The 246,756-nt window shown below is 36.8% G+C and overlaps 2 protein-coding genes across 8 annotated transcripts; both read right to left on the reverse strand.

Moving 5' to 3' along the window:
- Window positions 1-2,872: 2,872 nt before the first annotated feature.
- On the reverse strand, window positions 2,873-128,720 carry sash1b (SAM and SH3 domain containing 1b). 3 transcript variants are annotated; one of them, XM_048190485.1, is made up of 21 exons: window positions 128,291-128,720; window positions 127,594-128,185; window positions 29,507-29,635; window positions 27,343-27,390; window positions 27,137-27,186; window positions 23,649-23,686; window positions 22,660-22,746; window positions 21,442-21,554; window positions 21,198-21,299; window positions 16,942-17,074; window positions 14,268-14,662; window positions 13,519-13,593; window positions 13,242-13,385; window positions 12,636-12,768; window positions 10,864-11,033; window positions 10,573-10,782; window positions 7,886-8,036; window positions 7,500-7,631; window positions 4,832-5,574; window positions 4,286-4,417; window positions 2,873-3,779 (listed from the first exon to the last, which is right to left on the reverse strand). In XM_048190485.1, the coding sequence occupies exons 2-21, from the start codon at window positions 128,092-128,094 to the stop codon at window positions 3,738-3,740; spliced, it is 3,528 nt and encodes a 1,175-aa protein (XP_048046442.1). In that variant the 5' UTR covers window positions 128,095-128,185; window positions 128,291-128,720; the 3' UTR covers window positions 2,873-3,737. The 3 variants fall into 3 exon arrangements, with proteins under 3 accessions (XP_048046442.1, XP_048046444.1, XP_048046443.1); XM_048190487.1 differs by lacking the exons at window positions 127,594-128,185; window positions 128,291-128,720 and adding an exon at window positions 43,491-43,637; XM_048190486.1 differs by lacking the exons at window positions 127,594-128,185; window positions 128,291-128,720 and adding an exon at window positions 32,408-33,048.
- Window positions 128,721-134,550: 5,830 nt separating this feature from the next.
- Window positions 134,551-214,091, reverse strand: stxbp5b (syntaxin binding protein 5b (tomosyn)). Of its 5 annotated transcripts, XM_048190488.1 has the most exons (29): window positions 213,553-214,091; window positions 209,486-209,583; window positions 191,245-191,326; window positions 190,963-191,063; window positions 186,104-186,238; window positions 185,866-185,929; window positions 185,702-185,785; window positions 183,782-183,905; window positions 181,444-181,522; window positions 180,961-181,115; window positions 180,426-180,498; window positions 180,204-180,351; window positions 172,675-172,742; window positions 172,458-172,498; window positions 170,951-171,171; window positions 169,674-169,861; window positions 168,528-168,653; window positions 164,495-164,646; window positions 163,477-163,539; window positions 161,068-161,124; window positions 160,936-160,983; window positions 158,726-158,770; window positions 154,978-155,091; window positions 153,577-153,816; window positions 151,578-151,935; window positions 151,316-151,481; window positions 147,472-147,583; window positions 142,091-142,311; window positions 134,551-135,768 (listed from the first exon to the last, which is right to left on the reverse strand). In XM_048190488.1, exons 1-29 carry the CDS (start codon window positions 213,703-213,705, stop codon window positions 135,727-135,729), a joined length of 3,558 nt encoding a protein of 1,185 aa, XP_048046445.1. In that variant the 5' UTR covers window positions 213,706-214,091; the 3' UTR covers window positions 134,551-135,726. The 5 variants fall into 5 exon arrangements, with proteins under 5 accessions (XP_048046445.1, XP_048046447.1, XP_048046446.1 ...); XM_048190490.1 differs by lacking the exon at window positions 154,978-155,091 and having other exon boundaries at window positions 213,553-214,090; XM_048190489.1 differs by lacking the exons at window positions 160,936-160,983; window positions 161,068-161,124 and having other exon boundaries at window positions 213,553-214,090.
- Window positions 214,092-246,756: the final 32,665 nt, after the last annotated feature.

Consider the following 246,756-nt stretch of genomic DNA (forward strand, 5'->3'; position numbering starts at 1 on the left):
ACATAGGCCTAATGATTTCTTCATTATGTAATGTAGCTGTTTAAATAAATCTCTTATGTAAACAAGTTAGGCTGTTACTGCTGTTGTTTAATGTTTATATTTCACCAACAAATTGGAATAGAAATAATTCTATTAAAAAGTTGATATAAAAACTGCCTTATGTGTAATTTAAATGTTTGTACAACTGATTATTATTAAACTGTGATTATTAAATAAATTAGATTTATTAACTGATTATTAAATAAACTTTATTTTCATTTTCGTTTTCGGCTGGGTGCATTCTTAATTTTCATTTCGGTGCATCTAAGGGTACGTTTTCACGACAACGATGTACTAAAACGGAAAGTTTTTCTTTGTACAGATGAAAACTTTATCAAAACTATTCGTTCACACAGATCCACGGAAATAACTAAAAATGCTGCATTATGCATGCCAGACAACTAGTTAAGGATGTCACTTTGTAAAGAAGGACTACGCGCCTGCACATGGACTACGCATCTACAGAATGCCTATCTACAGTTTACTGCACTTTGATATTCTTCTCGTTATTTCCCTGTAGCGGCTAATAAATTGGAAGCTAAACATGTAAAATACGCATGTGCATGCCGTCACAATTTTCACAGATTCGCGACGTGTTTTTGCAGTTTACACAGAGATGACAATGGTATTGTTTTCAAAAACGTGCACTTTAAAACCCATTTTCAAAAGTTTGCGTTTTCAGGCCACCAAAACACCGTTGTCGTGTAAATGACAAAACGCACAAAAAGTTTTCCGTTTTTAGTTGAAAACGGTGTCGTGTATGTATTCACACATTATCAATCGCAGAAAATCAGTTTTTCAAGTCAAAAATGTAATTTAATCTGCATTTTAATCTTTTTTCTTTTGCTATTTGAGCAAATGGAAACCCAAAAAATACATTTAATGTATTCGCTCATTCACCGCCATAGAATTTTACCCAACTATGACGACTTCTGCTTCTGAGAAACCCGGAAATGTGAAAAGGGTCTAGTTAAAGGGAATATTGAATAGAGGGAAGGGTTTTAAATCCCTTTAGCGCTCCTCCTCTCTGTCTCTAGCTCATAGCAGACTAACGGTTGGCGGGGAGTGGTTTAAGTGTTTTCAACCGAAGCCGTCAAACTGACGTCATCAGAAAAGGAATGCCTTTCCGGAAGTAACTTTTCAGATGTTGATTAAAGATCACCATAAACTATTTTTTTCTGTGTATTAACTTGCACGGATTAATTGTTCACCACAAGACTATGCGCTAACAAAGTAAATTGGGTCAATTTTGATTTCATGATGACTTTAATCTGCAAGTTTTGCCTCTTTGTCGCCATCACTGTTTGAAACCTGTAATTGCAGTTGTTTGCAGAATTATCATCTTTATGTGGGTTGTGCATCGGCACGGCTCCTCAGCGCGGATGAATCTAATGTTTGCTGTCAGTCACCACATCAGTGTGCATACTGTACTTCGGAATCACAAATTCTACATCTTGGAAATATGACCAAAATAAGAATTTTCACCAGAAAATGTCATCTGAACAAGAAAGTAACATGTCTGCCACTTTTGTTCTGACCAACTGAGAAAAAAAGCATTACAATCGCCAATGGTGTTGCCAATGGTGTTTAATGGATTAATGATTAATCACGTCAAACCGTGCAAATTATTATTATTGTTATACTTTGTTCTCAAATTGTTAATGTTAACAAACATCAGCATTGCATGACTATGTGTATTTAGTGTGTATTAGCGTTACCTGTAGATTTCAATTTCTGTAGCCACTCCGCAGTCCAAAGTCTTTTGCTTTTGACCATGCCTGAATCTCCATTTGTCACTGATTGTCATTTGGATCTTTCTGGATCATTTTTAACCAAAAAAAGTTACGGACTGCAGCTTTATATTAAATCTTTACATTTTTCATCAAATGATTTTTGTTTTAAATAAAAATTAAAGATTTTTGGTATATAAACTATTGTTACACTGAATGCCATTTTAGTGAGTGTCTTCTATAAATCATAATAAAAATGTATGATAGTAATTTTTTCTTTGCGCAGAAAAACATACAATTAAACAGGACCCATTCTAATGTATGGGGAAAAAAACTACATTTAAAGCTGTATTACACTTTTATTTTTTTTGATGCGTAAAGATCTTATTTAGTGTCTGAAGGGCAGTACTAAATGAAATAAAGATCTTTAAACAAAATAAGAGCAATTTACACCGATCGTCCTGTTACAAACGGTTCAAACATACACTGATGCTCCAGAAGGAAACATGATGCGTTAAGAGCCAGGGGGTGAAAACTTTTGAACAGGATGAAGATGGGTACATTTTTCTTATTTTATGTACAGTTGTAGTCAGAATTATTAGCAACCTAGGTAAATATGATCAAAGATGACTGAAAAAATAAATCTGCATTGTTTATCCTTTTGATCTTTAATTCATAAAATGAGTAAAAATCTAACCTTTCATTGAAGGAAAAGAATTTAAAGTGGGGGGAAAATCACATTATGAAATAAATGTTTTTTCTCCAAAACATGTTGGCCACAATTATTGGCTCCCCTAGAATTTTTTGAGTAAAATATCTCTGAAGTATATTCCCATTCATATTTACATTTTTTAGCACACCAGGGTGATCATGAACATGAAATTGTCCAGACGAGACTTCCTGTTCCACAGGAGTACAAACACGAGGAAACACGGCCAAATTCACTTAATCATTCGTCACAATGAGAAAAACCAAAGAATATAGTTCTGATGTGCAGCAAAAGATTGTTGAGATTCACAAAATAGAAAGTGGCTGTAAGAAAAAAGCTGAAGCATTGAAAATCCCCATTTCCACCATCAGGGCAATAATTAAGAAGTTCCAATCAAATCAAAGTAGTTGTTGTTGTTTTTTTTTGGCTTTATTAGTTTTTAAAACACATCTTTGAAAATCCATTTACAAACATTCAGTTCTTTCACATCAACTTTAGTCCATAACATAACAGAACCCTTCTTTGCCACATAACAGAATGTTATAGACTAAAATATGTAGCCTATGAAAAATTTTACAAGCAAAAAATCACCAAATAAGTCCTATATTACAGCAGGAAATAAATATGTTTTGAAATCAGTTCAAACATTACTCAAAATATAAGACAATGTAGTTTACAGAAAAAATGCTTTTTAGTTTGGGCAGATAACAAAATAATATAAAAACTGTTTCTATTGAAATAAAAAAATCAATAGGATGAAGATCTATTCAATATATCCAAAACAAATGACAACAAATATAAGTTTACACTCAGATTCACTATTATATACATTTTCAAAGGCAACATTTATGGTTTCCACAAACTCCTTAAGAGTTGCTTAAAATTTGGATCTGGTGCCTTTAGATAATTGCAGATAATTTGATTCAGAACAAATCATTCATCAGTGTGCACTAGTGGTTTCCAATGAAATCACAAATGAAAGTCAAACTTCAGTTTCTAATGTGCTGTCTAAAGCCTAAAAGGAAGGAATACATCAGGTAAGGACATATTTTAGCTAGGAAAAAAAAACAAAAACATTCAGGTGAATCAAAAGCATGTAGAATTCAACTAGGAAAGTCAGTGATTCATTATTCCTGATCTTTAAACTTAAAGAGTCAGTTCACCGGTGGTTTTTGAGCTGGATTTGTAATCGATCAGCTGGCATTATCCAAAGCTGCTCCCACAGTTCTGGAATCCAGTACGACGCTGTCCAGAAGTGCTCAAGGGATCACACATATCTCTGACAATCCTCTCAATGGGATCTGTGACATACGAAAAATTCAAAGTCAAAGTCAGAAACATTTGTAAAGAATGTGTGATGGACCCTTTTCACAGACACTGATGACATGTTTCTACAGTTACCAACATTGCAAATCTAGTAAAGTTTTTCATATTTTAATTAAAAAATGTATGTAATATGCATTTATAACACTATACTTTATGTTATTTTACCTTGGCAGGTAATTACAGAAAATGAACGCTGCTGCGAGAGTGATTCTAATAAAACGGCTAAGGGAGTGACGGCAAATTTCACATCATTCTCTCAATATTTTGTCCCTCCACTATCGTGGATTTTTCTTTTTGCTATTGGAGCAAATGGGATTACAAAAATGATTTTTGCTGTTGTCTCGTTCACCACTACAGAAGTTTACCCAACTATGACGACTTGTGCTTCTGAGAACCTCAGAAATGTGAAAAGGGTCCATTGACACTCAATGACTCATTGACACACAATATACTGTATGCCATCACCAGACTAGGAACTCACTGCTATACGATGCTGCTTTAGAAGTTGTTGGACTCTTGTCTGATCAATCAGAATGGCAATGTCACCCAAAGGTTTGTCCAGATCTTCAGAATATCTCTGGACCAGAGAGAAAGGCACTCCATAACGGCCATGCTGAAAGAAAGAGAAGAGTGATCAATAAACTAGTACTTTGTACACTCAGGATGCACAAATTTGTTTTGCACCAATCAGTTGTTCCACAAGGTGGCAACACACAGGCCATTAGGCCATCACCCATTTATATAGGCACATAGTACTAATGCGCCCTTTAAATAACAAAAAAAAATACTGAGCCATTGACTTTAGACCAGGTTTTTGTTGGTCAATGGCGCAGTTGCCTCAAAATAGCAACACGCCAACAATGCACCCGAACACACCTTGTTTTCAGACTAGCACTCCCATGGGCGAATAGATGGCTTGAGTGCATTTGCTATTTAAAAATGATAACTGCGTCGGGCTGAAACTAGTAAAAAACACTTGCGCTGGGTGTATGTATCTTTAATATATAACATCAGAAAAAACAGATACCTTGTCAGAATATGGCTCATCTGTGAGGTCGATGCCATCAAAGCATAACTTTTCCTCCACTAAAGTCTCGAGGTTGGCTATTTTCCCAGAATGAACTTTCTTTGCTGGTCTGTAAATGAGTGACTTGGAGATCCTGGGAATTTCCGGGCCGGAGTTTGACTTGGATGATGTGCTTGTAGAAACCTCCTTTCTCCCGAGGCCAGCGTCTCTGCTCTTTAATAATGACAGTGGAAGAGGTTTTGGAGGAATTGGTGGTTTCATGCGCTGTGTGCTTGGAGGAAGATCCTCTACTGGTACTTCTTCATACTCCACCACCGAAACGTTTGAGGACGGCTGAGCTCCATATACAATCTCTTCAGACTCATCAGATTGGAGAAGATTCTCCTGTACTTGACTTGAATTCTCCTCGGTACTGTCAGACAACAGTTTTCTTTCAGGACTTTGGAGCAGATGAATTTCCTCTGCCGAGAAGTAGCGCTTCAACAGCTCCGTTCGAGTAGACTGATGATCCAGGGCGCCGCAACTGCGACTCCGGGTTTTTCTTCCGAGCATGTAGTGGTTCCTTCCCGGATGAAGATTCTGCATGGAGTCGATCTGCAGTGGAAGTGGAAGGTCCGGTCTGGTTTGTGGGCTCAACCTGCTGGAATGGCAGAGGGGTGGGATGGGAAACTCAGGGGAGGAGAGATGGCTGGACTCAAAGCCTGATGAGGACCTGCTTAAATGAGACGTCTTTTTGCCTTTCCCTACAAGAAGATTCATGTGAAGAAGATGTGATTCACCATGACAACAACAACACAGTTAAAAATTTGAGTCATATGAGTTTTCAGCCTTGCTGAGCTTAAGAGACTTCATTTAAAAAAAAATTTCAACAGCAGTGTATTTACTTGAGACAGATCATAGATTGACGGAAAAGTTCATGCAAAGAGAAACTGTTATGTTGTGCATATAGTGATGGAATATATAGTTTAAGAGTGAAAAGAATGTAGCGGATGGAAACGGACAGGAGCAGACAGGAATAAGCAGGCGGTTCAGATGAATAGATCATAGAGCATTTTATTCCATAGTTTCTGTAATGACATGGACTGACATCTCTCCTTCGGTCAGTGACACACAGACAGAGCTCAACCGCAGACAGTCCCGTGACCGATCAGAAGAGTTTCAGTCAGATCCATGTACATGGATTCCGTACGTTTTTTTTTTTTTTTTTAGCCACAGTTGCAAAGAACATGTAAGACATTTGTGGATGAATCTCACAAAATCTAAACATTTCCGGGTCATATGTAATCCCAAAATCAAAGAAATAAATAAAAATTTACATTTAGCTTAAAAAAAAAAAAAACACTTTTATAGGACCATTATGAACTTCTTGCATTGTGAGATAGTCAGGAAATAAACACAGTCCACCTTCAAACTGTAAAAATATCAATATTAATGTAAAGCAAAAATAATTAATTATTAATAAAATATTATGTATTATTATATCTAATAAAACCTAGTATAATATTATCAATAATTTCACAATATTGTTAATATTACATAATTTTAATTAATATGAATATTTTCTTTTTTCTTTTCCTATTCATTTGTTATGCAAGTATTAAATATTATTAAATGAGTATTAATGTATTAACACGGTTGTACTGCTTTTAATTTATAGCTAATTAAAAAAAGAACAGTGTATTAAAATAAAGACAAGTACCACTGAAAATAATAGCAATCACACAAAAACTGTAATGAAAATATCCTTTTTACATTATTCATTTAGTATTTATGCGTTTATGAAAAATGTGCTTATGGAATATATGAAAAAAAACTCAATTGGCTTAAAATAGGCTTTTTGTATTTTTCCAAGTTGAATTTGGGGTGAAATGTGACCTGGACATGTTTTCATGAGATTCACTCTTCTTTTTTTTATTTAAGATTGAATATCTAAAGACATTTTGAGGTCATCGCAGCTATGATTGTATCTTTTGTCTCTACCTGTGGAGAAAGATGTATACTTTTTTTTTGTACTGTAGTCTCATATGTTTGCATATGACAAATGATTTTTAGGCACATCTAAAGATATTGTGCAACATCATATTATTTTTACTAGAAAAATATACACACACAAACAGCAACGTCTCGCAAGCACGAGCAAAAAAATAATGACATCGTCAACTCTTCACAAGGGCTATTAACATTCACATGAGCATGTTATGACTAATATTATCGCTTATCTAAACCAAAGCAAATGAACGGCATAAACATTTATGTGATCAGAACTTCAAGCTGTAACAGTGAATAATATTGATTTCGGACCAAACTTTTTCACTCTTTCGGTTCAACACAAAATCAGCAAATCACGCAACACTGTAGAAACTCGGTTCTCGAATGGAAATGGACTGAAGTGAAATCTCAAAGCAAAGTCACGTCACGAGTAACTGATGCTGTGGTACCAGATATGGATGAGAGATGCTCTGGTCCGCTGAATGCTGGGAATGAAAGCAGATGAGTCTCACGTGTCGTCCTCACAGCAGAGAGAGGAATGAAAGCAGAAGACAGACATGAAGCCGCAGTTCAGCTGCGTTGACTGGATTCTGGAGCATGCAGAGATCACAGACAGCAGCTCAAAGACAGGAGGAAGAGGAGGGCTGGAGGAGTCACAGCCGAGGAAGGCTGTCATTACCGTTCTCCAGGTTCTCGTTGCTCTCGTAACAGCCCGAGTCTCGAGGAGAGTCTCCTGGCGGGACGCTGCCCTCGGACAGCAGCTTCTCTTGGGAGTCTCCAGATGATCCCTCGCGCTCCGGGTCACTGTTGCCTGAAGAAAAACAACATCTCTGACTGTCTTTTATGCCTAGCAAGGCTGCATTAATTTGATCACAAATTCAGTAAATAAAGCAATATTGTGAATTTAAAATAATTGTTTTCTATTGTAATGCATTTTAAAATGTCATTTATTCCTGTGATCCAAGCTGAATTTTCAGTATCATTCCTCCAGTGTCACATGATCCTTCAGAAATCATTTAAAAAGACATTTTAATAAGAAAAATAAATGAATAAAATCTCTCTCACTGTCACACTCCTGCAGAAGCTCCACGGCGGTGAGCAGCACAGCTCTGTGCTGAGGGTCTCTGATGTTCAGCTCGTCCAGATCTTCCTCCTCCAACAGTTTAAATGTGTCCAGATCCTCATAGCCGTTAAACAGGAACGTGGGCATGTGCTCCTGTGGGACGATGAACCAGGGTTATTATTGTTAACAAAATACCTATTATGCTCTTTTTCAAAGTCTTGATTTTTTGGGGGGTCTACTGGAAATATTTTCATACTTGAATGTTTAAAAACTTTATTTTTCACATACAGTTGTGGTCAGAGTTATTGGCACCCTTGGTAAATATGATCAAAGATGACTGTAAAAATAAATCTGCATTGTTTATCCTTTTTATCTTTAATTCATAAAATTAGCAAAATTCTAACCTTTCATTGAAGGAAAAGAATTGAAAGTGGGGGGGGGGGGGGGGAATTACATTATAAAATAAATGTTTATATCCAAAACATGTTGGCCACACAGCACACCAGGGTGATCATGAACATGAAGTTGTCCAGCCATGACTTCCTGTTCCACAGGAGTATAAACATGAGGAAACACAAAGGCCAAATTCCCTTAATCATTAATCACAATGAGAAAAACCAAAGAATATAGTTCTGATGTGCAGCAAAAGATTGTTGAGCTTCACAAAATAGAAAGTGGCTGTAAGAAAATAGCTAAAGCATTGAAAATCCTCATTTCCACCATCAGGGCAATAATTAAGAAGTTCCAATCAACTAAAGATGTTACAAATCTGACGAGTGTCTAAATCGTCCTAATGCACGGTGAGGAGGAAAGTTTGAGTGGACAAAGACTCTCCAAGGATCACAGCTGGAGAATTGCAGAGATTAGTTGAGTCTTGAGTCTCAGAAAGCTGCTTTCATCCAGAAACAATCTCCAGCATATTCAGTTGTCAGACAAGACTGGAACTTCAAAAGGGACCGGCTTCTATGGTCAGATGAAACTAAAAAAAGAGCTTTTTGGCAGCAAACCCACCAGATGGGTTTGGTGCACACATGGATAAAAAGTACCCCATGCCCATGGTTAAATATACTGCTGGATCTTTAATGTTGTGGGCCTATTTTTCTGCTGGAGGTCCTGGACATCTTGTTCAGATACATGGTATCATGGATTCTATCAAATACCAACAGATAAAAAATAAAAACCTGACCACTTCTTCTAGAAATCCAATAATGGGCCATGGTTGGATCTTCTATCAGGACAATGATCCAAAACAAACATCAAAACCAACACAAAAATGTGTCACTGAGCACAAAATGAAGCTTCTGCCATGGCCATCCCAGTCCCCTGACCTGAACCCTAAAGAAAATGAGTGGGGTGAACTGAAGAGAAGAAGCACCAACATGGAGCTGGAAATCTGAAGAATCTGGAGAGATTCTGTATGAAGGAATGTTCTCTGATCTCTTGTCAGGTGTTCTCCAAACTCATCAGGCATTATAGGTGAAGACTTAGAGCTGTTATCTTGGGAAAAGGAGGTTGCAAAAAGTATTGAATAAAAGGGTGCTAATAATTGTGGTCAACGTGTTTTGGAGAAAAACATTTATTTCATAATGTGATTTTCCGCCCACTTTCAATTCTTCTCCTTTAATGAAAGGTTAGATTTTTGCTAATTTTATGAATTAAAGATCAAAAGGATAAACAATGCAGATTTATTTTTACAGTCATCTTTGATCATAATTACCAAGGGTGCCAATAATTCACCACATGTATTTTACATGGTTGCTTTTTCACTAAAGAAAGTTGAAAATATAAAAATGAAATAATAAAATCTAATAAATATCAGGTGAAAAACTTTAGTTTTCATTGAGTTTAATTTGAAGCAGTAAAAGTACTAGCTGGAAATAAAATAAATAAAAAGTAAAACTGAACTAAAACTACAACTGAAATAAAAATAAATTAAACTTAAATAGTAATATTTAAAATAAACAAAAATAATAAGTATGACAAAACTAATGAAATCCAGAGAAATGGATTTAAAATGAACCAGAACACGGCCCGTGTCTGTGCGTCGCCTATTAGTGACATCATACCCTTGTTTTCCGGTTTTATTTTGTTTATTTTGTTTTACCATGACTAATATCGATCTATCTTACTACAGTGTGCAACAACTGTCTCATAGTATCCGTCGAGCGAGCGCAGAGTAGCATTATAAAAACTTTCAACACTCAAATGTATCTAATATGATAAACAGCGCTGCTTTACCCCACAAACGCTTGACTGGAAGAAGCGGAAGCAGCGACTGTGGCATAATAAAAGCTCCACTGCTCTCTCATTAGCAATTGCTCCAGCGGCCTTGTTTCTGCTCACACTCGCCCTGCTCTGCTTCATACTACAGTAACGTTAATAATCTCATCCATGAACATGATTTCTGCCCGAGTCCCATCCCGATTCTTTTCCACCGGCTGTGAGGTAAAGATGACAACTCCCATGATTCCACGAAATCAAGGCGTCATCAAATTACACCTTTGTTTTGAATAAATTTACAAAAAAATTTACATAGTGTGCCTTTAAAGTATAAAAATAAAAGCTAATTCAAACTAGTATATTTTGTATATAAATAATACTAAAATAACACCGCAATGGACATGTCAGATAATTCTGTAATGAACTGAATGGAGCGTTACTGTGTTATTATAGTTTAAAGAGACGTTACTTTGAGATTGATGCGCTCCAGAAGCTCCTCTACAGAGGTGGGTTTGGGAGGATGGCTTTTCCTCCTCTTTTTCACGCTGCGTTTGGGTTTCTCCTCTTCCTCGTTTAGCACCTCCACATAGATGAACTTAAAAGTTCCCACCTTGTTATTCAGCAGCCCCATCCACGTGCCCATGGGCGGCTTACTGATGATGTCGATCATATCTCCTCTCTGTAAGGCAAAACACAAGCTGTGGATGCAGAGCAAAGAAAGCTGATTGTCAGTTTATTTATAAGAAATCAGACGTCTGACCTTGAGTTTGAGGGAGTCGGTGTCATACGGGCTCGGGGTGAAGTCTGTGTGCACGAGAGCGCGGCCGCAGAACGGTCCTCTGTACGGCAGCTCGTCTTCATCGCCGTCCTCTGATTTCACACTCTCTCGGTTGCTGGTGGACGAATCTGTGGTGCTGACCGTCTGACCGCCTGTGAAACAACTTCAGCTTTACACACGTCTACTGACAAAATCAGCCTCAACAGAATCAACCTGGTTGAAATCCGATGGCTCCGTGAGGCCTCCATGGGGAGCAATGACACTTCCTCTCTCAAGATCCATTAATGTACTAAAAACATATTTAAATCAGTTCATGTGAGTACAGTGGTTCAATATTAATATTATAAAGCGACGAGAATATTTTTGGTGCGCCAAAAAAACCCCAAAATAACAACTTATTTAGTGATGGCCGATTTCAAAACACTGCTTCATGAAGCATCGGAGCATAAATGAATCAGTGAATCGAATCATGATTCGGATCACGTGTCAAACTGCCAACGGCTAAAATCACGTGACTTTGGCGCTCCGAACAGCAGATTCGATACACTGATTCATTTGTGCTCCGAATCTTCCTGAATCAGTGTTTTAAAATCGGCCATCACTAAATAAGTCGCTATTTTGTTTTTTTTTGGTGCACCAAAAATATTCTCGTCGCTTTATAATATTAATATTGAACCACTGTACTCACATGAACTGATTTAAATATGTTTTTAGTAACGTTACCTTTATGGATCTTGAGAGAGGAAGTGTCATTGCTCCCTATGGAGGCCTCACTGAGCCATCGGATTTCAACTAAAATATCTTAATTTGTGTTCCGAAGATTAACGAAGGTCTTACGGATATGGAACGGCATGAGGGTAAGTAATAAATGACAGAATTTTCATTTTTGGGTGAACTAACCCTTTAACACCGTGTGATAACATGGGATATGAATATGGAATATGAATATGAATATACCATCATAAGTATTACCATAAGTATTATAAGGGGTGGTTTTTGGTTTTTAATCCATTTGCATAAATGTCCATTTTTATTTCTGGTCAGTTGTGTCATTTTGTAGTCAAATAATTTTGAATAATCACACTAGACTATAAAATTATATAAATAAACGATGTACAAGATGATCAATTTCTATTACTGTCAGATTATTTGATAAGCAGCTGTGTAATATATAATATAAAATACAGTCAGCAAGTCAATTTCATAAAACAAACCTCTTATCATATCACCCTGTCAGATTTATCTTACAATAATGACCAGAAGGCTGTATATTATCTATTATTCTACTTTATTTTATATTCTTCTATTATAATCTATACTTTTACAAATGGTTTCCTATTATTCCTATTATAAGGTTCTATCTTCTATCTATTTTTGTCAAAATTGAGTTATTCACATTCTTATTCTGTGACAAATTATTTACATTATGTGATGTTTTTTTAAGTTGTGTACATTTTGGGACTTTTTATTTAGAAAACATTAAGGTTCGGTCTACAAAGTTGAATGCAATGCAAAAAACTTTGAAGCTTAATATCTCAAACCCGCTCAAAATGCAGATAGAACCTTATAATTCCAAGGGGACAATTATATTATATTATATTATATTATATTATATTATATTATATTATATTATATTATATTATATTATATGTCTTTAATAAGGTTTAATATCATAAAAGCTATATTTGTTTATTTTCTCTGACATTTTCACAAATGCGCCTTGTTCAAGTATAGTGAAGCATTTCCACACTTACTCATGGAGCTCTGTCCGCTGAGGGAGCTCCTCAGACTCTCCACTGATCCTCCAGCCTTGAGTTTGGGTTTCTCCAGAGAGTCTGTGTCCGTGTGCGGAGACTGAGGGCTGCTGGGAGCTCTGCTGGGGCTTGACTGTGTCAAACAGAACACACTGAAATCAATACCATGGCCAACAGAGGGCGCTAGATACAGAGAAATGGAGCTGTAATCCATTCAAGCAAATTCCACAGGTGTTGACTACAAAAATGACTAAAATGTAATTTGGTTCCATGATCAATGATGTTTGCCAAGTCTAGCATCATTATTACTTTTGCTCATATTGGAGCTAGAGATCTGATCAACCTCCTAACCGGAATTCTTTTTCTTTTTTTTTCTTTTTTTTGCTGATTTTGCTTGGTAGATCAAAAACTCTTTTGACTTGGGCAAATAAGCAACCCTTTAGCAACAATTTAGCAACCAGCCCAAACACCCTAGCATCATGGCATGCACAAAAATCCCTACCCTTTGCAGGGCCAAACAGCATTATGCTTTGACAGATTTGCTAAAATTGTTATTCAATAGTTCCTTCAGTATTCTGAATTATACATAAATCGTCACACAATCACCTGCTCCGATGGAGAGGGATTATATTTCTTGGATATGCGTTTCCTCATGGTCTCTTTAACGGATTTCACCTTCTTCCCCAGAGAGATACGGGAAGGTGTTGGGGATCTGGACGTGTCTCTCATGCTGATATTGCCATTTTCATTCTGCAAGACAGACATGACAGAATGCAACTTCATAATCTTCTCAAATAAAAAGAACGGCATGCAAGAAGTCATTTCTGAACACATTTGGAATAGATTTTATCAATTATTTTGCACTTTTACAATGTGTCCTTACTGTGGGGTCACAGCTGCTGTTGCCCATGTACACAGATCGGCTTGTGAGATCAAATCCTCCAAAGCTACAGGTCCTCTGTGACACATAGAACTGAGTTAGTAAAGCAAAATCTGGCTCAACTTATTTCTTTACATTTAAATCTTGATATAGAAGTTACAGCTTCATCTATTCCTAAAGCTGTCGTACGACTATTTTTTTTTCCCGTCATTTTTGACGTCACACTGGGACATAATAAAATAAAATATAAAATAATATGAAACAAAAGAAAACAATTTTTTAAAAACTTTTTTTTTTTTTTTTGCCATTTTGGAGCTTAACATGTCTCTGGGACAAAATAAAATAAAATATAAAATATATAAAAAAAAAAAAAAAAAAAAAATATATATATATTTATATATATATATATATATATATATATATATATATATATATATATATATATATATATATATATATATATATATATATATATATATATATATATATATATATATATATATATACACACAATATTTTATATTTTATTTTATTATTTAAATATATATATATATATATATATATATATATATATATATATATTTATATTTTATTTTATTATTTAAATATATATAAAATATATATATATATATATATATATATATATATATATATATATATATATATATACACACAAAATGTGGAAGTGGATAAATATAGTAACTTTAAATTAAAGTAACAATAAAAAATAAAATAACAGTGGCTGAACTCACTCCATGGTAGTTAGAGGGGCTCAGGGCTCGTCTCATCTCCCCATCAGTCACAGAGCGGGACATCCTGGGTTCGACTTCACCGTCTGCCTCGGAGAAGGAGGAACCGCTACCTGCGTCCAGCCCAGAAACTGCTCCGCCGGGTCCAGATGCGGGCTCTAGCCCCTGACTGCTGCTGGACTTACTGAAGGCTTTGAAGAACTTGTGGCTGCTGTAGGTGTCTAAGCTGCTGGAGGAGGGAGACGTGGTCAAACTGTCCGAGTCTCTGTCCAGTGACAGCTGTTCATGAAGCACGGAGCTCAGACCGTCACCCTCAGACACGGCAAGACGTTTGTGCACCCCAGAGTAGAGAGAAACGCCCTCCTCGCCCGACGGGAACGCTTCAGGACTCACAGGGTCTGGAGTAGAAACACAGCTAGTCAACCTAAATTACTAAATTGAGCCTATTTATTTTCTTAAAGGGGTCCTTGATTATAATTTCATTTAATTTCTTTTTTTTAAACTTTAGTTAGTGTGTAATGTTGCTGTCTGAGCATAAACAACATCTGCAAGTTACAGCGCTCAAAGTTCAATGTAAAGGGAGATATTTTCTTTAAAAGAAATCGTTTTTAAGGACTACAAGAAACAGCTGGTAGGGACTACAACAAGCTTCTTCCTGGGTTAGTGACATCACAAACCCCAACATTTACATAAACCCCGCCCCCAGGAAAATGCAACAAAGGGAGTGAGGCCATGTTGAGCTGCTTTAGAGAAGAGGAAGAGTTGTTGTAGTAGAGTTGTTTCATGCCGTCATTTTACACCAGTAAATTCAATGCTGGATTTGCACAAAAGATTAACATGACGACACATGCTAGTGGATGATTTGAATCAACTCCACAACAACTACATAAATGTATCTACCATTCAGAAATGTCCAGATGCATGCTAAATGTTGTAACTTCTTCCTGAGTCTCTCCATCAGTGTCCAACTTTGAACAATGTAAGGCTGAACACTGTTACTGACAATCCTCATTTTGGCTGCGTGAGATTCTCCAGCTTTGTTGTTGTTGAGCAACTAAAGCACAAGCTGTTAAAGCTTTGCCCTTTTTTGGAAAGTGGGCTGGGAGCAGCAGCTCATTTGCATTTAAAGGCACACACACAAAAGTGGCTCACACCCAAATAGGGGCAAATTTGACAAGCTATAATAAATGATCTATGGGGTATTTTGAGCTGAAACTTCAAAGACACATTCTGGGGACACCAGAGACTTTGCTAGTCCAAATGTTTGGCTTTGTAATCTTTCATCTAACTGTAATAACCTTTAGACTGCAGGTATCTCCACAACTGTTTAATTAACTGAGGGTGTGTCCATCAAAACTTTACTAGCAAGACACTGGTTTGCTTTATACAACCAAGAGATGAAGTTTGCATATCATTATGCTCATGCAGTGGTTGGGTGTTTTGAGCCTCTGTTCAGTTGGTATTTCATGAGAAACAGCTTGGGCTGCTCCAAAACAATCACATAATGGGAGAGAGATTGTGCTTTGAAGCCAAATACACTATTCTCTCTGTATTCACTTACTGGATTCCTTGGACTGAAAACTTTCCAGGAGTTTATTGTTTAAAATGATCTCATCTTTAAAAGTATTGTTTCTGCTACCAGTGTGTTGATTGAAATTATTAAAGGGGACGATTGTCAGTAACGGTGTTCAGCCTTACATTGTTCAAACTGGAGTCGATAATGATGGAGAGACTCGGGAAGAAGTTACAACTTTTAGGATGCATCTGGACATTTCTGAATGGTTAGTGGATAAATTTATGTAGTTGCTGTGGAGTTGATTCAACTCATCGACTAGTGTGTGCCGTCATGTTAATCTTTTGTGCAAATCCAGCGTTGAATTGACCCTAGTTTGTGAAGCAGTCCGGCGTAAAATGACGGCATGACAACAACACTCTACTACAACAACTCTTCCTCTTCACTAAAGCAGCCCAACATGGCCCCGCCCCCTATGTAGCATTTTCCTGGGGGCAAGGTTTATGTAAATTTTAGGGTTAGTGATGTCACTAACCCAGGAAAAAGCTTGTTGTAGTCCCTACCAGCGGTTTGTTGTAGTCCTTAAAAAGCGATTTCTGTAAAAGAAATGATGTCCCTTTGCATTGAACTTTGAGCGTAATAACTTTGCAGATGTTGTTTATGTTCAAACAGCAACATTACACTCTAACTAAAGATGAAAAAGTGATATCATAACCAAGGACCCCTTTAATCATTCATTAATTGTATTTTTTATTACCACTCTTTGCGCTTCCCCTGACATGATCTGGTGCCCCCTTTGGAGGTGTGCTTTGAAAACCAGGTGCTTTGGAGGTGTGCACTTTGAAAACCCCTGGTTTATATGTCTTTGGTCTGTGTTGTGTTCATATTTCAGTCAAACTGCCCCAGAGTTCATTTGGTGTGCACCAGGGTTGGGATAGCAGTGCTCACACTTATTCAAATGAACCACATTAACAGAGCAATCGCACTAGAGTTTGTTTTAATCGAACTCACCCCAAATTCACCCCACATTTTGCTATTACTGTAAAAAAAGTTTCTGATTCTAGATGTTCTGCACACATCTGCACAGCTATGTAAATTTCAGGCGTGATTTGAGACATGAATATGTGTGATTGTGTAAGTTTATGAAATGCATTCATCTCTCACCTTTTGATCCGTGTTTTTTGGCCTCATCAATTCTGATAAGCTTCTTTCTCACACGTCGAGTTGAATTAACGAGTTTATGAAGTCGGCGAAAGGTGACGGACTCTTCCAGCTCATCCTCCGACTGTTCTCTCGACTGTACACACAAATAACAACAAACAATGTAAAACAAAATAAATAACAATAACAAAACAAAATACATAGAAAATAACAAAATAAAACAGCAAAATATCCAATCAAATAATATAATAAATAAATAAAATAAAATAAAATATCAAATGAATTAAAATAAATCTAATTATTATAAATATATATATCAAAAATATATCAAATAATATTAAAATAAAACCAAACACAACATAAAATATGAATACAAATAACAATTCATTCAAATAACAAAAGAAAAAAGAAAAGAAAAGAAAAGAAAAAAAAATGGTTTATCATATGCAAGGTAAATGGTCCATGCACATGTAATGGAAAGTATTTTGACTCATTATTGACCACAAACTTTCAGCATATAGTAAACCAAAAATCCCCCATATGCAAACTAAAAAAACAAATGTGAACAACCTGTAAACATTTCAGGCTCATTAACTTCAACATGTAACTTGTCCTGCAGACATGAATGATTCCTCAAATCATATGGGTTTATTAGGGAGAGGTGTGCTGCTACTTTACTAAGAGATCATTGATAAGAGCGTTTTCACCTGATGGACCATAAAACAGGTGAAAAATATCCCACACACACAAAGTTAGATCTGAAGACTAGATTATCACAGACTTGAGGGTGCAAGACTCTTTTCTAGCTTATTTTCTATCAGGTAGAGAAGTATTTCTCAGAAGCATCTGTTTTAGTGGCACACAGGTTAGGCTCAGAAACCACGCGCAGAAGAGACAGCCACATCTCAACTATAATTACCCATCATTTATGGTTCATAAATGCGAGCACTGTGTGGCTCTTTCCACAGCTGAGAACCACATGAAGATCACAGGCCAGAAATAAACCTGATGAAATGTCAAATACAGTCAGCGTGAGACTATCAAGGGTCTGAGCATCTGCTAATGTCAGTTATAAACGGCTCTTGTGTGCAAGTCCGAGAACTGAACATTTCAAACAAACTATTTCAGCGGGTGGGATGTTATGTAATTGGCATCTGTAAAATTCTATTGTCATCGATGAAAACGCAGACACTATAACAACTGGTCAGCACTGCGAATGTTGAATGCCTCACATAAAAGCATTATGGAGGAGGTACCATGGTACAATAATGATAAACAGCAACACTATGGTATTTGACTTATTTTTCTTATTTACTTTGATATATATACTTTGCCAAATTAATAATTGTATTCAGTTAAGATGCATTAAATTGACCAAAAGTGACAGTAAAGATGTTTAATGTTACAAAAGATTTCAAATAAATGCTGTTCTTTTGAACTTTCTCTTTATCAAATAATCCTAAAAAATGTGTCACAGCTTCCACAAAAATATGAAGCAGCACAACTGTTTTCAACATTGATAATAATAATTATAAATGTTTCTCGAGCAGCAAATCAGCATATTAGAATGATTTCTGAAGGATCATGTGACACTGAAGACTGGAGTAATGATGCTGAAAATTCAACTTTGCATCACAGGATTAAATCATATTTAAACATTTTCAAATAGAAAACATTTTAAATTGCAATAATATTTTACAATATTATTGTTTTTACTGTATTTTTGATCAAATGAATACAACCTTGCTGAGCAGAAGAGACGTCTTTCAAAAACATTTAAAAATCTTACCAACCCCAAACTTTTGAACAGTAGTGTAGTTTAAAGAATATCATAGTTTTAACATGAACATGATATTACCATTACTTTCCTCAACAAGACAGGAAGTGGAGCACAAACACTGCAGGATGACGCACATGCTGAACTTTAATACTCAAGCTGCATGGGTCACACTAGACTTTGAACACACAAAATTTCTACGGACACTGCAACAAACGTGATATGATGCCACAGTCTTTTTAAAAACATAAGTTCAACATATAACAAAATGTAAAAATATACAATCTTCTCCATTTTACTGCAAAAAGTTTGCATTCTTTTAATTCAGTTAAGAGGTTATGCCGTGACATATGTGACCCCTGGACCACAAATCCAGCCAAGCTGAATAAATAAACTTGTATTTTTGTATGGTTTGTTAGGATAGGACAACATGCAAAAAAAAAAAAAAAAAAAATCACCTATAAAGTTGTCCAAATAAAGTCCTTAGCAACGCATATCCACTGACAAAAATACATTTTTTGATATATTTGCGGTAGGAAATTTACAAAATAATTTTGTGGTCCAGGGTCACATATCGATCTTCTGTTGGTCATGTGATATGACTTCGCAGGTCTGAGTTCACCAGTTTTGGGGGTAACACGTTACAAGTGACTTGAGTTATGTAATCAGATTACTTTTTCAAGTACCTAGTAAAGTAACATTACTTTTTAAATTTTCAACAAAATATCTAATTTACTTTTTCAAATAAGTAACGCAAGTTACTTGTTCACATGTATTGACTGACAGCTCTCGTGTCCCCATGTTGAGAGAAATAAAGTGCAGAGGTGTTGTGTGCGCTGTGTGAACATGATGGTTATTGTAGTTCTAGACTAAATATGAGCAGGCACGAAAACACTGAAAAACAGTGAAATGCAATGTGGAATTTTACGCAAACATGTAATAATTAACTATATTAAATTACACAAATTTACTTTATATATTTAATCTCACTTTATTAACCAGTGTTTTTGCTGCTGACCTTCAATGATCCAATTCAATCATACTAATAAAGCTTTAGATTAGATTTAGAAATAAGAGTGTTGAACTTCCTCGGTCCCACTTTGTAATAGGGTGGCATTAACTACTAAGTACTTACATTTAAATTAATCATTTGACACAATGCACCTATTGTGTACATACATGTTTTTACATTGAACTTGTATTTTAAAAATACCTGCATGCAATTACATCTGTAATTAGTTTCAGTAATTACATTTATAATTACACGGTTGACCCATCCCTTACACCTTAACCCACACTTAAACCAACCCATACCACCAAACCTGTCCCTATCTTTACCCGTATCCCACCTCAATAGCAGCAAAAGTGTTTTGCAATACAATATGAACACAATAAGTACATTATACTTATTGTTTGATGTAAGTACATGGTAGTTAAGGCCACCTAATATAAAGTGGGACCACTTCCTCCTCCTGTATCCTATTCTTCTTTATTCCCGAATGGCAGCACAGCTGAAAGGTTTGTTTGAGCTGCGCCCTGTACAGGTGTAAATATGCATTTCCTTCAGTCTGAGGCTTGTTAATTTCACTTTTGGTGTGAAAGGGCCTTAACATTTGCCAAAAATAGATCAAAAAACAGAACAAAACAAAAAGAAAACAAGCAAGTCCAGCCCAGATGAGAAAAAGTAACGCAAAAGTAATGTTACGCATTGCTTTTCATAAAAAGTAACTAAGTAATGCAATTAATGCACTTTTTTAGGGAATAACACAATACTGTAATGCATTACTTTTAAAAGTAACTTTCCCCAACACTTTGGAACGCAGCAAAATCCAAAACTTCTTCGCATAGGCTTGCATTTCCGGTCTCCTGCGTTCGCACGTGTTTGAATATAGTTGATTGAAAAGTGTAGTGTGACCCTTTGGTTTTAGAGGTATGTTTATATAACCTTAAAAGCAATAATGCTCGTCTTAGCAAACACAACAACTAAAATTCATTTTTACAGAACGCACCCAATGGTAAACAGCGGCTCTATCCAGTGGAATTGGTGGAATGGCTCCTGCATCCAAGTGCCTTAATCACACAATCCCAGTACAAAAGAGCTGCAGGCCGCTGAAGGGAGAGCAGCTCTGCATTCAACCGGCCAAAAATGCACAATGGGGGGTTACAGCATTGAGTGGATGAATGGGACCCTGCCTGGAGGCCCAGAGGGGCTGTGGTTCACATCTACGACATGATGGGGGGATGGAGGGGTGACAAATCCCACAGATAGCTGGTGAAAACCCTGCTGTGAGTGTCTATAGACAGAAGATCCGCCAATAAACAAGTTCATCACAACAAATAAGGATGTGGCACACGGCTAATGGATATTTACTCCTTCCACTTCACAGGTCGTATGTGCCTATGGAGGGAGCGCGGGTGGCTTTGGGATCTCGCATGCGAGAGCTTCTCATTAGCAAACGCAGAAGGTGACTGGGAAACTTACATTACAGAAGGAGGATTCGGTCATGGAGGGACTGGGTGTGTCGGTCCAACTGCTCGTTTCCACGCTGTTGGACTGCCTGTTCTGCGTTTCGTATTCCTTCAGCTGAGGGACAGTAAAATGCATGTTAGCAAATGTTTGGGGGAGTAACATCAAGTCCCATCCCACACTGATTTTACTGAGCATCCTGTAATCTTGTAAATGCATCACATTAAGGAAGCAAAACGGGTTGTGAAGCGTTTCCTACCCGAGCCAAGGCTTCCTCCACCGTAATCATCTTCTCCTTCACCATCATCATCAGCTGGATGCGTTCTTCATCGCTCATCGTGATCTCACTGGCCACGAAGCCAGGATCTTCCCCTGTAGACCAGAGGTCAAAGGTCATGCATATAATTTTAAACAATGTTATATCTAGATTAGTGCTGTCAAAATTAGCGCGTTAATGCATGCGATTATTTTTTTCAGTGTAATCGTGTTAAAAATATTATATAAGTATATTTAAGTTTTTTTCCATCATAATTTGGCTAGCGTTACATTATACGATCTCGCTCTTATTCACGCAAATGCTTTTAAACCATTCAAGCGCCACGAGACAAACGAGAACGCGCTGTCTGTGAATGTCATGTCTGTGTGATGCGCACAGAAAAACGCACGCCAAGTTCTCTTTCGCGCTTGAACAAACAGTAACACAGAATTATACCAAAATACCCATTTTGTCGAGTATCCTCATAACAGCAGTCTTAAATGAGTTTAATAATATATGAACTTAAAGAGTTGTGAGAAAATGAGATGCGCATTAGATTCGCGTCATGCAGCTCTTAAAAGTGACAGCAGCCTAATAAACCAGTTGCTGTGATGTCCGTTATTAATGTTAATCAGAGAACAAACGTAACAGAGAAAATTGTAGCTTTAATAAGGATCAATCTATATTTAATTTATAATTTAAAACTGTAAAGTGCTTGATAACTTTATTCAATTTCTGTATTTTTCCAACCTGTTAGACAGGTAGGAAGGCCACAGGTAAATATGACATTTATTATAATGGGTTTATGTGAGGATTGTTTAATGTTCACTTAAATTAAAAGATGTTATTGATTTTAAATCCTAATAAATGCTAAAATTGATAGCTTTTAGTTATACTCTAATGTTGAATGTCTATAATTAATGTTTAAAATAAATTGACATCAGTACCAGTATTAGTATCAGTATTATTATTAGTATCATAAAAAGATGCCATTAAACAAATATTTAAAATACATGTTGTTTTTACATTAATTTGGAGAGTAACTGTGAAATTATTACGATATGAAAATATTAAAGTTTTTAATCGCGATTAATTAAAGGAAAAATGTGCGATTAATTAGTTAATTTTTTTGATTGACTGACAGCACTAATCTAGATCTAATGTTCTAGATATATAGATCTGAAGATTTAATGGAATTGTGGTTAGAAATGGGTGAAGAACCTTTCGGTAGCGCTCGAACGCTTCCTTTCTGTGTCTTGCGGAAGTTCTGCCAGAATGATTTGTTTTTCTTTCTGTCCCATCTTCCTGCTGTTACAAACAAAGGTTTAAAGTCAATGGATACAACTTTGTTTTTTCCCCCTATGATCTTAAAAATGCTTGAAATTAGATCTGTAGACAAATATTAGTTGTGCCTATAAATGCTGTTCTTTTGAACTTTATATTCATCAAAGAATCCTGAAGAAAATGCATCACAGTTTCCACAGAATTATTAAGCAGGACTACTGTTTTCAACATTGATAATAATCAGAAATGTTTCTTGAACAGCAAATCAGCACATTAGAATGATCTCTGAAGGATCATGTGACACTGAAGAGTAATGATGCTGAAAATTCAGCTTTACATCACAAGAATTAGTTGCATTTTCATATATATTCAAATAGAAAACAGTTATTTGAAATTGTAATAACATTTCACAATATTACTGTTTTTTTTTTTTTAACTGGTATTTCTCATCAATTAAAAGCAGTCTTACAGTCCACAAACATTTGAACAGTAGAGTAATATAATAATAATAATAATAATAATAATAATAATAATAATAATAATAATAATAAAGTTAGATTAGGATAGCCAAGGAAAAATGTGAACTTTTTAAAATCATCCCAGGATGCACCTCATGAAATTGATCGAGATGTAGGAAATAGTCATAATAAAGAATGAGTAGGCGTGTCCAAACATTTGACTGACAGTGCACATCACAGGGTTCCCACACCTTTTGACCAATGAATCTGCATGAATTTTAAAAGATTAACAAAAGGCATTTACAAAAGGACACTGTTTAGCCAATTAAACATTCTAGAGCAGAGCAAAAATGTAGTTTCACTCTTGTCTTTTCCGTTTTAAAATTCCCTGATACTCCCAGGTTTTTCCTGTCTGTGGGAACCCTGATTTTACTAAACAAACAAACAAACACAAAATGTGGTACTAACCAGATCCGTCTTCTGAGCTGGACTTGTTCACTGATTGCCTGTAAGCAAAAGTACAAACAAGCATGAACTCCAGCAAATATGTCTCCATCAAAACGTCATCACACTGTGTCTCATCTCACCTGCTCTCCCACATTATTTTCTTCATTTTCAACACCTATCCATTCATTTGTAGTAATCTGTCTGTCCTAACTGGTGTCCATGCTGCCTGTGGGGCAGTGAATTAGACTCAGCCGTCTGTCAGAGCGAATAAAGACACATGCTGCTGTCGGCCGGCACACCACACCTCACAGCAACAATGGAGGCTTTTTCACGCACCGGAGGGGTTTTAGAGGGACAGAGCACTCACATGGCTCGTACATTCCTGTCCCTCTCTCTTTATTTGACTTTCTCTCAGCTGACGCGTGCTGCTGATTTTAGCACGTACCTGAGTTCTCGGAAGCACTGTAAACGTGCGAGGACAGATATAGGGGTGGGCGATAAGACCAAAATCTTGTATCACAATATGAGTCATTTAATTTCACGATAACAGGTTATATCATCAGTATTTTGATACCATTGTATATATTTCATAAATCTCATCACCAATTTCAATACTACAAAAAACGAATACTAGCCTAACATGTATAAAAAAATTCAAAAGAGTTAAAAAGGTTCAAGCTCACTGAAGACAAGTAAACAGTCAGTGATACAATAAGAGCAAAGAAACTAATTACAAGCAATAGGACAACAAACTACAACAGAAAGACACAAATAAAACAGACCTACCTAAAAACCTCAAGTTATATAAATTTTATAAAGTAATCAAATGTACAAAAATAATTGCATCATCTTTACTGTGTAAATTAAACATACACTTATTCTTATTAAAGTTATAAAAGTGATTCAGTCAAGAGCAATGAGATTGTTGATTGACATTAATGGCGCAGACGGCTGCATGTTTATTAGGCTGCTGTCACTTTAAGACGAATGCATGGATCTAATATCCTAAAACATGTGCTTTCTTTCTCAACTCTCTTTACGTTCTTAATACATAAATGAGTGTGTTTTCGTGGATACTCGCAAAGATGGGCATTTTGACAAGTGTATTTGACCGTTCAAGCCCAATAAGGTGACAAAAAGAACTCAGTTCAGTACTCACACGCTCTATGAGCAGCGGCTTTATGTGCGCGCGTCTCTCAGAAACTGTCTCTCTGAGTTCTTTTTCACTGCTTATTGTGTTTGAGTTTCAGATGACAAGCTTTTGTGACCGCGCAGCACAGCAACGTCACGTGAGTGTAACTGCGAGAGAGACGATAGTCTAAAATTTCTACCAGTTAATTGTGTCTATCGGTATAATCGCCCACCCCTAGAAGGATACATTCAAATCTGCAAACAAATGTGTCTTAACCCTGCATATTCATGGCAACAATTTATAGTAATTGATTATTGTTGATATTACATTGATATTACAAATAATTATTTCACCAAGTAACGCAGTTCATTAGGTAAAGTATCAGGTATTTACAGCACAGTATTACAGAAATCATTTACACTGCCTATTATAAAACAGATAGTATAATATGAGTTTACAGTAGGGTTCAAAAGTTTGGGGTCAGTAAGATTTGTAAATGTCTTTGACGGAAGTCTCTTATGCTCAACAAGACTGCATTTATTTGATCAAAAATACAGTAAAAAAGTAATATTGTGAAATATTATTACAATTTAAGAAAAATGTCTTCTATTTGAATATATTTTTTAAAATGTAATTTATTCCTGTAATTCAAAGCTGAATTTTCAGCATCTTTACTCCAGTCTTCAGTGTCAAATGATCCTTCAGAAATCATTCTAATATGTTGATTTGCTGCTCAAGAAACATTTCTTATTAATTATCAATGTTAAAAACAGTTGTGCTGCTTCATATATTTGTGGAAACTGTGATGCGATTTCAAATCTTTTGTAGCATTATAAATGTCTTTCTGTCACTTTTGATCAATTTAATGCATCTTTGCCAAATAAAAACAACAACAAAAAAGAAAATCCAAAAAACTACTGACTCCAAACTTTGCATAAGTACGGCTAATGTGCAATGTTTGGCTAATGTTAAAATGGATTCAGTTCATCGCTAATACTGGCCACCGGTGTCGCTAATAACAAGAGTTTCTGAATTCTACATATAGCCCCTTTAAAGAAACACTCCACTTTTTTTGAAAATAGGCTCATTTTCCAACTCTCCTAGAGTTAAACAGTTGAGTTTTACCGTTTTCGAATCCATTCACCTGATCTCCGGGTCTGGCGGTACCACTTTTAGCATAGCTTAGCATAGTTCATTGAATCTGATTAGACCGTTAACATCTCGTTAAAAAATGACCAAAGAAGTTTCGATATTTTTCCTATTTAAAACTTGACTCTTCTGTAGTTACATCGTGTACTAAGACCGATGGAAAATGAAAAGTTGCAATTTTCTAGGCCGAGGAACTGGCTAGGAACTATACTCTCATTCCGGCGTAATAATCAAGGAACTTTGCTGCCGTACCATGGGTGCAGCAGGCGCAATGATATTACGCAGCGGCTGTGAATCAGAGTATAGTTCCTAGCCATATCAGCCTAGAAAGTCGCAACTTTTCATTTTCCGTCGGTCTTAGTACACGATGTAACTACAGAAGAGTCAAGTTTTAAAAAATAATATTGAAACTCTTTGGTCATTTTTTAACGAGATGCTAACGGTCTAATCAGATTCAATGAACTATGCTAAGCTATGCTAAAAGTGGTACCGCCAGACCCCGAGATCGGCTGAATGGATTCGAAAACGGTAAAACTCAACTGTTTAACTCTAGGAGAGTTGGAAAATGAGCCTATTTTCAAAAAAAGTGGAGTGTTCCTTTAAGCTATTGAAAATATTAGGCCTACTTGGTGAAATTTTTTTTTACTAAATACTATGGATTATATTTTTTGAATATAGGTGCTATTTATAAATGCAGTAAACCCTGAGAGACATTTCACTGTGATTTTACCATTTGGGGAAGTTTGGAGGAGGTCTTGTGTAGCTTATCAGTTTATTTCACAATAATTTTGACCGTGGCTCATCCAATCAGAGTTTAGAGCCAAAAGTTTTGTTTTACTAATGTAGTTCATTTTGTGAATAATGAAACAAAAATAACTAAATTGACTTGTGCAGTACGTGTATTAACATTGCTGATGGCGGTGATTCAGATCATATCTCATCCAGTGGACAATGAAAGGAAGGAAAAAGAGAAATGAGGAAAAAAGGGGTCAACAGGAAATAAATGCATCATCTCCAATGTCCTGATGGCCGGATGTGTTTCATTGTTGAGTAACTCTCAGGGCTGCGGGGTCTTATTTAAGTACGTCCAGGAACTCAAAATATCTCATTTGTCGTTATGGAATCTTAAACATTTGCAACTAGAAAGTCCCTTAATCATGTTCTTGAAACAAGCACAGTTTGGAAAGACTGGATGAGAAACACTAAAAAGCAACAAGATGGCATGTACCTTCTCTCTAACTCGGGTGTGGACACAGCACTAGACAGCCCCAATGACTCCTGGGAGGAAAAATCAAGACATTTTAGGCTCTTAACAGCAAATACAGACGGAAATAGCGTATAAATGTTTGAACAAAGAGTACAGATGACACTATAGTGCCTTTCCCATGAAAGCACAAGTTCCTGGACGGGTCATTCTGTGATTAATCTACCCACCTGGATTTCCAACCGCAGCTGAAGGGATGTTGTTGATTCAGCCTTTGCCTGAGAAACAAAGTCATACAGCAAGTTCAACAAAACACTCAATGACAAACTGTTCATTCCTTCATTCTCTGATAACCGTTATCTAGCCCAACCAAATGACACATCTCACCATCATTTTCATTGTGAAGCAATATTTTATTTTTTGCACAGGACAAATCTGGATTTTCTTGTTCTTTTAAAATGCTACACTACTGTTCAAAAGTTTAGAGTCAGTAAGATGTTTTTAGTTAGTTTTTTTTTATATTAAAAAATATTTAAAAATATTTTAATAATATTTTTATTCAACAAGGATGCACAATTGATCAAAAGTGACAGTAAAGACATTTAGTTAAAGTTAAAAAATATTTCTATTTCAAATAAATGCTCTTCTTTTCAACTTTCTATTTATCAAAGAATCCTGAAAGAAGTCACAGTTTCCATAAAAATATGAAGCAGCACAAGTATGAAGTTTGTTTCCGCCATGAAATAAAAAATAAAAAAGGTAATTAGCTCACAATTACTTTTTTCCTCAAAATTGCGAGATATAAACTCACAATTGCGAGATATAAACTCACAATTGCGAGTTATAAAGTCAGAATCGCGTGATATAAAGTCAGAATTGTGTGATATAAATTTGAAATTGCGTGCTATAATGTGCAATTGTAAAGGAAAAAGACATGTTTTTTTCTCAGAATTGCGAGTTTATGGGCCCTAGTATACACCTGGGACACTGCGGCGCCAGTCGCGACGTAAGTGTTTTTTGCTACTTTCAGCCCAACGCAGTTATCATTTTCACATCCTGCGCCACATTGTTTAAATAGCAAATGCATTTGCACCCATTTGTGCACCCATGGGAGTGCTGGTCTGAAAACCAGGTGTGTTCAGGCGCATTGTTGGCGTGTTACTATTTTGAGACAACTGAAATAGACTGAGCCATTGACCAACTGAAACGTGGTCTAAAGTCAATGGCGCACTATTTATTATTTAAAGAGCGTGTTAGTAATATGCGCCTATATGCGGGTGCACAACAAGGACGCACAGCAGCACACAAACATGCCAAATATTAAAAATAAAAGGATTACAATGTAAAAGATTATTATTGCTTGAATAAAGATAAAAATGCTTTGGTGGAATCCAGCTTTTCCCATAAATGGTCTGCTCGTGCGCAAGGTTAAATCCGTTTTCTCAATAGAGAAGTGTTCATTTTTACCGCTTGCAAATTAGGGAATCCACCATAGTGCGAGCGTAAACGTTGGTTTATTGCATGTTACACCCAAAACACACCCATTACTCATTAAGAGAATAGGGACAACCCTTTTAGACCATGCGCCAGGCGTGCCGACATTTTTTTCCGTCGTTAAACTACCCAAAGTGGATTCGATTATGCCCTAAGTGCACCTGCACCATGCGCTTTAGACCATCCGCTTAGATCTTTAAAATAGGGCCCCTTATCTCACAATTCTGACTTGCAATTGCAAGTTATAATGTCAGAATTGCAAGATACAAAGACAATTCTGAGAAAAAAGTCAGAATTCCAAGTTATCCATCTCACAATTCTGGCTTTATAAGAGTTTATATCATGCAATTCTAACTTTATAACGTGCAATTGTTTATATCTTGCAATTCTGAGAAATAAAGTCTGAATTGTGAGATGCAAACTTGCAATTGCTAGAAAAAAGAATTGTGAGATAAAAAGTCGCAATTACCTTTTTTATTTTTTTTATTTAGTGCCGGAAACAAGCTGCAAATCAGCACATGAATGATTAGGATATAAAATATATAATTTCTGAAGGAATATAGAAGATTTCTGAAGGACCATGTTTCACGGAAAACTGAAGTAATGATGCTGAAAATTCAGCTCTGCATCACAGAAATAAAAACGTCATTTTAAAATATTTTCACATAGAAAGCAGTTATTTTAAATTGTAATAATATTTCACAATATTACTGTATTTTTGTTCAAATAAATGCAGCCTTGGTGAGCATTTGAGACTTCTTTCAAAAACATAAAAAAAAAAAAATCTCAACTCCAAACTTTGAGCAGTAGTGTAGGTGGGCTTTATTGAAAAAAAAATAAATAAAAAAAAAATAAAGTGTACAATATGCCCTTCAATAGAAGTTCATGTGAGTGTTTTACCGTCTCTGCTTCTTGAGCCACTCTGCGTTTGCGTAACTCCTCCATTCTGTCGCACACTTCGCTGTAAGACGTGCTGTAATACTCTGAATACTCTTGGGCCAGATCCTCAATGTTACCCAGAGAGCCATCCTACAACACACAAACAATGCTCTTATTATTTTGCAGTTTGAAAACAGCAGTGAGGAAAAAAATGCTTTTATAATCATCGCAAAACTGTGATGGATATCCACACACAGCATTTTTGAATGTTCGGTAAGATCGCCGCAAAATATACGTCAAAAAAGCTTTTTTTTTTTTTTTTTTTTTTGTATCTTAAAGGATTAGTTCACCCAAAAATGAAAATTATCCCATGATTTACTCACCCTCAAGCCACTCTAGATGTATATGACTATCTACTTTCAGACGAACACAATCGAATATATATTCAAAAACATACTTGCTCTCCAAAGATTTATAATGGTAGTGAATGGGGGGCCTGTTTTGAAGGCCCCAAAAAATGCATCCATCCATCATAAATATAATCCACACGGCTCCAGGGGGTTAATAAAGGCCTTCTGAAGCGAAGCGATGGGTTTTTGTGAGAAAAATATCCATATGTATTTAAGTATAACTAGCTTGTGCCAGATGACTGTATGCATACTGCGCAAATCGACTCGCGCCACAAGAGTAACTTCTGACGCGATGTATGACGCAGGATGTAGGAGTATCCTAAGTTTCTTGTGGTTCAAACAAATAGGGCTGTGCAACAAACTCAAGCTCCTCTTCTCTGATATCAAAATCCTCTGACATTTCTCCTTAAAATTCGTGACTGATGTTTTGTTTTGCTCTATCCTTGGCATTTCTGCGTTCGTCACTGCGCCATGCGTCGGGTCAGAGCTTACTCTTCCTCCGAAAATCGGTGTGTACGGCCGTCTGCCGAAAGCTAGTTATTATACTTAATAAAGTTTTAAATATTTAAATATTTTTTCTTACAAAAACCCATTGCTTCACTTCAGAAGGCCTTTATTAACCCCCTTAAGCCATGTGGATTATATATATGATGGATGGATGGATGCATTTTTTGGGCTTCAAAACATCCCCCCCGTTCACTACCATTATAAGGCTTGGTAGAGCCAGGATATTTTTAAATATATCTCAGATTGTGTTCATCAGAAAGAAGAAAGTCATATACGCCTAGGATGGCTTGAGGGTGAGTAAATCATGGGCTAATTTTTATTTTTGGGTGAACTATCCCTTTAAAAATGACAGTGTGAATGCTAAGCGAACCAGGACTAAATGTATTATTTTCTTGTTTCGGTCCAGACCAAGAGAACCAAACTACAAGTGTGAAAACATCCTTAAATCACCGCTATGGAGGTGGTTATGGTGTATTGGTTAATGAAAAGTTGTAGGTTCAAATCATGCAAAGGACTCCTTATTAACTATTACCGCCATACTCTTGAGCAAGACACTTTATGTTTGATTACAGTCAATATCCTGCTGGCCTCCATCCTAGTGTTAAAGAGAGCCAGAAATACCCCTGGTCAGCCTCCTCTGAGATCAACAGCTCCATGAAAGGAGAAGCCTAAACTCAATATTCATGGTAAGAAGAAATCAACTTTCTCTCAGCATGTCTTCCTGGTATTGTATGACACACCAAGATGTGACCTCTCTTGTAAACACAGAGACCCTGAGGGCAAAGCATCATCTCAAGATCTGCAAGCTCATCTCCTAAAAACTTCCCTCAAATATTTTTAGCACACTGAAGTTTTACTCAACTATGTCACCCATATAAGCATAACACGGAATAATCTTTAGCAGTGATGGGAAAGTTTTAGGATGCAGAGACCATTATGATAGAGAGTAGAAGAATGACTAAGTTTACTAGATTAAATGATGTAAAAAACAAAAAAAAAACCAAAACAAACAGCATTAAATAATTACATGTACTTTTAATACAAAAACTCTCAGTCGAACTCAGTGTGAAATGCTGTTGAAACGACCCCCGGCACAGACAAAACACACTTGACATTAAAACAATGACATTTAGAAGACTACCATGCATTTTTATTATTCAAGTTGACATAAAATATCAAGAACACCTCCCCAAGCATAATATACAAAAATAAATAAATAAAAAACAACATCAAATATGACATTCAGTGTAAAGTAAATCCATATGCAGTACTTTCACTACTTAAAAAATTCTTAAGACATAGGATGCATGCTAAAGAGGACATCTTTTAGACATTTAGACAGACTAACAGCCACATAATACTAATAAGAATTAAGTATGAATAAATATTAAACATTATATAAATATTGTTATTATTATTATTATTATTATATTAAATAATTGATACTATACACTTCATTATTAATAATAACAAAGACAGGATGCATGCGAAAGACTAAGTTAGACATAGATAGACAGTAAACATCCACATAATAATATTAATTAAATACCAATAAATATTAAACATTATATAAATATTAAATAAATTTTATTCAATTATGTATTACATATATTAATTATTATTTTATATTACAATAAATAATGTTTTATTAATAATGAATTAAATACCAATAAACAAACATTGTATACATATAAAATAAATATTATTAAAAATATATTAAATATATTAATTATTAAAATAAATAATGTTTTATTAATATTGATAATATTAATTAAATACTAATTAATATTAAACATTATATAAATTCTATATTATTAAATTCTATACTAAATATATTAATTATCATTATATATTAAAATAATTAATATATGTTTATTAAGCACTTTGAGAAAGCCACTTTTAAAGGCGCTATATAAAATAAAGGTATAATAATAATAATAATAATAAAAATAAAACCTTTCTGGAAAACACTAAAAAGCTAATAAAAAAAAATTCACGAACTTACCAAGATATTCATCAGGTCTGCCCATACATATGAAAAACTGTCTGGTGTGCTCAAATCCCCACAAATTTCTTGATCAGTGTTTGTTTCATTATCCATAGTCAAAATATAATTTATTGCTCCACATATAAAACTGAGCTTTAAAGGAACATCCTTACAGACAGCGAGAAGGCAAGAGCCAAATGTTGTTCATCCCGTCTTCAGATGGGAAAAGCATAATGCACCACTCATGGGTAAATATTGAAGTGAAAAGCACAAATCTGGAAAGTCTTCTGGCTTTAACGCTCCTGCTGTCCAACAATCAAATCACAGCCAACTGGAGTCAAACAGCATGAGATCCACACGGCAATATTTAGTAATAACACTTACGGCAGCCAATGAAACTTGCAAACAAACTAACTGGAACAAAACTGAGAAACGAGATTTACTTTAACTTTTAGAAAAACCTTTAAACTTTCTCTTAACGCTCTCCTGTATGAGTGCAAAAGCCCCTGAAGCAAGCGGGATCACAGTCTGTCTGAGGTCTAAATGCACCTGCGTATCCGTCGCTGATGTTCACAGACACTGAGCAGCTTATTGAGGGTGATTAATATTCCACAGACTGAGCAGTGCTGTGCTGGAGGAAGTGACACTTCCAAAGACTGACTTGGCTCAGATTTACACACATCAATGAGCCCTCAGAGACGTCCATTCAACACCCAGACAGCCTTCCAAGACATAAACAAGGAAATTCATTATAAAAACAAACACCAAAAGCAAAATAAGATATATAGATAGTTTAACCGATGGATAGGTCTATATGTTAATGTCTGTCAGTATTTAATAAAGTTATTAATTTGGAGAGGTGGCAGCATCACTATTATTACTCTTCCTGCTTTATTACAATTAAAGATAAACGATCTTCTTATCTGACAAACTCTTTACAGTACCACTGTCCTGCAGAGTTTAACTCCAACTTGCCTCAACACACCTGCATTGAAGTTTCTAGTATGCCTAATTAGACCTTGATTAGCTGGTTCAGGTGTGTTTAATTGGGGCTGGAGCTAAACTCTGCAGGACAGCGGCCCTCCAGGTGGAGGATTGGATATGTGATCAGACTTTTGATCTTCACTTGATTTTAACCACCTTGTATCCTAACAACAACCTAGAGAGTTATGTTTTATGCAATTCTTTTGATGGAAACAAATTTGTTTATAGTTTAAACATTATTTATGCTTCATATATTCCTCTTTAAATGCAATAGCATCAGCTGTGTGCAAAGTGAACCATGTTTGCTGTTTGACCACTGAAAATGTGTACAATTGACCAATTTACTTATGGAGCCACATTAAGATCTCCATATGTCTGGGATTGAACCATTGAAGGTTACAGGCATGCAAACAAAACAAAAACAAATATGTGACCCTGAACCACAAAACCAGTCATAAGTCGCACGGTATATTTGTAGCAATAGCCAACAATACAATGGTATGGGTCAAAATTATCAATTTTTCTTTTATGCCACAAATCATTAGGATATTAAAGGTGCCCTAGAATTAAAAATTGAATTTACCTCGGCATAGTTATATAACAAGAGTTCAGTACATGGAAATGACATACAGTGAGTCTCAAACTCCATTGTTTCCTCCTTCTTATATAAATCTCATTTGTTTAAAAGACCTCAGAAGAACAGGTGAATCTCAACATAACACCGACTGTTACGTAACAGTCTGGCTCATTAATATGTATGACCCCAATATTTGCATATGCCAGCCCATGTTCAAGGCATTACACAAGGGCAGCCAGTATTAACGTCTGGATCTGTGCACAGCTGAATCATCAGACTAGGTAAGCAAGCAAGAACAATAGCAAAAAATGGCAGATGGAGCAATAATAACTGACATGATCCATGATATCATGATATTTTTAGTGATATTTGTAAATTGCCTTTCTAAATGTTTTGTTAGCATGTTGCTAATGTACTGTTAAATGTGGTTAAAGTTACCATCGTTTCTTACTGTATTCACGGAGACAAGACTGTCGTTATTTTCATTATTAAACACTTGTAGTCTGTATAATTCATAAACACAACTTCATTCTTTATAAATCTCTCCAACAGTGTAGCATTAGCCTGTTAGCCACAGAGCATATAACCTCACACTCATTCAGAATCAAATGTAAACATCCAAATAAATACTATACTCACATAATCCGACGCATGCATGACGAACACTTTGTAAAGATCCATTTTGAGGGTTATATTAGCTGTGTGAACTTTGTTTATGCAATGATAGAGTCGAGAGCTCGGGAGGGGGCGGAGAGCGCGAGCAATTAAAGGGGCCGCAGCCTGAATTGGTACATTTCTAATTATGCCCCAAAATAGGCAGTTAAATAAATGAATTTTAAAAAATCTATGGATCTATTTTGAGCTGAAACTTCACAGACACATTCAGGGGACACCTTAGACTTATGTTACATCTTGTAAAAAAACGTTCGATGGCACCTTTAAGTAAAGATCATGTTCCACGAAGACATTTTGTAAATTTCCTACCGTAAATATATCAAAAATGTATTTTTGTGAGTGGATATGCATTGCTAAGGACTTAATTTGGACAACATTAAAGGCCATTTTCTCAATATTTTGATTTTTTTGCACCCTCAGATTCCAGATTTTCAAATACTCAGGCAAATATTGTCCTATCCTAACAAACCATACATCAATGGAAAGATTATTTGATCAGCTTTCAGATTATGTATCAATCTCAATTTCAAAAAATGTACCTTATGACTGGTTTTGTGGTCCCGGGTCACATATATGCAATATATGCAGAAAAACGACCCACATTCTAACCCTTTGTCTGAAATCATCCGTTTTTAAGGTGCGGCTCCTTTAAGGCAGTCAGTAAATGGCCAGTGTTATGATTGGCTGACGTCATTGCAAAGGAAATGGTATCAAAGCCCACTCATAATCGCACAAGTAAGTGTTTTTTGAAAACATTATTCATATCAAATAGTCATTTACAAACAAAGCATTATGAAATTAGTTACTTACGGTTTGTGATACAGCTGCTGACAGATACAATACAGCTGCTTCATCTTTCAACAAAAGTTTCTTTGCAAACTCTCCATTACACTGTGCCTCGTTTACAAAACAAAATGCTCCGAACAAACATATAATCCTCTGATATCCTGATATAATCCTCATATAATCCTCTGATGCGAACCATCTACTTGCTTCCAACGCTCGGATCCTTCTGAAGTCTGTACAGAGAGGCAAACGAGCAGTTTAAACTGGACAAAATGCACTTTCACCCTTCCATTTGTCCTGTTGTCGACAGACTCAAGTGTGAAGTCACCTTTATTTATATAGCGCTTTTTACAATGCAGATTGTGTCAAAGCAGCTTTACATTGATAACTGGTACATAAATTTTCTCTTTTTTCTTTTTTTTTAAGCTCTTAAAGAATAGTGTCAATGCAGGCAGATCAAAGCACTGTTGAATAAATGTCAAGAATACTGTTGAATATCAAATGTCAAGTCAAATGTCAAGTGTCCCCAACTAAGCAAGCTGTATACTGTATACTGTATCCAGTGTAGAAAGCGTCAGTGATTATAATGGGTTCTATTTGCTTTTGACACGACACAAAGCTCACATGCAGTGTACGTCAGCCGTTAAGCGACTGAATGCCAGGTGCGATGATGTATCACTCGAGGCAGTCATATGCAAATTATTTTTCCTGTGTGATGTCACAATATCAAAATGAGCTTTTTGGGGCTTAATTACAAAATATTTTGATTATAATGAGGAGGACGTTTTAAGCGATGAAATTTGAAGGATGTTTTAATGGTCAAAGACCTCTTATGTGTCAAAAGATCAAGGCAAATTTGATTTCTCATGTCATGACCCCTTTAAGACCAGCTAATTAACTAGTCAGACAAACAAACTACTTGCTGATTTTGAAACTATGTATTCCTTAAGTAAAGTGTTTAGCACTGTCAGTTTAACACACTCATTCTGGTCAGTTATAGTTATGCTCTTTCTGTATTCTCACAGACAGTCTAAAAGTAGAGTGACCACTGTGAAACTCTGACCTACTGTTTGTGTTTCTTTCCCAACAGTCCTCTAAAAAAATAATGAAAAAACATGGGAGATCTCTTTTCAAATAATCAAGCATGACTTGGGTTAGAAAGTTAAACTGCAATTTGCTAAAAATGGCTCATATTCAGTGTCTTCTTCAAGAAAACGCTGTAATTTAATATCAGCGAATGCAGAGCAGATCAGAGGCACAAAATAGATTCTTATACTCGTGAGACGCTTCCTTCATTCAGCTGAAAACATGCACATTCCTCCACCGCGAGAGGCACAGGGGTCTCGTGGTCGCGCTCTCTGTGACTAGCTCGACTGTCCTCGAAGAGAGAACCATTCATTTGTTAAGTGACATGCCCTCCAGTCAAAGCTGCGCGAAATCTGGCCACTTTTCATCAGTTAAGAAAGGCAGCGACGCTGAAGAGAAAAGCTCTGTGATGGCCGATCTGAGCTGCCCAACACAGCCAGCCTGTGATAAACACTTTATTATGGTCCAATCACAAGATCTGCCCGCTGTCTCCTATGTGCAGACTTTTCATTGCATGCAAACAGAAATTTTCATGCTATAAAAAAGAGTTATGATGTATTCATACACTGATGCCACATGTGTATGTGCATGAATGTGACAAATTGATCATAACAGCATATGAATTATGCACGGAAATCAATTATAAACTGTTAAAGAGACAACTCAACTCACACAAACTTTACAAACATACCCAGGCCATATTTCACCCCAAAATTAAAAACAAATAAAAAGAAATCATAATAATATCGGTAACACTTTATTTTTGGGTCTTTTAACTAGTTGCTTATTAGCATGCATATTGATAGAATATTGGCCATTTATTAGTACTTATTAAGCACATATTAATGCCTTATTCTGCATGACCTTATTCTACATTCTTAATCCTACCCAATACCTAAACTTAACTACCTTACTAACTATTAATAAGCAGTGAATTAGGAGTTTATTGAGGGTTTATATTTTTTCACATATTATATTTATTCACTCATTATTTTCAACTGTAAATTCTCATTAGATTCTAATATTTATTTTATTGAATATTTTATGGTAATTAAAAATGTTGGGAGAAAAAAAAAAAAATTATATACTTACATTTCTTTTGATTTTGGTGTAAAATGTGACCTGGGCATGTTCTTGATGGATTTTGTGAGATTTTCTCTTATATAATCCACAATTAAAGGTGCAATATGTAAAAATTCTGTCCGCTAGAGGTCGCTAGAGGCCTATTCAAAACAAAGGCGTAGCTTGATGATGCCAAGTTCGAGCGTGGAATCTAGGGACATGTGATCTTCACCTCAACAGCCGGTGGAAAAGAATCGGGATAGGACTCGGGAAGAAATCATGTTCATGGATGCGATTATTAACGCTACTGTAGTGTGAAGCAGAGCAGGACCGAGTGTTGTGGGAGCTGAACGAGGCCGCTGGAGCGATTGCGCAACACACGCCGCAAGCAGCAGAACTTTTATTATGACAAAGTCGCTGGCGCCCCGCTTCCGCTTTTCCGGTCATGAGTATGAGGTAACGCAGCTCTGTTTATCATATTAGATACATTAGAGTTTGTTGAAATTGATGTTATGACGTTACTCTGTGCGTTCGCTTGGTGGCTGCTCTGAGACACTTGTTACACACTGCAGTAAGATAGATCGATTTTAGAATATCATATTAAATGCTGGATGGCTTGTGTTGATGAATGGCATGGAATTAATTTTAAAACGTATTGTATGATGAAGAAAATTCTGTATTACTTTTACTAAAAATAAAGCTGCATCTGATTATGCTATGTTAGCTACTTGACAAAACAGTGTTTTTCTCTGAGGCATGGTAAAGCATGGTACTCGCAAAAAAATCAAGAAAATTCGATTTAAACAATAAGACTAAACGTGTTGAGCTATATAACAATAATTCGTTTTCTGTCTATAAACGTAACCAAACAGTTGTTCCCTTGTCTATTAAAACATGTAAATATTAAAGCGTCTTTGGTGTTTCCATGGTTTCTACAAAATAAAACCGGAAACCGAGGGTAACGCGGGTATGACGCCTTGGTTAAAATTGAAATGGAAACATTTGGGATATTGTAAGTACTCAAGTAAACAAAATATATAACACTGGCCATATTTTACTGCAAAATTCTTACTTATTGCACCCTTAAGGATTATGTTAATCACTTAGAAGAAATGTTAAGTATTACCTTTGACATGATATAAATGCAAATCTGAACATAAACGCATCAGCCAGTGCAAATAATGAATTCAAACATTACATCAAACATCTCAAGCCACCACGGGACATGAGCACGACATTCTACTGTAGTTAAAGGGGTTTTAAATGAGGTGCAATGTCACATCACCCAGGACAAAATGAGAGCATATCAGCGGCTCGAGGGTCTCAGCATGTGTCGGGATGAGCAGCAGCTCATTTATCTTCTCCGCTCTGTGGACGGGCCGCTGTTTCCCCCTCCCCTCCAGCTGAGGAGTCGACTGCACCTCATTAATCGGGGAACCCTGGGCATGATGAATGAGATGACGGGGGTAGAGGGGGGGATTACACCAGATATAATGGCTCTAATTCCCCGTGTTATCTGACTGGAGGACTGTTCGGGTAGTCGAGGGTCATGCCACATTCACCTCAATTAGTTTTCAACAGCTCCTGGGGGACGATATCTGTTTATTACGCATCTGTTGCGTCATTTACACTTCATACAGGCCCGCTTCCAACCTCAGACATCACCTATATGAAGCTACAAGATTACATTAAGAATTATTACAAGTATTATACATTTTTTAAAAATGTTATGGCATAAGGGCGGGTCAAAATGTCACTCACATGAGATCGACCAATAGCAAACAAAAACCATCCAAATCAATTTCTCATTGACAAATTCAAGTCCACCATACATTTCTTCTTGATCGAAAAGCTGTCTGACTCTGATACACGTCACAATAGGGAAGTAAATACTATCGCAACTTCATGCCAACTTTAAATACTCTCTAATTTGCATACATTTCCAAAATCTGAACATTGGATAAAGCCAAGTTACAAATTCTTGTTACTTACACACTGTATGATTTGGGCCACAATTTGGCCATCTAAGACAAATTTTGCAAATCCTAAAAAATTCCTCTGATCCTATAGGCTAAAATCTTCAGTCTTTGATGGCTAGTTTGACATGTTCAGCAACACGTTCAAACTTTTGTTGAATAGCGATCAAAACTGGACCTCAGATAAAATTTTAGCAGTGTCAAAAGTTGAGCCACAGTCCAGCAGCGTGGCTTCTCTGATGACAATTGTAAAATTAAAAACACCTTATAAAAACCAATCATATTACTATTGTTTTGCATTAATAATATTACACGTATATTTATCGGAAATGTGACAGTAAAGCACTGGGCTTGAATTGAGATGTAGATAAAATAGGCTATATGCACGCTTACTTCCTGGTTGTCGTTAAGCCAGCTCGGGCATTTCCGGTGAACTGTTAGCCGTTCATTCTGTAGTCGCTGTACATCGACATAAAACCATCAATGGTTAACTTTTTAATGTTGTATTCATATTTTAATGCAGTTATCACATTTACCTAATTTGCCAATAAACCAGTTTTATTGATTGAAATAAAGACGAAGCTAATGGGACCGTTTAAAAAATCTGTGTCTGTAATTAGACACGCACATGTATTTTTTTCCCCAGCACTTCAAATGTTATTTTTAATGTGATGATCACAGACATTACTTGTTCATCCTTCTGAGATTGTCCCCATTGTAAAACCGAACGTTTAAAAATGTAGGAAATTCAACATTTGATAGAAAACACTTATTTAAAAATAAAAAGACAATAATTACCACTTTAACCAGCAGGTGGCGGCAAAGTAGCATTTATTTGCGCATATATCAGCCATTTCCTCTAAGCGTTTTTCACTTAGTTTTTGACTCAATATTAAACATTATAAAATAACTACGTTTAAAAATACATTCTGTCAATGTGAAGTATGAAATACTCAAAAAATCTTAAAAAAAACAATAACTTTTCTTGTGAATGAATGACAGAAAGCGATCACAGCAGCTGTCAGTCAGTGATTCAGTGACTGTCAAGATCAATGATTTCAGCACACTTGTAAAAACACACATTTTATTCAATTAATCTAACTAAAGCGCACAATAAATATTTAATTTTTTTTACACAAAAGTGTAAAAACTGATGGTCAAATTGAATTTAGCCGAGGAGGAACACTGAGTTACGTCTTTATTTATTTTTTATGCCGTCTTGCGTTTGAATAACTAAATTAATGCTATGCCTGACTATTTTAGTGACTATATTCTGATTAGAAACTAAGTATTTCACTACTGATGCTCAACACACCAGCAAATGACATCTCACCGGAAGTTTTCGAGCTGGCTTATATTATTGCGTAAGTTCTAAAGAATGCTCTGTGCATATAGCCCATTAACTTTTATTGACAACAGTAACGTAAGCAAAAACTTTTTAATAGGGAAAAATATAAATATTCTACTCTTATTAAATGTACCAAACTGAACTGACTGACAGCTTCAGTGATTATAAAAGGAGTGCTCTTTACTTGCTTTCCATGTAATTCAGTCACAATTTGAAGAAAAGTTTTTGTTTTTCATGAGACTTTATGACTTTTCCTACTTTTTTGCATATATGAGTGGAAATTGCTAATACGCCAATAAGTGCTCTGCCGCATCTACTTTTTATACTAGTAATTTCATGTCTTTTTTAAATAAAAATTAGTTTGCCACAAAGTGTTCCTTCATCTTTAATCTTTTAGTTTTACAAATCATCACACTGAAAATGACATTAAAATTGGGTCATATTTAGTGATATTTGAAGTGTTGGAAAAAGTGTGAAGCACTTTAAAAAGTCCTTGAAAAGTTCAAAACATTCAACAATTTCTGCAACCATGGTTACAGTCAGCGTTACTCACTGGAGAGCCTTAATTAAATTGTTCATTCATGGCACAATATTTCTCCTGGTTTCCACGTCAGCACTGTTTGATCTGATACTTGTAGTATATAACAGAGAATAGGTTACTTTGCCAAATTTAAATGCTTCCCACTAGATCTCACTGCGATGTTATTAATTCTGCGGCGAATTCAAGTATCGTTAAATGCAGCTCACCTCACTGAAGCTGTTACGTAAAACTCTCTTCTGTTTTTAACGTGTCTGACTGCCGTACAGTCTGACATTAATGACAGCTGAGATCCTACAGTGTGACATGGCTTACAGCGGGGATCATGTTCGTACAGTCTGACAAGCAACAAACATAAGGACTAGTCGTACAGTCGTAAATCGTACAGCGTGCGGCTGTGCGCCCTACTTAGTCAAAGTAGGGCACACACAGAGTGGGTATTGATATCTCTTTATATCACTCCATAAATCAGCCAAACAGCCAAAACTAGCCAAAACTGACCAGTGCAAGAAGAAAACAGTGTTTTTGCCTGTAGTGTCATGTCTTAAGGTTTTAATATTAGAGATTCAGGTTTTCTAAACCAGATTTTTACTCTAAACTGGACTAAACTTACAAATACTTACATATACTTAAGTGCCTCAAATGCACAACTTAAATCTACACACACACGCACACGCTCCATGAAGCAACCGCGACACTTTCTGGCACTGGGAAACAGGAAATGACACAACCAGGAATTCTCAAGGATACATTTCAGCTGCATCACTGTCATTGATTAGCCCACACAAATATATGGAGGAAAAAAGTCTTAAAAGTTTATAAATGATGACTATATGTTCTGCAGCTGGAGAGCTTTCCCAGAGTGTGAGGAATTTCTCTCGCCCTGCCTGCGGGCTCCGCGAACGCGCTGAAACGTTTACGCCAAAGAGGTTCTTTAATCAAGTACATATGCTCTGATCTGATCCCTGTCTGTTTCTCAGCCACTTCCTGCATTTAGTTCAACACACATCCTGCATTTCATCATGTTCAAGCATATATATTATTCATTCACTCAGTATTCTCAACAGTGATTCTCATTGTATAACATACTTTAAAACATGCACAAATACAACTCCATTCATTGAAATGGGCATGTATTAAAGCGGTACAACAAATACTATATGAAATATAAATTCTTTACTATTTAAATATCTAGATCTGTCTACACACACACAGCGTTGGTTGTAATGCATCACTAAGTAATTAAATCACTGTAATTTAAAGTAAAGTAAGGTATTACTGTTGGTTGAAATATTAATATAATTTTCAAACTGACATCTCAAAAAGTGTGTCTATTCATGAGAGAAAACTTCTTATGTACAATACAAGATACAAACTCTCATTTTGTGACACATCTTGCCTTGCAAGATGGATGTTTACGCAGTTTGTGGTGCTTAGGATCTGACCAACAACAACCGAATGAACGAACACATCTGCACCATAATCAAAGCTTGAACTTTCTGATTAAACAGAGCAGACTGGGGCTAGTTGTCACATGGGAAGTACTCAGAAGGCCTATATTTATGGGGTTTTTTTCATACACTAAATGCCAGGATGGCATTAATCTAAACATTATAAATGTGTCAGTGCCAAGAAGTTAAGTAGATGCAAGAAGGTAAAGTTCATTCACAATTCAGTATGCAAATACATGTAAGAAAGAAGACCAATTGGAATTCAGTATGCAAATACTGAACATTTTAAGTCCACAGGTTTTCATTTATACTTTATTCTTAAATTTCTTAAAACAAATAACCATCAACATAAGATGAAATTATACATAAAATAATCTATAAAATGAAAAAGTTTAGGCTGAATTATTTGCAGAAGATTAACGGTGTTAAAAACAAACTAACCAGAACGTTTGAGAAAAATCAACAGAGAGCATCTGATAATCTTCAAAAGCACTGACATCACATTCATGTTCACACAAGTCTATTAATTAATTTAAAGCATCATGACAGTTAGAATATGTCCATTTACAAGTTCCCTCAGAGAACAAAGTAAAACACCCTTTGAAAAGTCACACTCACCACTGCTCTACAGTCTAACATGCGGCTCCTCAGTGTTCAACAAGCTCAGTTTGACTGAGGAAACTTTCCCTGGACGCTCAGAGAACAATACACACGCTGCTCTGAACGGAGGACTGACCCCCACACATCCATCACGCATGCGGCCGGCCAGCGGAGGGAGCAGATGACATGAAATATACTGCAGGGTGGAGCTGCGAACCCTCCCTCTCCCTCTCTCTCTCTCCAGCTGTGGGACAGTCAGCTGCATTCAAAGCAAACACTGCCACCGCAGTTTAATAAACTCCCTGCTATGTGCTTTAAAAAAAGTGCGTCTGTGAGGCTGATGGGCAGAAGAAGATAAGATTACCCTGACAAAAGCTGAACAGACCTCTCTTATTATCAGCATGGGTAAAAAGATACAGCCCATATGCTGCTGACGGGACGAAATCGGATTCAGGAGGGACAAAAAACAGTATGTTTGATATAAAGAACTTGAGTGCACTTAAACAGATGAATGACAGATAATAGAGTGAATCTCACAAATAAATGTCAGGTTTATACATCACTCCAAAAGAAAAAAAAGAAAGAGAAGAAGAAAAAAAGAAAAAAAAGAGGAAAAAAGCAATTCTATTTTAAATAAAGAAACTGAAGCCTAACATAACAATTAAGATCAACTTTCTATAATTACTGTAAAACATTGAACAGCACATATAAAAAGATGCAATATATGCGTAATATAATATAAAATACTGATATAATACTGATATATATATGTATGAAACACTACTATAATATAACATAATAAAAATATATAGAGTATGACTCATCAAAAACAGTCTTTCTCTTCATAATGCAAAATATAATTTCCAGATTTTTTTTATCTTTTTGATTTAAAAGTAAAATATGACATATATAATATAATATAATATAAATAAGAGTATGACTTGTTAAAAACAGACTTTATCTTCTTAATGCAATAATTTCTAGATTTTTTTTTTCTTTTTGATTTGACAGTAAAATATGACTTGTATAATATAATTTAATATAATATTGTGTATGACTTATGTAAAATGTAATTATGTTTTTTTTTTCTTTCATTTGAGAGTAAAATATGACCTGTATAATATAATATAATAAAGACTTAAAAACAGGCTTTATCTTCTTAATGCAAAATATAATTTCCATATTTTTTTCCTTTTTGATGTGACCTGTATAATATAATTTCATATAATATTGTGTATGACTTGCCCAAAAAGGCTTTATCTAATGTAACATGTAATTTTTTTTTCTTTCATTTGAGAATAAAATATGACCTGTATAATATAATATAATATAATATAATATAATATAATATAATATAATATTATATAATATAATATAATATAATATAATATAATATTGTGTATGACTTGTCAAAAACAGGCTTTATCTTCTTAATGCAAAATATAATTTCCAGATTTTTTTTCCTTTTTGATTTGAGAGTAAAATATGGCCTGTATAATAATATATTATAATATTTTTTTTATTTTTTTTTTACCCATTAGGGAACCAAATATTTTTACTACTACTACTACTACTGCTGATTGTTTGGTGAACAAGCTGAAAGAAAACTTCAACAAAACTCATTTGAAGATGCAGTAAACGCCAGTAGATGGCAGCAGACGGCAAGAGTTTGAAGTCACTGTGAAGGTTTGTCTGAACAGCAGTATTATCTCACACTACATAAATCTCAGGCATAACTGATGAAAAGTCTTACAAAAACCACAAGAATACAGTCATTATTCAGTACCATGCTATATATTTAAAGTCTCTGTGAAAATCATGTGCCTCATTAATTAAACGTGCTGTTACTTTCTACATGATTTTTGACCTGTCTGTGTAGACACCTTCCCTGATTATAATGAGAGCAATCTAGCTGTTGTGTCATGTTGTTCTCTTTCCAATAGCATTCACTAACTCACAGGGCTCTTTACAGCACTATTGATCTGTGAGACAGTACGAGGAAGTGACTGTGAGTCTGTTGTTTGTTCTGACATTATTAGATCAGTGGCAGTGCATATTACAGTCTGGAGCAGATGGCCGGTCGGGGGTCTGCATCATGTCTGTGTGTATTTGTGGACGGCGGGCACATGCCCGAGGGCGCAGCGTTAGGCGAGCAAGTGCCAGAAAGGGCATTTTTGCGCACCAGTGCACCGGCAGAGAAACTGAGCCTGTCTGTCCGTGTCTCTCCTCTGGATTTCACATTTCACTAGCTGTCTGAAGTCACTCACAGTACTGCACCGGTTCAGAAAACTGCACTCTGGACCAATGATTATCTATTTTCTGTAGGGTTGCAACTGACGATTATTTCAATAATCGATTATTTCTTTGATTAAACTGATAAAAAGCCCGTTTTCTTCTTTTTTTTATAAATGATACAGCCTGCCCAATGATGTCCGTCAAATAAACGTGTCAACTGAAAGCTATAAAAACATATATACAGTAGTATCTCTATATCTATGCTATATGCAAAAGAACAGTTTAAATTCCTAAAAACATTATGAAGATTACAATAAAGACAATAAAGAAAAACACAAACTCAGTGTAACACAAACTCACTGTTAACAGATAAGAAGAATGTTCTGCAGGTCGTTTCTTTATCCTGTAAATGTAAGAAACGTCTTTACATTTATATTCAATTACGCTGTTATCTTTTTACAGTTACCACTCTCACAAAATACTTGAATTACATGTTGACTTTAAACTTTAACATCCAACAACAGATATTTATTGAATTATTGAATATTAATTGTCTCCCTCTGTGCGTCCCGTTTGTATGATGCCGGCGCTCATTCAGTAAAGTTTGAAGTTTTACCAAAGAATATACACTAACAAGAAGCGACACTCAATAGAACGTTCCATTGCAACACCGGCGCCCAGCAGCAGCCCTGCGTCTCATCGGTCCAGTAGTTTCTATGGCAATATCAGCTGCTTTGCTAAAAAAAACCCCACCAAAACGTACATTAAAGCTAAAATCCAACCTGAATGATGACAACATGATCATCAAATCCTTTTAATAGTTTATTTTACACACTTTGTGTTTAAGTCTACAATTTTTTTTTTTTTTCACAAAACCTTTGCTCTCTAGAAAACCAGGCAGTTTGGGTTAAAATGCTTTAAAAGATCTAGTATTAGCATTATAAACACTGAATTAATACCAACATATGAAATTAAATTAAGGACATGCATCAGAAAAATTGGGAATGTTGGACAATATATGACTATAGCTTGATACTACTATTACTGCACGAGGCCTGAAATATATTGTTCGCTGCAAACATGATGATCTTAAATGTATTAATTATTAATTTACTATTAATAAATGTGTAAAGTTGCATAAAATGGAAATACTCAATAAAGTTGGCTAACTACGTTACCTCAGATGGATGAATGGTTGGAATCCACAACTGGTAAAATAAAACATATATAAGGCAATACAACATTTACTGTAGGTGCCATAAAATTCGCTGATTTTGGGTGCGTAAAGCCGCGGTCACACTAGACTTTGAACGTGCGAAATTTTTTCGGATGCTGTAACGGTCGTGATATGACGTCACGGTCTACAGCGTCTTTTTTATATACATGAATTCAACACATAACTTAAAGTGATACATTTAAAATGTAAAACTATAGAACCTTCTCGACTTTACTGCAAAAAATATAATTCTTTTAATTCAGCCAATTTTAATTCAGGTCATGCCGTGACGAATCGATCTTCTACTGGTTGCACGTCTTCACGTGATGCGAATTCGCAGGTAGGAGTTCACCAAACTTGAACTTTGGAACGCAGCGTGGCTCGTCCTGACAGTCTGCGTAAAACCAAGAGGCGAAACTCTGATCCTTTTTGGGCAACAGCCACTAGATGGCGCTCCGGTAGACCATTTTGGGGTGAAAATGCCAACGGGACCATAGAATCTTAAAGGTGCGGTCACACTGCACTTTTCGTTCCATTGACTTCCATTCAAAAGCATGCGAATGGGTCAGACCGGAAACGCAAGCTTGTGCGAAAAATTTCGCATTACGCTGCGTTCCAAAGTTCAAGTTTGGTGAACTCTGACCTGCGAATTCGCATCACGTGAAGACGTGCGACCAGTAGAAGATCGATTCGTCACGGCATGACCTCTTGGCTGAATTAAAAGAATGATATTTTTTGCAGTAAAGTCGAGAAGGTTCTATATTTTTACATTTTAACTGTATTACTTTAAGTTATGTGTTGAATTCATGTATATAAAAAAGACGCTGTAGACCGTGACGACCGTTACAGCATCCGAAAAAATTTCGCACGTTCAAAGTCTAGTGTGACCGCGGCTTTACGCACCCAAAATCAGCAAATTTTATGGCACCTACAGTAAATGTTGTATTGTCTTATATATGTTTTATTTTACCAGTTGTGGATTCCAACCATTCATCCATCTGAGGTAACGTAGTTAGCCAACTTTATTGAGTATTTCCATTTTATGCAACTTTACACATTTATGCAAAATTTAAATACTCTCGTAAATTTGTAACACCTACAGATAAGAATATGAAAGTGAAAAGTGAAAAAGAATAAAAAGTTTTGCGCTGAGGAAACATATCTCATATTAAACAGCACACGCATCTGTCAAAGCACCTGACAGGGCAAGCCATGTTACACATTACGCTAACGCATTAGCTTGAAGCTTAAAATAATGAATTCTCATGTTCTGGGCAGCGTGGATCTCATACCTTTCCTGCAGCAGCTCACTCTTGATTCCTACACTATTTTTAGATGCATTTTTTTTCCATAGAAATGCGTTATTCATTGCTGTAATTTGACGCGACTGGCGGAAGTTTTCCATCGATATCGATAATCGATATCACATTCGTTGTCGATTATTTTTTATTATCGATTATTATCGATTAGTTGTTGCAGCCCTAATTTTCTGTTTGTTACATACAAAGGCAAAAGATGTTGCAAAAATGATTAAGTATTTTGATACTTTGAAACTTACTAAACAACTGATAAAAATCTACATTCTATGAATGTGTGTAGTATGAATTTAATCCAGACCCATTACATCTGGCATGTTGTCATTATCATGTGATCTATAGCGTCAGTTGCATCGCTTCCATTCACATATACTCTTCCGTGGCCTCATGGGATAATAAAGTTTATCTTCGGAACACAAATTAAAATCTTTTTGATGAAATCTGAGAGATGTCTGTCCATCCATTGCAACTTGATTTTGACAAGAGATTATACACTTATGCTCTTCAGACCCATGTCGGAAGAAGTAGGTACTTTTTGTCTACTGTTTTATAAATTGTCTCACATAGTGTTATATAGTATGGAAGTAGGCAAATTCGCAGAAATAGTCTTTGTCTTTATGAGCCAAAACAGCCTGTTTAATTTTCCAAGTTTCAGAAGTTTCAGAAACCTTGTCTGACATTATACGTGGACTTCAGGGAGAGAGAATACAGCCTCTTTAGTGAGAGCCACAGAATACCAGAGCTCTGGAATGGTGAATACAGAGTGATTCACAAAAGGCCTTGACTTTCTGTTTGTTCCATCCAGTCAAGCGAGAACACACATGTGACTCATGCCCATAACAGCTATCACTCAAAATCTAGTGTGATGCTTCCGGATATCTGGTTCTCTTGGGGTCGTAAGCTTCGTGTTGGACATGATGTGTGATTGTGAACTCAGCACGACCTGGTGTCTAAATAGCTGAAAGCACAGCCGCAGCTGTGCAAAGTAAATTCATTCAGCATTTTTATTTAGTCTTTGCATTATGTAGCTTTAATTTTGCCCTCTCGAAAAATCATGGCTGATTCAGAGGTGTGCCAGATGTTTTGAGGTTCCAGAATCTCACACAATTACACCAATCAACATTTCTGTGCCAATTACATCTACTAATTACAATTTGCGAATGCAATTTGTGAACACATTGCATTTTTATGAATGCAATCTCTCATCTGCAAGTAATTTTGTCATTGGTCATGGTTTAAAACAAATCACACATCATATACATATCAGCAATACAAGTGACACAGCATTTGCACCCCATTTTACTTCCGTAATGTGTCATATTTAAAACAGGATATTCGACAGAGAAAAATATAAAGTCAGGACTTGATTTTTAAAATGGACCTATTATGCCCTTTTATAAAGTCTCGATTTTGTTTTTGGTGTCTACTAGAATAGGTTTTCAAGCTTGAAAACCCTTATTTTTTTCACATATTTTACATTGTTGCAGCACCTCTCTTCCCAGTCTGTCAGAAAAGCTGGTTTAGTTCCAGTCTCTATGAAGCCCTCCTTCTGAAAAGCACAATTTGCTCTGATTGGTCAGTTGGACCAGTGTGTTGTGATTGGTCAACCACTTTGAGCGGAGAGTGTTTGGGAAATGTTACGCCCCCTTACCATAACACGAATTTCAACACACTACTGTAACTCAACCAGCCTTGCCTCTTTATTTTGCATATGCCTTGGGCGGGAATTATTTAATTGAGGAATATTGTGACGTGTTTATTCCTGGAAGAAACCTCAAGACTACAATGGAGGCGTTCAACAAAGGCACGTTCGCTGTGGAAACACTGGATCGGTACCTTTGCGCATTTCACGCGTGACCTTTGCAACGTGATTACGCAATGCGCACTACAGGGCCGTGCGAGACGAGCATTTGTGGATAAAAAGTAGGGATGCACGATACCATTTTTTAAGGACCGAGTAGGAGTACCAATACTTTTTTCTAGTACTTGCCGATACCGATGCTTATACATTTATTAATATTTCTCTCGCTCTCTCTCTCTTTTTTTTTTTTTGATGTTGCAGTTTTCCAAGCACAACACAGTGAGACTAATGAATGTAGGACAGCTTCATTATTATTACTCTAATGAAAAACATAATAATTTTTATGTGCTTGTCACAAACTTAAAGAACAAAAATGTCAGTGTCCAATAACCTTCAAAGGGCATAATTACCAATATATATAATTGTTGTTATATAAAAAGAAATTTACAAACAATACAACAAATACTACAGAGATAAAAATTAAATAAACTTGTTTTTCAGATACAGTAGGTTTATTTACCATTCAGTTACACATTTAACATATTTTGTTACAGTCCTTTTAAGACCGAATCCATGGATACTGACACATATCCTGTTTTCACCCAAATGTTAATGTCCACTTAAGCCATAACCGACTGTGCTTATGTGAGATACGATGGACATTTTGACAACTATGTGTGCATTTGACCATTCAGGCGCGAGGAGAACTGATGCACGCTGTCTGAGAGAACTGGGATCGCGCACAAGAAAGAGAGAGAGTGCGTGCAAGAGAGAGCTATCCCGCCTCCACTAATCGAAAGCATGTAGTTCACAATGTGTGTGTTGTCATCATTAAAGGTGCTATAGAGGATGTTTTCAACGACTGAGAAACCAAAGACTGTTAGTGAGTTTTTGAAATGAGTGCATGCGTAAGAACAACCCCCCTCCTTCACAGCTCGTTTTGAGGGAACGCCTCCCAAAACTCGAGTACTGGAAGTCTTGGAACACGAGTGTTTACCACCGGCATTCGCTGTGTCGTGTTAGTGGATTCATTATGTCGGACTCACCGGAGGTAACTCATAATCTGCAGTTGCTACTCCTGACAAAAACATTGAATGCGGCGGCTGTGGAGTGTGGAAAGTTACTGGAGCGCGCACGTCTCTCACAAAAGGGACATAATGGCAGTGATTGACAAGCCAGAGGGCCAATCGTTTATGCGATGATCACACAAACGATTGGCTGAAGTTTTTAAGGCCCTACCTCGTGCACAGATGATGTATATTGATATTGTTCCTTTCAGTGCACCTAATAAATAGTCTTTTATCAGTTAGTGAAGACAGTTTCAAGTAATATTGCAAAAATGTATAAAACAAAACATCCTCTATAGTACCTTTAATTTTGAAGTATTTCCGCACCTCTGAGGCTGACATTGTTTCTGCTGCCGCCGCCAGCGTCTCTGTGCATGGAGAATTCTGTCCGTTACGTCACGTGATGTATCGGTCTTTCATATAGTTTTTTTTTTTTTTACGAGTACGAGTACGAGTACAAGTACATGAGCTTGGTATCGGGCTCGAGCTTGGTATTAGGGGCATCCCTAATAAAAAGTATATAATTTTTTTTGTTTTGTTTTTAGAAAATGGCCAATCATTTGGTTAGACACGACCCTTATTCCTCTGCTGGGATTGTGAAGAGCCCTTTGAAGCTGCATTGAAACTGCAATTTGGACCTTCAACCTGTTGAAGTCCACTATTTTATGGAGAAAAGTCCTGGAATGTTTTCCTCAAAATAATTTCTTTTCGACTGAAGAAAGAAAGACATGAACATCCTGGATGACATGGAGGTGAGTAAATTATCAGGAAATTTGAATTCTGAAGTGAACCAGTTGTTTAATGTGCTGACTATTGGCAATATTTCAGAAAGCATTACCATAAACTATGACTATAACCATAGATATTTGGCTATACGGCCTTGGTGACATCAAAATTCATTACAGAGGCGGAGCATTTTGACAAAAGATCATGAAGACAAACCTTTTTTTCCTTTAAATAACATGCACAGAGTAATTGTGCACAAGCATTAGGAACTTGTATTTAGAAAGTAAATAACAGTTAATTTCACGCTGACGTTAATAGTGACAAATGAAAGCTGCATGACACTCCCAGCGGACACATCGTCTGTGGGATATAAAGTGAACAGACTGTAAATAAGATGAGCGATGTGTTTAAGACACTGCATCTGCTTGAACCGCGACGACCTCCCGGGCAGCAGGCCGGCATCTGCGTGGCCCGTCTAACGAGGACAGACAGCTAAGTGAATTTTGACAGGTCTCTAGAGGCACATGGGGTTAAACAGACGCGTCTCTTTGTAGCCAGCTGTCATTCACCAATGCGCTCCTGTCACATGATAAACCAACGCGCTGACAAGCCCTGCCAGCTCCAGAACACCAAAGCCAAAACACTAAAATCATCTCCTATAAAATGAGAACTATGCCTGTGTTTACATACGGAAATAAAAACATAATATAATGCAAATTTGGGTCTTCAAACCTGAAAACAATATCATCTTAGAACAATATAAAGGCAGACTTCTAAATACTATATAGATAAACAAGAAGCTACTCTTGAAATCATACTAGATGTTGCTGGGCTATCACCATGCATTTGCACCCTGTGGCTGTGTGCTTGCTATGTGTATTTTTAGCATGTTTACATATTTTATGTCAAGGTATTGTCTGATGCTCAATTGTGCGTGATGCGCTTTTTGAACAGTATGTTCAAATCATTAACCCTACAAATGATAAAGGTACATTTTCCTATAATCTATATAATGGTCACATGATTCTGCTCTGTCAAAGACTAAATGGAATATAAGTCCACTGAACCACTGAAGAACAGCCTATAGCACTGTGGTCATAAATACATAATTGCTCATAATTTCTTTAAGAAACACACATCGCAAAGACTCAACCTTATGACTTGCATTTTTCCACATCATTGCCTGGCTCACTGGATTCAGTTACTATGACATTTCAATCCCACAAATTCTTCAGCAGGCAGACAGAACCAGAATATCACATTTCATCTCTCTCCTCATCCAAAAAGGACTTTTTTTCCTAAAAAAAACAGACAATACTTCTAACCTCTAGAGCATGTTTAATTCAGAGAAGCTCTGTTGTGCTTTTTAATTACATACGGATGAGTGATCTAAAATTCCTACGGACACGATCCGGCACTCGTTGGTCTGTAGGGTTTTAAGCATTTTATCGTCACAGAAAACATCTCAGAGCTCTCACCTCCAGCTGATAAAGTCAATAAAGTCACCCAGTGAAAACACGGACCTCGCGTCTTGGTGACTGACTCACATATAGCTGGCCCACCTCAGAGTAACAAGTGCTTCTATTGTGAAAGTCCTAATTAAGATTTCATCAGTTCCTTCAAACTGCCTGCAGACATTCCCTCAGAGACCTGGCGCTACACCACCGAAGCATGACCTGAAGTCATCTATACGATAACAAATCCTGCAGGTGACCTTATCATGAACCAAAGCAGCTGTCTTGAAAGAGTCAGTATAATCCATTAAATCTAGTATTAATCTCATTTAACAAACCTCAGCAGATCAAAGTGGATTTTAAAAAGGTATTTGCTTTAGAATATCATGAACAGGAGTGTTTTGATTTGCGAATCAGATATTAAACAATGGCAAAGGAAGGAATTGTAATACTTGAAATAATAAAGAACATTAAAGGGCACCTATTATGCCCCTTTTCACAAGATATGAAATAAGTTTTAGCTTAAAATACCCCATTTTTATAGCATGTTAAAATTGCCACTTTTTGGGGGTAAGCAAAAACACGCCGTTTTTGTGTTTCCCTTTAAAGGTGCCGTAGAACGTCTTTTTAAAAGATGTAATATAAGTCTAAGGTGTCCCCTGAATGTGTCTGTGAAGTTTCAGCTCAAAATACCCCATAGATTTTTTTTTATTCAGTTTTTTAACTGCCTATTTTGGGGCATCATTAAATATGCGCCGATTCAGGCTGCGCGGCCCCTTTAAATCTTGTGCTCCCCGCCCACGGAGCTCGCGCTTGCCTTAAACAGCATAAACAAAGTTCACACAGCTAATATAACCCTCAAAATGGATCTTTACAAAGTGTTTGTCATGCAACATGTCTAATCGCGTAAGTATGGTATTTATTTGGATGTTTACATTTGATCTGAATGAGTTTGAGGCTATATGCTCTGTGGCTAACAGGCTAATGCTACACTGTTGGAGAGATTTATAAAGAATGAAGTTGTGTTTATGCATTATACAGACTGCAAGTGTTTAAAAATGAAAATAACGACAGTCTTGTCTCCGTGAATACAGTAAGAAACGATGGTAACTTTAACCACATTTAACAGTACATTAGCAACATGCTAACGAAACATTTAGAAAGACAATTTACAAATATCACTAAAAATATCATGATATCATGGATCATGTCAGTTATTATTGCTCCGTCTGCCATTTTTCGCTATTGTCCTTGCTTGCTTACCTAGTCTGATGATTCAGCTGTGCAGATCCAGACGTTAATACTGGCTGCCCTTGTGTAATGCCTCGATCATGGGCTGGCATATGCAAATATTGGAGGTGTACATATTAATAACAGTCGGTGTTATGTTGAGATTCGCCTGTTCTTCGGATGTCTTTTAAACAAATGAGATTTATATAAGAAGGAGGAAACAATGGAGTTTGAAACTCAGTGTATGTCATTTCCATGTACTGAACTCTTGTTATTCAACTATGCCAATATAAATTCAATATTTAATTCTAGGCCACCTTTAAAGTCTTATCCATAAACTCTCTCTCTCCCTTGCATTATCATCAACATACACAGCAAATTACACAAAAACACTTGTTACAACTAACAGTAAACAAATCTATACAAACCTTATGCATTTTTGGGTTGTGCTTAGTAAACTGGTAAACTTTATATCTGTAAAAAACTTGTATCCAGTATCACTCCGGAGACTATAAGCTGGATCACGAACAGTTGGTACTGAAACATCCTTGAGTTAGAACTTTTTAGCAAAACCTATTTTGTATTGTCCATTTGTATTGACATTCGTTCACAAAACAGTCTGGTGTAAAATGATTTGCACAGACATAAACTAATTCAGGCACACGACATCATACTGCTCAGAAAATGAAAACGGCTTGTTCTGATATACTGCTTATGATTTATTGGGGATTAAAAAAAAAAAAAAGAGGTGGAAAAAAAAGAGGTGGATTTTTATCACTATTGGGTGGTTGTGTACACACACTGCCAACACACATTTATGTTCAAACACCATGTAAAAGTGAATTTTTGCGTAATAGGTCCCCTTTACGAATGGAAGAAAAAACACAGATCATAATGAACATTTCAGCTGCAACCTCCAACTAGAACTGCAAAACATCAATCTATTTCTTTCTAACAAAAAAGAACCCTTGTCTTTTTCATCTAGTACTGAACGCAGGAATATTGTTTGTCGCAGCAGCGAGTCCGTTTCTCTTTCTGGTGGCACGTTCTTTTGGGTTCAGCTCCGAGTCCGTTGCTTCCAGTGCTGACATCTCTTTGCCATCTCACCGTCGACGCTCATGATGATTTGACATCACTCCTCTGGGCTCGTCCTTTCCAGCACACTGCCTCTGACACCTTCATGTTTCACTTAGAAATGTTTTTGGGACCATCTTTACAGGTTAAACAACATCTTTTTGGCAGAACATCACCACCTATACGCATCCCAGCAGATTCATCACCAGCACCTGAATTCCTGAAAACCTGTAGATTTTTCCATAACCGTCTTATACTGCCTACACTCTCAAAATAAATGTGAAAAATTGTACCTTTAGGGGTACAACAGCTTGTCACTGGGACAATACCCTCGGAACTAAACATATAAAACACTAAATACATCTCTAAATCATTTATCATTTACTATATATATATATATATATATATATATATATATATATATATATATATATATATATATATATGTTTTGAGTAAAACAAAACATTCTTCAAGAAAATAATGACTAGACTCAATTCATAGACATAATTATGGAGTCTCACACATGAGATGAGGGGAAAAATATGTATAACGTGGACATGAATTAACGAATCATTCCTCCGACTTACTAATATGTCGTTTTACTAACTGGTTCCCTCATTTTAAGTAAATCATGCACACAATATATTCATTCCTTCCTGTTTTACTAAATTGTGCACACTATAAAATCATTTGTTCCCTCATTTTACTAAATCGTGCAGACAATATAATAACTCGTTTCCTCGTTTCACTAAATTGTGCGCACAATACAATAATTCGTTCCCTTGTTTTAGTTAAATCAAAAAAAGGGAATGAATTAGTACAATGTGACCATGATTTATTAATCGAGGGAACAAATTATTATATCATGTGCACGATTTAGTGAAATGAGGGAACAAATTATTATATTGTGCGCATAATCTACTTTAAGCGAGAGAATGAATTCTTAATTCGTGGCCACAATATACATATTTTTGCCCACATTTCATGTGCAGGCCTATATGGAAGCTTGCTTCTGCCATTAAAAAAAATAAAAAAGGTAATTGTGACTTTTTATCTCATAATTCTGAATTTTTTTTCTCTCAATTATGAAGTAAGAATTGTATGATATAAAGTCAGAATTGCATGATATATTATACACAATTCTGATTTTTTTTCTTGCAATTGGAAGTTTTTAATCAAGCAATTTTGACATTATATCTCACAATTCTGATTTTTTTCTCAGACTTACCAAATATAAACTCACAATTGTGAGTTACAAAGCAAGTATTGTGAGATATAAACTTGCAATAAACTCTTGAGAAAAAACATCAGTCTTTTTCCCCCTCACAATTGGACATTATAACATGCAATCGCAAGTATAGATCTCACAATTCTGACTTTATATCATGCAATTCTGACTTTATAACTTGCAATTGTGAGTTTATATCTTGCAGTTGAAAGAAAAAAAGTCAGAATTGTGAGATACAAAGTTGCAAGTGCCTTTTTAAATTTTTATTTCATAGTGGAAACAAGCTTCCATTGGGCTTTATAAGGAAATGACTGAATGATCAAAAGTGACAAGATTTCCAAGGCTATTTTTCTTTTCTTTATAGTAATATGCAGTGATGAATTGTGTAAAAAAAAACCAGGAACAAGTATTAAGAAAATAAATAGAGTCCATTTTGAATTGATGTTGATTTTAAATCTTAGTTATAACTCTTCTGGATGACTTGCTTTACATTACATGATGGTAATTAAAAACAACAACAAAACAATTAAGCGTCTTTTGTCTTCACACATCATGTACGTTAGACACTAGACAGATGCAACACCACATCCAATAATGGAGGAGTCAAAGCTGTGCTGTTGGCATTCAATACGCATCATGAATCATGAAATAGATTGATTTTTTCAGTCGATGCGAGCCAGCCCTTCCCCTCCCTCCCCATGTGGCCAATTTAAGGTTGGATGCCCAAGTGTCAGGTTTTCACTGCTTTCTTTCCCCCGTCAATAAGCACTGATTCAGCTCAGAGTCTGAGCCTCCACCAACACAAGAGCCCATTTCACCCGCCGCAGCACCGCAAGTGCTTAAAACCATCCTGAAAACATGCTGACACAGAAAACCGCCTTGCTTCACTCAGAACATTCAATAGGACATACAAAAGGAAATCCAATATAACTTCATCAAGTTGACATAACTAACTGGGCAGTGGATCCGTAGTTCCCAGCATGCCATATATTCCAGCACTGAATCATGTCACACAAAGTGCACACATGCTGCAGGATCAAATTAAAAACATAATCATTAGAGACATGTACAAACCATCTTAACACCATTTAAAGGGATGATTTTAACATAAAACAGCTTTAATTGTTGATTGTGTAATATTCAATCAGACAATTAAAACAATCTGAAGCCAATCTGAATCGCATTGCAGTCAGATCAGTGTTTGGTAAGAGCTCTGTTGGATCTCTCCTTATTTAATGAGCATCTCCGTATCCCAATCCCATCTTCAATAAGAGCAGCGCCGCTGGGCAGATTGATATCTCAATTACCCAGCTGCGCCCCATTTATCTTCCTCTTGTCCGTTTACTCTCACACCATCCCTTTCTAATCTACCTCTGCTCTCACTTCATAGCTGTTCTTCCCATTTCCAATACCTTTTTATTTTCCTGTTCCAGTGTAATTTCTTGTTCAGAGGAAGAATCATAAAACTCTCCTCTGAGTCAAGGGCGTGTCCAAGAACAGAGCCGCAGAACAGAGAAGAAAATGTTTTTGACTTTTTGCAGCAGATTCTTAAGGAAAGCAATATAAACTGTATAATGCTTCCCATTGGAGCAGTATGATAAAAGATATCAATGTTCCAGTAATGGTTACAATTATTTATAATAATAAAATAAATTATTATAATAATTATAAAGTAATATTATAAAACATTACTGTAGCTCAAACAGTAGATTTTATATATATATATTATATATATATATATATATATATATATATATATATATATATATATATATATATATATATATATATATATATATATATATATATATATATATATATATATATATACACACACACACACACACACACAGAGGTGCTGGTCATATAATTAGACTATCATCAAAAAGTTGATTTATTTCACTAACTCCATTCAAAAAGTGAAACTTGTATATTATATTCATTCATTACACACAGACTGATATATTTCAAATGTTTACTTCTTTTAATTTTGATGATTATAACTGACAACTATGGAAAATCCCAAATTCAGTATCTCAGAAAATTAGAATATTGTGAAAAGGTTCAATATTGAAGACACCTGGTGCCACACTCTAATCAGCTAATTAACTCAAAACACCTGCAAAGGCCTTTAAATGGTCTCTCAGTCTAGTTCTGTAGGCTACACAATCATGGGGAAGAAAGACAAAAAGGACTGGACACCTGGGATAAAGACAAAAAGGACTGGACTGCTGCTGAGTGGTCCAAAGTTATGTTCTCTGATGAAAGTAAATTTTGCATTTCCTTTGGAAATCAGGGTCCCAGAGTCTGGAGGAAGAGAGGAGAGGCACACAATCCACGTTGCTTGAGGTCCAGTGTAACGTTTCCACAGTCAGTGATGGTTTGGGGTGCCATGTCATCTGCTGGTGTTGGTCCACTGTGTTTTCTGAGGTCCAAGGTCAATGCAGCTGTATACCAGGAAGTTTTAGAGCACTTCATGCTTCCTGCTGCTGACCAACTTTATGGAGATACAGATTTCATTTTCCAACAGGACTTGGCACCTGCACACAGTGCCAAAGCTACCAGTACTTGGTTTAAGGACCATGGTATCCCTGTTCTTAATTGGCCAGCAAATCCGCCTGACCTTAACCCTATAGAAAATCTATGGGGTAGTGTGAAGAGGAAGATGCAATATGCAACAATGCAGAAGAGCTGAAGGCCACTATCAGAGCAACGTGGGCTCTCATAACACCTGAGCAGTGCCACAGACTGATCGACTCCATGCCACGCCGCATTGCTGCAGTAATTCAGGCAAAAGGAGCCCCAACTAAGTATTGAGTGCTGCACATGCTCATACTTTTCATGTTCATACTTTTCAGCTGACCAAGATTTCTAAAAATCCTTTCTTTGTATTGGTCTTAAATAATATTCTAATTTTCTGAGATACTGAATTTGGGATTTTTTTCCTTAGTTGTCAGTTATAATCATCAAAATTAAAAGAAAAACATTTGAAATATATCAGTCTGTGTGTAATGAATGAATATAATATACAAGTTTGACTTTATATAATATACAAGTTTGGAATTAGTGAAATAAATCAACTTTTTGATGATATTCTAATTATATGACCAGCACCTATATATATAATTGCACTGCCATACATATAGAATAAAAAAAAATAAGATTAAAATATAATACAATTACACACACATATTAACAATAGTTAGATTTAATATTAAATTATTATTATTATAATGAAGAAAATTCTTCTAGTTCAGTAGTTTAACCCTATTCACAGTTGATTAATGTCTCAACTTACTTGTTGCCATAAAATATAAATCTAAATTTGACCTTTTGTCAAAGGTGTCCATTTATCACCATTTTAGTTTTGAAATCCAATCAGATTTTGGAACTATCCAAGTAGTAATTCTATTCTTGAGGTAGAGAGTTGGCTAAGCAAACAGAGAAGCTGATGAAAAGCTAATGGGAGAGGAGAGTTAACTTTGATAAGATTTATGCTTCCTCTCATACTGAGAGAATATTCCTCTTCAGTTCAGGGATATTAGCTTTCAGCTTTAGCGAATCATCACAAACACACAAAATCACCCCATTGAAACCACATGCGAGGCCTCAGACTTACTGTCTGCTGGGTTTAGAAGCAAGTTGAGGATATTTTTGATGGCTGCTTCCTGAAGAGCAGCTTAATAACATCCTTGTCAGCCAGTTTCCTCTCATTTCTCATTTCCTAATAAAAATGCTCAATGTGCATTTGGGTACAGAAAACCAGATTCACAGCAGAACTCTCACAGTATGAGATGAATGCTGAATCAGTCAAACCCCAGGGCACATGAAATGAAAAAATCTGATTTTTGTTTGATCTTGGTTAAACAGTTAAAATTTAATGCTAAGTTAGTGGTGTTGTGGGTGGACTAAATCGAGTGACCTCAAAAATAAAGGACGATACAAAACAAACATAAGTACTATCAAGCAAAAACGCAAAGATTTCTGCCTTTAACCTCTTACAAACAGAGAAGAAAGTTTAAAAAAAAAAAAAAAAGCACCTCAGAGTTGAACATTTCGTCAAATCGTTCTTGTGTACTGTAAATGGTTTGCAGCTATTTACGTATTAATATTTTATGAATGCTTTACACAAAATTCATGCTAATGTTTCATGAATGGGACACAGTGTCATATTAGGGTCTTTTGCACCAGGTTATAGGAACTCGAGTTACAGGAATTAGCAACCAAGGCAGTCCCCTGAGAACTACTTTTTCCCTATGGCATTTTCCTGGTTGCATTCGCACCGCCAGTAGGAACTCCATAGGGACGCCGTGATCGGAGCTGTGTTTTTGTTGTGTGTCGTGGGTTTCATGATAACAGAGATGGAATGTAGACATACAAGTTATGTGATTAAAAGAGCAAAAAGGAGGGCCATGAGCAGAAATCTCCTACGACAACTTGCAGTACGTATCATCGAGGCAGAGAAAAGAATGTCGTAGAAAAGGCGACCGGTAAATGCTGTTAACATTAGCTTTCTGTATGTTTATATCTTATTGCAGTTTTCTATGTTCGTGGAGTAAGTATATGTAAACTGTGTGTTTACACAGCTTTTTTTTAAATGGAGGGTGCCGGTGTTTTGTATGGCGTGCGTTCAGCCAATCAATGTACACTTATGTTATGCGTAGTTCTTATTGTTCTGGGTTAGACACTCTGAAGTAGGAGCTAATTTGTTAACACTTTCCAATAAGGTTCCATTAGTTAACATTAGTTAATTACTTTATGAACTAAAAATGAACAATACTTGGTTAATGTTAATTTCACCATTTACTTATTCATTATTAAAATCAAATTGTATTTGTTAACATATGAACAAACAATGAACAACTGGGTTTTTATTAAATAACATTAGCAAAGATATATACTGTAACAAATGTATTGCTCATTGTTAGTTCATGTTAGTTAATAACAAATAAGACCTTATTGTAAAGTGTTACCACTAATTTAGTCCCCCCAAAAGCCGTTCCTATAACTAAAATCGTTCAGAGTTCCTGCTTTCTCACCGTATAGGAACTCAGTTATAGGAACTAGCAACTAAGGCAGTCCCCTGAGAACCAAATTCCCCCTAGGGCCATTTAACCAAAAAGTGGGAACTTCCGCCAATAGTAACAAGAAGTATGAAAACGTTCCTCCAGTGCGAAAGCCCCTATCACTAAAAAAAAACTAAAAACTTGCTATTGTTAGTTTCACTCAAACCATCCTTGTTCACATTACTTAAAAAAAAATTGCATGTAACTACATGAACTTAATTCTACTAAAAATGTGTTTGTTCAGTCAACATTGCTGAGTGAAACGCACAAATTAATGTAGACATAACCAACTGGGCAGTGGATCTGCAGTTCCCAGCATGCTTTGCAAGGGACTGCATTAGGAGAGTAAATTTAGGGATTAAAGTGTTATTCTATGTGTTTTTCAGTAAAGAGAAAGATGTTGTTAGTTTAATGTTCAGTTATGTTGGACATTTAGAGTAGTTTCTGTAATGTTTTTGAATTTTGTGGTTACTGTTATGCAGAAGAGTGTCACCTGTATTTAGGCTGTGAACCTCATATACAGTGGGTACGGAAAGTATTCAGACCCCTTAAATTTTTCACTCTTTCTTATATTGCAGCCATTTGCTAAAATCATTTAAGTTCATTTTTTCCCCTCATTAATTGAATTGTTGACATTTTTGCAGATTTATTAAAAAAGAAAAACTGAAATATCACATGGTCCTAAGTATTCAGACCCTTTGCTGTGACACTCATATATTCAACTCAGGTGCTGTCCATTTCTTCTGATCATCCTTGAGATGGTTCTACACCTTCATTTGAGTCCAGCTGTGTTTGATTATACTGATTGGTCTTGATTAGGAAAGCCACACACCTGTCTATATGAGACCTTACAGCTCACAGTGCATGTCAGAGCAAATGAGAATCATGAGGTCAAAGGAACTGCCTGAAGAGCTCAGAGACAGAATTGTGGCAAGGCACAGTTCTGGCCAAGGTTACAAAAAAAATTTCTGCTGCACTTAAGGCTCCTAAGAGTTCCACAGTGGCCTACATAATCCTTAAATGGAAGACGTTTGGGACGACCAGAACCCTTCCTAGAGCTGGCCGTCTGGCCAAACTGAGCTATCGGGGGAGAAGAGCCTTGGTGAGAGAGGTAAAGAAGAACCCAAAGATCACTGTGGCTGAGCTCCAGAGATGCAGTCGGGAGATGGGAGAAAGTTGTAAAAAGTCAACCATCACTGCAGCCCTCCACCAGTCGGGGCTTTATGGCAGAGTGGCCCGACGGAAGCCTCTCCTCAGTGCAAGACACATGAAAGCCCGCATGGAGTTTGCCAAGATGGTGAGAAATAAGATTCTCTGGTCTGATGAGACCAAGATAGAACTTTTTAGCCTTAATTCTAAGCGGTATGTGTGGAGAAAACCAGGCACTGCTCATCACCTGTCCAATACAGTCCCAGCAGTGAAGCATGGTGGTGGCAGCATCATGCTGTGGGGGGGGTTTCAGCTGCAGGGACAGGACGACTGGTTGCAATCGAGGGAAAGATGAATGCGGCCAAGTACAGGGATATCCTGGACGAAAACCTTCTCCAGAGTGCTCAGGATCTCAGAATGGGCCAAAGGTTTACCTTCCAACAAGACAATGACCCTAAGCACACAGCTAAAATAACGAAGGAGTGGCTTCACAACAACTCCGTGACTGTTCTTGAATGGCCCAGCCAGAGCCCTGACTTAAACCCAATTGAGCATCTCTGGAGAGACCTAAAAATGGCTGTCCACCAACGTTTACCATCCAACCTGACAGAACTGGAGAGGATCTGCAAGGAGGAATGGCAGAGGATCCCCAAATCCAGGTGTGAAAAACTTGTTGCATCTTTCCCAAAAAGACTCATGGCTGTATTAGGTCAAAAGGGTGCTTCTACTAAATACTGAGCAAAGGGTCTGAATACTTAGGACCATGTGATATTTCAGTTTTTCTTTTTTAATAAATCTGCAAAAATGTCAACAATTCTGTGTTTTTCTGTCAATATGGGGTGCTGTGTGTACATTAATGAGGAAAAAAAATGAACTTAAATGATTTTAGCAAATGGCTGCAATATAACAAAGAGTGAAAAATTTAAGGGGGTCTGAATACGTTCTGTACCCACTGTACGTGTTTGGAAAGGAATTCCTGCTCTCAATTAAATTGAGTTTTGTCAACGAGTTTTTTTATGAGTGATTTTGTAGAGCAAAGTTAATTTATTAAGGTAAATTAAGTCAATAAATGTGTGCACCTTATGCAATAAACTTAATTTAACATAACATTATCAAGTAAACTGCACATATAAATATTATGTAACAGTGACAAATTCAAATGATTTGCATTTACTCAAAGAAATTGTCATACTTGAATTTCTTTTGCTCATATAACTAAATTGTCAAATTACTCAACATAGTTGCATGGAACCACTTGACAATGCTTTTTTAATTAAATCCAACAGTTCATTTTTTTGAGTGATTAATGTGCACTTGAGAGTCGACTGAGGATACAAAACTGATTATTTTATCAGTATAATGCAACATGCCATTAAAACAAGCCTCACTCACAGTCTGATGAAGATGCCTCCAGTTGTCTGTGCCGAACATGACAAAACTGTGTGCAGGCCAAACTTGGATACCAGAGATGGAGAAACTAACAGGACAAAACAAGACAGCTACTGAAACAGATGCTCCCTTTCACACCACAGAATGAGTGAGAAAGTATAAAACACCAGAATCGTCTTTCAGGATGTCTGGAACAGTCTGCAAACACTGAGCACAGACAGTGAATGTTTTTTTTCCTCCAATGCATGCTAAATTAAATGCATTTGTACTAGAGTTCCTCACTGTGTAAAGTCAAAATAAAACAAATGGAAAAATATTACGGACGTCATAGGAGAAAATGGAGCATGCCATGAGTGTCCTGAGGGAGTGTCACCTTGTGATCGGCACACAGAAAGTATGCTGAGGCCACAGCTGTGTAATTATCACTGTTTCCACTAGGATGCTCCCAGTGGTTTGCGATCCACTGAAAAACAAAATCTGGATTTTTGGGAAAACAAAAGGTAAGAGGAGAAACAAATCGGATGTGATGGCTTTTCAGTGACCATTCATCATTGTGACAGGACGTCACAGTCAAACCTCAAACCATCCGAGCGCAACCGCTGGAGCAAGACAGAGAAACATAGCAAAACAAGCGGAAACAAAGATCGGGACCTACTTTGACATAAGTCAAAGACTGTTTCTGTCGACTTACTTCAGTTATTGTTACTGCTCTTCTGTTACTGTTACTTTTTGGTATTATTTTTTACATATATATTTATGTATGCATGTATATAGTTTGGGGTTTGTACAATTTTTTTGAAAGAAGTCTCTTCTGCTCACCAAGACTGCCTTTATTTGATAAAAAAAATTAGTAAAACAGCAATATTAAGAAGTATTATTAAAATAACTGGTTTCGATTTGAACATATTTTAAAATGTACTTTATTCCTGTGATTGAATTTGCTAAATTTTCAGCATCTTCAGCGTCACATGATCCTTCAGAAATCATTCTAATTTGCTGCTCAAGAACACATCTCAATATCAAAAACAAGTTTTAAACAAACAATAATTACAATACACGATCACATTCAAATAATGTTTCACGTTATTTTGCAATTTGAAAGTGTCTATAGTTTCAATAACTCTTGTGGTTTCTAAATGTTAAGCTTTCCTTACCAATGTCTTTAATACCTTTCTGGAGCTTGAAAGTGGTGGTTATATTGATGTTTATTGAAGAGTAAGATACCTCTCGGATTTCATCAAAAATATCTCAATTTGTGTTTCGAAGATGAACAAAGGTCTTACGGGTGTGGAACAACAAGAGGGTGAGTAATTAATGACAGGATTTTCATTTTTGGGTGAACTAACTCTTTAAGGAATTATATATTAATTAAGATTATAGAGGGATCATTATAGGAAATGCACTGCAAATAGACTACACAATAATGATTTGTAATAATGATTGTGTTTTATGCTATGTATGCACACATGATCAAAGTAATATGAAATAATGAGGGTTGTGTGTAATTATGCATGTGCAGAATGAGATAATTATGTCTCCTGTAAAGATGCTGACTCTCTTGATATGCTCTAAATCTGGCTGCAGATTCGTGATTAGTGTAATTAATTTCCATGAAATACATGTACTCCCTGCCAACATATAGAGCTAATGCCATAAAGAATTAACTGCCCTGTGAATAATAAACCTCAGCTCAGGCTTCTGGGCAACTTGAGCACTTTTAATAGGGCACATGGGAGCTATTTGACCTTGAGTGTTAACATGAATATTCTTTAGGGTTTCTGCATCAACACTCCGGCCGTTAAGTGCTTTTTTTTTTTTTGGCCATGATAGAAGCGCTTAAGAGTGAGCGGGTGGGTTGATATAATTCCTCTGATGCTACTAAGATTTTTATGAGGGCTATATTTCCCCAAAGCCATCTCATTTCTTTAACTGTGGGGGAAAGACACACTCAAAATGAGATGATGGCAATACAACAGCAAATTTCTTTTATACCAGTACACAAATCCAAAACAAAAAACAAACCTCTTCTGCTTCAACTGCTTCCTACATTCAATATTAATCAGATTCCACAACAGCATAAGGCTTTCTGACAATAATATTAAACCAGATGTCACACCAACTGTAAAAAAAGAAAAAAAAAGAAAAAAAAAAAGAGAGAGAGAAGATCCCATATCTGTATATCCTGATACAGAGATTGTTCTGATTACTTTTCAAGTATATAGGATTTTTTTCATATGCTGGAAGCCACAAAAGAAATGTTTGTCAGTGATGATAATAATGAGCTCATTAACATATGACCGCCCATCCTCAGTCAACCCTAATAAATAAACTGTGCTTGTCTGCAGAGGTTAGTTAATCATAACTAACTAACTAATTTACATATAAAATTGCACTTGGCATTTAACAGAAGCAATTATCCAAAGCGTCTTACAAAAGAGAAACGAGTTTGTCAAAGAGCCTATAATATTCGTACTATACAATGCCAGGTTTATTTGACAACTAGATTAGGAAGCAAGGTAGTCAGAGAAGTAAGTTTTCAAGTAGCAGTTTTTAGAAATGTCTCATCTTTCCATGACTGATCTTCATGCCAAATCAATGTTTCTGGAAGGATGCGTCCACATGATGCACTGAGCAGCTAAATGTCAACAGGCCAGACATGCTGCCATCTCAACACATTTGAGCTTGTTTGCCATGTTCAGAGGCTGCGGTGCAGTCGACTGCTTTCAGATGAAGGATTTCATGTGTGATCTTGTATATTTTGCACACATGCACACTCTTAAAATAGGTGATCAGTTTTCAGTTTATTGTAAGAAATAGCATTCATTTTGTTAATGAAAAAACTATGACGAAAAATGTTTGGCGACAACCTATTTTCCAAGACAAAGACGAGATGACACAAACGCCATTGAACTGTGACTATGTCAATATGCAATAACATTGACTAAAAAGACAAGACTAAAACATAGTTTTAAAAAAAACTCTCTTTATTACTATTTAAAAAAAGGAGACAAAATACTACAGACTGTTTTTAACAAGCTTCTTGGAGTTTTCATGCTTGCAGTTGCCAGATGTCAGTAATTTAAATCCGCCAGTGTTTTACTTAAACTTTGCAATCTGGCAACCATGTGCAAGCGCTCTCTCTACACTGCGTAAGTAGTGTTCAGTTTGGAAATTTTAAGTTTGGATGATCTGAAAATACAAACAAGTAAGCTGAAGTTTAGAAAGTTTAAAATCCTCATTAAACCAAAGCAGTCTCATTAGACTAGCCATTTTGATTCTCTAAGTAATGTGACATCACTGAATGACAGTCCTGTATTATCATAGTTTCCGCCCTCAGCGAGCTGTCCGCCATTTTCTCCGTGCTCAAGCAGCTGTAGCGACAACAATGTCTGGCAAGTAATTGATTTGTTTTGTTGTTAGATGTAAGAGTGAACATAACAGTCTTCATTTACTGACATCCATTAGATGTTTAAACTGATATAGCTTTAAAATGCTTGGAAATAATAAACTGTAATGATGAAATAAACTATGCTATCCGAGAGTGTTCGCGATATAGAGGATAATCAAAACCAAGCAGATGTCTTGTTAATATTTGGCAGAGAATCTGATTGAGGTAGGAACTGTGATTGTAGAGAGGGGGCGGGGCACTGCAGCTCATTTGCATTTAAAGGCATATGTGCAAAAACAGCCTGTTCTTGATGGTAGTCAGAAATGGGTATTTACAACATGGATTTATAAATAATCTGTGAGGTATTTTAAGCAGAAATTTCACAGACACACTCTGGGGACACCTGAGACTTAAATTACATCTTGTAAAATGGGCATAATACGTGACCTTTAAAGGGGACATACCATGAAAATCTGATTTTCAGTGTTTAAGCGCTATAATCAGGTCCCTGGTGCATCTACCAACCCAGAAAACATGAAAAAGGACAACTCTGTAACTTTTTTTGGGTAAGTCTTTCTCTGCAAGCATCTCTAAAAAAGCGAGCCATTCAGATTACGCTCCCCTTGTGATGTAGGAAGGGGATCTTATTATACTGTAATCTAAACATATGCTGATATTCAGTAATACGACATATCACGATAATGAATATGCATGATATTGTTACCATGGGCATCTCAAAATAATGTGAATAATTATTTATTAAGAATTATTTGAATTTTTATATTACATTTTAAGAATACTTTACCAATCAACCGTATAAAATCCACAACGCCGCTGTATGCGGCGTCAAAGAGGCACGCACACTATGTAAACAAACCCAACTTGAGAGGAGACGACGCACTGAATGAAAGTGCACGTTCACTCTCTGACAGCAGAGGTCGCTGATGGAACAGCAGAAGTGCAGCGGTTATCCCGGAAACCCGTAAACAAAGCAGCTGCGGTACTACAGTATTTCAAATGCTTCAAAACAGCCATTCAATTTTTTTTGTATTTGCAATGCTGTTCATCACAGCACAAAATACTTCATTATTACCATTATTTTACAGATTGAAGTGTAAAAGATTATAATTTTGAGCAAAATAATCATGATTATCAGTTTAACCACTATGCAGCATGAAAATGTGACTAATTTTCAATGACTAAAACTAGGGGGTCTTTTTATTATGCACTACATTTTCATGTCTCCATTATATTAGATAACATATTAAAGGTGCCATCGAACGTTTTTTTACAAGATTTAATATAAGTCTAAGGTGTCCCCTGAATGTGTCTGTGAAGTTTCAGCTCAAAATACCCCATAGATTTTTTTTAATTAATTTTTTTAACTGCCTATTTTGGGGCATAATTAGAAATGCGCCGATTCAGGCTGCGGCCCCTTTAATTGCGTGCGCTCTCCGCCCCCTCCCGAGCTCACGACTCTATCATTGCATAAACAAAGTTCACACAGCTAATATAACCCTCAAAATGGATCTTTACAAAGTGTTCGTCATGCATGCTGCATGCATACATTGGATTATGTGAGTATTGTATTTATTTGGATGTTTACATTTGATTCTGAATGAGTTTGAGGCTATGCTCCGTGGCTAACGGCTAATGCTACACTGTTGGAGAGATTTATAAAGAATGAAGTTGTATTTATGAATTATACAGACTGCAAGTGTTTAATAATGAAAATAACGACGGCTCTTGTCTCCGTGAATACAGTAAGAAACGATGGTAACTTTAACCACATTTAACAGTACATTAGCAACATGCTAACGAAACATTTAGAAAGACAGTTTACAAATATCACTAAAAATATCATGTTATCATGGATCATGTCAGTTATTATTGCTCCTTCTGCCATTTTTCGCTATTGTCCTTGCTCGCTTACCTAGTCTGATGATTCAGCTGTGCACAGATCCAGACGTTAATACTGGCTGCCCTTGTGTAATGCCTTGAACATGAGCTGGCATATGCAAATATTGGGGGCGTAAATATTAATGATCCTGACTGTTACATAATAGTCGGTGTTATGTTGAGATTCGTCTGTTCTTCGGAGGTCTTTTAAACAAATGAGATTTATATAAGAAGGAGGAAACAATGGAGTTTGAAACTCAATGTATGTCATTTCCATGTACTGAACACTTGTTATTCAACTATGCCAAGGTAAATTTTTAATTCTAGGGCACCTTTAATAAGCTCACAATTTTTAAAGAATCTGTTCTTAAAGAAAATGTTCCATAATGACATGATCCTCCAGGACATGACAGCACAATTATCAGTAGTGAGTATTATTAATGAATTTAATAGATTTAAGTCTGACATTTATGGTGCTAGTTGATTTGTGTCACTAAAACATTCAATTCTTTTTGATTATATTGCACAAATAATATTGACATTTTTAAAAGGAACAGAACAGAAATGACCAGCAGACAGTCACTTAAGGACACATGACGATAAGGTTTCATTAGAAACATCCAATCTGCTATATATTGGAGCATCTGAGCCGCCCACAGCAGAAATGACAAACAGCCACATGGGAACGACTTTAAATCGTCTTAAGTGTGTTTATGCCTCCGTGCAGGACAGCAGAGTTCATATAAATCACTGACCATATAAAATTAATCTAAAAAATCCTTCTGTATGAGAGTCAGTTTTTTAGTCACATGCAAAAAATATTATTCTTTTAAGTTGTACATAAAACAGATTATTGAAGTACGTTTTACAAAAATTTCAGTCTTTCTCTTTTAAAATTTCTTGATTAATTCAATGTCTTATTTAAGAGTAAAATTTTAAAAGTGAAAATGGTTTTGAAGTAAATCCTGCACCGAATGTTTTTCAGTGCAAATATAAAGTCCTCCAAGAGTCACAGTAAGCAATGCCTGTTCTGTTTGCTAAAATAACAAAAGAAAAAAAATCTAAACATATCCTGAGACTCCTTTATTCCCATAAGCCCTGTAGCCCTTGCCACAACCTCTCTCCTTTCCTGGCAGGGTTGCAATTTCACATTGCAGGGCACTGAGGTCATTTCACCTCTAGGGACGGAGCGAAAGCTGTATCAGCAAGTGCCATCAGCGCTGAGTGTGAAATGTCTGAAACTCAGAGCGCCACGGGTCTGTGAACTAGCAGCCCCACCAAATGCTCCCGCTCCAGGGTTTGTTTGAGGCCTCGAGGGGACGGTACATGCGAACAGTCCGTACAGACCCAAGGCGACTACATGGATGCCATGCATATCAGAAATGTGGCAGGTGCACAGCCTTTAGCACTGAATAAACTGTTCTATTTACTGTATCCCCAATTAACAATTAACAGCTGAATCAAATATATAACCAGATAACAACAAAAACCTGAAATGATCATGATAAACAACAAGCCAAGGGCAACAACATACTCTATGCAAGTACACAAACATGAATGCTTGGTCAATGCAGTGCAAGTGTTGTACACTAACAGTTCCAGCATAAAGATTTAGTTACCATAAAATTTCTGTTGCTATTCAGATTACTAGCTTTAAACATCAATATTTTGCATTAAACAGTGAAAAAAAAAAAATCTGCAAAAGAAACAGGAAGTGCCCCATTATGCTATTTGAAAGGTTCCTAATTCTGTTTTGGAGTCTCCTATAACAAGTTTACATGCATCAAAGGTCAAAAAACACTTTCAAAAAACATTTTCTCATGATATACATTGCACATCACCACATTTTTAAATGATTCTCAAACAAATCGTCGGATGAATCAGTCTCTCTTTAAATCCCTCCTTTCTGAGAGCCTGCCTTGTTCTGATTGGCCAGACAGCCAAGTCTGTTGTGATTGGTCTACCGCTTACAGTTGAAGTCAGAAACAAAGTCGGACCGCTCTCAATGTTTTGATGGTGCCTGGGAGGCTCAATTTTTACACATTTTGGGGATATAAACCCATGAATGGTATACTAATGGTAGCCAATGAACAATAAACTGGTTTAAGAGACTGTATTTTAAAGGGGTGCTTTATTACTATTTCACTTTTTTAACTTTAGTTAGTGTGTAATGTTGCTGCTTCAGCATAAACAACATCTGTAAAGTTTCGACGCTCAAAGTTCAATGCAAAAGGAGATATTTTCTTTTACAGAAATCACCTTTTAAGGACTACAACGAGCTTCTTCCCAAGTTGGTGACATCACTAACCCCAAAATGTACATAAACCCCGCCCCCGAGAACATGCAACAAAGGGGGTGAGGCCATGTTGAGCTGCTTTAGAGAAGAGGAAGTAGTAGTAGAATGTTATTATCATGGCGTCATTTTACGCTGGACTGCTTCACAAACAAGGGTCAATTCAACGCTGGACTTGCACAAAAGATTAACATGACGGCACATGCTAGTTGATGAGTTTAATCAACTCCACAGCAACTACATAAATTTATCCACTAACCATTCAGAAATGTCCAGTTTCATTCTAAAAGTTGTAACTTCTTCCCGAGTCTCTCCATCAGTGTCGACTCCGGTTTGAACAATGTAAGGCTGAACACCGTTACTGACAATCCTCATTTTGGCTGTGTGAGATTCTCCAGCTTTGTTGTTGATTAGCAACCGAAGCGCGAGCTGTTAAAGCTCCGCCCTCTTCCGGAAAGGGGGCAGGGAGCAGCAGCTCATTTGCATTTAAAGGGACACACAAAAACGGCATGTTTTTTGCTCACACCCAAATAGGGGCAAATTTGACAAGCTATAATAAATGATCTGTGGGGTATTTTAAGCTGAAACTTCACAGACACATTCTGGAGACACCAGAGACTTATATTACAAAAGGGCATTATAGGTCGCCCTTTAACCTAAGAAATAAATCTTACATACTTCACCTTTAATCTGGACTTTGAATTGAAAGCAGCCCAGTTTTAAGATGCACATAATGTTTACTTGGAAACACAGAAAAGCAGCTTGCGCTCTATAAATGATGGATGAGAATGGAGGGCTGAAGTCTCCATTACTGTCCCTTGAATAGAGGAACACAGAAGCTTTTCCTCCAGAGCACAAGATGAGCAGCTTCTGTCACGCTCTGACATGAACACCTCTCTGATCACAGACACAGCGATGAGCAGTGAATGGAGGTGAGATCTGGAGGTGTAAGAACGCTGTTAAAAACAGAAAACGGCATCACGTCTGCTACAATGTTACATCACGTTCTAAAGCACATGCAGAGATATAAAAAAAACGAACAAACATTTCTGTGCATTAAAGGAATAATTCTCTCATTTACTAACCCTTGTCTCAGTTCAAATCCATTTGACTTTTTTATGACTTTTCCAGTGTAACAAAAAGGAGAGACTTAGCAGTGTCTTTATTAGGCTTGGGTTCTGCTTATCGTTTACAATTCTTAACTTTTAACGATTCCAATAAGGTAAAAAAAAATAAATAAACATTTAAACATTATTAAAGTATAACTGTCAGTAATACAATAAGAACAAATAAGCAAATTGGCAATAGCAAAAAAACCTCCAAAACAATACAGTATAGAAATTGAAATCAAATGTAAAATAACGCTGCATAGTTTTCTTGTTTATAAATAAAATATAGATTAATCCTTATTAAATTTACAAAAGTTAGGCTATTCAGTCAAGATCATTGAGTGATTTTCTTTTTCTTTTGTTTTTTGATTAGCAGTAATGACACAGATGGCAGCAGGTTTATTAGGCCGCTGTTACTTTAAGACCTAATGCACGGATCCAATATACTGTTACACGTTTTCTTTCTCAACTGTTTATGCTCTTTATGCGACTGTTTACGAGGATATTTTGACATAATTTTGTGTGTATTTGTTCGTTCAAGCGCAAGAAGACATGAAAGACAACACAATTAAGTATGTGTGCACTATACATGTATGAGAAGCACCTTTTTTGTGCGTGCACTATGGATGTGCCCAGGACAGAAAATTAGTTCTCCTTTACATCTTCTTGTGCTTGAATGGTTAAAGCCACATTAAAATGGCACACAGGAATCTATAAGCGAATTTTTAATTTGAATCCTAAATGGATTAGTTCACCCAAATATGAAAATTCTGTCATCATTTAGTCACCCTCAAGTTGTTCCAAACCTGTATGAATTTCTTTCTTCTGTTGAACACAAAAGAATATATTTTGAAGAATATGGGTAACCAAACAGTTGATGGGCCCCGTTGACTTCCATTGTATTTTTTTTCTATACTGTGGAAGTCAATGGGGCCCATCAACTGTTTGGTCACCAACAAAATATATTCTTTTGTGTTCAACAGAAAAAAGAAATCCATACAGGTTTGGAACAATTTGAGGGTGACTAAATGATGACAGAATTTTCATTTTTGGGTGAACTATCCCTTTAAAGTATCAGATTCCAGAACTGGAATCAATTTTCAATTCCCAACCTAGTCTTTATCCATAAATGGACAATGTCAGGTTCTAAATATGAAAAAAAAAAACACCCCACAATTTCAAGGACCACAAAGTTCCAAATAACTTTTGTTCTATATTCCAAAATATCTGAAGTCATATGACAGCTTTGAAAACTGAAATTTCACTATTCACTGTTCAGTATGAATCTTTTGAATGAGTATCAATGATATGTGCAAAAGCTAGCAGATTGAATTTCACTTCGTTTTTCACAAAGCTTTAAATAACTTTTAAAATTCCACTTTTAAAAAGTTCTCCATTTGTGTCCTACAGTACATAAGTGATAAAGGCATATGTGAAATGAGGGTGAGTACATTTATGGGTACACCTTAGCAACCACATTGCAACACACTAGCAACCAACCAGAACAGCAGTCTGTCTGTCTGATGGCCCAGACTGCATGGCCTTCAAACCCTTCAAACTTCAAGCTTTTTTTAAACTACTTCAAATTTTCTGGTCAGGCTTTCTCAGGCCAACATCAAAGTTTGTCATGACTAATTTTTTTTTTTTTTTTTTTAAGATTGACATGGTTTGGAATTGATCAAATGAATATCGACTTGTGTATGCACTTTATATAGTTGAGGCTGATCTCTACCAACCACCTACATAGTGTCAATGAATAAGGCACAATTTGTGTTCAAATATTACAATAGATATTTAATGCCAGCACTTACGTGTGTATGCAGCTGAATTGCTAATTAAATTGTATTAGCATATAAAATATATATCATTATATTAGCCACTGCTGTAGCATTAGCTATAAAAATAAAATCCTTAAATCTGGTCAATCACTACTCTTATGTGCAATGCAAACACCACATCAGAAATATGATGCTGGTATATATAGATATATAATGTATTTTTGTTTTTCACCTGAATTCATAAATGATCTCTCTATGATTTTGAACATGGTCTGGTGCAGCACACGCCACACAGAATCTTTCCGCTTGAACATGCACAATATATTCAGAAAACATAATCATAATAGCCTTCGGCTAGTCTTAGACGAGGTGAGGAAGTGGAGTAGAAAACTGAATCACGAACAATCATCACAACCTAATGTTCACGTCCTCAACAGTCTTCACAGCGCACCATACTTGCAGACACAGAAGAAGAGATTTGGCATCCTGCAGACATCAGCTGCTTTTCATTTCAGGGCCTCATGGGTAATTTTAGCACACGCACACATGACTCGCCCAAGCTGATGTATGTTTGTTTTCACTCTCTCAAGCTGTAATTGGTTACAAACAAATGAGGACAGAGCGCAGCAGGAGGTGGAATTAGACGGAGGGTGTTGTGCACTCACACTCATAAGGGCAAATTGGAGAGAACGGAGACCTGTAAGACCTTTCTGACTCCAGAGAGTCCTACCAGCGAACAGAAGTGTGACTAAACTGAAAACACACCAATTATTCTCAGCGGGGTGCTGAAAACTCAGAGAGGATTAAAGGATTTCAGAGTTACAAAAACACAAACCGTAAGAATGAATCCTACAATATACTGTAGTATTCCATGCGCTTCCAGCTCAGGTTTTACATTTGGATGTCATTTAATCCTAATTTCCAATAAAAACATGTCAAAACATCTAAAGAAAAGGCAAAAGTGAACAGAAACAGTTATAGAAACATACAGAATGTAAAAAAGAAAACAGGCAAAAAAAAAAAAAAAAAGAGAGAGAGAGATAGAGAACATGCAAGACACTATGTTCACTATGGAAGCTTGTTTCCGCCATGATATAAAAAATAAAATGGTAATTCATGACAAATTGTCACATCTGTCCTGTTTAATTCCTGGATGATGAGCTCCTTAAATTCCCTGATCTTTAATGGGGAGTGTTGGTCGACTCGTCTCTATACAGAATCCCCCAGAGGTGCTCAATATTGTTAAGATTGAGTGCAATACATGTCCACAGAAGGTTTTTCACCTTGGGAGAATGCATATCCTCACTGTCATGATGAAAAAATGCCCAACAATGCAGGGAATGAGGAAAGGGTAACATCTTCTGTTTCAAATTTGTGTATTAAATTACACAGTGGTGTGGGAATTCATGAGCACAACTCCCTCACACCTTCAGCACTCATACATCCCTATATAAGAGCTTTACCACTGAACTTTACTGTGGGAACCAGGCACTTCTCACTGTACTCCTCCTCTAGCAACACCATAACATTTTGGATGCTGTTAGATCCAACATGATTGATCTGATCTCATTACTTCTTATGTTCAACATACTTACCTGTTGATCAGACATTGCCTTAAACTTACACCAGAAAATTTTTGTTTCATTTTATTTAGTAACTTTTAGGAGGGTGTACTCATTTTTGCTACACAACATTTTATCACCTTGATATCATATTACTCCCGTTTTGGAGTCTTTGCATTGGCTCCCCGTTAGGTTTAGGGTTGATACCTACAAGGCCTTACATGGGTTGGCACCTCAATATTTGACCGAGCTTTTAATTCCCTATACTTCAACCCGTGACCTTCGTTCTTCTGAAACTGGTCTTTTAACTGTTTTAACTATAAACTTAACTCGTTTAAGATTGATGGGCGATAGGGCTTTTTCTTCACTAGCTCCAAAACTTTGGAATTCTTTAACGATTGAGATAAGGCAAGCTAAATCTCTTGGCATTTTTAAATCACAGCTTCAAACTCATTTTTTTAGGGTAGCTTTTAATTGAAATTTTCTTTGTGCGTATTTTATAGTCTATTTTGTTGCTTTAATTTTAATCTTTATATTATGTGGTGTATCTTTGTTGTTTTACTTGTTTGTGTAAAGCGCTTTGAGATGTACATTTAAAGGCGCTATAGAAAATAAAGGTTATTATTATTATTATTATTATTATTATTATAAGAAAATCTTATTATCCTGAATAATTTTGACATGCTTCTTTGGTAATTGATGAAGCAGACTTGCTGGAACATTATATCTCTAAAAAATCCTAACATGTCTTCAAAGTAATTGAGTAATTGCTGACTTTCAGAAGTTTCAGTTACTGTATATCTCACAATTCTGGCTTTATAACGCAATTGTGAGTTTATATCTCGCAATTTTGAGGAAAAAAAAAACTCAGAATTGTGAGATATAAAGTCAGAATTGTGTGATAAAAACACAAATTTGAGAAAAAGTCTGAATTGTGACTTTATATCTCGCAATTCTGACATTATAACACGCAATTCTGAATATATAACACAATTCTGTCTTTATAACTCACAATTGTGAGTTTAAATCTCGCAATTCTGAGAAAAAAAGATCAAAAAATACATTTTTTTTATTTAGAGGCTAAAACAAGCTTCCATAGTTCACAGTATATTTTATATATAAATACATAAAGTATATTTTAAAAGGGCTATTAAACATTGTATAGATTTTAAAATCTTGCTAATCACTTACAAAACACTAAATGGTTTAGCTCCTCAGTACTTGAGTGAGCTGTTAATGCATTTTAGTCCTTCACGTCTATTGTGATATCCGAATTCAGGCCAGCTGAAAATATCTAGAACATCAAAATCAACTGCAGGTGGTAGATCCTTCTATTTGGCACCCAAACTCTGGAATAGTCTTCCTAGTATTGTTTGTGAAGCAGACACATATCTCTTTAACCTGGCATACACATAACACATTATCAATTTATGTTTTTAAATCTGCATAAATTATGACACCAGATGTACTCATTACAATTCCTATAACACCAGATGTACTCTTTACATCAGAAGAAGAATGGCATCTACGCTAATATTAGTCTCTCTTTTTATCCCGATATTTACCGTAGCCAGCCAGATCCGGGCCGTATCCAGGTGAGATCGAGGACCTGCGCCTAGATACAACAACAACGCAGCCCTGAAGTGTCGGCAGAGATAGTGTCAACTAGATCATCCACTGTGAAGGCCTCACCGACACAACAGCCAGTGGCACAGATTCCCAACAAACCTTCCATTACAGGCGTGAAGAATACGATCGTCAACTAGATGGAACTGGATTAAATATTTTGACTGTTGCAATCCCAGTCAGACTTATGACCTGTGAAGCTGCCCGATTCATAATCAAGCACTGTTCGCTGTTGGCCAGAGGAGAATGAGTGCCAACATTGGCCCCGGCTGAGCCTGGTTTCTCCCAAGGTTTTCTTTCTCCATTTTGTCACCTGTTAGAGTTTGGGTTCCTTGCCACTGTCGCCTTTGGCATGCTTAGTTGGGGGCACTTGGCACTTGATATTCAACAATGTTTTTGATCTGACTGCATTGACACCATTGTATGCGAACCGAACTGAGCTGGACTGGACATATATTTCGTTACAAGCTGTTCACACATTGGCAATAAAAAAGAAATTCCTATATGAAAGTTCTTACATATACACAAGGATAACTATTACTGGATATTATTATTATTGACAGTTATTTTTTATCATCTTTGCTCCTATAAAGCACTGCTGCTACACCTATCAATGCTTCTGTAACTAATCCACCATCTTCAACAAAATATTTCAAGACAGCTCAAGACCTCTACATTGCATTATCACAGATGAATTGCAATTTAAAGCAAAAATCCACAAGAGTTACAGGACTTATCAGACATGCAAAAATATTCACATTGAACTCATAGATATTATAATGTAGCGCAGCTGACTAATACTGCACAAATGAATTATATTCAGATGAGGAGGGAGAGCACATCATGAATATTCATCTGGTGAAAATAGGCCAGAAAGATAATGGTGCCGACAGATGCACAAACACCTCATCTAAAACCACAATATATCCATCTTGTTCAATACTCAAGACCCAAAACACAAAACGATCTACTCTTTGAATGCATCTCGGATGCAAAAGCAACAGCCTTCTCAGGTTTATTTTCATGAAATGAGAAACACACAAAACAACATGTATTCACAGCTGTTTTTACTTGGAATCTATATGGTATTTGATAGTGAAGGTCAACAAGCCCAACAACAGACCTTTTCAGCTCTATTATTCAGAAATAGCACCAATCCAAACGATATAATTTTCACAGCACACAAATGGCTTTTGCCAGTAAAATTGGTATGAAAATAACAAATACATTCTACTGTAATTCAAAATCTGTAAAGGACTAATCTAAATTTTCTGCACGGATGAGCTGGACAGATCTCCATTTAAGAATCAACGTCATTATCTACATGCGGTGAATGGTGAAAAACCGTTTTAATATCATTATTATTATTTAAATGTCACTTACTACAAACCAAACCTGCAAATGTGCATTTTTAACTAAACATGGTCATATGAGCAATCAGCTAGCAATAATACTAATTAAAGATTCATAAACCTTTAGTGCACAAAATGTCACTAAAAGTGATAATAACTTGGAGTTGATTAACAGCTGTGACAGACTGAGATCTAGAGACCAAAATATCTTAGAGACTTTACTGTGTAAAAATAAAAAAAAAAATCAAATCGACAAGTCAGAGCAACATGTTTTTACTCATCAACATTATTTTAGTGACACTGAGATAATGTTATAGTTTGTATTATTTTGAATAAGTCTACAGTAGTTTTTATTTTTATTAATGATTTTCATTTTAGTTAAAGTTTTATTGACTTTATTGTGTTTATCATGTTTTACTTGTTTATTTTTTAAAATATGTCTATTCATTTTTATTTTAGTTTTAGTAATTTTAAAACTAACTTAAACTTACATTATTTCAGTTAGCTGCTAAGGATTTCAAATTTTTCTCATTTCTAACATTTCTTATTTAGTAAATCAAGTTAAACTAAATGAAAATGAGAAATGTTGCTAAAATAAGTTTATTTTTTTTATTTTATTACAGTTTTTTATTTTTTATTTTATTTTATTTCAAGTAATGACACTTTTTTTTTTGTGTTTTAGTTAACTATAATAACCCTGCTCATCAAAATAATTTAACTAATTTCAACCTCACTTTTTTAAGCTATGCCTGGTTCAGATGACACGATTTTAGCCCAATTTTGCTACGATTTGATTGACGTAGGGTGTCGTGGGGTTTTTGTAACCGGCAATGGGCGTCGGGAAGCAAGATTTGATCATTTCAGCTCATATAGTGTGTCATAGTGGACGACAACCGATGCCGTGTCTACGATGCTTCGTGACGTCACGACAGAAAGACTTGCATGTTTAATTTTTTTCTCAGTTGTCCGACAAGTTCCGTCACATGTGGCCAATAGAAGCACAGAAGCGCCTTCCTACATGCTTTCAAACATGCCGAAACGAAAGAGAGACAATGGTATCGTTCCTGCTAGGTGGAAATTTCTAGGAGTAAATGTTTGTGGAGCTATGATAACAGTACTCCTACGTTTATGATGTTTCCTTGAGGGACTAAATTAAACCATCTTGTCGAAAAAAGGTAAATAATACATATGTTACCTCAGTTCTCTTTGGAGGAAATCCAAATATCTTTGCAATCCAGATGTGTCCACTTTTTTCGCTTTTCTGACGACAAAACAGAGCAAAACACGCTGCTAGCCATTGCTTGTTTATGCACACGGTTGAAGACGGCACACAATGAATGGTTGGGTAGCAACGTGTAGTCTGACATATTTCTTGTCCACGACATATGATCGTATAATCTGACAATTACTGTATACAACGACTAATTGAAAAGCAAACTAAAGTTTCAAAGTTAAAGTAGGTGGAATTTTTTGTTGGTGGTGGACTTATTTAACTTTGCAACCCTAGTAACATCCCTAGCAAATGCATAGCAACATCCTGGCAACCACCCACAACAAACTAGCACTGTAACGTGATTCTCCTCTCGATTAAAGTCTGTGATTTAGCACCGGAACATTATACATGCACGACACAGCGAGTCATGCAGCACTGCGGGCATCTCCATCCAAACCTCCTCCGTTCAGCCTGATTCACCCTCATTATGCCATATGCGCTCCTGAAAGAACTCACTCATCTACACTCATTAGGCTGTGAGCCGCCGGCCAGGTCACCCCGCAACCCAAAGGTGCAGAAGTGAGCTGCGGGCATGCTGGGTAAATGCAGCTGTCAATGGAGCACAGTACGTTCCCTGAGAACATAGACGGCCGATACGGCGGGCCAGAGTTCATGTCTGTCTGCATGCACGCTCCTGGTAACAGCCACAAAAAAGAAATAAAAAACCTGCTGTTACTGTCGGAGAACTGTTGGCATGGATATGCAATGAATGAAATAATCCTTTTGCTGCAACCTGAAGTTATTCTTAAAAATAATAGGGGAAATCTGACGCTCACCCACAACTGCACATTCATTAGAGATGGACAAATATCATGGCTTTTAATGGTAGATCGGTCATCTCTAACAGTGTGGTTAGAAGAGCAGACTCTAAAGCTCGAGTCACATTAGATTCGCTTTAATTGGATAATTCACCCAAAAAAGAAAGTTCTGCCATCATTAACTTAACCATGTTGTTCCAAACCTGTGTGACTGACTTCTACCCATGTAATAGGGCTGGGCGATATATCGCATGCAATTGTCACGCGCATTTCGTCAGTAAAGCCGGTTCCCCGATTGCCGCTAAATCGCCATCACCTGCTTTCAAATGGAGCGGCATTTAATAGACAGAGCCGTAGATCACTGAAAAGCTACGCAATATCGCGTTCAATATCGAAGGCGATTCATCTGTCGCCCAGCCCTACCATGTAACACGAGACGAGATGGTTTAAAGAATACCCAAGCTACTCTTTCACACTGTCAACATTCAAAATTCACCAAAAAAGCACCATGAAAGTAAGATAAAATGTGAGCTACATTCTAAGCACTCATTCAAATTTGCAAGGTGCATCACAACAAGTTTGACATCAAATGCCATTGGTTCTCACATGTTCTGTCACGTGACGCCAAACCTGGTGGGAAACGTAAGTAAATGATGACAGCATTTTCGTTTTTTAGGAAAATATACCTTGAAGGGAAAACATTTGCTCAAATATTGTTTTCTACAGAAGAGGACTAGTGCCAAGCAATAATAATAAATAATTAAAAAAAAAAAACATCTTGAGATTAAAAAGTAAAAATAAAATGTCGAGAAAAACGAGAAAATTTCAAGAAATAAGTTTAAATAAAATCTAGAGCATAAACGCATTCGATCAGTGTTCATTGCATACTGATAGAGGACATGACAGAGTTGGATCACTTAGTCAAGCTATATTTTAAAGCTAAATTTCAAAATTTTTGATTTCAACTTTTGCCATACTTTTATGGGTATTTGTCAGTTCAAGCGCAAGAAGAGTAGGCCTGTTTGTGCGCTCTACCTATGACACACTGCCATCACCATACAGGCAAAAAGTTCATGTTTTACTGTGCAAACAGAAAGGACAATCTATATAAGAGACCCATCTGCTTGCAAATTCTCTTTAAAGTTTGTATGCTACTTATTACTCAGTTATAATTAGCTAAAGCTGACAGTAATTATTTGTTATTGAAAGAAAGCCTAAAATATAGGCCTAGCTTGACTAAGTCTCTGTCATGTCCTCTATCAGTATGCAATGAATATGACATTGTTCAAATGAGTGTATATTTTATTTTGACTTTTTCTCTGTTTAATGAGTTTTTTTTTCCTCGAAACAACTTAATTCTTAAAATGTACGTTTATTGTTGACATTTTATTTCAACTTTTTCTTGAAATGACTTAATTCTCGAAATTGAATGATTTCTATCTTAAAGGATTAGTCCACTTTTAAAGGTCCCGTTTTTCGTGTTTTTTTGAAGCTTTGATTGTGTTTATAGTGTGCAATATAACATGTGTTCATGTTTCGCGTGTAAAAAAACGCAGTATTTTTCACATAATTTACTTATCTGTATACCGCTGTTTCCACTGTCATAAAAACGGGCTGATGACTTCCTTGTTCTATGACGTCCCTCCTTCAGAAATACGTAACGAGTTCTGATTGTGCCAGCGGTTCCTGTGTTGTGATTCGACAGCAGCTTAGCGCTCCTTGCCCGGAAAGGTCACGCCTCTTACCATAACGTGGAGATGCACGCGCTCAGTGTTATTGTAAACATGTCTTTAATTTTACCCTATCAATTTGAGCCGGAATCAGACCCGGTGATTGGACTGCGGGATGAAAATAACAGCGTTTCGACGACATGGCGACAAACACACTCTACAAACGCAACTCTTGTGTATTCCTGTGGGCGGAGGTTAGTCAAAAAACTGTTTTAGTGACGTCATTAAAGAAGGACGTAGAGGGATGTAGTCCAAACTGGCCATTCGATGTAGGCGACTTCTGTTAAATAAAATATCTCGCTTGGCATTGAACTTTGAGCTTTAAAATTTTACAGATTTTATTTATACTCTAACAACAACATTACACACTAACTAAAGTTTGAAACATGGGATCACGAAGAACGGGACCTTTAAATACACTTTTCCTGATAAATTTACTCACCCCCCATGTCATCCAAGATGTTCATGTCTTTCTCTCTTCAGTCGAAAAGAAATGAAGGTTTTTGAGGAAAACATTCCAGGATTATTGTCCTTACAGTGGATTTCAATGGCTACCAACAGGTTGAAGGTCAAAATTACAGTTTCAGTGCAGCTTCAAGGGCTTTAAACGATACCAAATGAGAAATAAGGGTCTTATCTAGCGAATCGATCAGTCATTTTCGAAAAAAATACAACTGTTTATGCTTTATAAACAAAATATCGCCTTGAACGTACTTTCCGCTTCCGCATTCTTCATAACGCTTACGCTGAATGTCCTATGCCTTCCCTATTCAAGTTACGGAAAAAACGAAACTGGCGCCGCGTTCGTTCCGTAAGTAGAATAGGGAAGGCGTAGAACATTCAGCGTAAGCGTTATGAAGAATGCGGAAGCGGAAAGTACGTTCAAGGCGTTATTTTGTTTATAAAGCATAAACGACTTATCATAAATGACTTTAATCTCGAGATGGTTTTATTTTTTATTATTGCTTGGACCTAATCCTCTTCCGTAGGATGTTGCTATGTTTGCTAGGGTACTCTAGGTGGTTGTTAAAGGGATGGTTCACCCAAATGATCCCATGATTTACTCACTCTCAAGCCATCCTAGGCATATCTGACTATCTTCTTTCAGATGAACACAATCGGAAATATATTTAAAAATCTTAGTCCTCCCAGGTTTATAATGTTTGTGAATGGGGGGGGGGGTGATTTGAAGTCAAAAATAATGCATCCATCCATAAAAAAAGTAATCCATACGTCTCCAGTGGGTTAATAAAGGCCTTCTGAAGCGAACCAATGCCTTTTGCAAGAAAAATATCCTTATTTAAAACACTTTATAAATTCAAATAACTAGTTTCCGGTGGGCGACTGTACGCAGAATGCGCAAGCCAAATGAGTAATCCTGACGCGATGTAGGAGAATCGTACGTTTAGACGCTTCTCGTGGTTCAAACAGATAGGGCTGTGCTCCTCTTCTCTTAAAATCGAAATCCTCTGAAATTTCTCTTTAAAAATAATTTTAGACTTATAATCTGTGACCGTGTTTTGCTCTATCCTCTGCGCTTCCGCATTCGTCATTACGTTGTGCGTCAGGTCAGAGGATACTCTTCCGCCGCAAATCGACTTGCGCAATGTGAAGCTAGTTATTTGAATTTATAAAGTTTTAAATATGGATATTTTTCTTACAAAAACACATGGCTTCACTTCAGAAGGCCTTTATTTACCCCCTGGAGTCGTATGGATTACTTCAGGCATCTTCAAACTCAGTTCTGGAGGGCCACTGTCCTCAGTTCAGCTCCAACCCCAATTAAACACACCTGAACCAGCTAATTAAGGTCTAATTAGGCATACTAGAAACTTCCAGGCAGGTGTGTTGAGACAAGTTGGAGCTAAACTCTGCAGGACAGTGGCCCTCCAGGACCGAGTTTGGAGAACCCTGGATTACTTTTTTATGGATGGATGCATTATTTTTTGCTTCAAAACACAGCCCCCCATTCACATCCATTATAAACCTTGGAGGACCAAGGATATTTTAAAATATATCTCTGATTGTGTTCATCTGAAAGAAGCTCATATACAACTAGGATGGCTTGAGGGTGAATAAATCATGGAATCATTTATTTTATTTTTGGGTGAACTATCCCTTTAAGTGGCTACTTACAGATCCAGGTCAAATGAGGTCACTCCTTCAGGTCTTTTTGTTTTTGTACCTGATTCAAGCACACATTCATGTCTGTTGCACAAATGGACATATTTACATTTATACATTTAGCAGACTTTTATCCAAAGTGACTAATGATAGAAGGTTAAGATTTTGCATTAAACTTTGAAGTACCTCTAACCCTATGCACGAAGAACAGTAATAGCGATGCATAGCAAAAACCCAAATGAAAATCAATAAGGTAAGTCTATGAGATTTTTTTTTTTCTCATGTGTGATGAGTGGGAAGTGCCATTTTACATTTTATTTATCACTTTATCTAATTAAGAGGACCAACCCCCCGTCCATCCACCTCCCCGTGAGATAACTAATGATTGCGGCGCTTTGACTCCTCGCTAAGTGACAGATCTGGGCGCAATTTACCGCCAACTCAAGCTGTGGATCGGCCCTAATGAGTGTTTAATCAGCGTTGGTGTGAGATAACCTCCCTGAGGCCTTCAACTCGTGTTTTTTACCACCGATAATCTTTCATTTATCAGCAATTAATGCAGCTTCCTGCCAGCAGTGCCGGTGTGTTCAACATGTATTTACATCATCAACCTAAACCCACCTGACAGCTGCCCGTCAATATCTGACAGAAGCTGATGCAGGGGAGAAAAAAAGAGCTCAGTAGTCACAACACATTACAAATGACAGATGCAGAATCACGGTGATCTATGAGCGGACAGATGGAAGATGAGATGGGAAGGGGTCACAGGATGGGGATGACGAACAATGTCATACACGTAAATTCAGCCGCTCCCATGAGGGGAGGCAGGACCCGCGCTGTCAATTACAACATCAATAATTAAAATAGTTGTAGGTCCCATTAGCAAGGATGTACTTCCATGAATAGTTAATGATCCTTGCAAGCACTTTCACCGCGTGCCCCTTCAAGGTAAAGTACACTCTGTGGGAGACAGAAATAGGGCTGCTCGGGTCCCAACATGGCAGCCTCTCTGATGCAGCAGTGCATTTCGACAGGAACCTGTAGTTGAGTCGCTGATGAAAACCTGCTATCCTGAAAGCCAGTGACAGTCCTGCTTTGTGCTATTTTTACATCTAGGGGCTCAGTGTTTAGAAACTGAAACCTTGTTCTCTGTATATGTAAGCACAGTTCCCATCACACAGAAACAGATGGAATGAATGGGTGAAACATTGGTAAATCTCATGAAATCTGTTTGGTTTCATAGGTCATATTTCACCCCTAAATCAAAAGAAATCATATTTTTGTACCTAGAAAATTATTATTATTATTATTTTCGTTGTTATGACGTTCATGACAATTATATGGACCAACCCTCCAAATGCTCAATATCATAATAAGTAGGCAATAAATCAACTGATATTGATGTTGGTATTAGTTTATCAATACAGGTGGTTAACCAGGTGCTTAGCAGAAGCATTTTCTCAATAAAATGTATGACAGTCTTTTTTAAAATACTTTTACCTGGCTAATTATTGAAATTGACATTTTTATGAATAAAAATTAATATATCTGCAATTGCTATATTCAAATTGTATTATCTTTTATATACTGTATATAGCTGTATTATAGTACAACAGTAACAGAATAATGGATTACATTTATTGCTTGATATATATGTACATATACATACATATACACACTTGTAATTATACACAGTTGTAATTATAAATTCGTAATTTTGATAATTATATCAAAATTAAATTATATAATACACATTTTATAATTTAATTGCCATTAAAGGCAGTACAACATCTATCTATCTATCTATCTATCTATCTATCTATCTATCTATCTATCTATCTATCTATCTATCTATCTATCTATCTATCTATCTATGTCTATATCTACATCTATATATATATAATTGAGTAATCAGTAATTGGTAATAGACCTAAGCAAAGCGCAAAGACCTAAGCCTTTAAAATGCCTTAAAATACATATATAATAACAATAAGGCAATAATTTTTGGTTCAAATAAAGTATTGAACAACACTGTTTAAATACATAATATACATAATATAATATACATAATATACCTGCAGACGGCGTCAAATGCCTGGTGTTGTTACACTTTACAGCAGATCAAATCCTTGTTTAATATTAGCCAAAAAACACAATTCAAAACCGTACATAAAACCTTTATGCATGTAAATAATTATAACGAATATATATTAAATCTGCAGTGCATATATTTATTTGAATCACAGCCTTTGCGAATTCACAATAGCACTATGCTATGGTTTTAATACATTGTGCGGCCTTTAGAAAACTAAAAATGCGGTTCATGGATTCTCATCCATGGAATTTGCCACGTCAGGATTTTTTTTAAATTGAGTACTTGAAATGAATCGAAGAATCGTGGCAGCCCTACTTTTATAAAAAACATAATTTAAATAATAAAAAAAAACTTTACATTTCAATGAAACAAACATGGACGGACGGAATAAAATATGACCTTGACAATTTAATTCGAGTCAAACATTTTTATCTGCACAGGACCCGTCAGCAACAAAAACACGCCGCGTTAGATGAAAAGCTCTTCCCTCTCAGACACATTATTCCCCATGTGAACTGAATTTCACTTACAGATGGATAAAATTCTTCAGAGACAATGCGGATGAGATTCTGCATTAGAGCAGAGTTAAGCCCCGCTAAAGCAAGGACGGAGAGATTATAGATGCCAACTCATGCTGGCCTACAAAGAACGGGGGTAAATTCTGTCAGCACACAAACATCAGCTTAGAACGGTACTGCTAAAGTGTTTATGTCAACCACACCAGACCAGTAAATCTGTGCAGTGCGATCTGTGCTGTCCACAGATTAACAGAGCAGGTGGCTGCGCTCTAAAACGTATAGTAAACGTATAACAATCCAGTTTATTTGAGCAGGTCAGAAATGGATATGATGACAGAATCATATGATGACAGTGACCCAAAACAGAAGCAAAAACAATGTTTCATAAAAACACAAATAATAATGTACTTACAATAAAACAGTACTAATATATTACTGATTTCAGTGATGAGGGCAACTTGGGGAGATTATAGTATAGTTTGCATCTATCCAGATAGTGGCCTACTCCTCAGTGTACAAACTCCTCTTCCTAGCATGGATTAGAAAGATTAAGACATTTCAAAAGAATGAATTCCATATAATTGTCTCACGTGTCTGGACAGCGGTCGCAGGCATTGACATGCAACGCTCATGAAGACATATCTAATCCTTTGTTTTCAAATCCTGATGTCCAGTTTAAGATGCACATACATTTCCAGCGGTCACAAATCCCTCTTTCTTTCCAGCCCCTCCTCCAACTTTCTACCTCTGAAATTCTTTCTTTTCATAATCCAGTTGATTACTGATATTTTCTCATATTGAAAATGGAAACAGGATATTCAGAATGTACTAAAGTAAAATGGGTTTCAAAGGTTTCACGTTGAGTTTTTGTTTGTAAATCACTGTAATCAGAGCATCAATTCTGTTTTTTTTTTTTTTTTTTTTTTTTTTTTTTTGGGTTGAGTTCCTGCTGACAATTAAATGTGATATTTCCAGGTGTGCAGGTCTGGTGTCATATTAGTTTGTGTTTGGGCTGTCCTGCCTGCTGGCTGGATTGTCTGGGATTATCCCAAAACGATTGACTGACCTGCACAAATCCTTTCCTCAACTTTAATATAGTGAGAATTGAACTCTATTCCAGCAGAACTACCTGATATACCTAACCTAAGCCTGTCATGATTATTGATTAATAGTCTTATCGTGGTCATTTGTTCTAATCACACTTATTTGAGATAGATTGCAATAATTGTGCAGTTTAAATTTCAATCACATTTTGCTAAAGAAAGAATTTACAAAAAACACTGTTGTAAAGTACATAAAGATTCTTCATTCATACAAAATGGAGGTTTGTGGGTTTAATCAGACTGCATTATAATATATTATATTATAGAAATATTAATATTCATTTTCACAGCATTAAAGTAAATTATATGGGCTTATTTTACTATAATTTTTATTATTATATTATATACGATTTAAAGTAAAAAAAAAAACCCAAAAAAACATATTAAGCTTGCGCTGTAAGCGACATGAACAAAACTGAAAAAAATGCAATTATTTGTATGACAATGAAGTCACCACAAAATTCAAGATCTTTCAAGAGCCTAAGTTCAAAATTGAAGACCCTAAAACACTGTGACTGTACTTGATGATACTAGCAACTCAAAACACAAAAACCCTGATATGAAAGACCCACTTAACAAGTTCTACATTTTACCCTACGTTGTTGAATATCTTTCAGAAATTTGCCATACTACAAATCTGAAATGGGTTGCAAACACTTTTTTGTTGACTTGCAGATTATTCTAGCAAAGAAGTGCCACTTTGAGAAGAAGAGACTCTCTGAACAACATGTACAACAACCAACCACAGTATGTTTAATGGTATTTAAAAAATAAACAAACTGCGATTGGTCGCTTAACATTTTTTTCTTGTCCACGTAGGCAGTTTTATCTGAAATAGATCCATATTAAATCCATCTCTATGATGGTTGTACAGAAAAAAAAAAATGTACAGAAAATATTTTGAGATTAGAATTTCTGTCAATCCAAATGTAATAAGTAGGTGACTGACTAAAATGAAACAGAATTTCCATTGAGGCATTCTCTCCGTATTTACGATTCTTTGCAGCCCACTACTATTAAACGCGCTGGATCCTTCGCTGGAAACCGAAAGTAACTCACTCCTGTTAAATGTTTACTCTTTGAATTCTTGCACCCGACAAATTCAAGTCGATGCATTATGATTAAAAGTTTGCTAAGAAGTATTTCCTACTAAAGCAAAAGCGTATAGCACAATAGTGGGAGTGGCCTGGGATTGCAACATGCCCAGGGCATTATAGGTTGTTGAAGTTTTCCTACCTATTTGGCAAAAGGTAAGACAACAGCCTGTTTTCTCTTCTTTTTTTCTCTGTTTTCTCTAATCAGCTAGCACCAATTTCTAACATTTCTTCTGCCTTTCTACTGTATAGGCAAGATTTGATATGCAAGTAGTGAAGTATCCCTTTAAGTCACATTAACCATTGGTTGATGCATGATCATTAAGTTTTGGGACTGGAGGATGATATTATATGCAATTTTTTCAATGGTTCTTTGTAAGTTTGAATTTTGTCTCTGTTTGCACTTAAAAGGAACCTACACACACCTGTAACCTTTTAGCCCTGATGAAGGCCTGTGTGCTGAAACAAAATAAATAAATTATTGATCTTTTATCTCTATTTTTTGTTGATTTTTGTTGATTTTTGATGCCACAAGTGTTGCAGGTATTGTTCATAAATAGCTTTTTTTTTATTCCATGCACCTAGTTGGACGTGTGAAGTTGCACCAGATGAATTATACTACACCCCTTTAAGTCACAGACATAAGACATAAGTGATTAGTTTTCCATAAAAACTCTCACCGAATCAACCTGCTACCTTGTAAACTGTACTTTCATCTGAAAACAATGACTATATTTTTTCCATGCAGACTAAACTTGCCATATTTAAGTGCTAAATGCATCAGTCGGTCAGTGAACGGACTGCGAGTGTGACGTCTGAGACTATTTGGACATAAACAGTGATGTGCCAACTCTATTTTGCCACTTAAGCAAACAGTCTTAAAGAACTTCCTGAATTCCTCAATCACACCAGCTGCTGTTTCCACACAGAGATTATTGTGCTCACAGATCTATTTGCATTTGTTTAGCTCTCAGAAGAGTTAAGCTCCCTCCACCCCGCAATCAAAATGCAAATCCAAATTGATATGAAGCGTGACCAATGAGAATTCCATGCAATACACTGGGGAAAGAGGGACGAGAGGCCATATCTGAACTTTTCCTGATCTGTAATGCATCAACTGTCCATCATGGACCAACTGAAATAGAGTGCTGCAGCAATGAGTCCTAAAACCCAGAAATGATTTCTTCCGGTTCCATCGTTCTGAAGCCAGTGGGGTTTTTTTAATGGGTTTTTAGTTAACACAAGCTCAAGATATTTTCACATTTTATTTTACCAGATAAAAAATACATTACTACTACCTAACTCATTATTTTTTAAACTTTTATGTGTCTTGAAAAAGTCAGTTTCAAACAAGTGTCTAAATGGGACTACAGAGGTTGTCAGGGAAATTAAACATCACGCCAAACAGAAAATAACTAGTCTGCTTTGTTTTTATAAACGCGCTGTTGCAAATTATTCTAACTCAAATTTTCCAAAAGAATTGCTGTAAGCTTAAAGGTGGTGATGCTGAAGTCATGTGACCATGGTATAGTTCACTTATTGCATACGTTTAGATTTCTATTTCAGCCAATTGCAGAAGGCTTCAAAAAGGCTTTAAAATTTGTGTTCCTTTGTGAAGATTATTTTGATGAAAACTAAGAATCAAAAACTTTTGTTGGTCACAGAGCTTATTTTCTGCAATAATCCAAAAGCCAATGGAAATATCCTATTGTCCTTATGGAAAGATCCTAAAATCCTACTTTGTCAAGGGAACTAGGGTCAGGCTAACTTCTAGATTGGCCTACAAAAATACGTCATCCCTGCAGCACTCTATACTCTTTTGAATGCTGACCAGCTTGCAATCAAAAGCTTACAATTCAAACACAAAGGTCCCTATCATACACCCGGCGCAAAGCAAGTGTTTTTTGCTACTGTCAGCCCGACCCAGTTATCATTTTCACGTCCTGCGCCACATTGTTTAAATAGCAAATGCATTTGCGCCCATTTGTGCGCCCATGGGCATGCTTGTCTGAAAACGAGGTGTGTTCACGCGCATTGTTGGCGCGTTACTATTTTGAGGCAACTGAAATAGACTGAGCCATTGACCAACTAAAACCTGGTCTAAAGTCAATGGCGTAATATTTGGTTTGTAATTTAAAGAGCACATTAGTAGTTTGTGCCTATAGGCAGGTGCACTACGCACGTACACTCTGCTTATTACACACACAGGGATGCATGCCTCACACAAACATGGCAAATATTAAAAATAAAAGGATTACAATGTAAAAGATTATTATTATGTGCATAAAGTTAAAAATGCTTTGGTGGAATCCGTTTTTTTCCGTAGATGGTCTGCTCACGTGCTTTAACCTTGTGCATGAGCAGATCCGTTTCCTCACTAGAGAAGCGTTCAGTTTTTCTGCTTGCAAATTCCACCATGTAAATAGCGAATCCACCCTGATGCAAGAGCAACTGGCTTTTAAACGGAATGGGAGATGAGACTCTGATTGGTTTATTGCATGTTACGCCCAAAACACACCCATTACTCATTAAGAGAATAGGGACAACCCTTTTAGACCATGCACATTTTTCCCGTCCTTAAACTAGCAAAAGTGGATTCGGACACCCCCTAAACGTACTTGTGCCGTGTGCTTTAGACCATGCACTTAGATCGTTAAAATACAGCCCAAAGACTTTACGGTCTTTTACAATAAAAACAAAAATATTCCAGATTTCTAGCTTTTCTGAAGAAAACATGAGTGGTCCTAAGCCAAAGGTGTTTCTGTGGTGTTCTGAATAGACGTTAACATGTTCCTGTGTATGGTGTACTGGATGGCTATCAGGGTGTTTCTTGTTCTACAGTAGGTAGTTGCTAGAATGTTGCTCTGAAAGGTGTTCTGAGTGGTTAACAGGGCATTGATACGCAGTTGGTGAGGTTTTTTTTTTTTTTTTAGTAAAAGCCATGTTGGTATTTATATTGCAAATATGATAGCCTGCAATGTATATCAATGAGATCTTTATAAGAATATAGCAGACTACTTATATTTTTGTAATTTTATGTAAGTAGTCTGCTATATTCTGCTATATACTTGTAAATATTTCTCAAATATATACATGGATGTGTTTGTATTTATATATACATAATAATTAAACTTTTATTTTGTATGCGATTAATCACGATTAATTGTTTGACAGCCCTAATTTAAATATCATCTTACTAAGATATTTAATTAGGGCTGTCAAACGATTAATCGTGATTAATCGCATACAAAATAAAAGTTTGAGTTCGCCTAATATATGTGGGTGTACTGTGTGTAATTATTATGTATATATAAATACAAACACATCCATGTATATATTTGAGAAATATTTACAAGCATATGTATTTATTTATATTTTTATATAATTTATATTATATATAAATAATATTTTGTGCATAGCATATTTCTCTTAAATATATACATTAATTTGTGTGTATTTATATATACATATTAATTAAAACAGCACTCACACATATTATGCAAACTCAAACTTTTATTTTGTATGCGATTAATCGCGATTAATCATTTGACAGCCCTAAATGCTTAGTTTTATGATCAAAGCTCTGTAGTTTTAAAACATAATGCAATGCAAAACAATGATGACTGAGAGACAAACAAATAAACCTTCCTCAAAAGCCTGATGTTTCATATTTGATACTCACATTTTAACATGATTTTTCTAAATCAAGTAAAGTAATCAAGTAAATCTAAGTTTCTTCAGTCCAGAAAGTGTTCATCTTCAGATATTAAAAAAAAATAAAATAAAAAATAAAAAAAAATCACACGTTAAAAACGCAATTAACGCATCCACCCCGCTCATCCTAGTCCTTTCTGAATAAGTCCACGTTTTGAGCAAATCAATTGGGTGAACCAATGATTCAATAGCCTATTCATAAAGAGAGTCGTTTACTTAATTCCTGAATGAATCAGCCATTTGAACAAATCAAATGAATGAATGACTCAATGACTTACTCATTTAGACATTTACTGCCACCTACTGGCAGTTTTTGTTTCTTATTTAATGTATCACTTCATTAAAAAATTATTACACATTTCCATATTAATAAAAAAACAAACAATTAACAATATAGTTCATACAAAAATGAAAATTCTGTCATTTACTCACCCTCATGAAGCCTAAAAGTTTATGTGTAATAAATTCTATGTTGAAAGAAATAATTTTTTTTTCTAAAGCTACTTTTTGTAATGCCTATTTGATGCTTTTCTCATTTAACACAATAATGACTTTATCTTTTTGGGGTAATTCTTTAGCAAAATTTGATTTATTAATTATATTAATAAATCGCCACATTGTGTAATTAATTATATTAAAAATTTTAATTGCTTGACAGCCCAACAACAATATAAATGTTCTTCTTACATTTATTTTATAAAAATCAGTAAGGATTTCACAGAAGAAAAAAAAAAGACACATGAACCATGACCTGAAGGGGGGTGCTTTTATAATTATACTAAAGACTTTTACTTGCTAAAAAGTATGAACTATCAATCAGATGACAGAAGGCATGTAGTACATGGTGTACAAAATGTTTTCAGTAAAGTTGATCATGTTGATCATTTAGAGGCCTTAGAAATGCATGTATCAAATATGATACAGTAGGCTTTATAGGTGTAGGAGCCATAGTTACTAGCTTATTTAATTTTTTATCAATTTGTTCATTTAAATATAATTTTTGTTGTTGTATTGTTAATTGTTTATTTCTTTGAGTGTGCGCCCTCTATAGGAGAGAGAAATGTTTAAAAGGATATGCCACCCCTGACAGGATGGGGGCGCTGGTGCAAGAGCACACAGTTTTTTGACCGTACACATGGAGAAAGCCTGAAAGCGGCCTTGGAGTTGTTTGTTTTATGCTACAATGCATCTTTATTTTTGATTTAATAAACTTCAGTTATCATTTTGAAACATCAACAAGCCTCTTTGGATCTGTTCATGCTACTTTGCACGCGTCAGAAATATTGAATCATCACCTCTTCACAGTGGCCAAGAAACAAGGGACAATTTGAAATTTGAAGCTTGTTTTGCCGCTACAATAGAGTTAAGTACATTGTTGAAATTTGCTGTTGAAAACAGCTGACCCACTTTGCATTCGGAGCACTGTCTGTTTAAAACAATCAGGTAGGTTATAGCATATCTCTAAGACAAACAAGGAACTTTGCGATATACAGTTTTAATGAATCTTTTATAACTCTGGGTTGGATAAACACGCTCTACACTCACTGTCCCAATTCCATCACTGTAAATATCACATAATTTATCTTAATGTTTCTATTTAATGGTGTGGCCTGGTTCTTTTTCAGACCTACTGTGCTGAATGCAGCGTTTGTTCTTGATGAGACGCAGGCTGCACATCTGCAAAGCTCAGATTCCAATCCAGTGAGCGACTGAAGACTGCACAATCTGAGCCGAATAGGAGTCAAAGTGTCACCGATGTGTACAGAAGTATGGGCGGCCATTTATAATTCAGCAGCTCCAGTTTGGCAAACAGAGACCGCAGGGGTACGTCATTGAGGGGAAAGATGACAGAAAATCCCTGTCGTGATGAAAAAGTAGATGAGAGGTCACGCATCTCGCCTGTATCCATCTACATAATTATGTCAGAGTCGTGTGATGACATCTGGAGGATCTGCAGATATTTCAACAAGTCATTAGAGTGCAATTGGAAAGCATGAAATTACAATAGTCCACTGGCTGGTTTATGAAGGTAAAGAGTGACTCAAATGACATGGAAAGTGGTGGTTGCAATGATGCATTAGAGTAATCTCGAATCCCATGCAACAGGCCTGATGTCTGTTGCTCTGTCCCAGAGGGCATAAATAATTGTGGTACATGTGTCTGTAAACTCTGGTTTGATCACTATAATCTCTGACCAATGTTATCCAAAAGTCAAAAGGCACTGTAACAGCAGGCATTTAATCTGCATCTGCATTTAATCTGCTACGCTACACATGCATGCATTCTAAACAAATATACTCATGCCAAATGTTAGAAAGCGATGCATTTTAATTCCCAGACATCCTATATATAAAGCACTGCAATGGGTTTGTGTCTTAGCATCGGGTTTTTCATGCACAAATACATCTGGATGAAGTTAGACTCATAAAAGTTGGACCAACATCTTTTAAGAATCTTTTCATGCTATGTGACCTGTATCAGATCAAATTGAGAAACTTGGCGAGTTCGGTTTCTTGCACGCAGCCTGTGGGGGAAAAGTGCAGAGCAGCTGCTGTCGATCAGATGGTTAAAATGCCTGAGGATTCATGTATACCGCAGTATATAAACACCTCAACGGCTGTGATAAGTGATAGTAGCAACAAAACATGTCCTGCTATGGTTACTGCTATTATAATGACACACACAACATAAGCTCTCAATTAGAGGAAAGACAAGAGAGGACCAGCATAAATCGAAACTGGCTTCATTTATTTTCCTGATAAATGTCCCTGGTCTTATTGTGCACATTATTCAAAAGAGGGAAAAAAAAGGATTTATAATCAGTCATCAAAATTAAAGAAAAAGTAAAAACTCACCTCACCAACCACTTGATATCAAGAATCATTCATGTCCAAAACTTGAAAAAAATGAAAATTAGAAATATACTCACTGTGGAACCATGAGGAATCCCTCTAATTACAAATTTATCAATTTTCTGAGTGAAAGTGTTTAATGATAACATTTCTTTGTGTTCTTTTACATTACTAACCTTTTACCTTAGCTTACCTTACTTACTTCTTTAATTTACAACTACATTTAGATGGGCCTACAAATTACACACGTTAATTCAATTGAGACAGAGCCCGTTTTGTCCTAATGTTCCTTATGTATAACTCAGCCCGAGTTAAATTAGTTCACTTCCAAATAAAAATTTCCTGATAATTTGCTCGCCCCCATGTTCATGTCTTTCTTTCTTCAGTCAAAAAGCAATTACGTTTTTTGAGGAAAACATTCCAGGATTTTTCTCCATATAGTGGACTTCACTGGGGTTCAACGGTTTGAAGGTCCAAATTGCATTTGCAATGCAGCCTCAAAGGACTCTACGCGATCCCAGACGAGGAATAAGGGTCTCATCTAGCGAAGCGATCAGTCATAAAAAAATAAATAAAAAAAAGTATATACTTTTTAACCACAAATGCTAATCTTGCACTGCTCTGTGATGTGCCACGCATTACGTAATCATGTTGGAAAGGTCACGCGTGACGTAGGCGGAAGTACCGCGGTAGGGCAAAAAACTTCATCTAATTTTCTCCTCCAACTTCAATCCCGATATCATGGTTTTACTTTTTTTTTTGTAAAGGGCATTTGGCTTAATCTTGGCAACTTCGCTTTATAGACACTGGATCGGTACTTCCGCCTATGTCACGCGTGACCTTTGTAACGTGATTACATCATGCGTGTGTATCGCAGAGCAGTGCAAGATGAGCATTTGTGGTTAAAAAAAGTATATCAATTTTTATTTTTTTAGAAAATGACCAATTGTTTCGCTAGATAAGATCCTTATTCCTTGTCTGGGATCATGTAGCGCCCTTTGAAGCTGCACTGAAACTGACATTTGGACCTTCAACCCGTTAAACCCCAGTGAAGTCCACTATATGGAGAAAAATCCTGGAATGTTTTCCTTAACAACTTTCATTTCTTTTCGACTGAAGAAAGAAAGACATGAACATCTTGGATGACATTGGGGTGAGTAAATTATCAGGAAATTTTCATTCAAAAGTGTACTTATCCTTTAAGGCTCAAGACTCCATAAAGAGGTCCCAGAGGGTCCCGAGCCTCTGGGACAGTCCGGTTCCAAGATATTGCCACTTCCTGTCCAGCTTTGACCCAATTCAAGTTGGAAGGGTCTCCCAGTGGGCCCTCTATGTTGGGAGTACGGAGCCCCAATTCAGCTTTCTTCTCGAGATATGGTCACTTACTGTGGAAATTTGACCGGGCATAACTCGAGAACCAGGCCGACTTAAGGCTATATACTCCGGGGATGGGAGGCCCACTAGGAGACACCTGTAAGCCTAGAGCAGGGATGGGTAACTCCGGTCCTGGAGGGCCAGTGTCCTGCAGAGTTTATCTCCATCCCTGATATAAACTCACTTGCCTATAACTTTCTACTAATCCTAAAGACCTTGATTAGCTGGTTCGGGTGTGTTTGATTAGGGTTGGAGCTAAACTCTGCTGGGTAGTGGCCCTCCAGGACCGGAGTTGCCCATCCCTGGCCTAGAGTATGGAGCCACAACTCGGCTTGGCTCCTGAGATATACCCGGTCAGACTTCCAGCTTGACTCCAGCTATAACTCTAGAGTCAAGCTGACTCAAGACTCAACTGGCCTGGACCCCCAGCCACTAACACATACCCATCCCACCCAGGGCTAAAGTACCTATTAAAAGCCCATGCCAGACTTCTGATTTTATTCATAAAATAACTTAAATTTTATATTCTAAAATATACATCAACTAATGACTATGACTTAATATGTACACTTACCCTAATAAATATCGTAAAAGGTAAAAATAAATAAATAAAGAGACCTTTTCATGCCAAACACCAAACTTCTGTGCAAATACTGTAAGAATAGAAATAGAAATAGAATAGAAACAATGGTTAGAAATGAATAGAAACAATGGTTATCATTGGTTTCACAAACAATGGTTATAGTAAAATTCACATTATACCTATCATAGTCAGAGACTGTGTAAACTGGTCAGAAAAGCTCTGTGCCTGTCAATCATTTTGCACATTCGGGTTGTCTGAAATTGCTTATGGCACATTTAAAGCCTCTCAGTGAGAGCAGAATAAATCGACAATTCATCCTCAGGAAAACCTTTAGAGATGGTTTATAATTCTAAGTGCATGTAATTCACAAGCAACATGCAGCATTTCTACAGTAAAATCTGCAGAGCTCTTGAGGGTCTAAAAGGCTGGATCAGTCTTTAATGTCATGGGCTGTATGGGAACAGAAAGACCATGATATTAATCTAAATCCTGCTTCACGTCTCAAAAGTGAAGTAAAATTTAAGACTGGCATAAAATAAAATCCCATCAACATTTAATTTCACCTTTGCTAAATTCGAGGAATGAACAGAGAAGCAAAGGTGATTTTTAGCACCTGAGGTGAGACTGACTTCAGTGAAGCAGAAAAACAACTGGGGTTTATCGAAATCGAGACATGGATAACAACCCAACAGAAAGCAGCTACACCAGACCAATTAACCCACCGTCTAGCGAATAGCAGACCTTCTGCAAACTGTCACACGCGCAACGACCACCCTTATTTCAAAAACTGTTTCATGAGTTCTATTGTGTCATACGTTATGTGGAGTGAATATCAGATGAACGTGACCTTTATTTTATGCTGTGCCTGAAGATGGAAGAAAGTGGGTCATGTGATCTGCTGTAGTTCATGCACAGGCGTTGAGGATGACCCTTTGTGAAAGTGCAATTACTTTTTACACATCCTGGCTGGCTTATGTTGTGTGTGACAACAAAAAAATGATTGTGTATATTCATTTAGAGCAGTTAGATTACCACTATTTAAATAGACTGACAGTGACCTGTAATTTTCTAACCCTTACAGACTGGAAGATGGAAAAAAAAACAACAACAAAGGGTATCTCAGACATGTTGGAATGAATCATGACATTGATGTGTGAACATGCAACTCAACAGTGGCATCTGATGAAAGCTAAACCTACAGATCCTCAACACATGTGGACTGAAATGCACGGTTACATCAGAATATACAGGTACCCTGTCATTTGTGCTCTCTTCAAAATGAAGCATTTCCTTTCAAATGCTTTATGACAGACATATATTTTGCTTTTTAATAGAAGAATGTTTTTACTTTGTGTCTACAAAATCTACCAACAGCCTTGTCAATGAAAGTGAATTTGCCAAAATATCATAAATTAGGATTCCTGAAATAAATTTAAATTGAGGTAGTAAATGAGATGAAGAAATCCAATTCAAATGTAAAAGAGGATTTAGAATGAAAATTAAATTCAAAATTTAAGGACAAGGCAAGCAAAGTTTGCAGGCAAAAAAAATAGTATTCACTTGAAAAGCATTGTTTTGAAAAAAAGAAAAAGAAAAAAAGAAAAAGAAAGAAATATAAAATAAACAGTTGAATGATGGACAGACAGACATATGGACAGACAAGGTAGGGTTGGGAACCGAGAACCGGTTCTTATCCAGAACCGCTATTGTTTTTTGAAAAGAACCGGAACCATGCAAAATTTCAATGTTTCTGTTCCGAAAACGGTTCTGGTGTGATGAGTGGGTGAAGTGTGAGGAGTGTATCCTTTAATAGAGACATCTCACCTCATGAATATTAAAGCAATAAATGCACTGAAAAGCCCTTGCGCTACTCATATACGTCAGATATCAATGCAGAGAGAGAGAGAGAGAGAGAGAGAGAGAGAGAGAGATGCACAAAGCTGCACAAATGAATCTTTAAAAGATCGCATTCTCAATTTCATCACCCACATGATCTAATTCCTGAAGGACAATGATTTGCCCATGTGTATTAAACCTTTGACAAAAATAAAAGCACTACATACAATCTGCGTTTGTGCTGCCGCTGATCTAAATAGAGTTGTCATGTGTAGATATAAACAGCTTCACAAACAATCTTTTCAAACACACAGTATCATTATTTCTGTTACAAATATTCCAATTATCACAGAAGTATACAAAAGTTTATCATTCAGATAGAAACGCTGATGTCTATATTACCGATGAAAATAGAATAAAATCACCTTTTGAAAGTAACTGGACTTCAAATAACGACTGTATCGATTGCATTGGTACGCCACTAGGTGGCAACAAATTACTGTTAAAGGTGCTGTAGAACGTCTTTTTCACAAGATGTAATTATAAGTCTAAGGTGTCCCCTGAATGTGTCTGTGAAGTTTCAGCTCAAAATACCCCCTAGATTGTTTTTAATTCATTTTTTTAACTGCCTATTTTGGGGCATCATTAAATATGCGCCGATTCAGGCTGCGCGGCCCCTTTAAATTCTCGTGCTCCATGCCCACGGAGCTCGCGCTTGTCTTAACCAGCATAAACAAAGTTCACACAGGTAATATAACCCTCAAAATGGATCTTTACAAAGTGTTCGTCACGCAGCATGTCTAATCGTGTAAGTATGGTGTTTATTTGGATGTTTACATTTGATTCTGAATGAGTTTGAGGCTGTGCTATGTGGCTAACGGATAATGCTACACTGTTGGAGAGATTTATAAAGAATGAAGTTGTGTTTATGAATTATACAGACTGCAAGTGTTTAATAATGAAAATAGCGATGGCTCTTGTCTCCGTGAATACAGTAAGAAACGACGGTAACTTTAACCACATTTAACAGTACATTAACAACATGCTAACGAAACATTTAGAAAGACAATTTACAAATATCACTAAAAATATCATGTAATCATGGATCATGTCAGTTATTATTGCTCCATCTGCCATTTTTTGCTATTGTTCTTGCTTGCTTACCTAGTCTGATGATTCAGCTGTGCACAGATCCAGACGTTAATACTGGCTGCCCTTGTGTAATGCCTTGAACATGGGCTGGCATATGCAAATATTGGGGGCGTACACCTTGACTGTTACGTAACAGTCGGTGTTATGTTGAGATTCGCCTGTTCTTCGGAGGTCTTTTAAACAAATGAGATTTATATAAGAAGGAGGAAACAATGGAGTTTGAGACTCACTGTATGTCATTTCCATGTACTGAACTCTTGTTATTTAACTATGCTAAGGTAAATTCAATTTTTAATTCTAGGGCACCTTTAAAAATGTGTCTATCACCGAATCATTCTTTCAGAAACAAGTGAAGTTTTTATGAATCCAACTTACAAAAATATTCTGTTTCACCTGTCTGGATCTTACATGTGTGTTCAAGCATCTTATTTGTGATGAATTTGTGGAAACACTTTACAATAAGGTTTATCTGTTAACAGTTAATGTATTAACTAACATGAACTAACTATGAGCAATACATTTTTACTGTATTTGTTAATCTTTGTTAACCTTAGTTAATAAAAACACAGCTGTTCATAATTTGTTCATTTTACTTCACAGTGCATTAACTAATGTTACCAAAAAACAAGTCTTGATTTTAATAATGTATTAGTAAATGATGAAATTAACATTAACAAAGATTAATGAATGCAGTAGAAATGCAGTTCATTATTTGTTCATGTTAATGTAGTTAACTTATGTTAACTAATGAACCTTACTGTTTAGATGAGCAGTCTGTTAAACTCATTTTACAAGTATAATAAACACAAAAAGGACTGTTTGAGTCGAGTATTGTGCATTTCCCATTACTGCTATTTTTTATTGGTTGGTCAATAATTTTAATGGAACCGGAATCGTTAGGCAGAACTGGAATCGGAACTGAAAAACTTCCCAAGAATAGATAGATAGATAGATAGATAGATAGATAGATAGATAGATAGATAGATAGATAGATAGATAGATAGATAGATAGATAGATAGATAGATAGATAGATAGATAGATAGATAGAAAGAAAGACAAGTCTCATATGTGTCCCCAAAGCATTTACATCTTCTAATTCCCCATAACAGAAGTCCATGTTTAGGACTGTGCTGTGATCACAGTGACTAAAAGGCCATGAGACACATCGGTGCTGACAGCTCCTTCAGCGGCTGAAGAGTTCCAGTATCGATCAAAGTCTCTGTGCATTATCAGAGCTCTCGGCTCGTCGCGAGGTGCGAATGTCTCTTCACAGAACAGCTGCACACATGATGTGTGTGTGTGTCTGTAAAGGGCTGATGAAAGGAAAAGGCCATGCAGGAAAGAGGCTGTAAACAAGAGCGTGTGATTGGCTGTTGGAAGAGCTCTCTAGCGGGTGGCACAAGAGCACTTGAGAGCGCAGTTACTGCCAGAAATGATTCAGGATTCACAACGGCCCCTAAGCAACTATGACCTGTAATAGTGAAGGCTTCGTTTCGCTAAGGGTTTGATGGGGATTAATGGAATATTAGCTGCGGTCAGCAGAAAATAACTATTCCTAACAAATCATTTAAAAAAATCATAGCAACACCCCAACAACCAACAATTATCAAATAATTTACAGACAATCATCTGACTGACACCTTGTATTAAATACAGTAAAATGAACTGAAAAGTTCAGCTGTTTTAGTGCAAGAATCTTATATAGATTTAAATTTATAAAGTGTCATTTCATACACCCAAGAGAAGTCTTTAGTTTCTCATGCAAGGCACATTTTTAACAGAAAACACATTTGCAGTCTACTTGCAAGCTCACAGAAATTTATACCGTCTGCTTGGGTTTAGACACACCCGCTCAATCTTGAATCTATAACCCGTCTGGTATAAACTTCATCAGGAGCTGACTGAAGCAGAGGAGAGCTGTTTCTAATAAATACTGGGTGCTAAAACATGGTGATCAATTCTCTTTGGCTCGAAGCAGGACAGTAATTGGTTCCCCGTTGCGAAATGATAAACGACTGCTGACCAAGTGCATCTCGTCTCATCTGATTGGGTTTTAAACATGTAACGCTCATAATTCAACATGATTTTCTGTCATAGAGTGTGTAAAATTTTGAAATAATGATTGATAATTGTGGTGATGTACTGCTATGGGGCCTGTTGCATAGACACAGCAGTGAACATGTAAAAGTGTAAAAGATGTGTCCTCTGAAAATGTGTTTCACATCGGATTGAAGATAAATATCTAATACTTGCACTACATATTTTACTTCTTGCCTTCGCATATAAAAACTAACCACAAAAATACATTTAAACTAGTCCTTTTATTTGTAAAAACAAAAGAAAAAAAAAAAAAGGGAAAAAAAAGAAATTGTACATATTACTTCAAAAGTACTGCAAGAGGTAAATAATATACATGTTAACATGATTTTTAGAGACATAAAATCTCTTACTAACCTTGTCTCTGTAAGTGTCCAATATTACTTTTTTACTTGGTTGTCATAACTTAACAGTCAAGATTAGAAAGCAATTTTATGACTTTAAGATCATCTTAACACACATAACTTATGTCTTGTCTCTATGCATTTTAAACTATGTGTGTTTTAATGTTTATGAACATAAATTGTAATTCAGTACATTCCACTTCCTAACATTCCAATTCAACTTCCTGTGGAATATGGACAATTCAATTTAAATTCCAACCCACAAATTTAAATTATAAATTCCTTTCTGTAACCCACATTTTTCCTAAAAGAAAAAAAAGATTATTTTATATGGTAATCAACATCATGCCCCCGATTCTGAAAAATCAACCTTTAATATGGTCAAAAGGCTAAAAATGATCAATATATAAATCTTTTAGCCCTAAAGACCATACTTGGAAGGTTCCGTGTCTCTTGGACAAATGACACTCCGTAAATGCAACCTCCACAAATCTTGTGCATTATGCATGATGGTGAGCCATCTGTTAATATTGTAAAGCTCATGGTAAAAACAATCCTGACATGAGGCTCTTACATAAAAGAACAAAATCCTTTAAAAAGGCACTTTTATAAAGCACTCAAGTTTGTATTTAACAAAAGAAAACAATGATAAGTGTGTCAGCAGGTCTGCAGCTCTCTGACCATGAAGGTTTGTGGGCTAAATCAGGTGCATTTGCAGAGCGACCAATAACAGTTACTCCATAAAAGCTTCCATTAAACAGTGTTCAAGCATGCATAAATAACAGCACAATCCAGCGGTCACATAGTGCTGCACCGGCCCGATGACGTTTAACTAGAACGATGATCGCCAAGACTCTAGTGGTAGATTTGTTTGCCTGGAAGGCTAATTTTGCTGATACAGCCTATTTAACAAGGAAACAAAAATAGCTTGAGCTGAGAACACAGTTTCAGAATGTGATCAAGGTCACGGTAGAGAGAGAGAGGTGCGATCAGGCGTGACAGCTGGCTGGACCTGTTCTTTTTCTTCCGAAGAAAAATGAGGGGGGGGACACCCGTTTAAAATGTTCATTTTTAAACAACAACAACAACAACAACAACAACAACTCAAAAAAATAAAAAATAAACGGCTTAAATGACAGACAGACAAGTAGAATTACAGACAGACAGACAGACAGAATAACAGACAGACAGAATGACAGACAGAATGACAGACAGACAGACAGACAGACAGATAGATAGATAGATAGATAGAATGACAGACTGAATGAAAGACAGAATGACAGATAGACAGACAGACAGACAGACAGATAGATAGATAGACAGATAGAAAGACAGATAGACAGACAGACCGAATGAAAGACAGAATGACAGATAGACAGACAGACAGATAGACAGACAGACAGACAGACAGAGATAGACAGATAGAAAGACAGACCGAATGACAGACAGACAGACAGACAGACAGACAGACAGACAGACAGACAGATAGATAGATAGATAGATAGATAGATAGATAGATAGATAGATAGATAGATATAGATAGACAGACAGATAGAAAGAATGACAGAAAGACAGACAGACAGACCGAATGACAGACAGACAGACAGACAGACAGACAGACAGACAGACAGACAGACAGACAGACAGACAGACAGATAGATAGATAGATAGATAGATAGATAGATAGATAGATAGATAGATAGATAGATAGATAGATAGATAGAAAGAATGACAGAAAGACAGACAGAATGACAGACCGAATGAAAGACAGAATGACAGACAGACAGACAGACAGACAGACAGATAGATAGACAGACAGATAGAATGACAGACAGATAGATAGATAGATAGATAGATAGACAGACAGACAGACAGGCAGATAGATAGAAAGACAGACAGACATATAGATAGATAGATGACAGACAGACAGATATCCAGCTCATATGCACACTCATTTATTGAAAGAGTGAACTCTTCAGTTCTGAATTGTATCTAGTCAGTCAGTTACATCACTGTTCAACTCTTCAGTGGAAACACGGGTTAGTTCTGAGAGAGCTTCTCAAAATCACACAAAACCACCATTCTCCACCGTTACAGGTGCACAACAGAGCTTCCCCTCTTTTGTGTGTTTCTAATGACATTTCCGCTTCAGCTTTTACCTCCTTTGCACCCACAAATTACCAGCATCTCCAGCTTTCACAGGCTCTCACGGCAGCGGCACAGAAACGCCTTCCCTTTCAAGTCTTTCCGCTTTAATTAAGAGCCATGTGACTCGCATGCGTCTGTGAGCTGACGGCGAGCGCGGCTATTCTCTCACCCTGATTGAAATGCAGCGCACAGCGTCTAGACGCCGGGACCAGCTTTAGCATTGTTCTGAGCAGAATGGCCACAGAAAATGCCTGATTTGTGAACATCCAAGCAGGGGGAGAGGAGGATGTTCACGGGTTATGATGCGGCCTCATGGGTTATGGAGCAGTAATCCATTCAGCGAGGCTGTGAAAGTGACCTTCACAAAGTGAGTGCTTCAGTAAGCTTTAAACAGACTTAAATAAGATGCCCGTCTGCTCACAGAGAGAAATCTTTTTGTTTATATAGATTAATCCTTCACCATTAAGTCTTTTATCACATCTGGTAACCCATTATAAGACCTCATTTCCCCTCTGGAGATTAAGGTCAGAGACACAGTGGCTTTAGAATAATGCTTACATTATGAAATCACACACAGTTGTTTACTGAAGCTTGTTACACATTCATAAGGTGTTTTAATGAAGTTTATATAAGTTTTATAAGGCAGCAGCAGTAGTTGAACATCAGTTAATGTGATGCTTTTTCATCTGAAGCTGTCTTCAGAAGTGCTAATGTTGATTTTGCAATGGAACTGTCATCAATGTATCTCAAACACAATGAGACGAGTCAATGTTGCTGTTTCAGGCTGGTCTGGATACTCCGAAAACAAATGTGTATGAAAGCAACACAGTTTTACACTTTTCAATATTGCAAACTGAGTTAGGACAGAAGAAGAAGAAGAAGAAGAAGAAGAAGAAGAAGAAGAAGAAGAAGAAGAAGAAGAAGAAGAAGAAGAAGAAGAAGAAGAAGAAGAAGAAGAAGAAGAAGAAGAAGAAGAAGAAGAAGAAGAAGAAGAAGAAGAAGAAGAAGAAGAAGAAGAAGAAGAAGAAGAAGAAGAAGAAGAAGAAGAAGAAGAAGAAGAAGAAGAAGAAGAAGAAGAAGAAGAAGAAGAAGAAGAAGAAGAAGAAGAAGAAGAAGAAGAAGAAGAAGAAGAAGAAGAAATGAAATACAATAATAATAAAATATGTTATAATTAAAAAAAGAAAATAAACCTTTAAACATAAGAGCAGCTTTGATTTTGAAAAAAAAAAAAAAATTTCACCTAAATAGCCATTTCAAACCGATCAGGACTAAAATGAATCACAAACATAAGATTCTAATAGACAATATGATATTTTAATTCAGAAATTAAACCCTGTATTTTACAATAAAAGTTTAAATATTACCAAAGTCCATTTAAGGCAAGTCATTTCACTCGGCAGCCATCTTTGAAACTCAGGCAGCTATTTCAGTCATGCAAATACTATCAAATTCTCCAAAGATGTTCACCAAGGTTATGATTAAATTAAATTTTTTGAAATCACCAATGAAATCTGACAGCTGTCTCATAAATTTTGTTTCTAAATGCTCAAAACATGACACAAACTGCATTTTTCAGGCTGGCCCAGCCAATGCACATGTACAGTCGCATGTGCGCATCTCAGAACGGTGACTGTTTCTATAACAACCAGAGCTTCTAATGGCAGCTACAGTGACGCAATGACTTTACCAATAGACTGCTAAGGTCGGGTTCCGGAAGTAAAAACTCCATTAATTTTCTCCGTAAGGAAATTGATTTTGAACGATAACTTATAAACCTTTAGAGACAGGTATTTGCTTCTGCTGAAGCTGTCAGCCTCCATTATTTCAGCTTATTTAAATAATAATTGTGTTTAAAAGTGGAATTCCTGGTGAAAACTAGATTACCCATGATGCTGTACCGAAAAGTTAAGTCTATCTACAAAAGTTTGGAACCACTAAGATTTTTAATGTTTTTAAAAGAAGTTTCGTCTGCTCACCAAGGCTACATTTATTTAATTAAAAATACAGTAAAAAACAGTAATATTGTGAAATATTATTACAATTTAAAATAACTGTTTTCTATTTGAATATATTTCACAAAGTAATTTATTCCTGTGATGGCAAAGCTGAATTTTCAGCATCATTGCTCCAGTCTTCAGTGTCACATGATCCTTCAGAAATCATTCTAATATGCTGATCTGCTGCTCAAGAAACATTTAATGTGTACAATTGTACAAAATATTTGTGTACAATATTTTTTTTCAGGATTATTTGATGAATAGAAAGTTCAAAAGAACAGTGTTTATCTGAAATCTAATCTTTTGTAACATTATAAATGTCTTTACTGCCACTTTTGATTGATTTAATGCATCCTTGCTGAATAAAAGTATTCATTTCTTTAATTTCTTTTCAAAAAAATAAAAATAAAAATTCTTACTGACCCCAAACTTTTGAACGGTAGTGTATAATGCTACAGAAGCTTTGTATTTCAGATAAATGCTGTTCTTTTGAACTTTCTATTCATCAAGGAATCCTGAAAAAAAAAGTACACAACTGTTTTCAACATTGAAAATAATCATAAATGTTTATTGAGCAGCAAATCAGCATATTAGAATGATTTCTGAAGGATCATGTGACACTGAAGACTGGAGTAACGATGCTGAAAATTCAGCTTTGCATCACAGGAATAAATTACTTTGTCAAATATATTTAAATAGTACACAGTTATTTTAAATTGTAATAATATTTCACAATATTACTGCTTTTTTACTGTATTTTTAATTAAATAAATGTAGCCTTGGTGAGCAGACGAAACTTCTTTTAAAAACATTAAAAATCTTAGTGGTTCCAAACTTTTGGACTGTACTGTAATATATATATATATATATATATATATATATATATATATATATATATATATATATATATATATATATATATATATATATATATATATATATATATATATATATATATATATATATATATATATATATATATATATATATATATATATATATATATATATAGATAGTACAGTCCAAAAGTTTGGAATATATATATATATATATATATATATATATATATATATATATATATATATATATATATATATATATATATATATATATATATATATGTATATATATATATATATATATATATATATATATATATATATATATATATATATATATATATATATATATATATATATATATATATATACATATATACATATATATATAGCAATTACTTAAACTTAATATTCTTTTTATACATATAAACATTTGTAAATGAGTAGATTTTTTATTTCTCCATTGTTTTTAATTTAATTATACTGTTCGCAATGCTTCATGGGATTGTAGTTCTTTCCCCTCACAGTCCTATTCCTTTGTCTTTTTGTCTGATTTTCAAGAACTTTTTTCCTTCAAATTTGTAGTGTTGTGATTCACCTTGTAGATTGGTTGGCTTGGTTCATGGCTTATAAATCTTAAAGACTATTTTAAAATAAAAAGACTTTAAAATAAAAATACTTTCAGAACCAGCTCTGCTGGAAAAAGGGGTGGGCACTGTTGCACTCTATTAGCGATTGGCTCTTTAATTTAGATGGCAGCACTTATTCCACCGTATTGCGAGTTGCATGTTTTCCCATTCATTTATAGTAATATGAGTGCACCGTCTTTGTATATCTAAAGTCTTTGTTATTAATAACCTATGGCTTAACCATAACTTCACAGTCGTACAACACGTTCGCAATCCGTCCGTCTTGAAAGGGTCATTCATTACCACTAAAAATCAATTTCTCTATGGAGAAAATGCATGGGATTTTAACTTCCGGACCCCGACTGTAGCGCTCTATAAAGCTTGTCTTCCCACATGATCCATGAAGATATACTGGTCTGTCATTCGCACTGCTTATCCAATGAAGTACAATTTATCAAACAACTTCCATTTTGCTAACGTTCAGCTTTCCAGAACTGCAACAGATAGAGATGCTCAACTTTTCTTTTAACCTATATCTTCACATCGCCAAGAGACAAAATGTACATGAAAAGAACATTGCTGCTCCCTGGACAAAGGATGAGGAAATATATATGGATGCGGGAATAAGCTTGTTTCCTTTAGTGTGTGTGTGTGTGTGTGTGTGTGTGTGTGTGGAGGTGAACAGAGGACAGGTGGTGGGCTAAGAGTGCTGTGTGTTGTGTAGAGGTGCGAGACAGGCTCGTATGCCCGCCAGACGGCTCAATTTTCCCATCCTGAGCTCCCATTTGGGAATTTGATTGCACAAGGAACGTGTGTTTACTAGGGTTGAGAAGTAGGTTCCATCTTTTAAAGCAGACTGCAACCGAGCCATAAGTAGACTCTTTTTTTTTTATTCTGAAAATGCAAAATTAGGGTTAGCTTGTAGTGATTATAATTTGTTTTATATAAAAATCAATCAATGACAGACCAACCAGCACACAGCAAAAAGTCATTTTCTTCCTAATTATTTTTGTGTTGATTTGCAGTACAAATATCTAATCATTCTTTAATCAAGATATATTTATTTGAGATGCAATATGTTGTTTTCTGAGAAGTGAGATTTATGCTTAAAATAAGGAAAATATCTGCCAATGAGGCAAGAAAAATAAACTTAATTCAAAGTTTATTTTTCCTGATTTCTTCATTTTAATTTTTATTATTTTAATCAATTTGTTTATTTTATCTTACACTATTTTGCATCTCAAGTAAATGTTGAATTTAAAAATATTTATATATTTGAACTGCAAAATAAGACAAAATACTAAGTAAGAAAACTTGATATCTGGCCATTTTGAGAATATAAAAGAGTCAATAACATGGCTGGTTAGTTGATAAACCCATTAATCCGGTTCAAAATCTAATGATAGGATTGCTATTGGAAAATAATCATCTTTTTGTCCTCAAAGTTCTCATTTGGAATTGTATTATGTGTATATTGCATTATATCAACCATTAGTCAGCCTCGTTTTTAGATCAGTAACACATACTGAACATACTCACACCACTAAAAGCAACAAAAGTCTCTGGCATGACCTTATTTAGATAACTAGATAGCACATTCATTACAACGCAAACAATTTAGAGGAGAGGAGAGTCTCGTCTTATGGAAAATTTCTTTGTGCCAAGAAACAGGTCTCAACGGGACGGTCATGCAATGTGCATGTCCCACAACCAAAAGGATTGTTATGTCCATCCCAGCAAGAGAAATCGTGGACGCATTATGGCTGCACATTCTGCCCGCCTTCGAGCGAAATCATACAGAGACCCCAGGCATTTGCGTTGTCATGGTTACATTGCCTAACCAGCAGGATGGAAACATATGAGCCGGCTAAGATGTGCAAGTGCACATCCCCCCCCCCAGAACAAAAACGCACAATCGCAGGGCCGGGTTCAGATCACCTCTCCACTGATCCCTCACAGAGTAAGAGGTGTGAGGGAGAAGTGTCGGACAAAGCTGATTACGTTCTCTCCTTCAAGCCGCCACAGCGCTGATGTGAAGGAAGCAGCCGTAAATCGGAGTAAGGTGTGAGAGTGCAAACGCTCACTGCAGACACAGTGTAATCCATTTAGAAAAGAGAACTTATAACAGATCAAAAACCACCACAGAGTGTCAAATGACATGCTTGTAAATGCCAGACATGCAGAAAAATTCCAACTGATATGACATTCATAAGAATTGCAAGGAATTCTGGTTCTTATTTCACAAACGCACTAAAGAAATTGTGAATGGAAGCATCTCTGATAACAATAACTTTATACTAAAACAAAACAATACGGTAACGTTTTAGTAATGCAACTCTGTTCCAAATCTGTATCTTTCTGTTAGGGGTTGCTCCATTATGGCAAAAACAGGGCCCTATAATTTCCACGATCCAGAACACGCGGACGGAATCACGGAATCCAGTCAAAAAAAAAAACAGAATGTACTGTATAATGCGGAATGTCATGGAATTTGTCAAATTTTTGAAGGATAAATAAAAAGTAGGTTAGTACACTTAAATCAATTTGTGATATAGACTAGTGTCTGTGAATATTAAGCAGCAGAAAGTCAAATCTGCGTGTGTATGTGAATGAATGGCACGCGCTTTCATTTTCCACAAACACCCTGAAGCACACATGATGCTCGCTGTGTTTTCAGCCTCTGCTGCCTCACTATATGAGGACATGAATGCATCAACTTCTTCTCCAGAGCCCCTCTGAGAGTCACTTCATGAGCATTTTACCGTTTCATTTGAGAAAAACTATTGTCATATCATAAACCCACAGAAACTCAAAGCAGGTCTTCACGGCAACCCGTCAAAATAAAAGTTTAACTTGGTTTAACTTGAAGAAATTGTGACAGAAATATTGTCTCAATGTAATAATAATACTACCGCTCCAAACCGCCGATTCGACACAATGATTCATAAAGCTTCCTGAAGCAGTGTTTTGAAATCGGCCATCACTATACAAGTCGTTATTTTGTTTTTTTTGGTGCACCAAAAATATTCTCGTCGCTTTATAACATTAATATTGAACTACTGTACTCACATGAACTGATTTAAATATGTTTTTATACATTAATGGATCTTGAGAGAGGAAATGTCATTGCTCCCTATGCCTCATGGAGCCATCGGATTTCAACAAAAATCTCTTAATTTGTGTTCTGAAGATTAACGAAGGTCTTACGGGTGTGGAACGGCATGAGGGTGAGTTATAAATGACAGAATTTTCATTTTTGGGTGAACTAACCCTTTGAGAGCAGCAAGGATCCAATATACTGTAACACACATGCATTTTCTTTCTGAACTGTTTACATTCATGTAAGACATAACCAACTGTGCTAACAGAGATAATTGCCAAAATATTACACATGCCAGACAAGTAGTTGGCGACGTCACTTTGTAAAGAAAGACCGCGCGCCTGTGCACACATGCATTCTTTGACAGAGCACTCGCCTCGCGCGGGCCTATCCACCTTATTTTTACAGTTTACTGCACTTTGATATTCTTCTCGTTATTTCCCTCTATTTCCCCCGCGGCTAATAAATCTGAAGTCTCACACATTCACAGAAATGTGCAATGATTACATTCAGTAATCATTAGACTGTTTCAAACTTATAACTCATGAGTTCAACAGTGATTTAGGAGTCATTTTCATTGATTCATTAAAAAGAATTGCTCATATGTGTCCATCAAAGATACACCTCTACTTTATATTTCCCCTTATGGTATTAAAGGTGCTAAAAAAGGGTTTTGTTTTATACATTTTTGCAATATTACTCGAAACTGTCTTTACTAACTGATAAAAGACTATTTATTAGGTGCATTGAAAGGAATAATATTAATATACATCATCTGTGCACGAGGTAGGGCCTTAAAAACATCAGCCAATCGTTTACGCGATCATCGCGTAAACGACTGGCCCTCTGGCTTGTCAATCACTGCCGTGACGTTCCTTGTGAGAGACGTGCGCGGATTGGCCCTCTGGCTTGTCAATCACTGCCATGACGTTCCTTGTGAGAGACGAGCACAGCTATGCGCTCCAGTAACTTTCCATACTCCACAGGCGCCGCATGCAATGTTTTTGTCAGGAGACAGGAGTAACAACTGCAGATTATGAGTTACCTGCGGTGAGTCCGACATAATGAATCCACTAACACGACACAGCGAATGCCGGTGGTAAACACTCGTGTTCCAATACTCGTGCACGAGTTTTGGGAGACGTTCCTTTGAAATAAGCTGTGAAGGAGGGGGGGTTGTTCTTACACCTGCACTCATTTACAAAACTCAGTAAGTCTTTGGATTCTCAGTCGACGAAAAAATCCTCTCTATCACCTTTAATATGTACTGTTTTAGTGTTTGATAGAGTACAAAGGTGTTTCTTTGAGTGTGTATGGCAGGGTTATTATAGTTAACTAAAACTAAAACCATTAAAATAATCAGTTAAAACTCTTCAGAAATACTGAACTCATGGTGCAAATTTAGTTAAAAATTAGCTTTTTGCCAAGTATTACTGTGAGGGTAAATCCTTAAACACAACAGCTTAGGCTGACATTATTATTCCGTGAAGAATGGGGGTCAAAAACGGCATGAGCTTTACATCTCACAAACGGCCTTCTGAAAAGACACACACAGCTGTCAGCTGTGAGGAACCGAGGGGCCGCAGGCCCCATTCACAGATTAGCTTCTGCTGGACACCTCCTGTCTGAAAGCGCTCGGTAATCTCAAGAGGAGCCGCAAACTACGGGCCGATCGGTTTCTCTGAAAGACGGTGGTACAGTACAGATGACAGAGCGCTCTATTGTTTTGAAAGTGGCAGCAGGGATTTGTCCAATCGGAGGGTTTTGTATGACAGGACACTTCCCTGGGGCCCCGGCTCTTGGAGACAAAGGAAAATATTTACATGTGAATTCAGCGGAAAAGTACATTACAGACACTGAGCAGGGTTGTCTTCTCCATCACATGTGAGTTATGTTTCGGAATATCGAGTGTAAAATGAAAACTGACTGATATCCCACTGAACTAAATGAGCCTTGGATGTGAGCAGAAAAGGCGAATATTGCACATTTAGCAACTGTAGCGGCTCCCAAAAGAACTGGGAAGTGATTTGACACATGGAATATATAACAAAAATGACAATGAAATTGAATGCTGAAAGCTTTGGGTTTCTAGATCGAAAAATCTACATTAAAAGAATGAAACCAACCAAACATGACTACAGCACACCATAAAAAATTATTTTCATGATTTATCACAACATTTTTTTTTTTGTCAAATCAACATCAATAATTAATGTGGTTCAGATAACATAATATTTTGAGTTTCTGTTGATTGAACCAATTGCCCTCATTGTATTAATTAAAGGTGCCATCGAATTGAAAATTGAATTTACCTCGGTATAGTTGGATAACAAGAGTTCAGTACATGGAAATGACATACAGTGAGTCTCAAACTCCATTGTTTCCTCCTCCTTATATAAATCTCATTTGTTTAAAAGACCTCCGAAGAACAGGCGAATCTCAACATAACACCGACTGTTACGTAACAGTCGGGATCATTAATATGTACGCCCCCAATATTTGCATATGCCAGCTCATGTTCAAGGCATTACACAAGGGCAAAACGTCTGGATCTGTGCACAGCTGAATCATCAGACTAGGTAAGCAAGCAAGGACAATATCGAAAAATGGCAGATGGAGCAATAATAACTGACATGATCCATGATAACATGATATTTTTAGTGATATTTGTAAATTGTCTTTCTAAATGTTTCGTTAGCATGTTGTTAATGTACTGTTAAATGTGGTTAAAGTTATCATCGTTTCTTACTGTATTCACGGAGACAAGAGAGCCGTCGCTATTTTCATTTATTAAACACTTGCAGTCTGTATAATGCATAAACACAACTTCATTCTTTATAAATCTCTCCAACAGTGTAGCATTAGCCGTTAGCCACGGAGCATAGCCTCAAACTCATTCAGAATCAAATGTAAACATCCAAATAAATACCATACTTACGCGATTAGACATGCTACATGACAAACACTTTGTAAAGATCCATTTTGAGGGTTCTATTAGCTGTGTGAACTTTGTTTATGCAGTGATAGAGTCGAGAGCTCGGGAGGGGGCGGAGAACGCGCGATTTAAAGGGGCCGCAGCCTGATTCAGCGCATTTCTAATTATGCCTCAAAATAGGCAGTTAAAAAAAAATAATTAAAAAAAAAATCTATGGGGTATTTTGAGCTGCAACTTCACAGACACATTCAGGGGACACCTATATATATATATATATATATATATATATATATATATATATATATATATATATATATATATATATATATATATATATATATATATATATATATATATATATATATATATATATATATATATATATATATATATATATATATATATATATATATATATATATATATATATATATATATATATATATATATATATATATATATATATATATATATATATATATATATATATATATATATATATATATATACATACACACACACACACACACAATTTACATACATAATTTACATTTATGGAATTTAGCTGAATTTAGCTGATGCTTTATAAAGCTTATTTTGCTAAATAAAATTTATAAAGCTTATTTTTCTAAATTCCCAGCACAAATTTATATTGATATTGATAAAACTGGGGGGGAAATAAGTATATAGGCCTATACAGTGATTAATTTGTCATGGTATTAAATTGTGAATATTTTTTTAGTAGTGCTATTTACTGCACTGATTCAAGATAACAATTTGTCAGTTCATGCATTCCCTGAGAATCAAACCCATGACCTTTGTGTTGCTAGCGTAATGCTCTACTGTTTCAGCTTAATCTTGAATTTTAATCTTAACTTTTGAAATTGAAAAGAAAGCTGTTTTTGTGTCATTTTAACAGTGCTGAAGCACTCACAGCTGTAAGTGGATGGATTTGTCAGTAGATAAACTCTTGACTCTTTACAGCCAGAGATGTGCTGGACATCAACTGTGTCCGTCCGCCGGATATAATGGCCGAATGCCAGCGGAAACCAGAGTCACTACAGAAGGGAGATAACTAGCAGCTTTCAGCCAAGTGGAAAGGATGTGTTAGTCCTTAAAATAACATATTATTATGATCTTCCACTCTGGTATAATGATCACTGGGACTTACAAATGACAAACTGTCAATATCAGCTTAGTTTTTAGTTGTAGTTCTATCCTGGTTCAGTCCCAAACATTATTAAACTTCAGCACACAGCTTGTGACTTAGCCTATTACTTTTACAAGCAATTAAACGCCGACTATTACACAAAATTAAAAAGGAAGATAAAGTTGATCACATCTTTTTTCTTTTTTTTTTAATAGCAAACACCCATTGATTAAATGTACACGATAAAAGCAGAAACATTGATTAAAAGAAAATGTAAAATGTTTTTTGATTTTGTTGTGTGTAGTACAAATAGATGTTTGAGGGTTGTTAAATAGCGACTCTCGTGTTGAAGAGCTCTTCTGAGCAGCCAGCCAGTAACACAACGACACAGCTGTGTTTGCTCGGCATTAAAGAGGATCTCCATCCCGTCTGTCTACTCACAAAAAAACCTAAAACAGATGCTAACATTGAGCAAAATGACCCTGCCTCTGAACAATTACTCACCAAAAGGTGTGCACAACATTCATAACTTACGTAGCACATGTTTAATGTATTCAAACTGAAAAATGTAAACATGCAGTACCAGTGATTTAGAGAACAAAATACATAGACTAAAAAAAATACAATGTCCAAAGAGAGATTAAAATAGCTTTAGTGTTTGGAAACAATCAAATCTACTCACTCACTGTAGGACTGGGCTGTATGACCATATACAAACGCTCTATCATTTAAACTTCAAAAATGGGCTATTTCACAATTTAAAGTTTGGTATTCCAAATTTTTTTTTTTTTTTTTTTTAATACCGTCATTAAATTACTCATACTGTGACATATCATTTTGGTCCTAAGGAACATTATGAAACTGCCTGGTATCATAACACACTGAACTGAGGGTCTGTCATATTTTGATCAAACACATCCACTCAAGCTTGAGCTGTTAGGTCATTTACAACAATCCTTTATTATATTAACTGTTCTACTAACACAGTAACAGTAAGCGTAACACAGTACGTGCCTGTTCAAAGCATCGATGCAGAAAGACAGAGGCTGACGGCAACACAAATTGATTGTGCGATGAAGCACACAATGAAATAGACAGCCACCATCAAATGGCACATTACAATTGCCCAGAATGCCTTTGGACCTGTTACATCCATCAAAGATGGTCCATCAACATCAATTTGATGTAGAGTACGTACTACAAATTAGCCTATAATCTTTACTCTACTTCAGCGTTGATGTGATGACTGTACATTTGGTTTCTATTTTTGGTCATAATTGTAGTACTTGGGTACCAGCATAACCCAAGCCATATCCAGAGCAGGCCTTTGCAAAAATGCCTTAAGCAAACACGCAGTTGATATGTGGCAAAACTGAAGATAACTAAACTATTAGGTTGGAAAAAAGTGCCATATATATATGTGCAAGGGACCATGCAAAATAAGTCTTTATTAATAAATAATCTGCACCTGTAATCAGAATTTGTGTTCATTTCAGCTGGAAAGTGCATTGAATTATGTTTATAAGTACATTTTAGAAGTTTTGCAGAAATATATGCAAGTAGTATTTCCAATAAGCCTGGGTTGTCATGAACATCAGAAACCACTGCTGATGATGAAACAAAGTTGAGCAGATATTATGCAAATGTGCAGTGATGTGAAGACCAATGGAAGTTCAGAAAGGGGAGGTCATCTGATCTGCCTAATGATAACAGTTAGATATTATAGTCAAGTACTAGGAACGTCAGTGGTTGCATTTGTGCACTGTGCATTTGTGTTTGAAAATATTAACTTGTTTTGGCAAATCAAATCAAATGCAAATGCAGAGGTATGTTTATTTGGGATCACTCTGCTTTCACATGCATCAGGAACCAAATGTGTCTTTGGACCACTGACAATACTGTTGAGACTAATTCAACCACCGCACAAGGAAAGTTGACTAGCTTCTACTTCACGCCATCTTAAGACTTAATAAAAACAGCACTATAATGACCAATCAGACATCTAAGCGCTGCTGTTGTTCTAAGGCCACAAGTTCATGTGAAATGACGCTCATATTGGGTGGTAATCCTTCAAAATCCAGTATTCTTAAAGCGTTCGGGTCACAGCTGTGAGACTGGATCACCCCTCACCCTCGGGTCACCCAGAGATCACGACGCAACTCCATCCAGAAAGCCAATAAAACCCATTTATGAGCTCAGAAACTAAGGAGTGAAAAGTCTGTAGTTCAATGTGGGATGAATGCAGTGCAAAAATGCAGTACTAAAGGGTAAGGGGTTTGTTAAAAAAAAAAAAAGAAACTTAGATGCAAAATCTCCTCAACAGAGCTCTGATGTCCCTCCACAGAATGTTTCTGTCAGACTTGTTCAGAAAACACATCTCTGATGCCCACTCTGCTGCCAGTCTGTTCTCTGTCCCAGCTTAAAACTGACAGGAGAACAGATTCACTCTGATTTAAAAACAGCAAAGTAATACAAAGTATGACTCTAAAACATGATGTAGTTTGTTCTGAAAGGACGGGCTATTCGAGGAAACTTCTAAAATGTCTCTGCGGCCGCTGCCAGACAGAAACCTGAGAGAAATGTTCAGAATCACACAAACCCTTTGCTCAGATCTAATAAAAGGTCAGCGGTGCTTTTCAGAATGCTGCACTTTACAGTTTGTGCCTGAATCTTTCATGAACATTATCCAGTGGCTCCAGTTTCTTCCATCCTAAGAAAATGCAGACTTTTATTAGCCTATATGATGTCCGGGGAAAAAAATAAATACATAAATAAATAAATCACTTCAAAATGAAAGTTCTGTCATCAGTTACTCACCCTGTGTCATTTGAAAGCTTTGCAATTCTTTGTGGAACACAAAATAAGTAAATCAAGTTGCATTTAATAACAGTAACTGTGTCTGTCAAGCTCCAAAATGCCACTTCTATGATGAACAAAAAATAAGAAGATGATTGATGAGGAATCTGTATTGTTTTACAACCCCTAATGACCTACTACATAAATTGAAATACTTGATTAAATAAAGTCCAGCTCTATTTTTTCCCCTTAGTGAATAGGGGTGTCGCAATATACCGGTATTGACGATAACCGTGATATTCAAAGCATGAAATATCGATATCGTGTTAATTTAGGGTGTGACGATATACCGGTATTGACGATAACCACAATATTTAAAATTAATAGGACGCTTATGATATCATGACATGTAAATACTCCAGCGCCAGTATCTGGTTGGCAGTATTGCACCTTAACGCTGACACCTGTCAAACAAGAAGAAGACGCAGCGCGCGCCATCAAAGTAAAAATTATTTAGACTGATATATTTTCCCCCCCAAGGATTCTATAAATATCGAGATATATCGATAATGTGAAATATTTTGGCCACAATAACCGTGGTGTGAAAAATCTAATATCGTGACAACCCTATTAGTGAATTTAATTCAGAAATCAGTCTCGCTGAAGAAGTAAAACAGATTGTGAATGCCATTTCACGTTGACCTTAAACAAATTTTTCGGGCAGTAAAAACTAATTGTAATGTGTAAAACTGTCCACAAATGTTTTATGGCAGGAAAATTGATGCCTTAAATTAGTTTTAAGCCCCAGTGTAAGGCGTTTCCTAACTCGGCTTACATATGATGCACAAAAGCGATTTAGCAACAGCCCAGCATGCCGACGGCCCACATGGACCCAAAACAAGATCTGAAAATCCAAAACAACAAAGCTCCAAAATACAGCTCAACCAGATTAGTGGCTTTGTCAGAAAATATAGTTTCAACAATAGTTCAGAAAGCAAAACAGCACGTCAACAAGCCAGACAATTTGAGGAGTCATTTATATCCAAAAGGTGAGGGATGAGTTATGCATTGAAGCACATTAGGGTTAGAGGTGAGATCAACCTGAGCATTTTCCTAAAGCACAGTTGCATAACAGCACTTCAACCTCAAGTTAAAAGTGTGCCATGTAGAATAAAAATCAGGACGCCGCTTCATAATGTAAAGAGACAGGCTCCTTCTGACTCACTAATGAAGCCAGAAAGAATACGCAATTGATGCCTTGATCACTTATGCCACATGCCACAAGGACCTGCTCACCCTGACCAGACAGGATTCATCTGTTGTGACACACGCCTCGGTTACACAAGCTTTTTTGGAAAGACTAGTTTGGAAAAGAACATTTCATCCAAGCATACGCCAGCAAAGCACATCTACTCGTAACGCAGCGTTTACAATCAAGTTCCCGCTGCCAAGACATATCCACTAAACGGTGGCTGGATGTCTCATGTTCTGCCCTGATACAAAACAAGCTGGAGAAATCAGTAGATTTCCTCTGGAAGAGGACACAAATGTTGAGGTACAAGTTCACTCAAAATGTGATTCTACTCTCTTTGTCATTCCATAGCATACAAAAGGTGAATTTTTAAGAGACATTTCACTCACAGTTCATAGTGACTGTGACAAGCAAGGCGGGCAGAGCCATGAGGGAACGGCGCAAGGCCAGTGGCGAAAGTGTTAACGAGCTTCAGCTGCGCGTTGCACCGGTCTCGAATCTCTCACGGCTCTCGCCCGCCCTGCTCGTCACAGTGACCACTAGTGTTGTCAAAAGTACCAACACCAAGTTGAGCGCTGTTGAGCAGATTCGTAAACACCTCTGATTGGCCATTGTGTTCCTCCACTCTTCAGATATGTCTGCGATTGGCTACAATGATCAACTCACGGGAGCGTTTGAAAGCACATGGAAGTGAATTTGAAAGCGTTTTGAAAGCGGGAGTGTTTGAAAGCCGGCATCCATCAGCGGACCAGTCTGCTGATAGACGCTTGCTTTCAAACGCTCCCATGTGTAACTGTGTAAAGGCAGGAACACACCAAGACGAAAGCAGACTGCGGGGATGGCTCACGTCGGCAGCGTCTGGGTCCAAAGTTGCCCTGACACACCAAACCGACACTCGACAGCCGACGGCCAAGTAGCACATCCATTTGGCGCCTGTGTAAGATGAAATTATTTTCTGTACCAGCAGGTGGCATTAGCTGAACAGCCAATAGGAATGATCAGATGGTTCGACAAGCTCCGACGACGATTCAACATGTCGAATCGGCCGAAAAAAAGCAGACGAGGACCAACTTCAGCCGATGGTGCGGAACACACTGAGGAAACTTAGTCGACCAACCGTCGGCTTGGTGTGTTCCTGCCTTAAGCGCTCTGTGAAGAGTGTCATTGATGTCCATTTACTAGGGCTGGTTCGAATACCATTTTTTTGAGATTCGAAGCTTCAGTAGTAATCAACACCGAATATTCAAAGCTTTGGAGGGAGGGGGCTGAACATATTCTTCTCTAATAAAGGCTGTGTAATGAATAGAAATGTGGTGTGGCCCCTTTAAAGGTGCCATCAAACTGAAAATTGAATTTACCTCGGCATAGTTGAATAACAAGAGTTCAGTACAGTTCAGTAAAAGACTTCAGAAGAACAGGCGAATCTCAACATAACACCGACTGTTATGTAACAGTCGGGATCATTAATATGTACGCCCCCAATATTTGCATATGCCAGCCCATGTTCAAGGCATTACACAAGGGCAGCCAGTATTAACATCTGGATCTGTGCACAGCTAAATTATCAGACTAGGTAAGCAAGCAAGGACAACAGCGAAAAATGGCAGATGGAGCATTTATAACTGACATGATCCATGATAACATGATATTTTTAGTGATATTTGTAAACTGTCTCTCTAAATGTTTCGTTAGCATGTTGCTAATGTACTGTTAAATGTGGTTAAAGTTACCATCGTTTCTTACTGTATTCACAGAGACAAGGGCCGTCGCTATTTTCATTTTTAAACACTTGCAGTCTGTATAATTCATAAACACAACTTCATTCTTTATAAATCTCTCCAACAGTGTAGCATTAGCCGTTAGCCACGGAGCACAACCTCAAACTCATTCAGAATCAAAAGTAAACATCCAAATAAATACCATACTTACGCGATTAGACATGCTGCATGACGAACACTTTGAAAAGATCCATTTTGAGGGTTATATTAGCTGTGTGAACTTTGTTTATGCAATGATAGAGTCGAGAGCTCGGGAGGGGGCGGAGAGCACGAGCAATTAAATGGGCCACAGCCTGAATCTGCGCATTTCTAATTATGCCTCAAAATAGGCAGTTAAAAAAATTAATTAAAAAAAAATCTATGGGGTATTTTGAGCTGCAACTTCACAGACACATTCAGGGGATGCCTTAGACTTATATTACATCTTGTAAAAAAACGTTCGATGGCACCTTTAAGAGCTGTGCGCTTCTGGTTGAACTGTCTGCATTGTATGTGCGAGCACTGCATGTATGTGGGTTATTTCCCAAGGGAGTGCAGTCGCATTTGGCGCAATATGGACACGCGACACGTTCAGAATTAATAAACTTTTAAATAAACTACAGAACAGCGAAATAAACTAGCTGAAAGCGGCACCAGCCCTAATATTTACAACATGTTTTGAAGCGTTGGTCAATGTAGCCAATCACAGACATATCTGATGAGCGTGTGAACACAATGGCCAATCAGAGGTGTTTAAGAATCTGATCAACATTGCTCAAAGTGTCACATTTTTAAAATTTCAGTACCGACTTGGTATCAAAGTCGGTACTTTTGACAACATTAGTGACCACATCTGTCAAATTAAAAAATGGACCATAAAAATATCATAAAGGAGCTCGTATGACTAGAGCACTTTATTCTAAGTAGTGTTATACCGACTTCAGTACCAATTCAGTACTGAAATTTTAAAAATGTGTTGATACCAGCATTTCACCCTAGCATTTTGAGTGCTGTTGAGTGGAATCGTAAACACCTCTGATTGGCCTTTGTGTTCACATGCTCATCAGATATGTCTGCGATTGGCTACAATGATCATCAATGCTTCAAAAACATGTTGCAAAATAGACATCTTTGATGTTCTTCGCCGAGCGCTTACACAGATACACACGAGAGCATCTGATAGAGGCCTGCTTTCAAACGCTTTAAAGCGCTCCCGTTGCGTTAATCATTGTAGTCAATCACAGACATATCTGTTGAGCATGTGAACACAATGGCCAATCAGAGGTGTTTATGAATCTGCTCAACAGTGCTCAGAATGCTTGGCGGAAATGCTGGTATCGTCACATTTTTAAAATTTCAGTACAGACTTGGTACCGAAGTCGATACTTTTGATAACACTAATTCTGAGTCTTCTCTGAACAATGCAATAGCTTTGTTTGAGGATCAGAACAATATTTAAAGACCTTGTTTAATGAACATATTCACAACAATAGTTTTCAAATGTCATTTTTCATTCCACATAATCATTGTATTTATGACACATGCAAGGACCAGGTCAAACTTGTTTGACAAGGACAGAAATAAGATTTGTCATGATTACGGTCACTATTATGAACTGTTGTTATAAAATTATCTGCAAGAATATTCTTCAAAAGAAAAAAATCTTTTCTGTGTTTGCACAACTAGAGTAAGTAAATCATTTGGGGTGAACTATTCGTTTCAACTGCAATAGCTTCAAATTCTTCTCAGTCCATGAATATGCTAAGTCTGGAAAACCACAAAAACATGTTTAAAACAAGCTCGTTCGAGCGCACTACGTTGTTAGTTGCAGCATAAATGCAACTCAATTTGCAAGACAATTTGGGAGGCAGCAGTTCACATACCGTGAAACCAAGGAAGCAAGAGAAAACATTTTAAAAGTGGGGCACTCTTTACAAATGCAAATGGCAGTAATGATAATGAGGACTTTGGCATCACATGAGACATTAAATGGCTCTCTAAGCTCAAAGCACGATGAAGCCATCTGTCACCAGAGACTCGTCACTGATAAATGTGCTGATAAGATGGCATAATGGAAAAACGACTCGGACGAGAACAGAAGCGGCGGTGGAGTCCAGTGACAGCTCAGCGCAGAGGCATGACAACCAACCGTTCGGAGAGCCGCACTGCTACAGGTTGATACGCCGCTGAATGAGTCCCTGTCTGCTAATGAAGACTGTTTATCATATATACTGATTTGAGGAGGAAAAATGCATTACGATAAAATTCATTTATTAATTTCTTTTTTTTTAGAATTGTTACTTATGATTAAAAATGTAGGACTCTCTTGGTGGAAACAGGCCTAAAAAACAATGGTTCTATTTCACCAAATGATTTTGTGTGTGAAATCAGTGTTCAAACGTTTTTACAAACAAATAATGATTCATCTATAAGTTTTGTTCTAAAATGTATTCTAAATTTATGAAAAAAAATTAAAAAACCACACATACGCAAAAAACCCCACATATTTTATACATACATATTTCATCATATAAATCGAGCTGTGAGTTTCTTCTCCACAAAGATTTTCACATTTTCGTGCATGTGCAGCTGGCAAATCAGAGGTCTGTAATCTGGGTCTGTATTAAAGGTGTTAATTGAGTTTGAACTTGTTTTGAGGATGGCACACTAGGCATTGCTAGAGGATCTTTTCAGACGAGAACGCATCTTTAGAGAACGTCATGTTTGCTGAGAGCGACGAAAGGAAAGAGTGTGCAGAAAGCCCTTATACATGGTTTGGGTGTGCTTTATGCAAATTACTAACCTTGGGCATGTGATTGCTCATTTAGGGTACGTTTATAGACAAGGATGTACTAAAAACAGAAAAGGTTACTTTTGTGTTTTTCGTGTACAGACAACAAAGTTGTCAAACCGATCCCCGTTCACACAGATCCGCGAAAACAATTAAAAAACGCTGTTTTCTGCTGCCAGGCCAGTAGTTGGCGATGTCACTTTGTAAAGAAACACTACACTCCTATAGACTGAATACATAATACACGTGCGCATGACATCACAGTTTTCACAATTTTGCGTTTTCATAGTTTACATGAAGACGATGACGGTATCGTTTTCAAAAACGTGCACTTTGAAACCTGTTTTCAAAAGTTAGCATTTTCAGGCCCCCAAAACGCCGTTGACATATACAGTAAATGAACGAACAAAACGCAATAAAAGTTTTCTGTTTTTAGTTGAAAATGGTGTATAAACGCCCCCCTTAGAATACTCCAAATTCATTGACATTTAAACGAGGTTAAGAACAAATTCATGTGCGTATGCATGCACGTATTGTGAATTATGCGGAAAGTTTTCGTCTCATGTGCGTATAAATACGAAAAATCCACACAATTATTAGTACATGTGACCCATTTTCTTATTCAGTATTTGTGTCTTGTTTTCCAGTAAAAACATCACAATTGTGTACAATAAAAAGACTACCCTGTGAAGGAAATTCTTTATTATTAAGTAAGAATATCACTAAATTGTGTTAGTTTATTCTTGTTTTTACATAGTTCTATTTTCATAATATGTTAAAAAAGTGTAATTGAGAATGTATTTTATGAAAACGAATGTTAATATGCAATTTTCCTTTTACAGTAAATACATCTAGTTTTAAGGATGTTTATTTTTACTGGAAAACAAGCCAAATATACTGAGAATGTTTGAAATGATCTAACATTACAAGCATTTGTTTACACTTTATACGGTTTAATCCATGATTGTACAATTAAATCACGAATCACTTAAGTTATTCTGCAAACCCAACAGCCCCTAATTGCTACTCAAGGTCTAAAACATCACTTTTATATGTCCAAATCTGATCATGTAAAAAAGCTAAGTGTAATTACTAGAGGAAATGTTTCTAAAACCTTAAACATACATTGCATTAGCCTGCCTGTTATGTAAAAGCTCTTAACCTTCAGATGATGTTAACTGCACAGTAAATCACTCTTTTAATAGCATTCAGTGTAGATAATGGATTACAGTTCTTGTTCTCTAGGTTATCGATTAGAGCCGAGACTCGCCTGCTCTCAAACCCCCAGAGTGCACTAATGAATAACAACTTCAATTAAGGTTGTCTAATAATTCAACGTCTCCGGCTGGATAAAATCATCTGTCTTGGGAAGCATCAAGCGTGCCACAACATGAACTTCAATGCTACACTAGACCAACAAGATTAGGATTACTCAGCAGTTCGATTAACAGCATTTCCGATGCATCTCTACATGTCAAAACGCAGACCTTTGAATCACATTACATACTGCTCCTTTCTTTGGATTGAGATCAACCTATGTAAACATGCAATTTATTCATCCAAAACTATACGATAACCAGTAACTATACCATGTTCGCTCCACTGCCACTCCAAGCAACTGCTTGGCTTTTCCGACGCACTCGAGATGGACCTATATATCAGCCAGAATGCTTATTCAAGCAATATTTGGACTTTTAAGCATGGGTCAAAAAACACTGGACATTCGGCCTAGAGTCGGCCAAAAGTTTTAGTGAATTTGAAGTAAATATTATCAAGCAATTCAGCATTTCATTTCAGAAATTGCGTGTACATCATATTTTGCTGTCATTAAACTGCAACCATCCAGTTTCTGCATCAGCCACCAAAAGAAACCCCCATATCGGTCGACCAATAATGCACAAATAAATATAATAACGGTTGACATTTTGCAGACACAGCCTCCCTAGGATGTTTATTACCCCCAAAATGAGACTAAACACACACACAACAGGTGGGTAAATTTCAAGCCAACGGGTAACCTTTCAAGGCAGGAATAAAATGTCAATATCTCTGCGGCAAAACAAAGAGATTGTGCAAACATTTTCAGGTGATAACAATAATGACATAAAGGTTAGCACTCACCTTATACGAGTAGGGCATTTTGCTCAGGTCTATTCCATCCTTCACCAGCTTATCCCTTATCATTATCTTCAGCTTGAGTTTAGGATACACCACCGGCTCCTTGTGGTTCTCTAGTGCTTTGAAGTCGTTGGAGAGTCCAATCCTGGGCCTGTCCCAGGTAGAATTGACCCATGACTTGGTGCATTTCTGTTTGCAGTCACTAATTTGAGCTGTGTTCGGATATGTGCCATGTGGAAGGGGTTCTAGTGTGAAATACAGCCCTGGCGACACCTTCTTGTCTTCATCTCGGAGCCTCTCCACGGCCCGGAGAACCTTTTCCCGGTGGTGTGGTGTGATGACCCCGATGGCATCCAGGTCAGGGTCTCCTATCTGTTTGCACACCTCCAGGTCATCATACCCATTATCAACAAAGGACTCCACATACTGACACAGCTGGAGGGTTTTCAGCCATTCATAGACGATAGTGGGTCCGTTGTTCATCATTCCCAAATCACTGGACATTCCCAAACTCCATATGATACAGTCTTCCCATCTTCAGTGCTACATATGTCAATCCATCATTAGTAAACAAGACTTTCCAGTGCTGAATTCACTATCAAAAGGCAATAAAAACGATTATTACATTCCCAAACAGATGAAGAAATACTAAATCTCATCAGCATCAATGTAAACAAAGTTTAAAGTGCATCATATTTACCTCAATACCTTGATAACCTGCCCTTTCATATCGGACATGAAACGAATACAAGGTTTGACATGTGAACATGGAAAAAATCCCGTCGTAAAACTATATTTCATTACATATCCGAGCTTGTTAAAGTATCACAGCTTGCGAGTTGATGGACGCTTGTTTCTTTTCAGCAGACACACTTTGGACCTCAGAGCATCAGATGATCGCTGTCTGAAACGCCGTTTGTATCCAGTGTCACTGAGTCGCTTTCTTCCGCGTGTCGGTTTATTTTCCATTCATCCGATACTTAAATAAACATAGGAAAAGGAAAACAAAGGAGATGCAGCTTCTGCTGAGCACTGATCCAGGCAGACTGAGAGAGTTTAAGTAATTCAACGGAGCGCTAGACGCCAAATTGAAGTTTCCCTCCCCTTCATTCTGATGCGCCTTTCGTAGTTGCTCTGGTTGATATTAGAGCCCCCTGCAGGCCGTATGAAGAACTGCAGCGCTATTTGACATCAGACGGACTGCAGTCAGTCCAATGTGCACTACAAAAAAAGTGTCAGTTTTTATGAACAGAGCGTTATCAGTCGCCCAAAATGACCTAATATTAAGGAACACACAGCAGATTTTTGTCAGCTTTATCTGCAGTTTTATACACACTTTTTATTGTTTAAATAGGCTTAGGCTACAAGTAGTATTTTTTACTCAGATAAGTAAAAAACTAAGAGTTAGTGTAAGGTTGTAGAGAGAATGAGCATAACTGGCATCACACCTTGTTAAAAAGTTAAATCAATTATTAATTTCTATAAAACATCAGCTTTAGTGCATTGCAACATGTATGTTTTCATATTTGATAGCCAATGTTTCTTTTCAGATTATACATTTATTTCTTATACATTTACTTATTTACACTACCATTCAAAAGTTTGGAAACATTACTATTTTTAATGTTTTTGAAAGAAGTCTCTTATGCTCATCAAGGCTGCATTTATTTGATCAAAAATACAGAAAAAAACCCCCAGAAATATTGTGAAATATTATTACAATTTTAAATAATGGGTTTCTATTTTAATACACTTTAAAATATGATTTATTTCTGTGATGCAAAGCTGAATTTTCATCAGCCATTACTCCAGTCTTTTGTCACATGATCCTTCAGAAATCATTCTAATATGCTGATTTGCTGCTCAAGAAACATTTATTATTATTATTATTATTATACAAAATACATCATGTTATAAATAAGTGTCTGTCTCTTCCAAACAGATTCATTACTCTGCAACGTATGCCACTTTGCTGCCTTTTGCTGTACTAAATTATGACCTACCGATGGCAGAGGAGTTTTTATTTATTTTTAAAATATAATTTATTTCTGTGATGCAAAGCTGAATTTTCATCAGCCATTACTCCAGTCTTTTGTTTCACATAATCCTTCAGAAATCATTCTAATATGCTGATTTGATACTCAGTTATTATCAATGTTGGAAACAGTTGTGTTGCTTAATATTTTTTTGGAAACTGTGATAGTTTTTCAGGATTCATTGATGAATAAATAGTCAAAAAGAACAGCATTTATTCAAAATCTAAATATTTTCTAACAATATAAATCTTTACTATCACTTTTTAACAATTTAACACATCCTAGCTGAAAAAAAGTATTAATTTCTTCCAAAAAAAAAAAAGAAATACTAACCCAAACTTTTGAACAGTAGTGTATATTGTTACAAAAGATTTAATTTAAATAAATGCTGCTCTTTTTTTAACTTTTTATTCATCAAAGAATCCTGAAAAGAAGTATCGCGTTATAAAAAAAATATTAAGCAGCACAACATTTGTAATAAATCAGCATATTAGAATGATTTCTGAAGGATCATGTGACACTGAAGGCTGGATTTAATGATGCTGAAAATTCAGCTTTGCATCACAGAAATAAATTATATTTTAAAGTATATTATAATAGAAAACCATTATTTTAAATTGTAATAATATTTTCTGAATTTCTGATCAAATAAATGCAGGCTTGATGAGTAGAAGAGATTTCTTTCGAAAACATTAAAAATAGTAATGTTTCCAAACTTTTGAATGGTAGTGTAATTTATTTATAAAGGGTAAAATAGATGCAATCAACCAGAGTTATTATTTAATTCTTACAAACTGAGAGTTCAAACTGTGACATCTAGTGGCCAGAGTATGCAAAATGAAGTGTGGAATCAAAACGGCTGGAAGTAAATCTTTCTGTTACATTTATTTTCCATTGCACAGTTATGTCTATAAACATGTTTCCTAAATTGTTGGGTGGCAGCAGATTAAGACAAACATTCATGTGAAAGTCTGATTAATAAAACTGTACAATAAGTCGGCTATAATGAGAAAACCTACAACCCCGCGGAGAATCATCCCCGACGACTCCTAAAACCGAACCTTTGCAGGATAGTGCTTCAGGATTTCAGCTAGGCATGTTCAAATGATCTTCATGGAAACTCAAATAACAATGCTCTGAGTATACTATAGAAAAAAAGAAACATAATAATCAATAGTAGAGAGTAAATACTCGTGATTTGTTCCTTTACAAACATCTCACTAGCAGGACTAAAGGGGAAAAAAAAGCCAAAACATAATGTAGATGGACGATTCAAGTTTGTAAACACGATATCATGCTGCCTTTTGTGCAAGAGAAATCAGAGGACAGACAGTACAGAGAGATGGCCAATGATTTCAGAGATCCTTTAGCTCGTCTTTCCCCCTTTAAAGGATTAGTTCACTTTCAAATGAAAATTTTCCTGATAATTTACTCACCCCCATGTCATCCAAGATGTCCATGTCTTTCTTTCTTCAGTTGAACAGAAATTGAGGTTTTTGATGAAAACATTCCAAGATTATTCTCCATATAGTGGACTTCACACCGTAAACCCTAATGCTCAAAATACTTAATTGTTTTGAGTAGGACAAACTTAAATTGAACAAATTAGTTCAGTTAAATTAACTGTTATGAGTATTTAGAACTTTCTTTTTCTTTTGAGTTCACAACACTGAGATATTTCAAGTAAACTGAACTGTTTTATTGTTTTGAGTTGTATGAACTCATTTCTTTTAATTTAGACTAACTTCAGTTTAACTGAAACTGGACGGTTGAAGGTCAAAATGACAGTTTCAGTGTAGCTTCAAAGTGTTCTACGCAATCCCAGATGAGAAATAAGGGTCTTATCTAGAGAAAGCATCACTCATTTTCTAAAAAAAATAAAAATAAAATGTTATACATTTTAACCATAAATACTCATCTTGAACTAGCTCTCTTCTTCAACTCTATTAGATTCCAGCAGTGTAGACACTGCTAAGTGTATTACTGCCCTCCACAGGTCAAAGTTTGAACTAAATTGTCATATACAATATGCTAGTGCAAGTACATAACAATTAGTTCAAACTTTGACCTGTGGAGGGCAGTAATACACTTAGCAGTGTCTACACTGCTGGAATCTAATAGAGTTGAAGAAGAGAGCTAGTTCAAGATGAGTATTTATGGTCAAAACGTATATAATTTTTAATAATTTTTTTAGAAAAATGAGCGATGGTTTCTCTAGACAAGACCCTTATTCCTCGTCTGGGATCGTTTAAAGTCCTTTGAAGCTGCAATGAAACCGTCATTTTGACCTTCAACCGTTTGGAGGCCATTGAAGTCCACTATATGGAGAAAAATCCTGGAATGTTTTCATCAAAAACATTCATTTGATAAATTAATTAAAACTTAATTTATTTTCGACTGAAGAGACAAGGTCATGGATGACATGGGTAAATTGTCAGGAAATTTTAATTTGAAAGTGAACTAATCCTTTAAGCAGATGGCTCGCCGTAAAAGGTTTCAGTGAGAATATATATATATATATATACATACACAACCAATTTATATATCTTAAAATGTGCCCTTTCATTCCAAATAATAGAATAAAAGTATTCATTTGTAAATATCTGAAATTAAAAGTAAATTATTATTATTATTTCAAATGTATAAATATATTAGAATATCATTAAACTGGCAATGAGGACAAATGTGAGAGTGTGAGCCACCTCATTTACACTTAGCATCTGTCTCAGTTTGGTCCTTCTTAAAGAAACAAAATGTCCAAAATGAAGAACAACACCAACTACAAAAATAGTAATAATAAAATGACTCTGACGACATTATAATATAAAACATAGTGCAAAACCACACAACTGCTCATAGAAAAGAAAAATATATGAAGCAGAGAAGCTGGATTAGATGTTCAGTAGGTCAAAATGGCTATTTTGATAGATATTTACACAAACACCATGGCAACAGAAGGAGTGGTTTGCTATCTATATCTATATATATGTGCGTGTGTGTGTGTGCAGATTCCATGACACTTATGTTTTAAATTATAAGGAACATCTTCTTCGTGAGAACAACTTCCACAGCAAAGCAACTCTTTGGAGTCTAGTCAGATCACGGCCTCCATCTCAGTCACTTTGACTGCATCGTCAGCACTCTCAAGTTTGTCTTCAGAAGTATTAATATTTACAACATTTGGCAGCAATGTGACAAACAAACAAACAAAAAACAGAAGAAGAAGCGTCAACAGATGCTCTGAATTAAACACAAATAGCAGCAATTTCTTGCACCTCATAAATAAGAAAACACACTTAAAGAAAACATATGCTTTCAAATATATTGTATCTTTAGTTTATATAAACGTGAGCATACACATATTCTTGCGTACATGTATGTCCACGAACACACACGTATACGCACACGAGTCGAGGTTAGCATATATTCATGGGTCGCAAAGCAAAGGCAGAAGGTAACCCCCTCTCGAGGGCTGCTGATCAAGAGTATGGAGCTGCATTGAACATTTAGTGGTCGCTTCCACTGCAGCAACAAACACAGAGATAGGATATATTCACCTCTCTGTGAGGATGACAAACTCATGCATTAGTCCATCCAAAAGGCTTCTTAGAAAATACCATTCGGATGAGGAGGTCACCCGGTACTGTACCGAGTCCCCCATAAGCCATTGCGGGAACCTGTTTTGCATATGAAGATTCAGTACTCTCGGCACATTCCGCCGGTGTCCCGTCCGTAGGAGCTCGCTGGAGAGCAGAGCAGAGCGGGACGGGTTTCTGACATGTCAATCATCACAAGGCACATAATCAAGATCATGCCTCACACTTGCGTTCAAAAATAACCCGCTCCTTCAGAACAAAAATAATTGACGCTCTTCGGGTCTCTGTTTGTATAGAACCAGCAAACATTCAGCAGTTATTCACACGGGTGAAACCGGTTAAAGGAACGCTCCACTTTTTTTTGAAAATAGCCTCATTTTCCAACTCCCCTAGAGTTAAACAGTTACCGTTTTCGAATCCGTTCAGCCGATCTCCGGGTCTGGCGGTACCACTTTTAGCATAGCTTAGCATAGTTCATTGAATCTGATTAGACCGTTAGCATCTCGCTCAAAAATGACCAAAGAGTTTCGATATTTTTCCTATTTAAAACTCGACTCTTCTGTAGTTACATCGTGTACTAAGACCGACGGAAAATGAAAAGTTGCGATTTTCTAGGCCGATACGGCTTGGAACTATACTCTCATTCCGGCGTAATAATCAAGGAACTTTGCTGCCGTACCATGGGTGCAGCAGGCGCAATGATATTACGCAGTGCTTGTGACCCCCTGCTTGCACAGGGAGCGTGCCTTGCAACAATGGAGACTTTTGTGAGATTTTTGTAATATCATTGCGCCTGCTGCACCCATGGTACGGCAGCAAAGTTCCTTGATTATTACGCCGGAATGAGAGTATCGTTCCTAGCCGTAGAAAATCGCAACTTTTCATTTTCCGTCGGTCTTAGTACACGACGTAACTACAGAAGAGTCAAGTTTTAAATAGGAAAAAATATCGAAACTCTTTGGTCATTTTTGAGCGAGATGCTAACGGTCTAATCAGATTCAATGAACTATGCTAAGCCATGCTAAAAGTGGCACCGCCAGACCCGGAGATCAGCTGAACGGATTCGAAAACGGTAACTGTTTAACTCTAAGGGAGTTGGAAAATGAGCCTATTTTCAAAAAAAAGTAGAGTGTTCCTTTAAGAGCATGTCGGGGTCACGTTTCAGCCCCCAAAAAAAAAAAAAAATATCGGAGAAATACTAAATTAGATTTTGTTTACAGAAAACTAAGCCCATTTTTTGCACTTTTTCATGACAATTAGGCACATTTTTATTCTGTAATGCAGGAAAAAATAAATTAAAATTTAAAAGAAATATATATACATCATCATAGTATTTGTAGCCTTTAATTAATTCTGATTTAAATTTAATGTATTGTTTTCCAAGCACAATGCAAAATTCTGGGGTGAAATACTGTGAGATGTTTCTGTGAGATTCACCTACGCGTTCTCTTTATATATTTAATTTAAAAATGAACAACTTTCTCCAGTGTCAGCGCAGCGTATAGTGTACATCATAGTCAGAGCTCTTCCGTAAAAGCTCTTTGAGACCTGATCAGTGTAAACCAATACGTCGTTTAGACGAAAGAATCAACAAAATGATGCATGATCAGATCAGCTTCACTGCCCAGGCCTGTCTGCAATTTCATATGGCAAAATAATCACATGATATGTGGTAAATACAGCAACTTCCAGCCCTTTAGAGGTGAAATTAAATGGTACACCTTATGTAAGACAATCCGGCCTTTTCCATAAGTAACATGATTACTGAGTGAATCTCATGAAATGCAGGTTATGTTTCACCTTAAAATCAAAATAAACAAGAAACAGTTTGCTTAAAGAGTGTTTTCTTTATGCAAAATATTGATTTCGAGGTGAAATATTACCTGGATGTGTTTTCATGAGATTCACTCGAATTCGTAAAATAAGAAAAAGCACTAATTTCCTAAATTAAATCACTAGACATGCAATCTTTTCTTGCTCTAGTGACAGATTATCAGAAGCATTAAGCTTGGCTATGCAGACATTGGACCTTCTTCCGTCAGCTGTATGTCTCTCTAACCCATTCATTCATCTTAAATAATTTCTTTGCCCAAAATGTCCCACAATCCTTTTTGTAGTTTCTTTGCAGATAGAATGGCAGTAAAAATGACAGCGTGGTGAATGAAGGTATAAGACAGGGGGCAGCACCAGTGACAGACCCCCTCTCCCAACTCCAAGACAAGATACACGGCTTTGTTTTTTTTTTTAGGAGAGGAAACTCAACTGCCACCGAGAAGGGAAGGAAATCCCGGCCTAATGCGCCTGTCCCGTTCCTTCCCCTCCTGTCTCCTCTGTCTTTCCGCAGCTCCTCAGCTCGAGGTAATGCCGCGTGACGTTGTGCTGAGCGAGAGTGGCAGTCTCTGGACATCACAGAGAGAGAGACACAGGAAGAGAAGGAAGAAATGGAGGAGAGATGATGGATCTGCGGTTTTCACAGGAAGGTCCGCTGACTCCCTGCAGGGACCTCAGAGCTGGTACCATTTCTTGTCCTTGTATTTCAGCATTATCTGGTGAAGAAAGACAGATGGTTTACCCTCTATGAAACAAATTATCCAACACAATTATCATTGTTTGACAGAATACGGCTGCATCTCAAAACATAGTGAGCTGCAAACCTAAACAGCATTTTTGGACTCCAATACCAACAAAAATCACAGATTCTCAAAACTCAATATCAATGAAATCAGTCCCACCAAGATTTTGCGGGAGCTTTTCTGGTTTTTGCGGCCTAAAATGACTGAACTTGCTGCTACTTTCTCAAAAATTGCAGTGATATTCGCAGCATTTTTGTGTTGCTTTGCAGTGAAAACCCAACAATAATCATGTTGTGCTCAGTTTCAGTGACAGTAAGGAAACAACTGCAGTACCTGTAAATACTTTTGTACATAATTACTGAAATTGTGGTTCTGGTCCCACATGCACAAGGCAATGGTGAATGGTATTTCTCCAGCATAGAAATACTCATAATTCTGCTTTGCTGAAAACACAAAATTCTGTTAGACCCATACTGGGTACATTACTTACAAATTGTAGTCTGTTACTGATACCAAATTACTAGGGGTGTGACAAGATCTCACAAGATTAAAATGTGACGAGATTTCTCATCGAGGTGAACAGCTGTCTCGCAATATTGCCATTACGGAGTGTGAGGGTGAAATTGGGATATAATAAGCCACCGTTATGTTTACATTAAGGCTCCACTGTCATTTTGCTTTTTATAGAAATAAGGGTCCCACTTTATATTAAGTGGCCTTAACTACTATGTACTTACATCAAAAAATAAGTACAATGTACTTATTGGGTTCATATTAAATTGCAAAACACGTTTGCTGCTATTGAGGTGGATAATGGTAAGGTTAGGGAAAGCTTTGGTGGTATGGGTTGGTTTAAGGGTAGGGGTTAGGTGTAAGGGATGGGTCAACAGTGTAATTATAAATGTAATTACAGAAATTAATTACAGGTGTAATTACATTATTCAAATATAAGTACAATGTAAAAACATGTACAGTACAGTCCAAAAGTTTGGAACCACTAAGATTTTTAATGTTTTTAAAAGAAGTTTCGTCTGCTCACCAAGGCTACATTTATTTAATTAAAAATACAGTAAAAACAGTAATATTGTGAAATATTATTACAATTTAAAATAAGTGTTTTCTATTTGAATATATTTCACAAAGTAATTTATTCCTGTGATGCAAAGCTGAATTTTCAGCATCATTACTCCAGTCTTCAGTGTCACATGATCCTTCAGAAATCATTCTAATATGCCGATCTGCTGCTCAAGAAACATTTAATGTGTACAATTGTACAAAATATTTGTGTACAATATTTTTTTTCAGGATTATTTGATGAATAGAAAGTTCAAAAGAACAGTGTTTATCTGAAATCTAATCTTTTGTAACATTATAAATGTCTTTACTGCCACTTTTGATTGATTTAATGCATCCTTCCTGAATAAAAGTATTCATTTCTTTAATTTCTTTTCAAAAAAATAAAAATAAAAATTCTTACTGACCCCAAACTTTTGAACGGTAGTGTATAATGCTACAGAAGCTTTGTATTTCAGATAAATGCTGTTCTTTTGAACTTTCTATTCATCAAGGAATCCTGAAAAAAAAAGTACACAACTGTTTTCAACATTGAAAATAATCATAAATGTTTATTGAGCAGCAAATCAGCATATTAGAATGATTTCTGAAGGATCATGTGACACTGAAGACTGGAGTAACGATGCTGAAAATTCAGCTTTGCATCACAGGAATAAATTACTTTGTCAAATATATTTAAATAGTACACAGTTATTTTAAATTGTAATAATATTTCACAATATTACTGTTTTTTACTGTATTTTTAATTAAATAAATGTAGCCTTGGTGAGCAGATGAAACTTCTTTTAAAAACATTAAAAATCTTAGTGGTTCCAAACTTTTGGACTGTACTGTATGTACACAATAAGTGAATTGTATCAAATCATTAATTTAAATGTAAGTACATAGTAGTTAAGGCCACTTAATATAAAGTGGGACCGAAATAAGCTCATCCAGCACAAGCTGCAGAGTCGTAAGTACATAGTGCAGCAGGAATCAGAGCTCACTGGTCACGTGACAAGAGTAAGTGGCGAGATGACTGACAAGACCATGGCGGAGGATTTGTCGCACAGCAGAGCCTAAGCAAACATCTGATCTTGTATAATGTGCCGCCACTCCCTATTCACAGAGTATGCGCAATTGAGAAATCGAAAGCGAAAGTAAAACGCGAGTGCGCATTCAAACACGATTTCAATACCCTGCATTTTGAAAGCGGCTTCCTGGTGCATGCAAATATCTCCCAATATGAAAGCTATCTTAGTCTGGGCTGTGTAGTTGAAACCATCTCTTAGCTCTGTATCATGCTTGAAGAAAAATTTGGTCTCTATTTGCACTTTGAATATTGAGAGAGTGCTTTGATTATGGTTGCACTTATTGTTTGCCCTTAATAAGACTAAGAGAAAATGGTTTTATTCATTTTTATTTATACCGTTTTTATTTCTATGATCAATTTGTGGAAAGGAGTTCAGTTATGAGGTCAAGAGGTGTAGAAGCTCATAAATCATGTACAGTTCTAAGATCTGAAGGTCTGAGACTCGTGTGAAATCATACAGGAAAGAAGCCAGTCAGTTGAGTTTGTAGCAAAACCTTTCGCAGTGCTTGAGTATTGTTGTCTTTCACTGCATATGATAATTCATACTCAAAGTAGAACTGAAATGGCATTCATTAAAAGATGATTAGTTAAAACATTTCAAATGCACCTGCAAACTATTTTTCTAGTCATATATTTCGTCATTGATGATTTCTTAAAAATACTGTGTAAAAATCTCATCTTGTTTCATTCTCGTGAACTCAATCTCGTGTCTCGTCTCGTGAACTGTCTCGTCAAACCCTAACAAATTGTAGTTAGTAATGTAATCCATTACATTACACATTTTATGTAACATAATCAGACTACTTTTTGATTTATTTTAGATTACTTTTAACCTAACTTGTTTATCACATTAAATTTAATAAGATAATCGTGTACCATATTGATGTAAAAATCCAAAGAGAAAGAAAATACATTCCATTGCTTGTTATCAACAACATGAAGTGTATTAAATATTAGGGTTGTGTTCAATAACATACTACTTGGCGATCAAGTATCAATAAAGCTGCTTCTGTATCGATTCCGCAGCAAGTATGCAGCAGTGGACCGCGCTTAACTAGAATACAAGAAAAGCGATTAAAACGGAGTGGAAATGTGCAGAAATTAATGCATGGAATATAATATATAGGCTAAAAAAAAGTTTAATCAGGTCGGTAGAGGAACATACCTGGCATTGCCTAATATCAAGAGATGAAATCCCCCAATCAGAGCTTCAAACTTGCGCATTATGGAAATATCTGCTAAGTGTTTTACTTATTTTTCTCAACCTGGCAACCATGTGCACACGCAGGCTTTCTGAAAACACCGGTAAGCTTGCAGTTTAGTGATCTCCAGTTCAATATTCTATTCATAGAAAAGTGTAATACATCAAGTCTGTGTTCATTTCTGGGCCTGAGAGAGAGATTGTGTATGTATGAATGACCTCAGTCTGTGTTTTTCTATTAACAGTGAACCAGTGTGTGATTCAAAAACAGTGATGTTACCAACTCCTTGCTGAGAAATATAAAGTAGCTCTTCAGTGGTGAAGCGATTTTATTGATAACAATTGCAGGGCAGCGTTGAGTGTTGTTTATGTGTGAGTACATTACAATATAAATGTATTAGAATGAGTACATTATTATTTGTGCTTAAAAAACAAGAAAACAATCAGAATGTTGTACCTGGTGGAGAGTGACAAATGTTAAAGGTGCCCTAGAATTAAAAATTGAATTTACCTTGGCATAGTTAAATAACAAGAGTTCAGTGTACGCCCCCAATATTTGCATATGCCAGCTCATGTTCAAGGCATTACACAAGGGCAGCCAGTATTAATGTCTGGAGCTGCACAGCTGAATCATCAGACTAGGTAAGCAAGCAAGAACAACAGCGAAAAATGGCAGATGGAGTAATAATAACTGACATGATCCATGATAACATGATATTTTTAGTGATATTTGTAAACTGTCTTTCTAAATGTTTCGTTAGCATGTTGCTAATGTACTGTTAAATGTGGTTAAAGTTACCATAGTTTCTTACTGTATTCACGGAGACAAGAGAGCCGTCGCTATTTTCATTTTTAAACACTTGCAGTCTGTATAATGCATAAACACAACTTCATTCTTGAAAGACAAAAGCCTTTCTAAAGACATAGCAATTTGTGGTTAAATGACTTACTGAGTGATATTTCAAATAATAATTTTTGTCAGGAGTTGATTCAATTGCAATGTTGAAAAAACACTCCTTAAAATTGAAATGATTTCTCTAAATCTAGTGGTCAAATGCTTTGTGGCATCTCAATTTTACATGTAATTATAGCCACCTGACTAGTGGCTGGTCACAAAACTAGACTTTCTGAATGTATATAAGCTATAGAGTTTTTTAGAAAGGAACATTTAAAAATAAAAAAAAAGAAGAATTAGGGAGAATCAATAAATTATGAATGATTTACTGCCATTGTGTGAATGATATGTAAACAATAAAAAAGTAACTGTAATCAGATTACAAGTATTTTAAAATGTAATATAATCTAATTTTTGGAATCTGATAACCCAATCCAGATTACATGTAATTAGGTACCACCTAGTGTGTAATCAATACTATTTACTATACATTTTAAATGTTATAAATTATTATTTCATGTTTTTACAATTTAAAAATTATATCATTGTCTGTTATCTTTTTTTTTTTTTTTTCATTTTATAATAGTATTACCAGTGATTGCATTCGCTAGAAATATTAAAAAAGTATATATACAGTAAATCTAGTGGTGAAATCCGACATGGGGATTTTGGATTGAGCAGACTTGATGAAAACATTTTTAAAATGCAATTTTTTTTAGTCTTGTCAGAGGAAGAAAATGCCTGTCTATTATAAAAACACACTGGTCAAGCTCAGGTTAGTATAATCTAGTAATCCTGACCAAATATTTCATATTTCACATTCTATGGAATGTGTCCACACTGTTACATGACATTTTTACAAAGCAGCGTGTAACAGGGTGGACGTTTTAAACTAATAAAGTACATTACTAGCTAGGAAAGAACAACACGGTAACAGAAGATTTTAATAGATATATAAAATCTATTTTAAAAATAAACATTTTCATGTCCAATATAAATTGACAACAGGGTGGACATGTTATGTTTTACGCTATTAGACAAGTCAGCGAAAATTCATGACTGATTCTTATTTTGTTCTTGGAGTTGCTTTCCCTCCAAGTAATGATGTCACTTCCAGCAAGTCATGAGATTTAGTGCATACGCTTAAGATTTTCAAAAGGCAAATAGCACCAATGTAACAGGGTGGACTGGAGTTTGAGGGACACAAATTATTTTAATGGTTTTACACATGAAAAAAATATGTACGACAATAAATTGTATTCTATGTCAAAGAGAAATGTATATAAATGTAAATGTATATACTAATACTTACATTTAATAAATACTTAATTGCTAATTTAGAAATCTACATGTAACATTTATTTCAAAGCGAAGTTGAGAAAACATGATTGGGAACATGGGAAATTGCCTGTCAAGTGCTTCAAATAGTTTTTTTTTTTTTTTTTTTAAATAAATGATTCTTAGGTACTAATTATTATGAATTTTTGTTAATTAGGGTACATCTATGCATGAAAAACCATGTGGCATGAAAGTTGATTAACATTTTATGTAAAATATGCAGTATTGTTTAATGGGGACATAAACTCCACCAAACTTTAGGAATGACCCGTCTGCGTCTCTCTTGCATATTTTGGAAGGGAACAGGTTGAAAAGACAATAGACAAGTGAAGGTCATGAACAAATGATGGGGATATATAATTCGATATTAAATATTACCCTGTCCAATGCTCAAATGGGCAGCGTGTTAGAATTTTCCTTTCCTTTCAAAAGGAAGTGGTGTCCCAGTGCTTCGTATGGGGACTTTACAACGGAATTTACTGCAATGCAGCGGCAGGACACTTGAACATGTATTGATTAATTTGTTTGGACTTTGAATCATAGATTTGCGGAAACAAGACAAAAACGAAAGCTTGTTTACTTTTTTGCATTAAATACTGCTATAGCAGAATTTCGAAAATCCTGGAGGGACTGCCATATGCTCACAAGTTTTGAAACAGCCTTTGTATCACTCTAAACAGCATCAGTCGTGTTGAACTGCAAGTGATCATCTTACATCATGTGCGTGTCTGGAGAAGGAGTCTGCACTGGACATCATGGCTGCTGTCCTCTCCTCCAGCTCGCCTAGTTTCTGTCCTCTCTCATCCAGAGCTATCCTCGCCCGTGCCAACTCTCCCACCACACCAGACGCGGCCCCCTTCATGCCCTCCATACCACCTGGACCTGGGATGTGCTGTGCCAGACTGCGCGAGGCCTTACCAGCAGCCACCTCTCCAACTGTAGTTGAGAAGAAACATGAGAGATCTTGAAACTAGGCACATTTCTGACAATATCAATTTTGAAGTATGAAAAGAGGCACCTAAAAATCAGTACTGGCCAAAGTAGGGATTTTTTTATAGGGGTGGGATTCTTTAGGCACCTCATAATCCGATCCCAAAACGATTCTTGATCTCCTTTTTTTATTATTATTATTATTATTATTATTATTAATTAGTTTACTGACTTGAAAATCTTAAAATCTTTTTTATTTATTTAATTACATATGTAATTATAAGTCTTTCATTTCTCCCTTTGACAAGTGTGTTCCAAATGGCTTCATTATGACACACAAGTGCCCTGCTCCTTCCAATCCCCTCTTCAAGGGCTCTGCCCTTCAGAGTGAGTAGGGCATAGAGATGCTCACTTCCGACTGGAATTTGCCCTCTGATATTAGATGGCATTTCTGGAACAACAGAAATGCAGCCGTTAACCCGGTAACCCCTATAAACAAAGCAGCTGCGCTACTTTCTGTTTCTGACCCACTGATCTATGTTCTGAACAGTATTTAAATGTTTTAAAAAGCCATTCAGATTTTTGCATTCACTATGGTCACTATCATCACAGCACCAAATACCTAAATACTTAAAGGTGCCCAAGAATTAAAAATTGAATTTATCTTGGCATAGTTAAATAACAAGAGTTCAGTACATGGAAATGACATACAGTGAGTCTCAAACGCCATTGTTTCCTCCTTCTTATGTAAATCTCATTTGTTTAAAAGACCTCCGAAGAACAGGCGAATCTCAACATAACACCGACTGTTATTAATATGTACGCCCCCAATATTTGCATATGCCAGCTCATGTTCAAGGCATTAGACAAGGGCAGCCAGTATTAACGTCTGGATCTGTGCACAGCTGAATCATCAGACTAGGTAAGCAAGCAAGAACAATAGTGAAAAATGGCAGATGGAGTAATAATAACTGACATGATCCATGATAACATGATTTTTTTAGTGATATTTGTAAACTGTCTTTCTAAATGTTTCGTCAGCATTTTGCTAATGTACTGTTAAATGTGGTTAAAGTTACCATCGTTTATTACTGTATTCACGGAGACAAGAGTCATCGCTATTTTCATTTTTTAAACACTTGCAGTCTGTATAATTCATAAACACAACTTCATTCTTTATAAATCTCTCCAACAGTGTAGCATTAGCCGTTAGCCACGGAGCACTATCAAACTCATTCAGAATCAAATGTAAACATCCAAATAAATACCATACTTACGCAATTAGACATGTTGCATGACGAACACTTTGTAAAGATCCATTTTGAGGGTTATATTAGCTGTGTGAATTTTATGCTGTTTAAGGCAAGCGCAAGCTCCGTGGGCGGGGAGCGTGAGGAATTAAAGGGGCCGCAGCATGAATCAGTGCATAGTTAATGATGCCCCAAAATAGGCAGTTAAAAAAAAATTTATTAAAAAAAATCTATGGGGTACTTTGAACTGAAACTTCACAGACACATTCAGGGGACACCTTAGACTTATATTACATCTTGTAAAAAAACGTTTGATGGCACCTTTAATAATTAAAGACTTAATAGGCTATCAGTTTTTTAAACATAAACATTTTTACTTTTAAATCGGGAATAAAACATGTCCTAGATATTGACTAAAAAAGTTCTGATTCTTTATTATTGTTCAATAACACTTTACAACAAGGTTCTATTAGTATGTTTGTATGTTTTACTGAAATATAAATCTGCAAATATAAAAACTATAAAAAAGTTATATAAGTTGATTCATTAGTTAACAAACTAACAATAAAAAAATGCTTCTAAAGCAATTTATTAATATTAGTTAATGTTAATTTCAACATTTACTAATACATTATTAAAATCAAAGTTGTATCTGTTAATATTTAAATGGACCTGAGCTAACATGAACTAATAATGAACATTTGTATTTTTTATTAACTAACATTAGCAAAGAATAGTAACTACTGTAACAAATGTAGCTATTGCTCACTGTTAATGTCAGTTAATGCATTAACCTTATAGTAAAGTTAAAGTAAACTATAAAATAGTTATCTATTGTTCTTTATAGTTCTTTTCCACTTAAAGCTGCAGTCCATGCTTTTTGGCCCTCTAGCAGTTAATAAACAGAATTGCACACGTCTTGTGGAAGAACATTGTAGCCAGAGCTACTTTTCTCATATTGTATGTCTATGGCGAGTCACGCAGTTACTGTGATACTCTGTGGCGAGTCCTACCAGTCCGGTCTGAAATAATCCGAATATAAACACTTATTATAAGTGTACCATAATGATTCAGAGTAAGACAAAAACACAGTTTGGATAATGGATTCATTTTGTACATTCTCATTATATAATTTTTGTACATTTTGAACACAAAAAAGTTACGGACAGCAGCTTTAAAGGTGCAATATGTAAGAATTTTGTAGTAAAATATCCAAAAACCACTAGGTCAGTGTTATATATTTTGTTCACTTGAGTACTTACAATATCCCAAATGTTTGCAACTATTTGTAAATCGTGAGAAAATTGCAATTTTAACCAAGGCTCTGGGACGTGTGAGGAGTCGCCTGTCAATTGCGTCATACCCACGTTACCCTCGGTTTCCGGTTTTATTTTGTAGAAACCATGGAAACACCAAAGACGCTTTAATATATTACACGTTTTAATAGACAAGGGGACAACTGTTTTGATATATTTATAGACAGAAAACTAATTGTTGTTATATAGCTCAACACGTTTAGTCTTATTGTTTAAATCTAATTTTCTTGATTTTTTGCGAGTACCATGCTTTACCATGCCTCAGAGAAAAACACTATTTTGTCAAGTAGCTAACATAGCATAATCAGATGCAGCTTTATTTTTAGTAACAGTAATACAGCATTTTCTCCATCATAAAATACGTTTTAAAATTAATTAATGGCATTTATCAACACAAGCCATCCAGCATTTAATATGATATTCTAAAATCGATCTATCTTACTGAAGTGTCTCAAACAAGTGTCTCACGGCAGCCGCCGAGCGAATGCACAAAGTAACGTTATTTATTTTCAACGCACTCAAATGTATCTAATATAATAAACAGAGCTGCGTTACCTCATACTCACAACGGGAAAAGCGGAAGCGGCGTCGGCGACTGTGACATCATAAAAGTTCTGCTGCTCGTGAGGCGTGTGTTGCGCAATCGCTTCAGCGGCCTCGTTCAGCTCCCACAACACTCGGTCCTGCTCTGCTTCATACTACAGTAACTTTAATAATCGCATCCATGAACATGATTTCTTCCCGAGTCCAATCCAGATTCTTTTCCACCGGCCGTTGAGGTGAAGATCACATGTCCCAAGATTCCATGCTCAAACTTGGCGTCATCAAGCTACGTCTTTGTTTTGAATAGGCCTCTAGCGACCTCTAGCGGACAGAAAATTGTATATATTGCACCTTTAAATCTGTTTGAAACATTTGTTTACTATATACATTTTTTTTGTATTATTTTATTGTATTTAAATGTTCAGAGTTCTCTTTGTTATAAGAAAAAAAGCTCTGTTAGGAGGACAATACTTTTTATAACTTAATTCAATACCATGATAATACAATATACCATGATAAAAGCTTCAGCAATTATCGTTAAATGAGAATCTGATACCATGACATGCCTATTTCACACATTAAACCTGGTAAATTATAGTAAAATTACCAGATTGACTTTTACAGTAAATACACAATTGTGCTGTTCACAAGCAAAAAGTTTTCTGTTTCTTTACCGTTAAGACACCATTCACACATCAGAACCAAAATACCAGTAAACTCTGTCATGTCAATCAACAGAAATGACCTTTAAACACTGCAGTTTTCTTCATCTGCCCAAATGAGGAGAAGCTCTCTAGATTCACAGTCCAATCTGACATTTTTTGACTTCTGAATGACAGGCGTAAGGGGCTTATCATACAGAACATGATTTTGTTTTTAAAAACAAGAGACTCTGCACAATAGATTCAAATCCAGAGCCGCAGCACTGATGAATGGAAAGGAAGGCTGGGTCTCAGGACGTGACGTTTATGCAGAGATGGTGATAAAGCAAGACACAACACCATCCATCTAGCACACGTTTGCAAAGAAAAACTATTAAAATGATTACTGTAAACGGTGCTGTCTTATCCGTCTAAATATTACATGATTTGAATGACTTCCTCAACGTATGTTAATGCATTTATTTTACTTTTCATCCTCAAACTCTAGAGAATAATGATGAATATTGTCTGTAACTCTCACTGAGAGAAAAGTACAACTTATCTATATGTTTTGGGGAAATATCCTGCTCAACCAACTTCAACCTCGAAGAAGCTACACATCCTTTGTATCTTTGTAGGTGTGCTGGTATTCTTGTTGTAGAGCAGTATTGGTGAAAGATGAACAACTGGCACCCTGGATGATGGAACGACTTGTTTTTCTCGACAAGTTGCCCCCAAAAAGAGCTGTTCTGTGACCTCGGTGGGTCACTCCGTGCCTAAACTATGGTCTTGTTGTCATCTGTATCATCTGTAGAGACATGCTTATGCCCATCAATCCATGTGTGGACAATTTCTAATTTGTATCTATTTCTTAGCCAATCAGAATCCTTTTCACCTGAAGTAATGATGTAGTTAGTGAACTGTTTTATATAACTGCTGCTGTATTGAATGTATGCCTGGGTGGCCTACAAACTCCTTGTGAGTGATGAAGCTGACTTCTGCTGATGAAACTGCAAACTATTCTTCAGTAAAATTTTCTTCAAATTATTTTTTTTAAACTCTGACTCCAGGTCTTCATTCATCATATCTGGTCTTTGGGTCTTAACTGTAAATTCCCCTACAGCCCAAAGCAGACCTCAGTGCGTCCAGACCTCGTACGTGCTCATAAAGGTAATGCTTTGTTCACACATACAGTAGCATCATAACTAGGGGTGTCCCCGACTATGGATTTTACATAGTCAAATTAGGGCTGGGCGATATGACCAAAATCTTATATCACGATATGAGTAATTTTATATCACGATAACGATACATATCACGATATAGTTATTTTTGCTGATGACTGATTGAAAACAGTATAGATATCAGCTAAGATTGATAGGATTTTGTATGTGTGAGTGACAGATTAATACTTACACAGGTCCTCTCTGTCCAAGGACTGAGCACCACCTCCAAATAAGCCCTTGAAGAACCCTCTGTTCGGAGCCTCTGGTGTCTCCACTGGAGTAAACAGCTCTCCGAGCATCTCCTGCAAAAATGAGCACCTCATAATAAATGGATATGAAATGGATATCTGATTCTTAAAGGATTAGTTCACTAATCCCATTCAAAAAGTGAAACTTGTATATTATATTCATTCATTACACACAGACTGATATATTCCAAATGTTTATTTCTTTTAATTTTGATGATTATAACTGACAACTGAGGAAAATCCCAAATTCAGTATCTCAGAAAATTAGAATATTGTGAAAAGGTTCAATATTGAAGACACCTGGTGCCACACTCTAATCAGCTAATTAACTCAGATCACCTGCAAAGGCCTTTAAATGGTCTCTCAGTCTAGTTCTGTAGGCTACACAATCATGGGGAAGACTGCTGACTTGACAGCTGTCCAAAAGATGACCATTGACACCTTGCACAAGGAGGGCAAGACACAAAAGATCATTGCAAAAGAGGCTGGCTGTTCACAGAGCTCTGTGTCCAAGCACATTAATAGAGAGGCGAAGGGAAGGAAAATATGTGGTAGAAAAAAAGTGTACAAGCAATAGGGATAACTGCACCCTGGAGAGGATTGTGAAACAAAACCCATTGAAAAATGTGGGGGAGATTCACTGCAGCTGGAGTCAGTGCTTCAAGAACCACTACGCACAGACGTATGCAAGACATGGGTTTCAGCTGTCGCATTCCTTGTGTCAAGCCACTCTTGAACAACAGACAGTGTCAGAAGCGTCTCGCCTGGGCTAAAGACAAAAAGGACTGGACTGCTGCTGAGTGGTCCAAAGTTATGTTCTCTGATGAAAGTAAATTTTGCATTTCCTTTGGAAATCAGGGTCCCAGAGTCTGGAGGAAGAGAGGAGAGGCACACAATCCACGTTGCTTGAGGTCCAGTGTAACGTTTCCACAGTCAGTGATGGTTTGGGGTGCCATGTCATCTGCTGGTGTTGGTCCACTGTGTTTTCTGAGGTCCAAGGTCAATGCAGCTGTATACCAGGAAGTTTTAGAGCACTTCATGCTTCCTGCTGCTGACCAACTTTATGGAGATGCAGATTTCATTTTCCAACAGGACTTGGCACCTGCACACAGTGCCAAAGCTACCAGTACCTGGTTTAAGGACCATGGTATCCCTGTTCTTAATTGGCCAGCAAACTCGCCTGACCTTAACCCTATAGAAAATCTATGGGGTAGTGTGAAGAGGAAGATGCGATATGCAACAATGCAGAAGAGCTGAAGGCCACTATCAGAGCAACCTGGGCTCTCATAACACCTGAGCAGTGCCACCGACTGATCGACTCCATGCCACGCCGCATTGCTGCAGTAATTCAGGCAAAAGGAGCCCCAACTAAGTATTGAGTGCTGTACATGCTCATACTTTTCATGTTCATACTTTTCAGTTGGCCAAGATTTCTAAAAATCCTTTCTTTGTATTGGTCTTAAGTAATATTCTAATTTTCTGAGATACTGAATTTGGGATTTTCCTTAGTTGTCAGTTATAATCATCAAAATTAAAAGAAATAAACATTTGAAATATATCAGTCTGTGTGTAATGAATGAATATAATATACAAGTTTCACTTTTTGAATTAGTGAAATAAATCAACTTTTTGATGATATTCTAATTATATGACCAGCACCTTTATAAGTAAGTGCACTTATTTATGCAAAACAATTATAATATGATTAAAATTACCTTTATAATTTACTACTACTACTTCCTGATAACTCATTGGCGTCTCATTTCGTTGAGTTTTTAGCTTTTCTCACACTGTTAGCGAGATGTTGTATTTTGATATGCTCTCATACTCCTTGGATAAAAGATGTTGAATTCTTTGTTCAGTTGGAAAAGATTAAACACTGCCTTCATGGTTCCATGGCTCCATTTTCAAGAATTTGGCTATCCTTTTTAGAGCATGTTAAATCTTTGCGGTTGTATGCAGTCTCTATTGACTGATTGACCATCTACACTGCACTATTATTCTTGTCATTCCTGGACAAGCACTTGTATTGTCTTGATAGTAGCACACAGTATTTACTGCACACATGACCAGATTGGGTTTGGGGGGGGTGTTACTCCCCATTATTTCGTATTAATTAAGGCTTACTTTTTTTAGCCCTCGTCTGTAATATCATATATGGTTCTGTTATATTATATTGTACACTGTACTCAACCTGTCATTCGTTTGACGGACTGTGTGTGGTGTTTTTTAGGACCTGAGCACCGATGGTGTGAGGACCCTATTGTAATTGCTCAGTCAATTATTCTTCTTCGAAATTAATCGCATTTTTGAAGGTCTAAACATGCTTGAAAACTCATGAAACTTTGCAAAAATGTCAGAAGTGGTGAAAATTTACATCTGATATGGGTTTCTGAATTAGGTGTGGCAAAATGGCTCGATAGCGGCACCTACAAAAATTCAATTAAACGCCTTTTGCACTAAGTGAGATATTTTGAAATTTCTCTGCAAATTTTTTTATCAGATTAACATCATATTTGGTCAATCTAATCTAATGGCCTTTGCAACATTAAATTGCGAAGATTTTGAGATTTCGCTGAAGGGCATGTCCGTGGCGGCCTGACAAAGTTCTGATGTTTCGCCATGAAAGAGGAAGCTGTTGTAACTCGGGTATACAATGTATGATCTGCCCCAAACTTCACATGTTTTATTAGAGGCCTGAAGACATCTACATGTCAATATTCAGTTACAGTCATAGCGCCACCTGTGGGTAACAGGAAATGACATGTTATACACTGTGATTAACTCCTGATTGAGATTTAACCAGATCAACATCATATTTGGTCAGTCTAATCTTAAGGCCTTAGTGATGATAAATATCAAAGATCTTGTGTTTTTGTTGAAGGGCGTGTCCGTGGCGACTGACAAAGTCTGATGTCTCGCCGTGAAAGAGGAAGTTGTTGTAACTGAGGCATACTATGTCCGATCTGCGCCAAACTTCACGTATGTTAAGAGTCCTGGCCTAAAGACATCTATATGCCAATATTCAGTTAGTCATAGCGCCACCTGCTGGAAACAGGAAATGGCATGCTTTGCGCTGTAATTCACTCCCAGAAACACATTTAAATATGCCATGAAGTACCAAACATGCTAGAAACTTGGCTAAGTGCAAAACAGGAAGTTGCTGTAACTCAGGCATACAATGTCTGATCTGCTCCAGACTTCACGTTTGATAACAGTCCTGGCCTGAAGACATCTACATGGCAATATTCAGTAATAGTCAAAGCACCACCTGTTGGCAGCAGGAAGTGTGGCACTTTGAAATGACTTTGCCATATTTTTCCTGTATTTACTCGCTTACATGCAGTTTTCAAAGGTCACCGGGTGGTGGTGAGCCCTGGTGCGAGGGCCCTTTCAACGCTGCTTGCAGCTTTAATGTATTTTTGTATTGCTGTGGGTTTTTTTTATTTGTTTGTTTGATTGATTGTTTATCTTTCTGTTGTTATGAAAATTCAATAAAGAAATCATTAAAAATACAATGGTAAAACTGCTGACCTATAGTCATTCATTACAAGTAATATTATTATGTGTCATTACAAACAAAGGCAGCCATGATAATAATCATGATTATCATTTTTGAGCAAAACAATTGCGATTATCAGTTTAACCATTATCATGCAGCCATAGTCTGAATTAAAAGGTTTATATGTTGTCTCTAAAAATCCCTTTCTATGTATGAAAATGAATGGGATTTTAATGGGACAAACAACATCCTACACACATAAAACATAATGGACACATTCTGACCTGCAGGTTATCACAGGTTTCCTGGCTATAGGTGATTCTTTGGATCTCAGTGGGTGATGTGAGGTACAGGGCCTGGCCTTGGTTTGAGAAACAGAAGGTTCTGGCTATCCTCATGTCCGTCAGAGGAAGGTAGTTCACATCCAGCAGTGGCCGCAGGCTGGGCACACTGAAAACAGATGGTTTACAGGTTTAGGGGAAAAAAAAAAAGAGAGAAAGAAAAAAAAAAAAAAATTCAGTGGCATTGATTATCAGGTCAAATTACCTGAGGGTCATAATGTGGCCATTGGCACAGAAACAGGCGAGGCCGACCCCTGTGGTCATCGTCACCACATCAGCTCTAAGTACAAAGGAGGCCTCGGTGATGTTGTGCTCGTAGATGCAGTTTTGGGAGGGCAGCGCCACCACCTTAGCCTGCTTCTCTGAGCAGACCACAGCGTACTGACAATCCTGGTTCTCCTGAGAAGAAGGAGGGGATGTGGGCCGGCGTCTCCGTGGCCGTTCTTTCTCTTCCTCAGGGGCGTTGGGCTCATACCAGGGCTCATAAACGTGGGGCAGAAGCATCCCGCTGGCATCCAGCTGGGCCATACGCAGAATGCCTCCTTTCAAGCGTACCACTGAACCTGTGATGGCAGAAAGCGTCAAACCAACAACCAAACCAAAGCGTGTCTTTTTCCATCAATATTGATTTTCACGATGCGGAAAAAGCAGACGGAATTGCCAAATAGTCATAAAAATGAAATTTACAGTATATCGCAGAATGTCAAGGAATTTGGCAAAATTTGGATGAATAAATCAAAACTGAAAAGTAGAACTTAAAGGGTTAGTTCACCCAAAAATGTAATTTCTGTCATTAATTACTTACCTTCATATCAAAGACCTCAAGACCTTCGTTCAACTTCAGAACACAAATTAAGAAATTTTTGATGAAATCTGAGAGGCTTTTATCTCCCATAGAAAGTACGCATTCAAGGTCCAGATAAGTAGTAAAGATATCATTGAAATAGTCAGCGTGACTACAGTGGTTCAACCTTAATGTTATGAAGCGACAAGAATACTTTTTGTGTGCAAAAACAAAACAAAAATAACAACTTTATTCAACATTATTTCCTCTTCAGTAAAGTTATTCTTGTTTTGTTTGCACACAAAAAGTATTCTCGTAGCTTCATAAAATTAAGGTTGAACCACTGTTGTCACGCTGACTATTTAAACAATGTCTTAAATACTTCTCTGGACCTTGAATGTGGTATTTTCATTGCTTTCTATGGAAGAGAAAAACCTCTCAGATTTCAACAAAAATATCTTAATTTTTGTTCCGAAGATGAACAAAGCTCTTACGGGTTTGGAACGACATGAGGATGAGTAATTAATGACAGAAATTTCATTTTTGGGTGAACTAACCCTTTAATCAAATCACAATATATACTAGTGTCTGTGAATATTTAAGCGCAAAAAGACTGCTATTTATATTAAACATTAAAGGATTAGTCAACTTTCAAATAAAATTTTCCTGATAATTTACTGAGCCCCATGTCATCCAAGATGCTCATGTCTTTCTTTCTTCAGTCAAAAAGAAATTAAGGTTTTTGATGAAAACATTCCAGGATTATTCTTCTTATAGTGGACATGATCGCCTTGCATGTGCTTCAGCTTTCCGAATTCTTCAAAAAGCTTACTCTGCATGTCCTACGCCTTCCCTATTCTATTTACCGGAAAAAACAGAACTGGCGCTGCATTCGTTGGTAAGTTGAATAGGGAAGGCATAGGACATACAGTGTAAGCTTTTTGAAGAATACGGAAAGCGGAAGCACGTGCAAGGCGATCATTTGTGTTTATAAGGCATATACAGTTGTATTTGTTTCACTAGATAAGACCCATATTCCTTGTCTGGTATCGTTTAAGGCTCTTTGAAGCTGCACTGAAACTGTAATTTTGACCTTCAACCGTTCAAACCCACAAAATAGAACCGGAGTCCTATTCCATTATTCCTAGCTGCGGTATTCAGCGCATTGTTTTTTGTTCAAAAAATTGTATTGAATCATAAAATACTGAATTTCAGAGGAAAAATATTTCATAGGGCCTTATTATTAAAATTTTCAGAAATTATTACTTTTTTTATTTATTAAATTGACAGGGCATCCTTTATAAACCATTAAAAAATTGAATCCGGAGAAAAAAAAAAAAAAGGAATTTCACAATTTCATAAATTTTCTTATTTACAAGGACTTCCACTCATTTTTACAGAGCTGTAAAGCAAGTCTTACCACAGAAACAGACGCCCACAGGCTGTTGCATCCTCTGCTCTGGTGTGGAGGGCACAGTGAGGGCGATGGTCAGCATGCTGCCCAATGAGGTGCCCACCCACAGGCTGGGCAATGCCACCGTCTCACTCTTCTTGGACAGGGAGTCACAAAAGTAGAAGGAGGAAATGACCTCACGTGACTCTCTGTCAAGGCTGGTCACACTGGAGCTGCGTGAGCGGCTGAACGAGTTGTCCCTGGCATCTGAGAACCATCAGGGACAAAAAGACAACAGAAGTAGACAATTAACATGATGCTATGAAGTAAAATCAAGTCTGAATCACCTCAGGACACCTGAAACTAAAAATATTTGAGCAGTTAATACAATATATTGATGATATTCTTATGAAAGTTGTTTTATGTGCAGTATTAATATAAACTTTACATTTCAGTTACATGTAGTGTGGAATGAGTAAAACATGCAGTTACTGCACACAAACCATTGCCATCAAATCCCCAAAAACACTTAAAACTCAAACGTTTCCATTCAAAACGGACAAAACTAGCAGTCACCAATTACAAAACATTGTTTTGCGGTTTTATTTGACTGTCAAACACTGCATACATTCAGCATGCATTCAGATATATTTCTGGCAAACCTCTAACACTAATTTTAGTATAAATGCAAATTTTAAAAGCAAATCAAAGATGATTCTCACCAAAACTGACAAGAACATGTCTAGCTCATGTTTCACATTCATATTATTATTAATAAAATAATTATGAATACAAATATTTTCTGCAAAGACAAAAAAACATTTATACATAATAGCAGAATTTGCTGTACTGAATTTATTCAGACTTTAACCTTCATTTTCTGTACGCAAAATATTCTTCTTTTGATTTGGAAATGACTCTTGATGAAGCATATTGGTCTGTGAGATTCACCTATAAAATTTCTGCAATTGGTTAATAAATCATAAAAAACAGCTCATACAAGTCAGTAGCAAATCAAAGAGAGAGAGAGAAGTTAATACGACACAGGTTATTGTTGGTCTGATGTTGTGTGCTGCTGATCACTGTAGACGACCAGCTGAAAGAAATATATAGTGTGCTACGATCACACCATTGGGAATCTAAGGATTACACAGCAAATGTGAACAGTATTTTGAGGTCAGAATCCATAATCTGCTTTGTTTCAGGATGATGAAAGTGTGTAATTTGTGTGCTGCACTAAATATATTAAACCTTAATCTGTAAACAGTTCAAAATAAAACTGTGAAAAAAAGGTGATTATGTTTCACTGAAACCAAAATTGGGCGCCATCATTCAAACAATCGACAAACTGCACACGGCAAGCTCCAGTGAGGGTTAGTATGAACCAGTCCAGATCAGGTCAGGCCAGCCTGTAATAGGGCCACTCACTGGGATCACGTAATGAGGTCTCACGGAAAGACGCTGCGTGCTTCCTCTTCATTTCCTTTACACAACTCTGTTGTTTCTTACCAGGGAGAGAGCAGTGACGCCGTACCCTCCTTTCTACACGCGGAACAGTAAGTGTAAAGTTTAACTGCTAATGTATATATTGCACCTAAATACATTTGTACCAACATCCATGCATGCAAGTCTACAATCTACACAGACCTAAATTATAGGTCTAAAATACCTGGAGTACCTCTGAAAGCACGTAGGATTTAAAGGTGCCCTAGAACGTTCTTTCACAAGATGTAATATAAGTCTAAGGTGTCCCCTGAATGTGTCTGTGAAGTTTCAGCTCAAAATACCCCATAGATTTGTTTTAATTCATTTTTTTAACTGCCTATTTTGGGGCATCATTAACTATGCACCGATTCAGGCTGCGGCCCCTTTAAATCTCACACTCCCTGCCCCCCCAGCTCTCGACTCTATCATTGCATAAACAAAGTTCACACAGCTAATATAACCCTCAAATGGATCTTTACAAGATGTTCGTCATGCATGCTGTATTGGATCATGTGAGTATAGTATTTATTTGGATGTTTACATTTGATTCTGAATGAGTTTGATAGTGCTCAATGGCTAACGGCTAAAGCTAACATTACACACTGTTGGAGAGATTTATAAAGAATGTGTTTATGAATTATACAGACTGCAAGTGATTAAAAATGAAAATAGCGACAGCTCTTGTCTCCGTGAATAATATTTACATAAGAAGGAGGAAGCAATGGAGTTTGAAACTCAATGTACGTCTTTTCCATGTACTGAACTCTTGTTATTCAACTATGCCAAGGTAAATTAAATTTTTGATTCTAGGGCACCTTTAAAGTTATTTATTGTCAGCAAAAAAATGACAGAATATATTATTGTAGTGTCTACTATTTCAGATTTATTCAAACTCAGCGTAAAAACAAGACTGTGACTGGTTCGTTTTCAGACCTTTACTGTCTAAGTAGGCGGTTCTAGGCCAGAATAAGCTATAAACCGGATCAGACTTGACTAGACTACTGACTACTATGACTTAAGGCCCTTTCACACTGAGCGCGACATGAAAAAGCAAGGCGAATCGGGGAAGAACGGACCTTTCACATCGAACGCGAAATGACTGATCATCTTCTGCTAATTCACGCCTGCACGCTAGGTCGCGCCGACCAACAATGCATTTGTCTTCATGTCTGTGTCTCGTATATGGCTTTAAACTCATCCACTACATAATATACAGCATTAAATTAAAATGAATAAAGTTTGGTACTACATTAGAAACACAAACTAGCTATAATGATTAAAAGAATACATCATAAAATATAATTAGAGGTACAATTAGCATCAAGCTACATTTCAAAATTTGTCTTTGCTCAAAACGCACTTTAAACCATCGAGTTATTGTAATAACTTCTGATATGATCTAAAGTGGTTTTGATTCGATAATGGCCAGACATGCATTCTTTGTATGTTTTATAATGGATTGAATGCTAAATCTGCTTATCATTTGTCATAAACATCCTTTATTGGTTTAAAAATACCATGAGCTGCATGAAAAACACATAGAAAACATATTGTCATAATCATATGTCTATTTGCCTTCATATTTTATCTGTAGAAAAGTGTTCCTCTCAATTTTTATATACGGAAGAGCAGGAGATATGATTGACAGATCTAAAACACGCTCTCATAATCATAACACCCATGCACTCTTGCCGTTCTGTGCAACAGCAGCTGCTCTGGGAACATGATCAAAGGCACAACTCTAATTGGACGGCCTGTTTCATTGCGGAGCGACAGGGAAAAAAATCTTCTCGCCAAATTTCGCGTTCAGTGTAAAAAGGCCTTTAGTGTTACCAACCACGATACCAAGTCGGTACTGATATTTAAAAAAATGTGATGCTTTAAGCGCTGCTGAGTAGATTCATAAACACCTCGGATTGGCCATTGTGTTTATGCGCTCATCAGATATGTTTACGCTTCAAAAACATGTTGTAAATAGACGTCAAGCAGCAACCTCCCCCAGTTTCTCTTGAAGCCAATACTGAAGTGACTAGCAAACTGCAATTCATCGACTGGCTCCAAAAGAGAGCAGAATCTCATTGACCCACATGTTAAAATGCCCAACTTTAACGCAGAAAAAAACATGTTTACAGCTGGTACAAATTGTGGATTTGGACTCTATACTGCTAATTTTGCCTATCATTGACAACTCTGAGGGGGGGAGGTAAATATGAATTGCATAATGCCAGCCATTGAATTTGCCATCTCTGCCGTGTTTGTGCTTTTTTCGGGATTATTTTATACAATTATAAAATAATATGGCGTGCTGCGTTAATGGTCGAGACTCGAGACAGATGTGCGTCTGTGTAGATGTGAACGCATGCGAAAGATAAACAGAACACATGTTGCTGGATCGTCTTGGCATTGGCTAAAAGTTTTGTTCCTGAGATTTACTACAATGACAATGGCGGAAAGATATAAAACTCTGACAGCACTGCTTGGATATTATAACTAAAACTGCCGCATTTTGAAAAATTATACTTTGGACGCGGGCAGTTTTACAACATAAACGCTGCTCAGGTTGCATAATTTCTTGTGTGATGCAAACATGGATAATATATCAATATTTCATGGATTTAATGCTTTTGTGGACAAAAAGTACTGTTTTTTTCTTTTTCAATGGACACTCATGGACATTTTGACAAGTGCCATGGATTCATCTCACGATCGCCATTCCATTATAAAGGTATGAAGTCCCGTCTTGATTTTTCGTGTTGTCATTTGCACACCCGACACAAATTACAATTAATTCAATTCAATTCAATTCACATTTATTTGTATAGCGCGTTCACGATACATATCATTACTGGTGCTGGAGCATCTATATTGTAAAAAAACACCGTAGATTGACAGTAAACCTTTAGAACTTTCTAATGATATAACTTGTTTTCTTTATTAATATTTTAGATAGTATCTAAGATAGATAGCTCCTTTGCCTGCTAGCATGATCACGTCAAGCTAGGCGGGCGTGGTTTCAGCAACCAGGCACTTCAGTTCCAACCATGTCCCGCCTTTTGTCCCATTTTCAGTTATCCGGGAGTGACGTGCGATGGCGTGCTGCTAAGATGGCAGCGGCCTCATTTTCACTTCAAAAATGCTCTTCAGAAATCTACGGGTGACTTCACGGACACTACGTCCATATTTTTTACAGTCTACGATAGACATCAATGACGCTCTTCACTGAGCGCTTACACAGATACACAAAAGAGCGTTTGAAAGCAGGTGTCTATCAGCTTTCAAAATGCTTTCAAATTCAAACGCTTCCATGTGCTTTCAAATGCTCCCACGCGTTGATTAATGTAGCAAATCACAGACATATCTGATGAGCGCGTGAACACAAAGGCCAATCAGGTGTTTACAAATCAGCTCAACAGCTCTCAAAGCGTCACATTTTCAAAATGTCAGTACAGACTTGGTATCGCGGTCGGTACTTTTGACAACACTACTATTACTATTGCAGATAATATAGATAGTAAACAGTGATGCAGCTCTTTAGAGTTGGGAATACAGTATTAGTACTGTACATACTGCTACATCAAGAGCTGCCCTTTCTATTTGATGACAAACGCCCAGTTTATGTTGGAAGAAAAAGATCACCTGCAAAAGATGCGCAGCTACTCCTAGAAACTAAAGTGAGAGAACAATAGCTTACCATCTTTCTGATCAGCAATCATGTTAATTTTCCGGGATATCCTAGCTGGAAAAAAGAAAACATTGTTCTGAACATATAATCAAAGCCATTCATATCTGGGAAATCATTGTAACTAAAAATGTTAGATAAGGATGAATCAACAGGTTTATGAAGACAGAAAAAAAGCAGATTGACAATAAGTTGGAGGATCATAATGTAGAACGAAGCCATAGAGCAGCCATGAGCCCATCAGCAGCCTTTAAAAGAGACATTTGATAATCTAGTATGTTACATTCAGAAGCAACTCGATCATGCCGAGAAAATTACATTGAGATTAGTGGCAATGAAATCAGCACAGATCAAGAGTCAGAACACCAGGAAACCTCATTTCTTTCTAACAAAATCTGGCATTGCGTGTAATCGCCCATATGAAGATCTATCTATGATTTCTGATGTTCGGTGGAAATCTGTGAGTAAACAAATGATTCAAAATCAAAGATATGTGGAATGTCTAGCATCATTTTCATTGCCCTGTGTATTTTTACCCTTGACACGCACCAGAGCAGAGTAAAAGCCTGTAATGTTAAACAAGGTTAGAAAAAAGCATTCCAGCAGGATATACAATTTTGAAATTGTGAGAATAAAAAAGTTTTAGATCTTAAAGGGGTCATGAATTGAGAAATCAACTTTTCCTTGAGCTTTTGATATATAAGAGGTCATCGCACTAAACGAATATTCTAGAAGTTCCAGAACTGAAAACTTCGTTGTTAGTCCAATAAAAGCTTTATTGACACCAAGCCCATCAAACGAATCTGTGAAACACCACCTCTGCAGAAGAAATCAACACTGACTTCATCATTGCAACTTTAGCCCCGCCCACTGGCATGTTACTGAGATGATAAGGAGACAAGAGCGATACATGACTTTAAATAACATAACCTTTCAAAGGATCCTAATCCTAGGAATATGGTTATTTATTTTCAACAGTGTGAATGTCTCAGTTGAGTATTATTTATTTGTATTCAGTACATTTTGCTGTGGATTCTTTGGTAAAACAATGGCAATTCGGTGCAGGCTTTGCAAACTGACTTTTACGATAAGGACTCGACAGTAACGCAACATGTAAGTAACTGTGTTAATTCTAATGCCTGATCGGATATGTAATGATTCATGTACAGTCACATGTTCTTTGTCTGTGTTAGCAAATCAAATTAGTGACTAAACAGTCAATTTATTTAAACGTGGATTAAATTATACATAGAAAACGATATATAGAAAGTGATCAAAGCTGGAGCTGTCAATCAAACAGCGACAGTTTATCAGTGACTGAGTTCTGGACTCGCGCCAAAACTCCCATTTTATTCAACAAATCTCTTTTTGCACTTTTAGTTATGATGAAAGCATTTGTTAGTGTGCAGAAATTGAGTTGCAATGACGAGATCACTGCTTTCATGCGCTCAACAACATGTCTGTGATCGGCTACAGTGTTCATCACTGCAACCTTTCATGCCACAAATCTAAATATAATGCCATAGATCTAAATGTAATGCTATAATCAACACTTTTCACGATTAGTTAACCTTGAGAGCTCTAAGAGTAAAAATGTGCTAAAAGTTTTCAAGAGAGAAATATTTAGCTATTTCATATTGCAAAGATATTAGCCAATCACAGCAGCGGGCGTTTACACTGAAGTCTCACAGCAGACACGCCCCTTAAAACAGAGTGTTCAAATAAGAGGGCTAAAATCAGGGTAGGAAAAATGTCTTTTAATTCTAAATTATGACAATTTTTGATGTAAAAAGCATACTAACATTAACATAGTGCACCCCAGTAAGCATTATAAAACAATGCAGTTCATGACCCCTTTAAAACGGTTTACATTTCAACATGGGCAGCATTTACTATTCCTTTCAGGAAAAAAAACACACAAAAACATTTCTCCTTACAGTAACATGCACTCATGAATCATTCACAAGACTACAAGGATATGTATATTAAGAAAGTTGACTCTGGTTTCAAACAAGTTAAACAGTGAAAAATTTCTCACTGGTCCACCATTTATTGACACACTCAACCACCAAGCAACAGATACACAAAGCTCAAGTTCAGCTCTACTATGCACTTAAGCAAACCCATTTTTAATTTATTTGGTTAGTTCATTTGGTTAGTGTAGCCCATTAGCACAGAAACTGAAAGACCCAGACGGCCATAATATGAACATTATACAGTACCAAAGTCATTGGCAACATTCTTGGATATCTGCTTGCTTTTGGACATCACTGGAAAATGTGTTGAAAAGAACCAAATCAATGAAAATAAAGGCTTTCTGAAGACAGAAAATGGGTGTGTATAATGTACTGTACCCTTGTCAATGAACTTTTGTTTGGTGTCTTCATCAGAATTGCATGGTGAACCGGATCCTATACAGTAGCAACAACACAGTCTGCATAATAATGTGACACAGCCAATGGGGTCTTATGTAACTTTTGGCAACTATCTGCATATCAAAGTCAAATTCCTTGCAAATGAAATTTCCTTGGTCAGCACACCTGACTCCAATTCTGACAACGCTTGCAGAATCGTTTTAATTTTTTGCTGCGCTAAAGACTTTTCAACTATAATAGCTTCACGTCCAATGCTCTGGTATAGCAGTGTTTGTCAATATATCTGTCTTTAAGTCGCAGTGTGCAATTTCTGCGTCACCAAACAGAAATGCCAGAGGATTAGCATGAGCTTGGGGGATTACCAGTTTGTCCAAGCCATGCTGACAGGGGCCTTTTTGGGAAACCCATTTTGCAAAATTATACATTTCACTTTAAAAGGCACAGTCCACAAAACATTTTGTCATCATGAACTCACCCTCATGTTGTTCTAAACCTATAGATGTTAGGCAAAATTTACAGGCTGCACTTTTCAATTCAATGAAAGTAGCTAGTGATTTATTTTTCGCAAGAAAAAGCACCATAAAAGTAGTCCATATGGCATGGGCAAATATTTCAAGTCTTCTGAAGTCATATGTTTTCTGTACGGTTAAACCGTAGCTTACAAATCTAATTCATGCATGTTTAATAAAAAGAAAATGAATAATGAATACAATTTTAGACTATTAATCTCAGATATTGTATAGTTTCAAAAGACTCGAAATATAGACACATTAGTATTTTTCCATTTTTGAAGCTTGATTTGTTTGTTTGTTTTTTAACGTCATGCCAGCTTCTGTGGCTACAGTATATATAGAAGCTTGTTTCCGCCACTAAATAATAAAATAAAAAAGGTAACTGCGACTTTTTATCTCACAATTCAGACTTTTTTTTTCTCAAAATTGCGAGATTTAAACTCACAATTGCGAGTTAAAAAGTTAGAATTGCGTTATATAAAGTCAGAATTGCGAGATATAAACACAATTGACCCTTCGCCGGGAGTTTGACTGACAAGCGATCTAACCAATCAGAACGCCGCATCCGCCATTTTGTCCGACAAAGCAGCAAGTAGTTAGACGATTAACCTCGGTGGAGTTAAACTTGAAAAATTGTGTATATTGATGTCTCTACACATTTGAAACAACATTCATTCTCATGTTCATTCATGTTTATTTGACGCTATAAATGGACTAGTAGGAAGAGATGATCAGTTAACGAGCCTCTTGAGCTGAGGCGCTACAGCAATTTGTCACGACACATTAAAGAGCCACAAAACGGTTTTTATTGTTTGAATTTCAAACTACACAGTTTGAAAGCTGGGACTTTGTTTAATATCATAAGTAACCTGGTTTTCTTGTCTGTCGACATGTTGTCAGTGTCCTCTTCGGTCAACGATGTGGCGTGACAGCGCCACGGCTTGTCGGACAAAGCAACAGTAACTAAGGGCGGCGGGTCTTTGCGAAGGGTCAATTGTCTTATAAAGATTTTTTGTCTCAGAATTGTGAGTTTATATCTCACAATTCTGACTTTATAACATGTAATTGCGAGTTATAAAGTCAGAATTGTGAGATATAAATTGTGAGATTTTTCCCCTCACAATTGGATATTATAACACGCAATTGCATGTTTATATCTCAATTCTGAGGAAAAAAAGGTCAGAATTGCAAGATTTTAAAATTGCAATTGCGAGTTATAAAAAAGTCAGAATCGCAATTCAGATATAAACTCGCAATTCAGACCTTTTTTTCTCTCAACTGTGAGTTTATAACTCGCAATTCTGACTTTATATCTCTCAATTTTGTTTATATCTCGCAATTCTGAGAAAAAAGTCAGAATTGTGAGATATAAACTCGTAATTGCGAGCAAAAAAAAGTCAGAACTGTGAGATAAAAAGTCGCAATTACCTGTGGCGGAAACAAGCTTCCATAAGTATATCTAATATCAGGTTTTTAAAATCTATTTTTGCTAAAGACTCTGAAACCATATTTGGTTTAACTTTGTTCAAAATTTCTTCCAGAGTGTTAACTGGATAAAAAAGGTTTCTCAGCACAATCTAATAAAACATGCTTCAGGGATAAAGGATTTTGACAAAGCTTGGCAGTATAAAATGAAAGTGGGTGGTGATTTATCAAAAACAAACACTTTCTGCCTAAGATCTTCTGTTATTTTTCACGAAAGAAAGAAACACATGTTTGGAACAACACAAGGGTGAGGAAATCATGACAAAAGCTTCATTTTTGAGTGAACAGTTTCTTAAAGATCTATCAATCAACTCATGAAACTACCATCAATTATCTTCATGTTTTACCAGTAAATCCTGTCATATAATCGGGGCAATCAGAGCATGTTTACCTGAAGTTGGTGATTTACATTTCTCCTCTGGAGTGGCTGAAGCTTCATTACCATCACAAAGACCTGTTGAAAACAAACACATCTAAACCAAACAGCCAGGCGGACTTCATACAGGAAACATCATAACAATTAAAACTGATAAATAAACATGAAAAAAATATATACTGAAGTGTTAAACAGAGAGAAAAAGAAGAATGCAGACAGATATAAAGAAAAAGACAAGACCTTTGATGAGTGCCATGTGACTTACTGAGGTAAGAAGAACGAAGCTTTTTCACAGATTCAGAATAAAAGTTAGAGAGGCCGGACATGCAAGACTTCTTATGTAGAGTGTCTTTACGAAACCACAGAGAAAGACGAATATTGAAAGGGTGAGACAAAACAATGACACAAAATCAAATGAACAGCTGAAAGGCCTTTGAACTCCCAGATACCTAGAGACTAGATTCAGGACAGTTCGGACACATTTCTTCTGCTTGCTTATTTTTCAATAAATGAGTGAGGTCAAAAAATATTGTGTAACATATACTGTAATTGTCAGCAAGATTTTCTGAAAAATTGTGATGCTAATCCCAAGTATGAGTAATAGTAATAGCAATTACCATTACATAATCAATAAATTGCTTTATAAAACATGCACTTATAATTGGTATTGGTCAGGTTTTCTGTATTAAATCATCGCTAACAATACTGTAAATGTCCGTAAATTCAGTCTGTTGGCATCTGTGTATTTCAAAGACTGAAACTCATGAGTGAACAACAAAAAGAACAAGCAAAGACAGAGGAAAGAAAAGAACAAACACCAGCATCCATTTTTGAGCATATGGATCGGATGATTTTCTAAGATCAGGGGCAGATGGTTCCTCGGCCAGAGATGACCACCCGCAGGAGCACTGACACTGCTCATAATGAGCATGTGCTTTACTTTATCAGACAGAAAGTGATACACACAGACTGACAACATGCAGAGGTTATGATTATTAGTAAGAAGATGAAGCTTTCTTAGATTTGTGTTCACCTGCCGAGGGCTGTCTGGCTTTGCGGGGTGAGCGTGGTTGTCTGTGGTGAGGATCTGTTGAGCCGTACAGCTCGGCTATGCTCATGTTCAGAAGGAGAGTTTTCTGAAGGTAATCAACCACCGCAAGTCCGTTACCATTGCCAAAAGCAACTCTGTAAAACACAATGCAGATATACACTATGAGTCAAAAGTTTGGAATCATTAAGATCTTTTTATGTTTTTGAAAGTCTTGTCTGCTCACAGAGGCTGCATTTATTTAATCGAAAATGCAGTAAAAACAGTAAAATTGCCCAATTGCCATGGGTATTGTCAACATTTAATTAAAAGTAAAATTACATATTTAAAAAAAAAAGTACGAAAAAAAGCTTCCTTAAAGGTGCCGTAGAACGTCTTTTCAAAAGATGTAATATAAGTCTAAGGTGTCCCCTGAATGTGTCTGTGAAGTTTCAGCTCAAAATACCCCATAGATTTGTTTTAATTAATTTTTTTAACTGCCTATTTTGGGGCATCATTAAATATGCGCCGATTCAGGCTGCGGCCCCTTTAAATCTCGCTCCCTGCCCTCCCGAGCTCTCAACTATAAGTGCAGTTATACAGTGCATAAACAAAGTTCACACAGCTAATATAACCCTCAAATGGATCTTTACAAGATGTTCGTTATGCATGCTGCATGCATGCATCGATTCCTGTGAGTATAGTATTTATTTGGATGTTTACATTTGATTCTGAATGATTTTGAGGCTATATGCTCTGTGGTTAACGGGCTAATGCTACACTGTTGGAGAGATTTATAAAGAATGAAGTTGTGTTTATGAATTATACAGACTGCAAGTGTTTAATAATGAAAATAGCGACGGCTCTCGTCTCCGCGAATACAGTAATAAACGATGGTAACTTTAACCACATTTAACAGCACATTAGCCACATGCTAACGAAACATTTAGAAAGACAATTTACAAATATTACTAAAAATATCATGACATCATGGATCATGTCATTTATTATTGCTCCATCTGCCATTTTTCGCTATTGTTCTTGCTTGCTTACCTAGTCTGATGATTCAGCTGTGCACAGATCCAGACGTTAATACTGGCTGCCCTTGTGTAATGCCTTGAACATGAGCTGGCATATGCAAATATTGGGGTCATACACATTAATGATCCGACTGTTACGTAACAGTCGGTGTTATGTTGAGATTCGCCTGTTTTCCGGATGTCTTTTAAACAAATGAGATTTATATAAGGAGGAGGAAACAATGGAGTTTGAAACTCAACGTATGACATTTCCATGTACTGAACTCTTGTTATTCAACTATGCCGAGGTAAATTCAATTTTTGATTCTAGGGCACCTTTAAAGGTTTAGCTCACCCAAAAAAGAAATGTCTGTCATTAATTACTCACCCTCATGTCGTTCCAAACCATTAAGACCTTTGTTCATCTTCAGAACACAAATTAAGATATTTTTGATGAAATCCCATAGTAAGCAACGTAATTACCACATTCAAGGTCCAGAGAAATAGTAAAGACAAAATGACTACAGTGGTTCAACCGCAATGTTATGAAGCGTAGAGAATACTTTTTGTTTGCAAAAACAAAACAAAAATAATGACTTTATTCAATAATTTCCTCTCTACACTGTCATTCTAATAAGCAGTTTATGTTGAAGACACATTGCAGAGCTTCCGTGTTCTACGTCAGAATGCCGCTCAGTATTGGCCGATGCTGTTTCTGACGTTCTGACGTAGAACCTGGAAGCTCTGCAATGCATTCTCAGCAAAAGTCGCTTCATAACATTAGGTTGAACCACTGTAGTCATGTTGACTATTTTAACGATATCTTTTCTACTTTTCTGGACCTTGAATGTGGTAATTTTGTTGCTTTCTACAGGAAATTTAAAAAAAAAAAAAAAAAAAACTCAGATTTTATCAAAAATATCTTAATTTGTGTTCCGCAGATGAACGAAGGTCTTACAGGTTTGGAACGACATGAGGGTGAGTAATTAATGACAGAAATTTCATTTTTGACTAACCCTTAACTAACCCTTTAAGTGCACTTAAGCATCTGTAACTAAAAAGTAAAGTTCTATTAGGTTTAAATGAAATATTTTTGTTATAAGCGTCAATAAAAACAACTTTGTGCATCAAAACCACTCCTTTCCTGGTGAAAAAAAAATTAAAAGCTGAATGTAACATTTTTGACAAGCCAAACATGTCAGTCTCTGAGTAACATGTAATTTATTTAAGGCACAAAATAAACTTCATTCCGTAAAATAAGTATAATGAACTGCGCAAAAAAAGTGTTTTGAATGTCTCCAGCATGATTTATAATTAGCCAAAAATCAAACATTATCATGTCTGTCAAAAACTTGGCTGGCTGTTTGGTTGGAATAACTAAAAACATGGACATAACACACTCATGGCCATCAATCACTTCACTGAATACTTGCTGGCTAAGAAATAAATAATTATTACCTTAAGATCCATCCATTTTCAAATCCACATAATTTTGATGTCTGTCAAAAAAATAACGTGCACAATACATAGCAGTATTTACGAGAAGCAGAGGTCCAGGGAGTACACACATTTCCTGGAAAACCCACCCTACCAGATGTTTTGACTACTTCATTGCTTTCTGAGAAGAGGGGAAAAAATAGTGGCCTGAGCGGCTTCAACATGCTGTCTGTCAGAGACGATAACGTACATAATACATAACGCAAATGAGTAAAAAATGTTTTCTTCACTCGCTGAAATCAAATTGGAATGATGAGTGAAATACTTCACACTGCATGCAAAACAGAATAAACGCCAATCCAATTCAAAAGGTTCAGCGTGTTGGTTTTAACAGACATTTTTTCTATTCACGAACTACACATTCTGATTCTGACATTATTGATTTGAAAATGTTCAATAATTTTCTATTCTTGACTGATCTTTTTGTCATCATTTTGGCAATAGAAGAACTGTTTAATGAGCGATCTTGACATGAGTCCCTGTAGTCGTCCAATTTGACTCTCATGTGCTGATGTAATATATATTATAAACTTGACAGGTGATTTTAATAAAATGTAGTTTGATCACCATCTTCTCTGTTGTTTAAAAGATTAAGTTAAAGCTGCAGTCCGCAACTTTTTGTGTGTTAAAAATTTACAAAAATTATATAATGAGAATATACAACATGAATTCATTTTCCAAACCGTGTTTTTGTCTTATCCTGAATCATTATGGTACACTTATAGTGTTTATATTCGGACTATTTTTAGACCAGACTGGTAGGACTCGCCGCAGAGTATCACAGTAACTGCGTGACTCGCCATAGACATACACGGAGAAAAGTAGCTCCGGCTACAACGTTCCTCCGCAAGACACGTGCAGTTCTGTTTATTAACCGCCAGAGGGCCAAAATTCGCGGACTGCAGCTTTAATTAACAAAGTTTGATAAAATGTTGTTTAATTTTACAATAAAAGAAGAAAAAAAATTACACGACTTGTTACATTTAATTATTCCTTAGCAGATTTTGATTTGTTTTTTAGCTTTAAAATTGACAGCTTGCTTTACAATCTTTGCACAACATTCATTTAATTAAAATTTTCCACTTAAGGCTATATGTTAAACTAAAAATCTCCATTCTGAAACCAGTTAAACTTTAAATTCTGCAACAGAAGATGGTTTTATGGTTATTTGACATTTGTTTATATATAGTTTATAGTTGTTTATAGACTGACAGACTGAATATCAAACTCAAACATCTTCAGTGATGGTATTGTCATGACTCATTGTCATGAGCAGCCATTATTGTTTCAATAGTGTTCAAGTACAGTTCAAATTCCCCTAATTAATACTTAATTATTGTAATGAAGTACAATTATTCAAGTACTTTACATGCCTGCTAGGCTTTATTTTGATGGATCATGACACATAAAACTTGTCTGAAAGACAATGAACAGCTGTTGTGGAAGGGAAGCATTTTTAAATTCCTCAGTAAACACATCATAGGTGCAGTAAATGAGTTAGTGGTGTCATTTCGAGGACTTACAGGCCATATGCAGAGTTGACGGCCAGGCTAGTGATCTGTTGTGGCGGCTCCCCGCTGACCCACACCAGCTGAATGAGCAGCTCCACCTGGTAACCCGGAGACTGTTTGAGAGGAGAACTCCTGACCCTGGCCAAATAGGACACAGACACAATGAACTAAATGCTAACACAAACACAGACCATGTCATTCTTAAGCCAGACATTTGAGCAAAATAAATCTGATTCATATCATAGTTTATGTTGTTGGAAAGTAGGGCTGCACGATATTGGAAAAAACTGACATTGCAATATTTTGTTGAAATGAATTGAATAGCTCTGTTTGGAAAGAATTAATCATGTAGGTGATTTTGTAGGTGAGTAAATATGCATAGAAAATAACGAACACATCACAAGCAAAGAAAATAAATATAATAGAACAAAGATATAAATGAAATAAATAGTACTTTATATTTTTCAGGTAAGTCTAACAGTATTCAGTTACGGAAATTGAATAATCAAATGTAAAATATCAATAGTCTTCACTGTATAAATTAAATATAATTCATCTGTTTTAACACTACAAAAGTGATTTTTCTGTTTTGCTTTTGTTGTTTGATTATCATTCATGACACAGAAAGCAGCAAGAATATTGGGCTGCTGTCACTTTAAGACCAAATGCACGGATCCAAAACACTGTTACACGTCCAGTTTTCCTTCTCAATTGTTTAGTTCACCTAATCAACTACTTGATGTTTTACGTGCATTTTGACAATTTTTATGTCCGTTCAGGCACAAATAGACATGGAAGAGAATGGCATTCGGTGTTCGGTGTGCACAGAAAACATCTGCACGTTCAGAATTGCGTTTTCTTTGTGCACTCAAACGGTTTAAAATCGCTTGAACGTTTAAATTTAAAAGAAATGATAAACTTTCACTGTATTAGGGTCAAACTTTGCATATTATCCAAGAATCACGTGCGCTTTGAACTGTGGTGCCTGGTCCGTATGGATTAACGATCCCTATACTTGATATCGCGCATCACGATTTCAATGCTAAAACGATACATCGTGCAGCCCTATTGGTAAGGCCATTTAATCAACATGTTAAGTTTTTGTTTTGCTGTTTTTACATGCCGTTTAGGGGCGAGTAAATCTGAAATAGTTTGTACTTGAGACAGGGCACGTTATCTCGCAGGCCGTCAGAGGAGTTGTTGCTGCTGGTGGAGGGGTGGGACTGAGGCAGGCTGGTCTGAGGGCTAGATGAGGTTCCTGGGGTGGAAACGGCCGACGCCTGCTCGCCTCCGACCTCTGGAGACTCCACTTCATTCAGTTCACACTGCATACGCACCTCCAGCAACTACACACCAGAAAAACTTTCATTACATCTGCACACAGATTTATATAAACATATGCATAGATCCGCATGTCTATAAATGGAGATTCAGATTTCCATGCATTTAATTAATCTTTCCCAGAAAAGAACACAGATTTTGTTCATTAAAACAAAATTATCTATGCAAATTGTGTAATATTTTAGCATTTTTTTAACAAATCAGAAAATATAAAAATATAAGAATATCAAATATAAGAAATTATATGGATAGAAATATTAAATATATAAGCATTATCTCATTGGGGTATTTTTGTTTTTAGAAATGATTGTTGACTTTAGAGGTTGACTCTACAAATTACTTTATATAATTCATTTTTAAGCAAATACATATATTATTAAAGTGTTCTGATAAATTAAAAAAAATAATTATATATACAAGTGTATTCTGCAAATTCTTCTAGAGTGGCTCATAAAGTGGCTCAAAAATTAATTTATAATTGAGCGATATCTTGGGGAGCCTTAATATTATATAACATTGCTAATCAGGACCCCGACAGGAAGATATTTTCCAGGCATGAGGCTGAAGAAGAGTTTTACCTGCAATTAATTACATTTGTAATATTTATGTGAAGCTACTTCCATGTTAATTTATTCAGTCCTGCAGTGTGAAACCTACTCATTAAAAAACAAGGTTTTAGGATTAATAAGCATAAATAAGTGAGCACTTTACTCATTTGTGTGGATGCAGCATATGGTAGACTAACTGTTGGAAATCATGTGTCAAAACAACTTAATTCTTAATGAAATATCCTGCAGTGCGCAAACTAAACTCCACTAAAACGGCTTTAAATAGCATTTTTCTAATTGCATTATAATCACCATGCAGTTTTTTAGGACCTCATATCAATATTAACCATTTGTCACATAGCAGGACCATTTAAAATGAACTCAAGAAATTAAAAAACAATTAAAAGAAGTAAAGAATGTAAATCAAATGGTGAGCAGCAACATCATCTAAAATTTACATTACACAAATATATGCATTTTAAACTAATATCTTGTTAATTTCTCAACTATACATATATATATGTCCTGCATTAAAATGGGTCAGACCTGGACCACTTCAGTGGTGACTTCCTGTTTGCTGAACCTGTAGACTATGACATGAGCCGATACTCCAGCCACACAGAGCACACGACTCTCTGGACACCAAGACAGGATCTGGATGGCAAACGGATCTTCATCCACAATTTCAGTGCTGGATTTCTCCTCTTTACCACGGGGCTTCTCAAAAACCTTTGCTGTTTTCAGCTTATACAAAACCTGCAGCATTACTGACAGACACAACAGAGAAAAACTCATAAACAATTATCTTTATTAGTTGTTGCTAATCATTTTAGTTTTAAATGAATTATTAGCAGATACAAATCTGCAAAATTTTTTTTGCATTTTCTGAATTTGGGGTAGAGGTCTGCATTCCCGCGGCTCTCCCTTGCTGCTCGGGATTAAATTCTGAATGAAAGGCGGATTGCGGTCGGTAACTATAGTGTACTTTAGGCGGGAGCAGGCGGTCTGACAATAACCCGGTCGCTCCCGAGATGCTCTGACATCAGCGCATCTGTGCTTGAACTTGAAGTGAACAAAACTTTCTGCAGTGGTGGCGTTCACACAGTCCCCAGTTCTCTGTCCTGAGAAACCTATGTTCTTTGTATTAGAGGTCTGCGTGAGTGCACCTTCAGAGAACATTCAACTTTTGTGATCGGATTTTGGAGGAGAGACGTTCTGAAACGGTCATCAGTCAGGGTCATTCTGTTCTTGCGTGGATGTTAAAAAGATTTCATTTTGCAGTATAGCTAGTAAGCCAACAGTTTTCGTTTATGCATTTTTGGCTTAGACTATAGTTTTGAGGGACATGTTGTAGGCTATTTAATTTAGCCTATTTTTCTCTGTGATATTTGAGCCTATTATTCTTTGTGACATTTTTTTCTCTGACATTTTTTAGGGTGTTGACAGCATCATTAGACAAATAACAAATACAAATCTTGTATATGCAACATTTTATATTTGTTATCCCCAATCACTTTCTTTCTTTAGGAGAAGTTTAAATGTGAGATTCTGGAAACAATCTAAATTTAGCGGGACCTGTTGGGCTGGGAAGAAAATCAGTACATGCAGATAGCGGGTGAACACCGAGTGAATTTTAGGCGGGGACGGGAGCGGGTGTGTGTGCGGAATAGAACCTTGCGGGAGTGGGCAGGAGCGGGACGAAAAAAACAGTCCCGCGCAGACCTCTAATTTGGGAAGCATCTGCAGAATTCTGCAAAATGGATGTAGACAATTAAAAATATCTTAAAATGTGGCTGAGAGTGTTTTACTCTTATTAGCAGTTGAAAGCAAAATCAAATTAGCCAAAATATTTATTTAAACAAACACACACACACAAAAAAAAACAAAAAAACATTGTGAATGATGGTTGTTCCAATTCTTTGGAAATCTGCAGAACTTTCCTGGTGCAGATTCTGTGTGCATCTGATTATTTCTATTTTTCCAACTCAAAACATTTCCATATAATCTACATGTGACATAAAACATAAGTGTTTATTTTCTGAGACAAACTCACATGCTGAGGCATCCCAAAACTTGATCGATCCATCAGCATGCCTATTGTTTCAGGAAGAAAAAAAGAAAACAATAACAGCTCTGAAATACTGGCTCCAAATTGAAAAGTATTTTCCTTCCAACAAGTAAAAAAGGTTTCCCTCTCTAATCCAATTATAAAACGTGAATAGGCTTCAGTACAGCAAAGAGTTAATGTATGTGCTTGAGAGATCACTTACCCAGTGATGATGACCTCTGAAAAACTTAGCGTTCCCTGGCCCCAGTTACCTCCACTTACTGGCCATTCCTGCATAAACACAGGTTTGTATCAGTCATTTAGATCTATCCTTTTTTTTTTTTTTTTTTTTTTGCATTTCAACTTTCTTTAGTGTGTAATGTTGCTGTTTGAGCATGAATTCAAAGCAAGATGGCGCCACGAATGGCCGCCTCTGTGTAGAGCTCTCCAGTTGTTTTACTGTTTTTGATTGTTTGCCCTGTTTTTTTTTTTTTTTTAATACAATCAGTTTCACCAGGGATAAATTCGGCAGTACACACCACCCAATATTTCACCGGTTTTCGACTACTTGTACATTTGCTGGACATTTTAGTTGGAGGGGCAGCTGCACTTTTCAAACGCTCCAGGACGCGCAAAGGTGGGAAGCGAGCCGGCGCGCTATTCAAGCTCAGACAGCGCAGTTCTAAAACCAGTATCCATCTGGCAAATCTCTGCTTCTTACCTAACAAAACAAATGCACTTCTTCTCTCCCGAACAAATAAAGACTTTTCAAACTCTGCTGCTCTGTTTCATGGAAACCTGGCTGAATATCACTCTGTTCCACATGCAGCTTTGGAGCTCTCTGATCACTGTCTGGTTCATCTTATACAGACCTACAGGCAGAAACTAAAATGAGCTAAACCTGTATTAAGGACTGTAAAAAGATGGACTAATGAAGCAGAGCGGGATTTACAAGCCTACTTCAAATGCACTGATTGGAATGTTTTTTGAGGCTGCTGCCACTGAACTGGATGAGTGCACAGATTCTGTAACATCATATATCAGTTTCTGTGAGGATATGTGCATCCCAGACTTCCAGGACTTCATCAGGCCAAAGAAGATGCCTACAAGAACAGGGACAGAGTCTTGTTTTAATGTGCCAAATACATACTGACAAAGGAGATCAGAGTGGCTAAGAGGAACAATTCTGAAAAGCTGAGAAACCAGTTTTCAGCCAACAACCCTTCATCAGTGTGGAAAGGCCTGAAAGACATTACTAAGACATAGAGGTCAGCACGGGCTTTAAACTGAGGCCCGTACCTGGCCCGTACCTGAGATCGTTTGACTCGACCCGACCCGAACCCGAACGGTACCGTTATTGTTTAACCCGAACCCAAAATCCATCGCTATAGAGGTGTACCATTCTTGCTATCACAAGCCAAGACAGCTTTGTAAGACCTACACTGCACATAACCGCTGAGCTACTTATTAGTTGAATGACAAGATCATATTATACAACTTTTAAATAGACAGAAACATCAGAATAAGTAGTAGAAAAGACACACAGAGGCCATTTGACATGTTATCGCGCCTCATTTCATCCTGCATGCAGTCATGTTCATATCGTACAATGTTTTAAACATTTAAATACACATATCAAATAAAATAATACAAAATGTGTATGATGTAGTAGCCTACTCTTGACAAAGCTGATTTCTGAGAGACGCCAAGAGAAACGCGGCTATTTGATTTATGAACGCGCTTGGCTCATTTCATTCATAGGGCCCTATAATACACCCGGCGCAATGCGACGCAAGGCGCAGCGCAAGTGTGTTTGCTAGTTTGCGTCCGGCGCCGTTCGCGTTTTCCCGTTCAGCGCCACGTCCTTAAATTAGTAAATGCATTTGCGCCAGTTAGTGCGCCCATGGGCGTGCTGGTCTAAAAAAAGAGGTGTGTTCAGGCGCATTGCCGGCGCATTGCTATTTTAAGGAGCTGAAAATAGACTGCGCCATAGACCAACTCAAACCTGGTCTAAAGTCTAAAGTCAATGGCGCAATATTTTTTTGTTAGAGCGCGTTGGTAGAAACTGCGCCTCTGGGCGCGTCTGCAGTGCGCGTTGACTTTGCTTATTACACACAGGGATGCGCATCACACAAACATGCCAAATATTAAAAACAAAAGGATTACATTGTAAAAGAATATTATTGTGTAGGCTACATAAATATCAAAATGTAATAATGAATAGTCATTGCGTGTATTAGAATTAGGCTATCTATTTTCAATTCAGCCTATTACTACTTATAATGATGAACGAAATTGGCTAATTAATTGAACAATCGTGCCAATACACACACATATATATATTAACTGACTCATCGCGTATACGCCATGTAAATAGCAATCCGCCATGGCGCGAGCGCATCTCGCTCTTAAAGGGAATGGGAGATGACACTCTGATTGGTTTATTGAACGTTACGCCCATTACTCATTTAAGAGAATAGGGACAACCCATTTCAAAAATGCGCCCCGGCGCATGGACCGTTTATCTGTCGTTAAAATAGCAAAAGTGGATTTGGACATGCCCTGAGTGCACCTGCGCCGTGCGCTTTACATTTGCGTTTAGATCGTTAAAATAGGGCCCATAGAGTTTACACTTATTCGTCTATGATATCATACAATGTTTAAAACATTTAAATATAAATGATATAGTATTTTACAGCAGACCTACTCTTGACAAAGCTCTGATTTCTGAGACAGAGACGGCAGCGTGATTATTTGAACAGATTATTACATAGTAATTTCTGTGGTTTATCCCCTGGCTCACCTGTTATCAAGTAGAATTTGTTGTGCTGCTTTCCCTGCATCATTTGGCACTGTAATGAGTTTTCCCTCAGTAATTGAGTGCACAAGAGCGGGAGCACATGCGCAAAACAGTTAATATCTAAATGTGAATTATAAATGTGCTCCCACTCTCGCGTGCTCTTTCGAGCACAACACAGAAGACGACACACAAGGCTTATATAACAGCCTACACCGCGTTCCAAATTATTATGCAAGTGACATATCAGTAAGATTTCAGTATAATAAACATTCAGATTTTAGTTTTTCTAAGAAAATGTTTATTTATCCATGTCTTTTTAGATAACTGCTATCAATCTCAGACAAAATAATTTGCCAGGTCTATGGAAACCCTACGTAGAGGTCGTTCCACATTATTAAGCAAGTCACACTTCTCATGCAATATGGGGAGGAAGAAAGATCTTTCTGAAGATGAAAAGCATGAAATGGTGCAATGTTGTGCAAAAGGCATGAAAACAACTAATATTGTGTGAAAACTGAATGGAGAATTATCATAAGATTTGTGAGTGATTTAGAGCACATCAGAACACAGTCAGATAAAGGCTTATTAACACTCTGGAGTCTGAGGTATCGCCGGCGATACCACCTCGGTTTTTTTCTTACCAGTGTGAAAGAGACTCAAAATACTCAGTCAATGTTGCACATACAATTAAGAGTTATACACCATCTGTCGTCTCCCTATGAACGAAGTCCAATCTGATAGTTCTCAGAAAATGAACTGTAACTTAGTGAATACTAATCACAAAAAAATTAGACTTATGTCTAAAGAAAAGCTGAAATGTCAGGTTTTAAATCGTGTAAGTCAAATCGAAAACAACAATTCTCTGTTTATGTAATCTGTATGAAAAGAGACATGTCAGACGACCGTGATTCAGCTCATTATCCGCTAATGCAGCCACACCCACGGAGCGAGCGCTATTCATACGCAAATTCTGAGGCAATACATGTATACATTGTCGCAATCGTGTATTTACTGTCTTGAAAAGTGTTTATCTGGATGTTATAGTGATCTCTGGAAGCCTCTGTTACTTCCTGGAATGTCACATGATATGCCTCTTCTTTTACTGAGATATTTGTGGACTAAAGGTGCACAGAGCGCCCTCCGGCTGCAAGTATGAATTGAAAACAGTATCCAGCGCTCACAGTGATGACAATAAATATAGAATAAATATTACTCATCTGTATAGAAAATTGACATAAACATATGAGAATCCATCAATATTTCTCCAAATGTGCATGCTTTTAAGCATATTAAGAAATTACGGTCAATATAAGATTTTAAGAGTCAAAATGTGAAGCTTGACTCTTAGATCTTTTTAATGATGTATAGTTTGTCAACTGCACATTAACATTTTGGCTATATAACAAATATATTAGCCTACATGAAATGCCATAGAGGTTGGAATGTTCAGATGCTTTTCATCACAGAAATACATTATATTTTGAAGTATATTAAAATAGAAAACCATTATTTGGTTAGAGACTTAAGACTTATTTAAAAAAAAAATGTGTCCAATCTTTTGACTGGTACTGTAATTTAACATAGGCCTATACAAAATTCTCTTCACATGATGTGCAAGAATACGTGCATGCATGAGATCACAAAAATCATGTTTTTTTTTTTATTTTTTTTAGAGTGGACATTAATCCTCTTATCAGCATGATCACAGAGGGTTTTTTCACAGCCTACCTGATTGAAAAAGCTCATTATTCGGCTCATTATGCAAATCTTTTATCTTCTCAGGTGTGAATCACAGCATTATTCATGATGATTCACGCCTCCACGCATTCTGTGTTTCTTGACAAAAAATGTCTTAGAAAATTTAAATCTCTCTAATGTTTTATATGAACGAGTAGGCAGGATAATTTTTCCATCATTTTGAAGCAAAAACTCTAGTCTACAACCTCCAATACCCAGAAGTCTTGTGAACACACATTTAATATATATATTTTTTTTGGCCTTATTTCAGTGACTTAAGTTTTTTGTTTTTTCAATAACCACGCATAAACATGATTCCTTCAAAAACACAAACATGTACATACATGTTCCTCACATATTATTGTAGCCTAGTTTGTGCTGAATACAGTGTAATGACACTTTTTCCATTAATATGTTTATGAACAACTGAAAAAAGCACAAATGTCAGGGCATGTCAAAACTTCTCCAGGGCCCCAAAAATCCTCAGACCCCAAAGGGTTAATGAAAGTTCCAGTCAAAAAAGATGTGTGTGTCGGGTCTACCGGAAACAGAAGATGAGGAAAGCACCAGGCCCAGATGGTGTTACACCAGCCTGTCTGAAATCCTGTGCTGACCAGCTGTCCCTTATCTTCACAGATCACTGGAGCTTGTGCAAAGATTTTTCCTGCTTCAAGCACTCCACCATTATTCCCATCTCAAAGAAACCCAAAATCACAGTATTGAACACTACAGACCTGTTGCCTTAACATCTGTGGTCATGGAGTCATTTGAAAGACTGGTGCTGGCCTACCTGAAGGACATTACTGGACCCCCTGCAGTTTGCTTATTGTGCAAACAGGTCTGTGGATGATGCAGTCAAGATGGGACTGCATTATATCCTACTACATCTGGACAAACCAGGGACTTATGTGAGGATATTGTTTGTGAACTTCAGCTCGGCCTTCATCCCAAACCTCCTCCTGTCCAAATTAACCCAGCTCTCTGTGCCCACTTCAATCTGTCAGTGGATCACCAGCTTAATGTCAGATTGGCAACAGCTAGTGAGGCTGGGAAAATTCTCATCCAGCTCCTGCACGATCAGATCAGCACTGGTGCCCCCAGGGGTGCATTCTCTCCCCACTTCTCTTCTCCCTCTACATCAACAACTGCACCACAAAAGACCCCACTGTCAAACTCCTGAAGTTTTCAGACAACACCACTCTCATTTTGCCTCTTCCAGGATGGTGACGAGTCTGCTTACAGACAGGAAGTTATAGAGCTGGCTGTCTGGTGCTGGCTGTCTTAACATGCTCATAACAGTGGAGATGAGTGTGGACTTCAGGAGAAACACCCCAGCATTAATCCGACTCAACATCATGGACAGCATTGTGGCAACAGTGGAGTCATTCAGGTTCCTGAGCACCACCATCACTCGGGACCTGAACTGGGAGTTCCACATAGACTCCACTGTCAAAAGGCCCAGCAGAGATTGTACTTCCTTCGCCAGCTGAGGAAGTTCAACTTGCCTGTTTCTTGTCACTGTCATTCTGTTTGTGCTGTGGAAGCTTCTGTCACCAAAACAAATTCCTCGTATGTGCAAACATACCTGGCAATAAAGCTCTTTCTGATTCTGAAAAGGTCTGTAAATGTTACAAAGCACAAAGTCACTCCAAAGGGAGTTATTCTCTATATCAGTAAACAATGTTTTTGAACTCCCTGAAACTAGGGCTGCACGATTAATCGCATGCTATTCTCACGCGCATTTCGTCAGTAAAGCCGGTTCCCTGATTACCGCTAAATCGCCATCACCTGCTTTCAAATGAAGCGGCATTTAATAGACAGAGCCGTAGGTCACTGAAAAGCCACGCAATATCGCGTTCATATCGCAGATGAATCGCCTGCGATAATGAACGCGATATTGCGTGGCTTGTCCGTGAACTACGGCTCCGTCTATTAAAAGGCGCTCCGTTTAAAAACAGGTGATGGCGATTTAGCGGTAATCAGGGAACCGGCTTTACTGACGAAATGCGCGTGAGAATAGCATGCGATTAATCGTGCAGCCCTACCTGAAACGCCTCGATTGTATTCTCGAGTTTTCTTCCAGGAACAAACATGTCACAATATTCCTCATTTAAATAATTCCAGCCCACAACATACACAAAATAAAGAGTCGAGTCCTAACTTGGAACTCATGTTATGATAAGGTGTGTGACATTTCCCAAACAGAACACATTGCGCTTTTCAGAAGGATGGGCTTCATAGAGACCGGAACTAAACTGAGTGCTACTAACAAACTGGGAAGAGAGGAGCTTCAACAATATATGTGGAAAAATAATGTTTTTCTTTTTTTAACATTCAAGCATGAAAACCTAGCCTGACGTGGTCATACTCAATTCTAGTTCGAATATGAGTCTGACACTGCTCCATTGGGCTTTGATTATGGGGGCGTATTTCAACCGATCCAGGAAAGACCTCAATTGGATAGACCTACAACCAATCAGAGCTACAGAGTAAGTGACGTATGTTGAGCGACGCATAGTTGTCAACAGAACTCTTCTTAGCGACCATCGGGGCCAGCTGATAAATCAAACTTTTGCCGAATCCCGTAGGAAGGACGGCAAAGACATCTTTCCCATCGACAAATGCCTTGATCGTGGTCCTCTGTTCCTTTTTTAAAATTAATGCGCTGTCGATATCTTCTATAACGGACGCGATGGCGGAATCTACACATCTCAGTTCTTCAACAGCCATCATTGTTGTAAACTAATTGACCTTTCGCAAAGACTCGCCCCCCTTAGTTACTGTTGCTTTGTCCGACAAGCCGTGGCGCTGTCACGCCACACAGAGTGGAAAATACATCGCGGAGCAAAGAGGAAACTGACAACACATCGACAGACGAGACAGAGCAGGTTACTTATGATATTAAACAAAGTCCCAGCTTTCTGATTGGTTAGATCGCTTGTCAATCAAACTCCCCAAGCGCTCTTTGATGACGTGGCTGATTACGTTTCTGGTGATAATCTGTCAATCATCGCCCTGACAATGTGATTGGTCCGAACAGTTTCTGTTCGGGCATAATTACTCCTCTACGGATCGAGTCCAGACCGAACTTCCCGACCTCAAAATGTTGTGGGCGGGGCTAAGTTCGGCTGGCATCCAGGCTAATGAAAACCCCCCCCAAAAAAAAAACTTTGTGAAAGGACATAATAGGTCCTCTGCGGAGGGCAGAATATTACCTTCTTACTGAAGCCCTGTCTTTTTTGTCTGGAGCCCACAGAGTAAAGTGCAGGAATGACTTCAGCAGGACAGTCAGCAAAATATTCGCAGCAGGTCACCGGAGACTCGTGGATGGAAAGAGGATATGGATTCTCGAAGATCGGATACCTGCACAAAGAGCTGTTTAGAAATAAACTGTGCACAAACGATTAGAGTGTCTATCACATTTGGCATTTATTCACCCAATTTGTGCAAGGTCAATAACAACCAAATCCTTCTCCAGCAGGACAACAACAGCATAAGGCTCCTGGAAATCTGTGGAGATACAGAGGGAATATTTCTTTTAAAACTTAGATGAGACATCATTACAAAATAATTACATTTACATTTATTTTTCCTTATTTATTTAGTGAAAAACTGTTAGTAGAAAATAATTTAATAACTAGATTTTCATTGCATTTTAGTGCTTGCATAAATGTTTAATCTACTTTGCAATGACTGTTTAGACCAAATTATAATTAATTCGATGTATATATTTTCATATAGATCACCCAGCCAAACATACAGCACTCTAGTTCTCATTTCATATATATGTATATATGAAAACAACCAAAGAAACTTTAAATCAATTCTTTGCTTTTTTTTTTTTTTTTTTTTTTTTTAAACATTAAAATTTAAAATTTTACAGAATTTATATCTCTGTTGTTTTTATAGGCACTGTTACGAATGCAGTAAAAGTTACTGGAAAATCTAGCGATAGGTGGGGCAGTGACTTGCCGTTTGGATATGGGGTTTCACACAGCGTAAGGAAATCCACTATGGGGTAGTCCATCTCCAGCACTGCAGTGCTTTTCCCATGCATCACAGTCAGACAGGCTCGCCTACCCACTGTATCATATGACAAACCTCCACACAGTATCATGAATGGGTCCCTTAACAAAACAAATGAACAAATCTCAATTTTCCATGATGCAAAGTGAAGCCAAGCCGGAAGTGAAACAAATTAGTGCTTCATTCAGAAGGAGTGGAATGAAGAAAATGATTTAATGCAAAACTAGGCTTTCATTTACAAAATCTATTGTCATATTAGCTTTATATTTTATGTCAGTCCTCTGTAAAACATCTTGTCATCTCTGTAAATAAAAACAGAAGCCACACAGTCTCTCGCAATGCAACGTTGCACAAGTCTCAAACCAATGCATCATGCTCTGTTTGCTTCCTGAATGCAACCCTGAGTTCAGCTTCCACCCAAAGCCTTACCCTGCCCTGGTAGTTTTGTACTCCACTTTCAAGATGGGTTTGCATGGCTCTGGTTTCTTTCCATCCTTGGGCTGCTTTCCTGAGAGAGAATGCTGCATGTTAAACAAAAATATGCCTTCACATATTTTTATTTCCTTTTTTTTTTTTTTATCATGGGAACCACAATAAATTAAGGTCCGGAATCTTTAAGCACCTCATGGTTTGTTTTTGATTCAGGAGCCACAATATGATTCCAAAAAAATGATCCAACAGTGTAGGGACACAAATCTTTGACACATTAAGGTGGCTCGTCCCACATGTCCCTTATTTGAACAGAATTATTATTCTTTTTAAAAAATAACAACAATAAAAATTTCTGATGATTCATTTCTGTGGACAGATTCTGAGTTTTTGAGAAACAATCATGATGCATTTGTAAATGGACTGTTTTGCTCCACCTCTATTAATGATATGGATTTATGAAGTGAAAAAACTATATTATTAAAACTGAAGTTTGTCATTTTTGGGGGATGTTAAAATACATTCTCCTTCCTATCTAATTTGCAGTAAAAGCTTTAAGTAAACCATACAGTATCTCAAAAAAGTGAGTACACCCCTCACATTTCAGTAACCATTTTAGTTTATCTTCTCAAGGGACAATACTATATAAATTCAACTTGGATATATTTTAGAGTGGTCAATGTGCTGCTTGTATAGCAGTATAGATTTACAGTCCTCTGAAAATAACTCAACATAAATCCATTATTGTCAAAATAGCTGGCAACAAAAGTGAGTACACCCTAAGTGATAACAGTTGTATGTTGTTTAACCATGCAAAGCCACATGTCCAATTCATCATGTTCATGTTTTTGTCTGCTTGACAAGACCATACAAATGTGTGTGTCTTGTATTAGAGCAGTTAAAATTTGGTGCTTTGAGTACAATTCTCTCATACTGATCACTGGATGTTCAACATGGCACCTCATGGCAAAGAACTCTCTGAGGATTTAAGAATTAGAATTGTTTCTCTCCACAAAGATGGCTTAGGCTATAAGAAGATCGGTAACACCATGAGTTACAGTACAGTGGCTAGGGTCATACAGAGGTTTTCCAAGACGGGTTCCACTCAGAACAGGCCAAAGAAGTTGAATCAAAGAAGTTGATACCTTGTGATGTGCGTCAGGTGCAGAAGCTGGCTTCAAAAAACAGATGCATGAATGCTGCCAGCATTGCTTTAGAGGTTGCAGAAGCGGAAGGTCAGCTTGTCAGTGCTCAGACCATACGCCGCACACTGTTTGCATGGCTGTCATCCCAGAAAGAAGCCTCTTCTGAAGCTGGCTCACAAGAAAGCCCACAAACAGTTTGCTGAAGACAACCTGTTCAAGAGCATGAATTACTGGAACCATGTCCTGTGGTCTGATGAGACTAAGATAAACTTGTTTGGCTCAGATGGTGTCCAGCATGTGTGGCGACGCCCTGGTGAGGAGTACCAAGAAAATTGTGTCTTGCCTACAGTCAAGCATGGTGGTGGTAGCATCATGGTCTGGGGCTGCATGATTGCTGCAGGTACTGGGGAGCTGAGCTTCATTGAGGGAAACATGGATACCAACATGTGCTGTGACATTCTGAAGCAGAACATGATGCCCTCCCTTCAGAAACTGGGCTGAACGTCATGATAATGACTCCAAACACACCACCAAGATGACAACTGCCTTGCTGAGGAAGCTGAAGGTGAAGGTGACTGGCCAAGCATGTCTCCAGACCTGAACCCTACTGAGCACCTGCGGGGCATCCTCAAGCGGAAGGTGGAGAAGCGCCATGTGTCTAACATCCAGCAGCTCCGTGATGCCATTACGGAGAAGTGAAAGAGGATCCCAGCAACAACCTGTGCAGCTTTGGTGAATTGCATGCCCAGGAGGATTAAGGCAGTGCTAGATGACAATGGTGCTCACACAAAATATTGACACTTTTGACATGTTCACTTAGGGTGTACTCACTTTTGTTGCCAGTTATTTGACAATAATGGCTGTATATTGAGTTATTTTTAGAAGACAGTAAATCTGTACTACTATACAAGCAGCACACTGACTAAAGTATATCCAATTTTCATTTCTATAGAATTGTCCCTTTAACTCACTTTTGTGAGATACTGTATGTAGACTTATTTCCTGTATAAACAGAGTGACATCAATGTGTTTGAGAAACCTGTTTGGAAACAAACATTTGCAGTTAATTTGTGCTGCTAGTGGCACACAAATGACACACTTCACCCCTACGGTACTTTGATATTTATTCTGTGCTCCCTAAAGCGTTCAACCTGAGGAACTTGGAACGGAGTTTGTTTTGGGCAGAAGCTTACCATGCGGTGTAATGATCTGGGCAGGCTTGGCTGGAGCGCGTACATTCCATGTGGTAAGTGTGCCATCTGAGTGACTGCACACAAACTGTTTCCCCTCGTGATGCCAAGCCACAGAGTGGATCGCCTACAGGCCAAACAAAGGATGAGTAATCAACCACAAGAGAAACCAGGTCAGGCAAACTACGGTTCATGTGATGTGACAGCAAATATGAGTCGACAATAAATACCATAACAAAAAAAAAAACTTAGTTCTGTTCTTCTGGAATAATTTACTTCTTGCAGACTAGAGTTGTTCATTTGAGTACTCTGAGTCTGAACTGCACATATAATTCACCATATACAGCATTTATGTAAATTTATGATATGAATGACAAATTACCGCCAAAAATAACGTCACAGCCAATCCTAAAATTAAAAATGTGTATAGCTGTCATTGAAGTAAATGTTTTGTGTTAAAGTGAATAACATGCAATTATTAATGTTTTCATGATCAATCACTGCTGTCACATTTGAGTACCAGAAATCCAGACTAACATTAAGTTCTACAGATGGTGGCATCAGCACCTGCGAATTCAAATGCTTTCTCACTGGATCTCCCAGTTCTGTGTCCACTGTAAAAACTAATTGTTGGTTTAACTTAAAGTAGGTTACATGTTTGCCTTAAAATTTTGAGTTCAGTAAAATAAAAAATTTGAGATTGGTTTAATCAACAGACACTCTGTTAAGACCCTAAGATATATTGTCTGTTTTCATCTGTCATTGTATACTCTCTTTCTCTGTGTGTATAGTCGTGTTTGTGTTCCAGGTGGGCGTGGTTTCTATTTACCATTCGGGAAACACTGATTGGTCCAGCTAAGCACCTGACCTGTACTTAAGGACCACTCCAAACACTCAGCCTTTGCCTCGTGCCTCGTTGATTTTGTGCTATCGCCATCGTTCTTCGCTTCCATTGACTTTTGATTATACTGTTCGTTTATCTTTTGTTTGAGAGTGTCGTGCCAGAGAGATTGTGAGTGTTTGTTCATTGTTAATAATTTTGATTACCCGGTTTATTTGATCTTTGCCTGTTTGACTACGCCAATTGAATTACGAATCTGATTTGTTTGCCCAAAACCCTGTATATACTGCTGTAAAAACTCTTGCAAATATTATTTTCACTTTAAGGGAGGTAGGGGGTTTGACGCCAATTTATTTGTATCTTAATTTCAATTTGTTTATGGTTAAGGGAGATACGTAAGTTATGTTGTATTTCGTTTTCTTTATTTTTGGGTGAGGTAATTTAGTTTCTAAAAGAAGATTGTTTTGTTTATTGTTTTGGCTGTGTCTGCCCCTGATGTTGAAGCCCTTATTTTCATTGTGAATAAACTTTGTATTGATTTTGATATCTCTCTGGTATTGAGACTCGCTTCCTTTCTGTTACAGCTGACCCCTAGCGGTCGTAACACACTCAAAATATTACGTTATCTGAACCACATTAATTATGATGATTTGATAAAAGAAAAAAAGTAATAATTTTAACATTGTAGTAACGGTGTCATGTGATCGAGATCGGCCTGTGAGTAAACCTGTTCTGAGCTCAGGCTTCGTATCTTATATTGTGCTGCAAAGCACAAATGAGAAGCATGGTTTTGTTTCATTTGCTATTTGACGTTTTTCATATGCAACAGTTGGTCAACGTGGTGGTAGCACCAATGTGACCTCTAACAAAATTTTGTCGCACCGGCAAGAAAAATGGTCGCAGTCTGGAGCCCTATGTCCTATCCGTACTGAAGACCTTCCTTCCTTTCTTTCAGGGATGTTACTGAAGTAACTGTGTTTTAAAAAATGCACCAAATTTGTCTTCTGAGACCTAGACCTCAAAATCTGAGATTCAGTCAGAATACAGAGAGGCAACTGTAATCAACAATAACAATGTCTCACCTCATCATAGTTGTAACGGTAGTCGGCCTTCTTCGATTTCAAGTCCCACAGCACAACTATGCCACACTCAAAACCAATTAAAAGCTGCAAAAAAGAAACACAACTTTTCTGAAATGGTACAAACTAAAAGCTGAACAATCAGAAAATATATTTAATCTTCGTACTTTCCCTTCGTCCATGGGGTTATCGCTGATATGAACTACAGGTCCAGGGTGAGTCTTTGAGGAACTGTTGAAGAAAGGAAAATGTTTTGACAAATAGAAAGGCGGTATGCAGAGATCATGCGTGATGATCTTGTGTAAATATCTGGTATAAGACCTTTAATTAGAATTCTCAAATCTAAAGGAAAAAAACCACATGAGCATCACGGGAGTTCATGGTGTGTACACATGGAGCCCTTACAGTTCAATGGCTTTGTTCCACATGATGACATAGCCTGAGAGGGTGAAGGACTCCACATTGACAATGTGAATGTTCCCTCTTTCCGTGCCCACGTACAGCCATTTACTCTGAAACGGCAAATGGCAAAACGTGATCCTGCCAAAAGACAAAGAGAGAACTGACCTTAATCAAAGTGAAATATTCACTGTGATTATCTCACACGATGGTGAACATTTGACTGATTTGTGCATCGTGACGCATTAAGGATGAAATGGCAATAACAGCAGAGTGAAATCTGGCAAAATGAATGAGTCACGGTTGATAAATCAACTGGCATTACTGTGGACGACTGTGCATTACTGCCATTGTTTGTCTTATGAAAGGGACAGCAATCAAGTCTATATGCATTTAAGGACACTTGAGAACACTGCCTGCCCTCTTGTCTCTGAACAATCATTCATTTCAACCCTTTATTCTGAGTTGGTCTGCTGATTAAGAGAAAATGGAGAAACCCAAATGGGCACTTTGTCCAGGTAAAGGCCAACTTTTGCATTTTTTGAATAAAATGTGAGTGGTGTTTGCCTGTGCACATCTTGCTGCCACAACGCTAGAGTATTTTGGGTGGTTGCTGGGGCATTGCTATGAAGTTGATAATGTGTTTAGAGATAACATGTTGCTATACGACATGAGCTGGGTGGGTACTAACTTATGCTGTGGCCACTAGGGGATCAGGGGCAATTATAATTCTTTAAAGGGTCATGAAACCCTAAACCAAAATTTCTGAGATTTTAACAGAGGTATGTGTGTTGAACACCATTGAAGACAATGTTAGCATCTGTTAGATTTAATAGTAGGGGGGAAATGGTTAAATTTTAGTTTTAGTACGCTATTTTCGTCTTCCGGGTTTAAAATCTTCATCCTGTCCACGTCACAGGCTGTGACGTGGCAGAGCACGATAGTGCTTTGATGACTCATCGGTGTTTCATAATTATTAACGAGACTGAGTTTTTTATCCAATGAGAAGAGACTCTCTTAATTATTCATGACACCACGTGGATCTTTCCAATGACGAGGACAGTTAACGGCACTAAACAGCGAGAGAGACTGACTGACTGACGGTGCGTGTCCGTTGGCGCGGAGCGAGCGGGTAAGCGCGAGTGTTTTCGGTTCATTCCTATGGAAGTTGAGCCGCGCGTAAGTTAAATGTGACGCTCAACTTCCATAGGAATGAATCTAAAAATGCTCTGGTCGCTTGCTCTGCTCCAGTCGACACGCAGCCTGACTGACTGAGCGTGTTGCAGGTTCGGCGCGTAGATCTATGCTATGTACGCAAGGTTTTTTTTTAAGCGTTATTTTTTTTTTCAAATATATGCATGTATAGTGTGTATATAAACAACTATATATTTTATAATGACTGTAATTACACATTTACATTAATATGTTTTAAATAGAATTACGATTACTGTAGGATATATGTAGCAGGGCATTCAGTAACTCTTGAAAAGACAAAAATAAAGTGTCAGTGTATTTCATTAGATTTGAACTTTTCCAGTTTTTAAAAAAATTGTAGTATTTCCTCACGTTTTACCACTGATTTTTAGTGACAGTCGATATGCATGGGCTACTGGCGATGAGAGTTTCCCCCCTCCCCTCTCCTCTCACAGCCACCACGCCCATTTAAGTTGCATTTTTCAAAAAGATTGTGAGCTAGACTTGAGCTGAAAGAGGGGGGTTTCATGACCCTTTAATAATACTATTATTATTATTTTTAGTATTAATTTATTCTTAAAACTATTTCCACTACTACTATTATTTTTATTTGCCCTTTTCCTCGTCCTCCATAACCCCCTTTAAAAAAGTAATTAGTTATAGTTACTAACTGAGTTAGTAACTGAGTACATCATTATAAAAGTAACTAATTACCAGGGAAAGTAACTATTGCGTTACATTTTTTTTCTTTTTCAAATATGTCAAATAACTTGGATGCCTCCAATATTAAATAAAAGTCTAAAAATAAATTATGCTTAATCCGACTCGTGACTTATGATCCGCTCTTGCTCACGACATGAAATTTCTCTGTACTGTACTACGTATTGGTAGCCATTAAAGAAAACGTAGTTTCATATTTATGTTTAAATAGGCCTATGTTATTTTTTAAATTCAACTACTTGATTATGAACAGCATGAGTAAGATAGAATACATCATAAGATGCTCAATATATCGAGAGACATGGAGTGGGTCAGACATGATTTTGACCACTTTGTTAAGTTTTGTTTTGTAGAAAGCCTTTCTTAAAAGTGAATTTCATTTTGTAAAAAATTGTATCTTTAATTTTAATCAATGTTTCATCAACCAATTACCTGGATTTAATAAATAAGAAGCAAGTATAGCAGACAATATAATCATGACATGGAGGCGCCGGTGCGATCACTTGCACGTGAACTGGAGTGCGTCTTTTAAGCTAAATGAACCGAAACTCAGCATATAGGCTGCTTGCCATGTAGACATGAGAAATATATCTATAGAAAGTTTGAAATGTCTACTTTTAAACTAAATAATTCAAAATGAAAAGAAATAGGCTACTCTGATTATGTAATCCGAATGAAATGTGCATTTTCTCTCTAAGCGGTCCACGGAGATGATGAGAGTCAGCAATGTCAACTTCATCTTCCCAGCCGACACTGATTCAGAAAACATTAGTTTATTAATAAACAATTAAAATGTCTCCTTGCTGTTTTTGTCACATTCATAATCATTACTTTTGCCGGTTCTTTATGGCAAGCTTTATGCGTGCGCTTCAGTGCCATCTAGCCTATATTACGTAACGCTCATTATTATGTTTAATTCTCTGCATGTATTAAGAAATTAAGTTAATATAAATGTGATTAGTCAACTAACGGCTTAAATGAACAACTACTAGTCGACTAGAAAAAACTTATTTCACATATTTTCGATCCAGCATGTCACAAAGGGTATTCTAGTTTGAGCTCGCGCTCCGCTCGCATGCTCTGACACACACAGAGCATCGAACATTATTATCAGTTTAAAATTATATTTGTGTATGACTAACCTGTACTATTTCTTTACAACAAAACGCTTTGCAGGTCTATCATCTCTACTCACACACCAATCGTCATCAGTTAGCATGTGTCCCGCCCCAACACACACAGGTCCTATGACAGAGAGAGTCTACTCGGATGAAAATTGCTTCAGTGTGCTCAATTATAGTAACATGGCATTTTATTATCAGTAACGGTAACGGCGTTGTAACAGGGGAAAAAGTAATTAATTTGATTACTCATTACTGAAAAAAGAAACGCTGTTAGTCACGCCGTTTATTTGTAATGCCATTATTCCAATCACTGGTGAGGACGCTATTGTTCAGTCAATTTTTCTTCTTCTCCGAAATGAATCACATTTTTGAGGGCCTAAACATGCTCAAAAGTCCTCAGAGAGATGTAACCAGATCAACATCATATTTGGTCAGTATAATCTTAAGGCCTTGTGTTTTTGTTGAAGGGCGTGTCCGTGGCAGCCTGACAAAATCTGATGTTTCGCCATGAAAGAGGAAGCTGTTGTAAGTCAAGCATACAATGTCCGATCGTCCCCAAACTTCACGTGTGATAAGAGTCCTGGCCTGAAGACATCTCTATGCCAATATTCAGTTAGTCATAGCGCCACCTGCTGGCAACAGGAAATGGCATGCTTTGCACTGTAATTCACTCCCTGAAACACATTTAAATATGCCATGAAGTACCAAACATGTTAGAAACACGTTAAATCATGCAACACTTGGCTAAATGCTAAAGTATGCGGTTAATGCCATGAAACAGGAAGTTGTTGTAACTCAGGCATACAATGTTCGATCTGCTCCAAACTTCACATGTTTGATAATAGTCCTGGCCTGAAGACATCTACATGGCAATATTCAGTAATAGTCAAAGCACCACCTGTTGGCAGCAGGAAGTGTGGCACGTCGTAATGACTTTGCCATATTTCTCCTGTATTTACTTGCTTACATGCATGTCGCCCACTGGATGGCAGTGGCCCCGGGTGCAAGGGACCTTTCATCGCTGCTTGCAGCTTTGATTAATAATATTATTATTATTTTTATTATTTTCATTATTATTTGTTGGTTTTACTATTGTTATATTTGTTACACTTATAGCTATTCTCTGGTTTATATGCTTCCACTCCCACACCTAGAAACACTCACACACAGAGAGAGAGATACACACTCACTCACTCACTCACAAATACACATACAGGAGTTATCAGAATGGACTTATGTTGGCTGTTAGTATGTTTGTTTGTCTTGGTTATTTTGTATTTAGCACATGTATATAGTGTCACAATTTGTGTTTGCATAATTATTAGGGATGTAACGGTACAAGTATTCATACCAAACGGTTCACGAGGCAAATTCCAAATGGAAGTGATCATCCCTATGCCCTATGTGATCATCCTTATGTGAGCAGGGCAAGCGCGTGCCGTATGTAGCCGTTTGGAATGCACTTGGCAAAGGAAGCTGCGTAATTTCCTCATTATCTTCAGCTGGGATGTTCCCGTGACAACGCAGCACAGTGTCCGTCAGCAGATGTCGCTGTTTTAACAGCATAATTCTTTAAGATAGAAGATAACTGGCATATGTTGCATTCCCAAATGCACAATAAATCGACCAAAAGCAGAGCAGATGCTGAGATGAAGTTTGTGAAAAGCAGCATTTATTGAGAACCGAGCCACTCTGAGCCGCTGCAAACACCGGTGGATAATGAACTGCTCACATGTAAATGAACACACTGCCAAACTTCACTCTGAAATATGCAGCCTATTTATTTATTGTAGTGGTGCATGGATTATTTGTATGCAGAATGCTTACCTCTCCCGATTAAATTTAAGAGAATGGAGAATGGCTGGAAGTTTTTGCCTCAGATTCCACAAATGAATACTGTCATCTGCCAAAGCACTAACCAGCGCCCCCTATGGACCAAACACACGAACACAAAAAAGCTCTAAATTTGTAATTCACTACATACTGAACATATTTTAAAAGACTAAATATTTAACCAAAAGCTACAGGCAATGTCAGGAAGAGGGATAAAACCAAGAGAGAAAGTAAGAGAGAGGAAATGACCATACAGATGGACAGGGCAGAACTCACTTCATTGACAAGAAACTCCAGCTGGATGACGGCCGATCCGCTCTCATGCTGGCAGTAACATTCCACTCCTGCTCGGCCAAATCTGCAGGCTCAGTTAAGGTACATACATCTCTAAACACCTCAGAGTACCTGTCAAATGTGCTAAATCCAGAATATAATTATTCTATGAAAATGCATTGCATAATTAAAGGGATATTTCACTCAAAAATTAACATTCTGTCATCATTCACTCACCCTCATGTAATTCCAACAACAGTATTTTTTTTCTTTTGAGATGAGATTTTATTTAGGCAGAATTCAATATGATGAAACTGGCTGGTGATTTTTCCCACCAAGGGGGAAAAAAAAAAATCATCATAAAAGCAATCCATATGCTTTCAAGTCTTCAAAAGTCTTATCACGTCCCGTCTGTGTGAGGAACAGACTCAAATTATATTATATTATATATCAACAGAAAATAGCTCCAACTTTCTGACCATAATTCCCCTTTTGTGTTTCAAAAAAGAAAAAAATACAGAGTTGGATTACAATTGAGAGACTACATACTAGGACTGGGGAAATAAATTGATGCATTGCGAATCGAGAAATGATTATGAATAGATTCTGATATTTTTCCGAAAGCATTGCGCTTCTCTCTCGAATCGATTCTGAGCTTAGTTTTTAACAGCAGATGGCACTATGTGCTTTAGAAACAGCCGTACTCTGCTTGCATCCAATTCCTTACACACACCACTTCAACCGTCTATAAATAATCATTCATAAAGTTTGAAAAGGTTTAAGCGAATTACAAGGGTGTTTGTAGTGGGCTGTTCTCACGTCATAAAGGCATTCTGAGGTGCAAGTACATTCAACATGAGTAAGATAGGATACATCATAAGATGCGCAATATATCGGGAGACATGGAGTGGGTCAGACATGATTTTGACCACTTCATTAAGTTTTGTTTTGAAGTGAATTTCTTTTTGTAAAAAAATGTATCTTAATTTTAATCAATGTTTCATCAACCAATTGTCTGGATTTAATAAATAAGAAGCAAATATAGCAGACAATATAATCATGACTTGGAGGCGCCGGTGCGATCACTTGCACGTGAACTGGAGCGCGTCTTATAGGCTAAATGAACAGAAACTCAGCGGCTGCTTGCCTCACAGACATGAGAAATATATCTATAGAAAGCTTGAAATGTCTACTTTTAAATGAAATAATTCAAAACGAAAAGAAATAGGCTACTCTGATTATGTAATCCGAATGAAATGTGCATTTTCTCTCTAAGCACGTCCACGGAGATGATGAGAGTCAGCAATGTCAACTTCATCTTTGCAGCCGGTACGGATTCAGATAACATTAGTTTATTAATAAACAATTAAAATGTCTCCTTGCTGTTTTTGTCACATTCATCATTACTTTTGCCGGTTCTTTATGGCAAGCTTTATGCGTGCGCTTCAGTGCTATATTACGTAATATATATATATATATGTATATATATATATATATATATATATATATATATATATATATATATATATATATATATATATATATATATATATACACATATACATATACACAAAGTGCCTATATTACGTAAACAATCATTATTATGGTTTATTCTCTCTAGTATTTAAGAAATCAAATTAATATAAATGTGATTAGTCAACTAATGGCTTAAATGACAACTACTAGTCGACTAGAAAAAACGTATTTCACATATTTTCGATCCAGTATGTCACAAAGGGTATTCTGGTTTGAGCTTGCGCTCCGCTCGCATGCTCTGACACACACACACACACACACACACACACACACACACACACACACACACACCACCACACACATGGAGCATCGAACATTATTATCAGTTTAAAATTATATTTGTGTATGACTAACCTGTACTATTTCTTTACAACAAAACACATTGCAGGTCTATCATCTCTACTCACACACCAATCGTCATCAGTTAGCATGTGTCCCGCCCCAACACACACACCAGAGAAAAAACTTTGCAGGTCCTATGACAGAGAGACTACTCTCAATTATAGTAACATGGCATTTTATTGTCAGTAACAGTAACAGTGTTGTAACAGGGGAAAAAGTAATTTGTTTGATTACTCATTATTGAAGAAAATAACACCGTTTATTTATAACACCGTTATTCCCATCACTGGTGACCGGATGCTGCGTTTGCGTGTGGATGAATGGCCAGACTCGACGCACGAGCGCGCTTCTTCATGAGTATTTGAGCGTGCAGTTAAAAACTAGCCTACAGCGCCATCTGCTGTTAAAAACAAAGCTCAGAATCTAATTGTGATGCATTTGGAAAATCTTCTTGATCCACGAATCGAGAAGCATCGCAGCCCTACTACATAATGTACTGTAGGATTTAAACGAACTGCAAAAAGTCACAGCACCTAAATATATGCATCTTACACAATCATATAAATTTGAAAAAAAAAAAAAAGGTTCATATCCATGTTACTTCTCAACTAGCCATAGGCACCAAAAAACAAGGCAAGTAAACGAACAGGGTGCAGCACTAACAGGAATCTGTGTTCCCAGAGGTCTGTGCGTCATATTACCGAGGGTCTTGTCCATTGACTTAACTAAAAGGATTATACAAAGTCCCTAATCGGAGTCTTAAGTCTTGTCTGTGAATGCTGTTTCAGCCCTCTGGAGTACTGCACTCTAAATGCTCCCATAAACCCCTTCTCTAGTATGACAACAGCGACTGTCTACAGTCAAACAGTCATTCATATTCACCAGCACCATGTTGCATTTCACGCTTTCTATGTCCATTTAGGAACAAATGCGAGTACTATTCCATATCAGGTTGCTGATTCCAGGGCTTCATAATGGGTGAAGAAACAGTTGCGCTGTTGTGCGTTTACACTAACAAGAGCTCTTTATGTTCTCTGTTAGATCATAATATCTTTCAAACAATCCCAAATAAAACCAGCAGATACTTTACAGCCTGTATTATGTAAAATACAATACTGGTGAGTAAAAAGAGGCTCTCTCTATAGCAATAACCTCAGATTAGAAAGCTACTTATCTGCCAAATGAAAACACTGCAAAACAACATATGGACACTGTATGTTGTTACCTCAGGACATCTAACACACTTCTTCATGCCAGAGAAGGAATTCTAAAATAGTTAACACTATAAACAGGAAATGGGTTTCTCGTCCGTATTGAATCAGCGGTTTCCTGCAGCAATGTACTAATTTCCTCTCAAGTAACTTGCAATTGCGAAAACATATTTATAAACCAGAGAGCCCTACAAACACACACCAGCAGCTAACAGTATGTGAATCTTACTTGGTGTCTGATATGTTAACTCTGTGCTGTTCGGTCACATACGTCCTATCTCTTCCAGCTAATGTATCTCTGTTAAACAGATCAATTATGGTAAACAACATTGGTAGGGCTGTGCTCAGGAAGAGAGCCATTACACTGAAGATGAACTCACCTTGCTGACACGACGGTTTGCGAACAAGACGGCACCAGAGAGTACAAGAGGGCAATAAACTAAAAACAAGACAAAACTAATGCTTGTTCTATGCATTTAGTCATGTTAATATTTCACTGTAACTCTTATGAAATGCACTAGAGAGCCGCAGACCAGAAACTTGCAATTAGTCAGCCACTATTATATTGGATTCAAATCCCTAACCTACAGTACCTATTTGTTTAAATTTATAACCTTATGTATTACAAATTCAGGGAGTAACAAGGCACCAGCAAATCATAAAGAGGTGAGCTTTTTTGACTTTGCTGGAGCCCCAGCCCTATATCATAGAGAAAATATGAGAATAACTTAGATATATATTATGGACATTTTAAACATTTTGGTGGCAATTTATTTATTTATTTTTGCACAGGCAAGCAGCACCATATTCGATGTGAGAGATAACCAATACTATGGCAAATATTATATATCAAAATTGGTTTAGTCTGTTGTATAGAACAGTGTTCACAACCTCTAAAATTTACTAAATGGTAATTTATAGTAAAACTGGACACAGACATTTTTTAATGACAGAGAGGAACATTCAGTGCTTTTTCCTTACAGAAAAAAACAACTGAAACAAACTGAATTTCACAAACATGTGAAATAGATATTTTGCACATAGGAAACATGTAGTTTTGGAACAGTTTCCATGTGAAATCCGTGTGATCACATGTGGAAAATATGGAAAATTCATGTGGTTTTTCTGTAAGTACCATAGAAAAAGAGTAGGCCTATAATGCTTTCAAAGAAGAAAAAAAATAGGTATTATTTTCTGCTTCCAATATCAGCCAGTTCAGTGATATATTACCTACACCAGTGGTTCTCAAACTATTTGGAATGTCGAAATCATTGATCGAAACAGTGACATATAATTAGTACTTCTCTGATGATGTGTTTTGTTTGTTTCAGCTTTTAATTCACACACACAATCTGGATAATAATAGGTAAACATGTCAGCAATGTGGACCAATGACCGATGCAATGAGTATCAATATGTAAAATTTGTTCAGTTGAAAAACCAAGAACATAACTCGGATTAAAATAATTTCTAAAATTCATACATTTATTTTTGTTTTTTGGGTAAATAAATTTTGGTTTCTGTATAAAAAAAGCATAGCATTTTGCTCTCTCTCACGTCCTATGTCTTTAGATGCCTTGATGGGAAACCAAACAGGGATGTTTACACAGGAGGCTTGCCTATACCATATTTGGCAAACGGACTGAATAAATAATAGAGGGCTGTTATAAATAAGTTGCAGTGGACCACTGACTCATTATTTATTCATAAGTGTAAGCATCAGGCCCTTGACCAGCCAGTTTCTCCTCAGTTTAAGCTCTCTGTGACGCTGGATCAGAGCCCAGGGTCAGACTCAGCCAGCAGCTCTCCACGTTCCATGGGAGCCGGAGACCAACCGAACAAACAGATTGCTGTTCGATTCTATTACTGAATATCTTGTCTACACTCTGTGTCGACAACAGATAATACTATGTCAGAAGAGACATAGAAGGCACAAAACTCAACATAAATGCAACAATATATAAATATTAGGGCAGTTAAGCGATTAAAATTTGTAATCTAATTAATTACAAGATGTTGCGTTTAATTAATCTAATTATTTGCAAATTTATCGCACATCAAATTTGGCTGAGAAATTCAAAGTCATTATGGTGTTAAAGGTGCCCTAGATTCAAAAGTTGAATTTACCTCGGCATAGTTGAATAACAAGAGTTCAGTACATGGAAATGACATACAGTGAGTCTCAAACTCCATTGTTTCCTCCTCCTTATATAAATCTCATTTGTTTAAACGCCCTCCGAAGAACAGGCGAATCTCAACATAACACAGACTGTTACGTAACAGTCGGGCTCATTAATATGTACGCCCCCAATATTTGCATATGCCAGCCCATGTTCAAGGCATTAGAAAAGGGCAGCCAGTATTAACGTCTGGAGCTGTGCACAGCTGAATCATCAGACTAGGTAAGCAAGCAAGGACAATAGCGGAAAATGGCAGATGGAGCAATAATAACTGACATGATCATTGATATCATGATATTTTTAGTGATGTTTGTAAATTGTCTTTCTAAATGTTTCGTTAGCATGTTGCTAATGTACTGTTAAATGTGGTTAAAGTTACCATTGTTTCTTGCTGTATTTACGGAGACAAGACTGTCGTTATTTTCATTTTTTAAACACTTGCAATCTGTATAATGCATAAACACAACTTCATTCTTTATAAATCTCTCCAATAGTGTGTAATGTTAGCTTTAGCCACGAAGCACTATCAAACTCATTCAGAATCAAATGTAAACATCCAAATAAATACCATACTTACACGATTAGACATGTTGCATGACGAACACTTTGTAAAGATCCATTTTGAGGGTTATATTAGCTGTGTGAACTTTGTTTATGGTGTTTAAGGCAAGCGCGAGCTCTTGGGGCGTGGAGCACCAGATTTAAAGGGGCCGCGTACCCTGAATCAGCGCATTTATAATGATAGGCAGTTAAAAAAAGTTAAAGGATTAGTCCACTTTTAAATACACTTTTCCTGATAAATTTACTCACCCCCATGTCATCCAAGATGTTCATGTCTTTCTTTCGTCAGTCGAAAAGAAATGAAGGTTTTTGAGGAAAACATTCCAGGATTATTCTCCTTACAGTGGACTTCAATGGCCTCCAGACGGTTGAAGGTCAAAATTACAGTTTCAGTGCAGCTTCAAGGGCTCTAAACAATACCAGATGAGTAATAAGGGTCTTATCTAGCGAATCGATCGGTCATTTTCGAATAAAATACAACCGTTTATGCTTTATAAACAAAATATCGCCTTGAACGTACTTTCCGCTTCTGCATTCTTCATAACGCTTACGCTGAATATCCTACACCTTCCCCATTCAAGTTACGGAAAAAAACGAAACTGGCGCCGCATTGTTTCCGTAAGTAGAATAGGGAAGGCGTAGAACATTCAGCGTAAGCGTTATGAAGCATGCAGAAGCGGAAAGTACATTCAAGGCGATATTTTGTTTATAAAGCATAAACGGTTGTATTTTTCCGAAAATGACCGATCGATTCGCTAGATAAGACCCTTATTACTCATCTGGTATCGTTTAAAGCCCTTGAAGCTGCACTGAAACTGTAATTTTGACCTTCAATCTGTTGGTAGCCATTGAAATCCACTGTAAGGAGAATAATCCTGGAATGTTTTCCTCAAAAACCTTCATTTCTTTTCGACTGACGAAAGAAAGACATGAACATCTTGGATGACATGGGGGTGAGTAAATTTATCAGGAAAAGTGTATTTAAAAGTGGACTAATCCTTTAATAAAAAAAAAAACTATGGGGTATTTTGAGCTGAAACTTCACAGACACATTCAGGAGACACTTAAGACTTATATTACATCTTTTGAAAACATGTTCTTCGACACCTTTAAATGAGAAAAGCATTAAATAGACATTAAAAAAACGATAACAAAATTATTACACAAACTTTTAGGCTACAACAGCCATGAGGGTGAGTAAATGATGACAAAATTTTCATTTTTGGGTGAACTATACTATATTTTTGGGTAATTTTTTTATTATTATTATTGATATGGAATATGAAATTATTTTTTTTTGCTACGAAATAACATTCTACATAAGAAACTAAAACTGCCAGTAGGTGGCGCTAAATGTCTAAATGAGTAAGTCATTGGGCCCCATCATACACCCGGCGCAATGCAACTCATGTGTTTTTTTTTGCTAGTTTCACGCGCTTTAACTTCGCACACGAGCAGATCCGTTTCCTCATTAGAGAAATGAGGCTTACAAATTCCTCCATGTAAATAGCGAATCCACCATGGTGCGAGCACAACTGGCTTTTAAAAGGAATGGGAGATGGGACTGATTGGTTTATTGCACGTTAAGCCCAAAAAACACAGGGACAACCCTTTTAGACCATGCACCGGGCATGCAACCATTTTTCCTGTCCCTAAACTAGCAAAAGTGGTTTCGGACACGCCCTAAGCGCCATGCACTTTAGACAATGCGCTTAGATTGTTAAAATAGGGCCCACTGAGTCATTCGTTAATTCGATTTGTTCAAACGAATCCAGAATCATTCAGGAATTAAGTAAATTTGCTCCCTTTATGAATGGGCCATTGAATTATTGGTTCACACGATTGATTCGATCAAAACGCGAATTCATTCAAAAACACAGCTGTGTTGCCCGGAGACGTACAATATTGTGTCTAAAATATAACAAAATATGAATGTATTATTTATTGAACTGTTGCATAAAATCAATTTCACATTTGTACTTGTGCTAGTCGGAACAAAACAGCACTCATGTGATATTTTTCTCGTGTGATATTGCTTAACTATATCACATGATGAGGCAAAAACTCATACAGGGTTTGAGTAATCTAAAAAATTCAAGATATTGCCCCAATATCTTGAATTTTAAGGACATATATAACTGCAATTTATTGGCTACATTACACAGTGAGTTGTTGCACTGTATTATGTTCATCGCCATCAACAGAAATGTCAGATGATCTACGTGGGTCTAGGGCGGGTACATTAAATGCATTAATTTTAAACACGTTATTTTTTTCCATAACAAATTAAATTAAAGTGTTAAATCGACAGCCCTAACAGATACACACACACACACATAGAGAAAGAGAGAGAGTTTTTCAAGCAGCACATCACTGTAATGCATATTACAAAATGTAACTGTGAGCAAAACTATTTTGGCCAACTGAAAATAAAATGCAAAAAATGCATGCCAAAGAACAAATTTGAAAAATATGCAAAACTAAACTGCAGTTACAATGTGCACTTCATTATTAACAAAAACTGAGCAAAATGTATTTTCCCTATTTTTTCAATGAATGGCTACCACATTGTTGCACACTGGTGAATTTTTGTTGTATATAAATTCACCTCTAAATATACATTTAACATAAGTGCGGGGAAAAGCTAACTGACTGGTTGTGTTAAATGTCAGTCAGATGGTCCCTTTCTGTCTAAGTGGGCAGTTCTTGGCCAGAATACACCATAGGCTGGCTTGTGAGACTAACCTAAAACAGACCTTCCACTAAACACAGGCTTGAGATGAATGCTGGAAAAGATGTTTATGTGTGCAAATGCCAGGACCTGGAACAAAAATTCCAGCTGGGTTCAAGACTAGAGACACTTTAAAATGAGTAAACACAAAAATTGCTGTCATGTAGTGCACAACTTTGCTGATCTATGGTGTATCATCTGTATAAAACAGCCTAGGTGCTCTTCTGTACACATTCTTTAACTTTTCCATTGCCGTCTCAATCTTTTTTGCATTGTGACATTTGTTTTCATGACAATTTCTCAAAAGTAATTAATAAAATGTAAAACATCACTGTAAAAGAATCTATGTTGATTTATATCAAAAGAATCTAAGGCAGTACAACAATATTCACCCCGACAATGATCAGCAGACTTCTTTCTTTCTTGATTTGAGGGTAAAATATGTGTTCTTGACAGGTTTCATGAGATTCACCCTAAAATCCTTCTGATTAACGTTTGATATTTACATGCAACACGGTTTAAGTGCAATAAAGTACAAATGAACAAAGCCCTGTGCTAACATTTCAGATGTGAAATCCACACAAAAGTTTTACTTTCTAAAGCGTCATATTGCTGACCACAATGGATGACTCACTTCAAACAACAGGGGCTTCCGCTGAGAGCAAACAGACGTGCAATCTGATAAGGTGCTGTCATACTATATGCCCTAATAATACAGGCCTCAAGTGCAAAAGATTACAATGCAGCTGAAGCAGACAAACTTGTCAACGGTCCCTGCTGACATTTGTTACTGGAAACTGAACAGTGCCAACAAGGCAGCTCTAAAAAAGAGAGAACAAGGAGGAGAAGAGCAAAACAGCGAGTAGATATGAATACTGACGAGTCAAGGTGACTAGTCAGAGAACTATCCACACACACGTAGGTTTTGCACAGCATGAAGTTGTACATCTATAATAAAACTCATTAGAGCATAATTAAAATTCTGCCTCTCTGGCCAAGAACACTTGATTAGTTCATTAAAGAAGACTTGAATATATCTAATGAAAAACACAATCTACTAACTGAAACTGAAAGCAAGTTCATTAAGACAAATTTTGATTGTTGGTTTAACAAAGTCTTGCCTGGAAGCTGAAGTTTGGAGGTTATACACAGCTCAGTGAGAAAGACAGACAGACAGATAATAGCATTGCTAAGTGTTGCAAGGATGCTGATAGGTGGTTTAACCCTCTATGGACACACTGAAACTCACCATATACATACATACATATACATATATACATTTCAAACACTATTCAAGTCAAGTAAACACTCTACAATAAAATAAGGTCAAATAATCAAACTACAAACAATAGCACAAATAAACAATAGAAAAGATGTGAAAAAGAGCTCAATTTGTCAGACAAGGTTTTCTGGACAAGCCCTCATATGTGGGCACACACAAAAATTGGCTTAATAACTTGCAAAATGATAAACTTTCATGACAACGAAGCACTGTTCCGATCAGGACAGTGACAGTTCTGTCAACAAGAACTTCGGCTAAAAAATACATTTTGTAGTCGCCTCTCATGAAATTTGGTTGAAAGAGTTGTGGTTGCTATTTTTTTTTTCCCCCACAGTGCTGCTAGGTGGTTGCTAGGGTGTTGTTAGGTAGATGTTAAGGTGTTCTGGTTTCTAAGGTGTTGATAGGCAGTTGCTAGGGCATTGCTAATAATATAGAGACAGACAGATACATAATGGCATTTTTAGGTAGCTGTTATGGTGCTCTGACTGGTTGCTAGGACACTGCTAGATAGATAATAAAAATATTAATATCTAATATCCTCCAATCTACAGCAGAATCTTGCATCCTTCAACATGCTGCTGAAAACAGATATACACATAGCACACTCTTAGCACACACAAGCTCTTTGCGCAATGAAAAAAAAAAAACACATAAAATTATAGAGCTATTTGACTCCACGGCTTGCACTCTGCCTCCCTGTTCAAGTCGAACTTGAGCCATTAGTAGGCTTCAGAGTGATAAAGTAGAGATAGGATCTGTCCAAACAAGATTAAGAACAGTAATCAAACAGGCCCTGGGTGCCTTAAACAAACTGGAGGAGTCTCAAATGGCTGTTATTTAAAGCACTTGGAGTCGGATGCTGCCAACAGCAGCGTACAAGAGGAGCAGAGAGGAGAGGGTCATAGATCACAGGGCAATCAACACTGAAACAGCACTGATGATACTAAAAATAGTACTAATCAATTCAATTTATACCATGCTGAAGCCTAATAAAAAATTCTTCAAGCATGAATTGTAAATAAGCATGAAGAGAACTGAAGATGATATCAGGTTTCAGCACACAGTTCCTGGATGGCACTTCCTCATTCAGATACGTTTCTCAACATTTCTTACTCCACTTAAGTGGTTTAATTTACTGCTGTATATTAAAGGGGACCTATTATGCCCCTTTTCACAAGATGTAATCCAAACCCGATTCCAAAAAAGTTGGGACACTGTACAAATTGTGAATAAAAACAGAATGCAATGATGTGGAAGTTTCAAATTTCAATATTTTATTCAGAATACAACATAGATGACATATCAAATGTTTAAACCGAGAAAATGTATCATTTTAAGGGAAAAATAAGTTGATAAGTTGAGATGTGTTGATTGGCATCAACACATCTCAAAAAAGTTGGGACAAGGCCATGTTTACCACTGTGTGGCATCCCCTCTTCTTTTTATAACAGTCTGCAAACGTCTGGGGACTGAGGAGACAAGTTGCTCAAGTTTAGGAATAGGAATGTTGTCCCATTCTTGTCTAATACAGGCTTCTAGTTGCTCAACTGTCTTAGGTTTTCTTTGTCACATCTTCCTCTTTATGATGCGCCAAATGTTTTCTATGGGTGAAAGATCTGGACTGCAGGCTGGCCATTTCAGTACCCGGATCCTTCTTCTACGCAGCCATGATGTTGTAATTGATGCAGTATGTGGTCTGGCATTGTCATGTTGGAAAATGCAAGGTCTTCCCTGAAAGAGACGACGTCTGGATGGGAGCATATGTTGTTCTAGAACTTGGATATACCTTTCAGCATTGATGGTGCCTTTCCAGATGTGTAAGCTGCCCATGCCACATGCACTCATGCAACCCCATACCATCAGAGATGCAGGCTTCTGAACTGAGCACTGATAACAACTTGGGTTGTCCTTGTCCTCTTTAGTCCGGATGTCATGGCGTCCCAGTTTTCCAAAAAGAACTTCAAAGTTTGATTCGTCTGACCACAGAACAGTTTTCCACTTTGCCACAGTCCATTTTAAATGAGCCTTGGCCCAGAGAAAACGCCTGTGCTTCTGGATAATTTTTAGATATGGCTTCTTTTTTGACCTATAGAGTTTTAGCCGGCAACGGCGAATGGCACGGTGGATTGTGTTCACCGACAATGTTTTCTGGAAGTATTCCTGAGCCCATGTTGTGATTTCCATTACAGTAGCATTCCTGTATGTGATGCAGTGCCGTCTAAGGGCCCGAAGATCACGAGCATCCAGTATGGTTTTCTGGCCTTGACCCTTACGCACAGAGATTGTTCCAGATTCTCTGAATCGTTGGATGATATTATGCACTGTAGATGATGATAACTTCAAACTCTTTGCAATTTTTCTCTGAAAAACTCTTCTGATATTGCTCCACTATTTTTCGCCGCAGCATTGGGGGAATTGGTGATCCTCTGCACATCTTGACTTCTGAGAGACACTGGCACTCTGAGAGGCTCTTTCTATACCCAATCATGTTGCCAATTGACCTAATAAGTTGCAAATTGGTCCTCCAGCTGTTCCTTATATGTACATTTAACTTTTCCAGCCTCTTATTGCTACCTGTCCCAACTTTTTTGGAATGTGTAGCTCTCATGAAATCCAAAATGAGCCAATATTTGGCATGACATTTCAAAATGGCTCACTTTCAACATTTTATATGTTATCTATATTCTATTGTGAATAAAATATAAGTTTATGAGATTTGTAAATTATTGCATTCCGTTTTTATTCACAATTTGTACAGTGTCCCAACTTTTTTGGAATCGGTTTGTATAAGTCTCTGGTGACCACATAATGTGTCCATGAAGTTTCAGTATGAAATATCCCACAGATTATTTATTATAGCTTATCAAATTTGCCCCTATTTGGGTGTGAGCAAAAAACACGCCATTTTTTTGTGTGTCCCTTTAAATGCAAATGAGCTGCTACTCCTAGCCCGCTTTCCAAAAGAGGGCGGAGCTTTAACAGCTCATGCTTCAGTTGCTGATCAACAACAAAGCATTCTTGTTGGGAGATGAAAGCATTATTAAATGAGTAATACTGAATAAACAAACATGAATGATGGAAGTTTACATCCTGAGCAAATTTGTAAAGATTCCTTTACACAAGTCACCTGATTTGAGATATCATTTATGTCTGCAGGACAAAAATGCAGACTAAGTTACACACCAAAGTTTAATATTTTGCATTTTGGTGTATTGAATATTTTTATCCAAGTATGGACTATAAATTGTAACATTTGGCCTTACAAACACTTATACTTATAACCCACAACAGCAGAGACAAACTGCACCATTCATACACTTGTACACTAATGTACACTTTAGGTCTTCCAAAATTAATCAAGAACCCATGTATGAGGAATGACCTGGCTCAGTAAGCTAGTCACAAGCTTTTTAACCCTATGAAAGCATCACCTGACTGGTTAAAGTTCTTACAACATTATGCAGTACTCGTCTTTAGTGACACGGCTGCAAAAAAAAAAGATGAAAGAAGTTGCATTCTAAAACGAACTTCCTCATTTGGTAAACCACAGTGGTTTGTGGTGTTTCTATCCACAAATGCAAAAGAGGGTTTCACAAAATGTGAAGCCTGAATCAGACTCAGGCTCAAGTTTTGCACAAATCTTTTTGTGTTAAACACAAAAGATTTAGATTTCATAAAGAAAAAATATCCATTAAACTTAAAAGCTTAATCGATTATACTGCCAATGAGCGTGTTTAAGAAACACTAAAGTCTTTGTTTTAGCATGCACAAAACTTTATCAGATCACATAGTATAATCAGAACAAAAAGCTTTCAACAAGAATCAATTTGTAAATTATTCATGCATAAAACTTAAAAAATGTTTGCTCCTTAGTGCTGCAGTTTGTAAAAACACTACCAAGCAGCAACGAGACTGCATATTAAAGTGCGCTTCACTGTTTTTATGCTGCCAAACATCTTAAACTGCTAGTATTTATAAGAAAGCCAAGACAGCTGAAACTCCACCAAACCTCCTGGATGTCTTGCAAGGCTTCTATATGAACACACAGATTGAGACACAAGGGACCAATCATGTAAAATTAGATATTTACTGTTAGTAAACACCACATTGAGTTTGTGTCTGCTGAGCTGTGCCGGTGTTCCCCAATGCTGGGGCCAATGAGGCAAATCGATACATCCTGTCTTTTGATAAATAGCCCAATCGACTGAATGACAGTAAGCCCATCAGCTCTTGCTGCACATTAACACATCCAGGCAACAGCTGAGCATGAGAACTGAGCCAATCAACTCAACTCTTCACAGCAGTGAAGACTGACCTGGTGGGTGGCTTGTGACTTTCTACATTGACAAAATGCCATTGATACAGTCAAGTCATGGACCATCTACTGTACTCCATTACAAAAGCACAATACCAGTGCACTCCCACTCTCAAAACTAAAATCTGACAACACCACGTCTGGCCTTGCAGCCTTTTTAGTAGGGGTGGGTGGTATAACTCATATTATACAGACCATATGCACCAGAGAAACCAGACCATAGCTGTCTTTTGTGAATTTTGTGTAAGCCCTGAAGGTATTTTTAAAGTTGTTTTTTCTGAGTGACATACACAAAAGTAAAGATTCATAACTAGGTATCGATTGATAGAAAACTTTTTTAAATTTTAAGAGGAAAATATTAAATTATTTTATTACATTTGGCCATTCTCATGCTGAGGAACTGCTAATAAAATACAAAAAATATATTATTTTTTTATTGTAATTTTACATCATTTCTTATTTGACATGTAATAACTCAGGAAAGAAATAAGGTAGGAGGACAACTCTTTTTGGAAGTTCCCCTACATGTGAGCTGCATCTGGACCAAATTTTGTGGTGACAGCATAAAGTAATCAAAAGTTACAGCATTTGGAACCAAGGTTTGTTTAGTCCTTGACACCCCCAATGGGCATTTTTAAAATTATTCCTCCATAAGGAATAAGGGGATTATGTTTATTTTGGACTCATTTCAATCAGGAGCATCCACTATAAGTAATGATGAACCATTTTTCTACGATCTATGCATGTTTCTTGAAGTTCTAATTGAAAATGCCACATGAAAGCTGTTTTTAGCCAGCGTCTGTGCACCTGTGGGGTTTTATGTGTCGTAATTCCGTCAGGAATATCTCATGATCGACTCATTGTATTATGTTTGGACTAATTTTAATCAAGAGTATGTGCTGTAAATAATGATGTGCATATTTCCACAATCTGAGCATGTTTCTTGAAGTTACGAGCGAAAACGTGACAAATGCAGCATTGGTATAATATTTACATATGGGTCTTGCGAGGCTTCACGTACAAAAGCTCATTCAAATTTAGTCAAAGCAATTATGCTTGTTGTATTCTACTCCGCGAGAAATTTCAAATGACACATGGCTATCTGAGCTGTATGATGTTTCTGACACGGCAGTACATAGTACAAAAAATATTTTATAAATTATGAAAACTTTTTTTAATTTTTCAGCAAATAACTCAGCACTACTTAGGAGTTAATCAAATTGGCTACATTCATTGTAAAGTTCAGACTGTAAACTTTCAAATGACCTATTGTGTGTTGATCAAGGCAGTAGTTTTGAAAAATCTGATTATTAATTTTTTTGTAGCTAAGTGGCGCCTGCGAGCGGTACTCTTTGTTTTAGTGGGATGACTCAGCACTCATTAAGAGTTGAACAAAATGGTTGGAAGTAGTGTTAATTTCGTTAACAAAATCTATGACGAACGCGGAAGCATGTTTGGAGGCCATTGAAGTCCACTATAAGGAGAATAATCCTGGAATGTTTTCATCAAAAAAATTTCTTTTCGACTGAAGAAAGAAAGACATGAACATCTAGGATGACAGGGGGGTGAGTAAATTATCAGGAAAATTTTATTTGAAAGTGGACTAATCCTTTAAAGGGTTAACTTCAGTTTTTGCGGTAGCTGTGTATATTTCTATGGCATTGCTGTAGAAGAGTAGTTAGCTGATGAAGTGGATTTACTTATTGTAGCGTTAACAAAAGTTATCATGAGCATTGTAATGTTTGAAACAGATATTATAACAAAATAATGTCAGTATACCGAGAAGATTTAAAAACGAGCAGTTCCTTATAAGCAAAAAAGGGTTCAAATACAAACATTACATTCTAAACGTAAAACAACTGATTGCTTACGATTTTAAAGCAGAAATTAAAACGATTAAAATAAAAATGATGAACAAAAATAAAAGCACAAAATGTTTACTTGTACGAGGTATGAAGAACACACAAATATGTTTGGGAATTAGACATGCTATACTCCAGAACTATTTTAATGATAAACTCAAGAAATGTTTTAATTTATTTATCACACTGCACAGCAATTAAAAAATGAAGTGAAGTGGGAAAAAAGGTCAAAATTTTGTGTGACCAATTACAGAACATAAGATGTACACTAAAATAGATATTAAAGGGATAGTTCACCCAAAAATGAAAATTTGATGTTTATCTGCTTACCCCCAGGGCATCCAAGATGTAGGTGACTTTGTTTCTTCAGTAGAACACAAATGATGATTTTTAACTCCAACCGTTGCAACCTGTCAGCCGTATAATGCATGACAATGGGAACTTCGTCTACAAGAGTAAAAAAAAAAAACATGCACAGACAAATCCAAATTAAACGAAACGATCGGTTTGTGCGAGAAACCGAAGAGTATTTATATCATTTTTTACCTCTAATACACCACTATGTCCAACTGCCTTGAGCATCCGGTTAGTGAGGTCTGATCGCGCTCTGACAACAGAAGTGATGTCTCGCATTCATTGAAGTATAAGCGCGAGAGATCACTTCCGTCATCAGAGCGCGTTTTCAGACGTCACACACCGGATGCTCAAGGCAGTTGGACATAGTGGTGTATTAGAGGTAAAAAATGATATAAATACTGTTCGGTTTCTCACACAAACCGATCGTTTCATGTCTTAGGACATCAATGTGTCGTCACGAGCCGCAGGGTTTAATTTGGATTTGTCTGTGCATGTTTTTTTTTTTACTCTTATAGACGAAGTTCCCATTGACATGCATTATACGACTGACAGACCGCAACGGTTGGAGTTAAAAATCATCATTTGTGTTCTACTGAAGTCACCTATGTCTTGGATGCCCTGGGGGTAAGCAGAAAAACATCAAATTTTCATTTTTGGGTGAACTATCCCTTTAAGCCACAAGAGTGGTACAGAATCTCAACCAGTTAACAAACGTCTTCCGTTGCACAGTATACACCACCCAGCTATAGCCATGTTTCCTTTGACAGAAATAATGGTGTGGTATATATCTGAAGGTGAAAACACTAAATTGGACTAAATAAGCTGGAGCAGCTTGGCTGAGTGTGTGTGGCTCTAACAGACGTGCCCAGCAGGACCGGCGATGTTTCCAGCACGTGCAAGGTGGCATTCTGGCAGATAGTCGGCAGCACCAATGATGAGACGAGCTCTGCAACATATGGCAACAGAGCTGCTCATGCCACAGTGGATATCATTAATGAGCGCAGCTCCTCTAGGAATAAAGACCCTGCTTCTAGGAAATGTGCCTCTGAAATGAGGCTGCTCGTATACATGACTCTGTGAGAAACGGGCTCCTTTGATTTTTACCGCCTGGAATCAACTGACCTTCTCACTGATGACTGAGCATATGAAGCACCACTTTTGAAACGCTCAATGTTTATATATTTATTTTGCATTTTAGTCAAGCAATGGAGGTACTCCATGCATCGGCCAGGCCATTTCATATCTGAGAATTTCACCATTGGTGGTCAATAACTCTGCCTACTTGTCTGAATATTAAAGTGTGAAACTCCTTTGTTAACATTATAAAAGCAACAAGCTACATGGATTTACTACAGTTAAGGGCGTTTTACCCAAATAAAATATCATTATCATATTATAAATATCATATTGCCTTAATGTCATATTCCTGCCTTCACATCAAATCAGTCAATCAATCAATAATACTAAGCATGTTGATTTCTAGGCATGTTTTAATCATCTTCATGCCAATTTTCCCACAAGCTTGGGTGTTTTTCCTTTAGTTTTCCTTTAGTTGTGTTGAGCCTGTAGCTCCAATGATGGTTCTCTAGGGTAAATATTCATATCTCCTGGGGGAACAGAAAGGCTCTTAGAAGCGGATTTGCCAGAGGATGTTGTTACTTGTATTTTGCAACTTACATAATCAAATGTTTGTGTGGAGGTTAGGAAAAAAAGAGCTGCACATGCTTTGAACAAGTCAATTACTATGTGCAACAATACTTCCAACACAGAAGGGTGGGAGGACAAACAACACATCCACATTTGACACTTATTTTTCCTAAGTAAGTTAGGCTAGCTAGGTTGCCAGCTCTTCATAAAAAAAGGATACAGTCTTAGGGCTCCGCTCTGTGTGCCAATAGCCAGAATTTTCTGTACTGGGTCAAAAGCCATGGAAGAGGGTTGATAGGGAAAGCCATGTCGCAGTGTCTGTGAAGCAGAACAGGATTTGCATTAAACTACAAACATGACAATGGTGTTCTTAAAGGAATAGTTCACACAAAAATGAAAGTTCTTGCATCTAAACCTGTCAACGTCTATCAAGTGCACTATATTTGAATTCTTCTGAAGCCACTTTAAAGAGAAACTGACAGAAATGTAAGTTGTTATTTGCTGATAATCTTCCGTGTGACCAAACACAATGCACCAATTCAAAGGATATAAAATTTGAAAGCTGATATTTTCAGGAAATATCCTATATTACAATCTGTCCCTCACACAGCCTCAGAAGACTAGAATATGAAGGGCTTTTACCATGCTTTTAATGAGATTTACAGACGTTATTACATGGAAAAACATGGTGTTCCATTGGAAATACTACATGAAGGTCAGTAAATAACAATAATTTTCATATTTTAATTTTTCCTTTGGAAAATATGCAGGGCAGATAACATCATTCCATGTCAAACATTCATAGCAAAATAATCTCTTAAAGACTTGAACAAAGAAAAGACGATATTAATTAAACAGTACATTTGTATAAACATCCTGAGGTCGGTGCATACTCATCATGAGATACTTTGAGTATGTCAATATACATGAGGTAGATTGATCAAAGAAAAACAAAAGGGAACAATATATCAATAAGCCAAGTTGAGGAATACAAACAAGGAATAATAATTCATTCCAATTCAAAACACAAATCATTGAAAGTCAGCAAGGCCTTTCTTTTTATTAGCGATAAGAACTTTTCCACCATTATCAGTTTCAAAGTAGTGACGTGTTAACTAATGTTAAAGTAATACTGTTTGTGTGTACTATATAACAGGGTTTGAACAGGGAGCGGGATACTTTTGCACACAATTTTAAACAGTCAACGCTGCAATTCGCAAATGCGTACACAACATTTGAAGAGTTAAAAAGTTGTCATATAAAGTATATTTACAGTTTATGAAAATGAAAATACTATAATATAATTAGAAAATGTTATAAAATATATATCTTTGTTAAATAGTTTTAGTTATCATATTTACTACATTATTATGTGTTTTTGTAAAGTCATAATTCTATTATAATAGGGTTATTCTGTGTCAAATCAATTCAGAAACTCATTTCAGAAACTTCTCCGGCTCAAATTTTTGATTTTGTTAACATTTTTTCTGAAGAAAGACATACATAAATAGTGATAAAAGCCAAAATATTAAATGCCATGAATGTATATTTACTGAGTAATCCACTATTTTGTAGAGAGGAGGTATCTTAAGTGGTATCTTAATAGTCCTATTGTAATTTTAGGTCATTTTGACCCAGAGGTCCCTGTTGAGTTGATACAGAATGACCCAATACTGTTTTAACCAGTTTCCTATTTGCAATAGCTACCACTGACTATTTTTCATAGTGTGATTTTTAGTGAATTGTAATAAAGCCAGTTAGGGTCAGTCTGACCCACAAACATCATAAAAATTTTAATAGTAAAATAATAGTAAATGGAACAAAAAACATTTAAATATTTTGACTACTGAACAAGAAAATGTCCCCCGTTTTTCCAAAGTATGGTCACCCTAAAGTGTGGTCACTTTAAATGGACTTATCTCAGGGATGAACCCTTAAGCTAAGTTTTTTAACAACCAGCATCCATTCACACTAGTAAAGGAGGTGTTCTAAAACAGACAAGAGAGGTAGGCTATTTCTTGACAGACGAGTATGACAGAAATTAGTCCATCATTCTACCTTGAATCTACTTGAATCAGCTTCCCTTGTTTCATAATAACCTTCAGAAAATCAACAGTACCATCATTATAGGATGATTATGATGAAGATCCACTATCACTCATCGTGATGACTTTTCACAGTAACAAATCTTGAATATTGAATCAATATCAATAAATAAATGGTATCAAGTATTATTTAAAATTTAGTATTTTTATTATTATTGTTACTATTAATCATTGTAATAATAATAATAATATCAAACAATATTTAAAGGTGCAATATGTAAAATTTTCTGTCCGCTAGAGGTCGCTAGAGGCATATTCAAAACAAAGGCGTAGCTTCATGACGCCACGTTTGAGAGCGGAATCTTGAGACATGTGGTCTTCACCTCAACGAACGGTGGATAAGAAAAGAATCAGGATAGGACTCGGGAAGAAATCATGTTCATGGATGTGATTATTAATGTTACTGTAGTATGAAGCAGAGCAGGAGCGAGCAGTGGAACGTTTATTATGACACAGTCACCGGCGTTGCTGCCGCTATTCCGGTCATGAGTATGAGGTAACACAGCTCTGTTAACATTTGAGTGTGTTGAAAATGTTACAATGTTACTCTGTGCATTCGCTCGGCGACTGCTGTGAGACACTTGTTGGAGACACACTGCAGTAAGATAGATCGATTTTAGAATATCATATTAAATGCTGGATGGCTTGTGTTGACAAATGGCATGCGATTAATTTTAAAACGTATTGTATGATGGAGAAAATTATGTATTACTGTTAATAAAAATAAAGCTGCATCTGATTATGCTATGTTAGCTACTTGACAAAATAGTGTTTTTCTCGGAGGCATGGTAAAGCATGGTACTCGCAAAAAATCAAGAAAATTAGATTTAAACAATAAGATTAAACGTGTTGAGCTATCCGCTTGTTAAGTCGTGACGTAAGGAACGCCGTTTCCGGGTCCAAGCCTCAACTCGTTTCACTTGAGAATGCCATCGACGGCCGTTTATGAGCGCTATTTATTCATATTAAACATAAATCATTTTAAAAATTTAAACATTTTAAATACTTACAGTCTACACAACAGTCTCCGTGCTCACAGCGTCACAGATATTAATATTTTAACGATTTATAAAAGATGAATCATTGTCTGGCCATCTGGAATTTTGGTATGGAGATAAAGGTTATAATTATATATTTTTTGTAGTATTACACCACATCGTGTATGTATATCAGCACCATTTGTTGTTTTCTTGTGGTATGAGATAGAGCGTTTGGACCTGGAAGCGCTGCCGCGTGACGTCAGACTTAACAACCGGATATAACAATAATTAGTTTTCTGTCTATAAATATATCAAAACAGTTGTTCCCTTGTCTATTAAAACATGTAAATATTAAAGAGTCTTTGGTGTTTCCATGGTTTCTAAAAAATAAAATGGTATGACACAATTGACAGCCGACTCCTCACACATCCTGGAGCCTTGGTTAAAATTGCAATTTTCTCACAATTTACAAATAGTTGGAAACATTTATACATTAACACTAACATTAAACATGTTGTTAGTGAACAAAATATATAACACTGGCCTAGTGGTTTTTTGATATTTTACTGCAAAAATATTACATATAGCACCTTTAAAAAAATTAATTTATTTAATTTATTATTATGTTATCAAACAATATATTTTTTTTTTAATTAATAATTTATAATATTTAAATACTACTTTATTTGTATTATTAGTTTGGCTACTACAATTTTCAACAGGCAGCGAACTAGAACGTAAACCATCCATTCACACTAGTAAAGCGGCCATTCTGTTTTAAAATCCGAATTAAATTGCTAGACAAGATATTAAACACAAGTATTTCTGACACGCCTTCCGGTATGACAGAAATTAGTCCGTCATTCAAAATGACTCATTTTACCTCATACTAACTAATCAGTTTCTCTGTTCCAAAAGTGATTGAAGAGTAAATGAATTCGTCTTAAAATAACCCCCACCGATCAGTCAACTGTCAATTCGGACGTGATTTATCTCGATGAACCGACCTGTGGATGATTATTCCAGTCGGTGACTGTTAAAAACGAGTATGGGGTGATTTAACCGACTGAGTTGAAAACCATCGATCGCTGGCGAGCTGCTCTTATATGCGAATTAAAATATGATTAGAATATTGAGGCGAGTTGGCGCCACTCACATCCACACTCACCCCCCCTGAATGAGATCACAGTAACTAATCCCACCTTGCAGAGCTGGAAATGCTCTGACTGCAGGGTCTCCTGAATCATGTCATTCTCCCTGTTTCCCGACTGAAGGGACGCGGCGGCAGCGGCGGAGGAGGAAGAGGACGCCGCAGTCAAGCCGTCCAACACCTTCCTGATATTAAACTTCTTCATATTACCTCCAGCAAATGCAAAACGAATGCAAAATGTGCATAAACAGAAGGTGGCGGAGACAGCCACACAAGCGCACTGTAGTTGTATTCGTCCTGATGTCTCACATGTCAGGCAGTGTTGTCATCCCGTCTCGTGCCCGAGCGAATGTCATAATCCCATGCTCATTTCCTAAACGAGGCCGGAGGATCAAAATGTCACTTCTTTTTCATTTTAATCGCGACACAGACAGCGTAATCCAGTTAGATTTGGCCAATCTCGCTGTGTTCCGTTCCCTCCCCTCGGCTGGTTCCCCCACTGCTAACGCGGAAACGCAGAGCGCTGCAATCACCGCGACGAGTCTGCGCTGTCGAGCCGACACCCGGATGTGCAGGAGAAATGCCGCTGCGGCGCACTGACTCGGGATCAGCGCGATGGGGCTATGACAGTTATCTATAATAACCTTCAGCAAAGTCAACAGTACCAACATTAGATGGTGATTATGATGAAGATGAGGGCAATCACCCACCGTGACACTCAATAACAATACAGTTATACTGAATCAATGGTAATGAAATAATAATAATAATAATAAAACAATTCGATTTATTTTAAAATTATTATTATTATCAAACAATATTAGCTAATACCATTTTATTTATTATTAGGCCTATTATTTTTATCCTCATCGTCATCGTCAAACAATATTTAATAAAACTAATACTTTTTAATTGTATATTTATTATTATTACTAATATTATCCAACAATATTTAGCCTAATAAAGTAGTACTATTTAATTAGGAGACTAAGACTAGAAAAACATGCTTTTCCACTTTTAATGTTCAAGAAAAAGATGTTGTTATTTGACCCTTTCTGACAACATTCCCTGAAGGCAACACTATTTGCAGTAGTTCCCACAATGGGAATCTGCCATTAAATAGTCTGTTATAGTAAATGATAGCCTACACTGTAAAAAGTAATACGCTATATCCATTAAATTTTGGCAACAGATTACAAGCAATATTATTAATTAAATTCAACAAATAGAATTGAGTTAGAAATAATCAAATGAATTCCTTAGATGTCAACCATTTAAAATGAGTAAAATTTAATTTAATCAAAAATATCTGAATAACAGACAGACGTCAAAGATGAATTAAAAACTCTTTATTTTTTATTGCCAACATTGAAGACAACTGATGATAACAAGCAAAATCACTGAAGCAAAGAGGTTTATGTTGATGCTGATTTTATTGAAAATGTTTATGAACTTTTTGAAGAGTCAAAGTGGTAGTTGTGTCTGTCAATAGAGTGACATAAACCTCTCAGATTTCATTAAAAATATCATTATTGATAACTATTATGGTGATCAGTGTTTTATTTAGTTGGCCAGTTTGACTCTTTGCTTTTTATGTCAATTTGTGTGTTTTTGTAATGGTGTTTGGTAATGGTCATTTGATTAATTCTAACTCAATTTTTATATGTTGACTTTAATTAATAATATTGCTTGTAATCTGTTGCTACAGTTTTATTGAGTCGATTTTTACAGTGGCAAAAGAAGCAAAGAACAAGTCATGAAACAGCAACATATAGAAATATCCATTCATTGTTTTAAATTTTAGCCTATATAACAGGGATTCCCAAAGTGTGGTGCGCGCACCCCCAGGGGTACGCGAGCTGCCGCCAGGGGGTGCGCGAGAGGAAAAATGTAATGGCGGTCTGGGATTTTTCCATACAAAAAAAAAAACACGAACAGTAAACATGTCCTTTGTAATCGCTTTTATTTTAAATAAAAAACTATAATTTATTAGTTTTTGATATAAACGTAGAAGAAGACAGCTGCTGCTTCTCGTCTATGCTCAACCTGCGGTCCATCACGAATGTAAATGCGGCCCGCGATATGCCGACCACAATTTAAAAAATGAAATTATAGCATTACAATTTATTTTTGTTTTTAAATTTAAATTTTAGTGTATTAACTAAATATAAATTAGCTATAATGCTTTATTTGTCATATAAAATCATTTTGGTGAGCATTTATTATTTTCAGACATCAGGCAATGACGAAATCACTCAGTTAACGAAACGAACACTTACTGGTGCGCGCTTTGGAAGAATTCAAACAGTTGCCATTATTTTTGTAAATTTAAGCCTCAAAATGCTCAAATTTGTTATTAGATGAGAAAAACTAAATGTGGAACATACAAAGAAGGAACACATGCAAACAAGAAGAGTCGCAGCCTCAGCAGTAAAGGTAAGAAGAATGGAAGAATCAGCGATTCTTAATGTTAATGAGCGAGATGGGCAGCGCCTTCCTGTTTGCTCTGTAGTAAAGTACTTGACAAGCAAAACCTACAATTTCAAAAGACTGAACTGTGAATTCGATGTGTGTGTTTGATGTATTTTAAATCAGTAAAAATAACCGCATCAGCGCACCGCGGCTGGAATGAGCCAAACTCAGCCGCGCGCTCGCGGATCCGATGCTGCGCGAGGGATTGCGACGTGACAGAATCATGCTTGATATCGTCAGAGATTGTTTGTAGTGTTGTTTGTAAAAAAGAGCTGAGTAACATTTGCTTATTAAGGCGTTTATGTGATTGTTTGGTGGCTATTGCGATGCTGTTGAAGAAAGTCATACAGTCATACAGAATTAAATAGCAACTTAAAGTGATTGTATACACAGTTTGTGTGTTCATTGAGCAATACTATCTGATTATTATTGTAAAGCTAATGTCAGTAAGTTAGTTTTTATTTGTTATTTATTGTGTGCAACATCTAGGTATAATAATAGTATTATCTGCTAATACCATAACATTAAATCTGATTGGTTTGCATTAGTGACGTCATATGTAAATTATATAATCGGCCCGTGAGACTTGCACTTGGACCATTGTGCGGCCCACTGGGAAAAAGGTTGAGAACCACTGTTCTACGCACTGCTCTTCTTTTATGCACTGCAGGCTAGCCTATTGCTGCAATGTTTCTTTTACGTGGCTGAAAATAACCGTGCTTTCTGTTACTAAGCCTGTGTCTGTCACTCGTCCTCTTAAAAGTGGAAGCTTGTGCGTAGCTTTGTTGCATTATATTGAAACTTTGTTGATGTTGTTATTGTCATGCGTGTTCTGGTTATTTGCGCATGATTAAACATGAGTCTTTATATGGCGATAAAACAAAGCTTTGTTGCTTTTTTTTTTTTTTTTTTTTTTTTTGAAGTGGGGATTGGGGGTGCGCCAGCCCGGTTGGGACATAGAAGGGGGTGCGCAGGAAAAAAAGTTTGGGAACCGCTGCTATAACATATAAAAAACACGACAGCTTCCCTGATATAAATGTGGCAATTTGCTCCCATCTAAAATGAGTGAAAAACACTTTACCAATAGGCCTACATAAAAAACATTATAACAGACTCATATTTTTTGAATGTGGTTTTACTGGTTTTAGTTTGACAGACCCAATTCTCAAAAATGTAATACAGTTTTAATGGCAACTAACAGAGAAAATTTTAGTGCAACTCCCTGTTGTTTAATATAACCTCAGCGGAATCAATTATTTTATTAAATTAGTTATAATTACATACATTTACAACAAATTTCATTCAAGATTCCAGCTCACAAAATGGGATCTTGTAGTTTGTTAGTTGTTTTTTTTGTCAATGTTTAATTTGTATTTTGTGTAAAAAAACAAACAAACAAACAAAAAAAATTCCAGCTCAAATTGCTTTAGAAAAGAGTGGAAAATAAGACTATAACCAGTTTTGGTTACACTAATTAATTAGCTGCTAATTACATCTTCAACAGTGTAATTAGATTGCTGTACTAATTTCTCTTTCTAAAAAGTACTGCATTACTTATTACTAATTAGCTTACTTTTTAAATCCGTTATCATCTTCGCCCAGTTGAGTTACACAAGATGGCGCCTGTGACCTTCGGCGCAAACAAATCCCCCACGTTGCTTAATAAAATTGAGGTTAAAACACATGGAATACTTTTGGGGCTTGAAAGTGGTAGTTGTGTAACTTGCGTAGCTGTCAATGTAGGGACAGAAAGCTCTCAGATTTCATTAAAAAGATCTTAAAGGGGACCTATTATGCCCCCATTTACAAGATGTAAAATAAGTCTCTGATGTCCCCAGAGTGTGCATGTGAAGTTTTGGCTCAAAATACCCCACCAATAATTTTTTATAGCATGTTAAAATTGCCACTTTTTGGGGTTGAGCAAAAATGCGCCGTCTCAGTGTGTGCCCTTTAAATGCAAATGGGCTGCTGCGCTCGGCCTAAGAGGGCGGAGCTTCACAGCCTATGTGTTCTCCTGTCAGGATTCAGTCAGGACGCACTATAATGTCAGAAACTGTGAATACATGCTGCATGGAGAGTTTAGTTCAATTACGGTTATAACTTATATTGTCTTCTTGTTTTTATCCACTATATTAGTACAAGCCTGTTTACCAATGAGATTTATAACATTTATTGTACTTCACTCAAAAAATTAAGCGTCTGTCTTCACTCTAGAAAATCACTGTAAGAGCTTAATAAAATACAGTGCAAGTGTGCATTACAATATTATCCATAAACTCTCTCTCTCTCTCTCTCCCTTGCATTATCATCAAGATACACAGCAAAGTATACAGAAACACTCGTTACAACTAACAGTAAACAAATATATAAAGACCTTATGCCTTTTCAGGTGATGCTTAATAAACTGGTACACTTTATATCCGGAAATCAACTCCGATGAACTGTAATAAAGTGCTCCAACCTTCATTACTGCCGTATCCAGTATCACTCTGGAGACTGTATGTTTTGTATTGTCCCTTTGTATTGACATTCGTTCACAAAGCAGTCCGGTGTGAAATGATTCGCGCAGACATAAACAAATTTTGGCAGAGCTGAGGGAGCATTTTCTTCAAAAACAAAATTAATCCACCTCGTTCTCATTGGCTCAGATTTAGGGAGTAAATGGAGAGAGCTATGTGGATTAATCCATCCAGCTACAGAACAATTAAAACGCTTGGGAGACGTTCTCATCAGTGCAGCAATGGCGTACTGTGTAAACTAGCTGTGAACTCGCTCAGGGCGGTTCTATGTTAAAACAGCAGTGTCTGTCAACATTTGTGGGCGGGGACTGTGGCTTTTGTGACGTCAAACTGCCAGGGATCTGGAAACGGCTTGTTCTGAGACACTGCTTATGATTTATAGGGATTAAAAAAAAGGAGTGGTTGGATTTTTATCATAATAGGATGGTTGTGTACACACACTGCCAACACACATTTATGTCCAAACACCATGCAAAAGTGAATTTTGCATAATAAGTCCCCTTTAATTTGTGTTCTGAAGATGAACGAAAGTCTTACAGGTTTGAAACGACATGAGGGTGAGTAATAAATGACAGAATTTTCATTTTTGCATGACCTAACCCTTTTACCAACTATTGTTTATATAAAATTGTTCTACGCTATTTAATGCGATTACGTCAAAAGTAACTGTAAATATACAGAAAAATTAAGAGACAACCCTTACTTTACGTTTTTGAGGGAAAAGTAATTAATTACCTAGTAATGCATTGTATAACTAACTAACCCAATTTCTGGATATTATCATCTCTGGCAACAGTTTTTTTTTTCTCTGAGACATGAGTGATCACAGTACTGAGTTTATCAGATCATCTGGGAGCCCTCAGTCTGGGTACAAAATATTCTCACTGAAGCTGGTGGCAGACGCATTTGGCACTTCCCTCCTGTAATGACTGGTGTTTCCGGATGCTTGGTAACACAACAGTCTCTAGGGTTTCCTCTCAGTATCTCAAGAGTTTAATGATGTAATTTTCAATATAACACTATTGTGTTGCATAAAATATTATAAAATGCTAAATAAAATTGTACAGATGCAATTATTGCATTATATGATGCAGTTATATTGGATCCAAATATAATTTTGTATATTAGTTGCTTCATTTTTACATTTTAACATTTCAAGTCAAGCCACCTTTATTTATAGTGCTTTGTACAATAAAGATTGTTTCAAAGCAGCTTTACAGTGATAACAGGAAAATTATGCATTTCGGCTGTTGTTCAGTGTTGATTCAGTTCTGTTGCATAGATCATAAATTATTAAATTAGTTAATTTCATCTATAAAGCAGTTTGGGAAAAAAAAGGAAAAAGAAAAAAAGTCATCGTCCAGCTCAGTTCAGTTCTCATATAACACTGTCAGAACAGTCAGATAAATAGTATCGTTGAATATTAAGTGTCCCCAACTAAGCAAGCCAGAGTCGACAGTGGCAAGGAACCCAAACTCCATCAGGTGACAGAATGGAGAAAAAACCTTTGGAGAAACCAGGCTTAGTCAGAGGGCTAGTTCTCCTCTGGCCAACGAACGAACATGGTGTGATTATGATTCAGTGAACACAGTGCAGGCTTCCATGTTTACGTCCGAATGCCGGCTCAGTATTGGCAGCATGACGCATGGGTGTGATGCTTTCTAATCTTTTTGACAGAAAAGGTAGATTTGAGATTGGTCTGTAAGTAACTATTAACTGCATTTTTTAATTAGAGATTTAATAACAGCCAGCTTAAAAGTTTTTGGTATGTATCCTAATGACAATGATGAATTAATCATATTAAGAGGATCATATTAATCATATTAAGAATTAATCATATTAAGAATTAATCATATCAAGAGGATCATATTAATCATATTAAGAATTAATCATATTAAGAATTAATCATATTAAGAATTAATCATATCAAGAGGATCTATGACCTCTGGAAGCATCTCTTTCAGTAGCTTAATTGGTATAGGGTCTAATGTACATGATGATTTATCTGTTTTAGACAATTCTTCCTCTACTATAATAAAGAATGAATGGAATTGTTCCTCAGGGGGTCTATAGTATGACGAATGATGCAATACTGTAGAAGATGGTTGTATGGTTATAATCTTCTCTCTATTATCAATCTTGCAAGTAAAGAAGTTCATAAAGTCATTACTGCTGTGCTGTTTGGAAACATCTGAAGTTGAAACTTTATTTCTCGAAAAGTAAGCAGACTAGCAGTTTTTGAGCCTTTCTGTAGAAAAACACTTTCCTTCCATGAAATATGAAATACCCCTAGTTTTGTTTTCTTCCAGCTGCGCTCTATTTTTCAGGCAGCTCTCTTGAAGGCCCGAGCTTGTTATACCACAGCATCTGACTATTTTCCTTAATCTTCTTTAAGCACAAAGGAGCAACCATGTCTAAAGTGATGGAAAAGAGAGAGTTGGTAGTTTCTGTTGCAACATTGAGATCTTCTAAGCCAGTGGTTCTCAACCTGCAGCCTGCTTACAAGCGAACACTTACAAGTGCGCTTTGGCAGAATTCCAATAGTAGCCATTATTTTTGTAAATTTAGGGATCAAAATGGACAAATTTGTTATTAGAGGAGAAAAACAGAACGAGGAACATATCAATGAAGTAACACATTGCAAACAAGAAGAGTCATAGCATCAGCACAGTGGAGGTAAGAAGAATGGAAGAATCAGTTGCTGTCAATGAGCGAGATGGGCAGCCTTTGTTTGCTCTGTAGTAAAGTACTTGGCATATGCAAAAACTACAATGTCAAATGACATGTGAATTCGATGTGTATGTTTGATGTACTTGTATTTTAAATTGATAAAAATAACCACATCGGCACACCAGCGGCTGCTGGCGGATGCTGCGCGAGGGATTGCGATGTGACAGAATGCTTGATATCGTCAGAGATTGTAATTAGAATGTGTTCAATGTTGTTTATAAAAAGAGTTGAGAAACATTTACTTAAGGCATTTGTGACCTATATAACATTTTGTCATTGTTTGGTGACTGTTACGATGCTGTTGAAGAGAAGTTAAATAGTTACTTAAAGTACTTGTATACATTTTGTGTATGTACTGTAATACTAATGTCAGTAAGTTAGTTTATTTGATGGAATACATTGTTCTCATTTTCTGTGACATACTGTATATCAGGGAATTGTGTAGCGTGAGTTTATTGAACAAGAGTTTCATTTTGATATGAAGAAATCAACATATACAACAAATACAACCTGAATTCTGGAAACGTTTTTTTTTTAAATTTTAATAAAATGAAAATTAAAATACTTTCAAATCACATGAGCCAATATTTTATACACAATAGAACATAGATAACATAACAAATGTTTAAACTGAGAAATTTTACACTTTTATCCACTAAATAAGCTCATTTCAAATTTGATGCCTGCTACAGGTCTCAAAAAAGTTGGCACAGGGGCAACAAATGGCTGAAAAAGCAAGAAATTTTGAAAATATTCAGCTGGGAGAACATCTAGCTACTAATTAAGTTAAATGATATCAGGTCTGTAACACGATCAGCTATAAAAGGGATGTCTTTGAAAGGCAGAGTCTCTCAGAAGTAAAGATGGGCATAGGCTCTCCAATCTGTGAAAGAGTGTGTAAAAAGATTATGGAAAACAATGTTCCTCAACATCAAATTGCAAAGGCTTTGCAAATCTCATCATCTACAGTGCATAACATCATCGTAAGATTCAGAGAAACTGGAGAAATCTCTGTGCGTAAGGGACAAGGCCGAAGACCTTTATTGGATGCCCGTGGTCTTCGGGCCCTCAGACGACACTGCATCACTCATCGGCATGATTGTGTCAATGACATTACTAAATGGGCTCAGGAATACTTCCAGAAACCACTGTTGGTAAACACAATCCGCCGTGCCATCTGCAGATGCCAACTAAAGCTCTATCATGCAAAAAGCAAGCCATATGTTAACATGGTCCAGAAGTACCGTCATGTCCTATGGGCCAAGGCTCATTTAAAATGGACTGTTTCAAAGTGGAAAAGTGTTTGATGGTCAGATGAGTCCAAATTTTACATTCTCCTAAAGAGGAGGGAGACCTTCCAGCGTGTAGTCAGCATTCAGTTCAAAATCCAGCATCTCTGATGGTATGGGGATGCATAAGTGCATGTTTTGGAAGGCACTATGAATGCTGAAAGGTATATGAAGGTTTCCAGATGACGTCTATTTCAGTGTATTTCAGCAGGACAATGCAAAACCACATACTGCAGCTATTACAACTGCATGGCTTCATCGTAGTCCGGGTGCTGAATTGGCCTGCCTGCAGTCCAGATCTTTCAACTATAGAGAACATTTGGTGCATCATTAAACGAAAAATACATCAAAGATGACCACAAACTCTTCAGCAGCTGGAAACTTATATCAGGCAAGAATGGGACCAAATTCCAACACCAAAACTCCAGAAACCTCAAAGCTCAGTATTTGTTGATTTTGCAGAGTGTGACAGAAATAAAAATACTGTATGTGCCACCAGAAAACACTGCCTCTTCTGTGTGTGCAACATTTAATAATAATATTATCTGCTAATACCATAACATTAAATCTGTTTGGTTTTCATTGATGACATCATATGTAAATGATATGCGGCATGTGAGACTTGCACTTGGACCATAGTATTACATAGTATTTGTAACAGAGAGTTGGTTTTGTAGCCTTGGCTAAATGGAGTGTACACAAGACTATATAATGATCTGAGATTTCATCACTCTGCTGCAGAATTTAAAATCACCAACAATTAAAACTTTGTCTGCAACCAGCAGGGCCAGCCCGTGGGCATAGGCAGAATAGGCAAATGCTAGGGGCACCAAAATGAGTGATTTTTTAAACGTTTTTAATTTTACCACTTCTATTTTATTACTATTAATTCGAAATATTATAAAAAAAGCAAAACCCTCACAAAAACTTAACTACATTGCTTAGTCACCGAATTCATCTCAGCCCGGCGCATCAATTTTCCCCCACCCAGCGAATGCTTAAAGTATGTTAGAAATAGAATGGGTCATCATTTTAATCTTCAGGAATTTGTTGTGTCGCTTTGTGTCGTGTCATATCCAGTGTAGACAGCATTGCTTTCGTTTGAGGGAGCTAAGCCCCTGTAAAACCAGGCCTGGCCGCTTGCGTCTTTTGTAGACACGGTGAAAGTTATTGTGACAGATGGCCTAATTCAGATGATTCAGAAATTAGCCTAATTTCTGCCTAATTCAGAAATTAGCATTATAGTCTGCCATAGATAGCCGACAATGTCAAAAAGACCAAAGTCCTCTGGTGCAGGGAGAAAAAAGTAGAAGAGAAGTGGAAGAAAAGGGGGATAAAGACAGAGGTAAAGTGATATGTAATGAATGAACAGTTTATCTAATTGCATAGAAGTAAGATGATACTAGTAACGTTTGCTAATTAACGGCAGTTATTTTTTACCATAAACCTTATGTGCTGTTCACGTTTGAGGTCTCCAGAGACCCCAGACAGTAAAATGTGATTTTCTAACATAATCATATCAGTTTTTTAAAGACATGTAATATCACTTTTTTAATGAATGCTTTTACTCTGCAGTTGTGCAGGTTTGGGGGGATATATGGTATTTTTTAAAAATGTATTTGTCTAAATCAGTAATGATATTTATATATGGGTTTATTTAAAATAGCAACATTTTATGTAAAATACACTTTAAAGAAGATCTACATTTTTCAGTTTCATTCATGAAAACATGAAACATGCCATAGTTTAGTGGAAGATTGCTGTCATCCACTGTAAAATAAACACATTTGGTAGTGCTCACTGAATAGTTTGTGGATGAATGCTAGATGTAATTACTTTTGCTATTTGTGTTTAGGCTGTAATGTGGCTTAGGTGCTATTTTTGAATAGTTTTACCATTATCAACTATTTTGGTCAGAGGTTGGCCCTGGCAGCCAGTATTAATTCCAAAAGAAAATCAGCAAATTCTTTGATAAGTCTGTATGGTGCCCTGGTGGCCTGTACACAGTAGCCAGTACAAATGTTAAACGGAATTTATCACTTACTCTAGATAACATTACATAAAGCACCAAAACCAAAGAATTATACTTAAAACTTGACCGCTGAGTAATACTGGAAATATTACAATAAATTACAGCAACACCTTCCCCTTTGCCTTTCAGATGAGGCTCATGTTTATAACAGTAATCTTGGGGGGTTGACTCATTTAAAGTAATGTAATCATCTGCACAAATTACAGTATATTCCAGATTAATAATTGCATTACTTTCACAGTAATTTCACAATAGGACTTCTCTTGTATCTAACTGCACTCTCTGAAATTTATTGTAAAATCTACAGTATTTTACTGACAATTTCAGTCAAGTTTTTACAATTGTACTGTAAAAAAGCTTGGTTTTACTGTGAGTTTACAGTATTGGAAAACAAAAATTACTGTCAACTGTCAACAATATCATATTGTATTTCTACAGTGCATATGTATTATGAAGGTACCCAGCATGCAATGCAGCATGAATGGGTTATGCTGTAAAGTTTTTTTTATATTTGTTGGTTTTTAAGTTTATATGGAACTTATTTTTGGTTCACTTTTAACAGTTTGTGTTGTTGGTTTATTTTGTAATCTTCAGAGTTTATCTTTATTTTTGTTATTGTTATTATTATTATTTGTTTAGTGTCACCATTGTTGTGTTTTGTAGTATTGATGTATGTGCATAAGTGATGCTTATAAGAAAAAGTCTTGTGTTGCAAGATGATGTCACACCTTTCAAAGATAAATCTCAGCAGTTTCTTCGCCATTGTAAAAGATCAATCTACAAACAGTTATGAATTTGAAACAAAATATTGGTAAAGCTTCATGCTAAAATAACGCTAAAATGAAATCATCCTGCTAAGAATAGTGTTACGAAACTGATCCGAGACTTTAGGGTTGAAGATCCAAATGCAGCTTTATTGGTACAATCCAGAACCGTAATCCAAAATACAGGCAATGGGTCAAACATAGGTAATCAGTTCCAAATAAACGAACATACAACAAGGCAGTGAACATGGGCAAAAGGTTTGTAAGACTTGATTTTCCTGCTAAACAAAAACAGAGATCAAGCATCCTGCAATAAAGCAATAAAACTCATCTGGAAAAAGATCTCAAAGAAGTAGTAAAGGACAACGCCTTGCCCTAACCCCCCTCCGCACACACACAACACCTTCTGAAACTTCTTCAAGATGTATAATGTAACTTGTATATATTGTTTTTCCCTTTTTAATGTTTGGTATCATTTTAAATGTCTCAGTGCGATTGGTAAAATGGTCTTAATTTCACGGCAGTCACTGGTATTATGAAGAAGATTGAAAACTAAGGAAAATTCTGTCCTATCTTTGGGTGGTGCCTTTTGTGAAAACCCACTCCTCTTCCCCCAAAACAGGTGTTGGTGTAATAAATATTTATAACTCTTTTGTTCTGGTCCTGGTATATAAGGTAAATTGCAAAGCAGTCAGGGGGGATTTTCTGTAGCCAGAGACCCCCACGCAGTGATGGACAAGTGTCTTCAAACACTAGTCCACCACTGTGTATATGCATTTCAATTGATGTTATGCATTCATTATTTCTGAATTGGCTTCTAATTGTAAAACTATGAAATTGACATTTTTACTTGACAAATAAAATGTTATATTTGATTTACTCTGGATTCTTCTGAAATCATTATGACCGGTAGATTATTGGAGTCCATATTTCCGCAAATCTGCGTCAGGATAGATTAAAACTAAAGGCTCAATGAAAGGAGCATGTTGCACATCATGGGACCTTTTGATTTTTGTTTATCAACTGGCTGAGCAAGTTGCAGTTTCGTGACTAAGAAAACTGTATTTTTGTATGAACAAGCATATGGCGGTTCAACTTAAATGCATTAGTAAACTCTGCACCCTCTGACTAAGACCAGAACTGGTGAGTTTGTGACTGTGAAAAGAACTTAAACGGCCGAAGTGACTGAATAATTGAAAATATGAGATACCCAGAATAATCAAATACCTTAATTAATACATAACAAATGTTATTCAGATTAAACGAGTGAAATTAAGTGAACTTCACAGAGGCGCTGAAAAGGCATACAAGCGTTAACCTTCGCCCAGGCCGTCGGATTCCGTTTTTGGGCCGATGGGGGGTTCCTTACAGGTTAAAGGATTAGTTCACTTTCAAATTAAAATGTCCTGATAAATTAGTCACCCCCATGTCATCCAAGATGTTCATGTCTTTCTTTTTTCAGTCGAAAAAAATTAAGGTTTTTGATGAAAACATTCCATATAATGGACTTCAATGGAGCCCAAACGGTTGAAGGTCAAAATTACAGTTTACAGTGACCCCAGACAAGAAATAATGGTCTTATCTAGAAAAACCATTGCTCATTTTCTAAATTTTTTTTAAACATTTTATACATTTTAACCATGAATGCTCATCTTGAACTAGCTCTCTTCTTCTTCTCTATTTGAAGTCCAGCAGTGTAGACACTGCTAAGTGTAATACTGCCCTCCACAGGTCAAGATTTGAACTAAATTGTCATACAATATGCTAGTGCAAGTATATAACAATTAGTTCAAACTTTGACCTGTGGAGGGCTGTATTTTTAATTTTTTTTTAGAAAATGAGTGATGGTTTCTCTAGATAAGAAACCATCCCTGGTCTGGGACCGTGTAGAACACTTTGAAGCTGCAATGAAACTAATTTTGACCTTCAACCGTTTGGGCTCCATTGAAGTCCACTATAAGGAGAAAAATCCTGGAATGTTTTCATCAAAAACCTTAATTTCTTTTCGACTGAAGAAAGAAGGACATGAACATCTTGGATGACATGGGGATGAGTAAATTATCAGGAAATTTTAATTTGAAAGTGAACGTGAACTAATCCTTTAATCCAGAAACAGGCAAGAAATCCAAAAAACCAAGAGACATGAAACCAGGGAGACCGTTCAGAATTGCAGTGTAACTACTAACAAAACCTCTTAGTGAATGACAAATTGAACAGGGTTTATAGACTGGCCTAAACAAGGTTTATGAGCAACAGCTGAACATAATGAGTGCTGATGAGTCCAGGCAAAGGATTATGGGAAATATAGTCCTTGATGGTGTGGCAATAGTCTGGGGTGGATTGCCCTCTGGTGGCAATCACGGGCACTCTCACTGGTGATCATGACAAATAGTTTGACTAATTTAAATCAGCCAAATAGCTTATTTTATATTCCAGCTTGTCATTGTTTTAACAAAGTTTTCATTTATCACACTTCTGAATGGGCTAGATCAGAAATTTGAATATGAATATACAAAGTCCAAGATCCCAAGCAAAAGGAACAAAAACAGTGGTCACATTTTCGCATTTATTTGTATAGCACTTTTCACGATACAATTTAGAGAATGCAGTTAGCTAATAATCTAATAATTTAGGCAATTTAATTTACAGTCACTGTTAGCAGTTTAATTGAAGGTAGTAGCAATGAGCTCTTGGAAATAATGAATTACATATTAACAATAATTAGGATATATAGAAATTTGGGAATGTGCATGTTGATTCAGATATTGTGTCAGTGGTAAACAATATAATTTCTTACAATGGCATGGTTAAATACAACCTAATAATGTGAATTCACAGTAAAACAAGAGCAGTAAATTACTGTGAACTAAGTATCATTTTGCTGTTGATTACCAGTAATTCATAAGAAAATGAGCACGCATGCATTTCACTGTAAATTTCTGACTACAGTAATATATTGTAAAATAATACTCTTTAATTAACTCTGTAAATTCCTGGCAATTTTTTACAGCCTGACACAGCACATCTAGGATATTATCTGTGATCACATCATTTAAAGTGCTTTTGTTGAAAGTTGTTCATCTGTATTATATCTGTTTTTTTTTAGCATCAATAAAATTGTTACCCTTAAATGGGTCAGGGAGTTTTTTGTATTTTCTAGTTCAAGGAACAGACACAGTCTCTATATGATGATATCTAGTTGAAAGAGTCACTATGTGTTGGGATTTATCTGACTTCTGTTAGCAGCTAGCAGACGGTCGGTTTAGCCAGTCTGTTTGCTTCCTAACCTGGGCCCCAGTTAGTCAAGTTTCAACTCTAAGACTATGTGCCATATTACTAGAGAGAAGAGCGGCACCACCCAAGGAGGGTCGAAGACCATCTCTTTTCAACAGCTCAGGTCTGCACCAAATTTTTTTTCCAATATTGTCTATGAACCCAATATTACTCTGTAGACACCACTTAGACATTTCTGTCCACTTAACATATCTGCTATATTGTGGCCAAATGACAAACCTCTAGAATTTTGCAGCAAAGTCTGAGAAAATTTACTACAGCACAAATACTGGTCTTCTTGAAAGCACTGAATTAAAGGCCAGTAAGTATCTTACCCACTAGATGGTGCCATAATCATACTTAGATCACCAAATTAGCATTGCCAAAGATGTGGTTCAGACCATGTACATTGTATTTCCACTCCCTCATATGCTGGATAATAAATGAAAAGAAAACAATCACTATATTACAAAAGACTATGGCTTATTTATAGCATCACCAGCAATATATTGTAACTTTGTTTTTGTGAAACCTTTCTTATTTAACTTCTTTCTGCTTATGAAAATCCCATATTTTAATGTGACCCCCACTATATATAAATTTAATGGCTTGCCAAACACAAAAATACAACTGAAGTGCAAAAAGGTCATGTCTGGTTTGCAGTAGAATCATTTGCACCGGAGCTCTTCAAGTGCGTCCTGTGGATTCTCTTCTGTCCAGCATCCCTCCTACTTGTGCGATTCTCAGGATCTGTACGTCAGCAAAGTCATCATCCGCTTCTCCATGAGAGCCATCTGCTCACACACATGGAGCTGCCGCTTTACCCATCAGACACAAATGCAGTGCCTTTTGTGTCCCATGACACAGTTTGTTAGGAGGTAAGCTGTCATGTGTAAAGGGGAAAGTTGATGGGAATATGTAAACGATTTACAGTATGATCCCTTACTTTTCTGCAAATTATTCACAATGACTCACAAAACAGACAGGGAAATATTTAATATTCAGAACACAATTTCCCCCTTAATTTCAGACAGAGTACTGACAATGAGACTAATATAAAAGTATTTGATGTTGTTTTATGAGTCACTGACACACTTTACCCCACATATACCAGTTTGGGCTTCATTTAATAATTCATGGATATTTAGCAAGACATTTTTCATGGTTTATACATTAGAAAGTCTCTAACATGTATAAAATATGTATCATGTATATAAACCATGTAAATGATTAATATGATTAAATGATATACTGTCAAGATCTATACACACTGGACAAGAAGGTAAGTTTAAATCCAACACTTTATTTGGTCACACAGCGGGGTAAACTCAAGCAGGTGCAGCTATAATAGTAAGGACTGGAGCAGAGTGCATAAGTACTACTGTTGTGTCACAGAATGTAGTTTTACATGTAGTTTATAGGTGAGACTATAGTTATTTAGACCTCACATATGTGACTTATATATAAACATAGCTCTAGGCCGTCAGTGGCCATTTAGCGCTCATGTACCCGCCGAGAACAGCTATTTCTCGGCCAGTCCTTTGAGAATTTGCTGCTGGCTCTTGTATGTTTAAAAATGAGACATAATTAATTTTGGGTATATCAAATGGGCAATTTTTGATCTTATTAATCTACTTATTACATAGCAAATCAATTTGGCTAAGGGCAAAGAACAAAATTTTTTATTTAACTGAAATCCTATACTATAACTAGCGATGTGGCTCTGTATTAGCATGGCTGTGATTGCCTACGGCACTTAGCCACAGCCAAATCACAGCCATAGTGATATAGAGCCATATTGCATTTCTACGAGTGTGATGTTGCATTTATACAACAGTTCAACGGCACAAGTTTGTAAATAAATAAGAATCAAAAACAGAGTGTCTTTAAAAACCCTCTTTTGTTCTGAACTACTTCCTTCCATCATGGATTCAAATCTCAGATTGACAGTTTAACATGACAGTGCTTAGTCAATGCATTTGTAAGTTGTGTCTTATAAGGTGTTGTTTAAAGTATTCTTTTCTGACCAATTGCGTAGCTTGAGCAAAGGCTTAACAGATGTACAACTTGAGAAATGAACTCCAGAAAGCAGTCTTTATAACTTTAGTGACTTTACCTGTGATTTCTCTTCTCAATATTTTTCAGCGGAACCACAATTCTAGAAGAAAATAGTGTCAGTTTGAGTCAGTTCAGTGTTGATTTAGTTCCATTGTAAAAAACATCAGTTATTAATTTAGTGCATTTCATCTATATATATTCATTTATATAATATTGTTGAAAAGTAGGTGTCCCCAACTAAGCAAGCCAGAGGCAACACTGGCAAGAAACCCAAACTCCATCAGGTGGCAAAGTTCCAGTTCTCCTCTGGTCAACAAACGAACGCTGTAAGATTATGATTCATGTGGTATCATATCAATTCAGTCAATTCAGAAGTCAGATTGTTATTGGAGTCAATCTCGGAGCATTCAAAATATTTAATCCAGTTCCATCTGGTTGAAGTTTTATCACTCCAGAATGGAGACGGGTTTTGCAAAGGATCTGTTCCGATGGCTGTCGTGTCGATGAGGCCTTCACAGGGGATTGTCTAGTTGACACAATCTCTGATGCAGGGGCGGATCTACAGGGGTGGCACAGGGTGGCAACTGCCACCCTAAGAAAAAGCTTTGCCACCACATCTGCCACCCCAAAATTATCAGAGAATAAAATATAAATGTTAGCAGTGTTTCAAGTACTACTACTTTTCAGCAGCGGCGCTTCAGTGTGATGACATAAAAAAGACAGCGTATTGCAAAATAATGGCAAGAAAACACGTCTTTCAATAAGCTGCATGACGGTTGCACGCGAACGCAGCGCGCCCAATGTAGTCATCTTCATTAACAAATGACTCTTATGTATGGACTGGTTCTTTGGGAGTCAAAAACACAGCCAAGTTCACTTACGAATTGTTTTCCATTTGTTCGTGAATCGGAAAATTACTGCTTCTCGGCTAACTCAGAAGTCCTAGAATTTTCGTAATTTTTTGCGAGCTGATTCATCGACTGCCCACTCCACTTTCATCATGGATAAAGGTCGTTTTGCCATCCGACGAAACGGTAACATGAAATCAATAAGAAGATCCCGATCACAGAAACTAGTTAGGTAAGAATCTAAATGTATTTTAGCTTTTCTCGATTGCTAACACATTATAAGTGATTCAGTTGGCCCAGTTTCCCAAACCATCAGTTCTCAAAACAAAGACACATTTCTCAAAACGTTTAACAATGACTACATTAGGTAGCAAAACTGATGACACACCAGTCAAAATCTGAGAGAGCTGAATGAATAATTTACAGGGGTTTTAAACTTACACAGTACCAGTACTTTAGATGAGGGAAATTTCACTATGTACAGTAAACTGTAGCACGTTGTACACCCTCAAACTTGTGATTGTCAACTTTCTCTGTAGCCATTTGTTATACTGTAATTTGCAGAACTGAGAAATGACTGCCTTGTGTCAGAAGACCAATACACTGCCTATAGTACCTTAGATACTGTAATAAAATTTGGCCAAATGTGCAGAGGATGCTGAATTTAGTTTACTGTAATTGACAGTATACTGTATTGTGCTGCATACCAAGTTCATACATATCTACTGCCAGATCAATTTACAATAGTAAAATGAAAAAAAAAAAAAATTCACTGCTGTATTTTACTGTATCTGTAAATTTATTTTTGTATAGTGTAGTAGACAGTGAGCTGCAAAATAATTCCTGAATCCCAGTAAGCGGTATTTTTGTTACAGTGTTACATGAATTGATCTCACTAGTGTTCACTAGGCAGTGCAGTAGTCTGTGTATTTGTTAAGTTTTGTGTGTCATCTGAGGCCAAAGTTTGATTTTGTCAGACAAGAATAAGTTTTTGACTAAAACATTTTATTTTGACCTGGAAGTTTGAGGTTTGTACAAATTGGTGCATAGTTTTGACATTGTGTTTGTAAGAAAATGTTGAATTGTTTCATTTCAACTAGAGTTAGGCCAGAATATAGATGTTCTGGGTGATTGCTAAAGTGTTGCTAGGTGGTTTCTAGGAGAATCTGTTGCTAGGCTCTTGCTGCAATTGCTGGGGTCTAGAGTATGTAGTTGATAGGGTGTTTTGGGTGAACACACACAGACATTCCCACCTCTGTTAATAACAGAAACTCAAAAATTGTTTGCAAAAAACAAGTTTTTGTTGTTCTTTAACTTGCACTAAAACATGTGATTTATGCCATCGAAGTAACCTGTGTAATATTAATAAAACTGCTCATCTCCTTTAGTGATACAATGTCAGACTCATTTTAAGTCTGTTAATGTTTTTCATATAGTGCCTTTACTTGGTGCCATGATGGATATTGAAATCTTGTTATTCATTTTGGTAATGCAATGTTTGTGAACACAATTGTGTATGTCAGGCCATAAATCTCCAAAAACTATGCATGGGTGCTTGATTTGGTGTTGCCACCCCTCATAGACCTCATGCCACCCCTCTGCCACCCTATAAATAATTTTCTAGATCCGCCCCTGCTCTGCTGACATTCAGGGCTGTGACGAGGTCATGTCTATAGGTGCAGGTCCACCATCTGGATATGGACCAGATCTGGCTGACTGTGGCCACATCGGAATCAGGATGAGACAGACAGACTAATATTAGCGTAGATGCCATTCTAATTACGATGTAACAAGTACATTGGGTGTTATAGGAAGTGTTACCAGTTCTGGTTGACCTAATTTATGCAGCCTAACTATCTTTTAACTGATTTGACTAATAGAAATTGATAATGTGTTGTGTGTATGCCAGGTTGAAGAGATGTGTTTTTAGTCTAGATTTAAACTGAGAAAGTGGCTGCGTCCAAAAACTGGAAAATGCTGCCTTCTGAGGACACATTTCAAGGTAGGAAGGCATGAAGGCACGTCCGAATCCAATGTTAGCTTCACTTCCTGTTTCCTGAGATACCTTCCTCAGATTGATTTTTGAAGGAAGCATAGATGTATCCTTTGCTGCCTTTGATATCCCACAATCCTGTGCTTTCCATTCTGTGACAGTTGAGCTAGAAAAATAAAGATGGCGTCCGAAAGTTGCGTTTGCTATCAGTTTGTGTATAAATGTACGATTTTGACCAACATATTTAAATTTTGATATCATTTCTATCGAGAAATTACTACTGTAGTGATTAATTATTTGTTTAGTTCTTACCAAAGCTCGCGCTATATTGCCGTAGATCATTAAACTGTTACGCTGCATCAGAAGTCTGTCCGAAATCAGTTTTGTGAGGTGCCTTCATGCACAAACGCTGCCGTACAAGTCATTCTCTTATAAGACAGCAAGGCAGCAAGACAGCTACCTAGGTTTTCGGACGCAGCCAGTGTGTCTGCTTTCCGAACAAGGCTAGAAAAACTATTCCAGAGTTTGGGTACTAAATAGGAAAAGGATCTACTGCCTGCAGTTGATTTTGATATTCTAGGTCAGTGGTTTCTCCAACCTGTTCTGGAGTACCACCAGCCCTGCACATTTTGTATGTCTCCTTCATCTATCACACCTGATTCAACTCATGAACTCATTAGTAGAGACTGCAAGACCTGAAATGGGTGTGTCAGATATAGGGAGACATACAAATGTGCAGGGCTGGTGGTACTCCAGAACAGGTTTGAGAACCACTGTTCTAGGTATTAGCAACTGGACAGAATTTTGAGATTGCAATAGACGTGAAAGACTTATAGTCTTTCGTTTAAATATTGCTCAAGTACTGGGGAGCTAAACCATTTAGTGTTTTGTAAGTAATTAGCAAAATTTTAAAATGTATATGATGTTTTAATAGGTAAATAACAAGTAAATAAATAAATAACAAGTTTTGACAGAACCGGGCTAATATGGTCATACTTCCTCGTTCTAGTAAGAACTCTAGCTGCTGCACAGTGGTGTATAAAGTACTCGAAAACCATACTTGAGTAAAAGTATAGATATCTTACCAGAAAATGACTTTGGTAGAAGTTAAAGTCACTGTTTATAATGTTACTTGAGTAAAAGTTTTAAAGTATGTGATATTTTTTGTGCTTAAGTACGAAAAGTATTTTTTTGATATTAATTGTTCTTAAGTATTGAAAGTAAAAGTACAAGTAAATGTAAAATACAAAAGGGGCAAAAAATATTCTTAAAATTTGTTTTAAACACAGTTTGAGCAGCAAGATTGTGTTCAGTTTTAACTCTTTCTTACATTTTGTTTCTTTGAATTAAAATGGCTAAATGTTTATTGTAATTTTTAAATATAAAAATTACTAATATATTAATTATACATTGATCGTTCATGTTAATTCATAGTGCATTATAACTAAACTATAACTTTAAAATGTAAATGTTGAAACTAAAAATGAACAATACTTTTATTAACCTTATTTAATGTTACAACTGGACTCTTTTTGTAAAGTGTTACCATTTCATATAAATCCAAACAGTCATGCTTAAAAATTGCCATCTTTACACACAAAAGCATAACATGGGTCTATTATATGTACACTTTCACACATTATTTGCCTCTATTTTAGAAAACTTGATGATTATCTAATCAAAATGTGTTACAGTGCAGATAAAAAAAGAACTGAAATCGAATACATTTCTGATTTGTTATGTTTCTGTCGCTGCGTGATGAGAATACAGTTTAAATATGCAACTATGCTGGGTAATCAATGCATAACAGCGAACAAATGGATATAAACTACCTCAAATGAATGGTAACAATCGTTACATTAAACAGTTGGTGTTTTTGTCACATTGTTTTAACCGCTTGAGATACTACTAATGTTAGCATCCTCTCAGCCTTGACGGCAAACATACTACTGTTCTCCACTAATGCAGCATCTACTCAACAAACTAATTACTTTATAAGGATATGAAAACATGTACTGTAGTGTACACTGTATAACATACCGTTTTGTTGTCCATTTTAAATCCGTTTTTTTAAGAGTTCCACTCGTCACGTGTCAAAACAAACTCTATGAGGCATCAGTGATAGTTTTTATTTCGCCTCTAGAGGCCGCTCTCATACTGTATAATGACAGCACACATTTCTCAGCCGCTCCAGCAATGGACGCAACCTGGAAAATGAAATAAACCGTGGTTGTGCAAGCGTTTGTTTGCATGCTTGCTTGCAGTCTGTGTTCTTCCGACTTTATTTTGTAGTAAGTAACGAAACTGCTTTGGGAAGTAAAAGTATACATTTTATTTAGGAAATGTAGTGGAGTAAAAGTAAAAGTTGACAACTTAAGCAAAGTACAGATTCTCCCAAAAAATACTTAAGTACTGTAACAAAGTATTATTACTTCGTTACATTACACCACTGCTGCTGCATTTTGGACCAGCTGGAGTTTGTTTATTAAGTGTGCGGGGCAACCACCCAGTAGAGCATTACAATAATCTAGCCTTGAGGTTATAAACGCATGAACTAACTGTCCCGCATTTGTCATTGAGAGCATACTGTATGTCATATTTTAGATATATTTTTAAGATGGAAGAATGTGGTTTTACAAATGCTAGAAATGTGGATTTCAAATGAAAAATTGGCATCAAAGAGCACACCTAGGTTTCTAGCTCATGACAAAGATTTGACAGAGCAGCCATCAAGCGTTAGACAGTATTCTGGGTTATTACGTGCAGAGGTTTTTGGTCCAATAATTAAAACAATAATTAATTTTATTTTTTTCAGAATTAAGTAGTAGAAAATTACTAGCTATGCATTTCGTTAATTTTGTGAATTGTTAAGTTTCATCAGGGCGCAAAAAAATATAGAGCTGAGTATCATCAGTGTAACAGTGAAAACAGATGCCATGCTTTCTAATGATATATCTCCCAACGATATCATGTACAGGGTGAACAGCAATGGTCCTAGTACTTAGCCTTGCGGTATCCATACTAGGAATGCGCAGTGTACCGGTACTGGGAAAATACCAGTATATATTTTATTTCGATTTGTACGACATTAAGATTTTGATAATTTCTGTATATGCTGCTGTTCCGCAAACTGACTGAAACTGAGCTGACAGAAAAAAAAAATGATACATTTCTAGTTTCAACATTATTTGTTCTTCAGATATTCCTCTTTAAAAGAAAAAATGGAAATATCAGCTGTATGCAAAATGACCCACATTTGGTTTTTGACCACTGAAAATGTGAACAATTTACCATGTACTCATGGAACCACATTAACATATCTCTGGGATCGAATCATCGAGGAAATGAAGATGAAGATACTAAAAGAAATGTTTGTTAAAAACCAAAATATAAAAGGATATTAAGATATATTTAATAATTCTTGAGTTACGAGCATGAAAACTTGAGGCTTTTTGCCTTTTTTGAACTGTCACTGTTGGCGTATAATACAACAAAGATTGCTAAAGTCAACAGATTTTACTAATAGACCTACCAATCTCTGTGTACTTCATTTTTCTGATCATCTGGACCCTATAATATGAGATCGCTCTCAAACCGGGCATTATGATGTGTCCCAAGTATGTCACTTTAGACTGGACCCACTGAAGCTTGTCTCTCGAGGCCTTGAATCCAGCTTGGGCGAGCACATTGCAGACGAGGATGGAGGCCTTTTCACAACTCTGTTTTGTCTCCCCGGAAACCAGGATGTCATCTGCGTATTGAATCACACAGACTGTAGAAGGCAAATCAGTCATTTTAGCTAATGTTCTTTGCACTGCTGGCGAGAAAACGGCGGGTGAATCAATGAAGCCCTAAACAAGGCTTGTCCACGTCAGCTGTTTACCCTGAAACGTAAAAGCTAAAATGAGCTGAATATCTGGATGTACAGGTACGGAGAAGAATGCTGCGCAAAGATCAATAACCGTGAAATATTTGTGTGCACATGGAATAGAGTTAACAACAGCTGGAACGTCAGGGACGATCGGTGCCAACGATGTTATCAACTGATTTATAGCCCTTAAGTCCTGGGTCAAACACCATGTTTTTCCATCGGCCTTGACCACTGGGTTCACAGGTGTGTTGTACGGCGAATGTGTTGGTACAAGGATACCCTGCTGGACGAAATTATCAATTAATGATTTGATACCAAGTTCCTTATCTTTAGACAAAGGATATTGTTTAATATAAACTGGTTTGTTAGTCTTCAGTTTAGCTTTATAAGGTTCCATGTCTATGAAACCTGTTTCGTCCTTGTATTTTGATCACAATGATGGGTTAATCATGCGATGTACCATCTGAAGTGTGTCAGGCTGTGGTGAGACAGACTGTGGCTTCACCCATTGCTTCCTCTTTTGGTGACCTTTTAATGCCCTACAATCACGGCGTATATGACCTTCTCGCCTACAGTAATAGCAGACTACTGCTGAGTTTCTTTGCTGGGTCAAGGGTGGTTTTACTTCTGCTTTTTGGTCATGCACTTTCCCTTGAGGTTTCTGTTTTGTACCTATGTGTTCGACTAAGAAAGCTCACAGTTCCTTAAAAAAGTATCATGATTTTCAGGCTCTTCCCAGTAATAAACATGGGGTGAGGCAGCTGTGCCCGAGCCTGTTGGTTTATCATTTTCACGTTTCAACATTGGACATTCATCGATTAACAATGCCTCAGTGACAAGTCCTTCCAACGTTCTTAACAGAACTGCTCTGTAATCTGCCCCTGTAAGGTGAGCATTTGTATGCGTTTGCAGAACAGTCACAAATTTACCAGGGTTCTGAGGAAAAGGCAGGCTTTTACAGGCTCAGACATTTTTAGTTTTTTCACAGATATCGCATTTCAACTTTCAAATTATTTTACAGTGTTTTAGATTTCGTCACAGATGGCACAGAGGGTTTTATGATTATTTTTAAAAATAAAATCAACTGTTATAGATTTCATGATTTCATTTTGCTTTGACTATCCCGCCATATTACTGACGTATGGTTCAGCGTAAAATCCCTGATTATTTCTAAACATGAATGGTAGTGGTCACAATATTGAACCCTCCATCTTCCACTTTAATGTGTTAGTAATTGATTTCAGTATTAGTAAGCGTGTGCAATTTTCTCAATTGCCGTACATGTATCGTATTGTGACGTGGGTGATGGTCCTATGTTAGGCTCCCACAAGACTTTTCATCCTGATCGCCTCTATATCACATTCTTTTGTTTGGGTGTTTTCATCTAATTTTGGGCTCTCGCCAAATTAGTCCAACTCTCGCCAAACAGAATTCGGGTCACCCCTAGAACACCTTTTATGTCACAATATATCAACATGCAATAACATTTGAAATTATTTTCTTCAATATCAATTATAAAATATTTTTTCTGCGAACTTTTTTTGAAAATAGGCTCATTTTCCAACTCCCCTAGAGTAAACAGTTGAGTTGCAATGATATTACGCAGCGGCTGCGACCCCCTGCTTGCACAGTCTAATCAGATTCAATGAACTATGCTAAGCTATGCTAAAAGTGGTACCGCCAGACCCGGAGATCGGCTGAATGGATTCGAAATCGGTAAAACTCAACTGTTTAACTCTAGGGGAGTTGGAAAATGAGCCTATTTTCAAAAAAAGTGGAGTGTTCCTTTAAAGAGGTACTTTAAAGAGTTAGTCTGGCCGATACAAACAACAAACGAATAACCAATCAGCGTATGATGGTCGAGGACAGAGAATGAACAAGAGGGAGATTTGAAAATACAAAAGAACTCAAAAGAATATCACTGGAATGAAGGTTTAGGACCTGCATTTATATTAGAGCTAAGTGGGAAGGCCTGAAAACAGACGCAGAGGCTGCTTTGACCCCGCTACTCATGTAAGTAACACTGGGTTTGGTGTGCTGTTTGCGACTAACAATGAACACTTTGTATTTACTCTTGTGTACTGTATGTTCATTTTTTGTGCTTCCTTGTCATCCGTTCATCAACTGTGCTTTATTTTTCGTGAAGCATTTTGTTGTGCGTCAGCTGTGATAAACAGACATCCACTCGCATTGCGCATTGTGTAACAGTGGCCAGATAGTGAGAGTTGTGCAAGCAAGCGACGGTCCTCACCTGCCAGCGGCGATCAGCCGGGGTTCGAGACTGACTCAGAGCAGGGTGGTTGGGATTGGAGTGTGAGTTTCGGAGGCGGAGCAATGAAGAGAAGGGTGGGTTTGTTTGGGTTGATTTCAAATATCAACAATGTCCAACAGCGTTGTTCAAATTCTACTTAGAGCACCTTTAAGTTTAATACTTCTATGAGTCTCACTTTGCACGAGGGCACCCTCCGGCTTCCAGGGAATGAAACAGAAATAACATGAGAGTGTTTAACTCCATATTTTTTTTAACATTGCCTCATTTTGGGTAAAAATAATAATAAAGTATTTTGTAATGTAGTAACGTGAGTAGTTTTAAAGCAAACTACTTATTTACTCTTACTTATTATTCTACTTATTATTTTTCAGTACTTCTACTTGTACTTAAGTCAATTATTTCTTAAGCAGCAGTACTTTTACTTAAGCACAATTTTTTAGTACTGTTTCCACCACTCCCAAGTACTACTGACTGATATAAAATCACTTGGATGTTCAAATTGGCAAGGTTTAAAAAGACGTGGGCAAGTGATTTCCGCCAGCTGTCCCAAAACGCACATGAGAGTGTTGTATTACAGCGTGCAGCTTGCTTTTATAGTACAGGCGTGATGTCTTTTGAGGTCAGAAGCAATTTGCTAATTTTGAGAGCTAGAGAGGGGAGAAACTTCTCACAAGAAAGTTTTCAAATTACTGATTTGATGTGATAATCTGTGTTGATTTACTAATAAACATTTGCGATAATTTCCCACTTTATAAATGCAAAATCTGCGAGAATGAGTAAAATTAGGTGCAATACCCACGGCAAAATTCAGACCCTGTATAACATCAGTTTAATATCAATATTTTGGTATTAGATTGTGGTACCGTACCGAAGCCAAAATTGTGGTAACGAGCATTCCCTACTCCATACTGAACTTGTGATCGGTATGATACCTATTCATTTACTGCTACAAAATTATTACGTTATCATGATTTGAACCATGCCAATCCAGTTCCACTAATGCCAATGTAATTTTCGAGTCTATTCAAAAGAATGTTGTGGTTGATAGTATCAAATGCATCACTAAGATCCACTAAGACTAATAGAGAGATACATCCACGATCTGATGATAAGAGCAAATCATTTGTAACTCATTTGTAATTCTAATTTGTAATGAGAACAGTCTCAGTACTATGGTACGATCTAAATCCTGACAGGAAATCCTCGTAGATACCATTTCTTTCTAAAAAGGAACATAGTTGCGATGATACTGCCTTTTCTAGTATTTTTGACAGATTCGAGATTGGCCTGTAATTGACTAATTCTCTAGGATTATTTTGCGTTTTTTTAAATAAGAGGTTTAATAATAGCCAGCTTAAAAGTTTTCGGTACGTATCCTAATGACAAAGATGAATTAATGATATTAAGAAGAGGATCTATGACTTCTGAAAGCATCTCTTTTAGTAGCTTAGTCGGTATAGGGTCTAACATACATGTTGTTGATTTTGATGATTTAATGAGTGTAGACAATTCTTCCTCTACAGATACTGATGTGATACTGTAGTAGACGGTTGAATGGTTATAAACAAGTGCAACCATAATCAAAGTACTCTCTCAATATTCAAAGTGCAAATGGAGACCAAATTTTTCTTCAAGCATGATACAGAGCTAAGAGATGGTTACAACTACACAGCCCAGCCTAAGATAGCTTTCATATTGGGAGATATTTGCATGCATCAGGGAGCCGCTTTAAAAATGCGAGGTATTGAAATGCCATTTGAATATGTGCTTGTTTTTACTTTTGCATGTAGTCTGTGAATAGGGAGCTGTGGCAAACGTTATCTGAATTAAATGGTTTGTATCTCTATAAAAAGCAAAACGACAGTGAAGGCGTAATGTAAATGTAGCGGTGGCATATTCTATACTAACTTCACCCTCACACTCCGTCATGGCAACATTGCGAGACAGCTTTTCACCTCAATGAGAAATCTATATCTAGAAAAATGTGTCCTTGGCTGACATTAATGCTAATCAAAATTAAATAAGTACCTTGAAGAGAGTAAAATTCTGAAGTTTTTGAAATACATTATACATGTAATATTATTGCTAATTGTTCAAGGATTTCCCACAAATATTCCTTCACTCTGCCTCTGAAACTAGGTCTGAAGTAGGACACAGGCTGTTTTCTTTGATGTTTTTCCTCTAAGCAAAATATCCACTTCAAATGCAACCAGAAACAGTTATAATCCATCAGAGCAGAACATTTCAAGCAGTATGAATCAGCCACATTTGATACAAACTACAAAAGAAATGCTAAAAGTTTTATGTGCTAAGATCAATTATAAAGACTCTCTGCTTTTTCAGGACAGATGTATTCACTCCACATTATTTGTAAACAACTGCAGCGGAAGGGCTCAAATAAGTGGTATGTAGAACAGATCCCTAGACGCACACCAAGGACGCTACAAAGTAAAACTACGGGACAGTGTGGAACAGATGGGAGAGTAAAAATATCTGCCCTCCTATACACACCATGTCAGCAAAAACCTGCCTTCAGGCACAGCGTTCGCATGATGAACCAGAATGAGACCACCACAGTAATGATTTAGTCCAGAATGAGAACAGCACAGTAATGAATGAGGCCAGCACAGTTATGAGTGAGACCTGAATGAGACCAGCACAGTAATGAGTGAGATCAGAATGAGACCAGCACAGTAATGAATAAGACCAGATTGAGAACAGCACAGTAATGAATGAGGCCAGCACAGTTATGAGTGAGACCTGAATGAGACCAGCACAGTAATGAGTGAGATCAGAATGAGACCAGCACAGTAATGAGTGAGACCAGAATGAGACCACCACAGTAATGAGTGAGACCTGAATGAGACCAGCACAGTAATGAGTGAGATCAGAATGAGACCAGCACAGTAATGAGTGAGACCAGAATGAGACCAGCACAGTAATGAGTGAGACCAGAATGAGACCAGCACAGTAATGAGTGAGACACGAATGAGACCACCACAGTAATGAGTGAGATCAGAATGAGACCAGCACAGTAATGAGTGAGACCAGAATGAGACCAGCACAGTAATGTGTGAGATCAGAATGAGACCAGCACAGTAATGAGTGAGACCAGAATGAGACCAGCACAGTAATGAGTGAGATCAGAATGAGACCAGCACAGTAATGAGTGAGACCAGAATGAGACCAGCACAGTAATGAGTGAGACCAGAATGAGACCACCACAGTAATGTGTGAGATCAGAATGAGACCACCACAGTAATGAGTGAGACCTGAATGAGACCAGCACAGTTATGAGTGAGACCTGAATGAGACCAGCACAGTAATGTGTGAGACCAGAATGAGACCAGCACAGTAATGAGTGAGACACAAATGAGACCACCACAGTAATGAGTGAGATCAGAATGAGACCAGCACAGTAATGAGTGAGATCAGAATGAGACCACCACAGTAATGAGTGAGATCAGAATGAGACCAGCACAGTAATGAGTGAGACCAGAATGAGACCAGCACAGTAATGAGCGAGACCTGAATGAGACCAGCACAGTAATGAGTGAGACCTGAATGAGACCACCACAGTAATGTGTGAGATCAGAATGAGACCACCACAGTAATGAGTGAGATCAGAATGAGACCAGCACAGTAATGAGTGAGACCAGAATGAGACCAGCACAGTAATGAGCGAGACCTGAATGAGACCAGCACAGTAATGAGTGAGACCTGAATGAGACCAGCACAGTAATGATTTAGTCCAGAATGAGACCAGCACAGTAATGAATAAGACCAGATTGAGAACAGCACAGTAATGAATGAGGCCAGCACAGTTATGAGTGAGACCTGAATGAGACCAGCACAGTAATGAGTGAGATCAGAATGAGACCAGCACAGTAATGAGTGAGACCAGAATGAGACCAGCACAGTAATGAGTGAGACCAGAATGAGACCACCACAGTAATGAGTGAGACACGAATGAGACCACCACAGTAATGAGTGAGATCAGAATGAGACCAGCACAGTAATGAGTGAGACCAGAATGAGACCACCACAGTAATGAGTGAGATCAGAATGAGACCACCACAGTAATGAGTGAGACACGAATGAGACCACCACAGTAATGAGTGAGATCAGAATGAGACCAGCACAGTAATGAGTGAGACCAGAATGAGACCAGCACAGTAATGAGCGAGACCTGAATGAGACCAGCACAGTAATGAGTGAGACCTGAATGAGACCAGCACAGTAATGATTTAGTCCAGAATGAGACCAGCACAGTAATGAATGAGGCCAGCACAGTTATGAGTGAGACCTGAATGAGACCAGCACAGTAATGAGTGAGATCAGAATGAGACAGCACAGTAATGAGTGAGACCTGAATAAGACCAGCTCAGTAATGAGTGAGATCAGAATGAGACCAGCACAGTAATAAGTGAGACCTGAATAAGACAAGCACAGTAATGAGTGAGACCTGGATGAGACCAGCACAGTAATGAGTGAGACCTGAATGAGACCAGCACAGTAATAAGTGAGACCTGAATAACACAAGCACAGTTATGAGTGAGACCTGAATGAGACCAGCACAGTAATAAGTGAGACCTGAATAAGACAAGCACAGTAATGAGTGAGACCTGAATGAGACCAGCACAGTAATGAGTGAGATCAGAATGAGACCAGCACAGTAATGAGTGAGACCTGAATAAGACAAGCACAGTAATGAGTGAGACCTGAATGAGACCAGCACAGTAATGAGTGAGACCAGAATGAGACCAGCACAGTAATGAGTGAGATCAGAATGAGACCAGCACAGTAATGAGTGAGACCAGAATGAGACCAGCACAGAATGAGACCAGCACAGTAATGAGTGAGACCTGAATGAGACCAGCACAGTAATGAGTGAGACCTGAATGAGACCACCACAGTAATGAGTGAGACAAGAATGAGACCAGCACAGTAATGAGTGAGACCAGAATGACACCAGCACAGTAATGTGTGAGATCAGAATGAGACACGAATGAGACCACCACAGTAATAAGTGAGATCAGAATGAGACCAGCACAGTAATGAGTGAGACCAGAATGAGACCAGCACAGTAATGTGTGAGATCAGAATGAGACCAGCACAGTAATGAGTGAGACCAGAATGAGACCACCACAGTAATGAATGAGACCTGAATGAGACCAGCACAGTAATGTGTGAGATCAGAATGAGACCAGCACAGTAATGAGTGAGACCAGAATGAGACCAGCACAGTAATGTGTGAGACCTGAATGAGACCAGCACAGTAATGAGTGAGACCAAAATGAGACCAGCATAGTAATGTGTGAGACACGAATGAGACCAGCACAGTAATGAGTGAGACCTGAATGAGACCAGCACAGTAATGAGTGAGACCAGAATGAGACCACAGCACAGTAATGTGTGAGATCAGAATGAGACCACCACAGTAATGAGTGAGACCTGAATGAGACCAGCACAGTAATGAGTGAGACCTGAATGAGACCAGCACAATAATGAGTGAGACCTGAATGAGACCAGCACAGTAATGAGTGAGACCAGAATGAGACCACCACAGTAATGAGTGAGACCAGAATGAGACCAGCACAGTAATGAGTGAGACACGAATGAGACCACCACAGTAATAAGTGAGATCAGAATGAGACCAGCACAGTAATGAGTGGGACCAGAATGAGACCAGCACAGTAATGAGTGAGACCAGAATGAGACCAGCACAGTAATGTGTGAGATCAGAATGAGACCAGCACAGTAATGAGTGAGACATGAATGAGACCAGCACAGTAATGAGTGAGACCAGAATGAGACCACCACAGTAATGAGTGAGACCAGAATGAGACCAGCACAGTAATGAGTGAGACCTGAATGAGACCAGCACAGTAATGAGTGAGACCTACATGAGACCAGCACAGCAATGAGTGAGACCTGAATGAGACCAGCACAGTAATGAGTGAGACCAGAATGAGACCAGCACAGTAATGAGTGAGACCAGAATGAGACCAGCACAGTAATGAGTGAGACCAGAATGAGACCACCACAGTAATGAGTGAGATCAGAATGAGACCAGCACAGTAATGAGTGAGACCAGAATGAGACCAGCACAGTAATGAGTGAGATCAAAATGAGACCAGCACAGTAATGAGTGAGACCAGAATGACACCAGCACAGTAATGTGTGAGATCAGAATGAGACACGAATGAGACCACCACAGTAATAAGTGAGATCAGAATGAGACCAGCACAGTAATGAGTGAGACCAGAATGAGACCAGCACAGTAATGTGTGAGATCAGAATGAGACCAGCACAGTAATGAGTGAGACCAGAATGAGACCACCACAGTAATGAGTGAGACCTGAATGAGACCAGCACAGTAATGTGTGAGATCAGAATGAGACCAGCACAGTAATGAGTGAGACCAGAATGAGACCAGCACAGTAATGTGTGAGACCTGAATGAGACCAGCACAGTAATGAGTGAGACCTGAATGAGATCAGCACAGTAATGAGTGAGACCAGAATGAGACCAGCACAGTAATGTGTGAGATCAGAATGAGACCAGCACAGTAATGAGTGAGACCAGAATGAGACCAGCACAGTAATGAGTGAGATCAGAATGAGACCAGCACAGTAATGAATGAGACACGAATGAGACCACCACAGTAATGAGTGACATCAGAATGAGAGCAGCACAGTAATGAGTGAGACCAGAATGAGACCAGCACAGTAATGAGTGAGACCTGAATGAGACCAGCACAGTAATGAGTGAGACATGAATGAGACCACCACAGTAATAAGTGAGATCAGAATGAGACCAGCACAGTAATGAGTGGGACCAGAATGAGACCAGCACAGTAATGAGTGAGACCAAAATGAGATCAGCATAGTAATGTGTGAGACACGAATGACACCAGCACAGTAATGAGTGAGACCGGAATGAGACCAGCACAGTAATGAGTGAGACCAGAATGAGACCACAGCACAGTAATGTGTGAGATCAGAATGAGACCACCACAGTAATGAGTGAGACCTGAATGAGACCAGCACAGTAATGAGTGAGACCTGAATGAGACCAGCACAATAATGAGTGAGACCTGAATGAGACCAGCACAGTAATGAGTGAGACCAGA

This window comes from Megalobrama amblycephala, linkage group LG5 (genome assembly GCF_018812025.1).
Source record: "Megalobrama amblycephala isolate DHTTF-2021 linkage group LG5, ASM1881202v1, whole genome shotgun sequence".
In the NCBI taxonomy this organism is placed as follows: Eukaryota; Metazoa; Chordata; class Actinopteri; order Cypriniformes; family Xenocyprididae; genus Megalobrama; species Megalobrama amblycephala.

Coding starts and splice junctions, on each gene's coding strand:
- sash1b (XM_048190485.1), bottom strand. CDS start 128,094: ATGTCCAGTGATTTGGGAATGATGAACAACGGACCCACTATCGTCTAT. Junction 23,687..27,136: donor ACACCCGAGTTAGAGAGAAG/GTACATGCCATC, acceptor TTTTGCTTACAG/GCAATCAGTGAACAAGTCCA. Junction 13,594..14,267: donor GCCCCTCTAACTACCATGGA/GTGAGTTCAGCC, acceptor TATGTGTCACAG/AGGACCTGTAGCTTTGGAGG.
- stxbp5b (XM_048190488.1), bottom strand. CDS start 213,705: ATGAAGAAGTTTAATATCAGGAAGGTGTTGGACGGCTTGACTGCGGCG. Junction 183,906..185,701: donor ACCGTTACAACTATGATGAG/GTGAGACATTGT, acceptor TTTGGCCTGTAG/GCGATCCACTCTGTGGCTTG. Junction 147,584..151,315: donor AAACCTGTGATAACCTGCAG/GTCAGAATGTGT, acceptor TCATTTTTGCAG/GAGATGCTCGGAGAGCTGTT.